Raw genomic sequence first — 209,822 nt, 5'->3', positions numbered from 1 at the left:
ACCCTGCACACTTTGGCTTGTCCTTTTTTAGGTCAAATGTGGCCTCTTTTTTGAGGCTCCTCCAAACCTTCAGCAGCTGTGATGTCATTATCACTCTGCACCCTGGTGACTTCACTGTGGTTGGTCTCCTGCCTGGAAGATGAAATCCAGAAGGATAGGTGCCCAGGTCACAGCATTGTGCAGTAGCAGCTGGACGTCTCTTGAAGTCCAGACTCTCCAGCCCCGCCCTCCCAGCTACTGGGTTCCTGGTGCTACTGTGCAGCAGGCGGGGAAAATCCCAGCTGCAGGGTTTCCTGTTCTCCACATCCGCACGGGTCTTCTTTGTCCAAGGTTCTTCCTCTCGGGATAGCTTCTTATCTAAGCCCCTCAAGTACACAGCTGCTGTGGGCCCGGCCCGGCTGGTTGGTTTCCTGACTTAGCCTCTCTGGATCTGAGTCAGAAGGGTGAGAGCCAAGCTCTGAAACTCTTCCCAAGTCTGTGAACTTGACCATTGTTTTCATCTCTGTTAAACCTCAGTTTCTTCACCTGTAAAACGAAGTGGTTTTGCTGTTTAGCACAAGTTTGCTGTTCAAACTCAAAGTCTGCCTCCTAACCAATTCCTTTCCCCTGAGGAGTCAGTGGTAACACTCTAGTGTACCTGGCCAGAGTGTCTTCTGTATACATTTACAAACACCCTTAAAATTGATCTTGTTCTGTAGCAAAAGAGCCACATATGCATGCTTCTCTATATTTGCTAGTTTTTACCCAATTCTGATCCCATACCCCTTCATAGAGGCTCCCCTTATTCTTCATAGTAGTTGCTTATCTTGCAGAGTGTGAATGACCATAGTTTATTTAGCTGAGCTCCCAATAATAGACACAAAAATAAACCATTCTCCTTAAGAACATTTTTTATGAAAGTATTTTGAGATAATTGTTGATCCATAAGCAGTTATTAGAAATAATACATAGAAATAGTATGCTTACCCAGTTTCCCCTCAATGGTAATATCTTTCAAAACTATAGAACAGTATCACAACCAGGATATTGTGATTGATACAATCTAGAGACAGAACATTACCAAACCCACAAGGATCCTTTCCATTTCCCTTTCATAAGATATAACCATCTCTAGCCCACCTCCCGCCATCCATTCCCTACATACCATCCTTCCCCCGCAGCAATCACTAATCTCTTCTCTATTTCTATAATTTTGTCATTTCAAGAATCTTATATAAATGGATGCATACATAATGTAACATTTGAGGATTTTAAATATATATATTGTTTTTAGTTGTCAAGAGACTTTTATTTATATATGGTACTGAGAATTGAACCCAGTGCCTCACACATGCTAGGCAAACACTCTACCACTGTACCACAGGAAGTGGTAAACTTGACCAGCCCTGAGAATTGGTTTTTAACATAGCATAATTTCCTGCAGATTCATTTAGGTTGTTGCATGTGTCCACAGTTAGTCCTTTTTCATTGCTGAGTAATAGTCCATGGAATGGATATACCATAGTTTGCTTAACCATTCACCATTGAAGTATGCCTGGGTTGTTTACAGTTTGAGGATATTAGGAATAAAACTGCTATACACACTTGTGTATAGGTTTTTGTATGAATATAATTTCATTTCTCTAAAATAAATGCTCATAAGTTGAAATGCTGGGCATATGGAAGTTAAAATAGTTTTTTAATTTAAATTTATTTTTAACTGATATATAAAAACATAAAAATTGTATGTATTTATGAGGTACCATGTGATGCTTCAATACATGTATACACTGGATAACATTTAAGTCAGGTTAAACATATCTATATCATCATTTAACATTTCTTTAGAGTGAAAATATTTAAATTCTTTTCTTCTGGATTTTTGAAATATATAGCACATTATATATTTTTATATAAATATATAATGTGCTATATATTGTCTACAGTCACCCTACTGTGCAATAGCTCACTAGAACTTTTATTCCTATCTAACTGTAACTTGGTATGCATTGATCAACTTTCCCCTTTCTTCCTTCCCCGTCCTCTGCTAACCACCATTCTACTCTTAACTTCTATGAGATCAACTTTTTATATTCCACATGAGTGAGACCATGCAATTCTTGTGTTTCTGTGCCTAGCTTATTTCATTTAACACAGAGACCTCCGCTTCCATCCATTTTCAATGATCTGTGCTTAAATCTTAGAAACTGCCAAACTGCTTCCCAGAATGGCTGAGCCATTTTACATTCCCACCAGCAACATAAGTGACTGTTTTCCCAGTAACAGTGAGGATTGTTCCTATTTTTTATGCCAGCCCTTCTGACAGATAGGTACTGAAATTTCATGGTGGTTTCTGTTTGTACGTCCCTGATGCCTGTTGACTTTGACCATCTTTGGTGAAATGTCTCTTCATGCTTCTTTCTAGTTGACTTCTTTATTAATTTTTAAATCTTTTTTCCTCAATTTTGAGAACAATCCTTTGTCAGATGAGTAGTTTATAACCATTTTCTCCCAGTTTTGTCTTTTCTTTAAATTTTGACCAAGTCTCATTCATTTGTTTCTCCTTTCGTTGATTGTACTATTGATATCCAGTCTAGGAACACTTGGATTAACTGAATCCCAAAGTTCTCCTCCTGTCTCTTTTTTTTTTTCTAAAAGTTTTGCTTTTTATATTTTACATTTAATTTAACTCATTTGTTTTTCCATATAAATTTGGAATAATTTTGTAAATACATACAATAAATCTTGGTGGTATTTTTATTGGAATTGTGTTAAACTTGACTATTAAATAGGGAGCATCAACATTTTTACTGTGTTGGGTCTTCCAATCCATGAACATGTTTTTTTCTCTTCATTTTTTTAAGCCTCATTTTTTTTTTTTGTACTAGGTATTGAACCCAGGGGTACTTAATCAATGAGCCACATCTCCAGCCCTTTTTATTTTTGTATTTTTTAAATTTTGAGGCAGGGTCTTGCTAAGTTGCTAAGGCTGGTCTCAGACTCGTGATCCTACTGCCTCAACCTCCTGAGTTGCTGGAATTACAGGTGTACATCATTGTGCCTAGTAAGGTCTTAGATTTCTTTTACCAGAATTTCATAATTTTTAGCAGAAAGTTTTTACATATATTGTTAAGTTTGCATGAATTTCTCTTTTTTCAATGATTGTAAATTTTATTCCAGTTTTAATTGCTAGTGATCATTGTTAGTGTAAAGAAATCCAACTTCTATTTGTATGGTGGTCCTAGATTCACTTATTAGTTCTAGGAGGATTTTGGTTTTGTTTTTGCTTTTGCTTTGTACATTTCTCAGAATTTTCTACATAGGTAATTAAGTCATTTGCAAAGAGAACCATTTTTATTTATTTTTTTCCAAACTGTATGTATTTTATTTTATTTTCTTGTCCTAGTGCAGTGATTAGAACTTTCAATACTATGGTGAATAAAAATGATGAAACTTGGGATTTTTGTTTTGCTCCTGATCTTCAGGGGGTAAGCAGGCTTTTGTGATTAAGCATAATGTTAGTCATAGGTTTTCTGTAAATGCTTTTATCAAACTGGGTAAGTTCCCTCCTATTCCTAATTTGCTGAGAATTTTTAATCATGAATAGGTGTTGTATTTCATCAAATGATTTTTTCTGAGTTTATTGATATTATCATAGAAGTTTTCTTCTCTAGCCTGATATTCTGGGTTGATATTTGAATATTGAGCCAGCATTGTATATCTAAAATAAATCCCACTTATTTATATAACTCTCTTTCTGCATTGCTGGTTTCTATATGCTCATATTTTGTTAAGGATTTTTGCATCTATATCTATAAATGATTCTGGTCTGTAGTTTTATTTTTTATACTATCTTTAGTGTTGGTATTAGGGGAAGACTAGCTGCATAAAATAATAAGAAAGTATTCTTTTTTGACTTCATGTTTATAGAGTTCTTCATGATATTCCTTAATATCCTTTTGATATCTGTAAATTGTAGTTACAAGTTTGTCTGTTTCCCCATCAGTTTTATTGTTTTTTTTTTACCCATATTTTTTGCATGTCTGTTGTCTGGTTCATTCACATATAAGTTTGTTACATCTTCTTGGTGGATTGAAATTTTTGTTATCATGTAATGATCCTCTCTGTCTCTGGTAATTTCCTTTGTTCTAACATATTAACATCAGATGAAATTCATCTGATATGAATATAGGCACCCTTGCTTTCTTAAAAAATGACTTTCTTAAAAAATGACTTTATATTTCATCTCACACCAGTCTGAATGGCAGTTATCAAGAATACAGGCAACAATAAATGTTGGCAAGGATGTGGGTGAAAGGCACACTTATTCATTGTTGGTGGGACTGCAAATTGGTGTAACCACCCTGGAAAGCAGTATGGAGATTCTTTAGAAAACTTGGAATGGAACCACCATTTGACCCAGTTATCCCACTCCTCAGACTATGCCCAAAAGACTTAAAATCAGCATACTATAGTAACACAGCCACGTCAATATTCATAGCAGCTCAATTCACAATAGCTAAACTGTGGAAAGCAACTTAGATGCCCTTCAATAGATAAATGGATAAAGAAACTGCAGTATATATACACAATGGAATATTACTCAGTATTAAAAGAGAATAAAATTATGGCATTTGCAGGTAAATGGATGGAGTTGGAGAATATCATGCAAAGTGAAGTTAGCCAAACCCAAAAAAACAAAGGCCAAATGTTCTCTGATAAGTGGATGCTGATCCATAACGGGGGTGGGGGGGTGGCATGGGAAAAATGGAGGAACTTTGATTGGGCAAAGGGGAGGGAGGAGAGGGAGGGTGCATGGGGGCAGGAAAGATGGTGAACTACATGGACATCATTACCCTAGGTATGTGTGTGACTGCACATATGGTGTGACGCTACATCATGTACAACCATAGAAATGTAAAGTTGTGCTGCAGTTGTATACAATGAATCAAAATGCATTTTGCTGTCATATATACCTAATTAAAATAAATAAATAAATTAATTTTTAAAAATGACTATGTATTTTAGGATAGACTTAGAGTTGTAGAAAAGTTATAAAGCAAGTTTCTGTATGCCTCCTGCTTAGTTTCCTTTATTCTTAACATCTTATATTAATATGGAATGTTCATCAAAAGTAATCCAAGTTTTTAACTAAAGTCTATCCTAAATTCAGTTTTCTTAGTTTTTACCTAATTACCTAATTCCCCCCACTACCACCATTTTGGGTGCTGGGGATTGAACCTATGGTCTCTCAAATGCTAAGTAAGCATGTGCTCTACCACTGAACCACACCCCAGCTCCACTACCATCCTTTTTCTGTCCAGATTTCATTCAGGTTACTACATTATATTTAGTCATTGTGCCTCTTTGTCTTAGATGTGACTGTTTGGAGGAGTACTGGCAATATATTTTATAGAATGTCCCTCAGCTGGGGTTGTCTGATGCTTTCCTCACGATTAGACTGGGGTTATAGAGCTTGGGAAAGAAGATCAAGATGTAGAGTACCATTTTTGTCATATTTTATTAATAGGGTATAGTATCAATATGATTATCACTATTGATGTTAACCTTGATCTCCTGGCTGAGATAGTGTTTGTCAGTATTTCCCGATATAAAATGATTTTACACCACCTCAAACTCCCATTCCCTGCTTTCATATTATGCTCTTTGGAAGGAAAGTCACTATATGCTTGAGGAGTAGAGAATAAGGTCCCATCTCCTTGAGGACAGAGTATCTAGATAAATTATTTGAAATTCTTCCCATGTGAGATTTCCTCTATTTATTTCCTCTATTTATTTGTGCACTCAATAATTTATTTGTGGACTCAAATATTTTATGGCATTTGCAGGTAAATGGATGGAGTTGGAGAATATCATGCAAAGTGAAGTTAGCCAAACCCCCAAAACCAAAGGCCAAATGTTCTCTGATAAGTGGATGCTGATCCATAAGGAGGGGTGGCAGGTGGCATTGGACTTGATGGTATTTATTTTAGACCCTGGGTTATAATCTAATACTAGTTTATTTTGTTGCTCAAACTGTTCCAGCTTTGGTCCTTAGAAGTTCTTTCCATTGGCTCCTGCAATCTTTTGACAATTCCCTTCATCAGGTTTGGTTTGGGTTTGGCTTACTTTTGAGTACTTCCTTCCTTTCTGACATTTAATGATGATCCAGGATCATCTCACATGTTCCCTGCCCTGGCCTCAGAATCAGCCTTTTGCCCCAAGGATCCCTGATTTCTTTTGTGGAAGGTGGCATTGGAAATCAAGGTCTGGGTACCAACTTTGATCCTGGGCATCATTGCTTCTGGGCCCTCTCAGATAAAAGAGCAGGGAGATCTGTGTATGTATACTAACCTGTGTATACACACATAGGTATAAGTTTTGTGTATATCTAATTAAGCTAAATATGATACCATACTGATATTTGCAACTCTAATCTATCATCCATGGATCATTCTAAACTTCTATCCTTGATTGTCTTTAAATTCCCATTCCAACAATGAGGAACTTGGATTCCCCAAATTCACCATTCATTTACTTGTTTGGTTCTAGTTCACTTGCATGTTTACTTCAAAATGGGTAAGCTGAGAGAAACCACCTTATCAGTGAGGATACTGTGGCATATACAGTTCTTTTTGCCTTTGATCTTACATAGTTACTTAGGTCAGCATCTTATTTTCCACCCCCTTCAGTGAGGTTGTTTGCTCACAGATGTATGCATTTGAAATAGTTAGATTGTTTCAACACAGAGTTTGCTCCTGGCACTTTGAGGGCAATACTTTTCAAACTGGAAATTCCATAGAGTGATGGGGACTTCATGCGGGAGTGTAATGAGATGCCTGGGGTATCAAGCAGATAGGACTTTGGGTTCTCAAGCCTGATTCAACTGGAGACACTCCCTTTTCCTATAGTACTCATCAACATTGGGTTGGATTTTATTTGAAAAAGTAGTTCCATAGCTAAAAAGAAAGTGGAAAAAAATTATTTGAAAACCACAGAGAAAATGTCTGAGTTTCCTGTCCTTGGTAAATTTCTGTGATGGTGTGAACTATAAACCATCCCAGTCATGTTTTCAAGATGGTTTGGGGAACAAACCATGAACTTGAGTGTACTGGGCTACAAGAGCCCTTGAACATGAAGAATGTGCCTTCAAATTGCCTTAAACTGAAAACCATCTTGGTTCATTTAAAACAGCATTTAATTTATATCAAAGCTAATTAACACACAACTCTTTAGACACCGATTAATCCTACAAAGCAAGGTGCACCTGTGTTAAAATCCCTAGGTTCACCAATGTGGAGAAGAACATCTTAGACAGGTCAGAGTTGCCAGGGAAGGAGGATAGTCGCAAAAATGTTCTGAACTTGAAGATAAAGGTCCCTTGCAAGAAGTGTTTTGTTCCCCCCCCCCCCCAAAGCATCTGTCCTCCTGATCCATCCACCACTTCCACTCTGCATGAGAATCTCACTTCTAGAGGCAGCTGCTTCATGTTCAGCTTGGTGACACCTTCAGAAGCTTTGCTAATAAATGCATATCAGAAAAGCACTCTGCCCATGGGGACCAATTTCATTTTCCTTTGCCCGTGGCTTTTCAACATGAAATTAAAGACAGAAGCAAGTAATTGCAGCTGGTGGTGGCAGCTCCTGAGATTCATCTGCTGCCAAGGGACATGGCTTGTGTGCCTTGTTCCCTCTGCCTCTTCCACCTCCCATCCAGGGATGGAGCAAAATGTGAGGCTGGCCTGCAATAAGGTTCTTCATCCAGCCTGAGCCCAGCTTCCGGATTGACATTCTCAGGAAATTTCTACAGCTAGCACAGCCAGGGGATTCCCCAGGCCTAGCAAGGTTTGGAGAAAGATATTGCCAGCCCTCTGTCCCAGCCCAGGACTGTCTGTCAGTGACCCCATAGACTCCTTCACCCTGGTGGAAGAGATTGAAGGACCATGTTCTTCTCCTAAAGGAGAAGCCTACTGATTGCAACTCCCCTCTTATCTTGGGGGAGATCATAAAAATCAGGAAAGATTTATCACGGTGCCCATCTGGCCCTGGTCAAAGTCATCAGTGATATTATCTAGTCACCTGGTCACACTCGGGATCCCCCCCATCCCCCACCATCCCCCAACTCCCTCCTGGTCCCCCCTGCCCCCCCCCCCCAAAGGCAAGTAGAATGGAGCTTTGGATGTGAGCTGTAAGGGAAACTCAGGAGTCAAGATTAGGGTCATAAATTTTGGCCTGAGATAAGAAAGGATGCAGTCGGCTGAGGTGTCGGGAGGAACCGCTACAGGGGTGGAAATCAGGAGTGCTTGTGTGGGGAGAAGGTCGTTGGTTTTATGAGCCCTGATTTCAGGGGAGAGGGCTGGTCTGCCTCATAAACATGGGAAGTCCCAGCTGCCTTGGACATTCTTTCCCCAGTGACTTCACACCTGGCAAAGGCCTCACTCCCCGTTTCAGGGTTTGATGCTGTCTCCCCTGGGCCCTGCCCACCTGCCCTCTCTCTCTCTCTGTGGAGAAGCAAGCCGGTGGGCAGTGTGTAGACTTCTGCCCCCACAGCTGGATTTCTGGGCTCTCAAACTCTCTTTTTGTTCAGTCCCCACAAGGAACAGCGTCTGATAAGATCCCCCAGCCATCTCATGGCTGCCCACCCACACCAGCCAAGTGTCACAGAAGGAATGTGGTGGCAGCTGGGCCGGAATCACAAGGCAGAAACACCCAGGACATGCACTTCAGGCAGGGAAGGGCCTCCTGGAAAGGAGTGGGGTGGGGGTGGGGCCCAAAGGAAACCAGTGCCGGTGACTCACTACAGATCTGTGGACCGAGTGTGTGTTGCCAGAGAAAACAAATTCCTCCGGCAGGTTTATCTCCTTGTGGAGGAGGCATAATCAGCAGCATGAAGTGGCAGAGGAGGGAGGCCATGTGCTCTGCCCTGGCCGAGCAGCCCGTGCCAGGATCAGCTGGGTCAGCGGGGCTGAACAGCACCTGGCCCCAGCTTGGAGGCTGGCCTCTGGTGGGTACCGTGTGGGAAAGCGTCCCTCATACCACACAAGCTAGATCTGTCCCAGCCCCAATTATTTTGGAGTTGGGGACCACAAGGAAGATGGAGCTCCCATGGAAATGAAAAGGGGTCGAGGAGAGATGGTTAAAGCAAATGTAGGCAAAGAATTTCTGAAGCACCATGTAAAAAAATCTCCTTGGAGACTTGCTGAGCTTTTAGCAGGAAACCTGTTAGGTGTGGCAATACCAGGTGAAGAGGAAGGGGTGCAGTTCTCGCTCATGTGAATAGGGGTTCCTGGATTTGTGCAGTGCACAATATGTCCAGCCATTCCCTGAGATGAAGAGCCATTCTTCAGTATGTGGCTGCAATTATGCTAGAAGACATAGGTTCCCACCTCAGCACGTGTATGTGGGAGAACTCATCCTTGGAGAGCCATATGAAGCACTTAGGAAAATAAGACCACTTGGGCCCTGCCCAATAGAGTCAGTCACACTTTACCATGGCCACATAGAACCACTCTCAGCATCACCTCTGCCCCTGCTTTCTTCTACTCCAATTGTTCTCACTCTGGCAACATTACTAATACCTAGAAACTTGGAAATGAAAATTCTTGGGCCCTTCTAAAACGTGTGAAAATGAAAACTGTGAGATAGGGTCTGGTCTGCTTCCAGGGGGATTCTGATACCATCTAGTTTGAGAAGCACTGGGAGAGGTGGCTCTCAACATTGGAATCACCTGAGGAACTTTAAAAATGCTTATGCCTGGGTCCCAACCCCAGAGATCCAGATTTTATTGGTCTGGGTTTCAGCCTGGGCATCAGGATTTTTAACTTCCTCCCAGGTAAGAATATGTTTTCTGAAGAGCTTGCTTCAGGGTTCCCACTTAGAACCTGTTCATACAGTAGAGGCTTCACCCAACACCTTGCAGGTCTGGCCTTCACTCCTGCGAAGGCAGCTCGACTGGGGAGAAGTTCTTGGGTTTGGGTGTGCACCAGACTCATACCTGGGCTGTGGGCATGATTGATGGTGCGAATTCCTGAGTATCTTCCCTCGAGATCCCAGTTTATGTTTGGAGTAGAGCCTGGGAATGTGCCCTGTAAACCGTGTCCCTGGTGATTCTGATGTAGGGTCAGCCCCTTCCCTTTGAGAACCACTGGCAGGAACAGGAACATCTGGTTCTAGTTGCATCTCTACCAGCAAATCACTCCATCAGTCATGGCTTCATATGTTTGTTTTTTTTTTTATTGGTTGTTCAAAACATTACAAAGCTCTTGACATATCATATTTCATGCATTAGATTCAAGTTGGTTATGAACTCCCAATTTTACCCCAATGGCTTCATATGTAACCTACCTGGTCATCTCAGTGCTGTCCTGAGACCTCTGAGAGACAGTTAAGACTGATTATCCCAAGGAGGGTGAGACAGACACAGGAATTCTCCCATCTCTTATACAGAGTATTTACTAAGAGTGCTTGGCACAGCCAGATGTGGTGGTGCACGCCTATAATTCCAGCAGCTTGGGAGGCTGAGGCAGCGGAACACGAGTTCTAAGCCAGCCTCAGTAATTTAGTAAAGCCATAAGCAACTTAGCGAGACCCTGTCTGAAAATAAAAAGGGGTTGTGATGAAGCTCAGTGGTTAAACACCCTTGGGTTCAATCCCTAAAAGAAAAGAAATAAAGAAAAAAGACGAGTATCTGGCACAGGTGGTGCACATAGTGGCTGAGAGACCAGTCCCAGAGTGAATGGACACAGCTTCTGGAAGCTGGGGGGAGGGGCTGTGGGTTAGAGCCCGGCTTTGGGGTATGTGGTGGGTAGGGGATAGGCCCCGAGGCCCCAGGGGCCAGAGCGGAGACTAAGAAGACAACCACAGCCATGGGGAGGAGGGTCCTCTTTTCTGATGAGTTCCAAAACCCTTGTGACCTTGGATTCTGTTCAGCTGTCCCTGACCACAACCCTCTGAAGCCACTTAACCTGAAAGGAGTTTCCTTTTCTTACAGAGCAAGGCTAGAAGCAGACAGGGTGGTGGAGCTGTTTGAGGAAGCGCTGGGGACTCGGGCTCCTTTGAGCTCCCAGTTCTGCTATCCCTAGCATTAACTCTGTCCTCAGAGTCACCAGATGGCCACCCTGGCTGGACCTAGCTTCTGCATTTCAGGCAGGAAGCAGCGAGGAGACAGGGCGGTGACTGTGTCTGGAACAGCACACTTCCCCAGGCGCCCCGGCACCCTGCCACGTGCAGCTCATTGGTCGACTGGATACTGTCCAGGTCCCAGCTTCCCCTGAAACAGGGCTGCCTGCAACAAAATCCAGGTGGGAGGTGGAGGTGGAGGTGGGGCAGGAGCAGAGCAGGCTCCCTGTTGGTCACGGTGGACTTGGCTGCCTCCAGGCTGGTCTTTGCTTGGGTACTGCATCACAGGGTCACAGCAACCCCACTCATAGATGACCAGGGGCAGAACAGGGCCCCCTGCTTCTCTGTCCCATGCTCTGGCCCCATAAACCCTATAGATGCTTTTAAGAATCAAATGAAGACAGGAGCAACTGGCTCCCTCTCCTCCTTGGTTTTCCTCCTAATCTCTCAGTGGAGACCTGGGCTCGCTGTTCCAGTAGAATTTGCATTCATGCCTTCCTAACTTGCATCTTTCCTGGGTGCTAGTGTCTCCCTCCAGCAGTTACTGGATCCAGAGCCCTCAGGCTTCCTGCTCATGGAGGGGCTGGGCCTCTGCTGTGCTCTGGGCTTCCAGGATGTCTGACCTTGGGTGGCCTTGTGGCCTTTCTCGGTCAGCACTTCTTCACCTGTAAAGGGGAGATAATAATGTTGCCTCAACTCAGGCTGAGGCTGGGAGGGAAGGCAAACAAAAGACCCAGCACTTGGCAAACCAAAACAGCCCTAGAAATGCTTCACAATCAAAATCCTTTTTCCTTCTTTTAAAAACAGAAATGGAGGGAGGGTGGAAAGGATAGAGAGAGGGGAACAAGCTCACAAATTTGGTGGAAGGAGGGAAAGGAGTGCATTTTCTGAAGGCATGTTGGGAGGGGGCTGGAAATAGCCCCTCTTGGAGACTGTGGTACACTGGAGGGGACAGAGTGGCCAAAGGACTCTGCCACTCACTCAGCAGGTGTGTGGTCTAAGACATCGTATTACCCCATGATCTTCAGGGTACCAAGGGTAAGATATCTTTCTCTGGGTTCTGTGCAACAGCCACCAGGCTCTAGGGGCTGCTGGAAGGGAGGGGACTGTGACAAAACTCAATTCCCCTTATTTAGGCTCAAAGAGGTCAAACAGTGCCCAAAACTTCAGAGCAGGGATCTTAGGTTACTGCAATAATCAGAGCCCCTGCTGGTGGGGCTTCCTCCTGGGGTGACCTGGAGGCTGTTCCAGGGACCCTGACTTCACCATCAGGCCACAGAGGTTTCAAATGACATTCATGAAACAGAATAAGCCTTCCAAAGGACCACCCCATTTTTCTCATTAAGCAGGGCCTTACCTAGCAAGCTCTTCTCCCAGCGTGCTGTTTGGCTCTCAGTTTTATAGCAGTGACTCTCTAGAGACACGTACTCCCAGGAGTCAGTCTTGAGCTCTCCTGCTTGTCACAGGGAAGCTGCAACCTTTCCACGGAGACAGGTGTGGACTGTTCCTTTTGTGCATCCCTCTCACTTGGGGGGTAGAGTGGGCAAGCTGAGCCTGTGGTGTGTGATTATACAATGCTCTAACACTGAAGGAGTTTGGAGCTTTGATCTTAGAGAGAAGAGAGGCTCAAGGGGTGGGGGGTCTGGTCATTGTCTTCCAGCGGGTGGGAGCTTTGTTCTCCATGTGGCTTGTCCTTCCTGTGAGTAGCTGACCTCATTGGGGAGAGGGGACAAGCAGAACAAAGCAGGAGAGACTGACTTCCATACTGGGAGTGGTTTCCCGACCTACAGGCGAAAACAACAAATCACTAGCTAGGGTTGTAGAGAGGAGGTGATGGCCAGCTCCAGTCCCGGGCCAGGAATTATTTTTATACACGATTATAAAAAAAAAGTACAAAACCAACACCTATGCCTGGTGAAAATTTAAATACTACAACAATGCTTCTCAAAGTGAGGTCCCTGGATCCGCTCAGCAACACCTGGGAACTTTCAAGAAATGCACATTTTACTTCCCTTCACCCCTAACTGCTGAATCAGATACTCTGGGGGTGAGCCTAGCAGTCTGTGTTTGAAAAGGTCCTCAGGGGTGGGGGGTCCTGATGCATGAGAGAGTCCCAAGAACCCCGCAACAGAAAAGGAGACCAGACAAAGCGAAAGACTCATTGTTGCACCAGAGGGAATCTTTCTTTAGCCAAGTCCTTGTACAAACGGCTTGGTACCTGCTACATACTGCTCAGAACATCACCTTCATACACCTGATAAATACATCCCAGATTCCCCATCCCCACCTCCTGCCTTGACACTCCTACCTCTACCTGCAGACCTCGGTAGCTCTAAAACATGTTCAGTTTATCAATTTGTACTCCCTTCCAAAATATGGAAGATTTTTCCTTTTTAGAATTGTGAGTCTTCTCCATTTTGCCACTCTGACAGGTGAAAATTGAGACTTAGCGTTTGGATTTGGGTTTCTTTAACTATGAATGACCGAGTGACCTTCTACTTGCTAGTAGCTGTGCCTCTTATTTCTTCTATGACTCTCTGCTTTTTTTTCTCCTCCACTCCCCACCTTGTTTTCCTTTGGGTTTTGAAATTTTTCTTATTGATTTGAAAGTCTTTATTGTACCTTAAAGAAACTGGTAATTGTTCTGTGTCACAAGGGGTTTTCTCTGCCATTTCCTTTTTTTTTTACACCTATGAGTTGTGGTGGCAGACTTTATAATTATTATTATTATTGCCCATGAAAGGGTTTCTTTGTATAATGTTAAACTTATAAAGTTTTAACTTTAATGCTTTTGGATTTAGGAATGCTCACACACACACACACACACACACACACACACACACAAAAGCCTTCTCCACCTTTATATTTAAAAAAAAAAATTCCCCATGTTTTCTTTAGGTTCATGATTAAGAACACAAGCAGCAGGACTAGACAGCCTGAGTTCAAATCCCAGATCTACTTCCTGAATGACTCTGTGGCCTATTTTTCTGCTCTGTAAAATGGGGGTTAGGGCACCTCCTTCATAAACCAAGTTGGGTGTGGGAATTTCTCAGGGATTCCTCCTCAGAGTTTCCCTCTGAAGAAAGTCAAAAGTTTCAGTTAACTGGAAAGATTAACTGGTGCCTCACCAGCGTGGGAGCCTGGACCAGATGGTCCTTCACAATCGTTTCCAGGATCTTCCAACTGCAAAAAATAAGGGGCTTTCCCTGAGCCTGAAGACATGATTACTTCCTTCACCCTGATTCTTAACCTAGAGGCAGAACTTGCCAGGAAAGAGGTGCAGATTCTGCCCCTGAGGAACCGGGGAGTCCCTTGGAGGCTGATATGGGTTGCATTGTGTTCCCTTTTGACATGTGTTGAAGCCCTAACCTGAGATACCTAATTTGGTGTTGGGGTCTTGAAAGAAGTAATTAAATTAAAATGAAGTCACCAGAGAGTTACTCATCCAGTGTGACTGGTGTCCTTATAAGAGGAAATTTGGGTGAGGATTTGCGCCCCCCCACCCCCACACACACACATACACACACACAGTGGGGGCAGGAGGTAGACCAAGTGAAGACACAGGAAGAAGACAGCCATCTTTAAGCCAAGGAGCAAGGCCTCAGGAGAAACCATCCTGTCAACATCTTGATCTTGGACTTCTAGCTTTCAGAGCTGTCAGAAAACAAACTTCGGTTGTTTAAGCGACCTTATCTGAGGTGTTTTGTTTTAGCAGCCAGAGTAGACTAATACAAAGGCTCTGATGGGATCTTCTCTGGGCAGTCCAGTTTAGGCTTTCTTGTCTCACAGACTGTCTAGGCCCCCAATTGGGGTGGGAGTATGTGGATTATCTAGGTGTCTCTTTTACCCCTTGCCTAATACTGAAGACCATGACACAGGTGTAGACAACTGTCTCTGGGCTTTCTCCTCTACATAGTCACCAAATAATTTGAAAGACAATATGTGAGGCTTTGGGTTTGGACTAAGATCAAAGCCAAAGAACAGGTGCTCAGGAACAGTGTGAGGGCCCTCCTACTCTGGGTGTGGACAGGGTCATCCACATGGACATCCCCAAGTCCCCGGCAGATTTCAGGAGCCTGCAGACAGCTGCAGCAAGAACAGGTGTAGGGGCCGCAGGAAAACTGAAGAGGGGAGCACAGTGAGTGAACGCAGGGAAAGAATGCTGGGGAAAGACAAAATGGCACCTGGTTCTGAGACACTCAGTCTTCCCAGCTGGCCTGACATGGTGAGCAGGGCCACCTGTGAGTGCAGGTGGGGATTCGTGTGGGCACAGTCTCCTGTGAATCAGCACTGCAAAAATATTACTGGCCTCCCCTTTCTCTAACCCTGCAGCAGGCCATCCTGACTCCAGATTGGGAGGAAACCAACGCAAGGGAAAGGAAAGGGGTGCCAGGAAAATCTAGGGAGCTGGATTACAGTTTAGAGTCACCAAGTTTAGGAGACAGCCCTGCTTGGAGAGATGGTCTTTGCTTTCCTTCACTGTCCTGAGAGCCCTGGGAAGACTTCTCCATAGGGCAGTGTACAGCAGGGACCTAAGAGGCCTTCCACAAAATGAGATCTCTTCCTCTTCAAGATGCCTGGCCTTTGCATGGGGAAAGAGACCCCACCCACCATCCTAGGTCTTAGTGCGTCACCACTGCGTGGTGAAGGATGCACCTTGCGATCTGGGCCTGAGGTCCAGACAGGACCTGAAGCAATCACCTACCCAGCTCTCTACCCGTCCAGGAAGCCATGTCGACTAATGAACCAGCTGCCAGGGAGTGGCCCCGCCAGGTGTGTGCTGCACTGGACAGGCAGACAGCTGGGCAGGCCAGCTCCACTTGTAAAGGGTAATAACCTGAGGCCACAGGATAATCTCCCCTCTCCACATGCAGACATGATCTCATTAGTAGCAATCAGGCAGAAGGTCAAAAGAGGACTCCTGCTCATCTGGGTGGGGGAAGTGCTCCAGTCAGGGAAGGTGCATGGGTCTTCTGCTTCCAGATGCAAATGGGGGAAGCTCCAAACTTCATGGAAATAATGGAGGAAAAGAAAGGGAAACTGAGCAAATTTAAAAGAAGAGTCACTTCCGAAATGCTCTCTGAGCCTGTAGGCCCCTGCTGGACTGTATCCCAGGCCATGCTAATTTCCCCCTTGTGCTCAGACTGAGTCCCCAGCCAGAATTCCCTTCCTCTCTGGATCAGATGTGGCCTCCCTGCTGAGAAGAGTTCTCCTCCAGGCCACCCCTCCTGGTGTCCTCCCCCACCCTTTCTCTGCTGGCACCAGCACTGCTGGGGTTGAAAGGAAAGAACTGTCAACACCTCACTGCTCTGGGACATCTCTAAAGCTCGGGTTCCAAGATTTGTCCTGGATTGTATCATGGCTAGTGTCCACTGAATTGTGCTCTCTTAATCTCTTCTATCCTAAAGTTATCAACTTTTTTTTTTTTTTTTGATAAGGACACTTTTTGAGAACCTGGTAAACATTATGGACCTCTTTCCTTAAAACATGCATAAGAATACATTATGTGCCATATATAGGAGTCCCTGGGTTCTCTAAATCCATCCATGAATGCTCAATCCAGAAATTTCCAAACTTCAGTGTTCATTAGAATCACTAGGGGATTGTCAAAAATACAAAAGTTCAGGCCTTACTAGCTGCTCTGGGGCATCACCAGGGAATCTGCATTTTTGACCACTCTCCAGGCTATTTCGATGCAGGTTCTAGAACCTCACTTCAAGAAACACTGCCTGAGGGATCTGTGGAGCACAGGTGAGGATCCTGCTCCAAATCCAACTCCAGATGTACAAGTCTTGACATCCCAAAGGAAACAGCAAGCTCCCAACAGCAGGATCTGCATCTTAAATCTCTGTATGCCGTCTCAGTGCCCCAGAACATCATCCATAAGCACTCGTTGCTTGTTGCTTGTCAGAACACCTCAAGGTTCTCCAAGGAACACTCCGGAGGAAATCTACAACCCAGTCAATGTGGGCAGAATGTTTCTTCTTCTAACACCAATAGGGCCAAATGATGTTGCCATTTTGTGTGATATGATGGAATTCTTTCCCCTCTACTAGGTTCTTGACCATCAGGGGCACTTAGAGGGGTCTTTGCAATGGAAGCAATAATCTCCAGGTCTCTTTGTATTCTTGCCTGGCTCCATTGGCTGTGTACAAGCTGCCAGTTGGGGGACTGTTTTGGCATCGTTATGCCTCTGTGTTAGCTAGTTTGAATTTGGAATTCTAATCTGATTGACTAAGTAACTTTTACTCTAATTAGAACAGTAGGGTTTGTTCTTAATCTGCAACCATTTAATCTTCTGTCTCATTAATTGTACAAAGGTCTTTATAAATATGTAGATTAGGAAGGGAATAAAAGATTATTTGACCTTGAAAGAAACACATATAAAATAGGTGTTCACTCTCCCAGACTCCTGTTTCCTTTTATTATGCAGATGCAAAAATTCATATGGCTCCAAATCAAGCTATTGTGGGTTATCGGCAATCTTGTAGCCAATTAGGGTGCAGCATTCTGATGAGCCATACAAGTTTAATAATTAGTATAGTATTTACATGCAAGCTGCTTCCTGGGAATTTGCATGTAAATAAAAATGTGGCTAGCAAAACCAGTCAGAAATAGCCTGCTGATGAAAAAATGTCAAAAGAGTCCAAAGTGAAAACGGGAAACACTTGTGAAGGAAAGGGTTAAATGTCTCTAAACCTCAAGTTAAATCCTTTATGAAGAATGCTCATTTTTAAGGTAAATGGCCTCCTGAATATACATCACATCTTTCTTTTGCGATATTGATGATTTGTCCTCGAAAAAGCTTATACATAAAATCAGGACAAGCTGGTTTTGTTGTTGTTGTTTTTGGCTAAGATCTTGATCCTACCACCTTCCAGTTAGAATGCTCTGATCCTCAACTTTCTCATTTTTAAAATGGGAAGCATTCCACCTTCCTGGCCTGGGAGGGCTAAATTAAATGAGATGGAACATGGAATTCTGAGTGCACAAAGACTTCCCAGAACTTGTCTATTTCTTCATTTTTTTGTTTCCTTTCTTCCTTTGGACAATATACATGGAAGGCTAAAAAGAATATTTTCTTAACAGCTGAATTGACCCACAGGGAAAAACCTGTTCTTGCTTCCAGGGAGCATGTTTGGGAAAATAAAGCTTCCCTATTTAGAGAACGACCAAATTTTCTTGTACCAGGGGGATTTTATAAGAATGAGGGAGATTGAACTTCATGGTTTGCAGGGGTTGTACTTGGAACAATTGCTAACACAGGGTTGAGAGTCCCTTATCTGAAATGCTTGGGACCAGAAGTATTTTACACATTGAATCTTTGTGAATTTGGTGATATTGTGCATATTATAAAATGAGATATCTTGGGGATGGGATCCAAGTCTAAACACAAAATTCATTTCTATTTCATATGCACCTTCTACACATAACCTGGGGTAATTTTATCAATATTTTTAGCATGTCTGCATTTTGACTGCAACTTGTCACAGGAGATGAGGTGTGAAATATTCCGACTGTGGCACCTTGTTAGTGATCAGAAAGTTTTGGATTTGGGGTCATTTAGGATTTCAGATTTTTGAGTTAGGAATTCTCAACCCTGTAGTCCCCTTTTTGCTTTCGGAACGCCCAGCGAGAGATCAGGGTACTGACTGGGGCTCCTGCTCTCTGCCAGATGATCTTCTCTCCTGGTTTTCCCAAATTCTTCACTATCTTACCCCTTTTTGGTGAACCTGCTATGAAATTGAGTCGCTTGGCTAGATATATGGATTGCTGAGAAGGGACTCAAGGAAAGTGTATGGAAGGAATGTGGGGCCCCTCGTGGGAGCCCCACATTTCCAGGAGTAGTGCTTAGCCTACACTCCCAGTGATGGCTGTCCTGGTCCTTAGAATGCCGCCATCCTGCACCCCCACCATTGGCCACTCCAGCTCTTCTCCTGGGCCCTTGCTGGTGTCCCAGCATTTCAAGGACTAACAAGTCCCCTGCTCCCAAGCAAGCCATGGTGGGCTCCAGGATCCAGCACAGCCCACCCACAGCTGTGTCTTCTGAATGAGCAATTCCTCTCCAGCACCGTGGGTTGCATGTTGTGGCACCACATCCCTGGTTACTGATGTTGGCACCAAGTACAAGATTCATCTTGTACTTGTTCAGTTCCTGGTGACAATCTTGTCTGTAAGAAAACACAGCCTCATGGTCATTCTCCTTGGGGGAACCACATACACTCTTCTGGCTTGCTCCAGTACTTCAGTGAGTATTGTGAAGGGGAGATGTAGCCACCAAGGCACCCTCTCTCTGCCTCTCCTCGGTGATCTTATGCCAGGCGCCTGGGTGTTGGAGCTGGCGGGAAGAGGACATGGCTGGGGAGGAGAGTGTTTTGCTGGCTAGCTCGGGGCGTGATTTTTGGCTCCTGGCCTTTAACATAGTTTACTAATCCTTTCCACTGCCAAGAGCCGGTAAGGAAGGGCATGTGTGACGAAGATGGAGTGGGAGAGGGGCTGTTTCTCCACTTGTACTCTTCTGAAGCAGAAGAAGGGGGAGGGGTGACTGTTCTGCTTTTAATCTTTACATGTAGGGCAACTGAGAGCAGAAACATTTTAATAGTTAATCAGCAGTTTTCAGATGACGTATTTCACATTCTTCTTTGTATTCAAATGCCAGGGAGAGAACTCTGGCAAAAAGATCAACTCCATAGATGCTTGAGTGATGGAAAAAAAAATAGTGACACAGTTTTTCCATTGCAATTCAAAAAGATACGATCTTATGTTAGTACAAGGAAATGTTTATGAGAAATGATATTAAAGGGGAGGCAAAACAAAAGCCAGTGTGCATACACTAATTAAAAGTGTGTAGAAACAGCTCTAAGTACATTAACCAAGATCAGATGGAATCTCAAAGCTATGCCCCTGGTATAGGATTGGACTCTCTTTTGAATGAGAAGTTAAGTTTTATGTTACGTTATTCTTATAAGTATTAATCAGTAATCTGGATTAACAGTTCCTGGAAGAGGGTGGCATTCCCAGGGGCTATCCAAGTGTTTAGTGAACCTCTGGTGCTTGACTCTCTCCCTGCCCCTCAGCCCAGAAACTGAGGCCACCTCCCCACTTCCTGCAGTGACCCACCTCAAGGCAACTTCAAACAGAGAAGGTTTAGAATGTTCTCCAGGATAGAAGAATAAGGATGCAGAACCCTGCACATTGTACAACTACAATAAATGCATGAAACACACTCAAACACAAGGGCAAACATGACCCAGGGCGCACAATTGTTGTTTTGATAGACACAAGGCATTAGCCCTCCCGTTGGCCTTCAGTGAATAAAGAAAACAATTGGGGAATGGGGTAGGATTGAAGCATCACTCAATTCCATTTTGTATTGTTTAAACAAATAAATAACACACACGAGTATTTTCTATTCCAAAAATGAATTTACTGATTATTTTAAATATTTAAATATTTCAATGCACACAGCTGGGCTCCAACTAAGATGTCCTGAAACCTGGTCCATCCCCTTGGATTCCCAGTGAGGCCCCTTCCCCTCCCCCACCTACCTCAGCCCCACAGTAATGGCAACTCTCCCAGTGTTCCGTAAGTGGGGACACAGGGTCTCAAAAGATTCATCTCTGGACTTTTCCTTTCCTTATATCCTCATTCCCAACCTTTTTGCTAGTGATTGGTCAGAAGTGGCCACACCCTCATCACTTTCAGAAAAAGGAAAGTTACAGTGGAAGTATGAAAAGCAAGAAACAACAACAAATAAGAAAGAAAGCCAGAGATCAGCATAGAACCTGTATCTTAATAACAGTGTGGCGAGGAGACAGAGCATTCTCTTTCCTCCGTTGAGGAAGGGTTCGTGGGCTGGAGTGGGCAACAAGGTGGGTGAGATTTTAGGGGTGCTGGAGGTGGGAGACCAAAGGAAAGCATGAGATGGGGGAGGTGCCAGATAAAATAGAGGATGCCCCATTAAAATTAAATTTCAGGTAAACAATAATTCTTAAGTATTTTCAAATATTTTGTGTGTGTGTGTGTGTGGGAGGGTATTGTAGAAAAGAAAGCCTCCATGTAGGTTTAGGGTGGGGCTGGACATGGGTGAAACCTACCCTGCTACAATAATAGTCCAGGCCCCTGTCCTACAGGAGACTCCGTTGCCCCACCTGGCGTTAAGGCAAGCATCTTTAGAAACTGTCATTCCAATGTTCTTATTTTATACATGAAGAACCCGAGACTTACAGGATACGGCTTAAAAGAATCGTCTAGTCCTTTGTCGCTGTCCACCCAATAAGTGGCAGAATCTGGGTGCTCGCCAAGACCAAGGGTCCTCATGTGGCCCTCAGGAAGTGTGGTGCTTGTCAGTAGGGAGGCTGGAGGTTGTGAGATGCAGTGGCAGTTATTGGTGCCGGACACAAATTCAAGGGCTGAGACTGGCCACTGCTCAGCAGAAGAGGTCCAGCACTCCCTGGAAATGTTCCCTGCCCTGCCTGGTGGATCACAATGTCAGTTTCCTTTGCACTCTTTTCAGCTTTGGAAATATTGCCATGGAGACATTTGAACTCCTGTTGGAACCAAGGTTGGTGTCGGCACCTACGACTTACCCATGTGACCACCTCTAGTCATGTCTGAAGCACAAGTCCACCCACTCAGGAAGCTCAAGATAAAAATGCCAGAGTTGGCTTCCAAGTTGGAGCAGAAGAAAAGGAGGAACAACCAAATGGGATCAGCACTACTGTGAACCCTGTTTTATTGTGAGGAAATGAAGGGGTGGAGAGGTGAGGTCTGACTGCAGATCCTGGGTGCTAAATAACCACTTTTCTGTTTTTCTGATAATGTTGATGGTCCCTGTGTGATGTTGCAGGGCACAGCTGTCATCTCTCCCCTCTGATGGAGGCTTCAGATGATGAGATTCATAAGCAGCAATCTATGGAGAAATCCTGCCCTTCTCACCCCAGCTACCCTAACTGGCAGCATTGGAGAAGAACTGCTTCCAGCTCCCCAGGTCTGGGAGGAGCCTTGTAGCCCAAGTAGATGTGGTAATGTGGCAGGAAAGAGGGAAATTCAGGGCAAGATCAAGATACAAAGATGCATCTCTCAGACTGTGTAAGGGATAGATAAACCTGTGCAAGAAGGTTTTCAAGCAAAGAAGAAGAAAGAGAAGAAAGAAGGAAGAAAATGTATTTCCATAATACACTCCTGTGAAGTGAACCTCTATTTTATAGATGAGAAAACTGAAGCAGAATGTGGTTAAAAACCTTGCTCAAGCTGACACAGCAGATGACCAAACTGGAATTGAACCCAGCCAGCTAGGTGACCTAATCACTGGCCAGCAGTTATAATGCCCATGCTGGGGACTTGTTAGAAATGCAGAACCCAGGCCCCTGTTGGGAATCCTGGTCAGATTCTGCTTCTAACAAGGTCTCATGTGATTTGTCTGCTTATTCTAATTCAAGAAGTGCTGCTTCAAGGAACTGTCATATGCTCCTTCTAGGCTTGTTGGACCTTATAGCTTGGATGCCTAAGAATCTTTGTTTTGTTGATTGTTTATCTTCTACACCTAGAACGGTGCCTGGTGTATAGTAGATGCTCAATGAATGCATATCAAATGTATGAATGGTATTGAAATAAATTTGGCTTTGGCTGGTTTTGGACTCTGGCACGGAATTACCACAGTCTAATTCAGACCATCCTGAGGGCTTTTTGCAGGAGTGGCCTGTCTTCCCAGCCATCTTGTTGGGAAGTGGGAAGAGGAACAAGTGCCTTTGGCTTGGGGAATAACCATTGTGTGGAATGATCTGCTGCCTTCATTAGTGACGATAATCAGCTACAGTGGCAACACTGGCCCGATGTTGGATCAAATCATAAAAATTGTGACATCCCTGGAAGCAGCCTCTCTCTCCCAGCCATGGTCCTTGTTTCTTCCCCACTGACCAGCCACTGTTGTTCAGCTGCTCACATATCTCAGCTGCATTTCACATACCTAGGAGTTATTTCAGCGACATCCCTCCAACGTCTGCGAAAGGGTTTTATTTTTATTCCCTGAAAAGCCTTCAAAGCACTCCATCTGAGCTTTGAGTTTGGCGTGGGTAATTTGAAACATTTAATGGGAATTGTTATGTGGTTTTTTTTTTTTTTTTTCAAGGAGGAATTATTCTCAGCAAAGTCTGGGACTGGCCGGAAGGAGACAGCCAGACATCTCCAGGTAGAGCGAGTTTCCTGCTGTTCTTGGGTAAATCAAAGAGGAACCAGCAGCCCTGGCTCCCCAGCCCCATGCCGGGCCTGACCCCAGCCTTTCATGTACAGTGGCCACAGGGAGGAGAGAAAGTACAAAACCAGAACAAACCCCCCAAAGTAAAGGCCTAAAATGAAACCATTTCACAATGACAATACTCTGTTCTTCTTTAAACTGCCTAAGAACAAATGACAGTCTATTTTTTTTTTTTCTCTTCCCAGTGGAAAGACTGGATTCAGGCTCTTATCCTCAGAGGCCTTTATTTTGGGTACCTCCACCCTTATCTCCTTTCATTATTTTAGAACTTCTTAGACTCAGGGTGGTGAGTGGGTGAAAACAGAAGCCTCTAGGCCCCACTGCTGGAGGACCAGGCCTGGGCCTGGGGACATGTGGCCTTGGGACTGTTCAGATTTAGGGTGTAACAGAGGGTCTGCTTTCATCCTGGTGGTAAGGGTTAAGATAAGTGCAGGGGAATAAAGGTGCTGTTGTCCTTCCCCAGCCCTGAAACAGGGGGCCGCCCTGCCATCTTCTTTTGGACCTGCATGAACAGACAGGGTCGTCACCCGGCTGGTGCTGCTGGTTGGAAATCTGGACCTGAAAACACTGTCGTTCAGCCCACCTGGCCAGTATGATGCTGGGTCCTGGTTCAGTGTGCTCAGCAGGCTCAGCTGGGAGGTGGCCTTATAGGCCATCTTTGCCACACAGCCCTTCCAGGCAGTCCTGAGGCCCAGGATGACTCAGGAAAAAATGCAGGGTTTCAGGTTAGATGCCGCTAACCAGCCCGTGAAAAGGCAGTCGCACTTGGCTAAAAGTACACAGAGGACTGAGAGGAAGCAGAGCCTGTGTTTCAAGTACAAGGCTGATGTTTCCCCAGGCATGAGACCCCGGGAAGGATGGACAGGCTTGTGTGGACCCTACCTCATTTCCTTCCACCCCATCCTGAGCTGATTTCTAGTCCAGGTCTCTGGGATCCTTCCACACTGAAAATCATCCTGGATGGAAGCACAACGAAGAGGGTAGTCTGGGAAACAGTGATCAGAGTGGGTGCACAAGGGAGAATCACCCTGGGGACCCCTGCAAGTAGCACTGCCCTTAACCCTTACCACCAGGAAAAAAGCAGACCCTCAGTTACACCCTAAATCTGAACAGGGATTGGGCCGATGTCAGGTGGCCCAGAGGCTCTTTGTCAGGTTCCTCTAGTACAGACCCCTTCCTACCTCGTGTTTGTGCACTGCTGACCTCCTCTCCCTGAGTTGTGGGTCCAGAAGGGCAGGGACCCTGAGTGCTTTGGGCTTCCCAGGCAGGGCTGGAACTGATCCCCTAGTCCAGCTCTGCTCTGTGCCCCTCCTCCATGGCTAGTGTTTTTCAACTTTGTTTTGCCAATTACCAGGCCACACTCCAGACTGGTCTCTATCATGGGACTGGATGATCAAGGTGGACAAACCAGGAAAATCCAATGGCTTCCACTGTCCCAGCCAGGCCCATCAGCCATCCTGGGAAGATGCAGAGAGGAGAGAAAGAGCTGAGCAGGCAGGTAGCAAGGGGACAAGATCTCTTCTGCCAAGTGCCAGTGCAAGCCACACAGGGCTCAGGGACTCTGTTTTCACTGCTTAGTGACACTCCTGCCTGCCTATGCATCTCACTCTCCTGAGTTGGACAAGCTTTCTGGAGAGCAGGGGAGATGCAGGAGGCAGGATGCTCTTGGCTTCTAGCACCCACCTTCTGGGCTCAATGGACATTATTCATATGTGCCCATGCTACCTAGGGGCAGGGTGGGCAGCTGGAACTGTTGGACCCCATAACCACACAGGGGGTGGCCCCTAAAGGAAGGAGTGTTGGTACAGAAAGGTGAAGGATTTCTGAGCTGACCAAAGTGTCTGTGTCCCCACTTGACCTATGACTTGATGACCTCCAGGAAAGTGACATTGGCATGTGGTCCTGGTATACAAAACCACCAGGCATAGTCCCCAGCCACTACCCAATGTCAAGTGCAGTACTGTCACTGAGAAATGCTGATGGACCTTTGGACTGGAGGGAGAATGTTGAGTAGCGGATGTCAGGCAGCGGTCACTGAGAGATCTTCCAGCACTTTCCTTCCTGAGGAAAGGAAGACCCAGAGGAGATGCATATGTTCCTGAATCATATGCTAATTGCTTCAGTGGCTTGTCCCACCACAGTTGAACACTGTAGAGGGGCTGTCAGGTCTGATGGGCAAGGCAAAGGGAGTGTGGGGCAGGGGCTGGGACAGGGAAGCCCCTCTATGGGCAGGATCAAGTCCTTTGTGTGGGAAGGGCACTGTCCTTGCTGGGCTCAAAAACAGCAGCATCTTTGCGCCCAGAGCAGGCTCCTTGGAAGAAGTGGATCTGGCTGTTGAACATGGAGGGCAGGTTGGATTTTAGGGCTGGAGATGGCAGAGGGGTCTCAGGTAAGAGGGCAAACCAGACAGGAAGATAGGGGCTTCCTGAGGTGCAGGTGACTGAAACTCCCTGGGCCCAGTCTCCTCTCTTGTTTGCAGCACCGACCATGGGTGAAATTTAATATGCTTTGTTCTCTATCTTGCTGGACTCTGAGCCCCAGCAGGATAGTGTCAGTGTTGCTCAGAGCTCCATTTCCAGGTCACACTGCGGTACCTATAATGACTGAACAGAAGGCAGATGAGGAGAAGATAGAAGAGGCTAAAAGAGGGATTGGGCTGTTGTCAGGTGGCCCCAGAGGCACATCTGTACCCCGTACTCCCTGCAGATCAGAGTGCCAAGCCCCACTCATCCTCACACCTCTCGAATCTTCGGGTAAGTTAAGTATCCTGATTTTCAGCTTCCTCATCTGCTATTTAGGGCAATAAAAATGACCAAGCTTTGGGCCGGGGTTGTGGCTCAGTGGTAGAGCATTTGCCAGTTCGATCCCTGGCACCACATAAAAAAATTAAAAATAAAAACAAATAAAATAAAGGTATTGGGTCCATCTACAACTAAAAAGAAAAGATTTTTTAAAAAATGACCAAGCTTTGAGAATCTACCCAAGGAGACAATGTCCTCGCTCAATATGAGGTTTCTTCCTCTGAGGCCATGAAGTGGAAGGAGGAGGGTGGAACTTAGCTCTTCTTACCCAGGTCACTTTGGGCATGCCATTGACCTTCTTATCTGTAAACTGAGATGGTGTACTGGGTTAAGAAATGCTCCTTATTTTTAAAGTAGTGGTAATTTGTTCCTCAAGTGATGATTTATTCAGAATTCCAATATAAAACAAGCACGGAGCTGCCTGGTTAAAGTTGGAGGGATTGGGCAAGGGGCCGGAATCCCACCAGGTTGGTCTCCTCTTACCCTGGTGGTTGGCTGCCTCCATGCCCCTCCATATAGTTCAGGGTGCTGGGGAACCCCAGTTTGAACATCACTTTAAAGGCCTAGAACTCTTTGAAACCAATTCAGGTGCAGCCAACACACACCACTCTCCCAGAAGCTCTACCCTCCAACTACCAAGAACCCTCGATCTGCCTCTGAATACCTTGTGGCAGTCATCTCTTGGGTGTCCTCCTCTGAAGGAGGGGACAGTGAGGCCCTTCCTTCAGACAGGCCATCCTGCAGACCAGGCACAGTGTAGGACAGACAGGCCATCCTGCAGACCTAGGAAGGCTAGATCAGGCCTCAGGAGCCCCAGACTTGAGTTCAGACTTTTCTTGGCATCTGTGTCACCCTATTCCTCCTCCGTCCTCCCCCATGGGCCCCACCCTCACAGCTGCTCACACATAGGTGGTTGCCTCTTAATGCCACCTCCCTCTGCATGTCGTCCCCACCACAGGCACACCCTGCAATTACAGCTGCTGTTCCCTGCCTTTCTATTGTGCCTGCCTCACCTCCCCACTCTCTTAGTTAATTGCTGGGTTGGCCCTTCACTGTGTCCTTAATGCTAAGGCCTGTTCCCCTCAGCTGGCAGCACTGACGTTTTCTATAGCTACAGGGGAAAAGAATCAACACAGCTTTAGCCTGGGAGAAAGGGAACATTTATGGGCAGGCCAGAGCTTCCCAAACTGAAATGTGCATGTTTGGCCCAGGGATTTCGGTAAAATGCAGACTCCAGTCCCCATGAGTCCAGGCTGGGGCTGGAGATTTGCATCTAACCAGTTCCCCGGATGAGGGTTCTTCACTGTGAGGGAGGGTCCTTTCAGGAGAGGGTTCTCAAGAGTAGTGGGGACCCCAGGATTCTTTCTCCCGCCCTGCTAAGAAAGCATCAACTTCTGGAGAAAGGATCCTTTCTACTTATTCCAGAAATATTTATTGAGCATTTATGGCATGTCTGGCACAGTGTAGGTCCTAAAGATACGAGGTAATCAAGGCAGACAGCATCACTCCTTCCTGAAGCTTCCATTCTACTGGGAATGGGTTTGGAAAGTCACTAAACAAAGTAAATAAATGCAGTATGGAGTTATTGGCAATGCACATTATGGAGAAAAATGAAGAGTTAGGGAGTAGGTACAGATGGTAGGGGTGGCCATAAACAGGGTGGTCAGGAGCTATGCAGGGAACCCAGGTGGATTTTAGAAGGTGGACTGCTTATAAGAGCCAAAAAGGACAAGTTATTTTTTTAAAGTAATTTTTGTGTGACTTGAACATGAATTTCTGTATGGCAGCTGGGGGGTCTCATTGACCTGCATCATGGTCACTGCTGGGTACAGGCAGTGGTCAGGGAGTCCAGAACCAGTAAACTGTCCCCATGAATGCTGGCGGGTTGCAGGACAGAAGTGAGCTCTGGTGTGTGCTTTGAATCTGTGGTGACATCAGTGGGGCCTGTCTCTTGGCAGTGGAGCCCCTCCTGATCTTTAGCCCTGCTCTAGGGGAAGGAAGAGGTAGTTTTGCCTTCCAGCAAAGGGGAATAGCCATATATGCCCTTCTGTCCCCACAACTTGCGGGTGTCTGGCATTACCCCTTCCAAGCCCAATGAGGGAGGAGGGAGGCATGAGCCCCAACAGGTCTGCCTGATGAGGAGGGCAGATCTGTTCAACACAGCTCTGAATTTCCAATTTCTCCATTTAAACTAGAATTCTAGGGGTTAAATCTGGCTCTCATTTGGCAACCACACAGGTGCTGGGGGTGGGGAATCAACTCCTTCCCCAGGCCTTGCAGTCAGGTGGCTGTTGGGCCTCTGCTCCCTTCAGGTCTAAACCAGGATGGAGTGAAAGGAACCAAGGCAGGAAGCTGCAGAAATAGCTTTCAGGGGGTGGGAGGGCGTGGTGCTCACTGAAGGCCGAACACCCCCGCGGGGCGTTGTTTCTCCACCCTCCACAGCTCAGGGGATTTCTCAGTCATGGGAGGAGTTGGGACCCAGTTCAGTGAGATTCCCCACCCCATTCCAGCCTCAGCGTCCGCTCTGCGCTCCTGTTTGGAGCATCGAAATCTGGGCCCACCTGCGGTAATAGTAAGGTCCCTGTGGCCAATACCTGTCCACCTGAGCCCTCAGCCAGCATCTGAGCTCCATCCGACCCTACCCCACTCCACTGTGGGGCACAAGCCAACTCCAGGCATGTGTGGCCGTGATGAGGTCTGTTTTGGTGTCCTCTACTTGTCTTGATGGCCGTTTCATGTCCCGGGCTTACCCACAGGGGTCATTCCTGCCCCATACAGGATTCTGTGTGAACCAAGGCTGCACCAATGCAGGGTGCTACTTTGAGCAGATGGACAGAAATCCACAGAGTCCATGGAGGGCCAAAGGGGCTTAGAGGCCTTGGGGAAACAGGGGCCCCAGAAACTGATGGAGAGTTGTCAACCATGGGATGTTCTTCCATGAGAGAACCTGCTGGCACAGTTGCCTGTGGCCACCTCAACAGAAATCCCTGCTCCCTAAGGTCACACATTCCTGGGCTGATTTAGCCAGTGGTCAGACTGAAGAACAGGTAGTGAGTGGAGTGAGATTGTGTCAGCCTCTCTTGTGTGCAGGCCTCCCTCTGGGGCTTCCACCAGCCTGGCCATGGGGAGCTTTCTCAGGGCTAAACTAAGAATAAGGCTCCTCCTACCTGGTACCCTCCCCTCTCTTCCCACTCTCCTTTTTTCAAGTGTCAGACCTGCATCCTGGCCTGAGGCTCTGTCCACCTGCCCCAGCTCCCATCTCCCATCTGCCACAGCTAGTATTTCCCCCAACAGATCTCTCTTACTGCTCATTCTGGCTTAGCATCTGCTTTCTAGAGAACCCGGATGGACCCAGTAGGACTCAGACAGGAACTGGGAGGAACCAGGAGCTCTCAACCAGGGATCAAAGTGAGGAGTCAGTGCTGGGGCAGTCAGCCTAAGGGGATGGGGTTGTGGAGTTCCCCTTAGCACCCCCTGCTCCAGTGGTCATTGGAGAAAGGTTCTACGTCACTTTCCTTCTGGCCATGTGGGTCCCTGTCTACTTCTTCACCCTCTTCCAGGTGTCTTCCACTGACTGACAATCTTCCCAACTACAGTCCCTGTTCAATTCCAAATGAAGACAACCTGGAATATCCAGCCTTGAGTAAAGACCCACCCTTGACCAAACTGATGTTGCCAGAATTCTCTGTTGGGTCTTGTCATTAACCCATAGGAGGCAAGATAGAAGGACCCCTGAGAGCTGGGCAGGGCCACCTTCCCACACTGGTCCCCAGGACCAGCCCAGGGCCTCCTATGACTACTTTTCCTCTTTGTACCTGCTAGGTCATGAGGTCTTTCCCAATCTTTCCATAACCTCCCTCCAGTTTGTTGTTCTTACTTGAACTTGGAGGGCTGGCACCCCTCTCTCCAGCTGTAGCTGGGGGTACTGGCACCAGTAAGTGCTCCCTGCATTATTTGGAACTGCTGTGCTGGGTCATGTCAGAACCAAGGTTCTAGGTGGGGTGGAGGGTGGTCACTGGAGAAAGGCTCTTCGTCACTTTCAGTTGCTGTATCAATCTGGACAATAGCCCTCCTCGCCCTACCCTGTTACCCTCCAGGTTACAGCATCCCAGGCAAGGTCCTAAAGCCTGCAGAGAGGTGATGTGATAATAAAGGACGGGGCAAACTGGCATAGGTCATGACCAGCAGGGAAAAGTGAGGTTGGGTCTTGGCCATGTACGCCTGAGCTGTCAGTCCCTCAGGCAGGCACTGTGCTAAGCATTTTCTCATCTGAAGCCACAAGGCATGTGACCTCCATTACATGACTTAACCTCTTTGTGCCTCAAAAATGGGACTGGGGAAGAGTCACATCTACCCAGGGCAGCTACTTCATGTAAGCTACCAAGACAGTATCTGGCCCTTAGCAGGCTTCTGTCAATGTTGGTGATGACAGAGAGGAGGGCGTGGGATGGAGTGATGTGCCCAAGGTCACGCAGCCAGCAGGCAGCTGGTCACACTGCCAAGAGTCAGCAGGAAATAGCCGTGGACAAAGTAGCATTGGTTTTCAGCCTCTCTCCACAGAGAAGCGGGCTGCAGTTTCCCTCACCACACAGAAATCAATACGCAGGAGGTTGTTAAAAACCACCTCCCATCAAGCCTGCCGCTGGCCGGGAGCTGAGGGCTGCTTGGTTCATGGCCTGCCCTGCCCCAGGGGCACTTAGGATCCATCCACACAGGGTGTGGGGACATGCACGCAGGCTTCAGGCAGACCTCAGATACACGAGGAGGCAGAGCCAAGCCTGCCAAGGTTATGTGCACACCTCTCAGCTCCTGGCCTTCCCCTGCATTCCCTGGGAGAGAGATTTCTCCCGGCTGCTTCACATCAGAGGAGGCCATCAGCTCTCAGCGAAAAATAAGGCAAGTGAGAAAACAGCTTTGGGTGCCAACTGGGGCCCCACTTCCAGGGGAAGCCTTCCCTAGAGGCCATTCGTTTGCTGCAATTCCTCAGCCAGGCTTGGATTCACACCCTCTCATTAAGAAATAGTACATCTGGAGCTAAACCCAGAGTGAGTGGTTGGGGGCCTTTCCAAGGGCTGGGGGATACAGGGAGGAGGGTAGCAGAGGTATTGAAACAATTCAGTGTTGTTGAGAGGATTGGCCAGGAAACCTAGGTCTGCCCACAAAGAATCCAAGAATCCAAGCCATCTGGCCATGGCTAAATGGAAAACATGATTTTCCTGAGATTATTGAGACTCTGTGGGCCTGGAACCAGCCACTATAGGCTAGGTGGTGCTGCAAAAACAAATAGCCCCAGAGGTTTCCTTCTTGCACATGGCATGTGTCCTGGGGACTGATTTTGTTCTCTTCAGGGTCACATTAATGGGGAAGTCACTACTTTTTTTGAATATTTGTGTCTCTTTCAAATTTATGTTGAAACTTAATCCCTAAGGCAACCCTTTAGGAGGTGAATAGGCCACGAGTCTTCTGCCCTCATAGATGGGATCTGTGCCTTATAAAAGGGCTAGAGGGAATTAGCTGGGGCTTTTTGCCATTTTACCCTCCACCATGTGAGGATACAATGTCAAGGCATCATCTTGGAAGCAGAGAGCAGCTTTCACCAGACACTGAATCTACTGGCACCCTGGTCTTAGACTTCCTGGCCTCTAGAGCTGTGAGAATTAAATTTCTACTATTTATAAATTACTCAGTCTCAGATATTGTTGTTATAGCAGCACAAATAGGCTAAGATGGCCACCATCTCAACCTTTGCTTCAGTCTGATGAAAGGAGACCTCTGGAAATATCACAGGTCTGTTCCTATCACTGGTTACAACTAGTCCCAAGGCCCTACCCAAGAATGTGGGTACCAGGAAGGTAGTCCTCCTGGATGACCATCACTGGCCTGTCCCTCCCTATTCTCAGGCTCCAGATCATACTCAAGAAGAAAGTCCCTCTTCACCTTCCTGCCCCTCCTGCCACTCAACAGCCATATCATGATATGCCATGGAACTCGGGGCCAGGCCTGGTCAGTCTCCCAAGCTGGGCCACCAGGGTGAGCTTTGTGTTTCAGTTTTGATCTTCTGAGCATAGACTCAGATCTCCAGGACTTGATACACTTTCATCTTTCTAAGAAATTGTTTAAGTTCTGGTGTCCTACTGCATAGCAGGGTGACTGGAGAACAACAATGTGCTATGTATTTCAAATAGCTAGAAGAAAGAACTTTTTTTGTGTGTATGTCTGTGGTGCTGGGGATGGAATCCAGGGGTGCACTACCACTGAGCTCCATCCTCAGCCCTTTTTAAATTTTATTTTATTTTGAGACAGTGTCTTGCTAAGTTACTCAGGCTGGCCTCAAACTTACAATCTTTCTGCCTCAGCCTTCCAAGTAGCTTGGAATATTACAGGTATGCACCACTGTGTCCAGCAGAAAAAAGGATTTTGAATGTTTTCACCATAAAGAAATGCTAAATGTTTGAAGAAAGAGATATATTTACCCTGATTTAAACATTACATAATATATGACTATATTGAAACATCACATGTAATTTCTATTAATAGGTACAATTTTATGCTTTTATGTATAAAAATGTATCAAAAAATAAATTTAAAAGTTAAAAAAATTATGTACTTGTATTTACCCATATATATATTATACATGTATATATGTATATGTCTATATATAAACATGTATGTACGTATAGCAAAGGTCTCCAAAGACCTCAAGCTATATGTTCACGCATGTATGTGCACACGCACATGCGCTCGCATGTGCGTGCGCACACACACACACACACACACACACAGTTTTTCTTTGGAGGTGATTTGCACCTGAGGTCCAAACACCTTTGCCATTCTGATCCAGGGTAGTCACTGTAAAGGCAAAGAGAACCTGTTGCTGTCTAGCTCCTCACTGGGCAGATGATCAGAGGATAAAAGTGGGGTGACAGGACCTAAAGGATGTCTAGTGTCACAAGTAGAACAGCTTGATGCTTACACCCATTCGCTCTAGGAGGATCTGGAACTTGCTAAAGATGCCTGAGGCTTTGTCCTGCAGTGGCCATTTACTGAGGTCCCACTGAGATGCCTCAGCCTGACTAAGACCACCCCCACTCCACACTGACACTACTGCCCCTCTGAGCACTCCAGTCAGGAAAATCAGCTTATTTTCCTGCCACTTGCAGCTCACATAGTGACACCCAGACAATGGGAGAGGTGAAGCAACCAACAGAACCCTCTCTCCGCCTGTCTCCAACCCAAGGGGTTTGCAGTTGATTTTCCACCCAGCACAGCCTCTGCATATTCACATCCATCCACTATTCATGTTACTCAAAACACATGTTCCCTTTCCTCTAATTTGCTGAGCATCTACCATATGTCAGGTGCTCTATTCAGCATTTGGGGACAATGATGACCAACTTGAGATGTCAGTCCTTAAAGAGCATATGATTGTTCTTTTATCTTTCAAGCAAGAGGTTTTTTTGATTAGAAATAGGAGCCCAGGTAGTAGCACAAAGTGGAGAAGCTGAGGCTGCAAAGGGAAAGGTGGTTGCTAAACAGAGTCTTTATTCACAAATCACTACCAGTCAAACCCTATTCAGGAAGGAGTTTGGCAGCCAAGATCTCAAACAGCCTATGAGGTCAGGTGTGGGCTGCCCTCCCGGCACTGTGCAGAGTGAGGGTCTGTGGAACTCTGCTAAAGGCTGCTGACAGAGGGCACTGGAGGGGAGGAGCAGCCTATGACCAGAAAGCTGTTCCCTGTAGGTCCATGGAGACCTTTGCTGTGCAGAATCGGTCGTCATTATTACAAGGCAGACATGTCACACTTATTACTGAATCATCCAGTTAACTCCCAAGTTTTAAAATGCAATTTCTAGGCCTGTTACCTCCCCCACAAACAGCAGCAGTTGCTGTAACTGCAGACCGTTCCCCTTGGCCATTTCCCTAGGCTACTCCAGACTGAATGCCTTTGGAAGGCCCCATCTCACAAAAATCCTGCTGTGCTATCATTACCCCTTGGTTCAGCCCTCACTCCAAGGCCTCCATCTTGCTCTCTATCCCCAATGCAGCCATATCTACTGTAGGATGACCCTCTGGCCCATCAGTGCACTGTCCACATCACTCTGTTCTTCCTCCTGAGCTGTCCCCTCAGAGCAGCCCCCTGAATACTCTCCTCTTGCTGTACCTGTGCTCCAGCATCACCCTCCAACAAAGGAGCCTCTCCTATAAGGCCCCCCGGAACACCTGTGGTGTGATTATGCTTGAGTGCTTCTGTACCCACTTCAGTGGCTCAGGAAGGGTCTTGCCTGGGACACTTCATCTCTAAAATTCAGCAATGAACTGAACAAAAGAAGGAGGCCCCCAAAGACGATGACTTCAAAGCTGCTGGATTCTAATCTAACATCTGCTATAGTTATGTGACCTCACAAAATTTCCTCATCTGGAAAATGAGACATTTCCTGGACTGTGCACTCAGAGGTGACCATGAGGATTGAGTGAATGCTATCTCAAACTGCAGATGCTTCTGTTTGCTGGTGCTGTGACCAAAGATCTGATTCACACATCTGCTCCATTCTCATAGCACACAACCCTGGATATACAGTAGATGCCTAAATAATGCAGGTGTCCATGAATCAGGGCTGTGATCAGTGGAGCACAGGCTGGTCAGATTCTGTTGAGGTTCTCAAAGGCCAAGAAGGTGGCCCCTCTCCACCTTCTCTTCTTGGGGACCTGCAGGTAGGTACCAGAGCCCCTCCTTTAGTGGCTGCTTAGTGGAAAACTGGTAGCACCTCGGAGGAATGGCCCAGCCTCCCCTCCTGAGGACATTTGGAGGGGTTGGGAGGCCTGAAGAGCACTGGCAATGCCTAAAAGTGGCACTGTAGCCTCTTGCCAGCCAGAGATGTGGCTGGGCAGTGTCTTGGCATGAAATATCCAGACAGACAGCCTGGGACAGAGATAGGGGGTGGGATCCCTGACAGCACATATGTGGAGCCCAGGGTGTTTGCCAGTTTCCTGAAGGACAGTGGCACTGTGAGTAGCAGAATTTTCATCTGTTGACTGGTGGCCCAAGACTAGGGCTAGAACTAACTTCTTGCAGGGCAGCTGAGAACACCCAGTTCTCAGTGTGGCTGCTCCCCTACTCCAAGTCCATGTGGGACACACATGTGAAGAAGATAGTCTAGAGATGGTACAAGTGGGGAGCAATCCAGAGGCCCATTTGCGCTGGCTTGTCTTGGATGTGGAGATGGAGACCTGGGAAGTGCACCCTGGAGTCTTGGCAGTACCTCCTCTGCCTTCAAGCTCCCGCCCAAAGGATATGAAAGGGCATCCTGTGGGCCTTTCAGCATTAACCCCAGGTCCGGAAGCCTCCTTCCTCTTGGCTCTGGGATGGGACAGGTTGCATTCTCCCTGCCCAAGAGAGGCCACCATCTTCCCCTCTCAATTGGCTGAGGCAGAGGAAGGCCCAGGCTGGGGTCCAGACCCTTGTGCCAAATTGGCATTTGGCCTGAGCTACAAAATCCAAGCTCATCTGCAGGCAGGGGGCCACTGAGGAAGCATTCTGGGTCCACATGGGCCCAAGAATCCTCTGTCCTCCACCCCAGCACCTGCCATCCACCCAAGGTCCCCATTGTGAGTATTGGTGACTCACAGGAGGTTCTTGTTTCTATCAGATTCTTGAGGCTTAGGCGACCTGGCCCTGAAACAAAGACAAGTCTTGGGACAATTCTTCCCGGCTCCCTCAGAGAAGCTTTTCAGGCCCGGCCAAAAACGCAGCAGAATGAAAAATGACGTTGGGAGGGAAAGGTCAGGCGGCTGGGCCTCCTGCAGCTGGGAGCAGGTGGCTGCTTGGGCCAGAGGGCCAAGTGGCACAGTCTGTGGACACAGATGGGCGGCAGTGACCATGCAGATCATCTTGGGTCCTGGCTGCTGATACGGAACAGGAGGCAATCCCACTTGGCCTGGCTGTCTAGTGTGGCCTCCTATGTGGCCATGACACTTCAGGACAGCGCCCTGGTCTCTAGATCAGCAGGACAACTTGGTGTGTTTAAGTCAAATTTACCTCAAGCCCCAGGGCTATTCTTGAGTGAAGGAGGTGGGCATGGAGCAGAGGTGGCTGAGGGAAAGCAGGATCCCGCCATACACAGCACATTATCACGATAACTGAGGCAGCCACCGTTAGCTCTTCTTCCCTTATAGAGCCACCATGTTTGGAACCAACACTTATACAGCCCTGTTGTGTGCCAGGAAGTAAACTTGTTATTGCTCTCCTTCACAGCCCCCTGCCATGTTAAGTACCACTAACACTAGCCCCATTTCACAGATAAGGAAATTGAGGCTTCAATGACTGTGGTATCCCACATAGAACCCCTGTCCACCTGGCTCTTCCACAGGACAGGAGATACCTATTAACCTATGTGCCTATAATTTTCCATGGAGATGGGAACCTACCTCCACCTTCTCCAATAGGGATATCAGAAGCCTATGTCCCAGCATAGGCTTACCTGAGGGCCTAGTGGGTTAAGGCTGTTGTCCATGGTAGAAATCCCTTACTCATAGACTCTTTAGGGTCCCTCCTCCCTTCCCTGTCTGCCTTCTCCACCTCTCCCCTGAGCTTCTAGGGATGACCTCCCAAATATATCACCTGTATCAAGTCCTTGTTTTATGGTTTCCTTTGGGGGAATCCAAATGTAGCCATGCCCCTTCCAAGGAAAGGCAGGAAGTATGGCACCCCCTGATCAGTACCATGGGGAAAGGAAGCCAGGAAACACCAGTATTCAACTCAGAATCCAACCAGAAGAAAGGATCCAATTGCAAAAGTGCACATAGGCAGCCTTTTACCAGTACAAGGGGTGATGGTGGCGGGAGCCAGTGGGACTTGTAGAAATCAGCCCTTTTGGTTGCAGGTCACAGGAAATCCAGCTCCTACTGGTTTAAATAGTGAAGAAATTCTTTGGTTGGTAGGATTGGAGTCCAGAGGTAAGAAGCTGCAGGCTGGATTTCATCCATGGCTTTCACTCATCTCTCTGGTTTCCCTAGTGGTGCCCACCCAATCCCAAGGAAAGAAGCTGTATGGACACACTGAGCCAACACTCAACATGATGTCTGAGAGCTTCACCTCTTGGGGTCCTTCCTGGAGTCCCCTCCCAAGAAAGAGAGAGCTAGCATATGTGGGCTTTCCATCACTATAACAAAATACCTGAGACAATTAACTTGTAAAAGAAAAGATTAATTTTGGAAGTTCCAGCTGTTCGTGACTGGATGACCCCACTGATGTGGTGAAGCAGTACAGCATGGCAGGAGGGCATGGCAGAGCAAAAGCATGCATCCAATGACCAGGAAGTAATAGAGAAAAAGGAAGGGGATGAGGTCACACTATCCCTGTCAGGGGTACACCCCCAAAGACCTAAAATGCTCCCAATAGGCCCCACCTGTTAAAGGGGCCTTTGGGGGACATTTAAGATCCAAATGACCATAACAACAACAACCAATAACAACAACAACAGAATTATGTTTTCATGAGTGGTGGAAGTTGGATGAGTAGCCTAACAGTGTTCACTAGAAATTTTTTTCCCCCTCACATATAACTTTCTCTCTGGTGAGTTGTCCTGAAACCTCCAATGACCACACGCAGAAGCTTTGTTGCTGGCAGATACTAGCAAATGACAAAAGGAACCAATAAGTAGCAAATCAATCATCCTGAAAAAGCTCAGCAACAGTCAATCCATTGATGACATTTCTGTGTGTATACAGAGCACCCAGGAGCTGTGGTTTAACTGTGTAAACATAATAAAGTCGCATTAGGCAAGTAAACATATTCCTAATTTGGGGCATAGATTTAAATGTGAGAGTGTTCCACAGCCTTCTCCAAGGAGCTGGATGCTTCCCAGCATCCTGCCCATGACCCTGTGGGCTTCACCACAGACCTGGCCACTTGCCTGTGTCTGTGGTTAGCTGTGCGGGAGGCCAGTGTGGAAGCAACCCTCCCAGGCAAGTCCTGGAGGTGGCCTGGTGTGCAGCCTAGAGGGCCTGGAGCTGCACTGGCCCGGGAGTGTCAGCATGAAATCCCATCCTTTCCCCAATCAATCCCAGCCAAACTTTCCAGGCCTCAGCACCTCCTTTACGTAATTCCCAGTTCCCTGACTTCACAGATGGAAGGTCATGCTCCCCAAACATGGGAACAAGTCTACCCTGGAGTCTCAAGTTCTCATCTCCAAGACAGACGCATGACCCGGCTTCTCCTTGAAGGGCAGCACAGTGCTATGGAGGTGCAAGGCAGTGGGCTCTGCTTGCAGCTGTGTGACCTTCAGCAAGGGGGCCACTGAGAGACTGTGAGAAGGAGATGATCTTGCCCACCTCCTGGGATGGGGCTCCTGGGGGAGAGATTAAAATGTGCTTGGGGCTCCAATAAGGAAGAAGGCTAGGGAGTAAAGACACAAGGCTGGGATGATTAAATCTCAGGACTAAAGGACTCCTTGAATCAGGACCCAGATCTGCAAGGAGGGCACGGACTGACCTGCTACTGCTGGTGTGCCCCAGTGAGGGGGCGGAATGGAGAAGCATGCTCTATAATACCCCTTGGTATTTAGTCCCTAAAGGACTCTGTCTCTCCCAGCTCTTCGGCCTTTGTTGGGAATTGAACCCTCCTTATGCCTATGGGCAGACAGCCCCTCAGGTGGCCCCCAGTGGCCCCACCATCTAGTGCCTCATTTCTAATAAGTAGAATAGGCCATGGCAATGGGATGTCACTTCCAAGATTTTGAGGCTAAAAAATGACAGCCACTTCCATTTTTCCACCTTCTCTTGCTCTTTCTTCAGAGCCCTTGCTCTAGGAATAGTCAAAAGCCATCTTCTATTCAGCCAGCCCTGGGGAGAGGCCCACATGCAAAGGGGTGATTGATGTCTGCAGCCAACAGCCAGTGAGGACCTGAGCCCTGCCAGCAGCCATGGGGAAAAGCTAGTAGGCAGATTCTGCAACCCCAGTGGAAACTTAAAAGGCTGCCTGACGTCTTGCCTTGTGTGGGGACCTCTAAGAATTTTCCCAGGATTCCCTTCAGACCTTTCCTTCCAGACCTACTTTTTCTGCCATGGAAGACCTAAGGCTGGTCCCATTAGGGTGCAAAGGCAACTGGCAAAAATAGCCCTCTGTGTCTGTGGCTTCCACATCCTCAGATTTAACCAACTCTGGATCAAAAATATTCAGAAAAAAAATTGCCTCTATACTACAATTTGCCTACTTTTTTCCCCCTTGCCATTATTCCCTAAACAACATTGTATGACATCTATTTGCATGGCATTACATCGTTAGCTCTTACAAGTCATCTGGAGATAATGTAAAGTACGTAGGAGGATGTGCATCGGTTCTATGCAAATGCTATGCCATTAGATGAGGGAGCTGAGCGTCTGAGGATTGGGGTATTTGTGAGAGGTCCTGGAACCAATTTCTCATGGACACCAAGGACACTCCCCTTGGTGGGTGAATGAAGATTAAATATTTATTTCCTGCAGCTGTCTGACTCTGGTAAGGGCAACAGCTGAGTCATGGTGGGTCTGCCTTGACTTGGGATTCTGCTGCATCTTCTGCAAAATGCCAGCCACCATGGAGTTGCCTTTGCTTTATCCCTGTCAGTACCACTTCCCTCCATGCTGTAGTGGCCCCAGCTCACTTCTTACAGGTGCTGTGACTCCCTGAGGCCTGCAGCCCCCTTCAGCCCCTACCTAGTCAGTTTGGCATGCAGCCCTCAGGGGCAGGGACACCTCCACAGTGATATTTTCTGCAAGCCATCCAGCAGGCTCTCAAGTGATCCCTGAGCCCTCCTTTGGAAGTGCACAAGATCTGCTGGGCTTCTCCCCACCCTGTGGGGACTGAGGGAAGGGGAACAACCAACTTTGGTCCATCCGTCCCTCCCTCTGAAAACCAACCACAATCGAACATACAACAAGAGTTGCTAAAAATCAGGCTGCCCCTCATTTCTTTTCTTCAGAAAGAGCCTCTCACCCCTCTGTTTGCCAACCATGAGATGAGGCAGCACAAGGGCCTCATCAGATGCTGACACTGTCTTCTCAGGCTCCTTAGTCTTCAGAAACGTAAGTCAGAACAGTCTGTTCTTTATAAATTACCCACTCTCAGGTATTCTGTGATAGCAACAGAAAATGGACTAGGATAGGTGTCCTCTGGGGGTCATCCCTGGCAGATGGGAAAAGAATAAGCAAGATCAGCACAGACAGAAGCTGGGATCAAACAGACTCAACCAAAAGCTCTGGGGCTCTGGAACTCTGGAGCTGGGATGGCCCTTCAAGTTGTCCCAAGTCAGGGCAAGGGAAGTGAGGCTTAAGCTCCCAAGCAAATTAGTCACTGGATGTGGGCCGCCCTGGAAAGAGGGACAACCTTAAGCAAGGAGATAGCCCTTGTTACTAAAGCAATCCCCCAGAGGGCTAACAGCTCTGGGACACAGGCCTGGAGCATCTAGACTTTACAGTCTCTCCTTCCCTGGGGCCATAAGCCTCATGACTCAGCCCTGGAGGTGGAGAGCAGGGAAGCAGGGAGGAGGAGGGAATGCAGGGATTGTACACCACCCACCCTGCACTCCCACAGCCAGCCCCAGGCCTGTGGAGACGAGTTGCAGCAGCAGGGCCTGGATCTGACTCATCTCTGGGGGCCAGGGCTCTAGACAGAGCGTTGCTCATCATAGGTGCTCAATAAAGCTGCTGAAGCATCTTGTGCCTTTGCCTCCTCGTTTTCTGCCACCTCCTGTGTGCTCAGGAGGATCCGCTCTGAGTGGTACCCGGACATCTTTATTTTAAGGACCGCCCACTTTCTCCACCTCTGCATGGGCTGCCACCAGCTCCTCTCTAACAAGAGTCAACCACTCACGGCATTGACAGGAGCCGTGTCACTGACTATTGCCACCATGATGCTGTGCAGCAGATCACCCAGAATGTGGCACCCTAAAGCAAAAAGCAATTATTTAGCTCCCAAGTCTGCAGGCTGGTAACTTAGGCTGGGCTCACCTGGGCAGTGGCCCTGGTTGCTGGCTGGTCTAGGGTAGCCACAGCTGAGGCAACTGGAGACTCAAGTTCTATCTCAGGTGTCTTTTTGACCAACAGGCTAATGGAAGCATGTCCCCAAAGCTGTGACATAGAGGTGGAATGAACAAGCTCCATCAGCCAGCACTTTCCAAGGCTCTCCTTGCTCCCCACTTGCCAACACTGGCTTGGGTCAGAAGGCAAAGCCCTGCCAGAGGACCGATGATGGGTGTGGATCCAGGGAGGATGGGACTGATGCCCCAGCTCCGTATGTTTCTGGACAGAAAAGGGAAGGACAGCAGGGAACACCTCAGAGTCACAATCATCCAGCTAGTGCAGATATTAGAGCAAATGGTCAGGCCCCTGAGGACTTTCATGGACTGGACAAGAGCAGCTGATGACAGTATCACCATGTGGCCCTTGGAGTCCAGAGCAAGCAAAATGCTGAAGGATGCTCATTAGTCATATAAAGAGGTGATTTAGGGGAGCTTGATGTGTACTGGCCAAGACCCTGGGGTATGTCCTGAACTGGGATGTTAGTGAAGCCTGTCCTTGTGGCTGGCCTGGACCCTGGCCTGGGGAGGGGAGAAGGACAGCCAGCCTTCCCTGAGGTCCTTTCCCAAGTTGGATTCTTGGTAGGTGTGTAGCAGTGCAGTGTACAGGAATATTCCAGACTGGGGCAAACAAGTCACTTCCTCTAATGGCCTTGTGACCCTTCTCAGGCTCAGGTCCCCCCTCAGCCTGATCCAGCCCTGCTGATCCCAGCCACGTCTCCGGGCTTTCCTCTTCTTGGAGTACTTTCCCTCACCTTCTCTATGTTGGAATTAAATGACACTCCACCCAAATAATCTTGAAAGGAGATTCAGGACATGGAACAAACACAGGTCCTCGGGGCATGAAAGCCCCCGTGATTATCCGTGGCATGATTTGTACCCAGGAGCTGGGCACGAAAGCAGGGTGGAGAGAAGATTCACATTTTTAGTTTCTATTGATTCACTCCCTTTCAGCTTCAGGCCTCAAGCTGCTTGGCTGGAGGGAATTTGACCTCAGTCATTGTTGGGTTTCTTTCTTAGGATAAGCAAAGGCCCCAGGTTTTCTGGGGGCTATCAGGTGAAGGGCCCTGGTCACTGGTCTGCCCCAGGTGAGGCCAGACACTGGCCCCCAGCCAGCTTCACCCTTTAGAGCTGCCTCGTGCAGGAGTGTGGATCTTGGCAAGTCTAAGAGTTCTGGGAACCTCCTACCTGCCAGTGTTTCTGGGAAGCACTGCCTAAGACTTTTAGGCCCTATTTCTGGGGTGGGAGTAAGGGTGGGGGATGAAATCACCAAAAAAAAAAAAAAAAAAAAAAGAAAGAAAGAAAGAAAGAAAAGATACAATCAGAAACTAACTTAACTGATTCTCCATTCCTACAAATAACAATGAGAATTTTAGCAATACTATAATAGTTAAATTTGAATTCATGCTTACTGTGTGTCTAACATTATTCTAAATTTCCGATGAATAATGAACTCATTTGACCCTCACAAAAGAGGATCCCTAGGAGGTCACTATGAATTCCATTTTTAGATGAGGAAACTGAGGCACAGGGATATTCAGTAATTTTCTCAAGGCCAAATAGCTAACAAGCAATAGCGCAAGGATTTGAACACAGGTGCTTCTGGCTGTCTGGACCTTTCTACTTCTCTTTGGAGGACTGTCCAGTGTAGAATGGGTTCCCTCTCTACAAACAGACCTGTTCTCACCAGGAAGTGGAGCATTGACCTTGGAGGTGTGCTCCTCCTCTACTCTTTTCTCCTCTATCCTCAAAGGACTGCCCAGTCCTTCCCTTAGACGGACTTCAGCAGGCTACAGAGGAGCAATTTGAAAGGGCTCCAGGATGAACAGAGCCAAGTCTGCAGGTACCTTTGACACACCTGTTAATCCAGACAACTTGGTGGCATCAGTGTGCAACACTGATCTTTGAGTCACACTTCCTAGTGTTAGAGAAGGTATATTTGCTAAAAAGGAAGTTTGGAGGGGTGGGGGTGGGGGGTTCCCTCAGGAGGTTCCCTATCCCTTACTCACCTAAGTTCAAAGGAAACCATCTCCACAAAGATGCCAAACCACAATGAAGTTTCTTCTCACATAAATAGACACCTGGTGTTGGAGTGAGTTTCAGGACTGGCTTAATCCAGTGGCTCTGATCCTATCTTTAACCAATTCTCTGTTCTCGCCCATCCCTCACTGTATCACCTTCATCCTCAGTCTGACTCCATTTATGGTGGCAAATGGTGGCAGTGGTTCCAAACCTCACATCCACATGCCCAGCTGTTCAGAGAAAGGGAAGGTGTTTCTTTCCCCGACTTACTCTTAAGTGCAAGAAGCCATCTTCACATCTATTTCACATTGGGTCATACACCACACCAAGCCAACACTGGAAGCTAGATTAGTGCTATGTACTGATTGGCTTAGGCCTGAATTCCTCAACCAATCATGTTGTCCAAGAAGGGGTGCCACTTGGACCAATCAGGCTGAGGTCTGGGAAGGGCAGTTTGGGGCAAGATTGGGGAAGAAAGGATAGATAAAAGAGCATATGAACTCAAGATCTAAAAGAAGAGGAAATTTGTCCAAAGAGAAGTCAAAACCCAGAAAACCAAACTCTCTAGGTCAGAGGGGTCTTTTGCCTCAGGGTTTGTGCAACTAGGTCGGCTTATGGTGGTGTCCTGACATGGATTCTTCCTTTGTGATGTGTCTTGAGTGTCCTGGAAGCTAAAGCCAGAGAGAGAAGGGGACAAGGAGGGAGGGGGAGAGACTCCCTAGCCTTCATTGGGCATCTTACCAGCAGCATAGTGACAAAGGCTGAAACCCTCTGTCATGGGCCACCTGCCCAAAGTTTCCCAGGTCACAGAGACTCTTGGGAACTCAAGACTTCGGTGCCCTCTCATTTTGATATCTTGTGAAGCTGAAGCCATCTGAGGTGGACTTGACTCATGTTTCAGCACAACAACCCAAAGTGAAGAAAGGGTTCTGTTGTGGAAGGTGGGGGCTGGCACCCGACTCACACCATCCCTGATGGCAATAAAACTTGTCTGACACAGCAACAGGGTAGACATTGAGGGCCCTCTGCCAACAACCCCCTTCATATGCGGGGGTGGGGGGACTTACAATAGAGCCATTCTGTTAAGTGGGGCCTGGCTTATCAGGTGGCCGATGGTGTGGATGCCATGCTGCCTGTTAGACCCCTGTTCTTGATGATGCTTTTGATGAGCACAGATTAAAAATGTGTTTACACAACAAGGCAGCAGCAACCCTCATGCAGCTGGGAAGACAGGAGAAGCCTGAGAAGCCGCAATCTCCAGCCAGCCCGGGCTCTTGGGCTTGCTCTTCTCCCTGCCAGGATTAGGTGTTGGGCACTCTACAAGGTGCCTCAGCCATCACCTGATTGTGAAACCATATTGTTTATGCATCAGCTGGCACCAAAAGCCTTTCTGCAGCCCTAGCCAGCAGCACCCACACTCAACTCAAAATCGAACACATGTACTTTTTCTTTCTGTAAGTGACATTATCACCCAATGATTACATTGTGGTGTGGAAGATAAAGCACTCTTCAGCCAGCTCCAGCCCCAGAGTCAGCAAATGCTGTTGTTTTAGGGGGAGAACAAGTACCAGCCAGCAGCCCAGGAGAGCCCCAGGGCTCCATCTCTGCAACACCAAGCTAGTGACAAAACAGCCAGAGAAGGATCTTGTCCATGCCATGCCCACAAAACCATAAGAAATAGGATATGCAGTTTTTATATTTTTGATTGTTTTGTTTTGTTTTTACTGCTGAGGGTAGAACCCAAGACCTCACACATGCTAGTCAAGAGCTCTGCCGCTGAGCTACACCCCCAGCCTCATGTGCAATTTTTATGCATGCAAGAATATAAAAATAAACAGAAAGACTCCAGCCCACGATCGGCGAGAGAGGCTGCATCTGATGGAGGCGCTGGAGTCGGGGGTGGGTACAATATTAACTTCACTGTTAATATTTTTATTCTTTTCAAGTTCTTCCTGGGGTTGTTGGGGGTGGAGGCCTGGCGGTACAGGGAAATATGGTTTGATGTCTGACCTTGTTTTGGGTTTAAAGGCATCCAAGTAACTTGTCTCAGCACTTAGAAGTGCATCAGAGCCAAATGTCTCCAAAACTGGGCCTGGAGCCACAAGGAGAGGAAAGGAGGCCATGGGCTTGGCAGGACCGTGTGATCTGAGAGAAGGCTGGAATCGGGCCCCGGGGAGTGAAATCCATCCAGGGACGGGAGAAGGGCTTTCCTGCATCACCCCTCACCCCCCAACCTAATTCTGCTCCAGGGACATCAAAATACTGAGCTGAGCCCAAGAGAGGGAAGAGAGGCTAGGAGGGGAGTTGAATTGGGGAGTGGTGAATGGCGAATGGGTAGAAAATTTTGTTTTGAGCCCTTATAAAATGCCTGGCACATTCTACTGTTCCTCAAAGAAACCTTAGGAGCATCTCTTTGCCCCTTCCCTTTATAACACAAGGAAAAGAGGCGTAGAGAGGCTGAGGAGCTGGGTATGAAGGCACACCTTTAGACTTCAGAGCTTTGACCCTTCCAGAGCAAAGGGAGTCTCTTGACTCTGGGAACAGCAGAACCTAGGGGTTCAGGTAGATGGGACTGGGGAGCACTGTCTCCCGAGTCGACCCCTCCTGGCCCACAGGACAGTGTACCCTCCCTTCCACAATTTGCTCTGTTCTCTGGTTGCAGGGCCAGTTCATCTAAGCCCAGAGGAGCCCTTCCAAAGCTGAGTCCAGGGCCCAAAAGGTCAGCAAAGGGGAGGCAGGACTTGGGTAGCATCACAGAGAGGCAATGTGCCCATGCTGCAGGCCAGCCACACCTACTGTCGGTGAGACTTACAGCAACTCAGCACCAGACTGACCTGAGGCTTTGGTTATCAAGAGAAATGGGATGATGAGGCAGCTGTTACTTAATTAATACAGGTTTCCAAGGCAGATAGGAACTTTCAGGCATGTGAGGCCTGAGGGTCACGGTGGAGCTACTGATGAATTACTCAGCTCTGCCTCCTCTGCCTGAGCCATCAATGGCCTGTGGCTGGAAATGCCCCACTCTCAAGCTCCTCATGCCACCTGAGATCTCAGCATAGCCGGGCAGTGGCCAACTCAGGTAGGTGGCAGTGGAGGATGGACTTCTATACACATCTGTGGTTTTGCCAGTGCTCATGGGGAGAGATGGATGATGGGGACACCCAGGCAAGGACCAGCAAGCATGCCTGGTGGGGAGAGGAGGGAAGAGACAGCCCAGGTCGGTGCTTCATCAATCCACTCCTGTGCTTCCTGCTTAGCAGGATTCTTTGCCTCTCTGGTTCCAACTGTCCACCTAAAGGGACTCAAATCTTTCTCAGAGCAAAACATAGCACTGTGCTGTCATGAGATGGGGATGTACTCAAATGAGGCTATCAGGTGGATGCTGAGAGGTGGAGAAGGGCAACTTGAGTTCATGGAAACATCTAGCTGAGTTGAATTTGGGTGAAGATCAGGATACACATTTTAGAGAATCTGCTTTTTCTCTTTCTCATCTGAAGAACTCTTAGCAGCCTTGTCTCTGATCTTCAGCAGGAAGACTGTCTTGTTTAGTTATTACCCCTGGCACATCCAAGCCACAGAGCAGAGCTGGCAGGGAGCCCAGGAGCCCAATAGGGCCCTATGGGTGCACCTGGAAAACTGGCCATTGCTTTCATGGAAAGGATGAAAATTCTTACATAAACCTCTGTCCCTAGAAGGCCAATAGAATGACTAGTTTTTATTTATATTTTGGTTGATATTTGAAGCATTTTTAAGCATGAGAACTATTTTCATGAGCAAGAAGATATGTCAATGCCATTATTTTACACTTGCAAGGTGTAAGGACACAATTCTGACATCACATCTCTATGTTCTCATTTCCCAATAATGAACGCAGATGCCCTGTACCTCAGACCACAGCACCTTCAAGTACTTCAGCTATAGCTTGGCCCAGGGGCTATGGCTGAACAGAGCAATGATTGTTGGAGAAGAGTAGAAAATAAGTCTCCGGGGGACTCTTCTCCAAAAGGAACCATATCTTCCTCTTTAAAGAAGGGACATTTCTCTGTAAAGAAGGGACATTGTGAAACTGGGAGAGGGCTGTGAACGAGAAGTCCCGGTCCATACATTTCATTATTCTGTATCCCAGTTCTCAGTTACTTGCTCCTGTTTATTTTCTAGAGGAGCCTGGTCTGATCTTTGGAGTCACCATTGGGTGTGGTCTGATGAGGTGTCCCCTCTTTCAAGTTCTCAGAAGAACTTCCTTTTTCTTCCCATGGTGGTGGGACTGTAGGGGTCTCCAGAACAGTGCAGTTTGCGCTTCTCTCTGCCATGCAGTCCAGATGCAGCCCCTCCTCCCACTGTCAAACTGGAGACTGAGGACCCCAGAGACACAGACCCCTCTTGTTCCTCCCCAGGTGAGCAGCTTCTTCCAATCTAGCAGCAGACCTTCAAATGAGACCCTATCAAGTCCACAAAGAGGAAGTTCCTGGGGAGGACTGCCTGGCCGGTGTCCAAGTCCTGAGCCCCAGTTTCCATGTCACAGTGTCCCTAACTGGAGCAAATATGGCATATTCCCTTCTTCTGTTTCCCTACTAATAATGTTTTTTCACAAATGAATACTCTATGAACTTCTCTAAGGCATAGACGGATGTTCCTTAAGTATGATGAACAATTTTTTCCTGGACTGTAGTTTAATGCAGCTCTTGAACCTTTTTCTAGGCCCATTTTGCATTGACTTATAAAATCAGTTTTATCAAAGAATACTACTGACTCAGTTTATCTGATGTCTGTCCCTATCTGATCAATTTCCTTCTCCTCCACTGTACCCCAGATCAATTCTGGCCTGTTTTAAGCAAGAATCTTATGGGGTTGGTTTAGTCCATATTATTATCCTTAGCCCTGATATTTCCTCTTCACAATTTTCCAGTCATTGATACCCAACCTGTTCCTTGATCATAAATTCCCACTTAGCTATAAATTTCCATGTGTTGTCTTCAGAATTGTCCCAATCTCTCTCCCCATTGCAAGATCCAGTTACAGTGGTCCCTGAACCTCTGGTAAGGGTCTAGAATAAAATGTGCCTTGTGCCAGCTGCAGTGGTGCATGTCTGTATTTCCAGTGGCTCAGGAGGCTGAGGCAGGAGGATCCCGAGTTCAAAGCCAGCCACAGCAACTTAGTGAGGCCCTAAGCAACTCAGGGAGATCCTGTCTCTAAATAAATATATAAAAAAAGGGCTGGGAATGTGGCTCAGTGCTTAAGTTCCCCTGGGTCCAATCCCCAGTACCAAAAAAAGAAAAGAAAAAGAAGTGCGCCTTGCCATGCTTCAACAAGTATTAGTGAATAATTTTCCTTTACAAGAAAGACATACTGTTTAAGATACGGTTGGATACTGTTTAGGATACTATTCTGTATCATAAGTACTCAAGAAATATTTCTAGAAAGACAGGACCTGAACTTCACTCTTGCACTCATAGATTGCATGGGAAGTACTGGCCGGAGGAGAAATGGAACCATCCTACATAAAGATGTAAATGATCTATATCTATAGAGAGCTACAAATGAAATGTTGTAAGAGTGAAAGAGGGAAGAGCTTGCTGCTAACCAGTGGAAGGGAAGACATCCAAAGGCATCTGACCCAGAGGGCCAAGAATAAGCAGTGTGCCTGCGTGTTCGCAAGGCCAACGTCAGATTCTGCACCGTCACTGGCACAGAGAAGGAAACTTCCTGGGGACATGAGCCCTTTTGAAGCCCTTGTAAAATCAGCAAGAGACAGGGAGGCAAGGCCTCCATGCTTCTGCACTCCACATACAGCAGGGTCGACCGAGCAAGTTGAGTTTCCAGGGGAGGCCCCCACTTCCGTCACTCTCCCCTTTTGTAGGACCTGCGTGACAAAGCAGCCCTGACACAGGGGGAATGCCCAGGCTGCTTGGTGCCAGGAAGTCTGGATTATGGTGCCAGCTATTTGCAGGAGTTGTCTGGGAATGCCAGCTGTCTGGCAGCTGGAGACCCTGGCCCAAGAAAGTCACAGAGAAACCACTTGTCCCAGGGAAGGCCAAGCTCAGAGGCAGCCCCTCTTGCTGGAGGAAGGGGGCTCAGGTTGCAGGAAGCTCCTGTCCCAGAGCAGCTCAGAGGAGATCCCCTGTGTTTGTAGTTTCTCCTGCTCTATTATAAAGACATAGTAACCAGTTGCTGACATGTAGACAGAAGGAGTAATTCTGAATATAAGAAAGAGGATCAGAAGTCATTGTGTATAAGAAACTCTAGAAAACTAAGAACAGAGGAACAGGTTGATACAAGAATAAAGTAGCATCAAGATAAGAAAGTGCAGGACAGATTTCTCAGCACATGAGAGAGAGAGTGGATGGGACATTCCAAAGTCCTGTAGGACCAACGATGCTTTGGTGTATGAAGGTGTTCTGCATCCCTCCCTAATCCCTAATGCTGGGAAACCCCAGAATACTTTGACAGCCCAAAGCATCCTCCCAAAGATTGGAACACTCCGCCACTGGTGGTGCTGGTACTGTGACCACTGACAATAGAGCCCTAGAAGGGTTTTGTGGATCAATTGTTGGGGCTAATGTGGGTGGTTCAAGAAATACTGGTGGGCGAAAGTTGGCCAACTTTGGAAACTTCTGGACCTAGGAAGTTAGTCAGAGGGAAGAGTCAAGTGTGACTCATGTGGGAGGCAGGTGGTGGCTCCCTGGAGATGAGAGCATGGGTATGAGGTTAGAACTGGGGGTGGGAGAGGAGACTTGCTGGGCTTTTTCTTCATTTGCTGGTATCTCAAGGCACAATTTACATAGCATGAAATCCATCTGTTGTAATTGTACAATCCAGTGGTCATTAGTATGTTTACAGAGTTGTGCAGTGAGTACCACAATATTATCTAAAATGACCAGTTGAGCTTTGGTGGGTCTGATGACACACACCAGGCCCCACAGGTGTGGTCAGGATTGGATGTGGAGCTGTGAAGGCCCCCCTTCAAAGCCATCATGGGAGCAGTGACATTCACCTAGACCTCAGTGTACCTTTCTGGGGACTGTATTTGCTGGTGGGGTCAGCAGCAGGAGGAGTCAGAGACACCCAGAGAGGCAGAAGGAGGGTGGGGGCCTGTGGGCCAGAGAGTTCAAGGAGCAGAGGGCATTGGGGTGAAGTCCATCACTGGTGCAGAGGAAAGATGGAGGATTGGGGTGATGTGGGGGAGGCATCACAGTGTGGGAGGGTTGGTGGGGGCAGCTGGAGCAGGGACAGGGAGGAGGTGGAAGCAGCGAGGGAGCCCACTCCTTTGGTGAGGAGAACAGGGACAGATCAAAACTGAAGGGCCATGGATGAGACGAAGAGGAGTAGGAAATGGAGGATTTGGGTTGAGACCCAGGGCTCCTCTCTCTCCTTCAACCTCCCCCATCGCCAGTCTGTCCCCTCTGCTATGTTCAGCTTCCCGTCTCTGCTCGGGCCAAGTCTAAGTCACAGACATTTCCCTCCTGCATTCCTGGGGCCTCTGTCTCCACCCACCAGAGCATTCTGTTGAAAAGTGTGACAACATGTCAACTTGCCTAAAGGGCTTCACGGCTCCTCATTCATTGTCCTTGGGGAAAAACACACAATGGCTCTAGCAGACCGTTGCCACCCCGGTCCCCTGACCCCGCCTCGCCTGCCCTGCTCTGCCCACCACCCACTGCGCTCCAATTACCCATGTGCTCTCCATCCTGGAACATGTCAGGGGCTTCCTCACGTCAGAGCCACCAGCCATATTGTTCCTGGAACATTCTTCCCGGCTCCTCTCATGGCTGGCTGCTTCTCTTCTTCCAGACTCCCTGGCTGAGCCTGCCCCTCCCAGCCCTCTTCCTGGGACCTTCCTGCTCTTTCCCCAGAAAGAGGCTCATCTGGTGGAGCCTAGCACACAGCTTGCCACTTTGAGGGTGGGTGGTGTGAGTAAATGAAGGAATGGATGGAGTTTTTGCTTGACTCTGTTACAATTAGGCTGTGGAGCCTGAGCTACATCCTCTCAGCGTCCTTTGGCATCACTTTCCTCTAGTAACAAATGTGGGCAAAAATACCCGCCCTCTCCATGTTCTCTCAGGACTGCTAACAAAGGACCCCATTGCTGTGTTGATACAGGGCTTGGGTTGCTTGCTCAGCCCATTGGAAAGCCTTGCTTTTCTCCTGATGTCGGGACTGTTTGTCACTGTGGACTGGTCCTACACAGACTGGCATAAGCACACAAAGGGCTGGTGGAGGAGAAGGGGCTGACACCCAGTGAAGGGTGTTTGTATCCCAGCCAGCTTTGCAACCCCTGCACAGGGTGCTGTTCCTGGCCATGTCTTCTGGGGGTGCTGTCTTCCAATGACTCACACACCAGCCCTGCCCTGCCTGTGGGTCTCTGTCCAAAGCCCACCAACAAGCTCCTTCTCTTTCCTGTGGCTTTTGGCAGGTTGGATTTTCTCCTTTACTGTGTCTGGGCAAGGTAGTGAAATCTCTCTCCTCCCCTTGCTACTTTCCGCTCCCTCTGACACATTGCCAACCTGTAAATGATGTCTTCGTTTTTTTCTTTGTTGTTTTGATGCTGTGAAGTCTGCCTTGTTAACACCAGGTGCTGAAAAATTAAAACTTATCTCATCAATCATCATCATCAAAGCAAGGTGGGGTAGGATGGTTTCAACTAGTCCCAAATTTCCAGAGGGAATTTGGCCTCTTGTCAATTCCCCTCTCCCCAAGGCTGACGTTACTAGAACAACAAAGTCCTCTCCAGCTGCCCAGTCTTGGGTTTACTCAGTTAAAAATCTCATATAGTGGGCTCAGTGCTAAGCACGAGAAAGGGCCCAACATTTCTTGACTGATAATCTATCAGTTGTTTCCTGCCATTCAACTGTGGGACTCTAAGAATAGTACATTTTTCTGGTAGCAGAGTTTTAACAACCTAGAAAGCTTAATTAAGCTTTCCTGCTGCATTTTTTTAATTGAATTAGTAGCAGGAGAGTATTTTTAGAAGCCAAGTGATTGTTTCGTGTAACAGATACACGTCTGAATATTCTTAAAGCCTCTATATAGGCCAGCACAGCTAGAGGACCAACTTCACAAGTCTGAAAGCATGACTGGTTGTCTTTAGACACGTCATCACTAGCATAATCTATTTATTTTGTTCATTCATTATGTATATCTTGAATTCTTTCTTTTTTTCCCCCCTAAGTACAAAGGCAGAGTTGCAAGGAGAATTTTTAAAAATGCTTTACAAAGATGGTCGACCTTGAGAAGTTTTTTTCCCCCTGCCTTCTGTTTGGCTGGTCTGGTGGACCCCCTTCCTAGATTTCAGTCTTATTTAGATTTTGTGTTTTATTCAGAGGAACGAGGACATGGCTTCATGGTAAATGTTTTATACATTGCTTTGGAAAGTCAAAGTAACACTAAAAGTTTTGTTAGGAGGAAGCTCCAGGTTAAGAAAGCAAGCGGCCATTTAACTAGAGCTTTGAAGTGTACATTATCTCAGCAACTATGGTGACGATTCAAAGTGAGGTAGCAGATGGCACGTTTTCAAATGAATGCTCTGGCTAGAATGGATCTTTCAGGCACTAGTGAAAAACATGACATAGAAGTGGTCCAAATGAAACTCTCAGGTTTCTCTGGAAGGATCTTTCCAAGACTATTTTAATGTTGGTAATGTGGGAAATACAGTATACAAATTAGAGCCACTACAACTCCTGGTTAAGATCACTAAATTACTGACACACAACTAATGGGAATGATCTAACAGAAATAGAAGACGTGATCTGAAGTAGTAATGCTCTCTTTGTATGCTATAGGTTTGGCAAAGGAGCTAAGAGGGATCCTGTGAGAAACCTGAGGGTGAGGTGGGGTGAGCATGATGAATTCTATTTGAGGAATTTTCCACCTCCTCTGAGACAGGTTTGCCAATTCAGATACATCAGTGAGATCCATGCAAAGATATGGGACTGGGCAAGAGTGTCCCAAAGGAAGGTAGCATGTGAAGACAACTCCTGGAGGTGGCCACAGGCACAGGAGAAAATCAAGTTATTTCTTGCTTCCTTTTGATATTTGTGGTATCAGATGATTCTTCTCTTTAATCTCTCATTTCCATGTTTACTTTTAGAACGAGTTTCAGTATTTCTCCATGTTTCTTCCTCTGCCAAATACTGCAAATCCAGGGACTTTTTGTAAAGAATCATGAAACGTTTTTTCTTTTTTTCTGAAATTGTATAGTATCTCCTTTGATTAGAGTTTGTTTCAGTGACCTGAAATATCACAGGATTTTTCTTTATCTTTGCTCAGCTTAGCTGCTACAAGGTAAGCAGAGGCAAGCTTACCTGCAGTCTTGGTTTTCTAAATACTGAATCCAAGTCCTTCTTTGAAGCACCATTGCTACCAAGGCCATGGAGACATGGTCCAGGCCAATCTTGGTTGCTGGCAGGTGAGCCCCTAGCACCAGCAAAATCAGGACACTGCGAGTTGTTGAGCTGTGGTTTGGTGGAGTTGGAGAGTATTGGGGGTGCCAATTTATAGCATTTCTTTTCTTAAATTTGGATTTTCTTCCACTAAGCAGGGTGCATATTGTTAAAACAAAAGGGGAGGAAGGAAAATAAGCACTGATAAATTATGTGCATTTGTGTTTTAAGAAGTACCTTCTACTTAGATTGATATCCTCACCACTCAACCCCCTCTAACTTTTTCTTCTCTTCTTGCTCTAATCTTACTACTCTTCACACTTCTAAGTTTGCAGAGTTCTTCAGCCAGGAAAACTCCATAAGGGTGGGGTCTGTTCTGCAGCTGACTCCAGGCCCTCCTGCTGCTTTCTTAGCTTTGGGGCCATTTTCTCCTTGGTATTAATGTAGTTCTTTCCCTGAGCTGCTCCTTTAAACTAAAGCTAGATCTCCTGTCTCGTTTTTACAGTGATCCCAGACTAATATGTGAAGTGTTGATATTTTGGCCATGATTCTGATGTGAATCCATGCCATGACTTTCAAATTAAGCAAACCTCAGCTCATTTTGTTGTTCTTAAACAATATACGGAATGGAAATGATTTTGAGAAACCTCTTTCTAAAAACTGTACATGGCTATGGCATGCCAGTATAGAGATAAAAGTAGATTTTGATTTAAATCATATTCCAAGGCTCTAGTCACAAATGAATTTAACATTTAAATACAGGATAAAGTTTTCCAAGATTATTGTAGTTGAAAAGAAATAAACTGATGATGTGTTTACAACAGTAGTAGCAATCTAATACTTGGTTATAGAAGAATTAATCTCTTCTGCTTTCTTAAATAAATTGGTACTACATAGAAGAAGAAAGAAAAACTGATGTTTTCAAATAGAAATTAAAAAATATTTTAGGTTTTAACATATAAATATGAAATTCATTCCATAATGTTGCTAGAAATATAATGCCATGCAGTGATTATATGCATTTATATTTTTTCTATATATGCACTTAGATTTATGGATATGGATTTTGATAATACATTTGGTGAAGACAATTGTAATAAAACCATGCATAGTAAGATGCCATTTAAATAAATCTACAAGTGAGGATTTATGAAAAAGTGAAAAGATAGACAAAATAGTTTCCAAAAGTTTGGCAGGGAGCAGATTATTGGGATTTTAAGTTTTTCATGGTTTTCTCTAGCATGAAGGATTGCTTTTTTAATAGAAAAAGGGACTTTTTAAAAATACTACCTACAAAATTCTCACAAGGAGATTGGAATTAAAGTACATTCCTGTACTAGATAAAAGAGATCAGGTTTTCCCTCTTAAGGTAGTCTACCAAATGCTGTTTCAAATGATTCAATTACACAATCAGTATACAGGACTCAATAGCAATAGCACAAAACAAAGTTTACCTAAATTCAAGTAGTGAGATCATCTAGTAATGAAACTGGATTGTGTATCTACTTAAAATTCTTTACTCACTCAATCAACTGAAATAAAGAACATTCTCCTGAAGACAGCAAGACGTAACTACTGATGTTTATACACAAAGTAAATCACTCTATCATTTAGAATCTAGACAGTTTTGATCTATTGAATTAGATTGCACACCATCAAAGAGGGTATAATTCTGTGGCCAGTGAATCAAACAGTAAACTTTATCAAATAAATTGGTACTACATAGAAGAAAGAAAGTTCAGAGAATTATGAGCAGCCTTTGGTTAAGCTATTTTGGGACTATCTGATAAATGCAAATATTTAATAATTTCATTGAAAAGATAGGACCTTTATTAAATAATTCCTCCCTGTACATTTTTGTTCTAGATAAAGAATGCTACCAAAACAGTGTTGCAAACCTAGGAAAAAGGCAAATATGACTTCCAACTATTTAACAGAAGACCACTACCTGGTACTTTATAGATTTTCCCACATTAATTTCTGGGGTCTTTTCAACAGGTTTTGATCCTTGATAGGCCCTCCCTGGAAAGGTAACTATTGATCCAAGGAATGAGTTAGAAGGCTCACCAACTGGAATTTTAAAATCACTGTAGTATTGGCGCCATGTGCTGCTAACCAGTGAGAACAGAATCTGAAACCAGATGATCTGCTAGTACAAGGTTATCCACTCATTTTACAGTCAGCCACAGTGATGGTCGTTCCATTCATGGCTTCTGGAAAGAGTTGGTCCATCCCAAAAGTTTATTAGAAGATATGTAAAGTAAGTTGTACCACTAGTTTTGATTTTTAAAATTGAGATACATTTCATATTCCATAAAATTCATCTCAAGTCAGTGGTTTTCAGTACATTCACATGCTGTATAACCATCAGCATGGATTTCAGAGCACTTTCATCACCTTCAAAAGAAACTCCATAACCATCAGTCAGCAGTCATTACTCATTTTCCTCTCTCCGCATCCCCTGGAAACCATTATTTCTGTCCTTACGGATTTCCTGATTCGGGATATTTCATATAAATGGAATCATCTAACATGTGTTCTTTGCATCTCTCCCTTTTTATTACTTTTTAATGTCATAAATGTTTTCAAGTTTATCCACATTGTAGCATGTATCAGTAATTCTTTTTTTATGTTCAGATAATATTCCATCATATGGATATACCACATTTTATTTAGCCATTCATCCATTGAGTTTTTTCCACTTTTTGATTATTGTGAAAAATTCTATAAGGTTTTTGTTTATAGTGAGGCAATATATAGTTTTTTTAAACTACCGTAGAAACCATCACAAAACACAAGTTGACAAGAACAACTTAGAGGAGGAAAGGTTTATTTGGTGCTTGCAGTTTTAGAAGTCTCAGTCTAAAGGTGGACAACTCCATATATTTCTACCAGCAATATATGAGGGTTTCAATTTTTTCACATTCTTGTCAACTCATATTTTTTCTACCTTTTAAAAAAATAATCATCCTAGTGGATGTTAAGTGGTATCTTGTACTTTTGGTTTGCATTTTCCTAATGACCAATGACACTGAGCATAAAAGTGCTTTGGGATATTTATATCCAATCTTTTTTGAAAAAATATTTAAATGCTAATCTATTTTTTATTTGGAATTTTTTCTTTTTGTTATTGAGTTGTAAAAATTCTATAGATACTAGAGCTTTACCAGATATATGATATGCAACAATTTTTCCCATTTTATGAGTTATCTTTTTACTTTCTTGACAGTGTCCTTTGAGGCATATTTTAAATTTTTGATTAAATAAAATTTATTTTTTCTTTGATTACTGTGCTTTTGGTGTCATATCTAAGAAATGACTGCTTAGTACAATTTCATCAAGGTTTATTCCTACATTTTCTTCTAAGAGTTTTATTATTTTACTTTTTACATTTCAGTCTATGATCCATTTGAGACCATTTTTGTACACAGTGTGAAATAAGGGTCCAATTTCATTTTGTTGCATTTAACTATCAATTGCACTAACATTATTTGTTTAAGGAACTACACATTCCTTCATTGAGTTGTCTTAGAATCTTTGTTAAAAATAAATTAAGGTGCTGGGCTTGTGGCTCAGTGGTAGAGTGCTCACTTAGCATGTATAAGGCACTGGGTTTGAGCCACATAAAAATAAATAAAATAAAGGTATTGTGTCCATCTACAACTAAAAAATATTTTTAAAAAACATAAATTGATTGCAATTGTAGTGATTGATTTCTGTAATCTCAATTCTATTTCACTTATCTATATGTCTATCCTTATGCCAGTACCAGATAGTCCTAATTACAATAGCTTTGTAGTACGTTTGAAATTGGGAAGTATGAATCCTACAACTTTCCCTCTTTTCAAGAGTGATATGTGGGGGCTGAGGATGTGGCTCAAGCGGTAGCGCGCTCGCCTGGCATGTGTGCGGCCCGGGTTCGATCCTCAGCACCACATACAAACACAGATGTTGTGTCCTCTGAAAACTAAAAAAATAAATAAATATTAAAAAAAGAAAGAGTGGTATGTGTTCTAGTCAGTTTTTGCATTGCTGTGACCAAAAATAACTGACAAGAACAACTTAGAGGAGGAAAGGTTTATTTGGCGCTTGCAGTTTTAGAAGTCTCAGTCTAAAGGTGGACAACTCCATTGTTCTGGGACCCAAGGTGAGGCAGAACATCATGGGGGAAGGGCTCAGTACAGGAAAGCTGCTCTCAGCTCATGGCTGAAGAGAGGCAGAGAGAGAGAGAGAAAGAGAGGTAGGCAAGGGTCCACAGGGAAGACTCAACTCTAGAACACCTCTCCAGTGAGCCACCTCTTTTAGCCACACCCCACTTTCCTACAGTTAGAACCCAGTCAGTCCATTCCAACTAGGATGGACTGATTAGATCACAGCTCTCACAATCCAATCATTTCACTTCTGAATATTCCTGCATTAACAGGAACGTTTGGGGGACACTTCATATCCAAACCATAATATTTTATTTAAGTCCCTTGCATTTCTATATTAGTTTTAGGATCAACTTGTATATTTCTGCAAAAAGTGCATCTGGTATTTTGATAGGGATTGCATTGAATTTGTTGATCAATTTGGAGAGTAAAACCATCACAATAATATTTGTCCCCTGATATGTGAAGGTGGGATTTCTTTAGATCTATTCAAGTTATCTTTAATTTTGTTCAATGATGCTTTGTGATTCTTAGTGTATAAGTCTTGATTTCTTTTGTTAAATTTATGCCCAATATTTTGTTCTTTTATGATACTATTGCAGGTGGAAATGTTTTCTTAATTTCTTTTGTAGGTTGTTCATTGCTAATGTATAAAAGTCACTGATTTTTGTATATTAATATTGTATTCAGCAACCTTGCCAAACTTATTAGCTCTAATATAAAGTTTTTGTGGATTCCTTAATGTTTCTTTTTTAAAAAAAACAATTTGATGTATTTCTTTTTTTATTTTTTTAGTTGTTGATGGACCTTTATTTGCTTATTTATATGTGGTGCTGGGAATCGAGCACAATGCCTCACACGTACAAGGTAAGCACTCTACCACTGAGCTACAACCCCAGCCCCTAATGTTTTCTATATACAAGATCATGTCATCTGAAATTAAGTTTTGTTTCTTCTTTTCTAATCTGGATGAATTCTTTTAATTTCTTCACCTTGCCTATTTGCCATATCTTTGTCTTCTGATCTCAGAAAGAAAGCTTACCAATATATTACTGTGGATTTTTCATAGGTGTCTTTTATCAGACTGAAAAATTTATTCCATATTTAGTTTTTTGAATGTTTTCATCAGAAAGGGTGTTGCATTTTGCCAAATGTTCAATACTTTTCTACATCTATTGAGGTGATAGTGTTGGTTTTTGTCCTATATTTAGTAATATGGTATTAATATAAGATATTGATTGATTTTAGCATGTTGAGCTTTGTATTCTCAAGATAAATTCTATTTGTTATGTCTAATCCTTTCTGTATGTTGCTGTTTGGTTTTATACTTTGCTGAGAATTTTTATAATAAGGATATTGGCCTATAGATATCTTTTCTTTGCTGATTTTGGCATGTGGATAATGTTGTCTTGGTAGAATGAGTTGGGAAGTGTACCCTCCTTTTTTTGGGAAGAGTTTGTGACTAATTGGTGTTAAATATTTAAATGTTTGGTAGAATTCACCAATGAAGACATCTGTTCCTTGACTTTTCTTTGTGGGAAGTATTTTTCTTATTATAATTTCAATCTTGTTTAAACTTTATTTCCTTTGGACTTAATTTTGGTAGTGTAGATTCTCTAACTTTTGGGCCTGCAAATTCCCTTACAAATCTTTTATTTCCATAAGATCAGCAGTAATATTTCATTCCTGGTTTTAGTAATTTGAGACTTTTTTTTTTTTTGGTAGACTAGCTAAGTGTGGGTTAATTTTGTTGATTTTCTCCCAAGAACTAGATTTTGATTTTGGTTTATTTTTCTATTCTCAATTTATTTTTACTCTAATCTGTATTGTTCCTTTGTTCTGCTTTAGATTTCATTTGTTATTCTTTTCTAGTTCCTTATATTAGAAGACTGGGTTATTGATTTGAGACCTTTCTTTCTTAATGTGGACATTTACAGCTATATGTTACTCTGTAAGTGCTGCTTTAGCTACCTCTTCTAGGTTCTGGTGTGCTGTGTCTTCATTTTCACCAATCTCAAGTAACTTTGTAATTTCTTTTGTGAATTCTTTGACTCATTTGTTAAATAGAAGTATACTGCTTAATTTCCACACATTAGTAAATTCCCCAAATTTCGTTATTATTGATTTCCAGTCTCATTCCATTGTGACCACAGAATGAACATTAAAAAATTAGAATTTGTTTAATGACCCAAAATATGGTTTAGGTAATGTTCCATGTATACTTTAGAAGAATGTGCATCATGTTGTTGTTAAATTATTTTAAAGTTGTTTGCTAGGTCTTTTTGACTTAAAGCATTGTTCTTACCTTCTGTTTATTTGTTGACCTTCTCATTGCTCTGTTATTGTGAGGCAATGAAGTCACCAACTATTATTGTTGAATTACTTATTCTCCTTCCAATTTGTCAGTCTTTACTTCATACATTTAGGGCTCTGTTATTAGATGCATATATATATGCATAACTGTCTTCTTGGTGGACTGACCCTTTTATTATTGTGTAATGTCTTTGTCTCTAGAATGTCTCCTACAGATAGCATATAATTGGACTATGATTTTTATCCATTCTCCTATTTCTAACTTTAAATGGGAATGTTTAATCCATTTACGTTTAATGAAATTATCAATAAAGTGGGATTTAGGGTGCCATTTTGTTTTCTATGTCCTTTGTAGTTTTGTCCTTCTACTGCTCCAATAGTTTTATGCATTCTCTTGTTAGTATTTTCTAGTGTACCATTTTATGAGTTCCCTTATTGTAGCTTTTACCATATATTCTTTAGCTATTTTAAAGCTATTTTCCCCTTGATGATTATAATTAACATCTTGAATCCAGTTTGGATTTAAATCAACTTAATTTCAATAGTATACAAAAATTTTATTCCTATGTAGGCTTTTCTGCCCCCATCCTTTGTACTGTAGTCATGTAAAATGTTATTTTTATTTTGTACCTATCATTACCACAGATTTTATGCTATTGTTCCTAAACCAGGAGAGTTAAGAACAGAAAACAAACTCAGGCTATCTTATATTTATCTACAGTTACTTTCACCAGTTACCTTTATTTCTCCATATAGATTTGTGTTGTCTATTTTAATATCACTTAACCCTGATAGACTCTATTATTTCGTGTAGGCAGACTTGTTACTGAAGAACTCTGTTTTTGTTTATCTAGGACTGTTCTAATTTCATTTTCATTTTGAAGGATATTCTCCTGGGTATAGAATTCTTATTTGATAATTATTTACTTTCTGCACTTTGAATATGGCATTCCACTGTCCTAGTCTCCATTACTTCTGATGACAATCCCTCATACATGAGTCACTTTTTCCTTGCTTTCAAGATTACATGTCCTGTCATGGATATTTTTGAGTTTTTCCTACTTGCGATTGATTAAGCTTCTTGTGTGTGCAAATCAATGTTTTTTTTTTTTTAAGTCAAACTTGTCTTTAACCATTATCTTTTCAAATATTCATGTTGCCACTTTCTTTTCTCCCTAAGGCTCCAATCATGCATACATTAGTATGCTTCATAGTGTCCCACAGGTCTCTGTGGCTATATTCATTTTTCATTATTTTTCCTTTCTGTACCTCAGAATGGATCATCTCAATGGACCTCTATTCAAGTTTGCTATTTTTCTCCCTGCTCAAATCTGCTATTGAGTACCTCTCAATGAAAAAATGAATTTTTTCATTTCAGTTATTGTTTTCAACTTAAGAATTTACATTTGGTTATTTTAATTTTTAAAAATATTTTTAGTTGTAGATGGATACAATACCTTTTTAAATTTATTTTTATGTGGTGCTGAGGATTGAACCCACTGCCTCACATGTGCTAGACAAGTGCTCTACCTGTGAACTACAACCCCAGCCCCTGGTTATTTTAATTTCTATTATTTAATCATTATTTTCTATGTGGTGAGACATCATTTTCATACTTCAGTTCTTTAGACATGGATTTTATTTAATTAAGTGTATTTAAAGAAGCTGACTTAAAAGTCTTTTTTGTCTACAAGTCCAATGTCTGTATTTCCTTGGGTGCAGTTAGTGTTTTATTCTTGTGTACTTTGTTTCTTTGCATGCTTCATAATTTTTTTGTGTAAAACTGGATGATTTAAATAATATGTAGTAACTGTAAAAATCATATTTACTTACCTCCATTTTAAGAGTTCTCTGTACTTGCTGCTTTTTATTTTAGTGAATTTTCTGAACTAATTCAGTAGTCTATATTCTTTGCAATACATGAACACTGAAGTCTCTGCTTGGGTAGGTTAGCAGAGATTTCCCGACTTGAAACCAGTAAGTTTCCCAGTCTGCGCAGAGGGCTGTACACACATTGCGACACTCAGCAGGAAAGGTGACAGCTGTTTTCGGCTTCACTTTCTTCTTGTGCAGAACCACAAGGTCAACTTAAGTTCAGAGTTTAGGACATTATCAGGTCTTTCCTGAGCAAGAGTACATCCATTGGCAAGTGCAGAGCTCTACACATGCACATGACCATCTAACCCCCAGAATACCAGAGCTTTTCAAAACTCCTCTGACACCTCATTCCCCAGCTTTTCTTCTTAAGTTAAGGTTTTGGTTAGCCTATTGTTCACTGCAAGGATTATGTGCTGCTCCAGGCAGTCAGTCACATGTTAATTATCTCCTGAGTATTTTTCAGCAAATGTTCCAGAGGAAAAGGCTTTTCACACTTGACAAACTCAAATCCTGTAAAATAAAGACAGTCCGGCAAGTAATATCTTCCAGAGAACTGCCCAACAGGTCAAATGACAGTTCTGTGGAAATGAGGCTTTAAAGGAGCTCTATCCTCCTTTGCCCCCTCTGGTGGCTTCCAGGCTACTGTTATACACCACTGTGTATTGTTGGTTTTCAAAGAGCCAGTGGAGATGGAAAGGGGATGGAAAAAGGGGAAGTTAAAACACCACAAAGCTCACTGTTCATGCTGTGATCCAGTTGTTTTTCTTGAATTAATAAGTACTCCTTGGATTGCTGCAGCCCTTGGTTAGTTTCCAGAATTCTAAAAAAAGTGAATTCTGACATTTTGAGCCAATTTCTTCTTGCTTTGACAGTGAGTGAAGGGTGTTCAGAGGTCCTTCCTCAACCATTTTCACTGGCTTTGATTTAAATATCGAATGCTCACTTTTCTTTCCTACAGAATGAATTTGGATAAAACAATAAAGATACCACCACTGACATTTCTGAGCATTCGTATGGTTCAAACTCAATTATTCTATAAACATGCAACCAGACTGGATGCAGTATGAATTTTAGAAAATGGCTATCCTCCTAGTGGACATTGCCATAACTTCTGGACAGCAGAATCAGAGTGTTAGACAATCTTTTCATTACAGACATATCTTGAATCACCAGAAGAAACAAAACCTGATGCTTTTTAACATAGGCAGCAAGGATAACCCATACTTTACTGTAAGGTGGAATGGGAAAGAAAACAGAACAACTCTTGCAGGTTTCTTAATTGCATTTAAAAATGACCTCTAAATGCTGCACCTTCTGCTTAGCCACCACTCTGGGTTGCCAGTACTTTTCTGTGTCTGATGCACGAGAGACCATGTAGTCATGCTTCAAAGAGCACATCTTAGGCTGTGACTGAGGATAACAGTCACTCTGCTATGATCAATCCCTTTCCTAAGAGACACCTGCATTACTTTCAGATCTATTAGCTGATGACATAGAGAAGTACTTCCTGGGTAGAGATGGTGAGACTTAAGTGATTTTCTAGACAGATATGGAGCTATTTTCATGAGCACAGATTTCATAAAAATCTTCTCTGAAGAAAAGGCAAGATATTTACTGAGCTCTTGGAGAAATGTAAAAGAGCCTCATTAGGAACAAGCAGGAGTGAATGGAAATTGCAAAAATAAAAGCATAATAAAATGGTCAGGGTTATGTAAGAAAACATTTAAATAAGATTCTCAAAGAGTGTTTATGAGCCTATGCAATGAATTTACATCTCAATATTTAATTATACCAGGTTGTATTAATGTTAGTCCAGTTAAGTGTCCATGTTCACAAATCATCTGAATAAAAGTGTTTTGATTTCTGATGAAGCAATGTACTAGGCTTAAGTTTTTTTAATAGTAAAAAAAAGAATGTCATTTTTTTTTTCAATTCAGGAAGGAAAACTAAACATTAGTATTAATAATTTTAAAAAATGCCTTCGAAAGTTCCCAGAGATTATGAAATAGGTATATGTTTTAGGCAAAACTACATGCAGTCAACTGGTGTTGAAGTTCTTATTTTTTTCCCCTTAGACCCCAAAACATTTTAATATGTAATACTCAATGTGATATAAATGTGAGATAGTCAGACAAGTAGAGTGTGGAAGGATTTAGTGAGAGATGAGTACACTGACCAAAGAAAATTTAATATGCCCCTCACTCTTCCAGAAGACGAGGGCCAGATAATAAACAAGATCATTAATCATCTTTAGTAGCCAGAGAGGATCCTCCACCAGTCCTTTCTGGTCCTCTTTGTTAAAATATTTAAAAATATTTTAAAGTGCACTCAAAATACACATTAATTGAAGATGTAGCATTTCATCTACACAATATTATAGTTAAGATTTCTGGCATAACTATTAGGCATACTGAAAAGCACTGGTAGAGTGATGCATTGACATAGACCCCTTGGTACTGCTTCCCAGATGACCTGTTTCATGAGGCCATTCTGGATTTAAAAACTTACCACTAGCCAACCACACATGAGGTCACTGTTGTAAACTTACCTGATCAGACTTTACATTCCAAGGGGCTCACTTTAAAAAATTACTATTATTGCATGAAGTATTTTTCTACTTAGAATAACTACTGCTCAAGGCAACAACAAATGGTAAGGGCATTTATCTAGCAAACACGAGGACCTGGGCTCGATCCCTAGCACTGTTAAAAAAAGTAAACAACATATATAATAATTTCAGATTTGCCTTTCTGCAAAGGTTTGGACAAAATTCAAATACACAGCATGTAGTCAAATTTTCTCCAGTTGACAACACTCCTTTATAATATCAAAGTTAGGAATGACATCAGTGAATCCAGCACAAAATTTCTGTAATGAACAGCACCAGGGAAACCATGTTATAAGTTCCCTTTCTCATCAATTAAACCCAGATGCTGCACCCCAGGGTTAAGGTTGAGATTGCCCAAAGACTGGCTGCCCCACCAAGGCTGATATTCAACACACTCCAGTTTATAACAGGTAAAGAGAGGATGCTTGGAGTGTAAGTGTCTTTGTAAAATTTCAAACATGTTAAAACAAGATTATTACATACTTTATCTCAATGAGAATTCCTGAATATCAGGTTAGCACATTTCATGGCTCCATTTTAAGATATATGATGGCAGAGGGTGAAACAGAAAGATGTAGCAATATATTTACTGTCATTTAAATAACAAGTATCAGTCACTTAGGCTTGAAGCACATTTGTGAAGTTTCATGCCACATTTCTCACCCGTCAACTTACATACAAGTAGGGATTTTGCTAAAACTTCAATTATTCCAAAAGATGAAAGAAGTGGTACATTTTGATACAGATCTTCAGTTTCTATTATACTTTAGGCCTTTGAAATGTTAAGGCTGAACAGACCAAGTTATGAAAGGGACAAGAGGAAGTAAGAACAGTGCGAATACAGTTGGAACACATGGTAACTTTCTGCCTTCACCATTCTCCCCAGATAGTCTGCTTTCTGAGCAGCAGGTGGTGTGACTGTAAAGAGATCACACATTTGTCAGTAACTATGTAGGATTTTTGGCACTGTTAGAGCCTAGCATTACAGAGTTAGGGCAGCTAATAAAATGCCATCAACCAGATTTTTGACAAGTCTGAAAGTTTTTGAAAATAACTTTTCTATCAAGCAACCCTTCCTGGTTCTCTTTTCAGTCCTGCCTTAGAGAACAATTTTTTTTTTCTTTTAAAAAAAATCACTTCACAGCAACCAGATGAACATCTGGCAGCAAAGTAACACTAAAATGCCATCCTTTTAAAGGAAGGGCAAATACGTGACTCTTCCATGAAGAGTTTGTCTCTCTGGCAGGGGTAGGCTCACAGGCTGTTTATGGAGGTTTTTTTTTTTAAAACCAAAGCCCAAGGCTGCTTGGACTTCACCTGTATTTTCTCAGTGATATCTGGACAACAATGTTACATATATAAGAAATCCAGAGTCAAAATGAACACAAGCTCATGCACTAGGTAAATAATGCGCTCAAGCTGTACTTTGGATGGCCCTGCTAACAACTAGTAGCAGAAGTAGCTGAAGCCATTTTTTCACATGTAACAATGATAGCTCAAAATCAGTATGAATTTAATCATAAACCCACCTAATGGGAACAGGGAGGTCTTATTTTGGTGTGTGTTTTCTCCCCTTTTCTTATTATGCAGAAAAATGCTTAAATCTAGAAAGGATAAGATCTTTTAAAGCCTCAAATATTTCTTGAGCTTCTCATTTATTAAAAAAAAAATCTCATTAGGAAATTAAAAAAATTTTTAAATTATTTTTTTGTATATAGTCTTTCAAATCAGAGTGTATTTCATTTTCGTTTTTAAATCCCTCTTGATGGTCTCTTAATACATTGCAAAACTTACAAATAAGGTTGTAACTTTCCAGAGGGTGTGTGCTCTGGGATCTTGCTGCGCCTCCACAGGAGTCTAACTTTGCCGCCAACTCAGGCACCCCACCCTGCTATGCGAGACTATTAGGCCATGGAGTGTGCTGAAATGCTAAAAACTGACAAGTTTCCACTGGAGAAACCATGGAGAATAATCGCATGGGGAAATAATCCTCTGGGGGAAAGAAAGAGAGCAGGAGAAGTATCACTGAAGGTAAGCTGTTCAGAAGTTAATTTGCCTGTATTATCAAATTATAGTTCTTCAGGGAACTCACTTTAAATTAGACGTGTGGAGGTTCATCAAACTAAATAGTTTACGTATGAGACACACTCACATAAAAAAGAAAAAACACAGAAGACAGGATGTCCTTAATTTGGGGGAGGATATATTCCAACTTGGGGGAAGGGTGAAGGCGTTTTAGCTGTGCAGCTCAATATGACATTTCCAGAGAGTTCTGCATGCCCCCGCATGAGACAGGACAGGATGGAAGGGCCTGTTCTGCCCTGGCTGGACTATCCAAGCCCTGCCGCACACAGTGTGCGACTCAGAGGCGGCCTTGGTGTCAAGCTGGCAGTGCTCCTGAGGCTCTTGAGTGTTTATCAACTCAGCAGGTCAAAAGTCTGCAGACACTGGGTGGAGCAGCAGTAAGCCACAAAACTAACAGTTGTCCTCCTGGAAGGGGAGAAAGGAGAGAGAACACTGTTAGTTCAAGATTAAAGTCTCTGGATTCTTTCCACTGGAGACAGTCTTTCTTTGTTACAAATAAATGATTGGGCATGGTCAACAGACTGCATTACAGAAATATAAATTTCCTTTTAAAACTGAGCTGTCATCAGGTAAGGCATGTGTGTGCATGTGTGTGCTCGCTTTATTAGTGGTGTTCTGATGACATACTATCCCTAACCTCACTGCTGGGGAATAATTAGCCTTTTTCCATATCCTGTTCTGAACTGTGCTTAGTAGAACTAACAGTGCAATCACAGATTTTGGTGTACATTATTAAAATCATGCAACAGGAACCCATTCAGCTAGAATACATACATACTGCAGAGCTTAACATAATTTTAACAAAGGTATTTCCATAGATTGTTCATGGAAATAATTTCAGAACCTGTTATCACAGTTCAAGGTATTCCCACATACCACAGGAATCCCTTCTCAAACTCCTGTTTGGAGACTTCTGCCTGGAGGCCTCTGACACCCTCTGGACAGCTCCAGGTGTTAGGTGCCTGTGTTCCCACCAGAAGTGCCATCCTCTGGTGAGGGGAAAAGAGGCTACTGTGCTAAGTGTTTTCTATTCCTCACCCCTTAATCCAGTCTCTGCCTATTTGTGTAGCCTAGGAAGGTGATCTCTACAGACTCTACCCTACTAATTGATAGAGCATTCTGTGGCATCGCAGTTACTCAAAGCATCAAATAGAATGGCAATGGACAATAAGGCACAGGAGAGCAAGTGGCTGGGGAACCTGATGACTATGGCCATCATGGTGAATCAGTTTTTTTGGGTGACATGGCTTCTGACCGTGTTGACAAGATTGGGGGTGGGGGGAGGGAGACAGGGAGAGAGAGACAGGGAGGGGAGGGGCAGGCTTCATGCCTTGAAATCTCAACTCAAGGAATAGGTAGAAAATCAGAAAGTTTCTATGGTGGCCTGAAAGGATGCTCATTTTATGATGCAATGAGGAACAAGGCTGAGGCCTGAAAAGTAGAGGCTGCAGAATCATCAGCCAGGTAATGGGATGCTTATGCTAAATCTCTATGCTAAGATAAAGGTGCTGGTTGGGAGGTAGTGGGAACTCGAGACTTGAGGGAGAAGCCTTTGGACAGACACCAACCTAAGGAACTTGAGCCTCTAACATCTTTGAACATCTTTTCATATCAGAAGCAGCGTTTTCTACCTTGTAAGAAAACCAGTATGCCTTTGCATAAAAATATTTCAATGGCTACATGCAGGGTGGCTACCTAAAAATGAAGAACCTATTCTTTTCAGGAACCACCATCACCAATACTCATTGCCTCTAGGGCCATCAAGAGAGTAAAATCCCAGCATGACCCAGAGATCTTGTAAGGTCTATTCCTGGAGGAGATAATGTATACAATGAAGAAGTCACAGGATCTTGTCACAATGTATTAGAAGGAACCTGGAAAGCAAATGTGGAAACAGATTCTAAGTACATTAGCCAATGAGAATAAATAGAAGGTTGGATCAGGCCAAATAAGGGTATTTCACCTAGGCCTCAGGATTTAATGTGTTACTCAAGCACCTGGGAATGAATAACAATAGCCTTGACTCGGTAGAGGGCTATAGTCAATGAGATCAGATGCTGGATTTTTTCCTGAAGACTTTAGAGACAGGAGAGCATAGACTTATGATATGGTGGCCTGAAAGGATACTCATTTTATGATGCAATAAGGAACATGGCTGAGGCTATGGGAACATTGGGTTGGACCCAATTTAGTGTATCCTCCTCAGTCACCTGAAAAATCTCCAAAAAGGTCACTAAAGCATTAAGATATGTACTGGTGAGGGGAATACCAAATGGAAGGAGCAAGCACCCATGAAGTTTTAAGACACGCCTACTAGAGGTCAGAAATAAACCTGCAAATGTTTGAAACCTGATACATAGTGAGGTATTAAATGGGAAAGAAGAGTGTATCCAGAACTGTCCATTATAAAGACAGACAGACATTTTTGGTGGGTCCCTTTGGGCTATGCTGGCAATATCTATTTCAGTGGAGACTTGATTCTGTCAAGATAGAATATCACCATTTCCTCCAGTCTTCCATGTTATAACTTAAACATCCTAGTTATAGCACAACAAACAAGTTTAGGATGACTCTGAAATGTAGAATGAAGGCAGATAACCTAAGGACCTTGGGACTTGAGCAACAACACAGCAAGGGTAAGTTCTCTGGGTTGTCAGGTCTTAGATATTATTACCTAATTATCTCATGTGTCTTAGCACAAGCCTCCAATTCAGAACCACCCACAGGGACAAACAAAAAATCTCCAGAAAAAGTATGTTCCCCTAAGTCAAAAGACTGGGATAGGGAAATCTATAATGACAGAAAGTGGAGAAAAAGTTGTTCAGAGCTGGATATGTCATGGGGGAGGACAGAGGACTAACAGCTAAAAGTACCAGGTTTTCTTTTAGGAATGATAGAATGTTCTAAAATTGACTGCGGTGATGGTTGCATATACTTGTGGATATACTATATATATACTGAACTGTATACTTTAAATTGGTAAAACTGTAGAATATCTGAATAATTTCAAGAAAGCTGTTAAAAATAGAGCCAAAAGGAAAAATACATAAACCTACAATTAGAACTGATAGAACTACTATATAAAAAAATCAGTATAGGTATAGAAGAACTGAGTAATACAATAAACTAAAGGATATAATTGACATATTCAGAATACTCCACTCAATAGCATTTGTAAAACATACAATTTTTTTCAAATGCCTATGAAATAATCATGAAGATTTACTATATATAGGTCTATTAAATAAACTTCAACAAATTGAAAGAACTGATCTATAAATGAGATGTCTGGTTTCATCTTGGACACGTAAAGAGCCAGCGTTCTGTTTTTCACAAGAAGTATATGTTGAAGGAATCGAAAATCAACAATTTTTCTTAATCCCTTTGGAGAACTGAAATTGTACAATAAAGTGCCACCTCAAAATCTAGAGACAGTGAATACAGAAGTCACAGCTAAGATCTGCTTACCTGGACAGAAGCTACTGAGACATAAACTGGTAGGAAATGAAAACGTTTATGACAGGATAGAAAAAGAGTAGAAATCAACAAAATTAAAAACATCTTTAGGGTTAAGGTCAATAAAACTGATGCCCTCAAAGACTTACAAAGATACAAAGAAGACAAATTACTATTAAACATCAAACAGGTAATAACCCTATAGATCCTGCAAGCTATTCTAATGATATAAGGGAATACTGTGAACAAAAAAAGTTTTCATCTTAGAAGAAACAGATCAACTCCTTAAACAACACAAACCACCAAAACCCAACTGAGATGAAACAACCTAAACAGTCCTATAACCATTAATTTAAATTTGTAATTAAAAAAAGGCAATTTACATTCCCAGATGGTATCACTACAGACTCTTAACATTTAAAGGGGAATAGGAAATTTTACAACAATCTCCTTCTGACAAATGGAAGAGGTACACTTCCTAACTAATTTTATGAGGCCAGTATTATTCTAACTCCAAAACCAGAGGACGATAGAAAATCAGAAATGTGTAGACAAATACCTCTTATGAACACAGATTAAAAAATCTTCACTGTGAATTTTTGGCAGTCGAACGTTTGACTAGCATGCTCAAGCTCTGGGTTTGATCCAGTACTATCCTCCCTCCAAAAAGAAATAAAAAAAAAAAAAAACCAAAAAACTCAACAAAGTATTGATAAATTAAATATAGAAAAGTATAGAATAAATTATACATCATGATCAAGTGGGAGTCATTTCAGGTGTGTAAAGCAGGTTTAATAATTTTAATATTTATTTTTTAGTTTTAGGTAGACACAATATCTTTATTTTACATTTATATGGTGCTGAGGATTGAACCCAGTGCCTGGTGCATGCTAGGTGAGCACTCTACCACTGAGCCACAACCCCAGCCCCAATAATTTTAATATTAACAATATCGGAATGGGAAGATGGCAGCGAGGGGAGTGCATTGCCCCCGTGTGCCGCGTCACTGTGTGGGAGAATGACGAGTCAGGACTGCTAAAGGCTGTCTTGTTAGGAATTTCCAGCAATAGTGGGGTGCTCTGGAACCTGGAGGAAGGATTTCCATCGCACGAAGATCGGCTGCGGGGACTCAAACGCGAGAGATTTGTCGCACGGAGGGTAACACTGCTTATTCAGCAAATCGCCCCGTGGCTAGAGTCTGCAGCGCGCGCTGGGAAACGAAGAGATAGCAACGCAGGGATACAGCGCTGCAGTTTCTGCCAGCCGTGCAAGCACCGTACTCAGTGCTGAATTCTGGGTTCGAGACGGGGGAAGGAAGCGGTCCATTTCGGTTCTCCACACCGGTCAGACCACAGAGGAGGCCAGCAGCCACCATCTTGGAGAGCTGACGTCACCATCCCTGTTTTCGACTGACCACAGCTCATTCAGACATAGAACAGGTAATTTCAGGCTGCCATTCGCCTGCGGCTTGCAGACAGATTACTCAGGCTCAGTGCCTGAGTGCTTCTTGGAGCCTGCTCTTATCAGAGCATACACCGAGCACGGAGCGGCCGAGTTCCGGCTCCCGGAACTGCCCTGGCCCACGGCTAAGGAGCCCGCGGAAACTGCTTCTTGGAGCCTGCTCTTATCAGAGCATACACCGAGCACGGAGCGGCTGAGTTCTGGCTCCTGGAACTGCTCTGGCCCAGGGCTAAGGAGCCCGCGGAAACTACTTCTTGGAGCCTGCTCTTATCAGAGCATACACCGAGCACGGAGTGGCCGAGTTCTGGCTCCCGGAACTACTCTGGCCCAGGGCTAAGGAGCCCGCGGAAACTGCTTCTCGGTCCGGGTCCTGCTGAGGGCCGGTCAGGACTCACCCGTGGCTTTGGTTACCCGGCAAAGAGAACGAAATGCTGCCATTCGCATAGGATACCAACATGGCAGAGATCTGATGTCATCAGAAAGCGGCGGAGGAGAGAACTTCATCAATACCAGCGGCGACAGAAACAGTTGGTCTCCTGGTAGGGAGGGTGAGGCACAGACACCCGAGTCTCTCTCAATTTGTCGTGGAGCCAGAGGGGAGGAGCTGGGCCGCCGCCCGCGCCCGGAGCAGGCCCAGTGGCTCGCCGGCGTGGTGATCGCGTGACCCCAACTGGAGAGGGGGCGGAGCGGAGCTGCCACCCGCGCCCGCAAGGTGGGCAGACCTGCGACTCAGTGGTACACGGGCATGGTAGGAGGGGCAGGGCAGAGCCGCCGCCCGCGCCTGCAAGGTAAGCAGACCTGCGACAGACTGGCGGGTCAGGCCCAGCGGCCTGCCAGTGTGGTACACACGTCACCCCAACTGGAGTAGGGGCAGAGCAGAGCCTTCGCCCGCGCCCGGATCAGGCCCCGCCGGTGTGGTGGTCACGTGACCCCAATTGGAGTGAGGGCGGAGCGGAACTGCCACCCGTGCCCGCAGGATGAGCAGACCTGCGACCAACCTGCAGATCAGGCCCAGCAATACGCAGGCGTGGTAGGAGGGGCAGGGAAGAGCCGCCACCCGCGCCTGCAAGGTAGGCAGACCTGCGACAGACCGGCAGATCAGGCCCAGGAGCCTGCCGGCGTGGTACACAGTCACCCCAATTGGAGTAGGGGCAGAGCAGAGTCACTGCCCGTGCCAGGAACAGGCCCAGCGACCTGCCGGCGTGGTAGTCACAACACCCCAACTGGAGTAGGGGCAGAGCAGAGCCGCCACCCGTGCCCGAAAGGTGGGCAGACCTGCGACCGACCAGCGGGACAGGCCCAGTGGCCTGCCGGTGCGACAGACACGTCACCCCATTTGGAGTAGGGGCAGAGCAGAGCCACCGCCCGCGCCTGCAGGGTAGGCAGACCTGCAACCGACCAGTGGATCAGGCCTGGTGGCCTGCCAGCGTGGTACACTCATCACCCCAATTGGAGTAGGGGCAGAACAGAGCCGCCGCCCGCGCCCGGAACAGGCCCAGTGACCTGCCGGCGTGGTAGTCACGACACCCCAATTGGAGTAAGGAGAGAGCAGAGCCGCCGCCTGTGCCTGCAAGGTGGGCAGACCGCCGCCCGACCCTGCAAGGGAGACTTTTCAACTATACAAGAGCAATATAAATATATAGGAGAAAAAAACATTTCAAAAACACAACAGTTTCACCAAGCAGAAAGAAACGCAAGCAGTATGAAAAGACAAGGAAAGAAAGGACCACAAGCAATGCACGTCAACTCAACTTTAGAAGAGGTAACAGCTGCAGCAGATGGAATGTCAGATAAAGAATTCAGGATATACATGCTTCAGATGATCTGGAGTACCAAGGAAGACATTAGACAGCAAAATCAGACAATGAAAGATCACTTCGACAATGAATTACACAAACAAATCCAGGAAGCAAAGGATCAACTATACAGGGAGATAGAGGTTATAAAAAACAAACAAACAGAAATCCTAGAAATGCAGGAAGCAATAAACCAACTTAAAAACTCAATTGAGAATACTACCAGCAGAGTAGAACACTTAGAAGATAGAACATCAGACAATGAAGACAAAGTATTTAAACTTGAAAAGAACATAGACAGCTCAGCAAGACTGTTAAGAAACCATGAGCAGAACATCCAAGAAATATGGGATAACATTAAGAGACCAAACTTAAGAGTCACTGGGATACAGGAAGGTACAGAACTCCAAACCAAAGGAATGAGCAATCTATTCAATGAAATAATATGAGAAAACTTCCCAGACTTGAAGAATGAGACAGAATCCCAAATCCTAGAAGCCTACAGGACGCCGAATGTGCAAAATCATGAGATCCACACCTAGACACATTATAATGAAGATGCCCAACATACAGAATAAGGAGAGAATTTTAAAAGCTACAAGAGAAAGGAAGCAGATTACATTTAGGGGTAAGCCAATCAGGATAACAGCTGATCTTTCAACACAGACTCTGAAAGCTAGAAAATCCTGGAAAAACATATTTCAAACACTGAAAGAAAATGGGTTCCAACCAAGAATTGTGTGTCCAGCGAAATTAAGCTTCAGGATGGAAGAAGAAATTAAAACCTTCCACGATAAACAAAAGTTTAAAGGATTTGCAGCTAGAAAACCATCTCTTTAAAACATCCTCGGCAAAACATTACAGGAAGAGGAAATGGAAAATAACAATGAAAACCAACAGTGGGAGGTAGGACAGTAAAGGGTGGGGGGAATAATCAAAGAGGAAAACAAACCATGTTTAGTAACAGAAATAAACAAATATGGCTGGAAGAACAACCCATATCTCAATAACAACCCTAAATGTTAATGGCTTAAACTCACCAATTAAGAGACACAGGCTAGTAGAATGGATCACAAAACAAGACCCAACAATATGCTGCCTACAGGAGATGCATTTGATAGGAAAAGACATACATAGGCTGAAGGTGAAAGGTTGGGAAAAATCATATCACTCATATGGACTTCGGAAACAAGCAGGAGTGTCCATACTCATATCAAATAAAATAGATTTCAAGCCAAAGTTAATCAAAAGGGATAAAGAGGGACACTACATACTGCTTAAGGGAACCATACACCAACAAGACATAACAATCATAAATATATATGCCCCAAACAATGGTGCAGCTGTGTTCATCAAACAAACTCTTCTCAAGTTCAAGAGTCTAATAGACCACCATACAATAATCATGGGAGACTTCAACACACCTCTCTCGCCACTGGACAGATCTTCCAAACAAAAGTTGAATAAGGAAACTATAGAACTCAATAACACAATTAATAACCTAGACTTAATTGACATATATAGAATATACCACCCAACATCAAGCAGTTACACTTTTTTCTCAGCAGCACATGGATCCTTCTCAAAAATAGATCATATATTATGTCACAGGGCAACTCTTAGACAATATAAAGGAGTAGAGATAATACCATGCATCTTATCTGATCATAATGGAATGAAACTGAAAATCAACGATAAAAGAAGGAAGGAAAAAAGCATACATCACTTGGAGAATGAACAATAGGTTACTGAATGATCAATGGGTTATAGAAGACATCAAGGAGGAAATTAAAAAATTCTTAGAGATAAATGAAAACACAGACACAACATATAGGAATCTATGGGACACACTGAAAGCAGTTCTAAGAGGAAAATTCATTGCTTGGAGTTCATTCCTTAAAAAAAGAAAAAACCAACAAATAAATGATCTCATACTTCATCTCAAAATCCTAGAAAAAGAAGAGCAAAACAACAGCAAAAGAAGTAGAAGGCAAGAAATAATTAAAATCAGAGCTGAAATCAATGAAATCGAAACAAAAGAAACAATTGAAAAAATTGACAAAACTAAAAGTTGGTTCTTTGAAAAAATAAACAAAATTGACAGACCCTTAGCCATGCTAGCGAAGAGAAGAGAGAACTCAAATTACTAGCATACGGGATGAAAAAGGCAATATCACAACAGACACTTCAGAAATACAGAAGATAATCAAAAATTATTTTGAATCCTTATACTCCAATAAATTAGAAGATAGTGAAGGCATCGATAAATTTCTTAAGTCATATGATCTGCCCAGATTGAGTCAGGAGGATATAGACAACCTAAACAGACCAATATCAATTGAGGAAATAGAAGAAACCATCAAAAGACTACCAACTAAGAAAAGACCAGGACCGGATGGGTATACAGCAGAGTTTCACAAAACCTTTAAAGAGGAACTAATACCAATACTTTTCAAGCTATTTCAGGAAATAGAAAAAGAGGGAGAACTTCCAAATTCATTCTACGAGGCCAACATCACCCTGATACCTAAACCAGATAAAGACACTTCAAAGAAAGAAAACTACAGACCAATATCTCTAATGAACCTAGATGCAAAAATCCTCAATAAAATTCTGGCGAATCGGATACAAAACCATATCAAAAAAATTGTGCACCATGATCAAGTAGGATTCATCCCTGGGATGCAAGGCTGGTTCAACATACGGAAATCAATAAATGTTATTCACCACATCAATAGACTTAAAAATAAGAACCATATGATCATCTCGATAGATGCGGAAAAAGCATTCGACAAAGTACAGCATCCCTTTATGTTCAAAACTCTAGAAAAACTAGGGATAACAGGAACATACCTCAATATTGTAAAAGCAATCTATGCTAAGCCTCAGGCTAGCATCATTCTGAATGGAGAAAAACTGAAGGCATTCCCTCTAAAATCTGGAACAAGACAGGGATGCCCTCTCTCACCGCTTCTGTTCAACATAGTTCTCGAAACACTGGCCAGAGCAATTAGACAGACGAAAGAAATTAAAGGCATAAAAATAGGAAAAGAAGAACTTAAATTATCACTGTTTGCAGGTGACATGATTCTATACCTAGCAGACCCAAAAGGGTCTACAAAGAAACTATTAGAGATAATAAATGAATTCAGCAAAGTGGCAGGCTATAAAATCAACATGCATAAGTCAAAGGCATTCCTGTATATCAGTGACAAATCCTCTGAAATGGAAATGAGGACAACCACTCCATTCACAATATCCTCAAAAAAAAATAAAATACTTGGGAATCAACCTAACAAAAGAGGTGAAAGACTTATACAATGAAAACTACAGAACCCTAAAGAGAGAAATAGAAGAAGATCTTAGAAGATGGAAAAATATACCCTGTTCATGGATAGGCAGAACTAACATCATCAAAATGGCGATATTACCAAAAGTTCTCTATAGGTTTAATGCAATGCCAATCAAAATCCCAACGGCATTTCTTGTAGAAATAGAGAAAGCAATCATGAAATTCATATGGAAAAATAAAAGACCCAGAATAGCAAAAACAATGCTAAGCAGGAAGTGTGAATCAGGCGGTATAGCGATACCAGACTTCAAACTATACTACAGAGCAATAGTAACAAAAACAGCATGGTACTGGTACCAAAACAGGCGGGTGGACCAATAGTACAGAATAGAGGACACAGAAACCAATCCACAAAACTACAACTATCTTATATTTGATAAAGGGGCTAAAAGCATGCAATGGAGGAAGGATAGCATCTTCAACAAATGGTGTTGGGAAAACTGGAAATCCATATGCAACAAAATGAAACTGAATCCCTTTCTCTCGCCATGCACAAAAGTTAATTCAAAATGGATCAAGGAGCTTGATATCAAATCAGAGACACGCCATCTGATAGAAGAAAAAGTTGGCTACGATCTACATACTGTGGGGTCGGGCTCCAAATTCCTCAATAGGACACCCATAGCACAAAAGTTAATAACAAAAATCAACAAATGGGACTTACTCAAACTAAAAAGTTTTTTCTCAGCAAAAGAAACAATAAGAGAGGTAAATAGAGAGCCTACATCCTGGGAACAAATCTTTACTCCTCACACTTCAGATAGAGCCCTAATATCCAGAGTATACAAAGAACTCAAAAAATTAGACAATAAGATAACAAACAACCCAATCAACAAATGGGCCAAGGACCTGAACAGACACTTCTCAGAAGAGGACATACAGTCAATGAACAAGTACATGAAAAAATGCTCACCATCTCTAGCAGTCAGAGAAATGCAAACCAAAACCACCCTAAGATACCATCTCACGCCAGTAAGATTGGCAGCCATTAGGAAGTCAAACAACAACAAGTGCTGGCGAGGATGTGGGGAAAAGGGTATACTTGTACATTGCTGGTGGGACTGCAAATTGGTGCAGCCAATCTGGAAAGCAGTATGGAGATTTCTTGGAAAGCTGGGAATGGAGCCACCATTTGACCCAGCTATTCCCCTTCTCGGTCTATTCCCTAAAGATCTAAAAAGAGCATGCTACAGGGACACTGCTACATCGATGTTCATAGCAGCTCAATTCACAATAGCAAGACTGTGGAACCAACCTAGATGCCCTTCAATAGACGAATGGATAAAAAAAATGTGGCATTTATACACAATGGAGTATTACTCTGCATTAAAAAATGACAAAATCATAGAATTTCCAGGGAAATGGATGGCATTAGAGCAGATTATGCTAAGTGAAGCTAGCCAATCCCTAAAAAACAAATGCCAAATGTCTTCTTTGATATAAGGAGAGTAACTAAGAACAGGGTAGGGACGAAGAGCAGAAGAAGATGATTAACATTAAACAGGGATGAGAGGTGGGAGGGAAAGGGAGAGAGAAGGGAAATTGCATGGAAATGGAAGGAGACCCTCAGGGTTATACAAAAGTACATACAAGAGGAAGTGAGGGGAAAGGGTAAAATAATACAAGGGGGAGAAATGAATGACAGTAGAGGGGGTAGAGAGAGGAGAGAAGAGGGGAGGGGAGGGGGGATAGTAGAGGATAGGAAAGGCAGCAGAACACAACAGACACTAGTATGGCAATATGTAAATCAATGGATGTGTAACTGATGTGATTCTGCAATCTGTATATGGGGTAAAAATGGGAGTTCATAACCCACTTGAATCAAAATGTGAAATATGATATGTCAAGAACTATGTAATGTTTTGAACAACCAACAATAAAAAATTTAAAAAAAAATTATGGAATAGGGGCTGGGGCTGGGCCTGGGGCTGGGGCTGAGGCTCAGTGATAGAGCGCTTGTTTAGTATGCATGAGGCACTGGGTTTGATCCTTGGCACCACCTAAAAATAAACAAAATAAAGGCATTTTCCCATCTACAACTACAAAAACATTTAAAAAAAATATGGGTAGATGTTTGCTTCTTAGAAGAAAATTCCAGAGAAAAAAGAGGAATGCTCTGAAGAAATGCTGCATGCCGACACTCTTGATGAAATGAGGAACAATAATGCATAGAAAAATATTAACTTTGATGATGGTGAGTTGGAAAATAAGTGATAAGAATTTACTTTGAATGTGAATCCATAGACTTCTATAATTAATTTACTATGTTTCTTTTTGTATGTACAAGACTGATACATGAAAATGTTCTATTCTAAATAAGTCCAAGAATGCTATGAAAGCATCAAGACTGTCAAATACATTATCCCAAACTCTGGAAGCAGGCAGAAGAGATGATTAGATGTTCTTTCAATGCAGTGCAGGGTTTGATTTTCTATTTATTCAGCTATTTTACAACTCTACAGGGACAGAGTTTAGTTTGTACGTTTATATCCAATAGAAATGCAAATAATTTCTGTCCAGTAGAATGAATAAATCCAACGATTATGTCTCTAAAAAAATAAATAAAAAAATAAAAAATATTAAATTGCAGAAATAAGGATTTCAGATAGTAAGCAGGTGCATACTAAGCATTATATAGAGAGAAGCTGTTTCATAATGGTTAGCTGGTGACACTATGTTCTTGGCTCATTATGTTTGTATTTTCTTTGTAAAATGAAGCATTAAGATAAAATGTTCCTACTTATATATTTTTGGAAGATGACTAAAATATCTACTTCATAATTATGATTGAATAAATATTGGAAGATTTGATGCTTGTATGGAAAAAAAAAACAAAAAACAAATAAAAACAATATCAATAGATTAAAGAAAAAATTATATGATTATGTTAATGGACTCGAAATAAGCTTTTGACAAAATGGTACATTAATTCATAATAAAAACTCTCAGCGAACTACAAAGAGAGGAGATCTTCCTCAATTTGATAAAGAGAACATACAACCACAAAATCCTAGTGTTAATATTATACAACAGTGATGGACTCAATGTTTTCCAAGACTGGGGAAAAGTCAAGAATGTCCACTCTCACATCCTTAGTCAGCATAGAATTAAAATTTCTAATGGCTGTTATAAGACAAGAAAAAGAAATAAAAGACACACAGATCAGAGTGAAGAAGTGAAACTATTTGTTTGCAGATGGCATGACATAATTGTTTATGCAGAAAATCCCAAGTAATCTATAGAAAATACTTCTAAAACTAATAAAGCAAGTTATAGCATATAAGATAAAAATACAAAAGCCAATCGCATTTCTATACACTAATAATGAACACATGGAAATTTTAAAAATATATTATTTATTACCACACAAAAAAGTGAAATATCTGGGTATGAAGAAAACATGCTGATGGTTACAAGATGCTGATTTAAAAAAAAGACCTTAATAAGTGGAGAGATATACTCATGTATTAGAAGACTCAACATAGTAAAGATATTCTTTCCAAATTGATCTGAAAGCTCAATTCGATTCTTATCAAAGTCCCAACAAGGTTTTTGGAGACTTACTCCAAAACTTAATGAAAAAGTACAGGCCCTAGAATAGCTGAAACAACCTTGAAAGGGAAGAATAAATTGGAAGTTCACTTAGCCTGATATTAAGTCCTATTATACAGCTACAATAATTGAGACACATTGGTATTGGCTGAGAGACAGATGTTGATCAACTAAACGAAAGAGACCATGAACAGCCTCATGACCCTGGAGTAGGTAAAAGTTTCTTAGGACACAAAAATCATTAATTATGAAATTAAAATGGATAAATCTAACTTGATCAAAATTAAAAACTGGTTTTCAAATGACAAAAAAAAGTGAAAAGGCAAGCACCACTCTTGTGATTTTTTAAAACTCCAGAAATTATGTAAAGTTTCAGTTATCAGATACTTTGCATTACTTCTAATTTTTGAAAATTAAAGTTGGTTGGAACCCTTGTTCCGGTAAATTTAATGCAACATCAGGATGTACATATTTGTATAAATCAAAACTGAACTTCAGACACAAAGTGCTCTTAAATGTCTAATGTACTTTGGGGATTAGCTGACAAAACTCTGTGTTTTTTAAAGATCATCATACAAATGATTTATAGAAGGCATACATTTAATACTACAACTATTGAGTTTTTAAAATTAGAGCTTCTAAGCAAAAAAAAAAAAAAAAAAAAAAACAAGTCCATAAAGGTATGGGATTTATAATCACTGAAGTGTAATGCCCACTGGGTCATCATTAGTTCATGATGCTCGAAAGGGTGCTGGAGTAACCCGGAGGTGTCACGTCTGTGCTACAAAGAACTCCCAAGGCTATGTGCTTCCTTGCTTCTTGGAGGCTTATTTAATAACAGGTTGCATCTGCTTCTTGTATTAATGACCTATTGTGTTAATGATTATTACAACTAGACTAACAATCTGCTGCCATAAAAATGACTTTGTGTTGGTTAGGTCCTTTAAAATTCAGAATTGAGGCACTAAAGATATCTAAGTTTTAGGGGAAAAACTTAGGGCTAAGCAATAAGCTCTCAAGTAAAGAAAAGGATACTGATAAATTCTATAAAGACAATAAGCTCTCAAGTAAAGGATACTGATAAATTCTACAAAGAATATCAGACATTACATTTGTGGCTTTAGAATCTCTCAGTATATTTACAGGCAAGGCAGAAGAAAGAGCATTTGAGCTTGGTTTTAAAATAGAGAAATACCACTATTCCTTAAAAGAACAAATCACAATGCTGTTGGCACATACTGGAGCCCACGAATATCATAAGAAATGTGGGATTTTTTTTTCCTGCAAATGTGTTTCCTGATTAAAAATAAAAAGGATATCTTTGACTCATACAGAAATTCAAGCCAAAAGAAAAATAATATTTGTAAGACTGAGATGATCAGAACTCCCAAGCCTGTGTATATATGAACTTAAGAATTATCTAATAACATCCTGTATCTGCTTGTTATGCTAGTGGTGACTGTTTCTCATGGGAAGATTCTTTGTGTAGAATCAGAGGCTTAAATGTCACATATTTGCTTCTTTCTCAATTGGTCCTTGCACCAGACTTTGGGATAGAAATATATATGTGAAAAGAATTAAGTGGTTCAGTTATGGCAGACTTCTCAGTACCAAGTACAGAGCATGGCATATAGTAGATGGTCAATAGTTTTTGAAAGATATGATGAGGAAGAAATAGTTAAGAACAACTTATTTAAATTTGCTGAAGAATATTTTACTTGTGGGAAATTTCATAAGTGACCTTAAGAGGATGCCACTGAAATTAAACAAAACAACGAATGTGCACAAAGCCAGGATAAGGAGATATGATAAAGAAATAGATACAGGAGGTCATTAAATAATAAACCATTAGCAAATAGGAGAAGGAAGTGTTACATTGTTCTGAAAGATGAAAGGGAACCACGAGACCAAGACAGTTCTAACAAACAGGTCTTTATCCCGTGGCAGAGTAACGACCCAGACATCTGGTGTTCTCATGTAATCTCTCTGGCTGGGAGACCAAGAATTCCTGAAAGAACTAGACAATGTGAATGTGAATCCAAGCTTGAAAGCAGCCTGACTGGAGCCCAAGGCGCCATCCCCTACTACAGGCCCTGATGGCAGTGGATGCTCAAAGCATGTGTGCTGACTGAATAAATTAATAAATGAGAGGATGAGTTCTTCTGAGCTATTTGGAAATAACTTGAAAGTATTTCTTGCAAGAAACCACTGGCCTACAAATGTTTTAATAATTAAAAATATTTTTGATTTCTAAATCAATACCAGTTTATTGCAAAAATTCAACACCATCTGAAGAAAACCACTGTTACTTTGGTGTGTGAGTTCTTCAAGATTTTTTCTGCATATACACAATTGTTTAAATATGTGTGTATGTGCATGAATATAAACGTGAATAAATATACATGTAAATCTATATAATTTTCATGCCCACAATTTACAAAAATCAGATCATATTATGCAACTTTCATGTAACCCATTTAAAACGTTTTTCATCAAAAATATTTTGCCATACTAATCATTTCTTTTTTTCAAACCTACATAAAACTGTACAAAGGACTTTTAGAAATCTAAATATACAGTTTTTCAAATTATTATTTTCTACATGTGTAAAAATATATACTCAGGATTTGATTGACTAGAGTTGATTAATATTTAAAATGACTAGACTTTAACATTTAAAGGAGATTACCCTTCATAAGGTGGGTGGGTCTCATCCAGTTAGTGGAAAGACTTAAGAGCAAAGCTAGAGAGGGTGGAAGGCATTTCCCTTCAAAAGACAACACAGAAACCCTGCCTAAGTTTCTGGTCTGCTGCCTGCAGAATTCAGACTCAACACTAACATCAGCTCTTACCTGAATTTCCACCCTGACACTCTGCCCTGTAGTTATGAACTCACTAATTCTCACAATTACATGTTAATTCCTTAAAAATCAATTAATCACACTCTCTCACTCTCTTTTTCAGAGAGGAATAATCTAAGAGAGTTTTGCTACTGGGAAGTGTTTTGCTACCATAATAAACACGTGAAATTATTTTGGAATTGAGTACTGGGTAGAAGCTGGAAGAATTTTGATAGAAAAAGCCTATATTGCCTGTAGTAAATTAACAGAAATAAAGAAGAATCTGGTGAGAGCTGGTAAGAGGAGCTGTGGAGGAAGTTCTTAAGGTCTTGGGGAAGACACACCCTGTCATGAACAGAAAGTGTTGAAATTATATTAAAGGTGCTTCTGATGAGGTCTCAGATGGAAATGAGGATCACACTACTGGAAACAAGGAGGTGAGCCTTGTTAAAAAGCAGCAGAAGACTCGACTGAGCTGGGTTCAGTTCAATGGAAAGCAGAACTTGTAAGTGATAATGTGGAGATTTCTGAGTCAAGGCATGGCCTGGTTTCTTTTTATTGCTTATAGGAAAATGGTGGGAGGGGAGAGAGAAACTGAGGGGATTATTAAGGAAAAAAGAACTAGATTTGGAAAATCCTCATCTTTTCTTATTGTAAAAAATAAGAAAGTCTGCTTTGGAGAGAGTACCAAGGACATGACTGGACAACTGAAAGTAGACATGTGACTAGGGATCTAGTCAATCCTTTCAGCAGAAATGCTAATAGGTTGGACTGAATGGGACTGAGATGGGATGAGATGGAGAACAGCTTTCAGACTGGATTCCACAGGTTGAAATGGGCCAATTAAACAGTCCAGCTACAAAATACTTGTTATTCTTGAAGAAAAGGGAAGAATGAGTCTGAGGTTGAGGCCACCTCCTCAGTAACAGAGGGCAGGGAAATTTTCAGGTTCAACCAGGATGGAGCTGGTAGGACCACAACCCCTGTGGGCCAGGGACCTGAGCAAGAAGCCAAAGAGGATTGTTCTCAAGAATTAAAATCTAATGGGTTTGTTTCCTTAATGTGTCTTTTTCTGGTTTTGGTATCAGAGTGATACTAGCCACACAGAATGATTTTTGGAAGGGTTCCTTCCTTTTATATTTCTTTTTTTTTTTTTTTTAATTTTTATTTTGGTTGTAGATGGACACATACTTGTTATTTTATTTATTTATTTTTATGGTGCTGAGGATCAAACCCAGTGCCTCATACATGCCGGGCAAGTGCTCTACCACTAAGCCACAACCCCAGCTCCTCCTTTTATATTTCATGGAATAGTTTGAGGAATATTGGTGTTAATTCTTCTTTGTTTAAATTGTGTATGCCATCCTGATAATTTGGGTAGATCATATGTCTCTAGAAATTTGTCAATGTCTTCAAGGTTTTCTATTTTATTGGAGTATAAATTTTCCAAATAGTTTCTAATTATTTTCTTGATTTCAGTAGTGTCCGTAGTAGTATTTCTTTTTTCATCACAAATTTTTAGTAAGCTGAGTTTTCTCTCTTTCTCTTTGTTAGTGTGGCTAGGGGTTTATCAGTTTTATTCTTTCAAAGAGCCAACATTTTGTTTTGTTGACTTTTTGAATTGTTTCTTTTGTTTCAATTTCATCTCTGATTTTAATTATTTCCTTTTTCCTACTGTTTTTGGTGTTCATTTGTTCCTCTTTTTCTAGGGCATTGAGATGCAATGTTAAGTCATTTATTCATTGACTTTCCATTCTTTTAATGAATGAGCTTAATGCAATGAACTTTCCTCTTAGCACTGATGAACACAGATACAAAAATTCTCCATAAAATTCTAGCAAATTGCATACAAAAACCTATCAAGTGCGGTTCATCCCAGGGATGCATAGTTGGTTCAATATATGGAAATCAGTAAATATAACTCATCACATCAACAGACTTAAAGACAAGAATCATCTCATCATCTCAATAGATGCAGAAAAAGCATTTGACAAAATACAGCACCCCTTCATGTTCAAAACACTAGAAAAACTAGGAATAGTAGGAATATACCTCAACATTATAAAAGCTATACATGCTAAACCCAAGGCCAACATCATTCTAAATGGAGAAAAATGGAAAGCATTCCCTCTAAAAACTGGAACAAGACAAGGATGCTCTCTTTCATCACTTCTATTCAACACTGTCCTTGGAACTCTAGCCAGAGCAATTAGACAGAAGAAAGAAATTAAAGGGATTCAAATAGGAAAAGAAGAACTAAACTAGAATACTTGCAGATGACATGCTTCTATATTTAGAAGATCCAAGAAAAATCCAACCAGAAAACTTCTAGAACTAATAAATGAATTCAGTAAAGTAGCATGATATAAAATCAACACCCATAAATCAAAAATATTCCCATATATCAGTGATGAATTTACTCAAAGAGAAATTAGGAAAACTGCCCCATTCACAATAGCCTCAAAAAAAAAAAAAAAAAACAACTTGGGAGACAACCTAACAAAAGAGGTGAAAGACTTTAAAATGAAAACTACAGAACACTACAAAAAAACTACAAAACACAGAAAAAAACTGAAGAAGACCTTAGAAGATAAAAAGATTTCCCATGCTGCTGGATAGGCATAATTAATATTGTCAAAATGGCCATACTACCAAAAGCATTATATAGATTTATTGCAATTGCTATTACAATCCCAATGACATTCTTCATAAAACTTAGAGAAAGCAATCATGATATTCATTTAGAAGAATAAGAAACCCAGAATAGCTAAAGCAATCCTTAGCAAGAAAAGTGAAGCAGGAGACATCACAATACCAGAACTTAAACTATACTACAGAGCCAGAGTAACAAAAACATCATGGTACTGACACCAAAACAGACACATAGACCAATGGTACAGAATAGAAGACACAGAGACAAACCCTCATAAATACAGTTATCTCATACTAGACAAAGGTGCCAAAAACATTCATTGGAAAAAAGATATCCTCTTCAGAAAATAGTGGTGAGAAATCTGAAAATCCCTTTGTAGCAAAATGAAATTAAACATCTCTCTCTCTCACCCTGCAGAAACTCAATTCAAAGGAGATCAAAGATTTAGACACTAGAACAGACACCCTGCACCTAATAGAAGGTCTAGGATCTGACTTCCTTAAATGCAAGAAGTAAAATCAAGAATCAATAATGGGATGGATTCAAACCAAAAAGCTTCTTCTCAGCAAAGGAAATAATCAATAACGTGGAGAGCCTAAAGAATGGGAGAAAATCCTTTACCACATGTATCACAGATAGAGTATTAATCTCCAGCATATATAAAGAACTCAAAAAACCTAACACCAAAAAAAAAAAAAAAAAAAAAAAGCCAAATAATCCAATCAGTAAATGGGCTAAGGAAATAGACACTGCACAGAAGAAGAAATACAACTGATTAACAAACATAAGAAAAAAATGTTCAACATCTCTAGCAATTAGAGAAATGCAAATCAAACTACTCTAAGATTTTATCTCACTCCAGTCAGAATGGCAATTATCAATAATACAAACAACAATAAATGCTGGTGAGGGTATGGGGAAAAAGGTAGACTCATACATTGTTGGTGGGACTGCAAATTGGTGAAAACACTTTGCAAAGCAGTATGGAGATTCCTTAGAAAATTTGGAATGGAACCACCATTTGACCCAGCTTTTCTACTCCTTAGATTATACCCAAAGGACTTAAAATCAGCATATTACAGTGACGCAGCCACATCAGTGTTTATAGCAGCTCAACTCATAATAGTTAAACTATGGAACCAACCTAAGTGCCCCTCAACAGATGAATGGATTAAAAAAATGTGGTATACATACACAATGGAATTTTACTCAGCCATAAAGAAGAATGAAGTTATGGCATTGGCTGGTAAATGTATAGAACTGGAGAATATTATGCTAAGCAAAATAAGCCATTCTAGCAAATTAATTGACCCTGAGGAGGGAGTAGACCACTGCTTCACACTCAGTTGGCCAGAAGATTAGGTGACTATCTACTACTTATGATGTGCATCTGAAGCAAGACAGTCCTGTGGGACTCAGCTGTTCACCTGTGGGATCTAACACTATCTTCAAGTAGATCTTCTTAGGCTTGAAGTAAATTATAGGAAGCCCAGCTGGTGTATGTTGGAAGGTTGATTGGTTGCTGGTAGGGAGAAACTCCCACAAATTTTGATGACCAGAGTATTTAGCACTTTACTGCTTTTAACTGAATAAAAGAAATGGGGCCAGAGATAGACTGTTATGGGTTGAATTTTAATTCCCCCAAATGCATATGTGTGGTCCTAACCCCTAATATCTCAGAATGTGTCTATTATGGGTTGAAATGTGTTCCTCCCACATTCATATGTAAAAGCCCTAACCTTCAATGTGATGGTATCTGGAGATGAGCCTTTGGGAGGTAATTAGATTTAAATGAAGTCAAGAAGATGGGACTCTGACAGGTTAGTGTCCTTATAAGAGATACCAGATGGCTAGTTCTCTCTCTCCCCTTCTCTTTCAGCATGTAAGGACATGGCAAGTTGGCTATCTTCAAGCCAGGAAGAAAGTGGTCACCAGAACCTATACATGCTGGCACTTTGATTTCTGACTTCCGTCCTTCAGAATTGTAAGAAAATAATTTCTGTGGTTTAAGCCACCCAGTCTATAGCCTTTTGTTATGGGAGTCTGAGCTGATATAGCAACATTTTTTGAAACTGTCTTGTATATGTAATAGCCAAGATGAAGTCATTAGGGTAGGACCAATTTAATATAACTGGTGTCTTATAAAAATCAGAAACTTGGACACAGAGACAGATTTACAGAGAGGGAAGATGATGTGAAGAGGCACAGGGAGAAGACGACCATCTACTAGACACGGAGCAAGGCCTGAACAGATCCTCCCCTCACAGACCCAGAAGGACGAATCGTGCCAACATCTTGATTTCCAACTTCTAGCCTCCAGAACTGTGAGACAATAAAGTTCTGTTGTTTAAATCTGTGGTATTTTTATTGTGGTATCCCTAGCAAGCAAACAAAATGCAAAGATTTTGGGTAGCCTGGTTTCTTGTGGGGAAATATAGGACTTATGAGACCCACGCCTGCTTGAGAAAAGCCAAATACATGTTTTTATACCAACAAATAATATTTTAAGTCAAAGTTTTCCATTTTAACAAACAGTAAGTTTTCAGAATGAAAATTTTGGGTCTGTAGGATCAAAGGTCATAAGTTTGCTGGCCATTCTTCCCTGCTATATAATTTGAAGGCTTGGGTATTTACTGTTTATGTGAAATACTATCATTTATTTTTACTTCACTCTGTATTAAATTTAGGACAAACTAACACTTCCATGGAACTTGGTATTTTAGAAGATTATTCAATATGTTTCCTTTTAAAATAATGCCAGATGTCCACATGAATTTAGATATTGGCTGATACAATGTATTATTTTATGACAAGCACTCAAACTGAACATATTAGAGAATTTCAAAATAACATTATCAAGACTTGATAGAGTTTATGATATTCAAGAGTATTGACTTTATTTTCCGCAAGAAGCTACTGGAGATTCAAGTATTTGTGTTTCAGCTACAAAAAAAAAAAAAAAAAAAAAAAAAAAATTTAAGAATATGGTAAAAAAACTGAAGTCAATGCTTTTAATACAATCTCCATGGCAACATGGGAAGAAGCAGTCTGGTGGATGAAATGAAAGCCACAAACTCTCAATTTCAGACCCTAGCATTAACTCACCACAGAAAGCCACATTTATATACTGGCATTTCATCTCTGCCTTAAACAGACACTCTGGCTATGCTCAACAAAGGGACATTGCCTAAGTCCTTTGTACTTGATATACTAATTTTACTAAATTAATATTACTTCATCTATACTATGAAAAAGTATAAGCTTATGCACACTGAATTTCTAAGTTGTAGCAGGAAACGAAGTAGCAGTAAATGAAAAATGCAAATGCTGATTAAATTACCCAAATTGCATGTAAAGATAACTCCAAAATGACTTCATTTGAAGAATCGACTGTATTTTCTTAAATTAATTAACATGGTAAAAGGAAAGCTAATTTTTAAAAATAGGTATTTAGAATTCGGCTACTAAATGAGTATTCTGACTTTATTATTTTGTTTTCATTTTCTTATTTGCAGTAAGGAAATGTCTTCTATAGGATATTGTATAATAATAAGGCATCAGGGTTTTAGCTGAAGTTTAATGAATTAGTTAAGATTTTCCTATAATTACATCTTTCTATATGAAGCTCACTTGCTAAAACCACAAGAAAAATAAGAAATAAAACTTCCTAAACTATAAAAATAGAAAATAATAGTTAATATTTACTTAATATTTATTACACCATCTTGGATATTCACATGGATGCTCTCACTGAATCCTCAACATGACTTTAGTAAGTGGATATCATTCTCATTTTATTGCTGAAACGATGAAGCTCAGAGATGCTTAGTAATTTACCCAAAGTCTCCTACTAGAGGAGTGAGAATTGGGGCCTGTGCACTTAATCACTAATATGCTACTGGCTTCTCACAGATGTATTTCATTTGTTAATTTTATTCATGTAGTAATATGCCTGGAACCTGACTCAGTTCTTTTTATTCTAATTTAAAGGCAATCCATCAAATTTGATTATCTGATCACCTAAGATGAGAAGCAATATGATATTAGCATATGTATTTTGGGGGTTTTGGTCCCTGGTTCATGTCTCCACAAGGCAGGTCATGGAAACTCTTATCTTCCCCTGCTCTTCTGTTGTGGAGGTGGCCATAAAGAAATGATCTGATCTCACTTTGTGCAAGAGTAGGTTGTAAGACCCTCCTCATTCCAGAGCTCTCCCACTCTACACCCCACCCTAGAGGGAGGAAGACTGCCCAGAGAGGTCAAGCAAAGTGCTGAAGCCTAAAGGACTTGCTGAGGTTCCCAGTCAGTCTAACTGCAAACTAAATACCAATGAAGTCTCCACAAAAAGCTAGGAGGGCAGGCTTTAGAAGGCTTCTGGACAGCTGAACATATGGAGGTTCCTGGAGGGTGATGCACAAAAAGGGCGTGGGAGCTCCACTTCCCTTCTCCCACAGCTTGCTCTGTGCATCCCTTCATCTGTATCCTTTGTTATGTCCTTTATAACAAACTGGTTAAAACATTTTCCTGATTTCTATGACCATTCAAGCAAATTAATCAAATCCAAGGAGGGGGTTGTAGGAGCCCTGATTTACATCAGTTGGTTAGAAGCACAGGTTAAACAAGCTAGGGCTTGCAATTGGCTTCTCATGTGTGTGTGTATGTGTGTGTGTGTGTGTGTGTGTGTGTGTGTAAAGGGGAGTGTCAGGGACTGAACCCTCAACCTATGAGATCTGATGCTGTCTCTAGGTAGATAGTGTCAGAACTGGATTGGATTTGAGGACACCCAAAAGGTGTCCCCTGCTGCAGAACTGACTGCTTGCTTGAGGTATGTGGGAAACCCTCATATGACTGGTGTGAGAAATGATCAATGTTGTGGGAATGTGTATTGTAGGACAGCCTCGGTTTGAGTTTGGGGTTTGTTTGCTTTTCCCAGCACAAACAGCAGATTAAAAAGGTTGGGAGTAGGGCTTCCATAAGCAGAAAACATTAAAGAAATATAAAAAGTTGAAACAGGAACTGAGAGTATTCCAAACAGGATTATCCAGAGCAAGAAAAAGATAATCATAGTTTTGGGAAGAAGGTAGAGAGACAGAAAAAGTAACTCCATTTGTTGAGTATCTACTATGTGTCAGGTATTTGCCTTCATCTGCTAATCGTCACAGTGGTCCAGCCAAGTGAGTTGTTCTGTCCCTATTTCCAGGCTCAGAGAAGTACAGCAGAAGATTCAGCCTGTGGGATGCAAAGTCCATGCTCTGAACACTGCAGGGCACAGCCTCGCTTGCACGGATTAAGAAACAAAGGGCCTGGGGATATACCTTAGCAGTAGAGGGCACTTGTCTAGCATGCATGAGACCCTGGGTTCAATCCTCAGTATCATGGAGGGGAGTCAAGGGGGAGGAAGAAATGAAAAAAAGGAAAGAAAATCTCGGAAAGTTTTCTATGAAAATGATCACAATGAAAATAGCTTTGGGCATTGAAGAGGGGTAACAAGATTAAGTTATCTGGAAAATTTACTCACTCAAAATACCATATTTGAAGAACAAATGAAGTATTATACTGTTTTTTCAATCTTAAAAAGGTTGTGCACACCCCTATCTTTAATTGTCTGGTATTCTTTTCCTAATCTATAGTATCATTACTGGGATTTTACTTGGTGAACATTCTTAGCAAATTCAAGGCATTGTGCCAAGAAATAAAGAGGAGCATGAGAATGCCATTTGGAAGGGTTAGAAATTCAAAACAGAAACACACGCACAAGTGCACAGAGTTCAGTCATACACTTTCAGTTAGCAACACCAATTAAATGGAAGGGCTGGGCTTGGTCAATTCTACAACGTTTTTTCTTGTATCCCTTATTGCCTAACGACTATTGTGAATAGGGAAATAGCAGGAAAACATTCCCACAAAGAATGAGCTATTCTAAAGAATACATACAATACAACTTTTCTATATATGACTGAAAAATTAATTAATAAAGGGAAGTCCAGTTTTCTTGTGATGCTGAAATGCACATTTGTTTCATTTAGCTCTATCTCAGGAAGCATATTACACCCTGCCAAAGCTGCTGACTTAACAATGCTTTTGTGCATGGCCTCCCCACTCCCCACACTGTACCCTTGCTCAGGTGTAAACTCTGGCGCCCACTTAGGCGTGATTACCCCTGGTGCAGCCCTGCCATCGGCGTCTCTCTCAAGGGAAAAAGCTTGGGGTAGACGATGGTAAACATGGGCTCACTACACCGGTGACAGTGCCCCAGGGGGCAGTGCAGCAGCTCCAGGAGACTTCTGGGTAATGAGATTGGAGACAAAAAGTTCAGATCTGGAACACAAGAGAAAATCATGCACATGAGTAAAAATCAATTTCCTTAAATCAGACTTCTTAAAATACTTCTTTGTTACCAAATGAGTTCAGTTAGCTAAAAGTACTTGGTGTTGAAAATTCTGTTATCTCATAGGTATTGAATAAAAAAATCTAACATTATTAGGAAATGAAAGATTCTTTTTACATTTTTTGATACCAAAAGAAAATGAAAATCTTCTCTTAAGAGCAACCAGAAGCTGTCCTGAGATAGAGTCAAGGAAAGAATAAGATCAAATAGTCTTTAAGAACAAGGATCACAAAGGCATCAATTTACCCAGAGAGGGTTTTGCACGCTTTTATAAGAGAGAATTGAAGGAGGGATGGGATGAAAGACTATCACTTACTTTCATTAAGTTCTCCCTAAATCTACTAGACCTCTAGTCAATCAAGTATCAATCAAGGCTAAATTATGTTTATTGAAAATAATGAAATTCAGGAAACAGAGAATGAAAAAAAATGAAAAAGCTTTTCTATGTCTCATTCTCATATCATTAATAAAAATAGGGAGTTTTCCTTTCCAACTTAGTCTGAGCTACACAAGTGATATTTAAAGCAGAACATCCCTGTGACCCAGCCAATCCTGATACAAATCCACACTAGGTTTCTACACTGACAATAAACATTGAATGGAGGGAGAAATGTTCATAATGAGGTGAAATCTAAAGATTATCAGCTCATCTTTGGAAAGGAAACACAAATGATCTTCTTAACCTTTTATAACTGTTCAGACTCACCAATAACAACTTAGAAAAATATAACTTGCCCTAGGTGAATAACGAGAATATACTGTTTAGTTTTTTAAAAAACAACTTCCCACTAGACATTTCTGGAAGGCTAAGGTTACATGTTTTTGTTTGTTTGTTTGTGGACTTCTTTTTCATATAAAGGTAAAACATTTAGCAGCTTTAAGAACACTTGAAATGCATTTTTCTTATTATCATTGCTTAATGCTTTCTTCTTTTTCTCAGTGCTGAGATTGAATCCAGGACTTCAAACGTGCTAAGCATGTGCCCTACCACTGACCTCCACCCCCAACCCCACCTAGTGCTTTTTAAGGCGTTTCAGTTATAAACACCATAATATCTATAAAACTTATACACTGACAAATACTTTCCAATAGTTGGAATGCTGTGGTAATACTGCCAAAGGCTCCTCATATTTCTTCTCCTCACATTTCACAGATGTGAGCAGACAGCAAGGCAAAAGCCTGTTCTTCTGGAGAGATCTTCAAGGTTAAGATCCTTCCAAATTTTCCCCCACTGCCAGTCTCTTGCCTCAACCAAATACATATTTCCAAACACCAAATTTATTTCATTTAACTTTGAACTGTTCCTCTTTGTGTCTGTAGAAGGTACTAAAGGGATCAGTGTTGATAAAATATGAAAACTGTTTTTCTTATAAGCAAGGTCCCAGCTGGTTGTGATGGCATGAAGCCATTATTCCAGTTCCATGGGAGGCTGAGACAAGAAGGAGCCCAGGAGTTTGAGGTAGGGTTGGGCAACACAGCAAGACTGTCTTAAAAAACGAAAAAAAGAAAAAAGATAAAAAAGAAAAGCTCTAGGGCACAATAGTGTGAGCACAATTAATACCACCAAACTGTACATTTAAAAGCAAATTCAAATGGTCAATTTTGTGCTGTGTATTTTACCATGATTAAAAAAAAAAAGATGAAAGCCAAATCAGGCAGTATAAAACACAACTGTTTGTTCATGAAATCAAAAGGGAGAATAGGAAAGAGAAGCAAGCAAACCTTTTAGAAATCTGTGGTGGGCATGATACAGACTTCTCATGGCCAGCTCTTGCAGAGGCAGGACGTGATCGTTCTCTGTCCCTATGGCCTTCACCTCAGCTGGGAGGAAGACAGTCAGCTGCCCCGATGAAAAGGAGAGCAGCTTTACCTCAGACACTTGGATGGGGGCTCCGCAGCTGCAGACAGACACACACCCACAGTGGTATTAGCAATGAGGGAAATACTACAGGGCTAGCACACATGTGAGGATCACAACACACATCTGAAAACTGACAGCTCTGCTGAACTACCAGAACAGATGCTATCCTTAATACAACCTGCCTCTGAAATAGAAACTCTTCAGTTGGAGTGCAGCTAAGTCATGGCTGAGGCACAGTCACTTACAGCAAGGACAATGTGGAACAAGCTTTCCTTCATGGGATTTATACAATTTTCTTTGTAAACTCTATTTTTCCTTCTTTTACTGCCCTCTCCAAGTTTATGTTGATGGAAACTTTCAGAATTAAAAAAAAAAAAAAGTACCTTATCAAGTACTTTCTATCTTAGTCTAATACAGTTTTTGTGTAGAAAATCCCAAATCCCCAAAGCAGGGAGATTTTAAATGGTACAAGATAACTTTGAGGGATCTTTCCATAAAAATGTGGGGACAATATTTTGGTGTATAGAATGGGCCAAGTCGTGTCCTATTCCCTGCAGCCCCTTGTAACCAGAAGGCAGAGATGTCCTTGTTCCTTTCGCTGCAGGGGTCTGCTCTCCTCCTGCCTCCTGTCTGAGGCCATCAGGTTACTTTTCTCTAAAGGCAAATGGTGCCAACAAACCTTGGTTCTCTAAACACAAGATAAAATATCTATGACCTTGACCAGAAACAGGTAATGAAGCATTGGGCTCAAGACTAGAAGGTGAAGCCCTGGACTCATTTATTCATTAGAGATTCTTTTATTTGCTCTTTGTTCTATTATGAAGTGGTTCCAGAACACCTATTATATGCCAGTCAATCAAGATACTAAAATGAAAAACAAAACAAAACAACATGATCTCTTTCCTCAGGAAGATAAGATAGCATAATAGGGGCAGAGAAGAAGGGGTGACTGACTGTTCAGGGAACTAGAGAAAACTTTATAAAGGAGTCAATATCTGACTTACAGCTCAACTGATTCCACCAGAAATAAATGAAGGATACAGGTACTAATGTGCCAAGTAAAGAGAATACCATGTGCGGCAGCAGCAAAGCCTGACAGAATGTGGCTATGTCTGTGGTCTCAAGGGAGCTGGGAAAAGGGACACTGAGGTATGGAGGGGTGGGAAGAGGAGGCCGAGAATATTAGCAGAAGTTAGATGGTTTTAATTCTTGGGGAAGACTATTAGATGGTTTTTACAAAGTTATCTGGCCACAACGTGGTAGTCTGGTAGCAAAGAGGGGTAAAGAAAACCTCAAGCACAGAATCAAACAGGAATGAGGAAGTTGTCAGAGCCTTGAAAAAGAGCATAACATAAGCAGAAGGCCTGGAGTAGCCTTGTGGGGGAGACACTGGTGGCTTTTCACTAAGTTCCCACAGTGAGTACTACATCCTTTCAACTATTCATAGTTGGGGGTGTTTGATTTATTTGAAAAAGAAATGTCATTAAATTTCAGAAGGAGGAAACACGTGAGGTGGGTTGGACAAATTCCATACCATGACTTCTTATTTCACATTTTTAAAAATTGATTTGATCTTAGGAGCTCTGATTTTAGCCAGGAATGTGTATTTTAAAAGATTATTCAAAAAATTTAGAATTAAAAACTAAAATTATACAACATAATGCATGATATTTTTTATAAGTTTATGCTTATATAAAAAATGAAGGAAAAAAGGACAAGTGAACAGTTTCTCCCCTTCAAATTCTATTTCTTGACCCTCTGTAAAGTAACCACAATTATCAGTGTGTTTATCATTCTACTGTGTTCTCTATGCTCAGGCAAGAATACAGAGTTAGATATTCTTTTTCTGTTTTTTTCCTCTTGTCAAATGGGATCACACAATACTGTAATGTGGTTTTTTGTTCACATAATTGTTTAGGTTGATCAAGATAGATTTAGAGAAATACTTTTAACAATCACATAATATTCCATAGTATTGGGTGAACCATAATTTATTTATTAACTTATTCACTAGGCTCACCTCTTCTTCTTTTTAAGGTTTTCCTTTCTACTAACAAATAAGGTTATAATAAATGTGTACAAACATTCTTATGCATGTATGTTTTCATTATTATAAGATAAAAGTCCCCAAAAGGGGATTGCTGGCCATGAAAACTAAAAAATTTCAATGTGTAAGATCTTTCCAAAAAAGTTATATGAAAGTATCCATTTCTCTACATCATCATCAGAACTGGACATTATCAATCATTTTAACCTCTTGCCAATGTGATTAATGAAAAGCATCATCTTGGTTCCTAAGTTTAATCACCTTTGATTTGTTTATTGGCCATTTGCATTTACTCTTCTTTGCCTTCACATCCTTTGCCTTATTTTCTATTGAATTAAAAAAAAAATTCTTAGGAATCTCCATATCGGCAGAAACAATCCTTTGCTATATTATTTCCAAAAATGTTTCTGTCTTATAACTCTGCATATGGAGCCTTTTACCATTCAGTAGTCATACCCACTTATTTCCTTCATGGCATCAAACTTTTATGATTTTCTGAAGAGGGCTCCTCCCTAATTTGAAGATTGTACATATATAATACTAAAGCTGCTTCTGGTATACTTACTATATTATTTTTACATGTAGATGGTTATCTTTTTTATATGACATAAATTAGGACTCAATTTTTTTCTTCCAAATGGACAAACAATATTGATAGCATTATTAAATAAAATTATAATTTACCTCTGAATTAAAATGCTTTTTTATTTTTTAACCACATTAAGATCTCAAAAACCCTTGAATTAATGTTTAGAGTTCTTGATCTGTTCCAATGATGCATTTGTTTAATCCTATGTCAATTCTACATTGTTTTGATTATAATAATTTTTATAGAAGATTGCGTCATCTCATGTCTGCCCTATTTCTTGTTAAATACTTTTCTTGCAATTCTCATTTGTTTATTATTCTATTTAAACTTTACAAGCATTTTATCTAGAGATTCTTAAAACCTTCTTAGTATTCAGAGTAGAATGTCAATTTAAATGTTAATTTGGGTAAGTCAAGGTTTTCAACATTAAGTATAATATTAACTATTGGCTTTTTGTAGATATATTTTATCTAATGAGGAAATCCCTTTCCATTCCTAGTTGACTTTTTAAAATTAGGAATGACTATAGCATTTATTTCCCTTAGAGTAAGTAGGAATAGAAAGCAGAGGCTGTCTCAGGGACTGAAGCCTAACTTCAAATCACCTCAGTCTGAGAAATTGGATTAATTGCCAGCAAGAGCAAACTGTCATTGCATTGGCAGGCCCATCCAGGAGACCTCATCAGTAATTTGAACAGGGAAAACTGTAAAATTTGTCAGCCAGATTGTTAACTATTGAGAGGAGTACAGAATTAATAAAAGCAGGGGCTTAGTATGGTAGAGCCCTTGCTTAGCATGCCCCAGACCCTGGGTTTAATCCTCAGGCCCTCCCCCTGCCCCCTTTCCCTCCACACACACACACACACACACACACACACACACACACACACACACTCTCTCTCTCTCTCTCTTAAAGTAACAAAGAGCAAAAAGCAGCAATTCCCTCTAGAATTTAGAGTGTGAAAAGACAGTCACTTACAAAGTTACAAACTTTCAGCCAGGTGCAATGGTACATGCCTGTAATCCCACTGATCTGTGAGGCTGTGGTAAGAGAATCTAAAGTCTGAGGGCAACCTGGGCAACTTAAAGTTGCAAACTTTTGGGAAACTCTTTGGGTTCTTATGTCTTGAGGCCAGGAGATATGTTGGAGAGTTAAGTACTACAATGATCTGTATGTGGTCACACAATAGAATGGTCATTTAAAGAAATGATTATTTAGGAAAATAGTAGTTATCATCAAATGGTGTCAAATGGAATTTTGGCAGATGTCTGACATTTTTTATCAACTTGAAAGGGCATGGTGCCCAGCCATTTTGTCAAATATCAGTCTAGATTTCTCTATGAAGGTATTTTAAAGATGAGATTAACATTTAAATCAGTAGACCTTGAGAGTAACAGACACCCTCTATGATGTGAGTGGGTCTCATCCAATCAGTTGAAGGCCCTAAGAATAAAGAGTAAGGTTTTCCAAAGAAAATTCTCTCTCTGGATCGCCTTTCGATTTAATCTGAGGTATCAACCCTTCCCTGGGTAGACTGCCTGATGGCCTGCCCTGCATATTTTATACTTGCCAGCCCCCACCATTGTGTGAGCTAAACCCTAACAGACATGGTGAAATGATATGTTTCCAAACTCTGTAGCCAGGCTGTAGTATGAGAACCCTGAAAAAAAAAATCATAAAACAATGAAAATGTAGTTAAAAAAGTAAGTCCTTCATGAATACTAATTTCCTACTGTCAGTGCCTTACCAGCTGCTACTTCTGAACCCAGCTGTGGATACATTCTATGTGGATGATGCCCAGAGAATTGAACAATATGGAATAACAAATAGAGTTGTAGAAAATGGAAAGACAGATTCTTTCTTTTTCCTTTTTTGCTTTTTCCCTTCAGCACCAGGGATTGAATCAAATCCAGGGCCTCATGCATACCAGGCAAGTGCTCTACCACTGAGCCATAACCCCTCCACCTCATTCTTCCTAATGCTTTCATTGTCTCCAATAATTAAAAAGACAGATGCTGATTAAACAACCGAAAAAGCTCACATTAACAAGTGTATCCTTATTTTATATAAAGTTTAATTTCCCTTCAATAATTCTTTTAGCAGAGAAGTTCCTACTCTTTAACACTGGATAGAAGGAGCTAATTAATTTTAAGCTCCATTTATTAAATGCCTTCTGTGCTTCACACTGGAGCGTGAGCTGCAGCTAGGCAGAAAGAAGGCCGAGAGGGAAGTGTGCACAGGAGTTGGCATTCACAGGTCAGCTGTTCCATGGCCAGCCTCTCTCCACTGCTGTTGGGGAGCCTAAGTGTCCATGCTATCTGCTCACAGGAGTCAGCAGAAGAGCTCAAGCATACAGACAGTCATGATTCTAGATAAGGAGAGGAGGGAGGCAGAGCACCTAGTATAGAGGATAAGAGTGCGAACAAGGAAGCAAACAATGCTATTACCACCTCGCTTTCTGACTTTGGACACTTTAATTGTCCAAACTTCAGTTTCTTCATTTCTAAAGTGAGGATAATAACACAAGGGCTGCTAGGAGGATTTTGTGAAATAATGTAGATAATAATGAGCACATTGCCTGGTACGTAGTAAATGTTTATCAATGTATACAGCTGGGCTTTCTTTTCTTTTTATTATATTTCAGAGAAAGAAAATAACATGAACAGGGATTCAGCTCTGTAAATGCCTGAGGCATACGGAGTTCTAATTAGCTAAAGTGTCTGGTACATGGAAGAAAATTGCAAAAGGTTAAAACTGCTAGGAAGGTATCTTGAAAAGTGATCATCACTCATCTAAAAAAGAAGTAATTTCCTGAAATAACTTGAAAAGTATTGGTATTAATTCTTCTTTAAAGGTTTTGTAAAACTCCGCTGTATACCCATCCGGTCCTGGGCTTTTCTTGGTTGGTAGTCTTTTGATTGCTTCTTCTATTTCATCCATTGATATTGGTCTGTTCAAATTGTGTGTATCCTCCTGACTCAGTCTGGGCAAATCATATGACTTAAGAAATTTATCGATGTCTTCACTATCATCTATTTTATTGGAATATAGGTTTTCAAAATAATTCCTAATTATCTTCTGTATTTCTGTAGTATCTGTTGTGATGTTGCCTTTTTCATCCCGTATGTTAGTAATTTGAGTTCTCTCTCTTCTTCTCTTCGTTAGCATGGCTAAGGGTCTGTGGATCTTATTTATTTTTTCGAAGAACCAACTTTTAGTTTTGTCAATTTTTTCAATAGTTTCTTTTGTTTCCATTTCGTTGATTTCCGCTCTGATTTTAATTATTTCTTGCCTTCTGCTACCTTTGCTGTTGTTTTGCTCTTCCTTTTCTAGGGCTTTGAGATAAAGTGTGAACTCATTTATTTGTTGTTTTTTTCTTTTTTTGAGGAATGACCTCCAGGCAATGAATTTCCCTCTTAAAACTGCTTTCATTGTGTCCCATAGATTCCGATCTGTTGTGTCTGTATTTTCATTTATCTCTAAGAATTTTTTGATTTCCTCCTTTATGTCTTCTGTAACCCATTGATCATTCAGTAACATATTGTTCATTTTCCATGTGATGTAAAATTTTTCCTTCCTTCTTTTATCATTGACTTCCAGTTTCATTCCATTATGATCAGATAAAATGATTGGTATTATCTCCACCCCTTTATATTTACTGAGGGTTGCCCTATGGCATAATATATGGTCTATTTTTGAGAAGGATCCATGTACTGCTGAGAAAAAAGTATATCCAGATTTCAAACTATATTACAGAGCAATAGTAACAAAAAACAGCATGGTACTGGTACCAAAACAGGCGGGTGGACCAATGGTACAGAATAGAGGACACAGAGACTAATCCACAAAGTTACAACTATCTTATATTTGATAAAGGGGCTAAAAGCATTCAATGGAGGAAGGATAGCATCTTCAACAAATGGTGTTGGGAAAACTGGAAATCCATATGCAACAAAATGAAACTGAATCCCCTCCTCTCGCCATGCACAAAAGTTAACTCAAAATGGATCAAGGAGCTTGATATCAAATCAGAGACTCTGCGTCTGATAGAAGAAAAAGTTGGCTACGATCTACATACGGTGGGGTCGGGCTCCAAATTCCTTAATAGGACACCCATAGCACAAGAGTTAATAACAAAAATCAACAAATGGGACTTACTTAAACTAAAAAGTTTTTTTCTCAGCAAGAGAAACAATAAGAGAGGTAAATAGGGAGCCTACATCATGGGAACAAATTTTTACTCCTCACACTTCAGATAAAGCCCTAATATCCAGAGTATACAAAGAACTCAAAAAAATTAAACAATAAGATAACAAATAACCCAATCAACAAATGGGCCAAGGACCTGAACAGACACTTCTCAGAGGAGGACATACAATCAATCAACAAGTACATTAAAAAATGCTCACCATCTCTAGCAGTCAGAGAAATGCAAATCAAAACCACCCTAAGATACCATCTCACGCCAGTAAGATTGGCAGCCATTATGAAGTCAAACAACAACAAGGGCTGGCGAGGATGTGGGGAAAAGGGTACTCTTGTACATTGCTGGTGGGACTGCAAATTGGTGCAGCCAATTTGGAAAGCAGTATGGAGATTTCTTGGAAAGCTGGGAATGGAACCACCATTTGACCCAGCTATTGCCCTTCTCGGACTATTCCCTGAAGACCTTAAAAGAGCGTACTACAGGGATACTGCCACATCGATGTTCATAGCAGCACAATTCACAATAGCTAGACTGTGGAACCAACCCAGATGCCCTTCAATAGATGAATGGATAGAAAGAAATGTGGCATTTATACACAATGGAGTACTGCACAGCACTAAAAAATGACAAAATCATGGAATTTGCAGGGAAATGGATGGCACTAGAGCAGATTATGCTAAGTGAAGCTAGCTAGTCCCTAAAAAACAAATGCCAAATGTTTTCTTTGATATAATGAGAGCAACTAAGAACAGAGCAGGGAGGAAGAGCAGGAGGAAAAGATTAACATTAAACAGAGACACGAGGTGGGAGGGGAAAGGGAGAGAAAAGGGAAATTGCATGGAAATGGAAGGAGACCCTCATTGTTATACAAAATTACATATAAGAGGTTGTGAGGGGAATGGGAAAAAAAACCAAGGAGAGAAATGAATTACAGTAGATGGGGTAGAGAGAGAAGATGGGAAGGTAGGGGAGGAGGTATAGTAGAGGATAGGAAAGGTAGCAGAATACAACAGTTACTAGTATGGCATTATGTAAAAATGTGGATGTGTAACCAATGTGATTCTGCAATCTGTATTTGGGGTAAAAATGGGAGTTCATAACCCACTTGAATCTAATGTATGAAATATGATATGTCAAGAGTTTTGTACAACCAATAAAAAAAAGAAGTAATAATGCAGCGAATTGTCAACAAGAAGGAATGAAAGCCCATGATATGCTTCAGTTCACAATGAAGTAAAATTATTATTAACTACAATTATTAAACCTAGGTATCTTTTATTAATTTAGATCAAATGCCTAAGTGGTTACAAGAAGATTTCTACATGAAACTCTCAAAGTAGTTATTAAAAGTGTAAATGTTAGTACCTTTGGTTTAGTAATACAGATAACTGGAACAAGTATTAAACAATTTCCTTTTAAACTCAGTATTTTCAGAGTTGCCTGGCCTTCAACATTTAGCCCCCCAAAAGCTAAAAGAACTGTGAAGTCATCTTGCCACTGAGAGTTTACCACACATATGTTCTAAAACATGCGTATGATTTAGCAAATTAATTCATATGTATTTTCATATTCATAATTCCACCTAACAACATGTAAAAGTCTTTACTTTTGCTGGCGTGCTAGTGAATGCTTGTAATCCCAGTGGCTCAGGAGCCTGAGGCAGGAGGATCACAAACTCAAAGCCAGCTTCAGCAACTTCGTGAGGCCGTAAGCAACTTAGAGAGACCCAGTTTCAAAGAAAAACATAAAAAGGGCTGCAGATGTGGCTCAGTGGGTAAGTGCCCCTGGGTTCAATCCCCTGTACCAACAAAACAAACAAAAATCTTTACTTTTAAATCTTTTTTAGTTTAAATTCTCTTACCAAAAGCACTCAAGTAACTATCTTTTATCCTTAATCAAGTTCCTATGTGATCCGCACGCTCATTAGTGTGGAAACTGCTACAGATTTAACCTCCTCCTTTTCAGTGAACAGTTTTTTTCCCCCCCAATTTAAAGTAGGAGAAAAAGGGGGGAGATGGAGATGAAGAAGGATTAAAAAAACTAAGCTACTTATAAAGAATAACTCTTGTTCTGAATGAAGAGTCTTAATTGAGCAGAGCTTCTTTGGATTAAATTTTGTCCTATCTGATCATGTGCTTTGCCACCATTTTTTTTAATACTGGGGACTAAATGCATTACAACTGACCACATCCCCAGCCCTGGAAATAAAAGTGTTTTATTTCCAGACAGAGTCTCACTAAATTGCTTTAGGATCTCACCAACTTGCTGAGGCTGACCTTAAACTTGATTCTCCTACCTCAAACTCCCAAATTGCTGTGACTACAGGCATGCCTCACTGCACTGGGCTTGCCTTCATTCTTGGATATTTTTCTGGATACATAATACCACTTTGACTATTTTTTTTTTCCTTTAGCACTTCAGATATGTTGTTCCACTGTTTCCGGGACCCCGAGGTTTACTAATGAGAGGTTAAGAATCTTGATTTGGTCCTTTATAAGTAATGTGTCATTTTTTCTCTAGTTGCTTTTAAAATTTCCTTTTTATTTTCATTTTCAGCAGCTTTACCTAGGCATGAGTTTGTATTTATCCTACTTAGGGTTCTCTGGGCTTCTTGAAAATATAAATTTATGTATTTCACCAAACTTAGGACATTTTGAGACATTATTTTATTAAGTATTTTTTACATTGTTGGCTCATTGCCTCCCTATTCTCCTTTTAGAATGAAAACTATACATATAGTTGTCTTTTTAATACTGTCTAGCATGTCCCAGACCTGGTATTCACTTCTGTTTCCAGTCTGTTTTTTCTTTGTGTTCCTGAGATTGCATAATTTCTACTGATCTACTTCCATGTTCACTGACCTTTCGTGTTTATGTATACACATTCTGCTATTAATCCCATCAAGTAAGTATTTTATATGAGATAATGTATTTTCAACTCTAAAACTTTCTTTTCTTTTTCATAATTTCTATTTTGTGGCCTTTTCATTCATTACAAACTTATTTTTCTTTACTTCATTGAAAAAAATTTTAATAGTTACTTTCCAATCTTTCTTTCATTTCCAACATCTTGGGTCATCTCAGGTTGTTCTCTGCTGATCTCTCTTGATAATGGGTCATATTTTTCCTGGTTCTTTATGTGTTCTGTAATTTTGGGTTGGTTGTATCCTGAACATTATGAAAATTAAACTATGTAGAGTGGGTTTTTATATCCTTCTAACTCTTAAAAGGAATATTAGTATTTTTGCTTTAGCAAGTAATTAATTTTGTTGGGAGTCAAACTGCAGACTCTGTCTCCTGAGTGGCAGCTCAAATCACACTCTTCTTCTGTCATATGCAGCCAGGGCCTGTGGGGCTGTGGTTCAGATATCTAATATTGATGGTTTCTGGAGTGCAGGCAGCTCCCACAGAAAAATGGACTATGATCTAAAAGGCATTATTTTGTTGTTATTGTTGTTGTCGTCCTGGGGAATGAGCCTCAGGGTGATTTACCACTGGGTTACATCCCCAGCCCTTTTTATTTTGAGACAGGGTCTGCTAAGTTACCAAAATTGGCCTTGAACTTGTGATCCTCCTGCCTTGGCTTCCTAAATTGCTGGGATTACAAGTGTGCGCCACTGTCCTCAGCTCTAATGGACATTTTAAATCTACTGGTTTAGCTCAGAGTACATAATTCATATTCAAATAATTCTATTACCTTGAGTGGTTATATTAACAAGTCTTTAGAAGGTCAAATTGCTCCCAACCATTATAATTGATCATTTACACAGGAAAGGCAAAGTAGGAGCTTGATTTTTCTTTTTCTCATACAAAGAGATAACTGGAAAAATAGGATCATTGTATAGGATCACTTTAACCATTAAATTCCCCTGAGTACACAAATGTGCCAATTACCACTCTCTAAAATTCTAACAAGGGATGCATTTCTCTTTCTGGGTACAAAGTAGAAAAGCTGAAGACATTTACTCCTTCAATAATGACAAGTAAAACCCAGAGAAAATAAAAGTCATAAAGCACAGATGCAATGAAGCTGTGAAAACCACTCTCTATATGGGCTCCTGATGGTGCTCCCTGCCTCCCCTCCCACCATGAAGACAGTGGACCTGTGTAATCACAGGATGTAACAGAATTGATGATGGATGGTTTTGAGGCTAAGTCACAAATACCAATTCCATGCTCAAAACTTCTATTGCTCTACCTCTCTCAAGATATTTATTATTTGTATTATAGTTATTTTTGTCAGGGTAAACATCTAAATTATCTTTGCCTTTCCTATAACTCCTAGTGAGGTGTTGATTTGCTAGTTAGGGCTCAATAATAATCTAGCAAATAGACATAAGGAGGAGCTAACTTTGTTCACAATTCCATAATACCAAATATAGTTTTATGAGACTTCTGAGATTTCTTGAAACTGCATCATTGGTTATTTGCTATTTTTATGACCACTAAAACATTTTAAACGCCATTCTCTCTCTATTCTCTGAGATATGAATTTAATATATATTTTTAAATGCACATACATAAATAATTATAAAAATCTTTATATATATACTTTGTTAATAGAATATGCATATTTGTGAGCGTGTATTCATTCACTTATCAGGCTTTCATTTCCCACAGACCCAAAGCTGTGTTCATTTAGCACTGTTGTCCCAATTTTCTTACATTCAAGCTGTCCCTTTAGGTCTCAGCTTAAATATCATCTAGTACCAAGTTTCTTTAATTATTTATTATTCATTTGGCTCCGTAGCGAGATGGTAATGTCCAGGAGGGCAGGCAATGCACTATTTTGCTCACTACTGCATGGCCATTATTTAGCACAATGACCCATAGAGAAACTGCTCCACAAATGTTCACTGAATGAACAAATGCATTTTGTAGGCCTCAAATATTCGTGCCCTTTGTAGTATGCTTCCCTCACAATCTTGCTCTATTGCTTCCCAAGGCTTATTAAGAACTACCACTTTGACTTGGAATGGGAGAGTCTCTTTTCATATATACAACAGATAGAAAAGATAGAAAAAAAGGGGACCCTTAATTCGGTTGTTAAGATATAACAGAAAAGACAGAAAAAAAGGGGATCCTTAATTCTGTTGTTAAGACTTCAGTGTTCCCACTAAAATTCTGAATACATTTGGTTATAAAAATATTGTATAATTATTTCATTGCAAAATAGGTTAAATGAACTTTTAGTGAACCTGCTTAAGAATGTAATGACCAAAACTGAAAAATGCATTCTGCATATTGCATTAAGCTAACAGACTACAAATATCTTTTGAATAACAATCCATTTGGAAGTGAGTCTGCATATATCCTAATACTACTAATATTAGAAATTTGGTTGTTTCATACTATCCTATTCATAATTTTATTTTTATTACTGTTAACAAGATAAGCTCTTAATAAAAATTAGTTAATACTTGATTTTCCCCTACTATTTGTCTCCTTAAAGATTTGGAACTCTCCTAAAATTCACTACCAGTGCTACCATATACCAAATCAAAGATGAAAAACTCAGTCTTTTCAGCACAAACAGAATTTTGTGGTAGTCAGTGATATCTATTAGTAAACATCAAAGTAGAAGGCAATCTTCACCTTAAACAAAAGCTATTCCTTAATTACGGTAGAGACTTAAATCACATTTCGGCGTAGTCTCTAAAGATTTCGGTATGGGAAAAAGGGCCATGAGCTTTGGTGTGTGCTTGCATCATTCTATGCACCATGATGATGGAGGACACTTTGCTCACCACATAGAAGAATTATAGTAAAAATCCTTTAAGAACTCACTGGGTTTAATGACTGTGTAGTATAGTAACTATGACAAAATCAGATGTAGAAAAAACACTGACCCAAAACTACACCAGTTTTGCTTCGCAGAAGGTTCTAGAATAAATCTCTCAGCTTGGATTTCATCAGCCTATATAGGCACTGAACTCATCTAGAGCTTTCCCAAGATAAAAAATATATAACTTTTCCTATGGGAAGAGCACTTCTCCTGACATTGCTTTCTCTGGAGCAATCCTGGTTCACTATTATTCCCTGGAGTCAGGTCAACAGGGAATGGCTGTCCCCTATGTATATGCTTATTGTCATCCCTTTCCTTGCCAGAACTCCATGATGTATAAGCTAGGTTATGCTGAATGCTGGGAATTAGAAGGGAAGAGTCAAACATGCTGGTTAAGTAGTCTCAGAGGTGTTCCTTTTCCACTGAGTGGGGAAAGTAAGACCAGTACTAAGTGGGTTCTGGCAGTGGAGTGGTTCTCTGGATCCTAGACCACCCTGGAAAGCACTTTAAGGTGGTTCTGTCCCACTGCTGCAGAAGGAGTAGCTGAAGTCCTCTTCAAATCCTGACAGAGACGAAAAGATTATTGCTGCCCTGAATATAAAAGACTATCATTTCCCAAGAAATTAAATACCTGTTCTCGTTTCTAGAATCATGCTTTGTATTGAAGGACTATTTCAAATATTGAATTCTAAATATTTCCAATTGGTAATACCCTAAATGCTAGGGTTGTCACTACAGTAAAATTGCCATTACAATGGAGTTCAGAGAGAAAAATTTTTAACTCAATGCTGATTCCTCCACTTGCTGGGTCTGAGTTTATAATGGCATATGTGGCAATGTATATGTGTATCAAATTATGTCACACACTTAAATATATGCAATTTCATTTGCCAACTGAATCTTAATAAAGGTGGAAAAAACAAAACTGCTTATTTTCATAGCAAAAAAAGCAAGTGTGGATTCATTTTTCATTTACTTATTGAACATAACAGCTTATTAATTGAATCCAACATATCATATTCTAAACTGCTCACCTAATATATAAGGATATTTGATTTAGTATATGAAGGATAAAGAAAACCAAACAGAATTACCAAAAGTAATTCATCTCTTTTTAAGTCCAAAATGTGAAGTCAGCCTTACCCACTGCACCCGATGACTTTATTGTACAGGTAAGATGGCAAGCCCTTCAGGTGAATGTTGTTATCCACATATACGTATTGCAGTTCTCGAGATCGACCTAAATCTGGATTAAAAAGGAAAGAATTATAATTCCTTTAAATGTACATCATTATTATATGAAATATATAATTTAATATGTAATATTAGAAATATTCAACAATTTCTCTTCTGGAAGAGAAAAATGTAGATTTCAAACTCACCAAGTTATGCTATCTGTGATATTAGAGTATACATCAGAAAACATAGGTATAGAAAAATTACTTAACCAATTTAGCCTTTGATTTCTTAAACTGTAAATGAAATCACTAGGACTAGATCATAAGTAAATTCCTTTCCCATGTAAAACTTCAGTGACATTTTATAGACAATTTCAATTTAAGAATAAGTTTGCGGTGGGTCATTTATTTTCATTTTCTTCTGTAGAAAATGTTATAGAAGTAAGTTTATGGGTCAGCCTAAACAAATCTGCTTCTGCTCCTTGTCAAAAATTCTTTGCTTAGTCAGACTTTAGTCAAGTCCTTGAACATTCTGGTAGGTCTATCTGTGCACTTCCTTATAAAATCCAATTTTAACAAAGAACTTTTCTTAGTCCATTTAGCAAGAACCACCCTAGACTGCACTATCCAATATCTGATCCAATTCATCATTCTTCACTATTTCCCAGGTGATGTCTGATCACCCTGGTCTGCTTTTACCAAGAATCTTGTTAGGTGGGTTAAGCCAGAGACTTTTGACATTCTTATTAATTTTCAATCCACTGACCCCCAACCTGATCCTTGGTTCTAAATTCCCACTTGCCTGTGCAATTCTGAGTTAGCTCCATCTCTCTCCCCTACTGCAAGACCCCATTGCAATGTCCCTGTACTCATTTTAATGGTCCTGCATGAAACCTACTTTATTGTGCTTTAACAGGTGTCATTGAATAATTATGGTAATGTACCTAGAATGAGAAGCCCTTAGATAGAAACAGATGTGCCAGAAAGAGGCAGAACTCAAATTTCCCAAAGGTAGCAGGGCTGCTTGGGAAAACAGAAAATAGGCTGAAGGAGATCTCTTCCTCCTTGTCTTTCCAAGGTTTAGGAAAGACAAAGGCCCAAAAATTAAATGAGGTTCTTAGATTCATTTATATTTCAAAAGATAATCCATTTATCCATTAAGGATCCTTCAGTCACTATAGTTGGCCTTGGGAATATAGAACAAATGCCACATTAGTAAAAGGAAACAAAGACATTAAACATGATCACTAGGATACAATATGATCATTGCTATTAGAAAGACTTGTCTAAAGTCTTGTGGCTCAGAGATGGTCCTGAACAATTTACTACACAGAGTGGGAGGAGGGTAATAAAAGGCTGAGTTAAGGAAGAGCTGAGGGTCGGGCTGGGAAAGATCAACCTCATCCCCTCCTTTCTACAGCTGATTCTATTACAATACTTCTGCCTAGGATGAGCAATGCATCCCTTACAAAAAGGAACCAAGACTGGGAGCACCAGCAACAAGCAACAAAAAGAAAGTGGCAACTCTTTGGGAAAAGGAATTCCTAAGCAACAGGCTAGAGATGTCCTTTCCCAGTGTGTAGTTTTACAAGATCTAACAGAATCAGGCAGAAATGATGGGTGTGATTTCAGAGCCTAATTTTATCCTTTCTTTCCTTGCTCTGTTTTCCACTTATTCTGGAAAACAATTCCCATGTCATGAAGGCACTCCAGCAGCCTGAGAGGAAATGAGGCCTCCAACAACAGACATATGAGTGAGCATCTGGAAGCAGCTCCTACAAGCTCCAGGTCAAGTCTTTGCATGACTCCAGCCCTGACTGAGTCCATGTAAATATTCCATTCTTTCTCAAAAACTTTCCCAATACTTTTGGCAACCATGGATCTTGTCAGCAATATTCTGTGGTATTTATTGAATGGTCATTTTCTATCACCCCTTTGCTGGCTACATGTATTAACCGGAATTCTTTTGTAAGTAGGAAGCATCCCTTCTTTCTCATTTGTTTATTTGACTTTTACATTAGTATGAATTCATGAATATTTATTTTATTGTAACGGGCAAAACCTCAATTCTATTATCATTTAACTTCTTGGTCAAAATGTTTCTGTTTTGGCAATTATGAGCAACTTCAGATTGGCTCTTAAGTTCTTTCAACAATTCCTCATCCTTTTTTGATCATACCCAGACTTTCTGGCTTGTTGTAGGCTTATATATTCTCTGCTAAATCTTAAAATTAATCACTTCTTTAAGGACCCCTAATTCCTTTTGTAGGAAAATGGTGTTTAGAAACTACAATCTGAGAGTGTGGTGTGTTCATTGCTACTGGGGTGCTATCACTTCAAGGATCTCTTAAGATTTAGGAAATAAGAATGTTTCAAAATCCTTCCTTGAAAAGAAGTATCCCAATTTGCATCCCTACCAGCAACGTATGAGATATCTGCATCCCTATTTTGATAGGTAAAAAATAGACTCTCACCATTGTTTTAGTGTGCATTTTTCTAATTAAGAGCACGTGAACATTAAAAAAAAACATACATCTGAAGGGCAATTTTTTTTTTTTACCTTTGTTAATTGTTTTGTCAAGTCTTTTCCCAATCTTTCTATCAGGTTTTGGGTGTTTTTGTCTCTTATTTTTTTGAGATAATAGTCCTATGTCTGTGGTATAAGTTACAAATACTTTCTCATGGTTTGTCAGTTGTCATTTGATTTTGTTGGTGACCTGTTTGTCATGCAAAAAGTTTTAAAACTCTTTATGCAGTGAAATTTACCAATCTTTTATCATTGCTTTTAGGTTTTGAGGCATGGTTAGAAAGTTTCTTCCTATAACACCCAAGGTTAAAGCAAAATTCACTCATGTTTTATTCTAGTGCTTGAGTAATTCTTAATATTCTCTCTCTCTCTCTCCCCCCCCCCCACTTAAATCCTAGTCCATTTGGAATCTTTTTTTTGAATCTATTCTTATATATGATATGAAATGTATGGCTAATAATTTTCTTTTCCTTTTGGCGACCCAGTTATCTGGGCATTATTTATGAACATTTTGGTCCACTTTTATCCTATAACATCAAAAAGAAAGAAAGAAAATCTCTTAAGACTAGAAGAGAAAAATTCATCAAATACACAGAATCCAGAAAAAAGTAACTGCGTTGTTAAATCATGCTAGAGATACTAATCCAAAAAAGGTGTGTCACTGGAAAATCAGCACACACGGGGGACAAGTGAGCCCATCTGTCTATGCTTTTACTTACTAGTCAAGAGAGCAGAGCCTCAGTTTGCACATATGTTAAATGATATAACAGAACTTCTTGGTCCCTCAACTTTACTAGGTTGTAAGAATCACTGAATATGAAAACAATCACTATATAGTATGTTTTTCAAGCATGAAAATATAGAATTACCAAAATATTGTACACTGCTACTTTAGTACTCTAAAAAGCTATACATTATAAAACTTAGATGGGAAAAATATAAATACCTGAAGATAAAAAAAACATAAATACCTGAATCCATTTGTAATAGAAAAGGCTACACTAAATTATACAAAAATTCCTATTCTAAATTTCTTCACTACTTCTTTAATATACAGACAAATCCCTTAAGCACAAATAAAATTTTGCAGTCTTTGTATATAAAAAACTGAAATATTTTTAGAAAATGAAAACTACATCAATAAAATACAAACTCTTTCTGGTCTCAAATTTGCCTTTCAGAGCCCCTAGGAAGCTCAAGGAAAGCAAGGAAAGATTCTTTACTTGGACACACACAGTAGGGGTGTTGCATACTCATCAAGGAAACAAGAGCAGCTAAGGCTTGGAGTCAGAAAATTTGAGTTTGCATCCTCATTCTTCTACTTGCTAGATAAATAGCATGAGTTTCTCATCTGTGTAACAGGGAAAATAAAGCTATCCATTAAGTTTTAGTAGAAATGACCAACAAAATTGATAAACTATCAAGCAGAATTCTTGCCACATAGCCTTCTCCAATATTTGGCAGTTATTATTCTCATTATCATTAGTAAGTGACACATTTAGAAGTGTGGCCTACAGTAGAAGGCCAATTAAGAGAGAATTCTCTTTAGCATGCAGCAAATGGTACTAACACTGTTCTATACTTTAATTGCACAGAAAAGAGTTGGAGGCTACAGCCTCTAGAGACAGTGATTCATCCCCTTAAGCCAAGGACACAAAATGGGACAAGGCAGAGAAAGCACCTCTCTCCTCTAATATACACAAAAGAGTTTGTGCAAGTTAAACGAGGTGACATGCAAAGATCACACCACAAAGTTAAATAAAAGTTGACACCTGCTACTTCTTACATATTTTAGTTTTTCCTCTCCTAGTTTTATAGGAAAAAATGAATAATTAATGATTAAAAATACTCTTTGGTTTACACTTTATGTTAGGTTTTCAACATTTCAGAAAATTCAGTGTGCACCTTCTGACCACCTTGTTTGAAGAACATAATTTTTTTATACATCCATAATGGCATGAACTATTTTATGTTACAGCAGAATCAAAACTAATATAGCTGTATTCAAAACTATTATATATTAGCCAGAATAATGCCATGTGGACATGAGTAATACAGACACTTAAACATTCCAAACAGTACAATCTGATACAGAGTGAAAAGAGACAGTGCTGAAATGACATGATGTAATGGGTTTGGAGTCAGAACTAAGTCTGAATTCTGGCTTTCCCCTAACTGCTTCCTGACTCCAAAAGAAATAAAATGCTCTGTGCGTGTTTCCTCTGGGGTACTATAGGGATAATAAAACTTATCTCATAGATTTGTTAGGAAGATTAAACAATGCATATGATGCCAAGCTTGATTCCTTGCAAAATAACTGGTACTTAATACATCTTAGTCTTTTATCTCCCTCTTCTGAATATAAAGAGAACATCATGAAAGAGTGCAGGACTGTGAAGACAGCCAGGAAGCTCTGTTGTTTTGGCTGACACAGCACAGCCTGCTGGTGAGGCTGTGACTCCTAAACCCTGGGCAATGTCCCAGGCTGTAAAGGCCGTGCTCCTACAGGCGTAGGAGAGCAGGCTCTCAGCTGGCCAGGAAGCAGTCCACTGGCAAATACCCCAAGTGCAATGGAATGATATTTTTAATCATAATGAGGAAGAAATATGACTATTTGCTGCATGAAAAAGCTTTGAGATATTTCTTACATTCTTAATACAGAAAATCTTCAATCAGTAATTAACTTTGGAAGGGACCATTTATCTACTAGCTAACGAGGAGGTTTGTTTTCTTCCTTCTGTTAATATTAATTCACCAAAACTGCAATAATTATACCATGCAATAAAGTTCTTGTGCAAAAGTGCTCATTATGTAAAATTTATAAAGCAAGGATATTGTCCACCTTCATAGATTCTAAAGCCATAAAGAACTGCTTCATGTGGCTTTTTAAAGTACTATACTGTGCCTCAAGTATTTCCTTTTTTTTCTTCCAGACTTATAGATCAAAGTTTGTTATTGAGAAATTAGTAAAAGCTAGGATTTCTGCAAATACTCCAATTCTTTTTTTTTTTTTCAACCTCAAGACTCTGCCATATGCAGCCCACATGGCTGAAGATGGAACAAAATGCTCCTGTGTGTTTAGGCTGTTGCTCTTTTAACCATACTATAAATGCAAGCACGAATGACAGCACAGGCCAGAACAGAATAGGGTCTGTATTTTCTGCACAGTGACCAGTTTAAAACATTTATTTTATCAAAAGGTAAATGATGTATTCTCTTCAACAAAATGATGGAGCAATTGAGACCACAGATCAAAGCAATAAACTAAAATGGATTATTTGAAATGCTCTATCAATGTTTAACCAATGATCTACAGTTCAAAAAGCCAGAGCCTGGCCTGGTGGCACATCTCCATAATCCCAGTAGCTCAGGAGGTTGAGGCAAGAGGATCACAAGTTCAAAGCCAGCCTCACAACAGGGAGGCACTAAGCAACTCAATGAGACCCTGTCTCTAAATAAAATACAAAATAGGGCTAGGGATGTGGCTCAGTGGTTGAGTGCCCCTGAGTTCAATCCTCAGTTCCAAAAAAAAAAGACCAGAGATTTATGAATCATTATTAAAATATTTTTAATTAACATAAATGTGAATTTTTTTCATAGTAAATGCAGAGTAATTTACAGCATATCCCAAAATAATTTTAAAATTAATTTAAGTTACCTACACGATGCTTTTTATAACAAGGACATTTCATCTACTTTTTCAGAAAAAAAGCTTTTCAGTAGTAACTTCTCAATATACACACACTTCATTAAATCTTTTACATTGTCATAATCTTTCTGATCTATTCAACTTTTACAAAATAAAATTCCACAGTAAATTATAATTTAATAAGACACTTCATATACAATGGACCATCAACAGCTGTTAAATTAAAACAAATTGATTGTAATAGATTTGAATGACAGAAGGAATGCTCTTGGTTTAAATGGTGTTTTAGTCGGCTTTTTTTTTCACTCTGTGACTAAAAGAGAACCAACCAGAACAAATGTAAAGGAGAAAAGGTTTGTTTGAGGGCTCATGGTTTCAGAGGTCTCAGTGCATAGACGGCCAGCTCCATTCCTCAGGGCTTGATGTGAGACTGAATATTGTGGAGGAAGAGTGTGACAGAGGGAAGTGGCTCACATCATGGTGATCAGGAAGCAGAGAGTGAGCCTCCATTCTCCAGATACAAAATATGTACCTCATAGCCACGCCCCCAATGAACCACTTCCCCCAGCCATACCCCACCTGCCTCCAGTTACCACTCAATTAATCCCATTAGGGATTAATCCACTGACTAGGTTAAGGCTATAACCCAATCTTTTTCCTCCAAACCTTCTTGCATTGTTTCACATATGAGCTCTTGGGGGACACCACATCTAAACTATAACAAATAATCACATTTCAGCATTTCTTTTTCTGTTGCACAGTTCAAGTAACAAAGAAATGATTGTTAAGTAATGGGCTAGGCACCATACTTGATGCTTGGGGCATGAAAATGAAGACACACAGTCTCCACCCTGGTAAAAAAGTAATAATAGTTCATGTAGATTGCACACTTATTGATTGATCCATGTTTTAAATAGATCTTATTGAATTCTTACTAAGGTTCTATGAAATAGGTGTTAATATTACCCTGTTGCTGAGACTTAAATTAAAACACCTTCTATGGCCAAGTTCACAAAGCTATTAAGATGTAGAACTGTGATTTAAAGGTATAGCTGCCTGCCTTACCATTATATGCATTAGAGGTTCTCCTCAACACATAGGTTCTCTATAAACCAAGGCACTTCCTCCTAGTGTGGTGATGATATTGCCTATCAGGACACATAGGTGCTGGGGGGAACAAGAGGATTGGTGCCATGCCCAAGGCATCCAGGTGTGATGTCAGTCTTGAAGGAGAGACAAGGGATAAACGAAGTATCTCTTTGCTTTCTTTAAAAGATGAGAAAAACTGCTGGGTCAGTTCTGACTCACAGATTTAGGTCATAAATATCAAGAAAAATCAAAAGTTTCTTCAGAGAAGATACCAGGGAAAAGAGACTTCTTGATGATTGTCCAGCATGACACAGCTGGTTAATACAGCAGTGTATGGTGCGGCACCACGGGACACAGTGTGAAGAGCAAATGTCTTTGTGTGGCATCTTGAATTGGAATTGGGCCTGTTTCTTTGTTTTGTTTTGAACTTAAGAATTTTACTAAGAATGATGACTGATGGAAATTCCAGATTTTTGCTTTTAAGTCAATTGACAACATCTCCAGACTTTGCTAGTACTGCATGTCCTTGTCACTACTTAAAAAGATGTAAGTTCCAGAACCAAAAAAAAAAAAAAAAAAACTTTGCTGGCAAACATTCTGCTCATGATTCTAGTCTTCATACTACTTGTTTTTCTAAAATTCACATCTGTGCCTTTTTCAGAATGAGCAGCCCTACTTTTGTTTTGTTTTTCATCAATAGTTGGAAGAACGGGGCTTGATTTCTTATTATTAACCCCTTTCAACCTCCAAATTCTACTCCCAAATTTAGAGAAAAATACATATTTGTCCACTTAAGGCTCACTTAGTCTAGGTGTGCACTTTTATCATCACATAAAGAAGAAAAATTGTGTTACAAATACTTATGACAGGAGCAGTGAACATCCATTTTCTTACAGACACTGCATTCTCGAGTTAAATAAAATCCGTATGGGTTTTAATTAACAGATGAATTTTCTCTCCCATTTCCTCCCACTTTTTGTACCCTGTCTTCAATATTTTGTTTTCGTCTTTTCCATTATTTATATTTCTTTTCATTTTCTCATTTCATTAGTTTCTCCTTTGATCAGAGACCCGCCCAACAATTCCTACAGAATGCTAACTTAGGCACATGCTTGGGCCCCCCTTTAGGAAGCAGCTATCATACTTTCTACTCAATCACAGGGGTAACTCCAACTTCTGGGACTTTCTGTTTCCACTACAATAAACTTGTTAGTACTGAGACTCATTTACTTGGCAAATGAGTCCCATTAAACAATGACCTTCAGGCAGCAGTTCCTTAATGGAAGATAAATACATTCACATTTCAGGAGAGTACAGTTTACACTGGATTTCAAATCTGAGATGAAGAAAAAATCAACTGATACATGTATTGAAACATCACACGGTACCCCATATATGTGTATGATTTTTATGTCAGTTAAAAATAAATTAATTTAAATTTTTAAAATGGAATTATTAATTTCTAATTTTAATACTAAAGTATGAATTGTTTTACAATGTGGACTTAAATTGTTTAGTCAAAAAATTATGAACAGCAATTGCTGACTTTCTAAGCAGGGAACAAGAAGCAATAGAAAAAGTAAGTAGAGTTAACATATTGGTACCTTCTATATCTCATTTACAATAAAAGAAGGAATTTCACCAGTGTTTTGAAAATGCCTGGGAACTAGTTTCTAAAACTGCATCACTAACTTGCTATAATGTATTTTTTTCCACACAGGTACCCAATTCCTATGAAGAAAAACAACCATTACCCCTGTTTTAAAAAACAGTGTTCACCTAGTCTGAGAAAACGGCATGGTTTTGCACCCTCATCAATGCAACAGTGTGCAATGCAGCAAGCAGTAAAGGAGCTGTCACTCCATTTGTTGCACAAGTCCTTGGAGCACAGAATAGCTCTTTCTAAGAAATGAAACTGTGCACTACTAGCATCTCTGAAGGACAACTGTGTGATTGCTTTGGAAAGCCAGGTCATTTCTCATTAGCACTCTTTCTAACTTTTGGGCTTAGTATGTGGTCGTTTATGCACAGGCTATTCTATAAATCTCAGTGTCACCACCAAATTTTCTTGGTTAAGAATTCATTCACTGTTTTTTAAAAATTGTATCGATGTTTTTATTTTTACTGTTGCTTATGTGTTTTCTCTTTAATTAATTAATTTTTAAATTTTGATTTTAACATATGACCACAGAATGTATTACAATTTATCTTACACATACAGAGCACACTTTTTCATCTCTCTGGTTGTACATAAAGTAGAGTCACATCCTTCATTTCTTCTTACATGTACTTAGGGTAATGATGACCATTGCATTCCACCATCTTTCCTACTCCTATGCTCCCTCCCTCCCCTTTTCCCCTTTGCCATATCTAGAGTTCATTTAATCCTCCCATCCAATTCTACCGGAGAACTGTGCACTTCTGTTTTCTTAAAACTATAGAAGTTACTAGCCTTGAGTTGACACAGCACTCCCTACAGGCTCCATATCCAACTTGTGCATGGGGAACCTAACAATCCTTCTATCTATTATTCAACATTAAACAAGTTGTAAACATTCCTGAATAATAGGGCTTATTAATTATGTAAGGAAAACTAGCAGCATCTGGTAAAAAAAAAGCCTTAGAGGAAACCACCTTTTTCTTTATATTTCTCTAAACTTTCAGAAGCCAAGGGTGGTCACAATTCTGTAAGCTAAACAGGGCTATCCTGAATTGATAGCAAATATTCAAGTTTTGAGAGACCTCTGTTAACTTTCATAGCATAGGCTCAAGTGACTGCTCTTCTCCTTCCTTCTCTGCTGATAGTCACCACTGAGAACAAAGCCTCTGGCAGAAGACTCATCTGTCACTCAACTGTCACGGTACAGTAATAAGAGGAGCATCTTCTTTTTTGATACATCTTTTCATCTTAAGAAGAACATAGTCAAAGAGTCTTAATGGTTTCGACAGTATTACAAGTGACTTAGAAGAACATACTCAAAGAGAGTTAATGGGTTCGACAATATTACAAGTGATTTAAGTCATCCTTACATATAACTTCTGTAGCTGCCTTTTGAAGCAGGTATAATCTGACATTACTTTAAGAAGCCCTATAAAAACTGGTTTCCTCTGAAGTCAAACTTCTTTGACAAGAAACTGAATTCAGTAAGTGGCTCCCAGAATATGATTCCTACCTTCCCTCACAGGCAGAGGATATCTAACACTGACTTCACAAAACTCCTAAGTTCCTATATTTTGCTTCTAAAAACATAGAAAAACACAGAAGTCTTTCAGTGCTTGAAAACTTCAGGGTGTGTGTGTGTAGAGCATCTCCAAACAACTATAAAGAGGAACCCCTCCTTTTCTAAGTTTCTAAGGACAGTTCAGTGCACTAAGCAAAGGGAGGGTCAGTAGCACTGTGCTTCATTTCACTTTCTCTGATAGTTCTTAGCATTAGATGACTTTGGTTTATCAGAAGAGTTCCAGGAAAGATTTTAAGCATAACTATTTTCTTGCTAAAGTTGTAATTATTTTCAAACTTGCTTTCCTGGTGGCAAAAACAATAAAAAGTAAATTAATTTAAAAAGTAAAAAACAAAAACAAAACAGAGGAGACTGCTGACATTTTGGTTTGCTTCAGTTTCTTTCATCCTAATCTCCAATCTTCTTAAAGCTTTCTCTGGGTGACCACACATTGTGTGGCTGCCAATGCATGTTTCTGCTCCCTGACCCTTTCATCCCCTGTTCTCAAAGGATCCAGTCTTAGACCAAGAGGAGAGTGCTACTTTGGGCAGGATGTTTCTTTTAGGCTGGACAAGCCTCACCACTACACTCTTGCTTATGTGTTTTTCTCCCTGTTCACAGGCCCATGTGCTATCAGGGTGGGAGTCCTGTGAGCTGGGATAGTGTCCAGGGCAGTGTGGAAGCTGCTTCCACATTCGAGGTTGTCTAGAGCCCCAGGCCTAGGAGTTCTGGGTATTTTAGCCGTCACAAGGCACTCTCCTCAGAGCCCAGCACAGACCACCTTGCCACTCGTGCTCTTTGACACAACATTATGAAGTTTACAAAGGAAAAAGTCTCCTGACACAGAAACATGACTTGAGGGTAGGGTGACATGAAACCTAGAGATAGAAATTATTTTGTAATAATTCTACTCACCATTGAATATCAAGTAGTGAAAAAGACATGTCCACCTCCCTAGCCACACCAGAATTGACATGGTGCATACAGAATATACAAATAAATGAAAGTGCCAGGGTAGAGGAAGAGCCGGGCAATGTGTAGTCCTCTATCCTCTGCCCAAGAACCGCTTCTAGCATCTGCACCAGCCACTGCACATCAGATCCTCTGCCACTGTGATACACGGTATTTAGCATAATACACAGTATGACTGCCAGGTAACCCAAATGTTAACAGTGGGCAGGTTCCCAGGGGTATGACTTCCCTTTATTCTTCTAACACCATTGCCAACTCAGTACCTGTTCAGCTCTATCACTACTGAAACAAAGGTAGAAACAGGGGCAGCAAATGACCAAGGGATGAGAAGCTATGGTGAGGCATAGAGAATAGGCAAGGCAGAAGGCACAGAAACTAGCTACAAGACATAAAAGCCATTTGACTTAGAAAGTCCAATTGTGTGTGAAATTCCAGGCAGAGTGGAAGCTCTACATGATAGTAAGAGTCCATTTGGCTATCAGACATGAGACCAGGGTTATGGATCATGCTCTGGCCAGCTGGATGTATGAATGTTTTAGACTTGAGACAGAGTATGTAGTAGAAGAACCCCCCCCCCCCAAAAAAAAAAAAAAGACAAGGAAAACTAGTTGCTAGAAACACAATTTCAAAATGAAGGAACTAGGGGTTCTGCAGAAGTTGAAGGGGACAAACAAAGTGAGAAGAAGACTTGCTGGCACCAAGAAAGACCTAAATGAGAAATATAAGGACTAGGCTTTTATAAGATTTCTGTTGCATCTTTAGCAATCAGGGAAACGGAAATCAAAACGACACTGGGATTTCATCCCTCACCAGTTAGAATGGCAATTAAGAATATAAATAATAATAAATGCTGGAGGAGCAGTGACTAAGGTATGTTTATACTCTGTTTGTGGGATTGTACATTAGTACAGCCACTACGTAAATCAATATGGAGGTTCCTCAAAAGACCAGGAATGGAACCACCATATGTCCCAGCTATATCACTCCTCTGTATTTATCCCAAAGAACTAAAGTCAGCACACCATAGTGCTATATGCATATCCATGTTTACAGCAGTACATTCACATAGCAAAGTGATAGAACCAAGTCTTGGGGTTCATAAACAGATGAATGAATAAAGAAAATGTGCCATACACACACACACAGACACACACACACACCATGGAGCTTTACTAACCATAAGGAAGAATGAAATTATGTCACTTTCAGGAAAATGGATAAAACTGGAGAACATCATAGTAAGTGAAGTAAGCCAGACTCAGAAAGTCAAGGATTCTGTTTTATCTTGTATGTGGAAACTCGACAGAAAAATGGGGAAAAGGATCTTAGGAAAATAGAAAAGGAGACCAACAGAATAGGAGAAGGGGATCAGGAGGAAGGAGGAGGGGAGGGAAAGGAGTACTGGTGAATGTAATTACCAATTCATGTTATGTACATGTATGACTATATCAAAATGCATTTCATTATTATGTAAGATTATAATGTACCAGTAAATTTTAAAAAACATTTATATTGCTATAGGATTTTTTGAAGTTAGACAAGGCGGAAGCAAATAATTTAAAAGTATCTGGTTCATGTACAGAGAGAGTAGTTGAGAGAAAGCACTTACCCGTGTCAGGCAGACCCTGCTGGGAAAATGGAGAGATGCACTGAAAGAGGCCAACTAGAGTGTCCAAAGGAGTTTTTGAATCCAAAATGGCAGAGCCAAATTTGACACTGAAGATGGCCATACAACTAGAAAGATGATGTAAAATCAGGTTGTCAATGGGTTTTGTAATATATTTTGTCATAAGGTTTTGTAATACTTAGAGAGCATCTATCTATATGGCAATTAGAATACTTGGCCAAAGGGTGGGTGCTCAAGAAGTGAGAGCTATTGCTAGCCATAGCATGGAAACTCTTCTTACATTATGTGGTTTATAATAATACTATGAAAAATAATAGTACTATTAAATTGTACTATTAAAACATTTTTTAAACTTAGATATGGTAATCCATAAGTTATATCTTTTCATTTTAAAGTCATCTACATTTGTACAGGGCTTTGTAATTCTTATCCATAAACTATCATATTAATCAGGATAAATATCATCTCTGGCTTACAGATAAGAAAAACGATACTCAGAGAGGTTCTGGGGATTTACTCTGGATCATACATTGTGAAGCAGTGGAATCAGGCTAGAACTTGGATCTCTGGGTTAGCGCAGCATGTACATTTATTTTTTAAAAAAGTTCAAATTTGATTTTTCTTACTCAAAATCAGCTCAGATTTCCCAGAAACGCAGCTTTCTTTTTAGTAGTTTTATATTTTACTTTGTTAATTGTAAAAGCATGGAGTTTGTGAAAAAGTAATTTCCCTAAATTTGACAATTACTTATCGTTATGTGAATTGATTTTAATGCTGCCAGTACTTAAAGTTTTATGAAGTGATTAAAATTGAAAATAATATGTACAGTTATATTGGAAAACATTACCTTTCAGGGACTAGTAAAATATTTATTTCATTGCCCTCAATGATAAATTATTCATTATAAAAATTTTTATGAGTAAATTTATATGATGTTTATTGTGACAGAACTGGGGTTCTATGGGACTTCATATTTTAACTATTTTTTTTAGTTCGTACTTTTGTTTCTTAAAAATTAAGAAATAATAGATTTTTTTAATGAAATAAATGTGCTGTTTAGTTACTAAAGGCCTATGTTGGTTGACATATAATATGGGTCAACTACAGAAATCTACAGGAGACAATATGTTGTTTATTAGCCATGGTGATGTTTCAAGATCAGCAGGACATTTAGCCAATTTAAAAGTCTTTAAGGTTTTACGATCAGGTTATCTGGCAATGCTAATTATTAGGCACTCAATACCAAATTTTCTAGGTATAAGTGAAGATCTAAGCAGGTATATTCAGATAAGTAGCTGTTCTTTCATATTGCCCAATACCCTCTGTCAAATGTATAGTCACATGGTCACACACACACATAAACACACACACACATAAACACACACACACACTTTAATTCCCTCCACAGAGTAATTATCTTATAATGCATGTATTTTGTCCCTAAGCAAATTTTTAGCATAGATTTAAAAAAATATATATATATAAAATTCCTAATTGTAATAATTTCATTTGTTATCTGGGAATGAGGCTCCTCTATTGACTGCAACAATAAGTATAGAGAGGTAATCTCTCTTTAGATAAATAGTAAGAAACTAATCTATTCTAGTCAAAAAACCATCTTAATTTTTGGCCCTTTTTGTGAACCACAGAAACACCATCACTTACCAAGTGGCAAAAATGCAAGACGATTTCCAGCCATGGAGAGTTCATTGAGGCTGGGCAGCTGGCAGAGATGGCGCGGCACATACCATAGACGATTTCGGTCCACAGTGAGGTACTGCAGAGAAAGGCACAGATGAAGCCGCTCGGGTAAAGTTAGCAAACGATTGGTAGAAATGTCTAGTGTCTGCAGCTCCTTCAAATCGCCAACCTCTACAACCAAAATCAAAATTAAGGTAAATTGAACCCTGATTAACTTAAATAAACAAGATAAAATTGATCAATACTGTTAACAGTTCACAACTAAATAAAATCAGTAGCTGTGACTATTTCCATAGTCATGAATGCTGAAGCACAGAAGTTAAGGCTCATAGACAAATAATTCAACCTAGAGAGGTGTCTTTAAACTAGCTTGTCAGAATTTCTTAAGTGGAGATGAGGGCTGGTGTAGAAAAAGGGTGATACAAAGTGATGAATCTGAACCAGAATTCTGTCATTGACTAACTACCCTTGTTAGTAGGGTGAGAAAAAAAATTACATCCACTTCAAGTTTTTTGTTTTATTGCTATTTATGTGATTTACCTTCTATCTAAGTAGATAATAGGAGGTATATAAGTTATAGCACTCAAGCAAGTACAAATTGTTCATATGAAATAAACAGATCATTTCTAAACTAAGAATTAGAGTGTCTTTTGGAAACTTCCAACACAGTAAAGTTTATACTTTACTTATTGTTGGGTAACATTTTTGGATATTGTCCAGCAATGTGGGTCATTTGCAAAGATCTAAAGCATACATGTCCTATGAAGATTTTTAATTCCACCCAAAGTAAATCCTTTTATTTACTGCAACATTCCCTCATCATTGATGTCTATTGTGATCTATTCCATAGTGAGTACAATTACAAGTCATTAAGCTGTGAGTAAAGTCCAGAAGTTCTTCACAAGAAACTTCATTCTTCTCATGAAAAATCACCATTGTTGGGGAAGGACATTTACTCTGTCCCAGAACAACACATTCCCATCAAGGAATAAGCACCAGTCAGGGCAAGTCTATTTTTTCCCCATGAAGGACACACTACATGTTCAAGTCCACCATGATGCATCTCTTGCCCTTCTCTAATCCTGACCCTGTTCCTGATCCATTCCTCTTAGGTGAAGATTTCTCATGCTCTATGACTAGATGGGACCCCTATGGCACATTCCAGTCTGTTTAGGACTTGGATGAGCATTAGCAAATCTTCACAGATAATAAAGTTCTCTGCCATCTTAAATGCTTAATTACTCAGATTTGATTTTCCTATTGCTACAGAGCAGGGGTCAGGAAACTACAACCACAGGCCAAATCCAGCCCATGACCCACTTCTATCCTGCTTACAGATGAAACTGGCTTTTACACTTTTAAAGGGTGATAAACAAAAACATCAAAAACAAAGAACATGTAACAGCATATGTGGCTTGCAAAGCCTAAAAACATTCACTATCTGACCATTTACAGAAAATGTCTTCTGTCTTTGCTGCAGACATATTATTAGCTAGGCATGTTTTAATAGCTAACCTTTTAAACAAAAGTAATTTGAGTATAAAATACACTAATTTCTAGACATTTTTCTAATACTGACAGATTTGTGCTAAGAAAGCCACAGTTTATTGCCCAATTTCCCCAACACTAAACAAAATACACACTTTGAAGATGGGTAGGCAGATTCAATACACAGCCTGGGACTGTGAATGGGAGTTTTGTTCTGTGTGAGCTTAACTGTCACATGTGGGAGTCAATTTCACTTTTGACTTCATTAGTGCAGTATTTCACCTACCAAAGTCTGCATTCTTATCTATTTCATAAAATAAAACTGCTTCTAATGCTTCTAATGTGGGGTGTGCAAGGGTGAGGGAGCCGGAAGAAGAAAAAAATCATGTTTCCAAAGTGAATAAAAAGAAAAAAGGAACAAAAAAGAAATTCTTTTGATCTAACTTTATTTTTTGGCACTGGGAATTGAACTTAGGGGCACTTTACCACTGGGATACATGCCCCTGCCCTTTTTATTTTGAGACAAGGCCTTGCTAAGTTGCTGAGGCTAAAATCCTCTTGCCTTAGCCTCCCACATAACTGGGATTACAAGAATGCACTACCACACCTGGCTCTGATCTAACTTTAAAAACTGATGATAGGAGTGAAGTGAATGACACAGGTCTTTGTCTTTGAGAGTTGCATCACATACAAGAGATAATGTGTGACAGGAGCTCAGAGGAAAAATTAGATGAGGATTTGGAGAAGCTTTTCCAAAATTAATTGGTGATAGAAACTTTCATAGGTCATAAGGAAAAAAGACAATAGTATTCCTGAAAGGGCATAAGGTTAGGGTTGAAAGCATGAGGAGAGGCAAGGAAATGAAAAAATGATTATGGCATGTACCATGGTCTCTTTGGGGTTGAATAAGTACCCAGATACCAGTGGGAGAAAAACAGAAAATAAATTCAATATAGAGGGCTTGGTGGAGATGTGGATGATAATGCATATGAGGTAGAGAAGCCTAGACTTGCTACAGTGAGAATATGACATCTCCTGAAGATCCTCAGAGTAAATGTGCAGAAAGTAATAAAAAGAAGAGAGCCAAGGCTGAGAAAACACACAGGCATTGGCTATAAAAAAAAAGAATGACAGAATTTGAGGGTAAATTCCAGAGTTTTTTAAGAAAAGCAGGTAGGCTTTCTTGGATACAGAAAATTAAAAAAAAAAAAAGAGAGAGAAAGTTGATTTTAAGCTTTTAGACTATTACTCTGAGATGGGGATGCCAATGCTAAAAACTTAAGTTACTTTTATAGAAAAAAACCCATAGGATTCCATCAATACTTTGAATTGCATTATCTATAAATCATTTCTTTAAAGTGATTTGGAAAAAATTTTCATCAGAATTCACATGGTATCAAGGAAAGTAAAGGATTTCCACCTTTATTTAAAAAATAATTAAATGTACAAAAAGCATTTGATGCAGCTGCAAAAATTACTACGGCAACTGGCTTTGTGTTATTTTACCGTGCGATAGGGAGATAATATGTGGTTATAAATTTAAATTTTCCATAATAAAAAGATATAATGTTTTTCAGTAGTGACAGATCAATATTTACCCTTTGCTCATACATTGGATACTAAAATTAGTAACACTTTTGACAACAAAAGGGAAAACACAGACTGTCTGAAGCAAAGATAAAAGTAATGAGAACTGGAAAGGAGAAAAAGGAAACACTATTTCTTACTTTCCATAAGTGATGAATTTAAAAAATTCTATGAATCACATGGGGATGTAAGGGACCCCAGAAAAAAATTCTATTAAGCTGGGCATCGTGGTGCACACCTATAATCCCAGCAGCTCAGGAGGCTGAGGTAGGAGGATCACAAGTTCAAAGGTAGTCTCAGCAACTTAGTGAGACCCTGGGCAACTTAGTGAAACCCTGTCTCAAAATGAAAAATAAAAAGGGCTGGTGATGTGGCTCAGTGGTTAAGTGCCCCCTGGGGTCACCCCTGATTACCCATCTCCACCACCAAATTCTATTAAATCTGAAACATTCAGGGATGCATATAGCAAATCAACAAATGCAAAAAGAAAAAAAAAAGGACATTTCTTTTTCTTTCTCTTAGTGATGAAGCTAGAAATCAGGGTCTTGTGCATGCTAAGTACAGGCTCTACCACTGCCCTATACTCCAGCCCAGGACATTTTTCTAAGAAGCATAATAGGTAGCCCTTCTTGTTTGTTAGAAAATATGTCAGCAATTGTTCCAATTAAAATACTGTGTTGCATACTACATATTATATTGTTGTAAAATTGATGATTTTGTTATATGATTAAAGCATCTGGGGGAGGAAAGTGAAGTAAAATTAAAGAGCCTCTCTGGTGGTCTGAAATAAAAATAATGTTCATGATCATAGTATAACAGATCACAAATCTAAGAACTGGATATGGCATTATTATTTTCTTAATCCATTCAAAAATATAATTATTAGCTTAGCCAATGGAAATCACATTTTTAGAAAACATCAGAATCAAACAATTTTATATAAGATTCTACATAAGAAACATGAAATGAACCTGTAGTAGCACATATCAGACAGTAATAGAGAAAGAGCCCCCAAAATGGGCTCACGTTAAAAACGAAGAAACTATTGGCAAAATATAAATCCAGCAAATCTGATCAAGTTTGAAATCTGCACTGAGGCCAGAGCATTTTCTTGTTGTAAAGAAGTACATTGCTCTTCCTTCATTCCTAAAAATCCAAGTTTCCTGTTTTTAACATTTTTACTTCAGCATGGAAAACTTCTGCCATTTCTTTAAGAGCAGGTTATGTAGGCAACAAATTCTTCTTAGGTTACCCTTATTTGGGTTTGTTTTTAAATAATAATTCCTAAGATTATTTTCACTAAGTACAAAATCTGGATTGAGCACTCATTTCTTTCAATTCTTTAAAGATGCTGTTCTGTTGTCTTCTAGCCTCCATAGACATTATTCTCCTATATATAATGCATCATTTTATTTACTTTCAAGATTTTTTAAAAAAATCTTTTTCTTGAGCTGATGATTATGATGTCTCAGCAAATGTCTTTTTTGAATTTATATCATTTGGTTCTGATGCACTTTTGCAATCTGTAAATTTATGACTCTCACCAAATTTTCTGCTTTGGCCATTGTGTCTTCAAATTGAGTTCTTATATCTGAGTAAATTTAACAGACTATAGACTCTTTTTAATTTAAGATAAGTGTAGTTGCTGAAAGTAAAAATAGTATTGTCTGGTGTGGTTTTCAATATGTGAAACTGTATTCCTTATGACAAATAAAACACAAAGACTGGTGGAGAAAAGTAAAAGGAGTTTCAAGGTGGGCTTTAAAATATATAAATTATATATATATATATTACTCACTAATCACTAAACATAATAAAAATACAAAGAAGATGAAACCCAAAAGCCTGTAAGTAAATTAAAATAGAATATTAGAAATATTCAAATAATACAAAACAGGAAACAGGGAACAGAGAGACAAAACCAGAGGCTGCAAACAGAAAACAAATAATGAAATGGTGGGCTTAAATCTAAAAAGATTAATAATTACATCCACTGTAAATAGCCTAAGGTCACCAATTAAAAGAATGTCAGATTGGATTGTGTTTGGAAAAAAATCTATTTTATCTTAAAAGAATTTATTCTAAATATGAAATCATAGATAAACTAAAATAACAAACATATATACCATGCAAACAATGATCCCCCCACCCAAAGAGGAAATTCCCAGATGGTAAAATGACGTTACCGAATCCTCTGCCCAAAAAAGCAATTATCAAATTACACAAATTGATCAAAAGCAACCATTCTGATACTCTAGAAATTTGACTAGCCATTCTGACACATGGAAAAACATCAACATGAGGAAAAACAAAACACAAAAACCTCCTGAAATTTTGATAAGAAGGGCTAAAATCTGACAAATTTGCCAGAGGTGGCTCCCATCCTCCAACCCAGGTGGTTTAGTATAATAGTAGTTTTAATGGGGCAGAGTAGGCTGCAAGCCAGAAGCTTCACTGCCAGAGAGGCTGACTTGGTTTGGAATGAAAGGTAAGAACCCACACCCAGTGTTGTCAGTAATAAGTAGCAATCTTGGTCATAATCAAACATGATAGGCCAATGATTTTACTAGGCTGAGGTGTGGTCCTGGCTGGGATAGATGAGCCAAAAATTTAAGAAGGAGACATGGGATATAAAAGAGTCTTAAAGGGAACAGACAGGCTCTGTACATAACTGCCTGATGGTGGTGGGCAAGCATAGAGGAGGCCAGAGGAGGACTCAAGCTATTTACAGATTCCAGGCATATAGGGCGACTGCACACATGCACAGAGGACAAGACAGAGCTTGCATAAAAGCCAGGGTAAACCTGAAAACTGCATGAATTTTAAATGTGTTCCTAAATCTATAAACAGATTCATCAGCTGATGGTAGAAGCCTTACTAGCCCAAGGTGTTTAAACCTCTAAGCTGTGCAGAGATAGGAACAAATCCTAAAAAGTCAAGCTTAAAAATTACAAAAATAAGCTAAAAGAAAAAAAATACCAAGCAGAAACATTAGTGGGGAAGCACTGTGGGGAAAATGAATTTCTGATTTTTAGTCAAGAAAATTACTCAAAGAAATGAAGTAAATATCAATAATAACAATCCTCAGCAAAAAAGAAATCAAAAGTCAGGAGTTGTTATATCACATCATGTAAAAATCCAGTTGAAAAAAATTACATATAATAAAACAAAAAGGTATAATCATACTCAGAAAAAAATAAATAGAAACATGCTAAGCGAACCCAGATGTTAGATTTAGCAAACAATGATGTTAAAGCAGTTATTTGTTTAATAAACAAAAAGAAATACATTTAAAGAACCAAAGGAAAATATGATAATGATGATTCAAAGAGAACTTCAATAAAAGTCAGAAATTATTAAAAATGTAAATTTGAAGTTGAAAAGTACAAGTGCAAAGAAGAATTCAATAGCAGATTTGAATGGGTAGATGAAAGAATCAGTGATAGATAATGGGTATGATCCAATTAGAAAAGGCAAGGGCAAAAACTGGAGGAAAATGAACAGAGCTTCAGACATCTTCAGGACAAAACAACTGTACCAACACAAGTGTGATAAGATTCCAATAAAAAGAGAACGTGGAGAAAGGGCCAGAAAAACATCAAAATAAATAGAAGCCAAATTTTGATAAAAATAATGAATATCAAGAAGCTCAATAAATAATAGGATAAGCACAAAGAATTCTACACTTCTACACATCATAATTATATTATGAAAGACAACTATAAATATAAAATCTTGAAAGAAGAGAAAAATGACTTCATCATATTCAGGGGATTGGTAAAAAAACTAAAAAAAGAAACAACATCAACAGAGGAACTGAAACCGCACACTAAAAACATTTATCTATCATCAAAGAAGGTAATAACGGGCACAAAAAGATATAAAATAAGTAGAGGGGCTGGGGTTGTGGCTCAGTGGTAGACTGCTCGCCTAGCACATTCGAGGCCCTGGGTTCAGTCCTCAGCATCACATAAAAAATAAATAAATAAAATAAAGGTATTGTGTCCAACTACGACTAAAAAATAAATATTAAAAAAATGAAATATGTAGAATACATATTTTATATAGAGGCACAAAAAAGTTATAAAATATGTAGAACAAATAACAAAATGGCTTGTATAAATGGAAGAAGGTATAAGACTGCATTAAAAACAATATGCTGTATCTAACACACAAAGGTTTAAAGTAAAAGAATAAAGAAAAATGCACAATTTAAATGATAACCATGAGAGAGAGTGGCAATCTACATATTAGAAAAAAAATAGACATTAGAATATGAAATACTATGAGAGAGGAATATTTCATAATAAAAAATGGTCAATATTTTGATGCCACATGCCTAATAGAAGAACCCCAAATTACATGAAGCAAAATATCAACATAATTGAAAGAAAAAGTAGACATTTCAACAATGATAGAAGATTTTACTGTGTCACTCTTAATAACTGACAGAATAATCAAATAAATAGAAATACTTATACTACACAATAAGCCAAATTGACCTAATTTGAGATCTTAGAACACTACAGCAGAAAACATATTCTTTTCTTTTTTGTGGTGCTGGGAATCAAACCTAAGGTCTTGCACATGATAAGATATATTATTTTTAAGTACACACGGTACATTCTCCAGGATAGACCATATGCTAGACTGTTAAACCAGTATCATATTGAAAAGTACTGAAATCAGACAAAATAAAATGGGATTTAAAGTAGAAACTCACAAAATAAAGAAATCTGAGAAATCCCCAAATATATGGAAATTACACAAAATGCTTCTAAGTACCCACAAGAAAACAAATTACAAGGAAAATTAGAAAATATTTTTTAAACATTTTTTATTTGTTTTAATTAGTTATACATGACAGTAGAATGCATTTATGCACTTTGATATATCATACATAGATGGGATATGATTTCTCAGTTTTCTGAGTGTACATGTTGCAGAATCACATTGGTCATGTAGTCACGTATATACATACAATAATAATGTCTGTTTCATTCTACTATCTTTCTTATCCCCACATCCCCACCCTTTTCCTCCCATCACTTCCCTCTACCTAATTTAAGGTAATGCTATTCTTCCCTAGTGTTCCCTGCCTTATTGTGAATTAGCATCCGCATAGGAGAGAAAACATTTGGCCTTTGGTTTGTGGCATTGGCTTATTTTGCTTAGCATGATATTCTCCACTCGAAACATTTACTGGCAAATGCCATTTTACTCTTCTTTAAAGCTGAGTATATTCCATTGGGTATATTTATACCACATTTTCTTTATCCATTAATTTATTGAGAGACACCTAGGTTGGTTCCATAGTCTAGCTATTGTAAATTGAGCTGCTGTAAGTATTGATGTGGCTGTGTCACTATAGTATGCTGATTTTAGGTCCTTTGGGTATAAACCAAGGAGTGGGATAGCTGGGTCAAATGGTGGTTCCATTTCCAATTTTCTGAGGAATCTCCATACTGTTTTCCATAGTGGTTGCACCAATCTGAAGTCCCACCAGCAATGTATGAAGCTACCTTTTCCACCACATCCTCACCAACATTTATTGTTACCTGTATGCTTGATAATTGCTATTCTGACAGGAGTGAGATGAAATATTAGTTTTGATTTGCATTTCTCTAATTGCTAGAGATGTTGAACTCTTTTTCACATATTTGTTGATCAATTGTATTTCTTCTTCTGTGAAGTGTCTGTTTAGTTCCTTTGCCCATTTATTGATTGGGTTATTTGTTTTTTTGGTGTTAAGTTTTTGAATTCTTTATATATCCTAGATTAATGCTTTATTGAAGGTGCATGTGGTAAAGATTTTCTCCCAATCTGTAGGCTCTCTCCTCATGTTATTGTTTCCTTTGCTGAGAAGAAGCTTTTTAATTGGAATCCATTCTATTTATTGATTCTTGATTTTACTTCTTGCACTTTAAGAATCTTATTTAAGGAAGTCAGATCCTAGGCCAATGTGGTGCAGGTTTGGGTCTATTTCTTCTTCTATTAGGTGCAAGGTCTCTGTTCTAGTGCCTAAGTCTTTGATCCACTTTGAGTTGATTTTTGTGCAGGGTGATAGATAGAGGTTTAATTTCATTTTGCTACATGTGGATTTCCAGTTTTGCCAGCACCATTTGTTGAATAGGCTATCTTTTCTCCGATAAATGTTTTTAGCACCCTTGTCTAGTATGTGATAATCATATTTATGTGGGTTTGCCTCTGTGTCCTCTATTCTGTACCATTTGTCTACAAGTCTATTCTGGTGCCAACACAAGCCGTTTTTGTTACTATAGCTCTGTAGTATAGTTTAAGTTCTGATATTGTGATGCCTCCTACTTAACTTTTCTTGCTAAGGATTGCTTTGGCTATTCTGGGCCTCTTATTTTTCCAATTAAATTTCATGACTGATTTTTCTATTTCTATGAAGAATGTCATTGTGATTTTAATAGGAATTGCATTAAATCTGTATAACGCTTTTGGTAGTATGGCCATTTTGACAATATTAATTCTGCCTATCCAGGAGCATGAGAGATCTTTCCATCTTCTAAGGTTTTCTTCAATTTCTTTAGTGTTATGTAGTTTTCAATGTAGAGGTCTTTCACTTCTTTGTTAGATTGACTCCCAGATTTGTTATTTTTTTGGAGGCTATTGTGAATGGAATAGTTTTCCTAAGTTCTTTTTCAGTGGATTCATCACTGATATATAGGAATGTGTTTGATTTATTGGTGTTGATTTTATATCCTATTAATTTGCTGACTTCATTTATTAGTTCTAGAAGTTTTCTGGTGGAATTTTTTGGATCTTCTAGATATAGAATCATGTCATTGGCAAATAGTTTGAGTTCTTCTTTACCTATTTGTATCCCTTTATTTCATTTCTTTCTTTCTCTCTCTCTCTTTTTGTCTAATTGCTCTGGCTACAGTTTCAAGGATGATGCTGAATAGAAGTGGTGAAAGAGGACTTCCTTATCCTGTTCCAGTTTTTAGCAGGGATGCTTCCAATTTTTCTCCATTTAGAATGATGCTGGCCTTGGGTTTAGCATATGATATCTTTTTCCTACTATCCATAGTTTTTCTAGTGTTTCTAACATGAAGGTGTGCTGTATTTTGTCAAATGCTTTTCCTGCATCTACTGAGATGATCATGTGAGTCATGTTTTTAAGTCTATTAATATGATGAATTACATTTATTGATTTTTGTATGCTGAACCAACCCTGCATCCCTGGGATGAATCCCAATTGAACATGGTGCACTATCTTTTTAATGTTTTGAATGCAATTTGACAGAATTTTATTGAAAAATTTTACATCTATGTTCATCAGGGATATTGGTCTGAAGTTTTCTTTCCTTGATGTGTCTGGTTTTTGTATCAGATAGTAGCTTCAAAGAATGAGTTTGGAAGGGTTCCCTCCTTTTCTATTTCATGGAATACTTTGAGGAACATTGGTGTTAATTCTTCTTTGAAACTCTTGTAGAACTTTGCTGAGAATCCATTTGGTCCTGGGGTTTTCTTGGTTGGTAGGTTTTTGTTTGTTTGTTTGTTTGTTTGTTTAAAGAGAGAGGAGAGAGAGAGAAAGAGAGAGAATTTTTTTAATATTTATTTTTTTGGTGGACGCAACATCTTTGTTTGTATGTGGTGCTGAGGATTGAACCCAGGCCGCACGCATGACAGGCGAGGGCGCTACCGCTTGAGCCACATCCCCAGCCCGGTTGGTAGGCTTTTGATGGCATTTTCTATTTCACTACTTGAAATTGGTCTGTTTAAATCATGTATGACCTCCTCATTCAGTTTAGGTAGGTCACGTGTCTCTAGAAATTTGTCAATGTCTTTAATATTTTCTATTTTATTAGAGTATAAATTTCAAAATAGTTTCTAATTATCTTCTGTATTTCAGACATGTCTGTTGTGATATTTCCTTCTTCATCTTTTATTTTAGTAATTTGAGTTTTCTCTCTTTTAAACCCTTCATTAGCATGGCCAGGTATTTATATATTTTATTTATTTTTTCAAAGAACCAACTTTTTGTTTTGTCAATTTTTTCAATTGTCTCTTTTGTTTCAATTTCATTGATTTCAGCTCTGATTTTAATTATTTCCTGTTTTCTACTGCTTTTAATATTGATTTGTTCTTATTTTTCTAGGCCTTTGAGATGTACCTCTGTTCTCTCATCCACTATTTGAAACTTTAAACCATTTTAACAAATAGTCTGTTAGTACTATAAGAAAGTTATTGAACTCATCATTTTGGTTTAATGAGAGACAGCAGTAGATGCCTTAGTGGGAGCTATTAGGTTTAAGGTTATATATTGTGTACACTGAGTGCTGTTGATATTGGTCTCACCAGTAAAGGTGAAGCACTGGAAATCTTCAGGGACACTATAGGTCTACAGGGTAGAATTTATCCTGCATTAGATCCATATTTTTAGATGGGAAAACACACTAACAACATGAAAAAAACAAGATAATAAAGCACCCCAAACAAACCAAGATGCTTCAACAACAGAAGTCACTGATAACACTGAAGAAGAATGTCCAAGAAGGACTTCAGATTGTATATAGTTAAGCTGATATGTGAAGTAAAGGATAGTATAAGGAGTGAAATAAAAAAAAATACAGGAAGTGAAAGAAAACTTCAATAAAGAGTTAGAGACTGTGGGGGAAAAAACAAGCAGAAATCTTCAAAATGAAGGAATCAGTAAGCCAAATTATAAATTCAATAGAAAGCATCACTAACAGACTAGACCACTTGGAAGATGGAACCTCAGACAATGAAGACAAAATATATAATCTTGAAAGTAGAGTTGAACATGCGGAGAAGATGGTAAACCATGAACAGAAATCCAAGAATGGGATCACATCAAAATCTCTGGGACACTATGAAGACAGTACTAAGAGGAAATATTTTTAACCAAATGACAACAGTCAACACAGAGTATCAAAACTGATGGACTGCAAGGATATGTTGAATGGGATAATGACAACTTAAATGCCTATATTAGGGAAGAAAATTCTCAAATCCATTTCCTGAGCTTCCACTTTGAGAAAGGAGAGAAGGAGGTAAAAACTAAACCCAAAGTAATAAGAAGAAAGGAAATAATAAAAATTACAGTAGGGAACAATGAAATAGAAATCAGAAATGTGATAGAAAAAAATCAATAAAAACCAAGTTAGTTCCTTTTAAAAAGATAAAATTGGCAAACCATTAGCTACACTAATCTAAATAAATAATAAAAAAAGAACATAAATTGCCAATATTGGGGACAAAAGATGGGGCATCACTATTAACTTTGTGGAGACTAAAAAGATTATAAGGGACACTACCAACAAATTTGTTCCAACAAGTTAGCAACTTAGATGAAATGAGCATATTTTGCAAAGACACAAATTACCATACCTAATTCAAGAAGTCATTAAAAGTGTGAATAGATTTATCATATGTAAGAAAGCTGAATTAGTTAATTTAATTTTTTTCCATAAAGTAAAGTCCAGGTCCAGGTGGCTTTTCTATTCTACTAAATATTTATCTCCTAAGAAATATTTAAAGAAAAAATAGGGCTGGGGATGTGGCTCAAGCGGTAGTGCGCTCGCCTGGCATGCATGCGGCCCGGGTTCGACCCTCAGCACCACATACAAACAAAGATGTTGTGTCCGCCGAAAACTAAAAAAGAAATATCAAAAAGATTTCTCTCTCTCTCTCTCTCTCAAAAAAAAAAAGAAAAAATAATTCTTTACAAACTTCTTTAGAAAACAGGAGAAAATACTTCCTCATTTTATGAAACCATTGTTACCCTAAAACTAAAGTTAGCCAAAAACATCATAAATCTACAGATTCATATCCCTTGTGAATATAAATGCAAAAATGCTAAACAAAATCTGAGCAAACAAAATCTAACAACATGTAAAAATAATTATACATCATGAACATGTAAAACTGATGCCAGGAATATAAGGCTGATTTAACACTTGAAAAATTAATCAATACAATACATATGCTCATAGAATAAGGCAGAAACTGTACACTCATTTCAATAGACAGGTAACTTCTTTAACCCTCCACAGGGAACCTACAAAACATCCAAAGTTAAAGATCGAATTTAGTGGCAAGAGACTAAAGAGAAGGAACAAGCAAAGAAGCCAACTCTCTCTGTTACTAGTAACTCCATGAACTGGAGGTTCTAGCAAATGCATTAAGGTAAAAAACAAAAAGTGTCAAAAATGAAAAAGTAGTAGTAAAGCATTCTTTATTCATAGTAGACATGACCCTTAGTAGAAAACTCTAAGGGATCCACAAAAACTACTAGCTAGGATTAATAAGTGTAATAGGGTCACTAGATAAAAGATCAATATTTAAAAAAAATAGTTGCTTTGGGGGATAAATAAAAAATGAAGAGGGAATTTCATCAAAACAGAGGAAAGATCAGTAGAGTAGACAAAAGGGATTGAGGAGGAGGACAAGGGCCAGGCAAAGGGAAGAAGAGTGGAATGAATGTGCGTGCATGGATGTGGCACAATGGATCCCAGCATCAGGTGTATCCACAGGGCCTGATTAAAAAAGAAAAAAAGTACACTGTAAATGGATTAAAGAGGGATCAGTGGAGTAGAGAGAGGGGAGCAGTAGGGAAAGGGAGTGCTGGAGACTGAACTGGAGCAGATTGTACTCCATGCTTTTATTATAAAAATCAGGGTGTATCCTTGTGTAGTAAATAACAGAAAGAAAGAAGGACGGAAGGAAGGGAGGATGGAAGGAAATGTATATGCAACTTACAATAAATGCTAAAAAATTTAAAAATCAGTTGTTTTCTATATACCAGGAAAAAATATGCCAAAATGAAATTAATAATCCTACTCAGAATAGCCTCAAAAATGAAAAGTGTAGAATAAACTGAACAAAAGAAATATAAACTTTAAAAATTTTATTAATTTATTTGTTACATAAGAACACAATGCATTTCAATTCATAGTACACATATGGAGCACAATTTTTCATTACTCTGGTTGTACACAGAGTCACACCATTTCCATCTTCATATATGTACCTAGGGTAATGATGTCCATCTTATTCCACCATCTTTCGTACCCTCATGCCCCATCCCTTTCCCTCCCTCCCCTTTGCCCAATCAAAGTTCCTCCATTTTTCCCATGCCTCCCCCACCATTATGGATCAGCATCAACTTACCAGAGAGAAAATTCAGCCTTTGGTTTTAGGGATTTGCTTACTTCGCTTAGCATGATATTCTCCAACTCTATCTATTTACCTGTAATGCCATAATTTTATTCTCTTTTAATGCTGAGTAATATTCCATAGAGTATATATACCACAGTTTCTTTATCCATTCATCTATTGAAGGGCATAGTTTAGCTATTATGAATTGAGCTGCTAAAAACATTGATTTGGCATTGTCACTGTAGTATGATGGTTTTAAGTCCTTTGGGTATAGACAGAAGAGTGGGATAGCTGGGTCAAATGGTGGTTCCATTCCAAGTTTTCTAAGGAATCTCCATACTGCTTTCCAGATTGGTTATACCAATTTGCAGTCCCACCAACAATGTAAGAGTGTGCCTTTCCTTCCACATCCTTGCCAATATTTATTGTTTCTTGTATTCTTTTTAAAAAAATATTTATTTTTTAGTTGTAGTTGGACACAATACCTTTATTTTATTTATTTATTTTTATGTGGTGCACAGGATCGAACCCAGGGCCTTACACATGCTAGGTAAGTGCTCTACCATTGAGCCACAACCCCAGCCCTGTTGCTTGTATTCTTAACTGCCATTCTGACTGGAGTCAGATGAAATCTTAGAGTAGTTTTGATTTGCTTTTATTTACCTTTTTTATTTTTTTTATTGGTTGTTCAAAACATTACAAAGCTCTTGACATATCATATTTCATACATTAGATTCAAGTGGGTTATGAACTCCCATTTTTACCCCAAATATGGCATTATGTAAAAATGTGGATGCGTAACCGATGTGATTCTGCAATCAGTAGTTTTGATTTTCATTTCTGTAATTACTAGAGATGTTGAATCTTTTTTCATATATTTGTTGACCATTTGTATTTCTTCTTCTGAGAGGTGTCTGTGATAATATCAGGGTGTATCCTTGTGTAACCATCTAATGATGGTTAGATGCCAAGAAGTAGGTGGTAATGTTTAGCCCATTTATTGATTGGGTTATTTATTTTTTTGATGTTAAGTTTTTTTGAGTTCTTTATATATCCTGAAGATTAGTGCTCTGTCTGATGTGCATGTGGTAAAAATTTGCTCCCATTCTCTTGCTCTCTCTTCACCTCACTGATTGTTTCTTTTGCTGAGAAGAAGCTTTTCAGTTTGGATCCTTTCCATTTATTGATGATTGATTTTTATTTCTTGAGCTATAAGAGTTTTGTTAAGGAAGTCAGGGCCTAATTGGACATGATGAAGATTTGGGCCTATTTTTTCCTCTATTAGGCACAGGGTCTCTGGCCTAATCCCTAGGTCCTTGATCCACTTCAAGTTGAGTTTTACGCATGGTGAGAGGTAGGGGCTTAATTTTATTTTGCTGCTTATGGATTTCTAGTTTTCCCAGCACCATTTGTTAAAGAGGCTATTCTTTTCTCCAACATAAGTTTTTGCCATCTTTATCTAGTAGGAGATAACTGTATTTATCTATTTTTGTGCCAATCCCATGCCATTTTTGTTACTATTGCTCTGTAGTACAGTTTAAGGTCTGGTATTATGATGCCTCCTGCTTCACTCTTCTTGCTAAGGATTGCTTTGGCTGTTCTATTACTTTTCCAGATGAATTTCATGATTGCTTTTTCTATTTCTATAAGTAATGTCACTGGGATTTTGATTGGAATTGTATTTAATCTGTATAGTGCTTTTGGTAGTATGGTCATATTGACAATATTAATTCTGCCTATCCAAGAGCATGAGAGATCTTTCCATTTTCTAAGGTCTTCTTTAATTTCTTTCTTGAGTGTTCTTAAAATGATGGTTAGATGCCAAGAAGTAGGTGGTAATGCCTTAACTGTACATGTGTTGTCAGGCCCAAGGGCCTCTTCCATCTTTGTCAAGGCTAGTGCTAACCTTCTCTCCTTTCATACAACACTAAATATAAAACTTATATGGTAAAAACTACAAAATATTGCTGAAAGAAACTAAAGATCTAAATAAACAGACACTTTGACCTTATGGATATGAAGACTCAATATTGTTGAGATGTCATACTGCTCAAATTGATCAACACAATCCCTTATAAAAATCTTTGGAGGCTTTTCTTAAAGTAGATATTAACAGGTTGATTTTAAGTTTTATATTTAAGATGCAGAGTATTTAGAAGAGCCAAAACAATTTTGAAAAAGATGAATAAATTTTTTTAGCAGGCAAATGGGCAAACTCTGGCATATCTATACAATCCAATAGTACTAATCAATAAAAAGGAATAAATATGGACACATGGAAAGTAGTTGAATTTCAACTGAATCATGCCAAGCAAAAGAAGCTAGATTCAAAGGATATGTACTATACCATTCCATTTATACGATATTCTGGTAAAGGCAAAACTACTGAAATAGAAAACAGATTGCCAAGGCCTGAAGAGTGGACAAAGGTCTATATATAAGATTTATATATAAGTGGACAAAGGTTTGTACAGGAGGATCTTGGAGGGTGTGAAAATTCTTAGATATTTTGAGTGTGATGGTGGTTACATGACTGTATATCAGAAGGATGAATTTTCCTGTGTATTAAAATAAAAACAGTAACTCATTGGGCTCGGAAAGTAACCCAGTGATAGAGTGCTTGTCCAGCATCACAAGGCCCCAGGTTCAATTTCTAACACTGAAAAAAACAAACCAACAAACGAACAAATAAATACAAACTAAACAAAAAAAATTCCTCTAAATGTTAATTTTTTTTTTCCTGGGGATTAAACTCAGGGATGCTTAACCACAGAGCCACATTCCCAGCCCATTTAAATTTTTATTGTACTAAATTGCTTAGGTTCTTGCTAAGTAGCTGAGGCTGGCTTTAAACTTGTGATCCTCCTGCCTCAGTCTCCCGAGTTGCAGAGATTACAGGTGGGCTCCATCATGCCCAGCTACATGTATTGTTTGTTAAAGCGAAACTTTAAAAGTTTCAGATACGGATTATCTGAACATTCTAAATAAGCACAAAAGTTATTCTGGGTGCAGATTCCCATAATTTAATCAGTTATATAACTTTTTATTTCTAGTAAAGTGCCCCTTGTATTTTTCCAAAGTCTTCTTTTCAATATAATTGTGTTTCTTTTTAACAAGTATCTATAATTAATTTTTAAATTCAGCACTATTGACATCTTCAAAAATATTTATTTCTATGTCACCTTCAAATTAATGTAATAGTAACACTAGGTTATAACACTTGTTTTGGAATCCTGGTAGAATCCTACTCTTTTCAGCTGGGTCTCCTGGTCACCACACCACTTTCACCTGCCTTTCTTTCCTCCTTGGAAGTAAACATCACTTTGTATACCTCACTTCCTTAATGTCCGTGGAATAATCCTAACTCCACAATTTTTGGTAGTGTTTACTTTTATGCTAAATATACAATACCTTAAAACGTTTCAGCTGCTTACATAGAGTATCCTGAAAACAAATTCATTATTGCCACATCATAATTACTTAGACTAAGCATAAAAATAGCAATAGAGTGTCAATTTGAAAAGAAAAAACAGTAAGTTTAAATCATCATTCTGTGAAGATGTACACTGAACTAACCTAAAATTTAAATGGAATGGGAAGGAAGCCACCCACGGCAAGCCAAGCCAGTGACCACAGAGTCAATAACAAGGCTTGCTATTTTCAAGCTCTGGTTTTTTCCGGTACCACTAAAAACAGCTCTAATTTAAGCTCCACAGCACTTCTGGGTAAGGGGATCATACAAAAAAATAAAAGACAATATTTCATAGCCAAATTCCATTTTTTACACAGTAAGTCTCCCTCTTTATATTTGTCTGCTTTCTCTTGTTGGGGCTGTAGAAGATATATGATTTATTATGTAGAAGTAGGTTCAAATCATAATTCTGTTTACTTAAAAGCTGTGCAAATTTGAGCTAGTTATTCAATTATTTAGATCACTGGTTTGCAAACAAACAAAAAGTTTCCTTAAAAACAGGAGATATTATATAACACCTAATTCAAGAGGTTAATGATGTGATTAAATGAGATATATCATATGATCAAATTCAACAATACATGGCAAAAAATATTTCTAATTTTCAGTTCATCATAGTATACAATATTTTAAATATAAATTTGGAATATAAATACTTTCATAACTGATGTAGTTTTTATCAGCGAAAAAACTACGAACACATATGTCTGAGAGAGAAAGGGGCTCTTGGGAGAAGACTACCTTCTTTGGTCAAACAAAAGAAATAAAAGCAACTTGGATTCAACTGAAATATAAGTCCATCTTGATGGAGGCTTAAAGGGAAAAGAACAGCATTCAGGTGTCACACACATCCTTGAGTTAATTAAAATCATCATGCAAACTTCTACACATTACTCATAACAACTGGGATCAAATCCTGCATATATTCTCAAGTAATTTTATTTTAAAGCAGAATTCATATGTCCTTAAGAAGGAGTTTAACTTGCTTCTCTGACATGAGAATTAAAGTCCTTTTAAACTGAATTATCGTAGTCATGCATCACTCAACAACCAGGATACGTTCTAAGAAACTCATCACTTGGCAATTTTGTCATATGAACCCCATAAAGCATACTTACATGCACAGCCTACCACACGCCAAGGCCATATGGTATCTTCTATGGTTACTAGGTTACAAACCTATACAGTATGTCACTGCACTGAATGGTATAGGCAACTGTAAGACAATGGTTATTATATATTTTACCCAAATTATCTTAAACCGTGGGGAAGGCTAGCTAAGAAAGGAAAACTCTCAAATCTTTTAAAAATATAGACTTAAAAATTCTGTTAGAAATACTAGCAAATCAAATCAAGTAAGAATGTGACAACGGCTTAAATAAGTAAATCTTGTGATGTCAGTACCACAACAATTGCTTGAAAGGTTAAAGGTAATGAAATATTTTAAAAAGTGAAATAAATATAGACAAGAAGAGACAATATCATCTCTAAGTGAAAACAATATAACTGTGGACCTAACAGAACCAGAAAAGAAAAAAGACTAGAGTAATAAAAATTTGTGAAGACAGCTAACACAAGAAATATTTAAACAACCATCTCTCTATATCACAATAACATGTTAGAAATAATAACAAAATTTCTATCCACATTATTGACTAAAACTATAGAATACCTAGAAATACATTAAGAAAAGCTCAAGACTCCTAGTAGTGAAATTATAAAACTTATTGAAAGATTTAAACAGGACCTCAAAAACAGAAAGACAGCACTGTGGATAGCAAGACTCAGTTTCATGAAAACAGCAACCTTCTAAAACTTCATATGTACATGTGACTCTACTCCAATAAGAATTCTAATTATTTTTAAATGGACAAAACTGACTTAAAAGAAATATAGTCCCCTAAAGAATAATAATTCCCTAAAAATATGAAAAATACTAAGGAGTTTCAGCAAAACAGAATGGAATTGGCATAAGAGACAAATAACGTCATTACAATAAGAGTGTAGACAGATCCAAGTACAGTAATCCTCACGCTTAGGGGGCAGAAATCAGAATTGGAAGCAGCTGCGCAGCTGGATTCTGAGGCGCAGAGAGCAAGAGAAAAGGGAAGTGATGGGAAAATTAAGGAGGCAGAAGCCAATGTAGGGGACTCCCTCCAGTTCCTGGATAGGGCCAGGTGAGAAAACTCAAAGGTTATCAGAGAGTACTGCTAGAGGCCAACAGCAGGACAGAGGTGTTCAAACAGCTCTGAAGTGCACTGAAGTCCTGGACCAGCCAGAGAAGAAAGACCTTGTTAATAACTGACATCCGACCGAGAAACCAAAAAAAGCCTCACCAGAAAAACCACATCCTAGACTGAGACCTATTCCACACCCACCTAACAAAGCCTGAAGCCAAGATTGGACAAGGGAAGGCAGAAGTTAGCAGCTAAGCCCTGCTCTGACAAAAGAATTTGAAAAACACCCTAGGTTTTCCACACTAGTATATATACTACCAAAATCAATTCTAAACAAGTTCAAGGTGATTAGGCATGACTAAACTACCTAGTAGAACCAATGCCAATAATGTGCAGAGGAAGTCAGAAGAATTTAGAGTCCTACATGTCAGTTATTGATTGATTGATGGATTGCACTGGGGATTGATCCCAGGGGTGCTTTATCACTGAGCTACATCCCAAATCCTTTCTTGAGATAGGGTCTCACTAAGTTGACTGGCCTTTAACTTGCAATCTTCCTACTTCAGTCTCCTGAGTATCTGGAATTATAGGTGTATGCCACCTGGAAGATTCTACCATTAAAAAAAAAAAAAAATCAACCAAACAAAAACCCCTAAAAGCTAGACAACAAAACAAGATAATATGACTCATGGTCAGAGAAGGGAGAAAAAATTGTCAATAGAAACTGCTCTAGAAATAGACTAGGCATTCAATTTATCAAAGACTTTAAAGCAGGTATTACAAATAAATGTTAGAAATTTAAAACATTTTTAAAATTAAAGAAAATTAGTCTTGATGAATAAAGAGACGGAGTTTCAGCAGAAAAGTTGGCATTATTTTTAATGGAAATTTTAGAACTAAAATGTAAATGAAAATAAAAAATTCATTTAATGACTTTAATAGATTAGAAATGGCAGAAGGAAAAAGACAGTGAAATTCTAAAGGAATAAAGAATAAGGGAGCATCTTACTAAAAAGAAAAGAAGGTTCAAGAGTACCTGCCTAGGAAATAATAGGAAGTAAAGAAACAGACTACCAAGAGAAGGAATTCAACAAGAAAAGTCATCACAATTTGAGGTATAAGTGACCAGAAACATCTATCCTAAAAGCTTTTAATCTAGCAGTAAGGAAAACACAGGTTAAACTAACCTAGATTTAAAACTATCACTCACTTAGCTGTATGACTTTACCCAAACTGTCTGTTCTCCCAGGCCATATTATCCACATCTGGAGCTCACAAGACAGCATTTTAGCTTTTTGCTTCTATTCTGGCCCTTTCCAATCCATTTTGCACCCAGAAGCCAAAGTGGTATTACTATAGGTCATGTCGTGTTCCTTCTTTGTCTCAAATTCTGCCCTTGCTTCCTACTCCATGTCTGTAAACAGAATTCTTGAATACCATCTTACCAGCAACATTCCCCTGATCAGCCCTGGTCTGCCTCTTTCACCCACCTCACTACAATCAAGTTACCTTGTCCTCTGTCCGGTCCAATAAAATGTCAAGAGATTTCTTCCCTCAGAGCCTTTGAATCTGCTATCATCTGTCAGGAATGTTCTTTGCCTGCCTCCTCTTAAACATGTAGACTGATTCTTTTTTTTTTTTTTTTTTGGTACTGGGGACTAAACTTATGGTAAGCGCATATTGTACCACTGAACTACACCCCCAGCTCAATAGATTCATTCTTGTCTTTTAGAACTTTATGATCATATTTTCACAAAGATCTTCAATGACTAAGTAGGTCCTCCATTTCTCAATTATAGCATCTATCATTTGTTTTCTTCCTTGCATTACCATAATTTATTTGGTTTATTAATTTATTTACCTGTTAAACTATACCTGTATCTCCCACTAGAAAATAAACTTTATAAAAGCAGGGTTCCTGCTCTAGTTGTCTCAGACATGATAAACATTCAGTAAATATTCTGAAATAATTAACAAATTTCTTAAACTGCCTCACTTGTTAAGTGAGCACAGACTAGAGTGGAGCTGCAAAAAATAAAAATTAAAAAAAAAAAATCACACAATTCCGAGTAGTTGCTTAATAAAACTACAATTGTTGTGGACTTTGGAGGTGACTCACAAGTCCTGGAAAAAAGAAATATGAAATCCTAGACTGCCGGAGATTTGTTACACACTGAATATAATTTAATTTTCATCAATCTCTTAGAATTATCTCTGTGAATGCAAATGATGGGAGTATTCTATAAGAAATTGCTGGACAGAAGACCAGCTGCCCAAATGCTACATAGCCTCAGACTTTTATGTACTTTCTAATTCTTGTGTCTTATTTCCTATAGCTGATATAGTTTTAAAGAAATAAATACAATGTGTGTAACTTACAGAATAAAATAATGTAACTAAATTTCAGCAATCATTTCAGAAGCTATGTAAGCAAATAAAAATTGTCCTTCAAGGTCATAAGCCAGCAAAACCAATTCAATGATTTGGTTTCATATTTTTTGACTTCCTATTTTGGACTTGCCTTGATAGACAATTATTACATGGATTCTAGGGATCAAATCCACTCTAAAAATGATAAGGATCTGCCACCACGATTTTATTAAGAACATACCTCAAACTCGGAAGGCAAGTCCAAAAGAAAAACAATTCTTTAAAGGCTTAAATAAAGATTAGTATCCTCAGTGACAGTTTAGAGGCATTCTTATAATAATGATGCTCTCTGGGGAATCATTTAGAAACTCCTATATTAGGAGATCTTTTTTAAAAATTTTTCTTTTTTAGCTGTAAATGGATCTTTTATTTAAATTATTTATATGCGGTGCTGAGGATTGAACCCAGGGGGCAAGCGCTCTACAACGGAGCCCCTATTAGGAGATCTTATTTCAAACTAAAAACATGGAGTCTTCTTGAAACAAAGGTCTTCAAAAAGTAATCAAGGTGGGGCTGGGGATGTGGCTCAAGTGGTAGCACACTCGCCTGGCATGCGTGCGGCCCGGGTTCGATCCTTAGCACCACATACAAAACAAAGATGTTGTGTCTGCTAATAACTAAAAAATAAATATTAAAATTCTCTCTCTCTCCCTCTCTCTTTAAAAAAAACTAATTAAAGAAATGAATGATGTGACTTTATAAATTTGGAATCTAAATATATTTGTTTTTATATCATTTCCACATTTGAGAAGGTACTACCAAATTATCCAGTTTGGAAAAACCAAATCCTTGTTGTAACTGACCTACTGGATGGGTTAGAAATAGCTTGCATTTGGCTCACATGATGATCTAATAAGAGTGAGGGGGTGTTTATTTTTAGGGCTCAAACAGCACCAGTGTAATTCTCCCACCTTCATGCTTATGCTACACTGTAACTGAACTTGCACATGTTCCTTTCTATAAGAGCAAGTGAACAATGGACTTCAAAGGCACCAGGCTGGCCTTGGAGGTTAGCTCAGGAGTAGAGCACTTCCCTAGTATGGGCAAGGCTCTGGGTTCCATCCCTAGCACAACTGCCCATGTACTATAACTTTAATACTTGTTGGGAGACTTGCTTTGGAACCTAACCATTGATTCTACTGGCTCTAAGGGATAATATTCTATAAACATGAACTTATGATTAACAATTTTAATACTCCCAGTAATGCATTATTTAGGGGCTGCCAACATAGGGACAAAACTGTCCATACTTATAAGGAGCTTGCTATATATCTATAACTTTGAATACGTGGAAGGTTATATTTAATAACAAAGGATCTGAGAATAAAATCAATATCTGAAATCACACTGTAAAAATCTATGAATTATGTATCTTTCTAATATAAGCAATATGGGAACTTATTTTTTTTAACAAAATCAGATTGGTAATTAAGAAGCCCTCTTAACAGAATATCTATTGTATTTATGAAATATAATTAACATTATTTGAGAACTTTAAATGTTTCTGAACATATGACATTTGAGAAAGACAAAAGAAATTGATTTGACTTAAATATTTATGACAGGGTGACAAGCTTGCCAATTAATTTCCAATAGAAAAAATTTAAATGTTAAAGAAGTACTGCAAGAAATAAAATCACCTTGTTTTGACATTTTACTTGGTGCTTTGTGTGCAATTAAATTATGCACTAGAATCTCCCTCAGTATTTTTCAAAATAAATTATTTTCCAGATGTTTACTGAACATCTAACCAAATAATCAATTTGGTATTTGAGGTACATGGCAAAATGCCACTAAGAATATTGCAGAAGAGAAGAAAAAAAAAACTAGGAAGTGTTTTTGCTAACTGGCAATTATAACTAACTGCTAGAGAGAAAGGGCACATCTCTCTTCTTCAGATATATTCTATCCTTGAATTTCAAAAGCATTTATTATGAAACTTAGCATCTTTATTATTGCCTTATATCAGCACATGGATTTCTTCTTGGAAAAACCCTTTATCTTCCTCATTCTATAAGATTTATGGAGACCACATACGCAGATTTTCATTTTATGTTTCATTTTAGTGATTGTCTATTTCACAGATTTCTTCTAAGTAGGCCTTTTCTGCTTTACTGAGGTAACACAAAGAATTTTCAGGCTTTGAGTTGAATGGAACCACTAGGTGTCCATTGTAGGTATAAAACTATTAGGATCACTGCCTTAAGAAATATCACAGTATCATAAGTCCAGAATAAATTTTTTTTATTTCCCTACTTTGCAGAGAATAACTAAAAGCAGTCCATATTTTGTTCTCTGGAAAGAATGATGTTATGACAACTGTGTTCATCTCACTTTCTAGACCCAAAACAAGGTGAAATTTTAAGGAGAAAATATTTAGGGTATATACATTTCATGTTACCAAATTGATTAATTTCAGTTTCTTTAAATTTTGCATAAGTAACCACTTTGAAAAATGGAGTGGTTGGTTGCTGACCCCCCGCCAATGATAGAATACTTAAAAACCACTGGAAAAACATAGGGTGTACAACATGTAAATCTTATGATTAAACAAAATTCTCCATTAATTAAAATAATTTCATATTAAGTAACTGATTTTTAATCATTGTACTGCCATGTGTATTTAATTAAAACAAATTTTAAAAAGTAACTGATTTCTAAATAAATATCCTTTGTAAGAAACAATAAGAAACTCACATTATCACTATTTACATGAGAATTTGTAAACTGAATTTGTGAATTTTTCTTTTTCTTTTTGGTATTACTAGGGATTGAACCCATGGGCACTTAACCACTGAGCCACATTCCTAGCCATTTTTTAATATTTTATTTAGAGACAGGGTTTCTCTGAGTTGCCAAGTTCCTTGCTAAGTTGCTGAGGCTGGCTTTGAACTTGCGATCCTCCTGCCTCACCCTTCTGAGAGGCTGGGATTACAGGTGCGCACCACCGTGCCCCAGCTGAATTCATAAATTTCTGAATTTGCTTATTTGGGTCATCAATCTTAATACAAAAGTAACATGTCTCTAGATTTATTATTTGCAATTGTTTAGCCTTATGGAGGTAACCACCTGCAGAATGAAAACAAAAAGTATTAAGAAATGATTAATATCAAGGCTAGGAATAAAATAAGGCATAGAAAGAAGTAGACTTTTAAACTTTTCTATGCTGTTTAAACTTTATTTCTTTGTCCATGTATTACTTTTATAATAATAAAAATTAAAGTAATTGCATGCTAATATGGTAGTACTTCATTACATAGTTTGGGATTCCTTAGAACAAGAAATGCAACAATTTTCATTTCCAATTTACTAGTTGCATTTATTTTACCTAAGAATGATCACAAATAAATTAAAAAATCTAAGAATTTGCTTTCTTAATATTTTGGTTTGCTGAAATACAACAAAACAATTTAATAAGTATATATGCAGTGCTTCTATAAAAATCTTTGTTAGTCTCACAAGTTTTGACAATATAAAATGAAAAAAAATCCAAAGTATATATAGTTTCTGTCAAATACAAGTGTCATAGAAAAATGTACTGTGCTTCTAATGAGAACACATAAAAATATACTTCTTTAGAGTTCTATTTATTCCACAACCTTTTGCAAAAATACTACAAAGAGAGCTACAGCTTTGCTGCAAGCCAGTCAATATATACTGGAGTTCAAAGTCTTTTATTGTGCTCTGTAAATCTTTTGTTGGGCACTGCATTAACAAAGCTTTCAAATGCTATTCAATAAGAGGAACTAACAGAAGAGCGGAATAAAAAGAACAACCAAAACTTGTAAGCATATAAGGAATGGCAAACAATTCAGCAGTTTTTTTTTTCCAGAAATACTTTAAGTGCAAAATAAATTGCCAAGAATTTTAACAATTTTTAAGTTAATTTTAAGCTCTACTCATCCATCCTATTATTTGACCTGGCAGTTCAATAAAACAAAACAATTAGGTCAAAACAACACACATACACAAAAACTAAAACAATGCCCACATATAACCCACATTAATTTTATCTAAACCAAATAATTGCAACAAATAATTGTAATTGTAGTTTCTACAGAGCTATTTCATTTTGAGTAGTGTTTACTCAAACTATGTTCACATAACTGCCAGTTTAGAGCAGTGTTCCCAGTGTCTAATGAGTTTAGGAAAAACAATATGCTACATTGTTTATCATAACACACATTAGCATATTAAAGAGCAGTTATCTAGTTAAGAAACCCATTTAATTGTGACTCAACAGCAGGTTCCCATTCATTTGGCCATGACAACATTTTTTCACAGGGTATGTAGTTTGGAAAATGCTAATAATCAACATTTTAACATACATTTTTCTTATCTGCTCCATGAGAAGGACCTAACACTATAAGAGTAGTTCTTTTTTTTTTTTTTCTTTTCTTTTTTATAGGAAAAGTAAAAAGAAACTATTTGGACTCTGCTCAAGGGAAAGAAAATGAAAATGGAAACAAAATCATAGTTTATTTTAGCACTCGTGGTCCTTGAAATCCTTGTGCATGTGCAACATTTGTGAGATCCTGATTAATATAACCTTAGACTGTCACCTTAAGAAAACCTTCCCTGACACCCAAACTTGTATCAGTCATGGGCCTTTCAACACAGTTTTGCAGATACTTTTAATTTTAGTATTACAGTTCTTCTGAAGGACATTCAAAGAGTTTTTAAGTTAAATCTTAACTCTATAATCTTCTCCCATCATATGTCTTTATAATCCTCTCCCATCCTACATCAAATTCCTTCTTTCTTCCCTCTAGGCAAAGAGGTATATATGTCCCTTAAAGGGGTTCATGTTTCGAATAGGTTACCAGTAATTAAAAAGTATCTTAAAGCATATGGAATGAGTCCTATCCAAAATCCCTGTTACCTTCCACAAAAATTGTCTTTCATTATTCATAGACAAGTGGCTTCTCCCACAGAAATTCTTCACAACAAAAGTCTCAATCAGAATGCTAGTAAATGAAACTAAAAGAATAAAAAAAAGGCCATTCTGGTTTGAAGTAACAAAAATATGTACAAGTATTTTTCAAATAACTAATATTTCCTTTGTATTCACTTTGATTAACAAAAAGTTATACAATATAAACATATTTTATGAGTGACTAAAAGTATGACTGAAATGATTTGTGGGGGGTGCAGGGGATGCCAGGGATTAAATCCCAGGGCACTTAATCACTGAGCTGCATCCTCGGGCCTTTTTATTTTTATTTATTTATTTATATTTTGAGACAGGATCTCATTAAGTTGCTTAGGGCCTGGTTAGGTTGCTATGGCTGGCTTTGAATTTGTGATCCTCTTTCCTTAGTCTCCAGAGCCACTGAGATTCCAGGTGTGTGACATCATGAGGAGCATGGAAATTTCTTTTTAAATGACCTTAAATTTGTCAATGTTGTTACTACAAACTTTACAAAAGGCTTACTGGATGAGCAATGTAGTCTCAGAATTTAAAATTTTTATGTCAAAATTTATAGAAAACATGAGTTCATTTCATTAATAGCACACAAGTTGCTAATTTGGCATTTTAGTTCTTTTTTTAATGTATGATACTTTTTGTTAGAATTTATATTTTAAAATAAAAAGGATGGGAAACAGGTTGCTAGTAGGCAAAGATTATATGTCTGATTTTTTTTTTTTTTTTTTTTTTTGGTGGTACAGGGTATTTAATCAAGGTCCTGCTGGCCCATGTGATACCCTATCTTAATCATGACTATTATCATAGTTAGTGTGTAACAAAATCAGTGCCACAGGGTTTTAGTCAACTTCAAACCTTTCTACATCACCCCTGTCATTATCTATAAAGTAGCAATGGCTAATTTGTGCAAAACTATTTAATAATAAAAAAGAACAACAAAAAAGTGATTGGTTCAAAGCATATGGACTCATAATTGCATGTGAATCTCCAATTATCTCAAAATTTAAAGTTTAATAAACAAAAAACAAGCATATAGATTGCCAATGACCCTGCTGACATATGATCCCAAAATTCTGTTTCCCACCATAAAAATCTTAGGTAACTAGTGACTTTGCACTGGCAGTTCATTTTAATTAGAGCATAAGAAAGTTCCATAGGCTAGTGACCCAAAACACCAAGACACTTTTAGCATTATAAAAACCATTAACAAGGACCCATGCGGGAGCCTAGGCCAAGGTTAGGCCTAGCACAACAGCCCTGCTAACCTACCCAGGAGCCCAGACCTAGCACACCTCCATCTTGGGACACTGCAGCCATCACCATAACCCTCCCCACACAGTAGCCTCCATCTTAGGACAACAGATAGCACCTCGAGGCAGCTGAATCTCTGAACAGGCAGCCCACCTTTGAGCCCCATCTCTGAAAGTGGTTGCATCCATCTTGAGACACTCCCACTACTATCTTGAGTTATCTCTGCTACCACCACCACCACCACCACCACCTTTAGTTGCAGTAGCATCCATTGTGGGACACCATCCAGGGACTAGAAGCCCAACACCAACATGAGTTACAGTAAATCTGCAGGAACACTACAAGATTATAGAGTAGAAACTGTAATAGCTCAGATCTGCACTGCAAGAAAGGAAGACACACAGACAACATGAAAAAACAAGGGAAGAAAGTGCCCCAAACAAACCAAGATACTACAATAGTAGAATGCATGGACAGCACAATGGATGAAATGTCAGAGAAGGAGTTCAGAATGTACATAATTAAAATAATCTATGAATTAAAGAATGACTTGAGTGAGCAAATACAGGCAAAAAATGATAACTCCAACAAAGAGATAAAGGAAGAAATACAGGCAATCACTGATCACAGCAACAAAGAGATAAGGGAGCAAATACAGGTAGCAAAAGATTACTTCAAGAAAAAGAGATTCTGGGGGAAAAAAAGGAATCAGAAATCCTTGAAATGAAGGAAATAATAAATGAAATAAAAAACTCAATAGAAAGCATCACCAACAGACTAGATCACTAGGAAGACACAACATCAGATACTGAAGACAAAATATTCAATTTTAAAAAATTAAGTTGACCACATAGTGAAGATGATAAGAAACCATGAACTGAGCATCCAAGAATTATGGGCTAGCATCAAAAGACCAAATCTAAGCATTATTGGGATAGAGGAACGCACAGAGATTCAAATCAAAGGAATGCATAATCTCTTCAATGAATAATATCAGAAAATTTCCCAAACATGAAGAATGAATTGGAAAATCAAATACAAGAGGCTTACAGGACACCAAATGTACAAAATTACAACAGATCTACACCAAGGCACATTATAATGAAAATGCCTAGCATTTTCTAAGGATAGAATGTTAAAGGCCACAAGAGAGAGGAATCAGATCACATATACGGGGAGACCAATCTGGATCTCGGTAGATTTTTCAACCTAGACCCTCAAAGCCAGGAGATCCTGGAATAACATGTACCAAGCTCTGAAAGAAAATGGATGCCAATCAAGAATCTATTTCCAGAAAAATTAAGCATCAGATTTGATGATGAAATACAAACCTTTCATGACAAACAAAAGTTAAAAGAATTTATAGCGAGAAAGCCTGCACTACAGAGCATTCACAGCAAAATATTCCATGAGGTGAAAATGAAAAACAACAATGAAAATCAGCAAAGGGAGGAACTACACTAAAGGAAAGACCAATCAAAGGAGAAATCAAGTCAAGTTAAAAAACAAAAATAAACCAAAATGTCTCGGAATATAAATCATATTTCAATAATAACCCTCAATATGAATGGCCTAAACCATGCAATTAAAAGACAAACTGTCAGATTGGACTAAATAAAAAATACCCAACAATATGCTGCCTTCAAGAGACTTATCTCACAGGAAAAGACATCCACAGACTGAAGGTAAAGGGTGGAAAAAATGCATCACTCACATGCAACACGTAAACAAGCAGGGGATTCCATCCTCATATCAGATAAAGTGAACTTCAAACCAAAGCCAGTGAAAAGAGATAAAGAAGGACATTTCATATTGCTTAAAGGATTCAAACATCAACAATACATAACAATCATAAATATCTATGCTCCAAACAATGGGACATCCATATATATCAAACAAACCCTTCCCAACTACAAGAACCAAATGGACTTTAAATACACCTCTGTAACCACTGGATAGATCTTCCAAACAAAAACTAAACAAAGAAACTATAGAACTCAATAATACAATCAATAATTTGGACTTAACAGACATATATAGAACACTCCATCCATCAACGAGGGAATACACTTTCTTCTCAGCAGCACATGGAACCTTCTCCAAAATAGACTACATGTTACGCCACAAGGCAAGTCTTAGCAAATATAAAAAAATACAGATACTACCCTGCATTATATTTGAACATAATAGAATGAAGTTAGAAATCAATGATAAAATAAAAAAAAAAAGAAGGAGCTGGGGTAGAGCGCTTGCCTAGCATGTAAGAGGTACTGGGTTTGATTCTCAGCACCACATACAAATAAATAAAATAAAGGTCCATCAACAACTTTAAAAAATTTTAAAAAGAAAAAAGAAGCTACTCCAACACCTGGAGACTAAACAATATGCTTTTGAATGACACATGGTTAACAGAAGACAACAAGGAGGAGATTAAAAATTTCTTAAAGGTAAATGAGAACTTCAATACAACTTATCAAAATCTATGGGACACTATGAAGGCAATCCTAAGAGTAAAGTTCATTGATGGAGTTCATTCTTAAAAGAAGAAAAAGTCAACAAATAAATGATCTGACAGTACAGCGCAGAGCCCTAGAAAAAGAGGAACAAACCAAAAGTAGTATAAGAGAGGAAATAATTAAAATCAGGGCAGAAATCAATAAAATTGAAACAAAAGAAACAATTAAAAACTGGTTCTTTGAAAAAATAAATAAAATTGACAAACCCTTGGCCACGCTAGCAAAAAGGAGAAAGAAAACTCAAATTACTAAAATTTACAATGAAAATGGAAATATCATGATAGACATTATGGAAATACAGATGACAATTAGAAACTACTTTGAAAATTTATACTCCAGTAAAATAGAAAACCTCATAGACACCAACAAATTTCTAGAGGCATATGATCAACTCAAACTGAGCCAAGATGACATACACAATTTAAACAGATCAATTTCAAGCAAAGAAATAGAAGATGCTATCAAAAGCCTGCCAACCAAGAAAAGCCAGGGGCAAGAAGGATTCACAGCTGAGTTCTACAAGACCTACAAAGTAGAATTAATAACAATACTCTTCAAATTATTCCATGAATTAGAAAAGGGGGGACCCTTCCAAACTCACTCTATGAAGCTAGGTATCATCCTGATACCAAAACTAGGCAGAGACACATCAAGGAAAGAAATTTTAGACTAATATGCCTGATGAACATTGATGCAAAAATTCTCAATAAAATTATGGCAAATCACAGACAACAACATTAAAAAGTTAGTGCACCACAATCAAGTGGGGTTCATCCCAGGGATGCTAGGTTGATTCAATATACAAACATCAATAAATATAATTCATCACATCAATAGACTTAAAGACAAAAATCATATGATTATATCAATTGATGCAGAGAAAGCATTTGACAAAATATAGCACCCTTTCGTGTTCAAAACACTAGAAAAACTGGGATAGTAGGAACATACCTCAACATTGTAAAAGCTACCTATGCTAAACCCAAGGCCAACATCATTCTAAGTGGCAAAAGAATTGGAAGAATTCCCTGTAAAAATTGAACAAGACAGGGATGCCATCTTTCACCACTCCCATTCAACATAGCCCTTGAAACTCTAGTCAGAGCAATTAGAAGAAAGAAATTAAAGGGATATGAATAGGAAAAGAAGAACTCAAACTATCATTATTTGCTGATGACATGATTCTATACTTATAAGATCTAAAACACTCTACCAGAAAACTTCTAGAATTAATAAATGAATTCAGCACAGTAGCTGGATATAAAATCAATACCCATAAATCATTTCTATACATCAGTGATAAATCCTCTGAAAGAGAAATTAGAAAAACTATACCATTCACAATAGCCTCAAAAAACAAAACAAACAAACAAACAAACAAAAAACCTTGGGAATCAACTTAACAAAAGAGGTGAAAGACCTCTACAATGAAAACTACAGAACACTAAAGAAAGAAGTTGAAGAAGACCTTAGAAGATAGAAATATATCCCATGCTCTTAGATTGGCAAAATTAATACTATCAAAATGGCCACCCTACCCAAAGTGCTATACAGATTCAATATGTCCAATTAAAATCCCAATGCCTTTCCTATAGCAATAGAAAGAGCAATAATGAAATTCATTTGGAAAAATAAAAGACCCAGAATACACAAAGCAATCCTTAGCAAGAAAAGTGAAACAGGAGGCATTACAATACCACACTTTAAACTATACTACCAAGCTATAGTAACAAAAACAGCATGGTATTGTTACCAAAATAGACATATAGACCAATGGTACAGAATAGAAGACACAGAAACAAACCCACATAAATACAGTTATCTCATATAAGACAAAGAAGTAAAAAACATATATTGGAGAAATGATAGCCTCTTCAACAAACGGTGCTGGGAAAACTGGAAATCCATATGCAACAAAATGAAACTTAACCCATATCTCTCACCATGCACAAAACTCAACTCAAAGTGGATCAAGGACCTAGGGATTAGACCAGAGACCTTGAATCTAATAGAGGAAAAAGTAGACCCAAATCGTCATCATGTCCTATTAGAGCACAACTTCCTTAATAAGACTCCTATAGCTCAAGAAATAAAATCAAGAATCAATAAATGGGATGGATTCAAACTGAAAAGCTTCTTCTCAGCAAAAGGAACAATCAATGAGGCGGAAAAGAGCCTACATTTTGGGAGCAAATTTTTGCCACACACATATCAGATATAGCACTAATCTCTATATAAAGAACTCAAAAAACACAAAACAAACAAACAAACCCAATAATAAATGGGCTAAGGAGTTGAACAGACACTTCTCAGAAGAAAATATACAATCAATCAAATACGAAAAAATGTTCAACACCTCTAGTAATTAGAGAAATGCAAATCAAAACTACTCTAAGATTTCATCTCATGCCAATCAGAATGGCAGTTATCAATAATACAAACAACAATAAGTGTTGGCAAGGATGTTGGGGAAAAGGTACACTCATACATTGCTGGTGGGATTGCAAATTGGTGCAAGCACTCTGCAAAGCAGTATGAAAATTCCTTAGAAAACTTGGAATGGAACCACCATTTGACCCAGCTATCCCACTCCTTGGTCTATACCCAAAGGACTTAAAATCAGTATACTACAGTAACACAGCCACATTGATGTTTATAGCAGCTCAATTCACAATAGTTAAACTATGGAAGCAACTTAGATGCCCTTCAATAGATGCCCTTCAATATACACAATAGAATATTACTCAGCATTAAAAGAGAATAAAATTGTGGCATTTGCAGGTAAATGGATGGAGTTGGAGAATACCATGCTAAGGGAAGTAAGCCAATCCCAAAAAACCAAAGACCGAATGTTCTCTCTGATAAGTGGATGCTGATCCATAATGGGGGGCAGGGCATGGGAAAAATGGAGGAACTTTGGGCAAAGGAGAGGGAGGGGAGAATAGGAGGCACAGGGGCAGGAAAGATGGTGGAATGAGATGGATATTATTACCCTAGGTACACGTATGACTGCACATACGATGGGATGCTACATCATGTACAGAGAAATGAAGAGTTGTGCTACAATTATATACAATGAATCAAAATGCATTCTGCTATCATATATACCTAATAAATAAATTAATTTTTATTTGTTTTAATTAGTTATACATGACAGTAGAATACACTTATATACTTTGATGTATCATACGTAGATGGGATATAATTTCTCATTTTTCTGAGTATATATATTGTAGAATCATATTGGTCATACAGTCACATACATACATATAGTAATAATGTCTGTTTCATTCTAGGATCTTTCTTATCTCCACATCCCCTGCCTTCCCCTCCTTTCACTTCACTTCCCTTTACCTAATCTAAGGTAACACTATTTTTTTTGCATTAAATTCTTTTTTAAATTTTTTTTAGATATTGATGGATCTTTATTTTATTCATTTATTTATATGTGGTGCTGAGAATCGAACCCAGTGCCTTGCAAGCTAGGCCAGCGCTCTACCACTGAGTCACAACTCCAGCCCCTGCATTACAATTCTGAATACACATATATACCACATTTTTTGTATTTCTATTTGTATGTAAAGTATGCTGGCACCAAATTCAAGTCTTCATACATGTACTTTGTATAATGATGTCCATCACATCCCACCATAATTTTTAAAAAGGAAAAAAAATTAACACAAAACAGTAGCACCTAAAACAATAAAATGAGTAGATTTACTTTTCTATTTTCTAGATATTATTGTCTGCTGATGTGCTATTGTCCTGTCAGTTATGCTTCATATTTTAGACTTCTAAAAAAATCAACACAAATTTCACTGTGCTCTTCTGGAAACTGTTAACAATAATTGCATGCTTACTTATTTGAATAATTTTTTAAGATAAAATCTCTCCCTTTTTTCATTTTCTGAAGATTTGAGAACCCATAAAAAACATTTTCTGGATTTTATTATTTCTTTGGACTAAAGAGAATGAAAATGATGATGATGCCATAAGTAAATAAAATCCAAGATTTGAGGTTGTATATACATCTTAACGTTTCCTGAGAAAAGTATAATCAATGATTTATATTTGTCTTTGATTATATATTTAGAAGTGAATCTGCAAGAATGGAGAAAATGCCATTGCCCTTTATGAGCTCCACTTCAGACAAATGCAAAGGATAGCAAAAAGATTTCTAAAGCTATACTTGTGTAATGGGGAGAAAACCTAAATAAACTCCCTAACTCTACCTGCTTTTAATTGATTTTAAAAATCACTGATTTTGGAGGTCATGCAGCTGAGCAACATATTCTTAGTCTTCCATTGGCTTTGTTATAGATGATACCTCTAACTGAAGTCACTTAACAGATTAAAACTGCTCTATGAATGATGTGTTTCACTATCTTCTCCCTTGAAAGTTGTCTTAATGTGATTTTTCCCTGTTATCTGGGGACAGTTGACTTTCGCTATCTTCCCCTGTTATCTGAAAGAAGATGCCTTTTGTGTCCTAATGATCATCTGCAGGTTAACTCTTCCTGGGAAAAGGAACTAAAAAGACATGAGTATGATGATTTTCTCATTAGTAACTTGTCTTTGGATTTACAGAACCCAGAACATCTGGTGACCTATGGAAAACAGTATCTCTATGCCAGAAAAGCCTGCCTATTTGATGTACTTCCCTATAAATCCCCATAAAAGCCCTGTACCTGCTAGGACTGGAGTCCCCATCTTCCAATTTGACAGCTTAATGCCAATAAAGCTCTTCTCTCAGCCCTGGTCAGTCTGTCTCTAGATTTTTGGCTTCATTAGTTGGCAGTAGTACGAGACCTTTTGTGATCTCACTTGTACTAAGAATAATTAGCTAACAAATGACAGATAAAAAAAATCTTCCATCTTCTCCACTAGGAAACTGATGTCCAACATTTTAGAGAAAAACTTAAAGTCTAAGTTAGGTAAAGAAAATAAGAATAATTTCACACACTTTAAGGCAGTTTATCTACCCAGGCAAAACCCATCCCAGTAACTGAAAGAATATAAAAAGCACTCAATGTTTTTGCCAGTAACTGTGAACACAGGAACTTGTCCAATAACTTTGGAATAGGAGAAATAGCAGAGAATCAGGATGCAAAGATACTGTCACAAAATTCATGAAAAAAATATGGATTCTTCAGCTCCATGAGGTGCTTAAATATTTTTACACAGTTAATTAAATAAATAACTTGAGAATATTTTAAAATAATGGCAGCTAAGGACAGTATGAAGAACTCAACTTAGTTTCTCCACCAAAACCAAGCATTACACTAGACAAAACTACAAAATCATCATTTCAGGGCTCTAGAAATCCCAAGGCAACTACAAATTTAGAAATGTTTATTCTTAAATACCTGTAAAGCTTCATACAAGAACAATGGCGTCCACAGCCTTTTCTTGCTTGGGATGACTCCTATCCCATCTGCAAGAATGGTATCTTAGCAATGCGTATCTGACTACCAAAACCCAGTACCCTGGCTACCAGAGCAGTACTCTTGATTTGGGGCAAGGGAAAAAAATCCCAAAGTTTTGTCAACTAATAGTAACAAATTCCGTAGGAAAAGGGGGAAAAAAATGCCAACCAAGAATTCTCTATCAGCAAAACTATTGTACCTTAAAAAAACTCTCATACACAGATACCAGACAACAACACAAACAATATTATATCCATCATCCTCCACCCTTGTCAAAAAATATTTCATCAATGCCCATGACCTTAGTAGCAAAGAGCACACCAGGTACCCAGATCTTGGTTTCCAAATACCACTCTCCAGTAAAAGGAACAGAAAATACAAATGAGCTTAGAACATCTTGCAATGCCAGAAAATAAGAATATGATTGAAAAAGAATAGAGACATGTCAAAAAGTCAACCAAGAAGTCAACCAAGAGGATCTCCCAATGGTTTAACCCAGAACCATCTGAACAACAAATAACAGTATTAGATTATTAGACATAAAATATTCATGAGTTCTTACTGGCATAGATGAAGGGAGGATGATGTAAAGTTCTTTTTTTTTTTTTTTTTTTTTACAAAATTTCAATTAGTAAATGTAGAAGGAATGAGGGAAATGCAAAAGTTACATTAGGCTAACATCATAGTAATCCTTGTTGCAGGCAAGATCCAACAACGGATGCTAAAATAAGAACATAAAAGTCAAGAGGAGAAATAGCACCTGGGAAGCATCTCAAAGTATTTCTAAGATACTTACCAATTACAAAGGGAAAAATGGAAAAACCTAGTAGCCACCAACTTAATGAAGGAATCAAAGTTAATATCACTAGTAATAAGACATGATCACCAATATAATGTATTGAGAAGGACTGAACATAATTTCTTTGGTATTCTTGCCAAAAATGCATAATCTAACTCTAATATCAAATTTTATACAAGGAAAAATAAGATTCTTTATACAAAGAAAAATAAGATTCTATACAAAGTGTATTCCTATGCTAAGATTCCAGAGGTAATGAATCTGCACCAAGGTTTTCTGAAATTTTGATTATGAAAAAATACAAAAGATACAAAAGGTGAGACTACTACATAAGAAAATTTTACTTTCTCAAAACATTTTAAACAACAGGTGTGCTTCAAACTCACATAAATAAGTAAGTATTTAATAAATAACAAGAATATCAAATTCTTCAAGCATAACTAGCATTCCAGGTAGGATAAAGTACAACAAATCTCTTTCCCTTGGGTACCAGGATAATAATTTCTCCTTAAGATCTGACTATGGGAAGGGAACAAAATTTCTTCCTCATCTTCCATTTTAAGTATGTACTTTTTCCATCTCCCTTTGTTTTCATTCATTCAATATTTATCAACCACCCATATAAGGGCAGACCATCAAGTGCTATCAAAGATAAATAAGATTAAGTACCTCATGCCTAAATATTTCTTCCACAGTTTCTGGTGCTTTTAAAATTATGACTTCTGAATTTTTGCTTTGTTATTACAATGAAAGTATCAGCTTCTTTAAATGACTGCATTATACCTGAATGTTGAATTCCCAAAAGAGACTTTTCAATTCTGATTTTCACAGTATCATCTTTTAATCCATTTTTAAAAAATCTTTACTACCTAATAAAGAATCCCTGAAGACTATGATTTAGTTTTGCTTAGTTTAGAACTTTCTACAATTATAATCACGTAATCCACATTCCTTTGTGACTTGGCTTCTTTTTACTCAGTTATATTCATGAAAGTCAAACATTGCTGAATTTAGTTACGTGTTCTTTTTGTTGTTTAGTAATATCCCAGTAATGAATTAGCTGTTTTCATCCATTTAATATCAATGTTAAATGACATTTATTTCTAGCTGGGGAAATTATAAACATTTTGAATTTTGTGAAAATTACCATGTCTTTCCATTTAGTTATGGGAGTAGAACTATTTGGTCACAAGTATGAATATTGTCAACACTATATGGTATGAGCCTTTCTTTCTCCATGGGCTCATAAATTAGTTTTGTCAGTATTTTTGAGTTATTCTAGTTGCTATTTAGTTAAACTTTATTATAGTTTTAATTTGCATGTCCCTAATGACTAATGAGGCTAAGCACATCAACATATGTTTATCAGCCATCTGGATTTCCTCTTTGCTAAAGTGCTTGTTCAAGTCTCTTGCTGATTTTAAAGCTAGACTGTCAGTCTTTTTCATTTTAATTTACAGATTTTATTATGTTTGTAATAATAATTCTCCATTTATATGTATTGCAAATATCTTCTCCCATGGTGAGACTTACCTTTTCATTACTTATTTATCTCAGGGTTCCACAAACTATGGCCCGACATTCCAACACTGGCCCATTTGTTTGTATACAGTATAATGTTATTAAAATAAACCACATGAATTCATTTATATATTGTTCATGACCTTTTTCATGCAACAGCAGCAGCTGAGTAGTTGGGAGAAAGATTATATTGCCTACAATAAGTGGTCCTTTCCAGGAAAAGTAGTAATCTGTGCAGTAAATATCTTTTCTAAATATTAGGTCAGTTTTATTAATCTTTTCCTTTATATCTGTCCAGCTTAAGAAGTCTTTCTATGATGAGGTTAGGAAGAAATTTATCTACAGTAAGCAGGAGAGGTACTAGATACATTTTTAAAATTAACTCCTAGTTTAATTGCATTGTGATAAGAGAACAGTATGATTTTACTTCTTGGTGGATTTTTGTAAATGTTATATGTGTCTGAAAAGAATACATATTCTTCAGTTGTACAGTGTATTATTCTGTTTTCGATTAGGTGAACTTTGAACAATTGTTTGTAGAAGTAATTTTAGGTCTAAGATAATGTTATCTTCTACCTGTAAAAATCTAATTTGCTTCTGTCAGGTACTTGGGGGCATAAGCAATGGAAAATGCAATTTCAGAAATTTTCATGTTTTTGGTTATCCTGCTAAATAGAAGCTGGGTTGCAATCCATGCAAGAGGAGCTCTATTTCATATTCATCTTATGAAGTATTTCACCAGCAAAAACACTTTAGTATATATTCTAACAGACAAGGAATTTTAAAAACAAACTCATAATACCACTATTGTGCTTCATAAAATAATTTCTTAATATTATCTGATGGTTGGTACATGTTCAATTTCCCCTCATATAAAAAAAAATGTAGTTTTACAACAGGTTTATTTGAATCAGAATCTAAACAAAATCCAATAACTGAATTTGGCTGTTATGACTCTCTTCTCAATATCCCCTTTTCATATTCATGTCTTTCATTTATTTATAAAGCTGGATTTTCATCTTATATAATTTCCATTGTCTAAAATCAGGTTTACTGTGTCCTCATGGAGTCACCAAAAATATTGATTTATTACTTGTTCAGTTTTCTTTGTCAAGGTTACATTATAGAGATAAGGCCATATATTTCCAGTAGCATCATCCTTGGTAGCAGCACAAAATGTCTGTCTGTCTCACTTTTAGTGAAGCTAAGATTAATTAGCAAATCTGGTATTACAAATGTAGTCTATCAGATACAAAGTTCCCTATCAACTTTTTACCTAGCATTTAGGAAGCTATAAATGATCTTTATCAAGATGAAGTATTTCATTAGAGATAATAAAATGTTGATTTTTTTTCTAATTCCATCCTTATCTCTGTATTTATTAACTATATTATTCCATGCTGAAAAATTCTTTTATTCAACTACTCAGTTTGGAAAGGACACAGGAAAATGTTTGGTCTTTTCCCTTCAAAATTCTTCAAAGACTAAGTTGGTACCTTAGTACCTTCCAGAATTTACCAATAATTTTTTAAAGAGCACATTTTGAATCTGTAGATGCGACTCTACCCATGCCAGTCATTATTCCTTTTGATGTTCCAACAGTCCACTCTTGACTCTTACACTATTTTCCAGTAGTCATTGACTACTTCCCTGTTTTCTGGCACCAGATGTGGACCTTCTACATGTTGTGCCTCAATACAGCAACACAGTATCACTTTAGTGGCAAGTGATTTCTTTTAAAGACTACAATCTCTTTGACCTGGGAACTCTTCACATTTTGTTAGCTAGCTAACTAGTGCCTTCAAAACAATTCCACTGCCCCACCCCCACAAGTTTTTCCTTAAGGGCAGATTGGTTCAAGTTACCTAGTTTGCTAATTCCATAAGCAGAAATCTTTCAAAGCATAAAGTTATAAATAAAACAAAGCATGAAGAAATAGACGAAGAAAAGAAATTGTAGAAGATAACACCCCAAAGCTTTTAAATATATAGTTAATAAATATAGAATGATGGAATTTTAATAATCAACATTTTATAATCTCTAATGAAATAATAGATCTTGGTAAATATCATTTATAGTTTCCTGAACCATTAGATAAAAAGTCAGTAGGGAACTTTGTATTGGATGGACCATACTGATAACACCAGAATAACTAATTAATCTTAGCTTCACTAAAAGTAGGACAGGGAGACATTATGTCCTGTTACCTAGAGTGGTGGGTACTGGAAATATATGGCTCTCTCCTTATAATGTAATCTTTTTTTTTTTTTTTAAGAGGGGGGGGGAGAGGGAGGGAGGGAGGGAGGGAGGGAGGGAGGGAGGGAGGGAGAGGGAGGAGAGAATTTTTAATATTTATTTTTCAGTTTTCGGTGGACACAACATCTTTATTTTATGTGGTGCTGAGGATCGAACCCAGCACCCCGCGCATGCCAGGCAAGCGTGTTACCGCTTGAGCCACATCCCCAGTCCCTATAATGTAATCTTCACAAAGAAAACTGAACAAGGGATAAATACTTTTGGTGACTCCACCGGCATAGTAAACCCAATTTCAGATAATGGAAATTCTGCAAGATGAAAATGTTCCTTCATCTGTTTATCACAAATATGGTCATTCTTTAAGAATGACCATATAAGCTGGAATAGAGTTCAGAAAAGCTTCAGGAGTAGAGATTGTAGCTGAGAAAGTTGTTGTGGTTTTTGAAACCAGAAGTTGGTTCCACAACTAATTTTCCACAACTAATTTTCTTTAAATTTCATAATTCAGTAGCCAAAGAACCTACAAAAGATCACCTTGGCACTAGAATAAGAGCAAAAATATGAATAAATTAGGAAGTGAAATGGAAAATAACCACTAAAAAACCTAATGAGGATATTTACTCGTGGGAGCAAAATGAGAATAATGCCCACTAACACATAGTCTGAATACCAAGATTTTTTTTTGAACACCAAGATTACTTTAAAAAAAATATTTTCAGTTGTAGATGGACACAATACCCTTATTTTTATTTATTTTTATGTGGTGCTGAGGATCGAACCCCGTGCCTCACGTGTTCTGGGCAAGTGCTCTACCACTGAGCTATAACTCTAATCCCCAAACCCCGTATCCCAAAATACATATAGAATAGAATTAACATGTTCTATGCTTCAAATGTCAAGTCTATGTACAGAAAGGACGAAATGATATTATAGAAAAAATATAGGAAAGTCATTTTTTAATAGAATTCATTCTTTCCATTGAGGGCAAAACCAATAAGAATTCCTTTATTATAAGCTAACATACAAAATTTCATTATACTTGAACTATTTTTGTCCCAATCTCAAATACAAGAAATAGTATTAAGGGATCTGCAGTAAAATAAAACAGATCCTTCTACAGTTGAGCTTCCAATGACAATAGAACTCTGGCAAACCCATATTCAACTATACTTTTCTTAGATCCTCAGCAGAAGACCTAGCTAAGCTGCGCTTGGACTTCTGACTCAAAGAAACTGAGATAATAAGTGTGTGCTATTGTCTTAAACCAATCAGCTTATGGTAACTGGTTATGCAACAATAGATAAGTACCATAGTATTATAAGCTAGTCCATGATTTTAGTTTCTTCAATCATATAAATTATTTGAATCAGATATTTTTGAGAAGATTGTGTATTTCTATTAATAGCTTAGAAAAAGTTCTGAACTAAGAAATAGAAAACCATGTTTGAGTCCTGATTCTACCTTACTAAGTCATCTTGTGTGAGGTTCATAACCTCAATGCCTTGACATTCCTCATTTGTAATCAAGGATAAAACCTGCCCTGTGGTTTTGTGGATTGGTTTCTGTGTCCTCTATTCTGTACCATTGGTCCACCCGCCTGTTTTGGTACCAGTACCATGCTGTTTTTGTTACTATTGCTCTGTAATATAGTTTGAAGTCTGGTATCGCTATACTGCCTGATTCACACTTCCTGCTTAGCATTGTTTTTGCTATTCTGGGTCTTTTATTTTTCCATATGAATTTCATGATTGCTTTCTCTATTTCTACAAGAAATGCCGTTGGGATTTTGATTGGCATTGCATTAAACCTATAGAGAACTTTTGGTAATATCGCCATTTTGATGATGTTAGTTCTGCCTATCCATGAACAGGGTATATTTTTCCATCTTCTAAGATCTTCTTCTATTTCTCTCTTTAGGGTTCTGTAGTACAACTATCTTATATTTGATAAAGGGTCTAAAAGCATGCAATGGAGGAAGGATAGCATCTTCAACAAATGGTGCTGGGAAAACTGGAAATCCATATGCAACAAAATGAAACTGAATCCCTTTCTCTCGCCATGCACAAAAGTTAATTCAAAATGGATAAAGGAGCTTGATATCAAATCAGAGACGCGCCGTCTGATAGAAGAAAAAGTTGGCTACGATCTACATACTGTGGGGTCGGGCTCCAAATTCCTCAATAGGACACCCATAGCACAAAAGTTAATAACAAAAATCAACAAATGGGACTTAACTCAAACTAAAAAGTTTTTTCTCAGCAAAAGATACAATAAGAGAGGTAAATAGAGAGCCTACATCCTGGGAACAAATCTTTACTCCTCACACTTCAGATAGAGCCCTAATATCCAGAGTATACAAAGAGCTCAAAAAATTAGACAATAAGAGAACAAACAACCCAATCAACAAATGGGCCAAGGACCTGAACAGACACTTCTCAGAGGAGGACATACAGTCAATCAACAAGTACATGAAAAAATGCTCACCATCTCTAGCAGTCAGAGAAATGCAAATCAAAACCACCCTAAGATACCATCTCACTCCAGTTAGATTGGCAGCCATTATGAAGTCAAACAACAACAAGTGCTGGCGAGGATGTGGGGAAAAGGGTACACTTGTACATTGCTGGTGGGACTGCAAATTGGTGCAGCCAATTTGGAAAGCAGTATGGAGATTTCTTGGAAAGCTGGGAATGGAGCCACCATTTGACCCAGCTATTCCCCTTCTCGGTCTATTCCCTAAAGACCTAAAAAGAGCATGCTACAGGGACACTGCTACATCGATGTTCATAGCAGCACAATTCACAATAGCTAGACTGTGGAACCAACCTAGATGCCCTTCAATGGATGAATGGATTAAAAAAATGTGGCATTTATACACAATGGAGTATTACTCTGCATTAAAAAATGACAAAATCATAGAATTTACAGGGAAATGGATGGCATTAGAGCAGATTATGCTAAGTGAAGCTAGCCAATCCCTAAAAAACAAATGCCAAATGTCTTCTTTGATATAAGGAGAGTAACTAAGAACAGAGTAGGGACGAAGATCATGAGAAGAAGATTAACATTAAACAGGGATGAGAGGTGGGAGGGAAAGGGAGAGAGAAGGGAAAATGCATGGAAATGGAAGGAGACCCTCAGAGTTATACAAAAGTACATACAAGAGGAAGTGAGGGGAAGGGGAAAAATAATACAAGGGGGACAAACGAATGTCAGTAAAGGGGGCAGAGAGAGAAGAGGGGAGGGGAGGGGAGGGGAGGGGAGGGGGGATAGTAGAGGATAGGAAAGACAGCAGAATACAACAGACACTAGTATGGCAATATGTAAATCAATGGATGTGTAACTGATGTGATTCTGCAATCTGTATATGGGGTAAAAATGGGAGCTCATAACCCACTTGAATCAAATTGTGAAATATGATATATCAAGAACTATGTAATGTTTTGAACAGCCAACAATAAAAAATTAAAAAAAAAAAAAAACCTGCCCTGTGGATAAAAGAAAATGAGTGCAATACCGTAAACCCCACTGCTTCCTGTCACAGTTCTGCTACCACTTCAGCATAAGCCACCACCATCTCTCACCAGGATTACTTCTGTGAATTCCTAACTGATTTCCCAGTGTTTATTCTTGATTTCTACTTTAGACAGTTGCCCAAGTGATTTCTTTTATACCCAAGAGAGATGATATCATTCCTGAGCTCAAAATCCCCCAGTGGCTTCCCATCACATCCAATAGAATGTCCATAATGACCAACATCATATATATGAAGTCTTTACCATTAACAAGAGCACATTGCACTTTAATAAGATCTACAACTGCAGTATCTTTAATTTCCCTTTAAAACTGAGATGAGTTTTGGAGGTCACAACAGAGGTTACCCTTGGAAGAGGGGAGGTGGTAGTGACTAGAAGGAAGCCTAGGGACTTCTGGGGTACTCTATGACAATGTTTTATTTCTTGATTAGGATACTAATTACAAAAGTATATTTATCTGTGCAAATTTATTTTCACAACTCTCTTGATCTGTTCACTGTTCTATATGTAACTACTTTCACATTTTATTTTATTATTTTTTTAAACATCAGAAATTTATTAGTTGCTCAAAACATTACATTGATCTTGACATATCATATATCATACATTTGATTTAATAGGTGAATGAATTGGATTAGACTCTTTGATCCTCTACTTATTGGCTGTGTAACTTCAGGTAAAGGAGTTAATCGTTCTTAAGTTTCAGGGTTATCATTTTTAATAAAAATGAAAAACGATAACTATTCTAAACAACTGTAATGATAAGAGCAAAAACAAAGTTAAACATTTAATAGCATACTTGGCTTAGTTTAAATGCTTAATGAGTATACTACTAATCCTAGTAGTAGCATTTTCTTGATTATAGAGTAGTAAATTTACCACTTTTTGAAATAACTGTACAATTTTATTATTACTAGCAATACTAACAAAATACAATGTGTTTACAAAGTAAAATTACAAGACAACAAAAATATCTATATACTAGATTTTCACTAATGTTAAAAATTATCTAGTAACCAACAGATGCCAATTTGAGTCTTTTACAACAGGGATCTCCCCTTTTTCCACTCCGTAGCTGAAATCTTACTAGAACAGTGTCCTGTTAACAGGGGAACTATGAGCCACATAGTTGTCTCCACAGGATGTGGATTCCTGGAGCACAGTATAGATGGGGAGGCAGAAGAATGTGATAAGGAAGAACACACACTCATTGAATACACATTTTTAATCTGTGAACTTTTCTACATGTAAGAGATTTCCATGTTAAAAAAACAAATGAACAGGATTATAATCTTTGATCACTGATGTCACAAATGAAAATCTATCTGCCTTATTCAGATACCCACAAAAGAAGTAGATCAGTTTAAGAACTATTTTCACAGATTAGTAACCTTCTGATCATGTTTAGTCAAAAAATTTGTGACGTTTATTATATTTTATTATTTAGTCTATTGAATGAAAATTTTTACTGATCCTAAAAGTGATGTGATTTGATTATTGAAGTTTACAGTATATCCATTTTGTTCCATACTGTGACCAATCTTGCTTTATCTGTGATTTGGAGCCTGTGCACTATATCTGTATCCCTCACAGTATCCCAAATGTTGAGAATTAATTGTTCCCTATTTATCAAAAGTCTTATAAGGAAATAAGTTTCTTCTTTCTCTGTGAAAATACACTTCAGATGAGCTGCCTCTGACTTACACATAGTCTAAAACCAGTTAACAAGGTAGACAGCTGGCTCTCTTCTGAAAATGAAAGGCAGAGGCCAGAAGAAATACATGATGGTTTGAAGAAGAAAAGAAGCAAATTAACCCTCTTCTTCAAATTCAGAAGCAACAGACCTTAAGAAATCAAATATGTGCCAGACAAAATGAACCAACAAGAAGGAGAGCAGCCTGTGCTCAAACATGCAATTAAGAAACCTCTGCAGGCAGATACTAGGGACCAGGAAAACCCAGCCCTGTTGGCGCCAGAGCCAGAGAGTAAAACTGGGCTTCTTTTTAAAGTTTCTCTTAGAACTTTATTTCCTTACACAGAAATTACATATTATATTATCAACTCTTCTGTATTATGCTATTTTGAAAGGTATTACAAATACATAAAATCATTCAAAAGAATTAATAGCTAGTTTTCATGAATTATTTATCAAGAGAATGCCTTTTATTAAAAATTCACAAAAATATGAATTAAAAAACAATATGAAAGGTAATTTTCAATTTTGGAAAACAATGGATCACTTTGTGTGTATGTGTATTTAAACAAAACAAACTTTATGTCAATGGCAACAGGTTAGCTGAGTTCCTTTAAATAGTTATGGATTTGAGAAGTGTAAAGCTCAGGTAACAGAATCTGTGTTTTCCTCAAATCCTCATTCGTCCATTTACTTAAGAAACCCATGCTTCCTGGCTGGGTGCCAGCATACCAGACCTGCCAGGTCCTGCATAGTTTTATTTCTGTTGCTAAATTAGGAAACCAAGCGAGCAATGTCTGGGCCAACATCAAACCGAAAAGGCTCAGCATCATTAGTCGGCAAGTCTCCTTAAAAGCCAGATCATTATAAGATATTTAATTTTTAATTAGAGATACCAAAGTAATTTAGCCTAATAAGGAGACATCTAAGAAAGAATTAAATGAAGACAAAAGGGAGAGATCCAAATGTTTAACAGAAGCATTCTTTGAAATAGCCTTAATAATGATGTTGAAAATAAGTTAACTACCAACGTGCAAGGCTAAATGGCTCAATGGCTGATCTTAAAATGCTGCCATCTTCTTCTAAACAGTGAAGGAGAAATGCAAAGTTATTCATCACAATTTTTACAAAGATAAACTAAAATATTTTATGCACAGCTTGGTTTAGAAAAACTAAGTAGAGCATTCAAGGAGACTTGACTTGAGTAGAGAAAACACAAAGAAGGTTTTCAAGAAAAAAGTCACTATTTTCAAATTATTTATAAATGAGAAAATATGAAAGGAAAAATATATAATTTCTTTCCAAATTTTATGGCCCCTAATTAGTATCCCACAGGGCTTTTAAAAGAAGATGGTAGCTGTTAATTAACATTTCTTAAGTATTTTAAATATGCCCTAATATTTTATCAAAAACTAATGCTTGAATCCTAAAGGTGTTAGGAGAATTTTAGTTCCTGCAATACTGGAATATTTTTCTTATAAACATTTTCATTAAACACTCACAAATTTCAAATCACTATTTTATTTCTGTGAAATAAAAAATTAAATGAGAATTTGCTATGAAATCTTTATTTCATATGAATAGTTTATGTATTTAAATACCAGATTTAGAAATTATAGAAAACTGAATTAATAATGTTTGAGTGCTTCATAGGCCATGAAGGACTTATCAACCAATAATATTTGCTACCCATTGTTTAGCATTGTCATTCATGTTTATAAAAAAACCTGTGAGACAACTCTTCCAATAACCATCCTGACAGTTTGATAGGCATTCACTTCATAGTCTTTTTTTGTATACTCACATGATCTCTACAGGGTTTTCAGACGCACTGAGGTGATCTGGCATACACCCAAACCCAAAGTCTTTTGCTTCTGCTGTTCAGTTTCTACCACTAAGATCCAGTCAGGAAAGGGGTGAGCCAAACAGTCTCAAGACTTCCCTACCCTTCAACACTGACTGCAAAGTGGGACCAGGTCATGCGGTCCCCTAGTCTGCTCCTTCACTGATCATGTGCTATTGATAAGAGGCACACTGTTATGGAGGTACAGTAAAATTAGAGAAGCAAGCACACAGCCGTAAGTTACATAAATGAAAAATATAAGCAAGAAATATACTGGGTGATTAGAAATTATACTGACCAGTGACGGTACTGATCCCCACTTTGATGAAAGGTCCTTCAGACCCTTAACCTGATCATCTTATTGCTACCCATAAGGAAACATACACAAATGTATGTACTGTCAGAAAGGAAAAATGAATTTTCTTTTATTGTAAAAAAATCAGTGAAATCAAAGGAAATCTGAAAAAGAAGAATAAATTTGGAGGAGTTTCACTGCCTCATTCAAAACCTACCCCAAAATCATAGTAATTGAGCCAGTGTGGTATTGCCATAAGGGTAGACATAAAGATGAAAGGAAGAGAATCATCTCAAAATTAAACACATATAATTAAGGTTAACTGATTTTTGACAAAGGTACTAGGTAATTCAACAAAGATAGTGTTTTCAACAAACTGTGCTCGAATAACCAAATATCACAAGTAAAAATACCTCAATCCTTACATCACATACAATAATTAATTTGAAATGGATTATATACATAAATAGAAACCTGATAAATTGGGCATCATCAAAATTTAAAACTTCTGCTCTTCAAAATACACAAAAAAGAAGAAAATAAAAACATAAACCACAAATTGAGAGAAAACATTTGGAAATCATATATCTGATAAAGGATTTGTATGCAGACAATAATATGGGTCAGCAAACTTGCTGTAAAAGGTCATTTTGCAAATATTTTAGGTTTTGGTGAAACTACTGAATCATTGTCAAAACTACTCAACTCTGCCACATAGCAGACAATATACAAATTAATGGGCATAGCTGTGTTCCAATAAAAATTTTATCTACAAAGTCAGTAAAGGGTCAGATTTGACCCACAAGTTATCTGATTTGATTCAATGAGAGCTACTTGACAATTCTAAAAAGCTGTAGATAACTGGTAACAATGTAAAATAATCTTCATTTATAAACACATACATAAATTATGTCTGGTTAAGGGATGATTTTCTCTCCCTGTGGATAAAACCAGCTTTACCTTCATTTTAAGGTTCATTTCAATACACTTGATCTCTAATATGTCTGTTCTGTGGATTCCACTTTGAACTGGTTGTAACACCTTACCAATTTCCTCATCAATTAGTTAAATAAAGACTATCACATTTGAAAATATTTGTTATCTGTATTGGAGCCAGGATCTTAGCTTTTTGGTGAAAATTATCCTTTAATACCAGAACACATAAAGAACTCTTACAATGCAATATTAAAAACACAAACAACTAAATTTTGGGGGGCAAAAGATTTGAATAGCTATTTCACCACAGAAATGGCAAATAAACACACAAAATGTAATAAGCTTAAGTTAATAATAAAATGAAAATTAAAATCACAAGGAGATGCTACTACCACATAGTCACTAAAATAGCTACAATAAAAAAAAAGGATCAAAATACCAAACATTGGCAAGAATAAGGCAGAATTGGAACCTTCATACAGTGCTAGCAGGAAAGTAAATGGTACAGTCACTTTGGAAAACAGTTTGGCAGTTTCTTTCAAAGTTAAAAATATAACATAAAACCCAAGGATTCTACTTCCAGGTATTTACCCAAGAGAAAGGAAAACATATGTCCACAAAAAGCTTGTATGCAAATTTTCATAGCAACATTATTCATAACAACCCCAAATGGAAACATCTAAATTATCAATCAACTGCTGAATAAACAAAATTTGGAGTATCTATACAGTAAAAAATTATTGAGCAATAAAAATAAACAAAGTACCAAAAACCTGAAGATAATATATATGCAAAAACATTTTTCTAAATAAATAAGCCAGACACGAAAAAACATTAAAATCACAAGACATATTATATGATTCTATTTATATGAAATTTCTGGAAAAGTCAAAACTATAGAGACAGACTGTAAGATCAATGGCTGAATGGGGTGGGAATGAGAATTGGCAACAGACAAACAGTAGGGAGATTTAGAGATGATGGAAGTATTCTAAAAACTGAAATGTGTGCTCAGCTGTGTACATTTAGTAAAATTTATCAACTCATATATAAAATAGTGAATTTTATAATATATAAATTGTACCTCAATAAAAACTATCAAAAAATCAGTGGAGAATAACAAATAAAATTAACTCATGCCAGGAACAAAATTATTGATGTTGTCATAAAGTTTAACAAATTATTGTTAAGAAGACATGTCAACACATTATGTAGATTTAAAAAGTACATACATATCACACAACATAAATCAGTTATAATTCCCTGGGTAAATGGAAATCAGGATTCTATTTCTTGTTTTAACATTTGTATAACATAATCTTACAGTCATTTCTAATTTAAAGGTAGTTAGAAATTTAATCTGTGACTGGGAAATAAACAGACTTACATAAACCCTCATATTCTGTATAAAAATGTTTTTTCCTAAAAAGTACGCATTTATTTTTTAAAAGAATAATGAAGGAAAGAAAATTTCCATGTATTGGTTCAGATACCAACATGTTTCAACTATGTTTTTAAAATTCTTCAAAATCAGTTCAACATTTTATGATAATGACTATGATAATAGAATAAAAGAGATCTCATTTAAGGAAAAAAAATTCACATTAGAACCTATATTCTACAAAGCATGCTATTATCCCTTTAAAAAACTACTAAGAAATTAATTTGGTTTGTAAATTCATACATAACAAATGAATGCCAATTTTTGAAACTAAAAAGAAAAAGTCATCAAAATAGACCTGCCAGACTTATGTCCTCTTTAGGACTATGTCAGGAGCAGAGATGTCAGCAGATGCAGCTAAGAAGGAAAAGAGTCATAGAACCAACAAATGATATTTGTTATAAGCATATAAGGCTGTTTGTTTGGAACCCTTCCTCACTTATTGCCAGTTTTGACTTCACATTTTCTCACCACCTTACAAACAAAACTACCAGTGAAAACTAAAAATCTTTTAAAAACATAAAAATATCTCCTTAAAATGTTGACTCTTGGGAACTGAGGCTGTGGCTCAGTGGTAGAGCACTTGCCTAACATGTGTAATGCACTGGGTTGATTCTCAGCATTGCATATAAATAAATGAACAAAATAAAGGCCCATCAATGTCTAAAAATGTATTTTTAAAAATATTGACTCTTTAAAAAATGGGATTAATAAAAACGAGTAACCAAAGAACTGCAATGCCAACTGTGTGTGTGTAGGGGGGTGCTTGGAAATAAGTGATATCAAACTACATTTCTTTAGTTACTTTTCATTACATCAACCTTGGCAAATCATAAAACTTTTCATTTACTAATACAATCAGGAACTCTAAAATTACTTACAGAGCAGAAAATCAGAATTAAATTTATATCTTAAGCAAGGTTAAAACAATTTATAGATGAAGAAAAGCAAAAATCACATTCAAACAACAAATGAAATACAAAACAAAATATTTTACATATTGAACACATTACTTTTTAAGAAATATTTATTTTGGTGCTTTATTCTTCCAGTTACTTTTTCTTCACAATTATATAAAATGACCTGAGACTATAATTTTCTGATCATGTTACAAAACAACACTATACTGAAATCAAAGCAGAAAAATCAACTGAAGCTATAAAGTAACCACAAAAATAAAATCTTCGTTTATGTATCTAAAACTTGCTTTTTCCCCCAAAAGCTTGGTTAATAAGTGTAAAATATCAAATCACTATTAATGTAAGAAAAGTGTTTAATGCTTGCTTAAAAGTTCTTCAGTAAAAATGAAGTATGAATGCAAATTTGCAAAAATATCAAAGGTTATAGCAGAACTTACTCCACGTTACCTCTAAAATACTGCAAGCTGATTTATACAAAAATAACAACTAAATCTCAAAAGGCTGCGTCTAAGAAAAAATATTTGATAAATTCTCAAGAAAATTTTACTCCAAAAGATGAAGAAGATTTCTATATTCATTGCTTTTTTTTTAATCCCTGCTTCCTGGTATTCATCTCTCTCTCTCTCTCTCTCTCTCTCTCTCTCACACACACACACACACACACACACACACACAAAAAATTAATTGTGATGAACCCAGTATAGGTTTCTATCATGACAATCACAACACTTTAGGCAATTTAAATGAAGAATTTTAATTGAAGAAGCAGTTTACCAAATCTATTTGAGGGAGAGAATCGTGGAAGCAGTATGTATGACAGACTAGGAAATGGATGTATTTCAGAAATAAACAATGAACTTTTAAGATCCCAATCATTTGCTTCTGCATACCACTTACACATCAGCTCAGTCCCTCACCTCAAACATGACTTCTCCTTGAACCATCTTCTCTGACCTCAGTACTGCCATCACTGTCCACACCCAGCACTGTACTACACTGTGGGATAATAAATTATTTGCACACAGACAAGGAAGAGAAGTACTGCATGGGAGGTGAATTTGGTTATCATGTTAGTTGCTTTTAGATTTTTTTCACAAACAAGAGGTCCATGGAAAGAAGCTCAATGTGCCTTAGCCAGTAGCTTGATTAATGGTAAAGACTTTCTAAATCTCAGGGACCAATGCTTTTTCTTTGCTTTTTTTTTTCCCTCTCCCAAACATTGTCACAATAAACTTTTGTTTTTCAGGCATTTGGCAAGTTTTCCATCATTTCCCTTTATACCTTTCCTAAAATGGATTTTTTTTTTGTATTTAACTCTAAGCTCTAAGGATACATGGTCCAGAAAACAAAACTTTTTTTTCCAGACAAATTCTAATGGCCATTTTTATCCTGAGGTTTTTGCCAAATTGTTAAAGCTTATAAAAGAGTGCAAATAAAATTTAAAGGCATTAGCTCCATTTGTAAGCAGATTTTACAGTATGTAATAGTATCTGAAGATATTGGAGAAATCAATGGGTTTTATTTAATCTAGCATACCAAAATAACTTTATATAAATAATGAAATAAAATATTTGTTACTAATATATATTTAATTATACTATAAAGTTACTTTACTAATAAAATTATATACTATAAACTTTAGGTCTATAAAATTAATTAGAAGAATAGGGTCTGAATATGAGCTTAGGACTCTGGCAGACAATTTATTCATTTACTCAGTGGTCATCTAGCAACTCAGTCAATACTTCTCTCTTGACTGTCTAGTCATTTCTTAGGAAGTTTTAAAATATTGGACAATAAAATATCCATTTCTCAGAATCCTATCTCTCCCATGATGCCCACTTTTCTAGTACAGCATGGCATACTTTGAGCCAACACATATTTCTTATTAAAGAGATGAAATAGTAAGTCTCCCAGGCCTTACAGATACTCCCACAAAATACAGTCTATTTGCATATATTATTGGCCACACGTACATACCCTGGTGATACCAGAAGGGAATTCTGCCAGGAATGCATTTTTAGATGCTTTTTTAGTGAGAGAGGTGCTACCACCAGCACTAATGTATAATAAATGAAAACCCCAGACTCCCAGAAGGATAAATCACCAAAAAGATCATGAGCTAAGAGGATAATATCAGAAGAATAACCTTGATTATCTGGGGACACTTAGTGTTGGGAGGATTCAAAAAGTAATCTGCCTTTGAGATGTCCATTCAGGATGCAGGTGCAGTGGAAGAGTTAAAGAAGTCACAGCTGACCCAGTGTACCTGGTTCACCTAGCATCACAGGAAACTGTAAGGCAGGGTGGAACACCCATAGCCAGGCCTGTAACTATGGGGTGGGATCAGCACCTCTGAAGAATCACGATAGTATGCACCTCAGTGACAATACAGTCCCAACAAACAGGGTAGAAAGTAACAGAAGAGCCTGGAGACCAGGCCCTGGTTTCTACCATAGCCTCCAGAGGAAAAGGCTGATCTCCTTCCTCCCTACCTCCATAGTACACCGTAAGCACAGAGATTTTGGAGCAAGTTAGGAGGCAATGGGACAGACCAAAATATTAAATTTCATCCCAATAAAGCAATAGAGGATCAACTGAGAAAAAATAAAATAAAATAATAAATAATAATAAATTTAATCATACTTGAAGCCTGAGTTTAATAATAATTCATGCTGATTGTATATGGGACATATCTGTTTGTGTACTTTTAGCCATTAAAGTACAATACGTTCATGTTTTTAATTTGGACTAAAAATCCTTCCTTTTTTGGTATGCAAAACAACTTTTCAAGGATAAAAGTATTTTAAAAAAATAGGCTGATTTATATCCCAGATGCAAGCATCATCTTTTCTGGCTCCTGGTTACTTTTTGTTTGTTACTATAACCTTCTCCCATGGGAATTCATGGAGAATTAACGGCAAATCCCAGAATGTATCAGAATGCTCCTAACAAGGATTAATTCCTCTTGCTTTCATACAGTCCCAACAAACAGATTTTGTGGTCTTTACAGTAAAAAAAAAAAAAAAAAAGTGTCTGGCAAAAGTCCCTGCCTAATATAAACTCTTCCCCAATAATCCTTCATTTGTAGGTGCACAGTGGTTCTTTTAATAATAGCTCATATAATTTTATCTCATCAAGTTAGAAAAGATCTTTGGGAGGATGTTAGTTTAAATTTGTTCTATAAAAATGCTAGTTTTGAGGGCTGGGGTTGTGGCTCAGCGGTAGAGTGCTTACCTAGCAAGTGCAAGGCCCTGTGTTTGATCCTCAGCACCACACAAAAATAAATAAATAAAAATAAAGGTATTGTGGGTCCAACTACAACTAAAAAATACATATTAAAAATTGCTAATTTTGATATTGGAAGTAGGGAAAGGCAATATATAAATGTCTAAGTGTTACATACTTAAGAATATACATGTATATATGAATGCAGATAAGCAACCTTATACATGATTTATTCTGATTCTTGTAAATGATTTATCAGATGAGAAATCAAAGAACATCTAATAAACATGACAAGGTAACTGATACCTTGCCTCCCATCAAAATACAATAAAATTAGCTAAAAAAAAAAAAAAAAAAACTTTAAGACAACTGTTTTCAAGCAATGGACAAGTAATACAGAATAAGTCTTAAAGTAAAGGAACACAAGAGGTGAGCCCTGTCTGCGGAGGGGCACAGGGAAGTGGAACCCAAACAGGACTGCAGGAAAGTGGAACCAAAACTAGTCTCACAAAGCAAAAGCAAGACTGTTTGTCTTCACATTCCCACAGCCTATCTTTACTAAGCACAAAGCCTATGGATCTCAAGAACAGAATCTGGGACTGGAATATTCAAGTTTAGGGAAGCCTCCTCTGTCCTCTCCTTGCTTTGTCTTTCACTGTTTGTCTCCCATTCCACATGGCTATTTCCAGCACCTCATAGGATTACACAATACTGTGCAGTATCCCAGAGAGAAAGACAAATTGATTTAACATTTTGGGGATGTACACATATCCCCTAACTCATTCAAATCACAATAGTTATAATGACTTTATAATGAGATGTATAAGTGATTCAAATAAGTAGTAGTGCCAAGTCCACTGCTATTCATGGTAGTCCAGGAAGAAAAATACAATCATGCTCAATCAAAAGTTCCTATTCAAAACAATAGAAAAAAAAACTAGGAAAATAAGATAAAAAATATGACTCAATTTTCTTGTACAACAAGTGAAATATAAATAAAAAATTATATGAAAGAATCGGGGAACATACATTGTTCACTGGTTATTAGGAGGCTATTAGGAGGCAGTCAGTGATATCAGAAGTACATCCTTAACCTCTGAGAACATATAATGGAAGGAAATGACCACATTCTACCACAAAATGATCTTATATTACAGGAAAAGACAAAATAATATAACACACAGAACAAAACTGTATGTTTGTATGTTCTTTAAATGTATGTAAAAAGGGGTTTGCAGCTGAAGCATTATATCCATGCATCTTGATTCTATAAAATACTTAATCTCATATATGAAAATATTACTTTTATACAATCTTCAAAACAGAATCTAATTTTCTGGATATCTGAATACATAAACTTAATGAAAGCTAGAATGATGAAATAGCACCAAGTAAGATTATATATAATACATCCTAAAGACTGTATTTCTGTATGGAATTGAATTTTTTTTGCTTTAACTATAGTTGGAAACAATAAGGCACTTATTATATGAGGCTTAAAAACTGTTTTTTAAAGCCAAGTCACTGTTCTACTAATATCATTTTTGCAAACAGTACCTGGACCTATATATTAAGGCTAATGTAGAAAGTTAAAACTTAAATCAGTTACTATGCTCTCATTTAGAAATGTTTGTACTGAAAAAACTTTAGAAGTCTTTTTTTTTTTTTTTTAAATCACAAAGACATATCACAGACTTCTTCATTCATGGATTTAAACTTAAGTTTTTATTCTCACCTAACGTCAAGTTCTATGACAGGTAGTAATTTGTAATTTTGTTTGAGTCACACATTTCACTGTATACACTTAAAGGCTGGTTAGTGTTTCTGAAAGAATTACTAAGTAAAAATAATTCCTTCCAATGCGACATTTGTATCTTTTTCAGCTCATCCTTGAATATATGGTAACTTTCATGTAATACCTGAAGCACGAGTTTTTTTTTTTTTTTTTAATTCTTAAATCATACTCCATATTTTTGTTTTTTAGGTGGGAAATAATATATGACAGTAGAATTTGAAAATGTGCATCTCCACAAAGAAAGGTCCCTGAAATGCCCTTCACAAAAATGTCAAGAGGTTTAATGTGACTTTCAAGGGAATACAGGGTTTTGGAAACTATCTGCCTATAGGTAAATCAGAATCTAAAGAGATATTCAGCAGGCAGAACTGACAATTCTAAGACTCAAATTTAAATTGTCCTAATAAATTCTAGTATGACACCTAATTAAATCAAAGTTGATGTATATCATATCACTACTTCACTAGAGAATAAGACAAAAACAAAAACAAAATACAAAACACTCTATTTGCCTTTTATATACTAAGATGATTATACCATACACAGTTCACCTAAATTCTCTTAAAGTGAAATTCAGAACTGAAATAGCTCTTTGTACAAATGGTTTGCTAGGGCAGAGACTAGAAGAAGCATTGTTTGCAATATACAACTGTAGTAACTGTAGCCCTATCTTGTTAAATGCTACCTTCTCAATTCTGTGTCTAGAGAAAAACTCTGAGTCATTTCACCCACATACCTTGGTTTCATCTTCAAACAAATGAACAATCAAATACTTGCAAATACATTTATATCCATAGCCCATTGCCCAGAAATACAGAGAAAAACATGAATAAAAGTAGATTTATAAAACAAAGAAACTATTATACACTGTAGGCTATGATTACCTGGAGGTAGGAATTGCAGTTGATTATTAGCTAATCGAAGATGACGTAAAGCTCTCAGACGACCAATTTCTGGGCAAACAATTTCTAAGGCATTGTCACTAAGATCCAGATACTGGAGTTTTACAAGGGACCCAATAGCTTCAAATAGAAGAGAAGGGGAAAAGCAAAGTGAGTTTGACTCAAGTTTTACAGCAAATCTTAAATGAAAGTGTTTCAATCTAAAATATTTTAATGCTTAATACCCCTTCCCCCCGTCACAGTTGTTCACAAAATAGTAAAAAAAAAAATCATACTAATTTTTATGTAAATGATAAGTATTTCTACCTAGAGATAAAATATAATAAGTTTAAAAAGAAAGCAAATAAAAACATTAAAAAGTATAAAAAACTGCTTAAATAAATGATTCAAGAATTAATAAACAAAAGTAATCTAACCAAAATTCTTAACTGATTTATTAGGTTTAGAATTCATTTTATTTTTAACCTATTAGCAACTTATCTCATAATGACTTACTTAAGCATTTTAACCATTTTAGACTTTTAATTTATTTAATCATAATTCTTAACTGGACTTTTTAGAGGAAAAAATTTTGAAACTAATATATTAAAGTGCTTTATAATTAAAATTCTCTAATACACCAAACAAGATAAGTTTAAAGAGATAATCTGTTCTACTTATAAAGCAAAGCTTTAACTGTATCATCTTCTAACTAAAAATTCTAGGTGTGCTTACCTTCTGGAACCACTACTATGTTATTTGAGTGAAGGTACCTGGGGCAAAAAGGAGGAAAAAAGAAAGAAAAACAGTTGTTTTTATTCAGTAATTTTGCCAGGTAAACAGTTAATAAAAGGCTCACTAGAGATTTATCAAATGTAAATGAGCCAAAACTTTCTTTCTCACCCAACTCTAATGTGTCACCACAAAATACATGTTTATCAAAGCCAATCAATTGTACTTTGAGTGTAATGTTATGCTAAAATTGCATATTAAATGCATGTACTGATTTAATTATTTTAAAATAAAAACTTGAGTAACAAATTATTTTCAACCTCATAAAACAAATTATTAAGTTTCTCTAGTTCACCTTAAGTTATTCAGATTTTCAGAAATATATTATGTAAAAAAAATTCAACCTTCTATTATTCAAGGGAGACACAACTTTTTGTTTCTAAAGGATAACATCATAAGACAAAGATATTTCTAGCTAACACGCTGAGAAACAAGAATAGAGATTAAATATTCATCATTTAAAGTATCCACAGAAATACTCAATTGTCAAGGCCAGAATTTACTACATGGCAAAAGGAATTTCAAAAACAAGAAATCAAATTCTTCTTTAAAAAAAAAAAAAAAAAAAAAAAAATGCCCAGACTTAACAAGTCTCTCGGCAAGTCTAGGTATTTAACACTTTTCCCAATGAAATATCTTTAGCACACTCTAGTGGAGACTCAAGCAACCAGCAGTAACCAGCTACTGAGAACAAAACAACAGTGACTGCTAGAAATTAAGAACTAATAACTTAAAAAAATAAATTTACAACTAGATTTTATAAACCTTATGCTCAGCCCTATCATTTTATTTACTGTACTTTAAAAATAAATCCTCATAAAGTATTATAAAATAGAATTTAAATTTTTCTTCTACATTTTGAAAGCCTAAAATTAAATGCTAAAAATGTCAATGAAATAGAATAATAAGAAATAATTTTCTGAATATTATTCTATGTTGGATTAAATCAACTGTAGACAGTATTAACTCACTAAGTCTAAGACAATTTAAACAAGTATGCTGTTCTATGATTAATTTAATTCCTTGCTTTATGTACATGAATTGATTATACATTCTATCTACACTGAGCTACATCCCTAGTCTTTAAAGTTATCTTTTGATAGGTAGAGTTGAGACAAGTCATTTGTTGAAACAAGTTTTCAGAGCAGTTCTCTATTCTTACTAGGAACTCTGGCATTTATGAAACAAATGCAAGTGTGTATATTTTTGGCATTGTGTATGCACACTTATTCAGTCTTTGGACACAAAGAATTCTTAAAGTCACCTGATAAAGTAATTAGGAATTCCTTCCTGAAATTAATGTTTCAAGAAAACACAGAACAAGCCATATTGAAAGAAGCAAACAAAACTACCAATAAAGCATGCCAGAAAAAAGCAAAACAAAAAAAGAATATAAAATCTATATATCCAATAATGTAAAATTCATAAAACCCACGACCCAATCAAAAAGTATTAGATGTAACAAGAATTAGGAAAACATGACCCAAAAACAGAGGAAAAATAGTCAATACAAATAGGCCCAGTATGACAAATTAGAAAACAAGGACAGTAAAATAGCTATAATTACCATATTCATGTATTTAAATGAAAATATGACATAGTAAGAACTGTAAGATATAAAGAAGAAATAAATAGAACTTCAAGAGATTAAAAATATAATAAAGTAAAAACATCACTGGGCGGATTAACTGAAAAGAAAATATAACTGACCCTGATACCAGAAAAATTCGATTTGTTCCAGTACACAGAAAGACAAAAATAAAAAAACACTCACAGTCTTAGTGAGAATGGAATATATTAAAAAGTTAACAAATATGTAATAGTCCCATAAATGGAGCAAAAAAATGGGTTTAGAACTAAATGTCTAAAAAATTGATGTGAAAAATTGATGAAAACTATGAAGATACAAACTCAAAAATCACAATGAACCTAAAGGATAAGGAAAATAAAAACCACAAAATACATCAAAATTAAATGCCTGGAAAGCTAGTATAAAAAAAATAAAAACATTTCAAAATAGCCCAAGGGAGAAGGGAGACACATTAAACTCAAAGGAACAAATACAAGAACAGTAGATATCTCCTCAGAAACTTTGCAAGCCAGAGGATAATGGAATAGAAGGTTTACAAAGGTTAGTAGAGTTAGCACAGAAGTGCTAAAATAAACAAAACAGTAACCTGGCAACTAAGAAGTCTAATCCTAAAAGACACATCATTTAAAAAAAATATAGAAGATGAATATACAACAAAAGAATGTAAGACTTTTACAGGGAAAGGGAAAAATCATTAAGACTTAGAGATAGATGAAGAATTCTTACATTGACCACAAAAGCAAAAACTGATAAACTGGATGGACTTCATCAAAATGTAAAATATTTACTACACAAAAGAAAATAAAAGAAGATGTAAAGACAAGCTATATACTGGAAGAAAATATCTGTAAACAAAATACCAAAAAAAAAAAAACCTTAATTTTTAGACTATAGAGAGAACTTTTCAAACTCAAGAATAAAAAATAAAATTAAAGCAACCAAAGCAGATACTTCACCAAAGATACCAATGTTGAATAAATATATGAAAAGATGTCAATATCATTGGCCAATAGAGAAATACAAATGAAAACCACAATGTGATAAATCACACATCTACTGAAATTACTTAAAATGAAAAATAGTAATAATACCCAAAGATGGTGAAATGTGCAGACAATGGAACAATCTTACATTGTTAGGGGAAATGTAAAATGGCACAGCTAAGCTGGAAAATTTTGGGGCAATTCTTGTAATACTAAAAACTGAGCAAAAGTGGCAGAGAAAAAAAAAACCTCCAAAAATTATCTTTTCCATAAAACCAATGAGAATACTCGCAAAATGTTTTAGAAGTTATATATATAGGGATGTGGAAATGAACCCAAGACTTGTGGTAATATAGAGCTAACATGTACGTAAGGGGGAAAAATGACAAGAATGTCTATAAGAATAGTGGGCCATGAGCTTTGTAGTGTTTTCACTAACAATATTCCTTTCTCCCATTCTCCAGCTCTGCAGAAACCTGGAAAACCAAGAGTTCACAACTAAATTGAATAGTAGTACCCTGGGCTAGAACCAAATTGGAGCCCTTTTAAAGTCTCATTCCCTGGAAACTGTCATTATTCAACTTGTCTTAGGGTTCCCCAGAAGACTCTACTTATAAAGCTGTCTATTTATCTTACAAGGAACTAGCCTTGAACAAAATCCCTACCTCAAGTGTTGTAAATTGAAATAAATGACAGATGATTATTTAACTTTACAGATGCCTGAGGCAGTAAGTACCAGATGAAACAAACAACAGACATACCAAAACCCTTAAAAAGAAAAGCTGTCCAGAGGAGCTTTTAAAAGCCTGGCTATTCCTGGGAATCTAGAAAATCACAGGCATACGTGGAGTTGTACACAGGCCATAGCTCTACAAATGCTCAGGTAGGAACTGTAGAGGTCTTACTCTTTCACCTCAGCTGAATTGGAAGTGAAGGCAACAAGTGAAGGCTAAGGCAGAGCTATCAACTGCAGACAACTGAAAGGTGAATGCATGTCACAACAAAGTCCCTCAGTAAAGACTAGTGGACTTAAGAGATTCAATGAGTTAAGGAGTCTCTGCCTAATCATTAGCTGACCACTAATGGTCTTAGAATAGGTCTTCTTAGAATAGGCCTAGAGTAATTTCAAATTAGTTGTCAGTTAGTGATTAGAAAGAGGCCACTAAAATTACTGACCAAATATTTAAAAGGGTGGGGGGATAAAAGGAGAGAACTCTTGCCAACTCATTCTATGAGGCCAATAACACAGTGATACCAAATCCAGGCAAAGATATCATTAAAAAAAAAAAAAGAAGACTACAGAGGAATATATTCCTTATAAAGACAGCTTCAGAATTCCACAACAAAATACTAACAAACCAAATCCAGAACGCATAAAAGGGATTATACTCCAAGACCAAATGGGATTTACCCCAACAATATAAGGTTGGTTCAATGCACAAGTATTGATCAATATAATATGCCATATTAGGAGAATAAAGAATATAAACTACATGATCATCTCAATAGATGAGGGAGAAAGAAAAAAGCAAACTACAAAATCAAACATCCTTTTAAGTTAAAAAAAATAATAAGAAGGGAACTTTCTCAACTTTAGAATACCTATGAAAAACAGTTAATATTACACTTAATGGGAACAAAACAAAACAACAAAAAAAAAAAAACATGAAAGATTTTCTCTGAGATCAAAGTACCTGCTCTCCTCATTTCTTTTCAACATTCTAAGTTCTAGCCAGGGCAATTAATCAATAAAATAAAAAGGCATATACAGATTAGAAAGGAAGAAGCAAAGGTACCTTTATTGGCAAAAAAACCCCATGATCTTTGTAAACAAAAATCCTAAAAAACAGACACACACACACACACACACACACAATTAGAATTAATAAATTAGTTCAACAAGGTTGCAGAACATAAGATTAACATACAAAATTCTGTTGTACGTTTTTATATACCAGGCAATGAACAATTCTAAATTGTAATTAAAAAGAAAATTCCATTTACAACAGCATCACAAAGAATACATACATGGAATACCTGATAATCAGTTTCTTTCAGGGTAATGAAAATGTTCTGGAATTACACAATAGTAATGGTTGCACAACCTCGTGAATACAAATCACTGAAGTCATATACTTTAAAAGGGTGAACTGTATCTCAATAAAAAGAAATGAAATATGCAATTACCACACGACTCAGCAATTGCAATCTTATCCATTTAACCCAGAGAAATAAAAACTTATTTACAAAACAGCAAGTACACAAATGTTCACAGCAGCTTTATTCACAATAGCCTCAAACTGCAAAAATGTCTTTCAATGGGTGAAGATATCATATTCATATCATGAAATATAACTCAGCAATAAAAAGGAATAAATTGTTAACATATGTAGCAACTTGGATGAATCCCTTATGCTGAATGAAAAAAAAAAGTTAATCCCCAAAGATTATATACTGTCTAATTCCATTTATATAACATTCTTAAAATGAAAAAATCATAGGGAGATAGAGAATAGATTAAATGTCTGCCAGGGTAGGGTTTTTTGGGGGGTGGGGGGATGTTTGATTCTAAAAGTATAGCTCAAGTGATCCTAACATTGATAAAAGTATTCTCTACCTTGACTATCAGAATGATTACACAAGTATATACTGATAAAGGTGGTAAAAATAAACATCAAGAAAACTCCACATAATTAAATATACACTCACAAATGAGTACATGAAAAACTGATGGAACAGAATAAAGTAGTGGATTGTACCAATGTCAATTTCCTGATAGTGATCTTGTACTACAGTAAGGCAATAAGACAATAACATAGGGGAAAAGTGGAAGAGTACAGAATGTTTCTGTATTATTTCTTACAACTACACGTGAACCTACCATCATCTTAAATTAAAAAAAGAAAAAAGGAAATAAAGACTTTTTTCAAGCAAGCCAAATCAGAGAGAATAATATAGGAGTAAGTACATGACTTTTTCACTTTAATTTCCTTAAACTGATCATTTAAATTAAAAATTATAATAATGTGTTTTGCCAGTTATCAGTTTACTATCTCTCAAGTCCTGATTTAACTTCTTTGCTGTCTTTTTTGATCCTGGCGCTGAATTTGTCAACACTTCTCCTTTGCCAATTAGACTAATGTCAGGCTTTCTCAAAAGAGGAGGCTAAAGTGACTCCACAAGTCAAGCAAGAAGTCACCCCCATTCTAGCTCCCCTCCCATTTTTAATTTAGGACAAAAGCCAGATCCAAGTGGTGCTCCCCTCCCCTCTTAGACAACCTCAAGTCACATATTCAAATTATGCTCTCTCCACCTAAAAGCCATTTTTGCAGCAGTTCTGGTGCAGCCTCAGGCCACTGCCACTCTGGGGCTCCTTCTGTAGTAGCTCTGCCACACTCTCTGCCAGCCTGCTACTACAGACCAGTTCCAGACTGCCAACATCTTCCTGCAACAGTGAGCCATTATAACAGACCAGCTCTGGTTTAAGCCATCTGCTGAGTCTCTTCCCCAACAGCAGGCTATATGTTCTTGAGGCAGCCCTGCCATCTATAAAGAGCTCTTAATTCTTAACCTGGGGGTTGCTGCTCTCCTAACAGTCTTTATTACTTCTGTCTACCCCTCAGCCCAGAGGCAGTAGCTGCTTATTTGTATTAAATCCAGTCTCCACAGAGTCTTCCTTAACTTTCTTTAGTACTTAATAACATTTTGCTACTTTAAAATATCTTTATATTGATTTTCCTTATTTAAATTAGGGGTGTGGTTTCTGTCTCCTAACTGGACCTTGACTGACACATACACGCACACACAAATACACACACACATACAATAGCACAAAGAATGGGAAGGATGATCTGGAAGTACTAATGTAAACATCCATATATTACATGTTCATGTAAAGTGGTAATGATATCACATGAAGACAGATTATGTTAGGAAATAGATGTATATCATAAACTTTACAACAATGAAATGAGGTAGAGTTAATGGGCCAATATTGGTACTAAGATGGAATCCTAAACACTAGAATAATTAAAACAAAGGAAAGAAAGGAGGGGAAAAATAACAAAAGACAGTTGGAACAAATAGTAAATAAGATGGCAGACTTAAAACTTAATCAAATCAACAATCACATTAAATGTAAAAGGTCTAAACATGGCATAAAAAGGCCTGGATTATCGAACTGTGCAAAAATGAAAGAACCAACTAAAGTTGATTTTAAAAACTCCACTTTAATTATTAAGAAACAGGTTAAAATAAAAGAATGTGAGTTTCAACTCCAGTATAGCAAAATAAGTTCCCACTGGACTGATATTCTGTCAGGTAATAACTAAAACACCAAGGATAACACACACACACACACACACACACACCACAATCCTAAGGCACTGTATAGTAAACAAAAACAAGCCAATTCTAGAGGAAAATCAAAACTTAAATGCTAGAATAGTACTGGGAGAGTTTAAGTTCTTTCTTTTCTTTCTCCCCATCCCTATTTTTTTAAAGAGCATTTAGTCTAGGGAGGGTATAGTTATCATGCAAAATGGCTAAAGGCATATCGAGAAACTGCTGGAAACCAAGGGAAAAAAAAGAAAATCTTGAAAGCAGCCAGAAAAAAAAATTTAAAAAGACATTATATGTGTGTGTGTGTGTGTGTGTGTGTAGAGAGAAGGATTAGAATACTACTGTCATCTCACAAGAATCTAAAAAACAGTCAAAATACTTTTAAAGAACTCAAAGAAAAGTACTGTTGAGCTAAAATTTGACAGTCATTGTATATATAATAGCTTGAGATATAATGTTCCAATCTTCCTATTCATGATTGTTCCACCTTATTGTGTGTAAAATCCACGAGGATTTTTCTTTAAAGTCTGAAAAAGTCTTTAACAAATTTCCACAGTCATTACAAGTAAAATTCTTTGCTAGGAATTAATAGTTGGTAGGCAGCTCAAAGATAGCCTAAGTTGATCTCTACTAGCTGGCATTCACGTCCTATGCAACAGCCTCCACTCAATTGTGGGGCAGACCCAGTAACTCACTTCTCCTGGACAACATAAGAAGAGTAATGAGATGTCACATCCAAGATTAGTTAGAGATTATTACTTCCGTCTTCCATTCTCTCTCTTGCCCTTTTGCTTGCCTGCTCTAATGGAAACTAGTTGCAAGGCTGTGAACTATGGAGAGGACAAGTGGTAAGGAACTGAGATCTTCCTCTGACCAATCAACAGTCAGGAAGAAACTGAGTCCTTCAGTCCAGTAGTCTCCAAGGAATTGAATCCTGGCAACAACCTCCAGAGTGAAAGCAGAAGAGGATCCTTCTTCAGATGAGAACACAGCCCTGGCCAACAATTTTGACTGAAGCCTTGTGGGAGGAGACCTTAAAGCAAATGCATCCAGCTATGCTTAGGCTCAGATTTTAGAGTTCAGAAAATACAAGATAATAAATGTTTATTCTTTGAAGGCACTATTTGTGGAGATAATTTGTTAAGCAGCAATAGATAATACAGGTAGATACTGGCTTAACACAATACACTACCAAAAATCATACCAAATAAAGAAGAGAACAAGAAAAGGAAATGCAAACCCTCTTACATCAAGTAAGAAGATAGTTAGAAAGAAAAATAAATAGAAGATCTAATTTTATCTTCCTTAATATAATAAGTTAGCTGATACTTAAAGTTGATGCATTAAAAAACAAAGGTGTAAACATGTTATTCAGCATTATGGAGTTAACCATCAAAAGAACTAAAACTAATGAAGTGTGGGAAAGAGACCTTCAATGTCTATTTTAAACATTTCATACCATCCAATGCTTATATCAATTACCACATATAGTAGTAGTAATAATAGATTTTTCCAATTACATGGGCTATCCAGAAGGATTCTGTTCCAATATATTGTATCCAGAAAAAGAAAAATGTATCATTCATCACCTTCACTTCCTGAGGTAAGATATTTAAAACACAACTTTAAATTGTAAAAAACAATTCAAAATACTATTTGGCCTAGCAGAACCACAGGTTTACCTATAGGAGCATCATGATAATGATATTAAAAAAATAACAAATTAATACATTAAAATGATATATCCTCTTAACTCAAATGACTTAAAATTATTTCCATTTGTGTTTTTAAAAAATTTGAGTAAACAGACTCACAGTTCCACAAGGTTTGGAAGCTTCTGAGCAAGGTTTTCTGGCTGAAAATTAAAAACTTAGAATTAAATTTTATTTTTGAAAAATGCATAAACATTTGTAATTAAACACAAAGTACCAACTTGTTGAGGGGTGTAAACTTGGAGAAAATTTGAAAAATAATAAATCAGCAGGTCTGGGTTTCATGCTTACATACACCATAATACAATTTATAAACTTGAACACTTAAAATCAATGTCCTTTAGAGAAATCAGAACCTCACATTCCATGGTCATGGAAGAAACAAAAATGTGCTTAAGAGACACAGACAGAAGGAAGAACACCATGTGATAGCAGCCAGAAACTGGAATGATGCAGCTTAAGCCAGGAGCCAAAGATGGCAGTCTGCCCCCGAGGCTGGGAGAAAGGCATGGAATAGATTCTCCCTCAGAGTCCCGTCCACAAAACAAGTGTTACCTCTAGTTATCATGCCTTTGTCATGGCAGCCTGGGAAAGTACTGTACCAGTCAAACTCCCAAGTCATGCCCCCAAAGAAAAAGAAAGAAGAATTTCCAGGGTACCCAGGTACTAAGACCAAACAAGCCTCAGAATGAACAGAGGGAAGCTCACGTAGTCCAACAGAATGTTAAGACCTGACCATAGGTCCTGAGATCAGAGAGGAGGTGAGGTGTGGTGTGGCAGGGAGAGGAAAGTGGCCATCAGGAGAAGTGCCTTTCCCTGGCAAGAATCCTAGAACAATGCCACTCAAAGGTTAAGAGCAGGCTTCTCTCTGCTGGAAGCTGTGGGTAAGGGGGAAAGCTGCAAGCTAGCCTCCACAAAGAGGTACGAGTCAGTGAGAGAGCGCACCAGACACACACGGTTCAAATCTGTATGCACACGGAGATCTAAGATACAAATTGTTAAGATTGAAGAGCACACAAAGTCAAGAAAAAAAATTTTTTTTCATTCTACATTCAAACATAACTGTAGCTATCAATGACAAAGAATCAGGAATGTCCTTTTAGAAGAAATTAGATCTGACTTGAATTCTGAAAGATAAATGAAAATTATAACAGACTGATAAAAAGTGGAGAGGAGTGTAGTTCTAGGTACCCTTCTAAGCATAGGAGGTAACAGGAAAAAGGGGTCTTCAGAGAAGGTTCATTTAGGAAATTACAGATATAATCTTTTCTGTTGTAACTCCATGATAGCAGTCCTAAAGAAATAAAATTTTTTCAAAAATCCTAGTACAAATCAATTATGTCAGTAGAAAACCTGGTCCCCACTTGTAAGGGGGACTAGAAAGCTTTACATTTGTAATTACAAAATAATTTTTCATACAGAAACTTAGTAACAGTGATTATCATCAGGAAAAGGACTAGTATTGCTATTCTCTATCTACTTATTTCAATTTTTAACAATAAACAGAAAAATTTAAAAGATTAAATTAAGCAGGAAAGTTAAAAAAACTAAAATTAAATTTTAATGTGCATGTACAATATAAACTGTTAACTATTTGCCTAATTAATCATACTGTGCACAATTTGAGATCTAAACACTCAACAGGTCAAATCCCATTAGTTTACAGTATTTTAGTCATTGGATATGAAGATGCATAATGGTTTTGCAGAGAATGGCAAGGAATGGATTATTAAGGGCTAGTATTTTATACTAAGAACAACTTTCTTAATCCTAAATACCATGGAAATGCACTGATTTATTTTAGACAAAGCAATGATACTGTTCATTTTGTAATGGCATACAGATGTATTTAAATATTTACCAATAGTATCCCAATGTACTTACATACTTCCTTGCCCTTTTCTGATAAGAAAATCTCACTTAATACGAATGGTCCTATGAAGTATTTATGGGGCATCCACTCTTGACAGAAACACTTTAGTTTTAAAATGATGTAAGCTGTGGGGCTGGGGTTGTGGCTCAGTGGTAGAGCACTTGCCTAGCATGTGTGAAGAACTGGGTTCGATTCTCAGCACATAAATAAATAAAATAAAGGCCCATTGACAACTAAAAAATATTTTAAAAAATAAAATGATGTAAGCTGTGATTCTTTTTCCTCCCATGTTTTGATATTAACACATGTAATAAAGTCCTTCAAAACATCTTTCCTCAGATGTTATGAATTTGTCCAAAATCCCTGGAACGTTTCTTTTAATATTTGTATTTCTTCTAGTAAAAAAAAATATATACGTTTATTTATGGGCATCCATACAAAGTATCCTAGGAAAACTAGAGAAATATTGGTGGGAGTAGCTAAATATAACTACTCATATAAAAAGAAAGACTTGGGCACAAAAGAAATGCTGTTAGACCCTCACCTAGTTTCATCTGCTACAATACAATATCAATATTGTATCTGGCTAACACACCACTCCCAATCATTCTTTCTGGATGCCTATTTGGTTTCATCGGATAGCATTCTGATATGTCCAAAATAAACTCATTAGGAGTTATAGGTGTGTATATACAATTAAGGACTGAAATAATGCTTCTGAAATAACGATGCCAGCAGAGCATCACTATGTCTTTAATAATAAGCACACTGTATTTTTATTTAAAAATAAGCACAGTGACCTTGAGAAAACTGCAGTTCATTAGAATACTGCCTCTTAAACATACAATAAATAAATAAATCATTTATGAATAAATGTTTAAAAAGCCTGGCAAATGAGCAGCCCATGGCCCAGGCTGTGGTTGACACCTACTGGTGTTCTAAAATATCAGTATATTATTTTTATGTGGTGCTGAGGATCAAATCCAGTGCCTCACATGTGCTAAGCAAGCACTCTATCACTAAGCCATAATCCCAGCCCTTATTGTCTACCTTCAAATATGCTTTTCTTTTAAAGTAATGTAGTTCAAAAATACATGGGAAATTCCATATACTTTTTAATTTTTATACTTCCATAGTTTAGGTACAATGAGTAAGAGATTTTACCACCGTAAGTTCATGTCACAATGTTTGTTGCTGTGCAGGTGACTGAAACCTAATGTTAGGTTATGATTGGCACACAAGCTAGTGCCTCCTTATTCACAAGGTTTATAAGCTATTTGTACACGTTTTTAAATTTAAGATTCTGATAAAAGCAATAATTTTAAAGTATTCTCAAATCTGTTCTTACTATTTTTTCCTTCTTTTTTCACAACTTTGACATAGAACTAAGTTTTAACAAATAACCTGCACTCAAATTCCTGGAGCATAAATATCTTTTACAAAACTACTTGAGGGCTGAGGTAGAGTGTTTGCCTAGCATGAGTGAGGCACTGGGTTCGATCCTCAGCACTACATAACAATAAAATATATTGTGTCCACCTATAACTAAAAAATAAATGTTAAAGAAAATTGTTTTTCTAAATTAAGCCAAAGATTCTTTTCATTAAATCCCACTAACATTATCACTTAATAAAACAGTTTGTCTTTATAAATAATGCAAAAGTAAACTTTAGCAAGCAGTTAAAATTTACCTCAAATTTTGAATCAATGCTTAACCATATACTTTCAAACTCCCCTTAACTGGGAATGCTTTTGAAATTTTGTATCTTGGAACAAATACTTGCTATACTATGCAAACAACAACATATTTCATGATGTTCTCAGGTAGGCACTGAGCACCACATACTTCCTGTTCCTCTCTTTAGGAAACCTGGTAGGACTGTACTTCTCTCTTCAAATTGGTAACAGTTAAGTGACTTGCTTTGGTCAGTGAAATTAAGTTCAAGTGAAAGCTTTAAAGAGTTTGAGTGTAAAAGACCTTACCACTGTGATTTCAGATGGCAGAAGCTTTGCCAGGCTTCATCCCCACAGAAGGATACCACAAACCAGAGACAGCAGTGAAGCAGAGACAGCAAACTGAGACAGTATTGAAGTAAGCAAGAAATAATTGTGCTGTAATAAGCCACTAGGGCTCCAGGTTCAGCAAAACCTGCTCCATCCTGACCTGTAACAGCACATTTCAAAGAAGTCACAAAATAAATGTAATTTGGTTCTTGTAGCATTCAAAAAAAGTAGAATCAAGTAGAATGAATTTGATTGCCTAACTCACACTATGCATATACAATAATTAACTCAAAATGGATTAAAAATCTAAATTTAAGAGCTAAAATCATAACTCATAGAAGAAAACATAGGAATAAATCCCTTTGACCTTGGATCTGGAAATGAATTCATAGATATTACACCAAAACCATGAGCAACAATAGGAAAAACAGGTAAACTGGACTTCATAAAAAATTAAAAACTTTTATATGTTAAAAGACATTACAAGAAGTTAGAAAACAACCAGTAGCAGGGCTGGCGGTAGAGCTTAGTAGTAAAGCACTTGTCTACCATGTGTGAGGCCATGGATTCAATACCCACCACTGTTTTAAAAAAGAAAGAAAAGAAAAGAAAAGCTATAGAATGGGAGAAAACATTTTAAAATCATATGTCTGGTAAGGGTTCAGCATCCAGAATACAAAATAAATTCTTATAACTCAATAACAAAACAAAACACAACTCAAAAGAAAAAAAAATGGGCAAAGGAGGACTGGGGTTGTGGCTCAGTGGGGCCCTAGGTTTAATCCTCGGCACCACATAAAAATAAATAAATAAATATATATATATATATATATATTTTTTTTTTTTTAATGGGCAAAGGATATAAACAGACATTTCTACAAAGAAGATATCTCCTATAGCTTGGATCTTAAATGTTCCCCAAAGGTCCACAGGTTAATAGCTTGGTGCCACTGAAGGTGGTGGAAAGTTTAAGAGGTGGGGCCTAATGGGAGGTCTTAAGGGCACTGAGGATACAAGCAGGGATTATGGAAACCTGGTCACCTCCTTGCTCTCTTTGGCTTTCCACTCATGAGGGGAATTTTGTTCTACCATGTACTCCCCACCACTGCTTTTGGTACAAAAGGAATAGGTCTGCTCAATCATGAATTTGAATCTTTAAAACCATGGGCAAAATAAACCTTTTCCCTGTGTAATTTGATTATCTCAGGTATTTGTTATAATGATGGAAAGCTGAAAACACAACATAAAAATGGCCAACAAGCATATAAAATGACGCTCAGTATATATAAAGTAGGTACTGCTTTATACCTACTAGATTAGCTATAACAAAAAAATGGAAAATATCAAGTGTTGGCAAGGATGTAAAGAAATCAGAACCCTTATACATTGCTGGTGGTAATGTAAAATGACTCAGCCATTATAGGAAATAGTTTTGCAGTTCCTCAAAAGGTTTAATGCATAATTACATGACTCCACAATTCTGCTCCTACATAAATACCTAAAAGAATTGAAAACAGGTCCTCAAACATATATACTCATGTTCATAGTGGCACGATTTACAATAGCCAAAAGATGGAAACAATTTAAATGTCCACCAATGAATGAATGGATAAACAAATGGTGGCATATCCATACAATGGAATCTTACTGAGCCATAAAACATGAATGAACTGTACTGACATATGGTATGACTTGGCCGAATCTGGAAAACATTTTCAGAGTGAAAGAAACCAGATACAAAGGGTCACATGTTATATGATCCCATGTAATATGAACTATCCAGAATAGGTCACTCCCTATCGAGATAGAACAAATTGGTGGTTATTAGGACTGAAGTGGGTATTAGGGAAAGAAGGGGAAAGTAGAGAAACTAATTAATGAGTAAATGTTTTATTTTGAAGTGATGGAAATGCTTGGAAATAGACAAAGGTGGTAGCACAACCTGTGAATGTACTAAATGCTACTGAATGGTTCACTTAAGATGATTAATTTTGTTATACCAATTTCACCTCAGTAAAATTATTTCTAATTAAAAGCAAGGTAATGAAGTTTTGGTAAAGGAAAAAAAAACAAAACACCTCATTCAAGATACTCTTAATGAGCTTTCTAGTTGGGTCAATAGTTGGATGCCATTGCTTCTGAGCCAGTACACCACACAAGTTAAATACCCTGTATCTACATAAAAGCAACTGTGATAGGCTTCTTTTCCTGCCAGCAACATTTGCCCATTCCTCCTTCAGTAATTCTCTTTATTTCTATGTATGTAACAGAGCAGTCTATCAACAAAAGAGCCAGAAACCCTAGGAGGCTAATGTAAGCAGAGAGAATTGGCACAACCTTTCTTCTGCAGTAGCATAAAAGTCCTAGCTACCATTTGCTCCCCAAAGTCCTTTGCCATTTATGCCTTTATCTCTTGGCTCATTCCCCAATAATTACTCATTTTCCCTTTCTTTATTTCTCCATCATGATAGAAATATTCTCTATTTATGCTTTCCAAAAATGGTAGCTACTAACCACAAGTGGCTATCAAGCACTTATAATGTAGTGACGTGACTGAGAAACTGAATTTTTATTATTACTTCCCACTAACTTAATAATTACTCAAATCTGGTCAGTAACATATTAAAGAGTACAGATTTTTACCTTTATACTCACTACCAATTTTTCACTTAAACTCAGTTTTTAAAATGCAAAATTAAAAAAGGATAACTATTAAATTGTATGAATAATAAATTTTTATATATCATTTTCTTAGAAATAAATGAAGACTTTGAGATACTGTTTAACATTTATACAGACTTAAACTGGTATCCTGAGAAATGTAAATTAACCTAGCAATGGAGCTCAATGGTACAGCACTTGCTTAGCATTTTTTTTGTGTGTGTGTGTATGTGTGTGTGTGTGTGTGTGTGTTGCTACAGGGGTTTGAACCTGAGGGCACTCTGCCAGTGAGCTACATTTTGAGAAAGGGTCTTACTAGGTTGCTGAGGTTGGCCTTAAATTTGCAATCCTCCTGCCTCAGCTTTCTGAGTTGTTGAGATTATGGGCATGGACTACTGTATTTAGTCACACTTGCCTAGCACATGAAAGGCCCCGGGTTCACTCTCTATACCTGAAATAAAAAGCAAAGAGGATGAACAAATAAATGTAATTAAAAACTTTAAAAAATAAAACAAAAACTTTTAAGTATCTTTAAATCTGCAAATATTTTAATGCCAAAAAATGGAAAACAAACTTCAAGTCTAATAATTTTTAACTTTGCAAAAATTTATGAAATCTATGCTCAAATTAAAAAAAAATTAGTAGTAGATGAACTTAACTTTATTTATTTATTTTTATGTGGTGCTGAGGATCGAATCCAGTGCCTCACATGTTCTAGGCAAGCGTCCTTCCACTGAGTGGCAACCCCCATACTCTATACTCAATTTGTAAAGCATTGCATATTCAGTACATTTACAAAAATGAAGGTGTATTAATTTGATAAAAATTTAGTTGCCACAAAAATTTCTCAAAAGAAAAAAACAAGTATTAAAAATTGCTAATATTAGCCTTTGAATATTTCCTTAAAAGTAAAAGTTATATACACAAATACATCATAAACAAAAGTTGAAGGTTAGAGAATCACTTGCCCTTATTTAGCTATTTTTAATTTAAAAAAAATAGTTAACACACTTGATTTTATAACTGGAACTTTCAAAACAACAGAAAAATACATAAAAAGCTGGGCACAATGGCACACACCCGTAATCCCAGTGGCTCAGGAGGCTGAGACAAGAGGATCCTGAGTTCAAAGCCAGCTCCGGCAACAGTGAGGCACTAGCAACTCAGTGAGACCCAATTTCTAAATAAAATACAAAACAGGGCTGGGATGTGGCTCAGTGGTCAATCCTGAGTTCAATTCCCAGTTCCCAAAAAAAAAAAACAAAAACCCCACAAAAAGAATAGTAAACACTTATTTGCATAAAGTGAGATCAACTACCTTAAATTACATTTAGCCTGAATAATTTTATAAGCTTATGACAATTGTTTGTTTGTTTGTTTGGGGGAGGGGGATGTGTCTAAGCTCAACATCTGATATTTTGAGCTCCTTACTTATATAAAAATAGTATTTGTTGACTGATTTAATAGGCCTAATATTTAAAAACTGGGTTTCACTTTTAGTGTATAGGTAACATGTTACAGTATAGTGAATACTTAAAAATGAATTTAAGGGGCTGGGGATGTGGCTCAAGAGGTAGCATGCTCGCCTGGCATGCGCAGGGCGCTGGGTTCGATCTTCGACACCACATAAAAATAAAAATAAAGATGTTGTGTCCACCGAAAACTAAGAAATAAATACTAAAAATTCTCTCTCTAAAAAAATAAAAATAAAAATAAGTGAATTTAAAGTTGTGGGCATACACACAGAGTCATGAATTTTGAGTTTTGCATGCAATTAGCACGCTTCAGGTACATAAACAAATGGTCTGGTGGTATAAGGGACTACCTTGCCACCTCCTTATAAGTCCTCCCTCCTAACTCCAGATAAGAAACTATAAATCACAGAGTAAGTTAAGCCAGTTTCCCTATATTTTACCTAAGAAAGCATAGAATGATACAAGATATAAAATATTTCCATTAACTTAGACTTTTACTTACAAATTCTAGAGGTAAACTTCACAGAGGAAATTTCCCTTACCATTTAATATCTCATTGCTGCACAGGGGAGAAACATGGTTAAATTATAGCTGCATAGTGCTAGACTAGGAATAGGTCAACAACAATTACCTACAGAATTAAAATAAAAACCAGACTCATGGGATCACAAACGAAGATAAATTACTTTTGTTCTAAATAGATGACCCATCTATTAATCTCTTCTAAGTTTAGTTTCCTCAAAATATTCAAATATTGATAAAGCTCCTTCTAGCTTTAAAATTTATGAATCAAAGATAGAATTGTTATAGGTCAGATGTGCATTTTCCAGAAAAAAAAAAGTGTTTTTCAATCATGACATGTAAGAGGTTTAGCTACAACTTTTTAACTATTCACAAGAAACCACTGTCAATTAGTGATGAATAAAAACTTATAAATCTGAAAATTCAAAGGGAAAAGAAGATTTGGTAACAAAACTTCATTTTCAGACACATGTGTATTATCAAGACAGAACACTTTTGTAATGACTGCTTCCCAGAACTATACCACGTTACACAAACACTGAAACAAAGAAACCACGAAAATTCACTATTTGACATACTTACCTATTTCTACATATTTAATGTAAAAAAAAAAGATACTTTTATATACAGCTAGCTCAAGAACAGAGTAATCATGGTGATTATGTGCCCTAGCAAAACTGTTTTCTCCTCAAGCTAAGCTGTTTCAATGCTTATGTGATCCAGACTCCTAATTTGAATATCCAAAATCCTAAACACTTCAAAACCCAAAATGCTTGAAGCACAGACATGACATCACAGATGTGAAATTCCATGCCTGAATTCATGTGACAGGTTGTGGTCAACATGCAGGCACGCTAAAAATATTGCATAAAATTACCATTGAGCTACATGTATAAGATGTATATGAAACATAAATAAATGTTTTTGTCTACCCTTGGGTGCCATTCCCCAAAAAAACATCTCAATATGTATATGAAAATATTCCAAAATCCAAAAATTAAAAATCTGAAAATTATTCCAATTCCAAGCATTTTGGATAAGACAGTGAACCTGTATTACCAAATTTAACAGAGAAAGAGAATGTAAGTTATGTGACTTCCCTAACCATTCTCACCCTCAACATAGCCACCAGCCTCAAAGACATCATTTATGTCAAAGTAGCATAAATGTAAGCCATCACCATTAGACCACTTAGACCCTTTGATTAACAAAATATGACAGCTGCATAAAATTTTTGTGGTACTATATTCCTAACATCTTACTTTAATGACTAATTATAAAAACAAGTATTTCTAGAAAAGACTATAAATCAAACATCATAATAGGGCCTTTCCCTTTAACTATAAAATATAAATAAGGCCCTGCTTCTTTCAACCCTTACTCCTACCTTCACACCCTTCACTTGTTCAGAGCTATAATCACTACTCAGTTTAATGTAACCCTTTTTTAATGCCTTACATATATTCACAAGATAGGGATTAAATAATACTTGTTTAAAACAGGATCTGGCATTCAAGTGATGGCACTCAAGACTCAAGCGATGTTAGCTGCTACCATATTTCAAACAATCCAATTCTGATGAACATTTAGATTAAAACAATTCTTCATATACAGTGCTGTGATGAACGTTCTTGTTCACAGATGGGTTTGGGTTTTTTTTTGGGGGGGGTGAGTAAATTCTCGCAAGTAAAAATGCTGATTCAAACACATACTCATGTAATATTTTACTAACAATGTTTTACCAATCAACACAAATATCAAGTCAATTTTCACTCTAACAGTGTTTGACCATCATTGGTCTCCAAGATTGGGTATTAATATAATCTTTAACACTAGGTATTAATGTTTTTACTTTTTGGCAATCCAATGGCTAAAAATGATCACTGATTTATCAGTTTTCTAATAGAAGTTGAATGTCTATTTATGTGGGTTTTTTAACCCTTTATTTATTTATTTTTATGTGGTGCTGAGGATCAAACCAAGTGCACCCCACATGCTAGACAAGTACTCTACCACTGTGCTACAACCCCAGGCCCCTTTTCTGTGTGTGTGTGTGTGTGTGTGTTTTTTTTTTTTTTTTACTGCCTATATTCTTTTATCATATGCCTGTCCCTAATTAGATGTGGAGAATAAAGAAACATTTTCTCTTGGGCCAACAAGAAAGAAAAAACATCTGTGACATCTGTGCCTCAACCCCCAACCCAATTCAGGAAAATGATTGACAGACCTCTTCCTCCCTTCAATCTCACTAGAATATAACTTTTAAGTTAAATTCTCTTGTTGCATAGAATAATTGCTTAATTAGAGAATCCAGCTGCTCTTGTTATTTATCCCTAAGTCTGAACTTCCCTCTTTCATTAAAACTAAGATAACTTTTTGGTCCATTAATATGTACAAATGAAACTAGAAACTATATTTCAAATATTGTCCTCCCTCTTAAAAAGACCCTAGCTACTGATCTTGGCTCTATCTCGGCCCCCTCCACCTTGTATACCAGACCTGGTCACCATCAACAGATCATCATCACTCTCCATGATTAAAGTGTTCATAAGCAACCACAATATTCCAATCCCCAGCTGGCTCACTCAATCATGCAGAACATCTTTAACATCAATGGGTCCTTTGGCTTCTCTCCATCCTCACCACTCCTTCCTTACTTTGCCTCCCAAACACTTCAGATTTCACATCCTACCATTTAAATACTCTCTTGCCAATATCCTAAACCTCTTAGTTTCTCTGTACTTGTATTGCATCCACCCAGCAAAAATCTAAACCTGTATGAAATATAGAAATCCACCTTACTCACACCTCAAACAACTGACTAAAGCAAGAGAACACCCCCTATACAAGCAGATGGTTTGGTTCTACCATCAGCCATTTCACCAAATGCTTGCTAAACAAAGTGCAACAAAACTATTACTTTTCTCTAGCTAACTGCCATGTAGATTCTTCAAAACAGTAATTTAAAATTTCACTCTCCACAAATCATGATCTTGAAAATTCCATGAGAGTAAGAATTTGTTCCATAATTTATCTATTGTCAGTGCCTTAAAAAGTGCTGGGTATACAAGAAGTACTCAATAAATCTATGTTAAATGAATGAATAATGCTGTACCTCCTAAGCTCCTGTTAAAGTCACTTTTTAGTGTCATGAAAACGAAATATATGTTTAAAATCTTCTAACAATCCTGCTACAAAGAACTAAATTATGTGTCCTACAAATGTTAGGCAGTAGGCCAGACACTGGGGATGCAGAACTCAAGACATTGTTCCTGTCCTTGAAGGCTCTCAGTCTAGAACTCTTGTAGTCTTTATGTAATTCTACTTTATATTCAGTTATTCATTCCATAAATGTGTGAATACTTGTATGACAAACATAAATCCTATGTTACTCTTACTTATAACTATCTCAAATATGAGGGACTCAATAATTCTCAAACTGCATTTAAAATAAGGCAAATATTAGAAATTAAAATTATGTTTCCTACACTACCTCTTATTTACCTATCTATTACATAACTGATTTCCATATAAACCAACTCATATTGTGTTTAAAATAAAGTCTTAAGATTTCTTAACCATACAAATAAGTGATAATATTAAATGCTTTAAAATATTATTAAATGTGAAATGTGTCTCTTTTGACCCAACAATCCTTCAAGACTATCCTAAATTTAGGTATGCACATATGTACAAGGGTAAATGTATCTCTACTAGTCTAGAGGTTACTGGAATAATGAAGTGAAAAATAGAAATTTGCAGAGAAATACATGTAGTAATATTCTATTTTTATTAATAAAAGGGAAAAATATAGAGAAATACAGAGTATATAGTTAAATAAACACAAGTGAGTAGGGTGGAAGATGCCATGGCCTGAATGTCTATGCCTAGTCCAAAGTTTTTGCTGAAATCTTTATCCCCAAGGTGTTGATGTTATAAGGGGCCTTTGGGAGATGATTAGGTCATGAGAGCAGAGAGCCCTCAATAATGAGCTCAGTGCTCTTATAAAAGAGGCCCAAGAGAGACCTCCTTGCTCCTCCCACCAGGCGAGGACTCAGCAAGAAGGCACCATCTATGGAGTCTTATTCCTGGACTTTCAGCCTCCAGATCTTTGAATAATAAATTTTTCTTATTTATAAGTCACACTGTCTATTCCTCTATGTGGTTTGACATAAGGGAAGATATCACTTCTGTGATTAAAAAATGAAAAAGTTCATTGCTTTAAGTGTACAAAAAGGCTTTTTCCTGTGTTTTAGTTCTAAATATGGGCACTTGACAAGTTCTGAACATCTGACATATATGGTCATCCTAAAAATATGAGCCACTGTGCTAGATCAAGCACCTTGAAGGGCAGAGGAAGAAGGGCAGCAGTTGTATATTGTTGCCTACTTCTCTTCCCACCAAGTGGCTTCACTTGAGAAGCGGAGGAGAACAGAACAGAAGGAGAATGTTGAGGAAGAGCTATTTAACACAATGAGACAATTTTAACATGAAACAATAAAACAACATGAAAATGGAAATGAATGACAGGTTCCTAGGCCTGTTAAAAATAAATAATAAAAGACCAATTAAGCCAAAATGTGTTTGAGATACTATATATGTTCAATAATGCCCTCTCCTTTTGGACATGGTACAATTGTAAGTCAAATTCCACAAAGTCTCCCATAGGACCTGTTTTCTCTTAAGACCAACAAACAGCCTAAAAACCCTGATTCGCTAGGTTTGAGCACTCTGGGTCAAGTATTATTTCATCTGTTCTCAAAGACTGCACAGTAAACTGTATTAAATATAGGGAATGGGATGGTTTGGGATCACTGCTATGATTCCCACCCTCCCCTGATATAGCACTTTATACTTTAAAAAGGTCTTTGATACACATGAATCACATGTTTAAATTACTAAGAGGAAGTAATTAAAGTATATCACCTTGCATTATAAGCATGCAACAATTTAACCTTTGATGATTAAAAAGGTAGCAGAACATGAATTTGAAAATGTATGCTATGAGGCATTATGCAGATATACTTTAATTGTACTGTAGATACTTGATATTTTCCTAAATAGGAAATTGCAGATGAGAAACTGTCAGACCAAAAGTTTACTTTAAATTTTATAAGCAAAGGTTAATTTATTTGAAGAAAGTCTACTCCATTGGACTATAACTGACAGGGAAGACGTAATCCACTCATGAACTATTTTTTTGTACATAAGTAACAAACATGGGAAAATCTGGGTTATCATCCTTGAAAAATTATTTCTTACACTAGTTCTTCCTCAAAGGGCTAAAAACTTCTAGGTAAATATGGTTTCATATTATGCAATGATGATTTTGCAAAAATGATTCATGTAACTATATATAGACTTTCCAAGTTTAAACACCGAAACATCTAATTTTAAAAATCTAACGAGACATTCAACATATGTACCAATATGTGCCAAACACTAAAAATAAAATATACATATCCATTTACTTCCAGGTACAAAGATAAATTTTATAGTGCTCTCTACCTACTGTAGGTATTTTGCACAGATTAAATGAAATTTTTCTAGGAACACATGCCATTTATGTGAAAGCAATACCAAGTATTTTTTAGATATTTACAAAAGCCCATTTTGTAGAAAGGAATTTTTAAAGGGTCAATTCATGAAAGAAACAATAATATGTCATAAATCATCTAAAATGAGTAACAATGAGAATTCAAATAAAAAACTCAAGTTAGGGTAAGTAAGTAAAGACTCTAGTTGATAGCCAGAAAAGTACATATAAAGTAAATTCATTTAAAATGGAGATCAAATTTATAATGCAATGGAAATAAAAGCCTGATTAGGACATTGTCTTGAAATTTTTTAAAATACTTTCTTGTATGAAATAGAATTTATAACAAAAATTATATTCTTATTATTAGAACATAAAGTGTGAATCAAATGTTGCTTATGTGGCAAAATTTTTTCCAACAAATTATATGATAATCCAATTCAAAATCATTTTGATTTTCATATGGCCATTATAAAGGAAGGTTTTTTTGGTTTTTGTTTTTAACACTTGAAGCTTCATTAATCTTTCTAAATGTTTCACTTAATGTTTTCATCTTCAAATCATTCCCTTTTTAATGCCTATAACTCAATTATCCTCTTTGGTCTTTCTCTTGTTTCCTTTTTAAATTGTCTGCTATGCACTCAATATCTAAAACTCACAGGAAACTGAACATACAAAGAAAACAAAAGTCAGGATAGATGTACATGCTAACTGAAGTGAGGTTTTGGAGTGGGCACTAACTTTCAAAATGGTATTTTAGTGAATATTTTGCTTTCCTACACAACTCCTCCTGCAACCTCACAATTGCAGTGACTTGGATAATAATTTCACAGCTAACAATAACCCCTCATTTGTGTATTACCTGCAAGAGGGGATATTCATCCTGATCTGAATATCTTAGGATATACAAAATATGTCCCTGTCAGGGCCACATTTGTAAATGATATTTTTAATGCAATATAATACTATACCAAGGTGGTAAGGGAGTTCCTTTTCATATAGAGTCTCTCCAAGTACTGCAGTCCTTCATCTTTCAGTAACTCCAATGGAAAATGGTGCAGATTCCTATAATTTAAGAACAAATTCTTGTGCTTTTCAAGCCTTGCCACAGTGATCGTCTTACAAAGTTCGGATGCCATGATTGATCATATCCCATCAGGCACAATGCAACACTACATGTTGTCCAAATTGGTCAATTTCTATAAAGAGAACAAAAAAGTTTAATCATTATAAGACTCTTACTAAGACTGGAGGTATAAATCTGTGGTACAGTGCTTGCCTAGTATGTGTTCCAGGACCTGAGTTCCATCCCCAGCATCATCAACAAAAAAGACTTTTTTATAAGCATCACCATATAAACCTGTTCACTTACAAAGCTACATGTGTACAGACATTAACAAGATGAATTATACATTCTATCCTATATTTTCTTTTGTAACAACTGAAATTTAGGAGATTAAAATGAAAAATTAAAATAATAAAATACTCTGATTAAACAACACTTACTATTTATCAGAAATGGTCCTAATGAAAAAAACATTTTTTGGACTTGCGGTAGGAATACTTGTCTAAGAGAACATAGATCAGTTTAACCTCATATTCATCTTGAACTATCTCATTTTGAATTTATTTTAAGATATGTCAAAATATTAGCACATATGTTAATAGATCATTAACCATTGTTTTCTTTACTTCCAGTATCTGAATGTTTTCCTGTATCCTAACTTTCCTTTCTTTTATCTCTTTATTCTGGTTTTGTTTTGGATTGTGTTTGTTTTTGCTTTGCAGATTATCTGAAGTAGCAAAGAAACACGTTCAGGGTTACAAAGTTTTATTAATTTTATTTATTTATTGTTTGCAGTCCAGCCTCAAGCATGTTAGGCAAGCATTATATCATTAAGCAACACCTCTAGTGCCCAGTTTTATTACTTTACATCTTTTCAATGAAAGAAGCAACACTGCAAAAGGACACAGTAGCACTGTATTATTCTATTATAATCTTTCTGGGCCTCAGTTGACTAATATATTAATGTGTTGCTTTAAAGGCCCCCTGGACAAATTATTTTAAATTTTCTTCTGGTTACAAAATTGACAAGGACAGGAAGAAAAGTAACATTTGACATCATATCCACTGGCTGAAACAAACTTTACCATCACTGAATACAAGATGAAACAAATTGAGGGCTTCCAGAATTTGTCCAAGGGAACAGTTTACAAGGGATGAAGATCAGGTTCAGTGAATTTCAAAACTTGGGCTCTTTACACTGATCTATAAGGTTCCTCAAGATACAAAGGAAATGCTTAAACAATTATAAAGAAGCTGAGTTTTGTTCAAAGATTCTACTCTGTTTTTCTGGTACCTTTCCCAAACTACCTACTAGAAAACAAACAAAAAACCACCTTTCACTTTTCACCAGGAATTAATGCCAAAGCTGTCAATAAGCAGAGTTTTGTAAGTTTCATATTATTTTCTATCATTCCCAAAATTTAATTCCTAGCTAATAGGACAACCCTTGCCAGAGCAAAGAATATGAAATTCTCAATAACATTCCCAATGCAATATAATAATCCAATATTTCCCCATATTTGTTCCACCTACTCACTTACCTACTTTATGAGATATTATGTGATTTTGTGCAAGACCCTCAATCTTAAGATATCTCAATTCTCTATAAAGCCAGGGGAACTAGATAACAATATCAAAGACTGTGGAAAATGAAGCTTTCTAGGTAACTATTCCCTGAAGTAAACTGAAAACATTTAAGATATCTCACAAGCATCTCAACTTAATACAGTCACAGAGAGTTTTAGATTTTCACCACCAGCCTGAACCTCCCAAGTCTTTTCCCTCTTAGTAAATGGGGAGAAAGCATAATTCTATCCATGCAGCAGCCCAGACCAGAAAGCTGGCATTATAAATGAGTCCATCCTCCTATTCCCCCACATCTCTGCACTATCATAAGGCTGATGGTTTCCATTTCTAAAATATATTTCAAATCCATCTACATCTCTCCATCTGCCAGAATCATAGACACTGTCATATCCTCATTGAGTCAACTCTTATTACTGGTCTGAGTCCACTTCAATCATTTCCAACACATTAATCATAGCAGTGAGACTTTGAAGACGCAAACCCAACTGCTTCTCATTCTCTCTCAAGCACACATCTTACTAAATAAACCCTTCAGAAGTTTCTTACTTAGAAAATCACCCTCTTACCAGGTCTTCAGGGCTATTCGACATTGGGCCCAACACACTTCTCTAGCCTCATTTGCGGCACTCTCCCTGGCTTCCCAAATTCCTGGAACTACCAAATTCCTGAGAGTTCTTGTTGTTCTGCTATCCTCTAAGTCTGGAAAGCACTTCCCCATCAACCTCCAAGTTTCAACATAAAAACCAATTCCCTATTTCAAGTTAAAGTATTCCCCTGGTATTCTTTTCAAGCAACCCAGCTGTTTTTCTTTATTGGATTCTGTGCAATTTGTAATCTATATATTTACTGGTGCACCTGTTTACTCTTAATCTACCAAGAGCCTGTAAAACCCAGAGGGCAGAGATTTTGCTGCTTCTTCATGCCTGCACAACTAGCACAGTATCTAAAAGCAAGGTTTCAAACAGTTAATGAACAGATGAAATTAGAATATTTGGAATAATACTGGAAGGCTGATTTTTCATCTACCCACCTCAAAACCATTTACAGATTGTATAAACTTGCTGCATGCCATAAGGATCTCTAATCCTCACAACCATGTATTGCAACATTGCTTAGCCCATTTTCTAGATGAGAACAGAGTTTCTCAGAAAGTAACCTGCCAGAATTTCAACGCAGGTGGCCTAACTGCAAACTGCAAAGCCTGTGTACCATCATACAAGGCATCCTTTCATGCACTTCAGTGTAACTAGTGCTTCTTCTATCATTTATGTGGTATGCAAAACTTACATAAATGAAGTCCTTGCTTCATAAAGCAAAATATATCCACACTCACTGATAGAAAATTCAATAAGAGAATTAACCAGATGGTTTTCCTTCTGAATGCTCTGGCTGGAATTGGTTACCTCAAAACCATCATTACCTCCTGATAAAATGCATTTTATTTTGCATCGAAGATAGACTGGCAGATAGTCTATACAAATGCAATCTGAAAGCTGTCAACAGTGCTCATGGTTTTCCAATATGCATTCATTGGCAACAGAGCCTATAACAGCATAATTTTCTTTCTATTTTACTTCACTATCTCTTGCCTATAGTTAAAGAAAATGGTATATTTAGTATTAACTATATACAGCTGCACCTCCACCTGAGTTTTGACAGATGAGCACCAATTTTATTATTAAACAAACAAACAAACAAAAACCCTCCCATTTTAAGAAAATCCCACACATTTTAAGCAGGAAAGGAGTCCCTTAGGCTGACTTCGCCATACCTATTCTACACGGTAGAATACCCATTCCGATATCCTAGCACTGGAGATTAGGGAATTATAAACTGTATATCAAGCATTTATAGAAGATTATTTTCTTAGTACTAAGAAATGCTAACATTAGTCTCATGCAAAACACATGCTGTTTTGCCCCAATTAAGCACTAAGATCGTTACAGTTAGGCAGCAGCTAGCATAGTGGCAGGGGTTTCACAGACCGGTGTTAGGCGAACTGTCCGATCCCCCGGCTGCGGACTGCGAGGAGGACCCAGCAGCCTCGGTGACCCAAGGCCCGGGGCAGTCCACAGTCCCACTCGCTGCAGCCAGGCGTTTTTGCCGGGTCAGGTATGGGGCGTCCCCATCGGGGACTCGGCCAAGGGACCTTGACACTTGAACCTCCGGACAGGGTGGACAGCTGCACTCACCTCGGCGCCGGCACAGCCAGCGCTCCCGAGCGCGGGCGGAGCTGGACAGCAAGCCTAGGGACGGCGGATGGGGCGGGGCGGGGAGGGGCTGGGCGGGATGGCCAGCGCCGGCGGGCCCCGGGGGCGGGGCGGAACCCGCACTACTGGGAGTTGGGGAAGAGGGAGCCGAGGAAAGGAGGACAGGACCTCGCGATAATTCGTCTCAGTTCTCGCGTTTTCACGATAGGTGAAACGATAGGCTCGTTTTCCAAGCGATGTTCCTATTGGCGGAGAGCACTGCTTCCTTCCCCTTGGTCCCGCCAGGGGCTCTACTTTTGCTTCCGGCTCCCGCGTGGGGATGGAAGAGAGCGACTCTTTGTTTAGTTATCTTGAAAGAGTAATTTAGCCAGCGCCAACGTCAGGAACCGCTGGTCGTTGACCTGTTCTTTTGTTTGTACATTCATTCAGGCGCTCGGACTGGTTATTCAATCCATAGGTTGAGGGATGACAAAACCCGCGACGTGGAGCGCTTGTTGTGTACCTTGGGGCATTCTAAGAGCCGTGCACAGATTATCTCATTTAAGTCTAAACAGTAATCCCATGACACAGGTACTGTTATTATACCAGTCTAATGGGTTTAAAACTGAGACTGATAGATTTATATCATGCAGGGTTCGTCAGTGAACAGTGAGCCCAAGCCCTGGGTTAAAGAGCTCACAGATAGGTTCCAAAGATGAGAAAGTAGTCTGCACTTCACTCAAGGTCTATTTTGAGAAACAGTTGCCAAAAAGCATAGTAACAATTTAGACATTATGACAGTTACTAGCATGGCTAAGTAGGATGTCAAAAAATATTTCTTAAAGAGAAAAATTCATGTCAACGAAGACATCAAAAGAAGAGGGCTTTGGGAGTTTTTGTTGTTTGTCTTTCAATACGTGCATTGTTCGGGAACATTAAAAACTTGTGTTTAAAAATATTGTGTTCATAACTATAGCACCTTTCCTTCTTAAAAAAAAATCTTCTAGAACTTATTCTTTGTCCTTTGTAAAGCTGGGTCTGTTAACTTGCTAAAGGCTTATTGTCAACGTTAAATTTTATAGTGAATTAGTTTTATGTTGGCTAATTACTTTTAGAGATGAATTATCTAGAAAGCAGAGTTATACTAAATAACACTGGTTCCAAAATAAGGTATGAATTACAATCAAATGTTATCAATTATTAATTAAATCTGGTCTTCCGGAGTTACTGATGTGACATGTACATACATAACCTGTATTCCTAAAACCTTTTATGGAGTTTCATAATACCTCAGAAACTTTTTGCTGGACTTAAAATGAGGAAACCTAGAGT

The 209,822-nt window shown here is 38.3% G+C and overlaps 1 protein-coding gene, 1 long non-coding RNA gene and 1 other non-coding gene across 6 annotated transcripts; 1 reads left to right on the top strand and 2 right to left on the bottom strand.

The window, feature by feature from the left end:
* The first annotated feature begins 66,422 nt into the window (after positions 1–66,422).
* LOC139704746 (uncharacterized) lies at positions 66,423–88,101 on the top strand. Its single transcript, XR_011706723.1, has 2 exons — positions 66,423–66,585; positions 87,629–88,101. It is a non-coding gene; the product is annotated as an uncharacterized lncRNA (long non-coding RNA).
* Positions 66,736–208,573, bottom strand: Lrrc28 (leucine rich repeat containing 28). Of its 4 annotated transcripts, none has more exons than XM_027921398.3 (10): positions 208,494–208,573; positions 204,620–204,847; positions 189,680–189,720; positions 180,894–180,931; positions 180,162–180,299; positions 122,554–122,760; positions 107,769–107,871; positions 93,860–94,035; positions 91,864–92,067; positions 66,736–67,044 (listed from the first exon to the last, which is right to left on the bottom strand). In XM_027921398.3, the coding sequence occupies exons 2-9, from the start codon at positions 204,785–204,787 to the stop codon at positions 91,904–91,906; spliced, it is 1,035 nt and encodes a 344-aa protein (XP_027777199.1). In that variant the 5' UTR covers positions 204,788–204,847; positions 208,494–208,573; the 3' UTR covers positions 66,736–67,044; positions 91,864–91,903. The 4 variants fall into 4 exon arrangements, with proteins under 4 accessions (XP_027777199.1, XP_027777190.1, XP_071464757.1 ...); XM_027921389.3 differs by having other exon boundaries at positions 91,908–92,067; XM_071608656.1 differs by having other exon boundaries at positions 91,908–92,067; positions 204,772–204,847.
* Positions 138,618–138,743, bottom strand: LOC114081036 (U6atac minor spliceosomal RNA). Its single transcript, XR_003580698.1, has one exon. It is a non-coding gene; the product is annotated as a U6atac minor spliceosomal RNA (small nuclear RNA).
* Positions 208,574–209,822: the final 1,249 nt, after the last annotated feature.

This window comes from Marmota flaviventris, chromosome 2 (assembly GCF_047511675.1).
Source record: "Marmota flaviventris isolate mMarFla1 chromosome 2, mMarFla1.hap1, whole genome shotgun sequence".
Classification (NCBI taxonomy): domain Eukaryota; kingdom Metazoa; phylum Chordata; class Mammalia; order Rodentia; family Sciuridae; genus Marmota; species Marmota flaviventris.
The sequence above is the reverse complement of the archived record's forward strand: the minus strand, read 5'-3'. Positions and strand labels throughout refer to the sequence as shown.

Coding starts and splice junctions, on each gene's coding strand:
- Lrrc28 (XM_027921389.3), bottom strand. CDS start 204,787: ATGGCATCCGAACTTTGTAAGACGATCACTGTGGCAAGGCTTGAAAAG. Junction 189,721..204,619: donor GGAACTCCCTTACCACCTTG/GTATAGTATTAT, acceptor TTTAATTTTCAG/CCAGAAAACCTTGCTCAGAA. Junction 67,045..91,907: donor ATGGCAGGGCTGCACCAGGG/GTAATCACGCCT, acceptor CTCCCCTTCCAG/GAGGACAACTGTTAGTTTTG.